The sequence below is a fragment of the Harpegnathos saltator genome, unplaced genomic scaffold, assembly GCF_003227715.2.
Source record: "Harpegnathos saltator strain DR-91 unplaced genomic scaffold, Hsal_v8.6 scaffold81, whole genome shotgun sequence".
Lineage (NCBI taxonomy): Eukaryota > Metazoa > Arthropoda > Insecta > Hymenoptera > Formicidae > Harpegnathos > Harpegnathos saltator.
The window spans coordinates 924-275,617 of NW_020230660.1; the positions used below are offsets into that span (position 1 = coordinate 924).

The window sequence follows — 274,694 nt, forward strand, 5'->3', positions numbered from 1 at the left end:
ACGGAGGAAGGCTGGATATCGACGGAGAAAGGCTGGAAATCTTTAAACTTCGATATCTCCTGAACGGTTAGAGATACAGGCCTGGTTCTGGCACCAAATTAAAGTCCTCTCAAAACCCTACATTTTCGACTACATGGACGACTCTCTACTACCAGTAGAAGCCTAGATATCGACGGAGAAAAGCTGGATATCGACGGAGAAAGACTGGAAAAATTTAACCTTCGATATCTCCTAAACGGTTAGAGATACAGGCCTGGTTCTGGCACCAATTAATGTCCTCTCAAAACCCTACATTTTCGACTACATTGACGACTCTCTACTCCCAGTAGAAGCGGAGATATCAACGGAGAAAGGTTGGAAAACTTTAACCTTCGATATCTCCTAAACGGTTAATATTGTACAATATTAAAACATTCGCGCAATAATTATCTATAATTTGCATATATGGGCGTTTATGTAATTATAAGTAATATAATAGTCACGACAAATTAATGTGGTCGCGCGTTATCTCTGTCGTGTTATTACTAGAAATCATCCGAACTCTCGAAATTATTTTCTTCCCGAATTATGAATATAAAACAATATGGAAAGGTAAACAAGGGGGCGAAAGAGGGGATGGCGACGTCTGCCTTACGATAACATCGCTGCTGGCTCGCTTCGTCGCGATTGTCTATTCGCTGATGGTGAGACAAAGACCTATTCTTTGTTTTTATCTAACTAATCTAGCTCGCTCGTGAACATAGCACAGAACAGAACCAAATAATTATGGACATAGCACGGAATAGTACCAGCAAATCGTGGACATTGGCTTAGTAGTTCATGTCCATGAAAAATTGACCCAGTTGACGCTTCGATTCAGCCAACTTTTCCATAACGCTGTAAATGCAGCCATGCCTGTTCTCAGGCTTCTCTCTGCTGTTACCCACCATATTCACCACCCACTTTGCACCAACTGACTATCACTTCTTCCAGGCACTGGACCACTTCTTGCAAGGAAATATATTCAATTCTGAACAAGCTGTGAAAAACGCCTTTCGCGGTTTCATCGTCACTCGCTTTTCAGGCTTCTTCACTGCTGGCATGAATAAGCTACCGTTAAGATGGCAGAATTGTGTCGATACTTTTTTAGGCGCATACTTTGGTTAATTTTATTATTTCTGGTTTGAGATATAATAAACCAAACTTTCGATTCGAAATCGGACATTTCACACTTATGACCTAATATCTTCAAGTAATATAATTCGAAAGTAGATTAGAAAAGCATTAGTATTTTTTTTTGTAGCGTGACCTAATAATGGATGGAATCAAACTTTTATCTTCATCCATCGTTATTATTTTCTTAAATAATGATTTGAGAACATTAATTAATACACTTTCTTTTTTTTCGAGAGCTTTATTGTCACGTGAATAACAATAAAACGGCTGAGTTTTGGCAGCCGTTGGACAGCACTGCCTATTATAAATGTTTATACAAATTCAATTTCTATTCGATTACTACTTAATCACCATGGACACATGATGCATGAGAAAAATGTTATAAATTGAAAGAAAAGTAAATACAAAAGCGCCATTGTGTCTCATGCCTTAATTTACAAAAGAATTCGTGTTCAAAATGATGTTCAATATATATCGCATAAGGGGTATTTTCGGCTTTGCACTGTCGGATGCAGTCGAGAAGCAGTTGAACAAAGTATTATTTGTTACGTATTGCAAATTTGCTACTTTATACAATCAAATCCTTAATCATATATATCAAATTACGTTCGCACACAAACAATCTAAGAAAAACAAACAAATAATTTTTATACATTTGTCTCCATTGTCCTTATTTTAACATAAACGTTATGATCCGTGTTGCGTACAAGTTACACGATTATAATTATATTCGATATGCAATAATTATAATATGTATGATATACATATTATATACGATTATGCATGAGTATAATTATATTCAGATACTTTGCAACTAATTTAAAAGATTTCACTTTCTTCTGTTTACGTTCTATGACATTTGATCAGCATTTTTAATCAGAAACCGATACAGTCTGAACTAGCAACAAATTTCTCCGAAATAACAAATGATATGAAATAATGACTAATCAGTTTGTTGGGAATGAGAAGATAATGGCGAACGAAATCGTCATTCAGAATAAAATTATGCAACAGTCGCGCGACTATCGAGTTCCCGGAACGCATCTCGCTTACGTCGACCATGTCTCATTAATGATGCACACTTTTCCACAATCCGGCTCCCTTAATCTTTTTGGCCTCTGTGCTTTCTCACAATCACTGCGTAGCTCCGCGTCTCGTGATATCTGTTGCACTTCTCCTCTCAATCATCTCGGAATGGTAAAGGAAAATCGATCTTCGCTATTTTTACTTTAGTAGAAAAAGTACACATAGTATGGTACAAGCGATTCTCTTGCGGTGATATAATTCCAAAGCGTTCTTTCTTTTTCCTTCCCTTTAAGAATACATTCGTCTTTTTGTACATTCGATTTGGGACTCGATCTTTGATTCGTTGGAATTTTTAGAACCGTTAGGAGCCTTTTGTGACGATTCAGATTGCACAAGCGATGTTTCCATGTTTAAGCGCACTGGCACGGTTTACCGATTATTTACGATAAATACTTCCGATTAGCGTAGCTGCAATAAAAATGACAAGAATAGTCGAATCTTATCTTATCTGTGTGTTCTTCGAATACAATTCGAAAGACTGAGGAAGAGAGAGGAGCGACGATGGCATGTTCATAACATGCCGAAACCCTTTGAATAATTAATTGCTTTCAATAAGCGATCTTGCAGTTTCTCTATCGTGCTGTAGTCTGGTAACAATAAAACATTAAAGCACGTGTGCGCTATTGGCAATCTGAAAATAGAACGTTAACATATGACAACAGAACGAATATAAAATTTATTGGCGCAACACGAACGCGTTACCTATCGGAATCCGGACCGTGTCTAGCGATGACCATTTTCAGTCTCGAAAGGCCGCCGACTGGTACACGATCGCTGCCTGTGGTGAACTGCAGTAGCCTCCGTTGACTTTCAGGTGGTAACGAGTGAGCCACGCGCCAAAAGTTACGTACTGCCTCGCTGTCGACAGTATAACCGCCCTCGTACTCTGTAGCCGCTTCCAGTTCGGCAAAATCGAATATTTTACTACCGCAAACAAGCTGCCCGAACGTTCAAAAGCATCATATTAATATAGTCGCATAACGTAACTCTTTTGCCACGATAATGATGTCGACTATCGTGTACCTGTTCGATCTCTTCAGGTCTGAATAGCAAGGCAAGTGGACTTTCGTCCGTAACCATTTGAAAACCACGCCTAAATGCGTTGAATTGTCTCTCAACCGATTTGTTGAGCAAGAAATCCGCGTAAAGATCGGCAAACTCCTTCTTATTCTCCTGCGTGACGTACAACTCGTCACCATTTTCCTTCAGCTCGTGGAACGATATCGAGCCAAAAACGTCCCTACAAGATGAAGATATTGATGATAAGATTGGAGGCAATGAATAATTACTAGACTATGGTTAAGAATGTTATTAGAGACATACCTATAAGCTACCCGGAAGGTTTGCATGAACGTTTCTGGCATATCGTCTCCGGTATACTCCATTAATTCTCGCATTGTCCGGTACAACGTCGGACTCCAATCTTCTAGATCCGCGAAAGCACCTTTTCTGCCGAGCAGTTTTCTGTAAACGACCATTGGGAAGCGCACGTCCAAAATTACATTATTATAGATCGCTAAGCCGAGGACAATGCCTATTAATGTGAACTGTGCGTCACTCTCAAACGATGTTGGATTGAACCATGTCATCTGCGTGTCTTCCTAAAATGAATAAAGAAAAATAATTATGTTTCACGGATTCAAGTAAGAGACGACGCTACATTGGACGGAAAGTAAAAGAACAAAAATACGAGTTAGTGCAATTATTACCTGAGAAGTGAACATGCCATAGTCAGGATTAAAAATTTCTTCTACAACAAGTTGGAAGAATTCCTTCGACACCCCACCTTCGTCGACACCTTGTTCTCCTTCAAATTCGACAACTAGTTGTTTTTTCAAATCAGACGGGTTCTCCATAGCTACCATTTCCAATTCTACTAGAGCGTCATCTATCAAATGGTCTCTTCGGACCTGTTCAGATGAGATACACATAAGTTCACACACTCTTTTTCTTTCTCTCTCTTTTAAATACAACAACCTGATTTTCATATGATTCGACGAACCTTTAATCTGAGATATGGATTAGTAGGTTGCCCGACAACGGTCTGCAAGAAACTCATACGCCGCTCACTATACATTCTTATGCGATTATCGTAATAGAGACCCAGAGTCTTCGTGGCGGGCGTGAGAATGAAAGCATAATTCATAAAACTAAATTTCATTGGCTCTTCGCTTTTATAATAAGCAAAATCTTTGTCCATTTCTATGGCATCGCTAAGTGGTTCATTGTAAAAGTCAGTAAATGGTATGAAAGGTTTGCGTGCGTCTAACGCAGTAATTCCTAATTCCGTCGCTAGTGGATCCTGAAAGATGTTTAGATCGTATTTACCTACCATGAAGAATTAATGCGACAATAAAGTACACCCGAATGTTGTCATGAAAATCAAACTTACTTGAGGGACTTGTGACGTTGCCGAACGTGAAGCAGTCTTGTCATTACCTGTCGACTCGGCCTCGTCGCCCAGCATTAGTTCGGGACCATCCAATTCACCAGCCAGCATACTCGCATAATATAGAATCTTCATAACTTTCGTGGGTGCAGTAATGGTGTCCGCATCTTGGACACAGTAATCGCGTGTGAAGGATCCTCCTATCACCTGTAACATGAGATACGATAAGTAAATTCTTTGTTCTACAATCAAGGAATGACAAACATGAGTCGTCACTCATTATTTCATAATGAAATCAGAGAATGGTACCTTGACAGTTATGAGCTCTTGCAGTGCTTGTAAGAGATTCGGAAGTCGCGACTTGCAATGCTTAGCCCATATACGCGCTAACTTGGCCTGCGCCACGACAGGTAAGCAACTTAACGCCTTACATAGCATATGGAGAGCCAGTTCCAAGTATTCACTATTCCCGAGCATTGGGATTTCAAAGACAATGAGAAATACATTTAATAGACTATCCATACTTTCCCAGCGTACTATACGGAATACCCTCAAGTCTAATTCTATGTCATCTGCCAAAGTGACTAGTGCATTGACCAGAGCTGATTCGAATACTTCACCTAATCGAGAATTAAGATGTTTATCAAACAGTCTGATAAATATTGGCTCAATTTACATAATGCAGTCCTTAATATGTTTGCTGACGTTTGCTGTGTTATCTCGTATATTATTTCTCAACGAACTAAGCTCTCTTTTAAGCAACACCCTATGTTAGAAAAATAATTTATAGAAAATAAAAATATCAACATTTCCTTTTCTAATTAGATATTTTTTCCTCTAATTATGCACGATATTAAAAGCATTTTGCGCTTACCAGCGAACATATTAATATCCAAATATAATTTAGAAATTATGCTTTACATACCTGGCAAAGACCAAAGTGCTTCGAAAGCTCTGCGAACCGATGGTAAATCGACATTGGTATCGTCATTGTTAGGAACTGTAGGTGTTGGATCGCTGCTATCCTCGTCCTTATCTTCCCCTTGAAGAGATCGTACCGCCTCTTTATTCAAATCAGCAGGTGGCCTTAACAAAGTGTCTGGTGCTCGATCGAGAAGCGCCGCCAAAGGCGAGCTGCTTTTCTGAGTTTTTTGAAAACTAAGACTTAATGCCTTTGCGGAAGAAAAAACTTCCCCCAGAGTACGAATTAATAAAGAATACGAAGATTCTGCTTTACATCTTTCTATAATATCCAGAAGTTTATCTTCTGTGAGATATGGCTCTTGCTTTCCTAGAGGAAAAAATAGTTATCGCGTTAATTATGTTCGTGTTTGTAAATATATTCATCAATATACATTTCTAGCGATAAAATATATCAGAAGGTAAATATATATCCCAACTTTATAAAATACCTTCATCCGAGCTTGGAGGATTAACACTTTTTACAGGTAGACTCTTAGCTAAGGATGTTTGTCCTGGCTCTATAGTAGTTCGAGCAACTTTACTAGGTTGAGTGCCATCACAAAGTCTAGCTTCTTGTGAGAATAACTGAATTGCCTGAGCAGCTGCCTGATTTGGAGTAAGATTACTAACCTGATGGAAAACAGAAGAAAGCATATGAGTTAAACTGTAGAAGTTAATTTATTTTTGTGACTACAATAGTGAAACAAATAAATTCAATAGTCATACCTTCCCACTGGAGGCACAATTTTGATTGTCACAGTGAGGATTTCCACATCCGTCTGTAAGTTGGTAAAAATACCGTTCGATAAGTTTTTTTGCAGCTGCGCGCTTCATGTCGCTGCAAGGGCTCTCTGCTCCTACCCTGTAAAGATCAAGATATAACATGTACATATATATACATATGTCTACTGATTAATATTTTTTATTTGTAAAATTATTTCGAATACATGAATATGAGAATGTTTGTCATTAGATTTTTAATTTATTGCAGAAAATACATATTAGACTTCTAACATATTTTTCGTGCAATGTTTGTTGTTTTTATTTCCATCCACACAGAAATTAAGTCATCGAATTCTAGACCACATAGATAAAACTGTATACTTCACTATGTTAAGTAACTAAACGTCTATAAAGAATGAATGTCTTTTGAATTTTCGAGTGTCATTTCCCATGTCACGGGAAACTGCTAAGTGACAAAAAGACTTGTAGTCACTCGTCAAAAGATCGCATATCGTCACGTTTAGTTCGCCAAGTTGGATACAGTGTCGTTGCACCAAAACAAAGTGCTAATAATAGATATCCTTGCGATTTCGCGATCTCACGACGAAGGTAGAGTACTCTACTACGTTGCTGTAAACAAATCTCTTATATGACGAGGAGAACGAGGAAGAACGAGAGAGAAAAAGAGAGAGGGAGGGAAGGAGAGAAAGAGAAAGAGAAAGAGAAAGAGAGAGAGAGAGAGAAGCACAAAGAAAAAGACACACATCGAGCTGAGAGAGTAGAGAGCGAGAAAAATCCCGGCTTGTAATTTCGATTACACAATTTTTCTCACTCGCCCAACGTGATTTCCAACGCGCGACACAATGTTGACTTCCGCATACTTATCGACGATATAATTTTTGTTTTATGCGACTCACGTACGACTCAATCCTGGATTGCTCTAACCATTAATCATCTACGTATATCTCATAAGCAATTTGATCCAGAGAACCATCATTAGTCTCATGTTCCCAGAAGAACCTTAGTCTAATAAACAATGGTTAATAATGCCGATGATTAGTAATCCATGATCAATAAGGAAAACGAAGAGTTCGTTCTCGCTTGAACATTCGGAGTTTACTGTCCACACAGACAGGAGAGGATGTGTAATCCTATAATCGCGAATTTACACAGCGTGCGATGTCAAATGCACAGCATTCGTAGTACCTGGAAGCGTGGTCTTCTCCAGGGTCCCCCTGGCCCTCGGCGCTCATAGACTGTGAATCGTCGGAATTTTGTCCGCTTGCTCGGTGATCGTGATCGAGAGAAGTCGCGTCGTACACCACTCTCTGTTTGCCACTAACACTCTCCACTACACACGGCCGGCCACCACGTTTATCGTCCACGCGCAGAATTCTCGTAACTCCAAGTCACCGTTGCTTCGTATTTATACAAATTTTCCCGTGACGTCGAACCGTCCTTTAAACGTCGCGTGTCCGAATGTGTGATCTCACTTCCCCGCACCGCTGTACTTTTCCTGCACGTCTAGTGAGACGAGAGGAGAGAGAGAAAGAGAGAGAAAGAGGGAGAGAGAGGGAAGAGACCCCGACGGAGGAAAAAGGAGAGAAGACGGAGAAAGACCCTCAACTGGGAGAAAGAGAGAAAGAGCTATCAAAGGCAACAGGGAAACATAGGAAATAGAATGTAGGAACCAGCCAAAGACGAAAGGGAACGGAGAGACAGATAGATGGAACTACGAGCGAACGCGAGATAGGAGAGGCAGAGATGTGTGATATTCTCGGATCGCGTCACCGCGATGGGAGAATATCTCCGCTTCGTCTTGGAGGTTATGGAGATCGATGATTAGCAAATCGCGCGGCTCACGCGGAGCTATACAAGTCAGCCCGTGAAGCGAGAATATCGAAAACGAGGGGAAAAACCAGAGCCGTCGTCTTTTTTGCTCTCTCTTTCTATCTACTGACGTCGTTTTCACGTCGTCTATCGTTTGCGATCAGCACCAACGACGGACCACGAGTTATCGCACACGACTTTCGATTAATCACAATCGTGCGCGAGATAGATGGGTCGATCGGCCGTACGATGTATCGACGCGCGGCGCGCGTATCTCGCGGTAATGGCGGATGAGTTCCTTCAAGTCTCGCGCATCGTAGCGATCGACAAAAATGAAAATTCGGGCTGTTTTCTTCAGCCGTATCTCGATATGCTCGACGGGAAATGAAAGAATAAACATCTGTATATTCAAATGTTGAAGGAGGCAACGTGAGCCTGACAAGTTGCAGAAAACGCAATGAAAAACAACAGACCGAACGATGAATCTCTTTGCTCCATTCTGGAGAAGTTTGATTTTTAGAAAAATTCCGATGATTTCATCGTCCTCGTGTAAGAATAATTATTACGAATACATTCGATAGTGAAAACGAAATGGAAAATTCGAAGTATACACAATTAAATATTCTCGAATTGTTGGTGAAGGTAGAGGAAATTACATTGCGACAAATTAAAATAATTTAATTATTTTTCTCGCATTGCAAAATTTATGCTTATTCAAAATTCACGACATGATGACGACTACGATGACGGAAAAATTTTCGATATAATTATATAAATTTTATGGAATTTGTATTCAGGTAGTTATTGTGGAGAAGAATATTTCATAATAATAATTAATACTTACAATAAACGAGGCTGAGACGCAAATGAGATTTGAATGAATAGTTTCGTTATTTTTTTCGCTTTTTAACAATCTAAGGAATGATATGGCATACATGACGCCGGTTGTGTCCAACAGATCGCCGAATGCGATGGCGTTCCAGAAGACAAAACGTGCTTAATGGAAATCGGAGAAGCGTAAACGTGAGAGGTGAAATGCGCGAGAGAATCAATTTGCAAATGAGAAAGATGTGATCATGCATTGCATGGGCGAATAGTAGTCTCTATTGACGGTGGTAACAATTACTCGGCGGAAATCAATGTCGGTATGCATATCGACGACGTCAAAGTAAACTGCTACAAAGTTGCACAGTTGTATTTGACGTAATGACATGCCAGGATGATTAAATGTGAAGTGAAATGGCGCGTTTATATTGGGTATTCCGAGTTTGCGCATGATTTATGCAAATGAAAGACCAACAATTGCGAGATTAATTCATGTCTAAAATTACGTGATAAATCAAGCGGCAAACGGCAGACGTCAATGAAAATTGAATTTCCATCATATACATAAAGAAAAAATCCGAATTTGTGATGTGTATATAATGGAAATTTTTATTTTTCATTATGCACATAATAGAAATTCTATTTCTTTTTATTCGTACTTCCTATATCGTCTGTATTTCTTGAGACCAATTATGTGCTATTGCTCTGGATGTAATAAATAAAACCTCACGATGCAGAATGACTCGCGACGGGAAGCCTCATCGATAAAGATAAATTTTCATTTCCTCACGGACATGTCCGAAAATCGTCTATATATTTAGCTTTACGAGTAGTGAGGGGGTAACACGCTGATTAACACACGTGTTAAAATGACATCAAATGAGCTAATATTGATATCCTTTGAGCCCCTGTGTCGAATCTCCTCTCGGGAGGTCTTCACGCACACACACGTGCACACCTCTTTCTAACCGAGGGTAAGCCTGGCCAATGGAACAGCCAGTGTAAATGGTTGATATGGGGTGGCACCAAGAGAGTGGCCAAAGTGAGAGAGAGAGAGAGGGTGCAAGGTTTAGGACAGAACACAACTCGCAGGAGCAGTAATATCGATCGAAATGGAGTGGAGTTCGAGGCTCGATAGGTCGGTGTGAGCGCGGGGGCGAGAAGGCGAGAAAACAGGAGAGACAGAGAGGAAGAGAGAGGTAGAGATAGAAAGTGAGTGAGTGAGTGAGTGAGTGAGAGAGAGAGAGAGAGAGAGAGAGAGAGAGAGAGAGAGAGAGAGAGAGAGAAACGGGAGAGGAGAGTATGACAGGGTCGAGCTTGCACGGAGAGGCAAGAGAGGGCCACAAGTAGGAAAAGCTCTCTCGTAAAGCAGGCAGTCGGATAGGTCGACCAGTTGCCCGGGCACGGATCGCTCTGCCTGATCGGTCTTCCACACCTGTCTGCTTCTCTTCATTGGCTCCCTTTTTTCTTCCTCTCTTTGATCTTTCCTTACTTCTTCTCTTGTGTTACCCCTTTCTCTTCCATCGTCCTTTGGATCGCCGTCCATTCATTGACCACTCGCGATCGCAGCGATCCTGCCGAACGCGACCTTGAAATTTAGTGATAGTGCGAGCCTGACCTTGGCAAATTTCTTTGTCAAGGTTGATTAGATAGGTCTACAGTGTCCATTATCAGCTGATTTACTGGATCGCTACCGTTCCGGCAGGTCGAGGTGGATGCATGAGAACGCGAGTGATTTCAGACGGTAAAAACAACGTAAAGAGGCGGTAAGTCACGTCTCGGATCGGATACCACATACTCATGGCCCGACGATCTATTAACGATTTGTTAAGAATATTTCGGAGTATGGAAAGTATGTGTTATCATGAAACTAAGAGATGAGATTGTAAAAATGCCGCAGTCTTTAAATTCATTCCCCGCACCTAGAGATTCTTGAGAGAATTCCTTCATTCCTTTAGAAACGAAGAAAGAAAGTAAATTGAAAATTGGACTCGAAAATTGAGTGGAAAAATTAGGTAGGAAGAACAAGTCACGCTATCTAATTGCGTAATAACGCAAGTATTGCATGTAACGCTCACACGACGATGATAATTAGGGCTCGAGTAATTGTTGTTTAGCGATGAGTTTCGGCCGCAGAAAGAGAGAGAGAGAGAGAGACGGCGAAAGATTAAGAACGCAAGTGTTATATATTCGTAAAGAAAGCGCGGAAGGCGAGATACACGAAGTTGCGGTCCATTCGACAGCTTTTCTGTTTCTCTTGCGAGTTTTTTCGATCGGGAAAGTAATTACATTCCTCCAATCTCGCGAACACTACCGCGTATTTCTTCCTTGCGAGCTTAACTCCGAGACTTAACATCGAGAGTTTGTATGCAGGAAATTCGAAGAAATGAGCGCGTAGAGTGCTTTCGCCAAGCGGGAACTAGTAATTGATTTTGGACTTCGATGGACCCGATTCGGTAGCCATGAGAAGACGAAGAAACGACTGATATTACGACGGGGAACTATATTGGTGTAGAGAATGGAAGAGGCATCCTCGAGAATTCGTCCTTATCTGGACTGGGATGTAAGCGAAACCTCATTGGTTTCTAACCGAATGTGATACAATTATTTATCAAATATTTGACGAACTCGAACAATCACGAAAAATTCATCGAAAACTCGATGGGAATCGCATGCCATTCTGGAAGGATAAGTTGTAACTCAGTCATTACGTTTGATACAATGCCAGTGTGCCTATTCTGTAACTTTTGACGACAATGTCGTTATCGTTACGCGTCGTTACGCAGTTATTACATGATACGTTATATGTACGTATCGACGCGTAACGGCGAGGCGTTATTACCGTTAGAAAGTTACACAATAGGCATGTAGAGCAGATTCCCATCTGCGTGATGTATTCTGAAATGTCCATTTGCCGAAAAGCCAATTTTTACATTCGGTGCTCTGTTGCGTATATACAGTCCAAACATGTCGATACACGATATGTTTCCAAAAGAAATGTTATCTCACATGTTGTAAAACATAACGTAGAATATTTTCGTTCAGTTCGACGAATATTTTTCAAAATCTTTGTAAGCCGCGTTCTAGAATTACTCAAGCAAGAGTCGGAGAAACAATAAAAAGAGACCGTTGTTAATTTTGTGGATAGAATGCGGACAAATACTCCGTGGCGAATAGTCAAGCGCCGTTGCAGGGCGGCGAGGACGACCAGCCTGAGCGTGGGACGTGGACGGGAAAATTCGATTTTTTGTTGTCTCTTCTGGGATACAGCGTAGGCCTCGGCAATGTCTGGAGATTTCCGTATCTTTGCTATTCCAACGGCGGCGGGGCTTTTCTAATACCGTTCACCATGATGCTCATCATCGCCGGATTGCCGCTCATGTTCATGGAGCTTTCCTTAGGTAATTAGCGGCATTAGCGAAACGACGCCGATATCGAGCACTCGGGTGTTCGCAATCAGGATGTATCTGTGTTTCGCAGGGCAATACGCCAGCCTCGGACCGGTGGCGGCTTACAAACGTTTCTGCCCGTTGCTCCGCGGCTTAGGATACGGGATGGTCCTCGTTAGCTCCGTTGTCATGCTCTACTATAATTTAATCATCGCATGGACCTTGTATTACATATACGCATCGATCTTTGGTAAATAATTTCAGTAATAATAACGATGGTATAAACGCGATAACAACGAACGATGAAAATTGTTCAAAACTCCTTAACTCCTCGACTGTAAAATCACAATGTTGTTAATAACGTACATACAAGACACATACTCGCGCAGCGTTATACGCCTTCATTCATCATTTTTCAATCTCAATGGAAAGCGTCTCGGAGTGTAGCGGAAGTCGTAGCATAAAGCTCGTATAAAGCGGAACAATTTGCGGAACTTTTTAATTTATCGCATACAAAACTATAAATACGAAGCTATAAATACGAAAGTGCACGCAAGTGTACAGCGCGGCCCGACAGCGAAGACTCGCTGAAGACGACAGCATTTGCCTTTTGCGGGAGGGCTTATTAAAATTCTAGTTGGCACAGGTGGCTGGGAGCTACCCTGGAGCAAGTGCGAGAAGGAGTGGAGCACCGAGGATTGCTTTACGCCAGAAGCTGCCGAGGTTTGTGCCTCTCGAAACGTTTCTTACTTCAAAGGAGAATGCCTCAATTCGACGCAAATGACCGCAATGGGTCTGAGCATTGAAAACATAGCCAGCGCTATCAGGAGGCCGCCAGCCGAGGAATACTTCAAGTAATGCCATATACGTCGTATATAGATTGTCGCGTCATTCCCTCGACGTATTTCGAGCAGTTCCGTCATTCAACTCGTCGTTGTCACGAGAATCTTTCGTTCATTGATTTAACTCCGCTCTTACGATCTCGCTTTGTTTCGCGACGATTATATCTTGAAATCCCGAGAGGAACTCTATTTTGAGCGAGAGTATTAATTTTGTCTCGGATTACGCCACAGTAATTCCTAGTGATGCTAACTTGAAGAAACAGAAAATGTATGGAGATCTTTATCTTTGCGCCTTCAGCAATTATGTCTTGAGGATCAGTAGCGGAATCGAGGAAACTGGATCTATTCGACCGTCTATGGCAACATTTCTCTTTCTGGCATGGATAATCGTTTTCCTCTGTCTGAGCAAGGGTGTCAAGAGCTCGGGCAAAGTCGTATACTTCACCGCTCTCTTCCCGTACGTCGTCCTGGTGCGTTAACGACAGTCATTAATATCAGATTGAATTTAACAATATAGCTGGCAATAACTGGCATCCCATCAGCTGCGTTTTAAATATCAAAGAATAATACGGGCAAAGAATCGCACTTTCGTCCAACGTCACGTAGTGTTCAAAGCACAACTTTCACTTGCTTGTACAAGAAGATTCAGCACGTTTTCATAAAATGCAAGCGTCTCTCCCGCAGGTAGCACTTTTCATTCGAGGTATTTTACTTCCTGGCGCCAGCGAGGGAATACTCTTCTACCTGACTCCCGACTGGAAGAGACTGATGTCTGCGAAAGTGTGGGGAGACGCCGCCGTGCAGATCTTCTTTGCCCTTAGTCCAGCCTGGGGTGGCTTGATTACACTGAGCTCGTACAACAAGTTCACCAACAACTGCTACAAGGATTCTCTGATCGTTGCAATCAGCAACATCGGGACGTCTTTCTTCGCAGGCTTGGTCATCTTCTCGGTGATCGGCTTCCTCGCTCATGAGCTTGACGTACCAGTGGCATCGGTGGTGGATCAAGGCGCTGGTTTGGCTTTCATCGTTTATCCGGAGGTGATCTTTAACTATCATTTGAAGCTTGTGAGAGCTTCTCGATCCTTTTTGCGTTTCAGTATTTTTCGAAAATTAGATTTAACTTGCTGATATGAGAAAAAAATAAATTACGGAGAAATAAATAAAATAATGAGAAATAAATAAAATAAAAGATTTAAATAAGAGAGAATTAATAATAAATATATATATTTTAATAAATAATATATATTTTATTAAACATAGTAAACAGCATCCAAATTTGTGTGCTAGAGTTTACGTGGAAATTCAAGACAGTGATGTGAAAGTCTTTTAGGATTACCGAGGAGTAATCTTGGCGTGACTATTGGTAGGTCGTGGCTCGTTTGCCGGTCGCACCCGTCTGGTCGCTGCTCTTCTTCATCATGCTACTCACATTGGGTCTCGATTCTCAATTCGCTCTCATGGAAACGGTGACCACGGCGATACTCGACGGCATCCCCGCGCTGAGAAGTTACAAAATCTGGGTTGTTCTGGGAGTTGCGGTGGTCGGCTACGCCGGTGGCATCATTTTCACCACTAACGTAAGTTTCAAATCAAATCATCTCTTTTCGAAAGAAATCGAAGAAATTTGGACAGCTCAATTTTTAGAATTCGCATTCGAGAATAGCGGAAAAGAACCTAAACTATATTTCAGGATATATGAAGCGCTTATTTCGAAAGTTGTACAAGTCCACTTTCGTTACTCGCTTGTTCTCTATTTTTTTTTCTTTTCTATATTTCTTCTTTATTCTTTGGACACCATTTTCGAGATAAATGTTTCATATATCGGTTGTAACATAATCCTTCAAAAATTTGATCTTTCAATTGGTATTTTCTCCTCGGTGTATTGTTGTAACGATTATCCTGCTTTTCCACAGGCCGGCATGTACTGGCTACAGCTGATGGATAAGTACGCGGCCAACTGGTCGGTTTTGTTGATTGCCATAAGCGAGTGCATTTTAGTGGCGTGGGTGTACGGAGCGAATCGATTTCTGGACGATGTTCAACAGATGATCGGACCTCGCGGCCGTTTCTGGCGATTCTTCTGGACATGGATGTGGAAGGTTATCACACCCGCTGCACTGTTCTTTATTCTCTGTTTCAACTGGGTGGAATACGAGCCGCTCAAATACGGGACTTACATCTATCCGAAATGGGCAGACGTGTTAGGCTGGGTTATTAGTATGGTTCCTGTTTTAGTCATCGTCGGATTAGCTATAGTAAGTTTCAGCATTTTCTTAAACGTTATAGTTTTGTGTATTTTAATTTATAACATTTATTGTTTTCGAAATAAAACTTCGAAAGAAAAGTTCTGTTGAAACCTTTTTTTTTTTGAAATTCAGAATCAACTGAAAAAACATCGTCGACGATCATCCTACGACGACGATGACGAGGATGATGAGGACGACGACGATGCCGATGATTTAGATAACGGTAGTCCTTGTCAAAGAAGAAACAAAGGAAAAGGTAAAGGGAAAGATAAAAACGTGTGGGATCGTGTGAAGATTCTGCTGCAACCAACATCTAATTGGGGTCCAGCGTCAAGAAATTCTTTGACACCTTCTAGAACTCTGGCTACACCTTCACCAGGTGACGAATCTTCCGTTACTTTGAAAGAGACAAAGTATTAAACAATAGATGATTGAATAAATTGCAATGTTGTTCATTGTTTTGCAGGGTGTACTGCATATGACTCAGTACAAAACACGATCGTCTTGGTGAACGGACAACCGATGATGGTGCAACAATCGTCCAACGCCATCGCCATTTCACAGAAACTTCCTGGGCCGTCGATTCTCAAGAATTCCAGCAAAACTGACCTGATTACCTCGCAGCAAGTGTGACACGATGTTCGATTTATGTCGAACGACGAATCCTCAGAGGAATCGAACCAAAGATAGATGTAAAATGAATCTATCCTTGGTACGAACATATTTTCAAAGGCGCAAGTCACGAAATAAAGAAAATACTTTATCGTCACTTGATTAGATTTTCCGCGTGAAATTTTGGGTCTCTGACTTTCATAAATTATTCTATCGACAGTTACATAAATTTGGTTTGATTTTGTTCCCATTACCGATTGCTCAAGAAAAAGTAAAAAATGAGTCTGCCATCAACTAGTGCAGTGTACTTAGAAGTCCATTGTTTTCTTTTACAATATACTATTTAAGATTGCAAGATTTTTATAAAAGACGGGCTGGAAATATTCAGAGATTTTAATGAGCTTTGGATATATCGTAAAAGAAAAACCAAAAATAAGATACATGTATCTTTTTATAAGTAAAGATATGAGAAAAGACACATGTATAAGAAATACGTTTTCTTTAATTTTTGGTTTTCTACAATATATCACAAGACTTGTTGCATGCAAGATCGGTGAAGTACGCTTTCAGAATTTCCTTGTGTAAGTGTACCACTGCGTTCTTCCATATTGATCAAACCGCCCGACATTAATGGTAATGTAATAATAGTGTGTGTACTTTAATTAAATGTTAATATTAGGATCCTAATGGCCACAGAATGTTACAGATTGGTCTATTTAAAATTGTTGGTAATTGAAAGGAATTGAAAGAGAATTACGGGAAACAGTACGAGCAGTATTATGTTTACTCAAGCGCGATGATATCTCATCCGTATCCTCGAAATATTATATGGAATATTAATAATTGTTTCGCAATAGGCAAATATTTATTTTTGAAAATTGTTAATTATTTTTATTACTATGAAAAAAGGTAGAAAGTTATATAGATCATTATTCGTGAAAAAAAAAGATATAGATATATAACAGATAAGTTTAGTAAAAAAAGAAAGGGAGTTTATAGCGATAGAAAAACGGATAAACTGAAGGCGAAGAAGCCAAGTTAAATGCAAAGTATATTAATCTCTTGCAGTAAATTTCATTGGAAGTCTTCAATGTTACTAATATCGTAGTGATGGAACTAGTCTGATGATTTAATCAGTATTAAATATTATCCGCAAGTATTAAGTTATACAGTTATCATAAAATAAACAGTCAATGGTATCGGTTATTCATTGATATCTTACAATTGATACAACTATCAAATATTGCACTAATCAAAATAATATATATTAGAGTAAGATTAATTTAATATATTTTCATTTTTTTCTCTCTATCTTTTTCTCTCTTGTAGAAGTTTCTCTGCAAAGGTACTTGATAGCAAAGCAAACATACATGATTTTATGTTTTAGATAATTGATACTTATCGATATCAATTCTTAAAACAATCGAGCAAAATAAGAAATATCAATAAATCTTAAATGAAAGTAAACATACTCTAGAAAGTATTGATATAAATCAATAGTAAACACAAAGATATCGATATTATTGACTTATACTATATAATCTTAGTTCCATCACTACGATACGAGCTTTTTTGACGTGTGTAAAGACTTTCATTGAATAGATTACGTATATTGAGTATGTGTAACAAATTAAATTAAATCGAAAGAGGTTAGACGCAGCAAATTAAGAAACACACTTATAATGAATGGGTTTGTGGAATTGAATAGTTTAGAATATTTCTACGAACGTGTATACGTAGTAGTCAATAACTGGAGAAATCGCGATTTCTTTTTTTTTGTATTACGAAGTACTTCTCAAATAACATTACGTGTGATAATCCAACAGAATATTTTATCTCAATCTAACGCAATTACGATTCAAAAACTACCAATGCCTTGACAATTCTTTCAAAAAAGAAAAAGAAATTTCCGATCCCACGTAAGTCGGAGAATACGCAAACAAAGAGAGTGGCCTTAGTTTTGAAAGAGTTTGCAGTGTATACACATACGACTATTATTCAAAGCGTGTCTTGTTCGTGGAATAGCCTTCACTGTTTAAACCTGTATCACACGTATGACACGCCGTATATGGCTCAAATTAGTTTTCTAATCTTCGTTGGTATTTTCTCTGTGATTGAGACATCTTCTCGCACAGAGAAAAATTGGGCACGTCAAGATTCCTACCTCACTTGAGTCTGACAAACCGAGCGAACTACAAGACGCTTAACGTCATCTGTGAATTAACAGTAGACGAATCAGATATCAAAAGCCTTCGTCGGCGACTGATAAGATTAAAAATAATTCAAAAAAGTTCCAAATATCTCTTATAAAAAGTTTTCGTAGCGAAGAGCGAAAGTAAAGACTTAAGTAACTGTTCAAACTGGAAATCAAAATCCGAGATAATCTCATCGAACTGCATTGAAAGTGAACGCGTCATGATCACATCATGATCACAGAGAACGAGAAGAAAAGTGGAAGAGCGAGGAAATATGTATTTGACAAGTCGAATCCGCGAGTTCTCGGCCGAATACGTTACATCATGAAAGTGCCGTTAGATCTGCGATTGCTTTTCTCTCGGGCGATTTCCCACCAAGCCAGTTAAATGTTCAATAATTTTAATGTTCATAGACTACACAAGTGTTACCTAATGTGTGGCGCGGTCTCATCAAAGATTGTATAAAAATATATAGCTCGCCGTGCAGAATAATGATAATTGATATAATGTTAGTCACTGGCTCACATGCCGGCCAAGTCAAATGGTTGACTGTCCTAACAATAAGTAGAATTAAGGGCAGTGACGTATCGCAAACTAGTAACAGCACGATGGTAATGCGGCAGTTAACAATAGCGATTTTATTGTATATCTGCTCGAGAGTCTCAAATTGTTTCTCTAAATGAATCCTCGTGTGGAAGAGATTTGTTGCTTCGCATCTTAAATTTCGATTGGCATCCTACGATTCCTTGCAAAAATGAATTCTGAAAAACGAGCTGCGGTAAAATTTTTTTTTTCAAATCGTTAATTTACAGATCGACGATCAACTTGGATTATTAACGATGATAGTTGCTAATTAAAGGAGTTCATAACTTTGCAAATGGATAGCTTGTTAATTCGTCTTACACAGAAGAATAAACGCGTGTGTAAATTTAAACGTAAAAATTGAACATACTTTCCGTATTGTGTCCAATTGATGTCGCAATTAAAAGTAATAAACTTACAAACGATTGTGTTAGCTATAATTGTTCCAAGCTTTTATATAATGCTAACTGCAGTTACCGTGTGATGTTACAGTCCCGACGTCACTACGAGCAACCAGTAGAGCGAACAGTACAAAGTAACGTGTCCTAGTGTGTAATAATATAATAAGAAACAGGAGTTTCCTCTTTAGGGAAGCTTCTTTTCTTAATAGTAGGAAAAAGAGTAGGAAGAAGGAGCTTCTACTTAAAGTATTACGAGGGGTTGGATTCACAAAGGGAGAAACGCATTTTCCCGAACATACGTACAGCAAATTCGGTTAGATTATATACATCGTCAGAATAAGAAGCAGTTTTATTGTATAGAACCGACGTACTGATGTTTTAACGTAGAACAAATGAACATGCTGAACGCTATACAGTCAAGACACAATAATGCCTTGAGTGAACAAACACGTATACATACACACAAACACGCACGCACAAGCATACACTCATTACAGAATTAGGAAAGTCTCAGCAGAGAGAGAGAAAGACAGAAATAAAAATAACTATATCATATATACGTCCTAAATAGATAAACGAGGATGTATGCGTGTGTGTTTACATATTGTTGCATAATCTTAAGTAGTCCTCGTGCAAATAAAAAAGAAGAAAGGGCTGGACCCAAAAATTATTAGTTCAACGATAATTGAAGAACATTGATTGCGTGTGTGAATAAGAGTCTATAAATAAAATACAGATGATATGTACGAGGTATAAAAATACCAAATAAATACGTTGTGTTATGTTATATATGTACATTGCATTATGAAAAAAAAAATATATATATATATATATCGGAGGCATCAACAAAAACGTATGTACGCGTGTGTGTACGCGCATATGTAACTTTATAATGTGTAATAAATGTATATGAGATGCGTGTGTAATCAATAAAGTGTTGGTATACATGATTAACAATATGCTGCCTATATATTTTGGTTTTCGCCAGTGACTAATTTCTGAGAGACAAAATGAAATTTTACAAATTAATGAAAATTTAGGATTTTCGAGATATGAAACAAGTCCGTACAAATTGATCTACTAATTAAAGAAAGACGTTGCTTTAGTATTAGCAAACATTATTTAACATATAAAGAACACATTATAGATATATTAAAGCTTCTGAAGTATTCAATTTTGTGCATGGTTTATTCTCAATTGGACTGGATAATCGCACGGGTTTCTTTACAATCACTACCAAAATTATTGTAAAGAATACAAGTGTACCTTGTTTCTGAAGCAACTCTCGTGTCACCTCGACGAGCTTGAATGGAAACTCCAGCGTAATATCTTAATCATTATCCGAGGGTGGTCCGAAAATAACTCTACACTTTGAGACTGCTCCGAGGACTGGTTTCACGAGTATCAGGAAGCCCGCGATGAACAACGAGGCGAAAGTCAGACTTCTTCCTGTGACGGTCCCAGGCCACCAGTGAGTGTAGGTTCCATTGATGAGGGTAGCCAGTAGAAGAATGAGCACTGCGGTACCTCCTAAAGCGTGCGTGCTCTTGAAGAGTATCGGTCTTTCGCGCGGATACAACCATGTGATGTTTTTAGTCGCGATCCCGAAAACCGCGGTCAAAACGGATAATATAATCGTTACTAGACCCAACTGCGAATGAGTCGTTGCGAAATGGGACCCATTGAACCTGATCTTGTTGACGATAATGATAATCAGACCGATCCCTACTAGGGACAAGCCTATCGTGTGTAGGATCCAGTGTATCGTCACCCTGTTACGCTTGGGTAACTTCGATGCGATGTACGCCTCGCCGGAGACGCTGAAGACAGCTTCCGTGATTAGAAGACCGACCTTCGTCACGAGATAAAGAAATATAACATATTATCAAATTGCATTGGAAATTGGATCTGAAACGACTTTTGTTTTATCGATAAATGAAGTAACGTAATGTTGTAATAGTAACCGTAAATATTATCAAATTTTATCAATACAATATTATCTACGAGGATTCTATTAGCTTTGATCTTTGTGATTTGATCTTGTGAATTGAGAATTTTCATAAAAGAGAGAGCTATACGTTTGTGAGTTATTTTGTCCGTTCGATTCTTTGCTTACCCCGAGAGACATGCAAATCGGATGCCAAGAGAAGAAACTGTACTTGCTGAAAGCGAGTACCAAGATATATATCACAGGAGCCACAAGAAGGAAATGCGTTAATACCGAGAAAGCGAGCGTTATGACGCTAGGGGGTCCTTTGTTGCTTGACGCCTCGGTTTTCATGTCGAGGAGGAAACGAAAAAGTCTCTTTGGCACCTAAGAAAAGAAAGAATTATGTTTATTAACAATATCGAGTCGAGACATGAGCCAAGAAGTCGTATAGAGATATTTGTCAGGGAGGAAAAGGAAAACGACGGTAATTTCTGATAGAATTAAAATTAAGTAAACACAGAGAATTGCGTATGAAGATTGAAACTCAAACGAACACAATGAGACATTTAACATTCGACGAAATAATGATTCATCAAAGCTGTTAGTTTGAGAGAAATGTGTCGATCCGATACCGCTCGTCAGCGTGAAGATCTACGGAGGCCGTATGTATCTTTTTATGTAATTCCTCGTAATTACTGCGTGGCTTCAGATGCGTGATGCGTGATTCATCCTTAATTGTGGGGCACGTTTTCTCACGTCTTCGAGCATACACTTATCGTCTACTTCTGCTCTCTTAATTTGTTATGATTGATCTTTATATACATACACGAATATATGTACGTGACATTTCACACATGAAATGGAACATGGTGCTTAGCTGTACGTATTCACAGGTGATAACGAATCTCTTTATCGATTGTACGTGCGAAGATAACGCAACTAATTCCGGAGCATGACAATGAGCTGAGGATTTGTAGACTTAATGAGAGTGTCGAGCAACTCTCGACTGTATCTCAAATTCATATATTGCAACATGATTTTAAAATAATACTATTATACTATAATAATATTAGCATATTTATTGTGCCGGTTTATATGATTTTTTTATACGTTTGCAGATTAACAAATCAAGAAATTTGTATCATACGCTTACAGGGAATATTATTGTTAGCTAAAAATAAGTGGTGAACTAAATAATCGGTATTGAGCTAAGCAAAATCATGGTTTTAGTTAAGTAACTGAAACCAAGTCTTCAGTACAGCGCATTTCGTTAACAGCTTAGTAATCGCCGATAAGAAGTGCACGTTGAGTAACAACACGACGCAAAAATACTACACTGTCGTAATCGCGGAATATGGGACTTGCAATGTTTTTACATTCTGGATACTGCGCAAATATTTAAATTAAGATGATAATCGGAAGGAGAGTTCCACAGGCCCGTAAATTTTTTTCCCTGAATGTCGGAGAATGGTTTATTAAATTGTTTGGACAATTTAACCAATCAACCATTCATCTGAAGTTGATAAAAGATATTTCATTAATTAAAGCAATATTACGAAAGGAAAAGAAATTATTACTTGTTTATAGAATTGGTTTTTGACATTTTTATTATATTTTCTTGTTAGAAATGAATAAAATTTAACAGCGTGAAATATAAAGGATTGTTCATTAAGAATTCTTCATAAGAGTTCTTAACTTGTCTTTAAAAGTCATTTTGATGGAATAAAAAAATAAAAAAATACAAAGACAGAGAGTAGCCATATTAAATTACTGATACTGACTATGACGGCGTATATTACTTCTGATTTATAGCGTGTTACCTTGCTCGGCACTATAAACCGCAAAGTGACATACTTTTCAAACATTTACACTTTCTCGGGATGGTGCAGAATTCTATCTTATACAATACTCAGCGAAGTTGTAATATAAATGAAATTACTAAATGAAATTACGAATGAAAATATACTTTATACATTAAACAATGTATTACAATTATATTTTTTAACAATAAACAATTTTGTGACAAATAAAAAGTGAACGAATCAACTCAAATAACTTCTATAATATCACACAATCACAGCATACACATATCTAAATACACTTTGTGTCTTAGCTCGAAGAACCGAGAAGCTATAACGTGTAAAAAAACAAAATTCAAAAGCACGATGCATCTCTCTCTTGTCTTCGTTGAAGTTTAATTAAACAATTTAAAGCTTATTTTATTTGAATATAATTTTATTCCAATGGCTATTCTCTCGACAGTTACCTTATCTTTAATATTAAAGATTTTTAAAATTAAATCTTGAATAAAAATTCTATCAATTTGAGATTCACACGAAACTAAAAGAAGAATGATATTATATTATCTATCTGCACTTGTCATTGTTATTCGTAGAAAACTCTTAATTTTCAATTATTTAAAACTCAGGAATCATTAAAACTACGAAATTGATTTGGAAATATGCAGAAAGACTGTGCTGGCTACTAAAACATTTTAACTTAATTATATTATTATTCACCATAATTTTCGAAATGAGATAGAAGATGATTTTGCGTCACACCGAATATTTTTACGAAGAGACTGTCACATGAATATATCTCTTCGACTCACCGCGAGCACTGCTCGACTGCTACACCATAAAATCTTCGCTGGCCTTAAAGAGGAAAACGACGTCGAAGGAAAAAAAAGACTGACAAAAAGGAAGATTCAACTGGCACCCACTCTCTCAAGAGATCTATCAACGAAAATAAATCAAGCACACAAGCGCGCAACGGCGTTCGTGACACGACTGAGCAGCATGAACATGGCGATCTAGGTTGTGGATCCGTCGATCATTATCGTAGCGTCGGTGGCCGATGAGGAAACATCGTTATGTTTGCGGTCGGCCTTGTAATGTTGGACTCAGTGTTGCCAAATCATTGCAATCAAATTTCTTTATGAAGATCAGAATTTCTCTTATCCACTAGGATAAAAACTAAAAGAAAAAAATTTTCGCAAAAGTTTTATTCCTAAACCTCTCGATCAGAATTTCATGCTGAAAAAATAAATAAATTATGAATGAAATGTGTTGTCTTCTTGCAACTGTTACTTATTATTATAACAGTAGAATGCAATTGTGTAGAAGTTGCCGAGTAATACAATAAATTATTTAATAAATTAAAGTTAGACGAGCGATATTTCAGAGGTGAAGAAAAAAATTTTTTGAGTAGCGGAAAGTACATAGAAATCAGAAATACGCAATGAAGAGAAATAATGATGATAATGAAGATAATGAAATCATGCTGTGTAGGAAAGTGTATAAGAGAAGAAAAATCATGGAAAATTTTGCGAGTCAAGGGCCTGCAAGAAAGTCAATCCAACACTGCGGCCTTGGTGCAAGCGAACGCAACGTACGTTCCGAACATACAAGCGCTCGTAAGACGCAAGTATGCATGCTCCATAAATTCAAGAGGCATTCGCATAATGCAGTCAAAGAAACTAAAGGAAAACCTACACTGGAAATATCTTACATAACTTATCGATATCTCTAACGTATCTCTAGCTACTTCTTTCGGAGTACAAAAGTTCGTTCCTCTCGTGAGTCTTTTGCGCGTGATTGAGAAAAAAAAGAAAATCAATTCCACTTGTCGCGTCAGTATTTAATAACGCATTAACGATTGAAATGATCTTATATATATATATATACGTAATTTATCCATATGAACGTTCTAGTGATGTGCTCGCACGTGCTCTTACTAAAGTCGTTCAAATCGTGGGCGAGAGCTGATTAAAAGAACACATGGTTTTCTTGATAACATATTGCTTCACTTACAAACACGGATATATTTTCATGCCAGTATATCAACTGAAACAAATTTCGCCTTTAATCTACAGCTATAAATAACTGTGATAAAAAGAAATCGTAATGACCGTCACGATAATACACTTTAATACAAATATGTATTGTATCGAAGAATGTTGTCACGATTACATGCTAAGAATTACAACGTTTGTTATTCATCATTTAATTAATAAACGATATAAATATTTTCTTGCCAACTTAGAAAAAAATACATATGTATAGTTCCCGTCAAAGTTAGCCGATGCATATCGATATTTCTTAAATTCGTCTCGTTCTCTCTGCACTGCAAGCACGAAGCATCCTTGCTGCTGTGAATATTGCCACCTTCGAGTGAGAGAAATTTAGACAAATGTTACGCTTTTTCTAATTTGTCACACTACGATTAGAAAGCAATCTGACAGATACGTGCAACGTCACGTGCACGTGCAGCGATGCATGATGTAGCGGTAGCGACAGCTGTTGTGTGTTGATCGCCGGTCGTCGTGACGACCCGATCGAGCAACACCTCGCGGCGTACCTCTTTGCAAGGCACTTGATGAAACTATCGAGTACACCGGTGCTCTTGATTTTGCACGTCGGAAAAAGTTACTCCGTTCGGAGTATGCGAACGGCGAAATGGTGGTCGCTGATAAACGTAGGTATTTGATAGTCTCCACGGCGGGACATTTTTTCAACGCGTCCGTGCGTCATGACGACGAGGACGTCGAGGATCGTGAGATCCTCGATCATTTCTTGGAGCAATCGTCGTGCAGGACCCTGTGTGCCAGACCGATCGAAGAGAATCAGGAACAAGTCCGATTGAAACTGAGCACGGAGCTGTCTGCTGGTAAAAACACGCTGGTCTTCTTCAAGGTATATAATAGGATATTCCTCGGCCAAAGAAAATATACGTCGACAACGAAGATAGACGAGAACAGAAAAGACGAATGTTTGTCTGCAACGTCGATGTGCATAGGGATGCTTCTCTATATGTCTCTCTTCGTTAAAGCTGATCTCAAATCATCCTCATGATCCGTAATCGTCGTCACGGAAACGTGAGACTTGTCCGCGCGCGACGACAGAAAATATTCTCTAGAAAGCCGCCGTGAAAATTGTCAAATTGCCGTTTACATTTACTGATGTTGCAAAAAACGTGCATGCAGGTGACAGCGGCTGCGGTCACTGAAGAGAACTTTCACGACGTAGTCCAGGTAGCTTCAATCGGCTGCGGGGACGGATCGGTGCTGATCGAAGGTCTCCGTCAAGTATGGGCGCCAACTCTCCGCTCGTCCGGATTAAGCGTATCGTACTTGAAGAAGCTGGAAGAGAAATTACTCAATTCCGGATTCTCGACCAGCGTCGCGGAGGAAGAAGAATTCTGGCGGAGAAGACGGGACGAGGTGAAGCGTTCACACGAGAAGACAGTTTGCGAGGAAGCAGCTAAGTCACTGAAGAATATTAGGGTCGAGCTCGAGAGTGCAGCTGTGTCAAGGTGATGAACCTCTTCAATTCTCATTACAACTTGACGTCGTGAAATTTTGGTTATCTTCATTTCTTCTGTTATTATCTTTTGCACAGAGATGGGCTGTTGGCTGTGGAAGAGGCTTGCGAGACCATTTCGGTGTTCGCGGATGATCTGTGGAAACTAGGAGGACCGGCTTATACAGAGGAACGGATGAAGTCGCTCCTCGATGTAATCGGTAACGAGATGGTCGAGTTGGTGCAGAATTATCTCGATGCGGTACGTCAACTCACGCCTTCGTTTCTGACGAAGCAAGCTAACGAGCAAAGGATTAAGCTACGATACATTGCATTTCTTCGTCGTGTTATCGCTCTTTCATTTCGAAACGCTCCCGACTTTCATCGCTTATATCATACTATTTCTCTATATATCATACTATTTCTCTATAACATCTGTTTAAAATACAAAGAGATTGATGCAAGATTTATCTATATATAGAGCAATCTACGAAATATTATTCTCTCCAGGTCGACGCAATCGATTCTCGTGCGAAGGACGAGACGATCGCGTTCGGGGCGACGGTATGCGAGAAATGGATAAATGCTACTCAGAAACTGACGGAGCTGTTCTGGCCGCATCACTCGCTTCATCCTTGGCGTGGGCCGGTCTTCGTGCCAGGGAGATGCTCGAAGCTTGGCAAAAGACTCAGGTAGGTCGCTATCCTTGCGAGAATCCGCTTGGGAATAATTAATGAACGTATTTGCGATCCTCAGGCAAACTTCCGAGTTGCGTGCACAGTATCGGCAATTGAGCAGACTTTTGACGTCGAGTGAAAGATCCGGACTCGGTATCGAGAAGTTGCTGCAAGTTTTGGACGACAGGAAAGGTATATATCGTTCTGTTCCAGATTTCGTACAGATTTCCTAACAAACAACTGACAAAATATTGCTCTTCGAGAATTAAAAGTGGTACGAGGAAAACCAAGACTCAATAAAGTAGCATTAGTGAGATTAGAAATGACAAGAATTTATGGGTTGCGATTTAGTCGCGCTGAGCGACGATGAACGTGACGACGAGTGGAATCGATTGAAACTGAAGATCGAAGAAGGCTTGGTGCCGGCTGAGGAACGCGTCGCTCAAAAGCTGAAGGATCACATCGCCGACGCTGACACTCCGAGTTCCTTGGTGACTGAATTCGAGAGATATAGCGAGCTGATGAAGAGGGAAGGCCTCAAAAGGGCTTTACGTGGAGAACGAGAGTCACTGCTCTCAGCATACCGCGATCTAATCGGTATTGCACACTTATACACGTAGACGGCGACATTTACTTTTGTTATCTCAAGTATAATTATCATGATAACTTGAATAATCATGATAACGTATCATATCATCATGACAATCTGAAAATATACGATTTTGGTAGTTTATGTTTGATTATTCGTGTTTTAATTTTTGGCGCTATTATGTTATATATTTTCTATAAATGTTGGGAATGTGAATCCGTACAATTCGATTTATTTTTTGCCGAAATTGCAGAGAGTCGCTCGGCTGGTCCCGACACGGAAAACCTCCTGGATACTCCCAAAGTGTTACAAGAAATTCAAGCTGCTCGATCCGCGGAAGTACGATTAGAAAGTTTGGCTAAATTAGGAAAAGAGTTGCTAGCTGATCTCCCGGGCTACGAAGATGTGGCAGCGCAATTATCGAACGCACTGGAAAATGTCGAAGAGAAGAAACGAGACTTGGTTGAGTCATGGGTAATATTTAATCACCCACTTTTATTTCCAATTCGATATTATATTTGATCCTTCTAAAATTCTGTATTAAATTTAAACGAAGAATCCTCAGCATATACAGTAGTAAGCAGATCACTCTACAGGTGAACAATACCAAGAACGAGATAGCCAAGAAAGAGTTAAGTCTGGGCACCGATTCGCCGGTGGTTGAACTTACCGGTACCAGCATGATGCGGGTGACCTATGACCCTCGACTGATGACCATGATCAGAGAAGCTAGAGCCTTGTCCGGCGAAGGAGTCGAGCTACCGAGGGAGATCAGAGAACTGGTGGACAGAGCTGGGTCCTTGGCCGGGCGAGCTAGAGCTCTTCAGCAGGTCGCTACCTTCCACAACACGATCGGTGATCGAATGGTGCCTTCTCAGAGACCACTCATGTTGACAGTAGCTCTCGAATTAGCGCGAGCCGTTCAGGAACAATCAGGTGTCGTATGGTCTGATCCTCACCTCGTCGACGTATACACCACTCGATTGAAGGAGTTGGTAAGAGATCGGAGTTTTTTTATTTTTTATTAAATCAAGATAGCTACGCGAGAATTAATGAATGTACGGTATATTTAATCTAATGACTTCCTCAGGTTACAAAGTTCGCTCGACAGAACTCGGAATTGATCTCGAAGCACTCCATGTTACGGGACTACGTGTCGAACCTGTTGAAAGGCGATGCTGTGCATCTCGTCGGGAATCAGAACATCTGGAAGGAGACGCTGACGAGCATGAGAGCGATCGTCGACGCGGTGGACGCGGAATACGGTAACGCAAAGGCTTGGAAGCTACACTGGGATCGACAGCTTCTGAAGGCGCTGGGTGTAGCATATAGGTGCGATAACAAGTGATCTCCAACAATCAGTTTGATATAATAATCTTATCACCCGAGGTTTTTTTAACAAAGATATTTTTATATTTGTATGTTTTACTCAGAAACTCTTTACCGTCCTTGTCGAGAAAGCTGCCTGAGCTTCGAGTAGAGCTCACTTTTCGCGATGGGTCCTTACAATGGAGACCACCTTTTGAGGACATTCGCGCCAAGTTATATTCCGGTATTCGCCGATCGCTTTCCATTCCGATCTACTTTAGGGGCGTAGGAGACGTCAGTGATGCGCACTTCGGCGATCTAGTGCCGAAGAACGCGTATCTCTTCAGCGGTGTGTACAAGCAGATTGAAATCGCCCTGTCCACCCTCGAATTGTTCAGGATCAAGTGGCTAAATTTAGCGACGCCCGCCAATATCGACGTGGGAGAACGGTAAATTAAATATCATATATCGTACTCGATCCTTGAAGGATCAATCACAAATTAGTCGCAAATTTATTTAAATGTCCAGATTGAAAGGCAAACCTCCTCAAGAGTGGGCGAGAGCTTTCAAGGAAGCCAAGCAATGGGCTCAAGAGGTAAATGTTGCATTTGTGAATTAGAAAAGAAGTTGCACAATGAAAAAGGACAAAGAGAAATTTACCGTTCTGATACTTGCTGACAGAATGGGAATTATACCTCGGGATGTGTCCTACGATTGTAGAAAATGTTTTTGCCTCTTTGCGGCACATCGCTCTGATTGAATGATTAGTTAAATTTTCGTTGAATTTTCGTAACATAGGTGGGAAAACTGCGAGGTAATGACGTGAAGATCCTGTGCATCTGCGTAGACACCGCGACGACGAGGAACGACTTAGAGACGGCGTCTCGTCGTTACTGGGAACGCCTGTGCTCCGACTTAAGGGCGGAAGCGTCTTCGCGGCTGGTGGCTATAGTGGATTTCCTGTCCTTCGCGTCCAAAGAGCTGGAACGCAGACCACGAGACGTGGAAGAGGTTGGGTTAGCTCATGAAGCACATGCTCGTATCGAGCAACAATCGGCAGGCATAGCTGAAGAGATGGAAGCCGTTGCTGTGCTCGCCAAAGTTATGGCTGCGTGGACCAGCGAGAAGCTCGACGGTAACGTTTAAATAAAAATTGCTCTCGTGCAATCTTATTTCTTCTTCTTCTTCCAGCTTCTCGCAGGTTGAAGACTAAAGATGCAGAGATTAATATCCTCGTTCATTCGTTAAGTTAACATGAAATCATTTTACTTTACCAGGCGTTAACGCAGCTCACGCCGCCTGGCAGGATTTGGGTGATCGCTTGGAAAAGCATAAAACCGTTATGGCACGTCTAGTGGAAGATGCCAAAGTGAACCTTCGTCACAAGGCGGTAGCGTTGAGGGACGAGAGAGAAAGGTGGCAGGCCAAGTGGTCTGCGAGGTCGGAAAACATGTCGCTCGACTGGCTTCTATCGATGAAGGAGCGTTGGATCAATCTAAATGAACAACTGGATTCTTTAAAAGCGGATTGCAAGAGAATAACTCTGGAGCTTGAAACTGTCTTGGGAGAAGACGACATTAATTTATCGCAGTTAGAACGAGAATTAGAAGCCGAGGAGTCGAATTATAGGTTTCTACATTTTCAATGAACGATTGTTCTCACCAAATTAAGCATTTATACAAAATTAGAAATATTCGACAAATACAGAATTTTTTTTAAATTGCACTTGAACACTTTCAGCATTAAATATAATTGTGTGCAGGTTCCAAGCCGAGTTTCTGGAAGAGCTGAAGAATCAGGAAATTGAGGAGTGGGCCGTAGCCAGGAGAAGACTACCGAGACTCCACGATTGGCTTGATTCATGGGAAAGCAAGATTCACTTACACGATAACACAGAAACCGACCTAACCTTCACCGGTAGAAAGATAAACGAGGTTCGATCTGCAATCGAATCTATTCAGTTGCTTCGGGGAGACGAGATCGCAGACGAGCATTGGACCGAGTTAATACCTATACTCGGTTTGAAAGTTGAGAATCCACGTGACATCACTTTGGGTCATTTGCTTAGAGCTAAGAAGGCATTAATAGAAAATGGGGATCGAATAAAAGTAAGAATACACAATTTTAAGATAGTAGAAATCGCTGAAAATATACTTTTGAAAATTGGTACGATTGATTCGAAATGCTGCGCCGTGTTTGATCATTCAGGAAATAACAAAACGAGCAGTCGCGGAATTAGGAATTCGACAAGCGTTAATGGACCTGGAGATCTGGGAAGGTACCGCAGCACTTCCGTTGCAAGAATCAACTGACAGCAAGAACATGACCATCCAACTTGTCGGAGATTATGGCAGTCTATTAGCAAAGACAGGTGCGATCAGATTCGTGTCACGTTATTTTTTAGAAATTATTATTTAACGAATAAGACTTGTCATTTCATGCACGACGTAATTTTTTTAATTAAAAAGAAAAACAATCGAATCGTTTGCAGAGGAACTGATACTTCTATTGGAAGGAGCAAAAGGTACGTCAGGACACGATAGGTTCGCGTCTCGAGTCGCACGTTGGGAGGCAGCTTTGACAGAACTCGAAGAGAGAATTAAGGTACTCAGTACTGTGCAGAGGAAGTGGATTTATCTGGATCCGGTCTACGGGAGTGGAGCAGCTCCCAACGATTCTGGACGATGGTCGAGAGCTGACAAGGAATTTAGGTTCGTGAGAACAACGGTATCGCGTAATTTATAAGATGATAAACTTATTAAATCTGTCCAGTTGGTTCTTTCTAATTATCTTATATTTAATTTCATAAATCTTATATTATTTATCTTCATAAATTTTTAGACATCTCATGGGAGATGTGTCACAAGATCCTAGAGTGCCATCCTTGAGACGTCTTCCGCTACCTGCCTTGATAAATTTGAAGGACCTGCTGGACAGATGTCAGAAAAGTCTGGATGAATTTTTAGAGGTGAGATCTGGTGACCGGAAAATTTTGGTGATATTTTATTCGAAGCATCGCAACGGTAAAAAAAGTGCAGTGAAAAATTCTTTTGACATTATACATTTTTAACATAATTTCGAAATTGTAGGAGAAACGAGCAACTTATCCGAGGTTGTACTTTCTCAGCGACGAAGATCTTCTCGAATTGGTATCAGCTAGGGGGAAAGGCTTGGAGGCTCATCTGCCGAAGTTGTATCACGGTATCGGTTCAGTAATAAAGGAGAATAATACATTAACAGCGATTGTGTCGCCAGAGGGAGAAACGTTGAAATTACCGGAAGCTGTCGATCTCACGGAATCTTTGCCGCGATGGCTAGATAATCTCGAGAAAGAAATGCAGAAGGCTCTCCGTCTTAGTTTAGAGAAATGTTTGAGCACTTCTACACCTGACCCGTCCATTTATCCCACTCAAGTAAGATTTATTATTACATTCTATCAAACATTGAACAATTTTAACTGATTTTCCGGGGACGATTGAAAAGCCAAATACCAAGATTGATGAGTTTTATTCCTTATGTAATACGCTTTATATTTTTATTTTCATCCCCGTATATAATACTAATAATAATAATTTGCAGGTATTGCTGCTTTCGGAACGAATACGATTCACCGAACGCTGCGAGCAAGCTTTAAAAGAGGGTCGTGCAGCCTTGCAAAAGCTTGTTGAATTTTTGGAGTCACAACGGGCGAGATATAGAGGTTTGGAAGACGCTGGTGACAAGCTAACTGCATTGAAAGCACGGGGTCTTCTTTTGGACACTGTTCACCATTTGCAAGTGGCCAGAACATTACTGAAGACCGTGATAACCGGCGAAAATACCGGCTGGATGTGGTACAAACAATTGAGGAGTTACAAGACCGTAAGCTCTGATTGTAACATGGACTGTTGAAATTATTATTATTCGACTATTAATTAATCAACAATTAATTTTCACGTTATCTCATACGTGACTTTGTTTTCAAGAATCAAGGTACGTACGTGATACGATGCGCTGGTGCGGAGTTACCTTACCGCTTCGAATACCAAGGAGCGTCCATCGGTTTGGTGAGGACTCCTTTGACGGAAAGGTGTTTCTTAGCTCTTACGCAAGCTATGAAGCTTGGATTAGGTGGGAGTCCAACGGGTCCCGCTGGAACTGGCAAAACCGAAAGCGTCAAAGCGTTAGCATCCGTTTTAGGTAGACTGGTTCTCGTTTTTAATTGCGATGAGGGTAAGAAAATTATCTTCCAATCACTTTGCAAGCATTTGATTAATTTAAATTCACTCTACGAACAGATTTATTAGATCTAAATACATGTTTTAAAATTAGATGATTCATTGGAATTTATTGGAATATTGTCGTAGGAATGGACACTGGCAGTATGAAGCGTATCTTAGGTGGATTGGCGCAGGCTGGTGCCTGGGGTTGCTTTGATGAGTTCAATCGTCTCGAAGAGGACACCCTGAGTGCGGTAGCGATGTTGGTGAGGCCTCTTCAGGAAGCAATACAGAACGGCTCGCCCGACATTCTGCTGGGCGATCAGAGAATCAAGCTGGATCCTCACTGTTGCATCTTCATCACGATGAATCCAGCCGGAAGCGAGTACGGAGGCCGGCGCAAACTACCGGACTCCTTGGCAAGACTTTTCCGACCAATTAACATGGCTCATCCGGACAAATCGGACATCGTTAGGACTCTGTTGGAGTGCGCCGGATTTTTAGAAGCTGCTACTCTTGGCAAACGGCTCGTCGAAGCTCTTGAAATCGCCGAAACTATACTTTCCGAGCAGCCGCATTACGACTGGGGTCTCAGATCGCTCAAATCCGTATTGGACGCGTTAGGTCCAGCTGCCGGTATCGACGAGACTACCAGGTACGTTTGTTCTCTTCTCTCAGGAGAGGCTATGTTTAAAAAAATGTTACACACAATCGTAGAATGTTCTGTTTTGGCTCGACAAAGTGGATTTTTCATTTTTTGTCAGGCTTCTCATTTCGATCAAAGCGTCCACCCTTCCGAAGTTGACAGAAACAGACACGATGAAATTCATGTCGTTGCTGAATGATCTCTTTCCGAACGTTAACCCTTCATTATCGGTCTCTACCGAGAGTGAAGACTTGGTCGCCGCGTTGTCGAAGATCTGCGAGACTCGAGGGTTGACGAAAGAGATCGTCAATCGATGCGTTCAACTAAACGATCTGTTAAGAAGCAGGACCGGTGTTGCTATAGTCGGTCCGCCCGGCAGCGGGAAAACGTCCATCAGGTCGTGCTTGGCCGAAGCGATGGCGAAAGTCGGCGAACCCGTACAGCAGATCATCGTTTATCCAGGTGCGGTACCGAAAAGCAGATTGTTGGGACACGTGAATCCACGGACAAGGTAAGTGTTGAGACATCGATCGCTCTTATGGTCTGATATTATTGAAATTAATTATTAAAATTACGTTTACGTGTATATTTAAATAGAGAATGGAAAGAGGGCGTTCTATCGAGCGCGATATCGTCTGCTGGAGACACTGTGACCTGGATAATCTTCAACGGAGACGTGGAGCCTGAATGGGCGGAAGCTCTAAACTCGGCTCTGGACGATAATCGACTACTGACATTACCGAATGGAATAGGAGTTCGTCTTGGTAGCGGCACAAGGTAGCACTTCGAATATTACTCAATTAATTGGTTAATCGAATGTTTCTACAACGACATGCGTAATGCACAATGGCGATATAATATACAATCGATTTTATTTATCTGGAATATATGTGTTATATACATGTTTGTAAAACAGGTTTATTTTCGAGACTCACAAGCTCGCTGGTGCCAGCCCGGCTACGGTTTCGCGGCTGGGCGTTCTGCATCTTGGATCAACGAGAGCGACGTTCTTGTTGGCGCCATGGCGAATAGAGCAACTTTCACCAACAGCTGCGGAAATTGCGAACGCTCATTTATGCTCATGCATGGACGAAACGCTGAAGATTAACGTCGACGAGTCGTCTGCATCTGGACTGATGGACGCCGCCTTGTGTCATCTTCGTAAGGCTCAAACGTTCGTACAAAGCACTCAAGTTCTTTTGCTCTCACTATGCAGTCAAGTCAAAGATCAAGAATCCAGAAATAATCTGGCGAAATTCATCTACGAATCGACCGATAGCTGGTAAGTGTTCGAAAATGCTGTCGATCTGTAATAATTTAAAACGTGTGACGAGAATTTTTATTTGTTGCGATTTAATTTTGTTGAAAATCACGGAATATTATAAATCTCATATCAATTACAATTCATTCCAAGATTTATAAATTATATAACTTTATCTTCGATTGGATTTTAATTGGAAAATAAAATATTTTTCTAAAAGCTTTCTAGAAATTTAAAGATTTAATTTAATTTTAAAGGTATTTAAAGGTATTTAATTTGTTACAATTTCTTTAGTAGTATATTAGGTTGACATTGCGTCAAAACTCTTAATTAATTAATCTTAATTAATTAACTCTTAATTAATTTGATAATTTAATTATCTGAGGTGTCCTGACCCACAAAAACCAAGCGCCGTTCTGTACGACAGTGAAACTGATCGGCTGGAACCCTTCAAAGATACATATGAGTCTATCGACAGCGATTACGGGCCTGTTTCGATTTCAGGTATAACGGAAATTTTCAGCATTATACAAATAAAGACAAAGCAAGAAGTCTTATTTATAATATCTCGCGTAGATCTTATTAGAAAAGCTGTAGCAGCCATTTTGCCGTGGATAGAAGACGGTCATCCGATTATGATTCGCGGACCTGAAGGCTGCGGAAAGAACACTCTAATCAATGCTGCATTGTGGACGATTAAAAATCATGACAATATGACTGTAGTGAGAGCATCTTCGCTTTACGGGTCCGATAATCTCGTGACTCGTCTGAAAAAGGCTTGTCTGCGCCTAGAGTCCTCTTCGCAGGGTAGAACGTACAAACCGAGAAGCGGAACTCGATTGCTTATCATCTTGGAAGACATGCATCTTGCCGCTAAAGATTTACAGGTATTAATTTCTTTTCTAATTTCTCAAGTTATGTAAAAGTCTCGTGATATGTTCGTGATAGTAACATCTTCAGTATTAATTGAACGAATGGAAAATCATCTTAAGCAATCTTTCTCAAACAAGATTTGTAAATTTGAAAACAAATCACACACAGACTGCTTTCAGGAGTTAGTAAGAGAGTTGCTTCAAGAGAAAGGATTCCTCGAGGAAGATCTTGAATTCTCTAAAGTGTCTTTAACGATCCTCTGTACCGCCGATGTGACTACTCGGTTGCATCCTAGGCTCGAAGCTTTATTTGCAACTTATTATCTAGAGCAAGTTACTTTTTCACATAAAAATATAATATTTTAAAACTTTCAGTAAGACTTTACGAGAACTTTTAAAATTTACTTACAACAGATATCCGAGTCAAAAGGATATTGCAGCGATCCTTGAGCTTCGCTTGAGAAACTCCTTGAAACAAGTTGACTTCATTATGGCGGAATCTTGGATCGCTCGAATGATGCCCAGCATTTTGGATGCTTTCCGATTTGCCTGTTCCTCTCAGGAATCGTCTATCACTTGGACTCTCAAGGACATTGTCTCTTGGGCAACACGCTTGAATTATTATCCTATTCCTGAAAGCGAGGCGGACATTACTCGTTACTTATTAGACATCGGGCATCGGCTTTTCCGTGCAAGGTGTTATTTTAATTTCTATGAAAAATCGCAAACAGTATAGTTTAATAAATTCAAGTTGAAGTTTCGATGAATTTTTTATTGCTCCGTTTTGCAAAAATAACTTTCATTTCTTTAGATTAACGCCCAAGGCACAGACACGGTGGGAGTCTCTGTTACTTTCAAAGGAGTCCGAGGTGAAGGATTTCACTAACGACTTATACGTGTGGAAGAATGCAAACGTCGGTCTGTATCCTTTGAGCGAAGAACAATGGCGCGAAGAGGTGATCAATGTAGCAGCTAGATGCGCTAGAGAAGGTCAAGAAGTGCAGGCACCAGTCTCGTCTTATCTCTTGGAAACCGTAGCTGGTAAATAACCTGATTAAATTATTTATTTTTTTAAATTGATTAAATTTTATATTTTTAAGCCAAAATGTTGATAAAAAAGTTCCGTACGATCGCTCGCTTTTTAAATCCACTTAGATTATCTCGGCACTTGCAATTGTTAATTATTTTTTACAGGACTCAGTTGGGCTGTAGGTTGCAATTTCCGAGGTATGATCCTCATCGGGCGACCAGGAGCGGGTAGAAGATCAGCAGTTAAACTGGCCGCAACCTTCTCTTCCCTTCGGCTGATTGACTCGGGACCTGGTATCGTATAATGAACTTTAAGCTAGGATCAGAAAAACGAGTTGAACATATTATTGTACCGTTACATTCTGTCAGAATTTTTATATCATATTTGTCAATGATTTCTGCAGACCGTGGTAGAGCAGCGATAAAAAGCTCCGTGCAAGCTGCAGGTATCGAGGGCCAGTCGACACTGCTCTTGCTAGAGGAATGCCACGCCAGGGAAGAGAGCTTGGCCGTGTTGATGAGCGCTATCGTATCCAAAGGGGAAGTTCCAGGTCTCTTCACGGCGGATGAACTCGACGCGCTGGTCGCACCATTGACCGATCTCGCCCGAAGAGAAGATTTCCAAGGAACACTGGAACACTACTTATATTATCGTACATATATTTCCTCAGTTCTTTTCTTTCTCTGCATCCAGATAACCACACAATGTAACGATCATATCAATAACGTTTTGCAGGTCTGCGTAAGTATCTTCGGATAGCAGTAATCTTGGACTCGGAAGAGATCGAATCGTCGCAATTGATGCATTTGGATCTTCTTCGACACTGCACGCTGCTTGGTTCCGGGCCTGGCCCTGGTGAATGGTGGTCTTGGGAGAACTCGTTGATCAAACTGGCGATTCAAGAAGGGACTCTGCAGCTGGATGAGCTCGAGGAGCTATCAGACGGCGCGAAAGTGATGATCGAGGCTCACCTGCAAGCACCTCGCCGTCAAAGGGCCCCGGCGAGGTTCTTAGCTCTGGTGCACACTTGGAAACACCTCCGCGATATATGGAGCAAGGAAGTTGAAGGGAAACTGCAGACTCTCGAAGCGGGTATCGGAAAGCTGAGAGAAGCCGGTGAACAGGTAGCCAAACTGGAAGATGAAGTATCGAGGCAGCGTCAGGAGCTTGAGGTTTGCATAATTTTCTTTTCTTCATTTCTATCTTCGAATTTGATTGATATGTCGGTCTTTTGTTTTATTTAAAAGTAAAAAACATTGAATAATTTACGGTATCATAATCATTCCGTCGTATTCCAGGTGGAGAAAGGAAGAGCCAATGCTGCTCTTGAGCAAATCACTGCAACAATGAGAGGAGCAACCAATCAAAGAGGTGAGATGACGAACTTGAAGACCAACACGGAACGAGAGAGCGTCGAACTCGCTCGACGTAAGGTATTCATTCATTCTTCTCGATTATTGTCTGTCATCTGGTGATATCGGCTGCAAAATATTCGTTAGATATTTAATTATCTCAAAATAATTATTTAAAAACATCAAAGTTACCATTTATATCGAATAGATTATTATGGTATTTATTGGAATAACGTCGGTACACGATGCATGTACAAAACGATGAAAATTGATTATGTTTAGGCGGATATAGAGAGCGAATTAGGAAAGGTTGAACCCCTGGTGGAACAAGCTGCTCAAGCAGTAGCTGGCATAAGTGCCGACGCTTTGGCTGAGGTTCGCTCACTGAGAGCACCTCCAGCACCAGTGAGAGACGTGCTCGAGGGCGTTCTTCGGCTAATGGGCATAAAGGACACGTCTTGGAACAGCATGAAGACTTTCCTCGCGAAGCGAGGCATTAAAGACGAGATCAGGCAATGATCGATCTGATTCATTTGCGCGATTAAAATGTTGTCCTTTCCAAATTACACAGTCAATCGTTCACACACTAACATTCCTCTGTTTTTTTTGTAATTCACAGAAATTGGGATGCGAGGCGTAGCACGTCCACCAGCTTGGAAGCGGTCGCCAAGCTGGTGAAGGAACGTCCGGATAGTTTCGAGGAGAAAACGGCCAAGAGAGCGTCGGTAGCGGCTGCTCCTCTGGCAGCTTGGGTGTTGGCAAATCTTCAATATGGTCAAATAGTACAGCAAGTCGCTCCTCTGGAACGGGAACAGCGACAGTTAGCTGAGTACGTGACTCCAGTCGTGACGAAACTTTTACTAAATTCTTAAGTGAAAGAAAGACTATATTTTATTTATTTAACAATCTCTTTTTCAAGATTAAAATTTTCTTGAATACATTTTGTATTTTATCATCTTTATCAATCACATGCCTTTTATATGATATTTATAGTACAAGTTTTGTATAATTTTCAAGGCGATTAGCGGCGGCCGAGGCGCAATTAGGGAAATTGGCCGCCGGACTAAACACAGTAGAGAGCCGCGTGGCGCAGCTGCAGAAAGAACTTGCGGAACACACGAGGGGTGCAGCTGAACTACAATTGCGAACCGAATCCACCGAGGCCAGTCTATCGACAGCTCGAGCTCTCTTGCAGAAGCTTGATACTGAGCATCGCGATTGGGAAACTCAATTCCAGGAATTAACAGACAGGAAGGAAAGATTAGATGTCGAAGCGGCTAATGCGGCGGCTCTACTCGTGTATCAAGTAAATATATTTCTTTTTAGACATTTTAAAAACTAATAAATTCTTTCGTAAAACATGCATAATAAATAAGTTTCTTAGAAAATTACATTAATAATTTATCATAATATAAATAAGAGATTGTTTCTTGAGCTTTAATACTTATAACTTGCGTAGGATCCTGAAAAGGATGATAATTGGAAGAGATCGGCTATGAAATTGTTGGCAACCGAACGAGAGAGATTATTATGGAGGGCACAGGGATTACCGGCGGATACGAGCAGCTTGGTTGCAGCCTCTCGCGTTTTGAAAGGTCCCTTGGTGCCCATTTTCCTCGATCCTTCGGGCGTAACGGTATCCTGGATTAAGCGCAGCTTTGGCTCCAGACTCGAGGTCACGCAACCTGAAAGCCCCAAGTTCCTCACGGCTTTGGAACTAGCGGTGCGCTTCGGGAAACCTCTTCTGGTCGAAGAACTGGTCGATTTTCCGTCGACATTACTGCCCCTTCTTCGCCGAAGGCCTCTCAGGCTGGGTGATCGTGTCCTGCCGGCTCAACAAGGCTTCGAACTTTTTTTAGCTACCAGGAAGGATAGATTGGAAGATATTCCAAAGGAAGCTGATGCTGTATTATGCGAGATCACGCTTGGCACTGGTACAAAAAGCTTGGCGGAGAGATTCGTGGAAAAGGTAGCGTGACGAAATAATTTCTACTATATATATAAAATATTTTCTTTTGTCGCGTCTCTCATACAACTTAACCACGTTCGATTTGTACTTCATTCACGTTCAAATAATTAACGATTCTGTTCTTTAAGCTCCTATTGAACGAGACTCCAGAGCTCGAAGTGCAAAGGAGAGAAGCTTTGGAGAGGGAGGAAAAATTGTCCGGAGAACGAGACGCTGCCAGGTTGGATCTACTAAGTCAGCTGGCTACAGCCAGAGGCCAGGATCTTTTGCAAGAATCTCAGGGACAAAGGCAAGGAGGACTTCTGTCTTCGCTGGAAGCGACGCAATCCAAGGCGAAGGAGATAGCCCTTGCTCTCGAGGAAAGCAGACAAAGTTTGAAAGAAGTCACGAGGTACATTGACGACATCTGAAGTTGTAACTTTGGAATGTTAGGCTCTGATTAGAAACGTTGACCTGAAAAATTTATCGTCGTTTCTTTCTTCTTAGACGAGCCGAAGATCACGAGAAGTTTGCGCAGTTTGCCGCTAAGGTTTACGAGATTGTCAGCGAACTGACGCTTCTCAGCTCTTTATACGTTATTTCTACAGAAGCTTATACGAACATCTGTTTAAAGGCCGTGCAGGGTGATTATAATGCAGCAAGTGAAGATAGGGAGAAAAGAAAGTCACAGAGCGTAATGGAGAAGCGGTATGTATATTTAATTATAACTGTGTGATAATTGATACGATATTATTGTGCAATCAATCATATCGCGTTCCAGCTTGATAACTTTAACATTCCATCATTGCGCCAAGGCGATCTACAGAAAGCACAGGCTTCCTTTGGCTTTGCATATGGCATTATCCTTAAATCCAGTTTCGGACGCTGAAAGGAATCTTTTGTTCGACAACGGTGCTATCAACAATAGCGACAATTCGGGTCTGGAGTTGCTCGACTGGGTGCCGGATGAACGACGTGGAGCTGTGCAAGCCTTGAGTTCTTCTTTACCTGAGGTACGTAGCGAAATGCTTGGGATCGGGGTGTGTTGGATCGTTCGGTAAGACTGCACCACCTTCGGGAAATCCAAACATTGAAATTTCGTTGACGTCCGAATTGTTTCTTTTTGTGAAAAAGGTTGCCGTTAGAATGAGATCTTCCTGGCTAAAAGATATCTCCAACATTTACGCAGACAATGGACTCAGCGCCTTCCAAAAAGTCTTAGTCGTGAAGGCTCTGCGACCCGACTACTTGCACACTGCTCTTTCGAAACTGGCTGCAAGTCAATTAGGTATCACGACATATTTAGTATAATATTAATGCATCAAGGAATCTTAACTTTGGGATCTTACGGAAGGTGTGAAGAATCTGGCACCACCCTTGTGGACATTGGGTTCTGTAGCTCAGGAGAAGGAAGCTTCGTACCCTGTGTTGTTGCTCTTATCGCCCGGCGCCGATCCTGGACCCGAATTGAGTGCACTCGCTGCGAAACACGCTTCATCATCTGGATTTACCGAAATTTCTCTGGGTCAAGGACACATTACTCAGGCCGAATCGGCACTGGAGGCAGCATGCAGGTGAAATGCCGCTACTCGAGTGAAATTAGAAACGATGACCTCTTCATTATCACAGCCGTATGCAATCATATGTTTGCCATTGCTTCGCAGGAATGGCAGCTGGATATTATTGAGCAACTTGCAGCTCGCTCTAAACTGGTTACCGCGATTGGAAAGCCTGCTTCGTTCACCGATGTGCACTGCGAGCAAAAGTCCTTCCACGAGGATTTGGCTGTCCACCGAAGAGTGTTCGGGATTTTATCCGGGCTTAGCGGCACTCTGTCTAAAACTGGCGTATGAACCTCCCGAGGGTGTGAAGAGGAACATGAAGAAGTCGCTCCAGCAGCTTCGACAAGCGCAACCCAACGACGACGGTACGGTCGCTGTGATGGTTCTCTCTTGGCTGCATGCGACATTGCAAGAACGACGAAATTTCGTTCCTCAAGCTTGGATCAGACCGTACGAGTGGAACGACTCGGATCTCGAAGCAGCATACGAATTGGTGATTAAGGAAATGGTGAACGAAAAACGATCGCAGCAAGGTATGAATTTTTATATTCTTTCAATTCTTCTTGATTTTAATTCTTTTCTAATTCTCTAATTTCTCTTCAATTCGTGACACTTGTTAATAATGGTTCATTGAGAGTAGCAAAACTTTACAAAGGAAAGGAGAATCATCCTTTTCAATAGTTATATATATATATACAATATAAATTTTTTCAATATATATATGAATTTAATTCACGATTTAATTTACATATTATTTTATAATTTACGTGTAAAATTTTCGATACCAACAGGTGACTGGCAAGTAGGCCGAGGTTTACTCGACGTCGCAGTTTACGGCGGTCGTCTTCAGGATGACTACGACGCGAGAGCGTTACGTTCGATGATACGTGACGCATGGTCTAAAGACATCTTCGAAGGTCGCAGGAAACTGGGAGGAGTGTTGAAAATAACCGACGTGACTCTTATCGATCCGATCAAATCGTTGGATAACCTGGATGATTCTGATTCACCAAAGGAATACTTCGGCCTTCCGGCTAATGCCCACAGGGCATGGGAAAGAGCTGCTGCGGAGGAAGCCTTGACTTATCTCAAAGGTACTTAAACTTTAGATGAGAGTCCAAGTAATTAATATTTTACTTCCCATTTCTTCTATACTATCTATACACTTAGCTTCTCAAGTTTTCTTAATTAATGCATCTTTCGAATTATTTCCCAGGCATTTTAATGAAACACCTCAGCGGCAACGAGGGAAGCAGTAAAGTAGAAAAACCAAGAGTTCAACAGGACCTAAAGGAAATCATCGACCGACAATGTTCGTCGACGTTTACGTATGAAACAGGTACTGTACGTGAAAACAAGAGAGATCCATTGCAGGACTTCTTCGTGGACGAGATTGATCATATGAAAAAATTATTGAACGTTATACGGGCGGATATGAACGCATTATCTTTCGAAGATAGCGAGGTGAGACATACTGTTCTTTATTTAATTTGAAATTATACCTTCATCTATGTATTCTAATAAATATCTCATTCTAATAAATATTATAATTTTTTAATCATCAATTAGAATTATATCTGCTTGTGGCAGTATTACTAAATTAACATTGTGATATCATTTTATTATAAAATTGGTTTTAACGACAATTTTTTTAATTGTCACTTGCAATTTTACAGACTCCCAAGCACTGGCTTACGGAATGGCGAGCGGGGCCGAAGAATGCTGTTCAATTTGTCAAGGCACTTTTGTCCAAGTACGAAGCGCTGAAAACCTCACCGATGAGTATACCACGACGAGTCGATCTGTCTCAATTGTCTCGACCACGTGCTCTTCTAACTGCACTGAAGCAATACACTGCGCGAGAAGTTGGTCATCCGCTGGAAATACTTCAGCTGCGTGCAAATTGGATCGAGAATCGCGCGAACAGAGACTGGAAGGTATCGCTTTCACTCGAAGGTCTACTTATATCAGGTAATTTTAACTGGAGAATTTTAATACGCGTCGGAAATTTGAGAAATATTTCGTTCCTTTTGGAGATTAATACGTAACAATTTTTTAAATTTTTTCAGGAGCTTCGATCGAAGAAGGTGTGTTGAGGGACTTGGACGCAAACTCGCCGGCAGTCGCGGTCGCTCCGACGTGTCAAGTGGCGTTCGTGCCCGACGAATATTCGGAAGATAAATCCGGCGATGATAATCCCCACGCCCTCGAAGACACGCATCGAAAAGATGATCTGAGCATACCGGTTTACACAAGTGTTCAACGAGAGACCCTAATCTGCTCGTTACCAATAGCATGCCCGAGAGAGGAGCGCGACGCGTGGTTACGTCGTGGCGTCATTCTGTATCTAAGATCTTAGCGCAATCATCTTCAATCTCGGGGCCAATGTTGAAGATTCAGGATGAGTCGCGATCAGCGTATGAAACGTTAAAGTAGATCTCTTATTAAGATCTCAGATGAAAATTATTATGGAGGAGAGAGTCGAGATATGAATAGCTTTAGAGCTATAAGTGATAGAGAACAAAGATACATATTTTTCAAGTTTCAGAGAGATACGATAGATACTCTTTTATAAGTGCTTCTTTTCTTTTAATTATAGGTGGGAATTATTTTTTAACAGAATTTTTATGGAATCTAATTGCTAAAATATGTAATGTTGGAAGTTCAAAAAATGTAGCGTCTCTCGACTCTCGCATCTACAGGAATTTTCTTTTTAAATTAAGTTCCTAATCTGTATAAAATCTTTAATCCTTTATCGTAGCAAACTATTTATTTATTTATTTATTTATTTATTTATTTACTTATTTATTTATTAATCTTTGTCGAACATAATGTGTCAATAAATCAATAGATAGAATTTCTTTAATCGGACAAAAGATGAGGGAGAGAAGTATATACCACATGTGAATGCATCAGAAGCGTGAATCGGACAATTTTAATACGCTTATTATTATTAAAAATACATAGAGAGAGATATGTTAGGAATCTGTTGAAAGATAATCTTGTACAAGGTATTTCGTCGCTATCGCGCCAAATCTTGTATCCGCGAATTCTTCGGTTAATCTGGTGTAGATTTTTCTGTAGCATCTTCCTGCTGGTGCATTACACGGGATGTTACAAGAATAGTTCAGTAATTTTGGTGGTTTGTGTTTTAATAGATCTAGAATTACAGATAATACAGCACAATATCAGTTGTTTCAATAAATTAAAATGGTCATTGGTTGGTCCGCCTAAGCCTATTTCACGACTTAGAGATTCGCAATGTTCACACGATGTTTTGCGCACTGCACGAGTCGCATACTCTGAGATAGTATATATCGATGTTCACATAAAGTTGTACCAGTTTTTATTCCGTACAAAATAAAGTGATCGGTGGATTATGTTTTTGTCTAGCAACTTAATGGCGACTGGATTTCTCAGCCTATCTTCTTTTATATATATATATATATATATATATATATGTATATATATATATATATATATATATATGTATATAAAAACATTCGGAGAATTTTTTCTGACGGAGTTACGAGCAGGCGAATGGGTAGATTTTCATAGAATTATCGTAATTTGAATCTATATTATTTAACATTTCATAGCTTTTCTTTATAACACTGGACGACATACATTGAACATCCTGATGCTTCGAAGTATCACGACTTATGCTGAACAAACGAAATAAATGAAATTAAAAGCAAACATGATCATGAATATTACTTACAAGTAAGAACAGACTTAAACTTATCGAAAGGTCTTGTCTGATTATAAGTAAAGTTAACTTTAATACTAAAGTTGAGGGATGTCTTATGAATTAAAAATAAATGTACATTCCATTAAAATTTAAGTCACGGAAACACGCTATATGGACGATGAAGAGATCTGAAATCGTCTTTCAAAAATTATTTAAAAAAATCGCCATTTTCGTACGTGAACAGTAAATCACGTGTTTTGTCGTCCAGTATAGACAAATACAACGAACTTTAAAATCACAAACACGGAATAACAAGATCCTATTATAATATCGATTATAAATTATCTATACGATTTATAATTTTAATGAGAAATATAGAGAAAGAATTGAACGTTAAGGACTTATCATTCGTACGAGAATAAATGAGATGCAATCTCATAAGATCGTGAGAGAGAGAGAGAAAAAGAGAGACAGAGAAAGAGAGAGAGAGAGAGAGAGAGAGAGAGAGAGAGAGAGAGAAAACGGAATGGAAAGGAACGGACGGGAAGGAAATAATAGTCGCGGTGCGAGCGCCGGCTCATTCCGAAATTTCGTGATTGTCGTCAATTTATTGCTCTAAAACTTAAATTGAGATTTGCGAACCGAGCCGGCAAGCTCATCGCCACGAGAAGCATCGCTATATATTCAGGAAATTCTATTAATTTCCTTCTGTCTCCTTACATCAGACCTAATGTTATCTCCAAGGATTGAAACTGGTACAATTTCGGTGAGCGAAAGGATTCCGATGCTGCGAACAAGCGAAAATGATCCCTGTACTTATTCACAATGAAGATACGAACGGTTTAGCGTATGGTTACGTGTTTCCTCGTTTCATCTACAGCATCGAAAATTGAGAACTCTATGAAATTATACCGGCTTCGACATCCGATGGTAATCCGGACGTAAAACTAACATTATTCTTTTTCTCTATTCAACCTTCTTTTCGACATATCGGATATACGCGTATATCCGAGGTAACGCGTGTGCGAAATATAATTTCTCACACACCCTACAACAATCCTTAATTATACATATCTTTCGTTTTAACTTCAATATCTCTTTTTTATCCAATAATCGACGATGGTGCAACAGGTACGGACCGCGAAAGGCATTTCCCTTTTAATACTTCTGAAGAGCGATAAATATATACGCAGTGTGTCCTGTCACGTCGCGCTCTTTCTCGTCAACGTGCGCGTAGTCAATTTCTCTGAACGAAAATCGAGTCGGAGGCCATTCGTTCGTAATTTCTAATGTTCGATATCTCGGTAATTACGCCCGAGGTGTAAAGCCGCTATTAAAATAAATTCTTCTTAAGGTCACTCAAACACGAGGGTTTTGTTATCTCTATTTACATAATTATATAAAAGTTCTTGACTCGTGTGTGATTTTGAGAGAGCGCGCGACGAATAGAACACTAACACTCGATAGTTTCAGTACACTATGCACTTCACCTCGAAATATCAAACATTTACCAATTTTGATAGGGAAATCACAGAGATCATTTCATCTCAGAGAAAAATTCATTTACTGGGGAGTACATATACTTTAGAGCTTCGAGGAACTCTGCTTGAGACTGAATTATATACGGATACTCTTAACAATCACTTTTCGCGTATTATTTCGCGTTCAACATTAAGCTCATAACATACAAGTCAACTTCTTACACATTCGATATAATTAATTTCTTATTTTGTTTTTTTTTTCTTTTTTAATCAGTAGTACCTTTACAATGACAGGACATTTATAGAATTTAAACTCTGATCCAGAAAATAGAGTGTATTCAAACTATTGAGCGCCAGTATACATGTAATAATCTTTAATTTAATTTAACGGAGAGAAAAAATTTGGAGATGAAGGATATACGATGGCAACATACTCGCCGTTTTCAAATTTTAGCATTTAGCATTTGAAGTACGATATAATGTGAACCGAGATTCCAGACGAATCAGACATATCATTAATAAGTAAAAGAGCTTGATTAAGACGCATAAAGGAGACTTACTCGTTGCGTAACACAGATCGTATCAACCTGTGTGAGTGGCGTCTTCTCTTGGAACAATACGCAAATCCAAGCGATGAGCGTTTTCAAAAATTGTACACATATGTATACAGATTTGACGTATGTACAGAAGGTCCCGACGTCTCTCGCTGTATCGTTTCTCGGCTTCTACAAATTCTTCAAACTCTACAAATTCAGTGAACCTTGCAGAGTCGATTTTTTCCTTGGCGAGGATCGCTTACTAGAAAAGCACCGTATATAATTCGTAATAAGTAATTCGCCAAGATCCTTCGATCTTTCGCTAATACGACGAAGCTGCCGCTCCGTTTCTCTAATTTTATCATCTTAAACGGTTGAGACGTGATGCCATGTGAGACAGATCTGGGACATTCCGTGCATGTAACGCGACTCGACAGAAAAATAATTTTAATTAGTATAGTAATAGTACAATAGAGTATAGCGATAGACCGCAACTAACTACTAATTGGTGTTCGTACGTTGTTCCCTTTTTACATTTTGGTATCGTTTATAAAGAATGTTTACCTTCGTTTTTTTTTTTTCATCGTTCTTCCTCTATGTAAGATTATCCTGTGCTCTTTCTTTCACAATTTTTAAACTAACAGATTATCGATCGACGAGCTCGTAGCACCCATCTCAAATGGAGATATATCATAAACGTCTGTGTGTACAGTTTCCGCACATGCTCCAACGTGAGACAGTTAATCTTTGATTTGGCATCATTATTATCGTCCTTTCATGATTTCAGCCAGTTGGCACAAATTATGTCAATATGTCGCAATCACGGACTGACCCGTTGTGTATGTGAACAGATACCTTCGCTTCCTTAACTGTACATTTGTAACTACTCGCTCGACGTTTTTTTATTATCCTCGTTTTCTTCGTCTCACGGAAGGTCTTTTAAAAATTTGCGGTATGTATATATATATATATATATATATATACGTGTATACATATAAAAAAATTACTGTCTCATTTTGGACCATGGCGACATTAAATGTCGCACGAGAAAAATAAATTCGCTCGCTTCAGGAGCACTCTACGAGCTCCATGGCCTGATTGTAGCCCACATTGCCGAATACAGGGGCACAAGTGGAGCCAGACAAGTTCTAGACAAGTTCACGATTGAGAAAAATAAGGGCTTGTTATCGATTAAAAATCGCTACGTGAGTCATTACGTATATGTATATGTAACTCTAGCATGTATCGTAATTATATACTATGCGATAATTGGATGTGTATATACGCTCCTAAAGAGAGACTTTTCGTAGTAATCGACGAGACGAAAAGAAGACAATGGAAAAAAGTAAGATAGCGTTTGGCAAACACGTAATTGCGTCGACGTGTACACACACATACACACATCGAACGAGAATATTAGATTATCACGAGAGGGCGAGAGACTTACGTAACATCGCCGAGAAAAAATGCTGCGTAGACATCGCATTGACTGACGACCGACAATCGTTGTACTTCTTTCGTCGAGGTGCTTTAGGTGATTCAGGCTGTAACGATCAACGCTGTCGGTCAGAGAATGCTCTCCATATGCTCATCCGTCACTAATTGAAATTGTTCTTGACCTGAAACAAGTGATTACACACGTTATATGTCAATGGCATTCCGGCAATCGATGAAGAGGTCTGGTCCTTGCGGAAAAACGATCAAGTACTTACTGTAGAGATACGCTGCTAGGTCGCAGTCTTCCGCGATCAACGCAAGATCTCGCGGCGTGCGACCGAGCCGGTCTTTCACCATCAACGCTGCTCCACCCGCCACGAGCATACAACAGATGGAACGGCGTTTGTTCTGGGCCGCTTTATGCAAAGCGGTTTGCCCTCTGCAACGTGAAGAACACAATGGTTTCTTATCAGCTTGCTATAGCCCAAAATACTTCTGTTGGAGATAATTACCACTCCGGTTCGAGACATTTGCCGATATCTGAGAGAGATACTCACTTGTCATTATCGACCATGTTCAAGATTGTCGGTGGGGCGCAAGCAATGAGATACCTAACGACCTCCTTGTGACCGTGCTTGGACGCCAGATGAAGCGCCGTTTGACCGTTAGCATCGATCGACAAGAGCGAGTAGCCCTGCTCGTGAAGCTGCTTCAACGCAAGAAGATCGCCAAGCTTCGCCGCCGTCAGTATTCCGTCGCAGGTTTTCTCAAGCAACCCGGTACTGAACCGATGAACTCCCGAGCTCAGCCCGAAAAGTCTGTCGCGAGGACTGAGAATGGAAATCGAGATCCAAAACTTATACACAATGTTTCAGAACCGTACATACCAAGCCGACGGAATTCACAGGAGGGAATCATCGAACTGACAGACATGATTTTATAAATTATTCTCCAGAAAAGAGACCAAGTCAGGGGATCCTTGAAATTCGATCGATTACGAGGATAACGCTGAAACGAACTGTCAATTTTACCTGATGAAAGTAATTGGTCGGTCAGCCTGATGCTCCGAGGAGTCCCGCTTCCGGGGCTCGCCGTTTACAGGAGAATCCGACTCGATATCCTTATCCTTATTGGGTGCTCCGCTCATCAGCAAGAACGAGTTCCTCCGACTCGCCGTGGTTGACGGCTTGACCGCCGTGCTAACGACCGAACTATCCACCTCAACTAGCGGACTGCTCCTTTCGGTCTTGTCCAAGATCGGCCGCGCGTCCTCCTCTGTCACGGCTGGCATCTCCTTCGGACCTTCGTCGCTGTATCACACGTTCCATCTATTAATCTAACGATTACACTTGCTTACCATGGAATTTTCGTTTGGACGTGTTATTTGTTTCAACATTATTATCTCATATTCTTACTGTTCGTACTACAGGATATTCGTGATGAGGATTATTCGTGAGAATAATTCTCATAACTTGATCATGAATTTATTCACCATGAAAGTGGCACGAGCAATCTTCGCGCGAGTTTGACGACTTACCTTGGACAAGCCTGCGCTGCTTCTTTCTCATTAGTGACGATAATTTGACCTTCGGGTTGGCCAGCATCTTCCTCGAGAACGTACACAGCATCCATGGCGACGTCCGTCACATAATGCAATTGTTCTTGAGCGCGATCGATCCTGAAGAATCTTTCAGCTGTACACGCTAGAAAACGATTAGTCAAATATCTTATTTTAAATGTCTGTTATACTTTAGTCATGCAATTTGCGAATGTAGTCGTAGATGTAACAGCGGCACTCACAGTCGACAAAACAACAAGAATCCATATTGTAATTTTTTGCCAAGAGCTTCCTTAGCGTCTCCAAATCCGTCGTAGCATCGAGATCGAGCGGTTCCGTCAGCAACTGCTCTGCTATGTTCTTCAACTTGACCTTATCGTGATGATAAGTCTTGTAATCCGACATCTTTATTTTCATCACAGGAAGCTTTAGCCTCTCCAATCGTGCCGTATCCTGACGTGGCTTCCCCGTGTTTCTCCTCTTGATCAACATCGTGGCCTTGTTCAGCAGACTTAAAGTTATGGTAGCTGGTAACAGGCGACAAGCCTCGCCGTCCACCTATAACGTGATAATAATTATTTGATAATTATGTGACAAAAAGAAAGCTTATTACAGAACATCAAATATAACTTTGAAAAGGAGTTTTTACAAATCTATATTGTTCGTTATTTGACTAACTTGGCAGAATTTCTTTCAAAGGAAGACCGATTTCAAGATAAAAGAAAAATCCCTATGGAAGGGACAGAGAGAAAGGAATAATTCTACTGTATACCAATGGTATGTCATCGCAATGATACTAACACAGTTTCATATATTACGTAATCCTAAAAGTTATACTTGCTTGCATCGGTATAGTCCTCGTCGTCACCAACTTGGCTTTGCTACATTGCGCTATGGAGGTGCCATGTCCACCAGCTTGTAAAAGAGGCAACTGGTACGTGGTCAGACCAACCACCTCGATCAGGCCGTCGTCCATGGCAGGTTCTCTGGTACCGTTGCCCGCACCCCATGGACGCGTTCCACCACCATAAGAGGCGATGTTCAAGAATACAATGGCGTGGACTCGGTGCTCCTTCAATTTCGGCGTCATGTCCTGGCCGTCGCAGTCCAACGTGACGAACTCCGAGAGGTCCTTCCATTTCCTACGCACTAAGTCCTTGCCGCCCATTTGGCCGTAGAACATCTTGTTTCTTAGTCTGGAGTTAAATTTCTCTGGATGAGCTTCTACAAACGATCATGATGAATTTGTCAGTCAAAGGCTTCGTGCCTTTGAAAATATAAGATACTTTGTATACTTTAGATAAAACTAAAATTATGACTATTATTTATACGATACTGATTACCATATCTTTTAATTGCAGGAGAAAACTTCGATTGCGACACGACCATTCGAACCAGGGTATCAACGTTATCGGCTTGCCGTTTGTTGGTTTCAATGGAGTCACGCGGTGAAAATTAAGGTGAAGCCTTACCTCGGGCTTCGTGAAACTCCAGGGCGATGTGAGCGTCCACGCCGAGGGAGAAGTAATTGTTAACAACATTAAGCGGCAAATTCTCCTTGCCCTTGTTGCCATCGTCATCATTCTGAGCGTCGTTGTTTCTCTCGACTTCCAGTTGCCATCTGTCCAGTAAGGCAGTCTCACTGTCACCTATACTCGTTAGAATCTTCCCGATCGGCTCGTCCGTGTAACCGCCACCCCATCCCAGCGCTCTCGCTAAGTCATTCCCGGTGCCCAGAGGAAGAACGCCGACTGCTGGCGGTGGATATGCACCGATCTGATCCAGGATCGACAGGACCCAACCGACAGTACCGTCACCGCCGCAAGCCAAAACACGCAAATTCGGAACCTTCTTGAAAAGGTCCAGTCTGTAAGTGCAACGTTTTCTCAATCGTCTTTCTTCTTCTCCCCTTTGTTTCCACGTAGCTAAATACTGAGCCTCTTCAATTGCATTTTAATTTAACAATCAGAATTAATTACAAACTAAAATGAAGTTAATTGACTGATAAATTTTATTAATTTTAAAGTTAATTGAATGTATCTCAATGGAGGATCGGTATTCTGACTGTCGGGATCAGGTGGCTTATCGATGCAAAGACCAACCTCATCCTCCTGGCAGCCATCGATGTTAATACGACGCTTAACGTTATTTCGTATGCACCCTGCGTTGAAGTAAACGACGAATCCCATGATTCACTCACCCCATTTTCGGACCACCCTGCGTCAGATCGAAGACCTGTCTCGGATTAAGCAGCCATTGAAACTTCTGCAGCAACTTCGCGCCCTGATTGCCACCGGATTTCGGATTTATGAAGACGAGGACCGGCTTTGCCGTGGCCGTAGGTATAGGCTTGATAATCCACAGCATCCCCTGATTTTTCTCCTTCTCTTTATCTTCCTCCTTCTCGCCGTCTTTTCTTTTCCGTCGCTCGGAGGCGCCATCGGCGGACTTCTTTTTCCTCGGGGATTTCTTTAAACTGCTCTTGAAAGTGCCCTTCCGAGGAAGTTTCACGATCCACGAAGGTGGCACTATGATCGACGCGTGGCTACCCAATTCGCAACTTTCACCGATCTTCTCGACATTGAAACATGCCTCCTTGTTGTGATAGGCGGCCTTGCACCAACTGCAGTTCACCGCCACAATCTCTTTGGAACCGAAACTGAGCTTTGATTGAAAAGACTTGCCGCAGTTGGCGCATTTACCCTTCTGGGATCGCCGGTGAACCCAGTGGTGATGGGTGGTTGTTTGTTCGCGATACTGGCGCACGCTTACATCGTGGAAACTCGGTTTGCACGGAAACTCTAAACTCGTGACGCAGCAGGCGTGGGCCACTATGTGACAAACCGGACACTTCAACCGGGGTCCGTGTTTCTAAGGAAGAAACAACGTCGGCCAAATATTAGCCAGACATTCTCAGAGATACCTGATTTCTTAATTACTCATCAAGATTGTCTCTTCACTACTTTTATCTATCATTTGACTTTTTCCCCTCACTCATTATTTTCCCTCTGTTCCTTTTATTATTCTCTCAAGTACTTATCTCAGATAACTGGTATATTGAAAGTAACATTGTGATCTTTTCTGCTTGTGATTTTGCAGATTTTTCATTTCCAATACTTACGGCACAATCATTGACGTAACAGAAATCCCCGGATGTAGCGGTTGGTACCCAAAGATGTTCTTCATTACACGCATGGGGACCCCAGTCTGGTGTTGACCGCGGCTGGCGTTGATCACTGCTCGCGTCACCTTCTTCTCTCCCTCTAGAATCATCAAAGGCTCATAGAAACTCATGTTGATGAATTAATTTTCTCATGTTAGAGCGCATATATTCTACAGTTTCTAATTGAGGAGTTATCGCGGAGGTATATAGGCAATCTAATTTTCTACCTTGCACGCGCCATATGCCGACTTTGATGAAGTATAACATAATATTCTGCTATAAAGGAGGAAGAATAGAGAGCATGATTTAATTATCATATAAAATATTCCAGTGACTTTGTATTTAATAACGATATTAACTCTCGTCGTAGCGGTTGGATATAATGTAGAATAGAGAACACTATATGTGTACTGTTACAAACGTGATTAAAATTTCTCATATCTGTGCCGGTTTTGCAAAGACCCGACGCGAGCACGAGGCGGAAATATTAATCGTTTTGTACCTTTAAGGCACGTAAAAGCATCATGAAACATGTACGTTGTTTTGAATGATTAAGTCTGGCTTTCCGCCGCGAGATGTATATTCGGGACTCGAGCATAAAAATTCGACGAACACAGTCGCTTTTAGGAACAAACCTTCCCAGGATAAAATATGCTAGCACGTGTAGTAAAAAACGAAGAACGGTAACCACTAAAATAGACTGCTTTAAAAAAGGCATGATATTACTGTCCCACTTCGTATAAATATTCCGAGTAATGATTTATGTAACGTAGCATTTTCGGCGAAGTCATAAATAGAGAAAAGACGGTTTCCTGCCCGAATTTAAAATTATAATATAGTGAATAACGTAAAAGGAAGATGATAAAAAATGATGAATGTAGTAGAAAAATCAAGAGATTTATTTTTATCGATATAACTCTTATAAAAGTACATGCCTTACAAATTAAAACATAATTATCTATTAACGAGTGATTAGAGTAGGAGTATATATGGTTGACACAAGTGAGAAATTACAGGCTTAGGAAAACAAGACATGTATTCTAGACCATCGATTTTAAAATTAACATAAATAGACAATGAATGAAGAATTAATAGAGAAGAAGGTAGAAGCATGTATCCAGTATTCTTCGAGAAAGTTGGCGATTATTTTAAAAATCGACGTCATTACAGATAACATTTATACTTGCCACAAAAACAAACTATACAGACCGTTCAGAATATCTGTGCTGATTTTCTGATGATCTGATCGCACTCTTCTACCTTCTTTAACAACAAGTACATCATTAAAACTAAAACACACGATGTGACATATGACATTCGGGAGAATCGCAGAAATTCACACAGAAACGAACATAAATCTCGAGAAAATCAATTCAAACATTGCGAGAGAGCAGTTCAAGCTTGATCCGAAGATTATTCAAAAAGAAAAGAAACAACGAGGAAGAACAGACGACGACATAGAGAACAGCGCAGCTCCACACAAGGAAGCAGATGCATAATCAAGAAGATATTTAACATGATGCTAGGACCGTATCGCGTGGCATTCTGAACGCAATCCGCTAGCCGCGGCTCCATCAATCAGACGTACCCACCCTATCGAAGGTCGCCGTTCTTTCGCCGGTAACAGCGCCGTGTACCTCGTCCGTACGTCCGTCGGCAGAACAATGTCGACGCTTTTCGATCTGATGTTCTGCTGCGGCACCGCCAGCAAGTCCGAATTGCTGACGCCGCTGCCGTTCTTATTGTTATTGAAGCACGAGTCCACGGAGGCGGCGCGATCCCTCTTCAGCTCCGGCACGGTCAAGAAAATGTCACGCACAATGAACTTGGACTGGCATGCCTCGTCCACGTAGTTCTCCTCGTCGTCGTCGTCGTCTTCCGTCTCGGTGGAAGTCATCTTCGCCGTCTCCTCCTCGCTCCTCGAGGACAACGCGCCAGGTAACTCCAAGGGGAAACAAGTCAAGGCCTCTTGCCTGGACAACCTGCGTTGTCTCTCCGGAAACTCCATCCTGATCTCGGGACTCGCCTCGGCCGCGACCTCGACCGCGGACGGAATGCATTGCGGCATGCTCTGCACGTCGTCGGGCATGAAAGTGACTAAGATCTCAGGGCTACCCTCTCGTTTGGATTCCTCCTCGTGATCGGACTCGTTCTCGGAGATATCCGTGCTGTTGTCAATTTCACTGCGCGATCCACCGGCCTCGATATCATCTTTAGATCCTTGGTCTTCGTTCAGCCTCTTGTACTCTTCGACGCAAGCACAGTGATAGCAGCCGGAGACCTGAATGGTCGGCGTTTCAGGTCGCTCGAATCCGACGGGAAGCAGTTGGCTACCGGAGGACGAGCCGGAACTCGCCGAGTACGCGTCGAAGCTCTTGGAGCGTTGGCCGGTCTGCAGCTGCGGTACCTTCAGGGTGGACGATCTTCGTCCGCGTGTCGAGTCCTTCCTCGACGGTAGAGAGTACACGGAGGATGAGGAAGCTGGTCGATTGTCATCCTGTAGCTTCGACTGCAGCTGTATCTCGTCAAAAGAGGCCGATCGGATTTGCTTGGGCACCTCGAGGCTAGATTGCGACTTCATCTCTGCTCCCGTGGGAGTGCGCGACCTCTTGAAGGTCGTACGCAGCCTCTGCATCCTCGCCTGCTGGCTACCTGGTAACGCCGTTGCCTGCGCTCTTGGACGTGCCGCTTCCTGACGGAAACGACTCTTCGGATAAAATTAATTGCCCAGTCGCGTTACCTTCTTCTTCTTCTCCCTCGTCGTCGAGATCGGACACGCCGTTGGTATCGCCGCGCTGCTCGTGGATCGTCTTCCGCTCGACCGACGGCTCGACTGCGTGTTTATACCTCGGCAACGACGTCGACGACGACACGGCCGTCTCTTTCTCCAGCTTGGACTTAGCTGCCGATTTGCAGCCCATCCTAAGTACCTTCGCCGCTGATGTTAAGTACGAGATCTATGGTATATACTTGAAAGATGTTTCCCGGATTTCCGTTCGAGTAGACTTGAATCAGGTCAGGTGTTGAAGAAGAGTATCGAAATGCTGATAGGAAAGCTCGTTGATGTCGAGAAAGAAGAGAACGCGGAACGAAGCTCGTTGAAATCCAACGTGATCTTCCGCTTGACTGGCGAATGCGGAGACCTATTTGTTGTTTCCGAGTGGCTTCATAGTGAGTCCATTCGCGCTACATTGGACTTTATAAAAATCTACCTGGTCACTGTGCCTCGTTTCTCGCCGCATGTTCGATTTCGATTCGTTGCCGATCGACGTTGCTCCAAATTACCATCCATTTGCATCCGCATTTTCTGCTGGCATATCAGGACTCGAGCCGTCTCTGGTTGCAGCTGGTGATGAGCTTTAAGGGTCATTCAGCTCACATCGTGCTATCGAGTGCATCGACCAACGACGCGCGAACCGTGATGGAAAGGTCACACGTCCGGCAGAAACAACCTCGACAAACCTGATGGCGTTACAAGGTTGCGGCGAACTTTATCTCGCCATTATCTCCGGCATTGTTTCTCCGATATCACACTCGTTTCTTTTCTGTGTTTCCCCCTTTCTCATATCTACCTACCCTCAATGGCTATCGCCCCTAACCACTCTCGCGCTAACTCACTCACTCACCCTCTCTCTCTCTCTCTCTCTCTCTCTCTCTCTCTCTCTTCCCCCTCTCTTCTCTGCCGCCCTCACGGTGCGGCTCTCTCCTCTTGAGTGACTAGCAGCATCGATCGAACTTTCCAGCACCGGAATTTATTTTCATGGTGACGCGTGATAACATCGTCGATGCTCGTCGATAGGAAGCGGTGAGCATCGTTGCGGCGCGGCACAAGACGACGTCAAGCAACTCGGCAACTTTGAGACCGGAGATCGATTGATCTCCGTGTCACCGTCGCAAGATGTTTCGGTCACCGGACAGCGTCTTCAAGGTTCAACGCTTACGACGTCACCGAGCATTTCTCTCGTTGAGAATATCGGCGGCGGCAACGAAGTGTCACGGTTTCCAATACGATGGGAATGGAAGTTTCTTTGACTGACTTCGGGACGGTAGTTTCGCTGACGAGAACTCGAAGTTCCGTGGATTAAATCGTGTAGCATCGATTGGTACGTTTGCCCTGATATTGCGTGACACGAGCCGGCGTTTTCGTCGGACAAATATTCAGCGACGAGGCACGTCGAGACCGGCCGACCTTCGCCACGTCGATCGATTCACACTCTCGATCAATGATAAAACACATCTCACCGAGGAAGCTTCCGCACCGAGCTCCGCTCTCTTGAAGAAGCTCCTCAAGATCCCAGCTTTTTCTCGTTCTCTCCTCCTCTACTTCTCCCGCGAACAATGCTATCCTTGGCTAACAATGATATCCTTTCGATAAGGACATTGCCGAACTTGGAAACAAATGGTAGCGCGTCGGTAGCAGTCGAAATATCTACGCACCATACATGAGTGAAACGCGATGAGCGGATCACTCAAGGTTGTCTCTCTTCCTCCTCGAGTCTGTCATTTTCCCCGTCCGTGTGGTCTCCTCTGGAATCTTGCACGCGGAATTCATCGGAGGTCTCTTCAGATTCACAAAGCGCACGTCGCGCGTCCTTCGAGAATCGCGAAGAGACGCAAATACACGGCACCGACAGCAACGCGATGCGACGAGACGCGAGGCGAGACGACGCGGCGAAACGAGGCGAGGCACGGCGCGACGCGGCGTGATGAGAATAGCCGGTCGGACTAACGGCGAGGGCTCGTCGATGAGGGATGTCGAAGAGGGTGAGTGCGCGCAAGGGTTGTATATGTACATCCGTCCTTCTTTATCTTCCTTCTACCTGCTCGCGCCCCGTGTACCACCTTCGCTCGCACATGCGCCCTCAGCGCGGTGCGGATTTCTCTCTCGCGGAGTACGCGCAATAAAGCAAGCGTACGGCAAGCCAGAAATTCTGGCTGATACTGAGATGAAAAACGGGCATCTCGAGAACGGCACGATCATATCTCGAGAAGTACCATCGTCTTCTTTAATAAGTTTTCGATCGCTCCGAGATTCGTGCTCTTTGATTCACCCCGGTCGCTCCCGACGAGAAACTTTACAGATGAATTTTCGCCACTGCGGCGAATTATTCCACTCCGTGTCGCTCATTATCGCGAAGGTTGCTCTTTGAGCGATTTGAAACTGGAAAGATCTGGGGAAACTTCTCGCTAGACTTTTTCCTTTCAGCCGGACGCGTCGAGGATAGGTTACCAAACAATGGGAAACTCATCTTCAGTGTGTGTCCAAGTTCATTTATAATTCTTTAAGTTTAAAGTGAAGGGGCTGAAACTTAACACGTTCCAGAGGAATCAAAAATTCATCGAAGGGGATGTCGGTATCCTGAAAGGAGAAACGACTTTGGCGGTCAAGGGCGGGTAAAGTTAGGCCGGTCTAACGAGTCACGATAGACCCAAACGTGAAAATTACAAATGCCTTCGGTATGAGATCTTCCTATGGAGTGTTTAACAAGACGCACGTGCGATGTAGGTTGCAAAGACCGTCAACAATACTTATCATAATAAATAATAATTTAATGTCATGCAAGGTATCGGTTAATGTTCGCATGTACTGTGTCAGTGTCAGTGTCGATCAAATTAGATTGATACGTTTCTGTAATTAGTAATCGATCTCTAAGCGCGTCTTCCGTTAAACTAATTTGCTATTCGAGCCCGTAACTAGAAGGTTAACTGCTAACCTTTCTTCCGAATCGGACGGTATAGGATCTTCGCGGCATCTTAAGTTCGTGCCCTCCGCGAAATGCACCCGTTGTCCCAGCGTCGGGGCCAACTCGAGCAACCTACAATGCACACGAGAAACACCCAGATGGTGTTATATGGTCAGCGTGAAGAACGGCGATTCGTTTTACAATTTCTAGCAGCCTTTTTTCACCGCGACACGCTCTCGCTCTCGCGCGTGACTCTGGAGAATCCAGCTGGCCTGGCAGAAGTCGACGGAGTCAGATAGAAATTCTTAATTAGCGGATTCTCCAGGATCACGTAACTCGTCTTAATTAAAGCGTAAAACTTCGGGCGTTGTGTGTAAAACTCGCGTACTCTTATTCGTGCCGTTGTGTAATTGTGTACTCGCTACGAAGCAAATTTAACGGGAGACGGGAATAACGCGCAAGTGAGCACAGCTTCTCTCCCCGGCAACACGGCAGTTCGGACTTGATAAGATCTATTCACAGGTCGTGCGCGAGTTTTCCCGATTTGAAATTCCGTCCGTCAAGCGCGGTCAATTACAGGCTTTTCCGCCTGAAGCGCTGCGATTGGCGACTGGCAGCCAATTTTCGATGCTATCGACAATCAGCGCGCAACACCGCGTTTGTTTGATGAAAAAAAAACAAGAAAGCACAAAACTAAATGCAATATATGGAAAAGAGAGGTGGTTGTGATATTTTTAGAGAATAAAAATGAACACCGTGACTCTCCTGATGAAATTGCAACGACGATGAACCTCACGTAATCTCACCCCGCAATGATTGTGCTCACGCATACTCTTAACTTGCAAAAAGGAATTCTACACTCGTCACAATGTCGCTCGTGTCGTCGTCATCGTGTTCCTTCGAGAACTGCCGGGTGCTCGCGCCTTTGCGTCGATATTAACCGCGAGAAAATCTATACGGATCTATATTGGTCTGAAACTCACGTGACTCTTATCGTAATCACATTCTCCGAGTCCGATTCCGAGCGTGATCCTGCGCACGACAGCCACGATGCACAGTCGATGATCATCTCCGGGCGGTTTCCCCGCGATACCTCGACGCGCAACTGACATTAAGGAAAAATACCGCGCGAATAACGCTGGTGCGTTTATTACCCGCTGCACTCTTGTTGCCGCTAATCTTTCGCAACTGCGCGTTATGTCATCTTTGCGTGCAATAACGTAATAACACCTGTTTGTCACTTTTCCAGTAACGCGAACATATCACCGGACTGTTCACCTATGCGTGAGTTCACACAGCTCACCTATAACTGCTGCCGCTTTAGTTACTCATTTTTAATCATGAATCGCACGCGCACATCGCTTGACTAGCCGCCGCGCAATAATTAACTTTCAATTCTACGCGCTCCAACGATAGCCGGTTCAAGGATCCCACCGAGGGCAACGCGACACAAAGCCGATAACGCTAATCCGAAACAATAGTTTAACGTACTTCTCAAAGACACGTTCGCGATTTTACTGTGCGAGATACAAGCGAACGAGAATACGGCGGAAACGTTTCCAATCGTTATCGTTTGTTCGTTTGCTTGCATAATTAGCATCTGAGCAGATCTCAAACGTCATTTCAAAATGTCGGTCCGACTAAATTTCTTCTAATCCAGATGATAAAATGCTAGATATCGATCGGCTGTACTGAGCATAACGGCCTCCTTGGGAATTACTCCGCGCGAAAGATTATCGATTATGTCATTTCTCAGCATTGCTCTTCATTTAAACGGTCTGAATAACTGCCAACTCTCTCTCTCTCTCTCTCTCTCTCTCTCTCTCTCTCTATCCCGCACTACCCGGTCCTCTAATTCTTATTCAAGTTTAATCGCCGGCGTACCATCCATTAATATCACTCGTTATTCGACACAAATACAGTTCCATCGTTCAACACTATACATTATACACTCAAATTCTCTACACACCGTCAAAAAGTGTCCGCGACCAAGACAACCAAGACGGATCGTGAGACGGACCCGGTCTCTTTCGTACTTTTACCATGTTTCTCCTTCCACGATGATGACTGTAAGAGCGAGAACTACAGTCTCGTTCACAGATATTAGGCGTCTGTCTCATGCTCCATGAATGAAACTTATTCGCAAATTCATGTCGATCATATCGACGGTATCGGTATCGCGACACTGTGTGTCTATTTATTAAAATTCATTTTCGCAATTTTATCAGCAATTACTGCTGCGAAGGTTGCGAATGAAGAAACGACTACATCGCCTGATTCAGCATTAATGAACGACTCTGTATCAACACGATGAGCAACGAACCGGTTTTTCGTCTCGTCGTTTGTCGCGTGGGTTCTCCTCAAGGATATATCGCGAGAAGGTGGAAATCAGACCTTTCAGTCGTTCAAAGGTCCACTACTCTCCGCTACACTTTCTACTCTCGTCCTTGTTCCCTTTTCTTAAAGGGCGGGCGCATACTTGCTGTATGCTAAGAGACTGGCAGCAGCGGTCGTCGCGGTGTTACTAAAGAGAGCGGTTTCACATTTGTGAGAGAGACCGACGCGAGATCGATAATGCAAAACGCTCGACGAATGTTTATAACTACAGAAACTACTCGAAGCAATTACGAAGAGCAAGTATTACGGACGGTCGTGTGAAATGTGCAAGGAGTGCTAAACTCTTAACCAACTATGAGTTCCTTCTTGCCGGTCTCCTTTCTCATATCGTATGCCGGCGTCGTACAACTCGGGAATGTCTACGTCAAAACGGTCTATGCTTCTCGTACAAATAGGAACAGAAAAAAGGAAAATAAGAAGCTACGCGTCAAAAGACGTTCGTTATCCTTACCCTTCCTCGCTCGTATCGTCCTCTATGTATTGCTCCACATCCTCCTTCTTCTGCTCGTTATTCTCCGCCATAGCCGCGGCAGATTGCGGAAGTTAACGAAGAGACTGAATAGAATCCAATTGCGAGATGACGGAAACGAGACGAAAAACTGACATAACTCTGTCGACTCTTTGACATACTTCCCGTCAGCAAAGTGACGAAACGCAGCGGGACATTTCTTGCGACTAACTCGCGCAGAGCAGCCCCGAGTATTATCGCGCGTTATGGCTTCCGAAGACTCGCAGAGACACAATTCTATTTTCCATAATGGCGTAATGGCATTATCGGTTATTCGTATGCGTATCGTCGGTTCGCGAGAAATAACGAAAACATCGAAATGTTCACATAATTTACATGAAACCAAATCTACATAGAATCAAATCATTTTCATCAAGTCTAATTATGCACGAATTATAAATATGAGGTAAATTAGTATTTTATCGCTCGTTTTATAATGTGTGACTTCGATCTTCTTTTTTCTCTTTGCTTTTGTAATCCTCTTTTTTTCTCACATTATCATTAATTACACTACCAGAGGTCGAGTTAATCGTTAAAAAGATTAGGACTGATTTAGCGAAGGAAGTTGTAGTTAATAGGCAGTTGGATGGGACTTGCAGGCAAACTATTAAGTTAATAGAGATGTGATGTCACAAGTACGTAATACGATCATACAACTGGAAATGTGTTTACCAAGGAAACGACTCACCGTTTCTTCCGGTCTTTCGCAAGCGCGAAGCAGTTGAAGTATACGATCAACTGCATGAACGAGAAAGCGCACTTAAATATTATGGAGAAACTTAGTGAAGAAACGCGAGGTTTTGACATGCTCGAGTGTCTATTGAACACAACAATGAGACAACTAAATGTCGTAGCTCAATGCGTGACGGTCTTGTTTTTAAATTATACAGTTGTAAGTGTGATCGCAGGATGGAAACCGACAGTAACCAACTTCTCTTTTACATTTGAATAACAATAATTGAATACGAAATGCTGGAACGATGTGCCAGCAGAAATTCGTCAGTTTCGTACCGCAATTTGTCTTTCCTCCATTTGTTACCTTGCTGGAGAGTCTCTCGCAGATGTTTCTTAATACTTAAACTCGCAACTCGGGCCATTTTTACGAATTGAGACAGTCGTGCTGAGAGACTCGACTCTTGCCAAGAAAAAAATATTCATTAATTTTTGTTGTTGTAGTTATATGTCTTTCCGACACATCTATCATTGCTCCTTATTATAGAAGAAAAATCATCAACTTCTTTAGACTATGAGATATTAATCTCCACTCTTATTAAAAAACTACATCATGACGTACAAGACGAAATGGAAATAAATTCTACAAGGACCTACAAAGAGAGGAAGAAAAAAGGAGAGACAAGCAGAATCATCTTCAAATTTAAAATTGATTCCAAACGCGCAACGGTGCCGGATTCTCGGCCCAGCTTTACGCGTCATTCCCACTTCGTCTTGTCTGGAGTGCGAGGGGCGATCGAGAGATACATCGATCTCTCCTCCATTGTCAGAAGGAAGCGGGTCGATTGTCGCTTACCTCATTGAAAGCGGCTCTTTCGTTGGGCGAGCCGTGTCGCAGTCAGCACGTCGGCGTACCTGCGTTTCCTGCTTTCGTAATCGACATAGCCGCGACCGGAGGAAGAGACCGTTACGCGATCGCGACAGCTCCCACACGATCAACGCCGCGACAAGCGGTACGTTCTCGCGAAAACGCGACCGCCAGTTACAAACATTTGCATATTGCGAAAAGCGCACGGATATGGCCGGCGCGTGATCGTCGGCGCAGCCAGCACTCGTTCGACCGTTTAAGCAGCCGCTCGCGAATGCCGCGAAACCGCACTTCTTGTCTTTTAACCAGGACGAACAGTACCGAGCGGTATTATCATTAACGATTCACGTCGCGAGTAGGCACAAGCGCAAGCACGAATACACGTCGACAGCACTCGTAGTCTACAGCCGCTCGTTGATGCGCGACGGTGAACGGCGAGTGGCACAGTGCTAAGTCGATGTTCATCCACTCGATCACTCGAGCCACCTGGGGAGATCAAAACTAAGGTATCCGAACGTGGTCGACAGGTATCGAACAGTCACTCGTTCACCGGCACGCTCGATCTGTTTACCGAAACACTGTTGGATCCGTGGCCACCTATTCAGCAACCACGAGCGTCTCAGGTGAACTGAATGGAATTACAGTACGACGCTCTAACCGGAACTCCGCAGACTCGTGACGGCACGACGAACAGATACCTGTCTACGTCTGGGTGCTCAACAGCGACTCGCTCGTTCGTACAGCAAACGTTTGGTCGCCCGCGCTACTTCGCGTTGGTGAACAATGAAGACCGCTCTGGATAAAGTTAACAGTTAAGTGCGGAAGCGCAACGCGAGCACCTTGACCAGCAAGACCGAGTAACGTTCCTTGACAAATCACGCGATAATCTCGCGGCAACAAGGTGCTCGAGTTGCGCCTCTGCACTCGGTTAACTTCGCGTATCGCAGCCTGCAACGTGCAGTGCCAGCGTGGAGTGCAGCATGGGCGAGCGAATTCGCGATTAGTTAATGCGCTTCATCAGAACGCGTTACGCGACGCGACACTCAGTCTATGAGTCTCTTTATTTCGAGCTGCTCGAAAGACCGTTCCGGCTCTCTCTCTCTCTCTCTCTCTCTCTCTCTCTCTCTCTCTCTCTCTCTCTCTCTCTCTCTCTCTCTCTCTCTCTCTCTCTCTCTCTCTCTCTCTCTCTCTCTCTCTCTCTCTCTCGAACGGAAGTTCTCGACGACACTGTTAACCAGCACTTACGTCAATGGCGTGTTCGACGAGGTGACTCACTGGTCATTAGCTGCTGCATTTATTGAAAACGCAAAGCGGGGTGATGACGCGACACCATGTTCACCGGCTGTACTCACTTTTTCCATTTTGATCAGTTCAGGTAAGCGAAGCGTGCGGGGAATACTGCGATATAGACGAAAATTCTTACCGGCACTATTAACGATACACTTAAGCACTGGACCTGTTCTCCAGACGTAGAGACGAAAACGCGACGCGAAGAGAAAGAGAGAAAGACAGAGAGAGAAAGAGAGAGGGAGAGAGAGAGAGCGAGAGAGAGAGAGAGAGAGAGAGAGAGAGAGAGAGAGAGAAAAAGAGAGAGCGCAAAAACGCGAGGCACGAGGACACGGCGGCTTACCATTATAAATAGTTGCGACCGAGACGACTAGAAGCTCGCGACCAATGTAACAGACGAAGAGAAAGAGGAACAACAAGCGAAGGAAGAGGACGGTGACCAAGCCGGAGGGAAATAGCGATAGGTTTGTGCTAGCGATTGACTCGAACGATCCTCGAGTCACCGCTTGAACAGTTTCACCTGAAGAACCGTCGCGCACTGATACTCAGCGAATGGGCGACCTGATCTAAATCGGGATTGAACTTTAGGCCGGTTGGTCAAAAATGAGGAGCTTACACGAACGACGCAACGTGTACCGGTTACTCGAATATAAATTAATTATTCAAGTTCACACTCCTGCTCAGCGAAGGACTAGTCTTTTCCGACGATTCTTCATGATCCTACCTGGAAAGAGAACGTCAGTTCGTGTAGGTTACGGAGAGTCTCACTCACTTTCGAGAACTCTGTGACGAGAAACGATATTTATGTTATCGCAACCTAAAACATTAAATATTTGGTAAAACTTGATCGAGATAATTGAGAGCGATTTTTTAGTTTCTACAACTGAGTTTTCATCTGCTTGCTGGACAATGGAAAGTCAGTTGTACGAGTTGAATTTTTTTCCATGTTATCACGCTTGACGTGCTGCTTAAAAAGGTACATACACTGCTTTCTCCGTTTCTCCTCGAGAATACACGTGATTTTCACGTCGCTTTTTTCGCTGCTGTTGTTTTCGCAATGAATTAATAAGTTGTTAGACTTCAGCACGTCGTCTGTTTAATCTTCCCGGCTACTTTGCTTAGTTCCTCCGCTAACACTGCTTAAGTAAACTACTTAACGGTGCTGGACGGAAAGAGCAATTAATTACTCACAAAACGGGCGGATCGAGTCTATCGCTAATCGTGCCGCTTGCCTCGTTCCATCCTCGTGCCTCCGCGTCATTGTTCCCGTCCGCGATCCTGCTCGCAATTCTAATTGTCCGATTCTGTTGTTCGTGTACTTCAAACCAGTCGTGTGTGTGTACTTCATACTCTTGTCGCTTTATCGATCCAAAAGTCCGACCGACGAAAATCTATTTCCGATGCCGATTTTTTTCTGGCACCGCATTCTGGCTCTTTCGTGCACCGCTGCTATTTCTGTGGAATTATTCCTACATTTATGCGAATATCGCGTGAGCGACTTGGCCACCTCAGCTTGCGAGCGCTTTAACACGGTGACGTTATTTTCAAACGTAACGTCACAGCCAAGTTCGACAAATCTCTCCCTTCAAACACACCGGTCGCATAGAGATCTGAAACTTGAAATACACCTCAAGTCTAGAATGCTGAAATTATCACACTGTGCGATGATTCGACTCACAGGTTCCTACGCAGGCAGGCGTCGCGGAAGTTCGCAATCCGTCGAGACTCCGTGAGCGAAATGCTTTCAGAATAAATGCTTCGTATCGATGGTACGAACTCACGGATGCGGTTTATCGGATGTGTCGCATTTCACCACGGCAAATGGCTGTCGATTTCGATGTATTTCGCGCGACTGCCAATGTCAATATCAACCTATCGCTTGCCACGACTGCGCATGACGAAGCGCTAAGCAAGCACTTTAATTAAGCTGTTTAATTCGCTTCTCATGGGAAGTTTACTTGATGTGTGCGTATACGTATACGTTGTTATTCAACACGTTGTCAGTAAAATATTGTTGTATCTTGTCTTGATAAGAAATGTATCGCAGGCAAGTCTGCACTTGCCTCTATGTATTATCAAGGGCGACACATCAATTTTACGATAAGACACACCGGAAGGTGTGTGACATAATATATGTGCGTGGTATGACACAAACTGCTTCGTCGCAAGTTCTGAGGTCAAACCTTTTCAAATTCGCCAGAGTCAAACGAGAATGATGACAGAAGAAGGAATTATCTTTATTTCAAGAACTTTACAAAATGTCCAATCAATTTCATTTTCTCTTTATTTTTTATAACAGAAGCTCTTTTACTCCACTACACATTTTCAAGATATGTGACTGCAGGACTCGTAGATGTACACACTGTGAGTGCGAACGAAATTCTGAATGGGTTTTATACGATAAATTGTTTTATTTTAATAATCTGTGTGCTTGCGTTTGTACAATAATAATATTAATAATAATAATAATAATAATAATAATAATAACAGAAGTAGAGAAAGAGAGAGAGAGAGAGAGAGAGAGAGAGAGAGAGAGGGAGGGAGAGATAAAGAGAGAGGAAGAAGGGAGAAAGAGAAAGAGAGGAAAAGTGAGAGTGGTAGTAATAATAGTAACAATTAAAATAGAATCATAGTAGTAATAATAATAACAATAGCAGTAGTAGCCACGGCGTTAGAAGTGACAGTGGTAGTAACAGTGGTAATAGAATGATCTGTTGCAGAAGTAGCGTCTGTCATCCATTCAATCCGAGCTTCAGCGTTTGAGTGTCGAAGAGAAGACGATGGTAAAGTGAAAATGGCGATGGAGGCTTCCGGTGCTCCCGGGGGTGACGGTGGATGAAGAGGTACCGTCGTGACGGTATTTCGCTATCGTCGCTATCACTGGCACATTCGACGATTCGACGGACGATCGCGCAATGATCGTTTCGAGCTTGAAGTATGCTTTCTGACATATTCGTGTACGCACGCCGAAAGCAATCAGATGATTTATTCCTCCTCTTCCTCCTCTTCTTCCTCTTCTTCCTCTTCCTCTTCCTCTTCTTCCTCCTCCTCCTCCTCCTCTTCCTCCTCTTCCTCCTCCTCTTCGACCTCCTCCTCCCTTTCTTCAAATTGCGGCTCTTCGAGGTCCTCGTCAACCGTAGCCTTCACGTCTTCCTCGCCTTCCGGTGATTCGGGGTCGCCAGACTTCTTGCCCGGGCGCTCGCCGAACCACTTCGGTAGCTTTGCTGTTTTCCACAGGAAGCAACGGGTTAATTTCGTAAGCAACGATCGTGGAAAAGACAAGTGAAATGTGTGCTACTTCATGATCAAGATGAGGGGTGAATGATGACAAAATAGTTGCTATACTTAAAAACACTTAATTAATATGATCTAAATATAATCCAAGCGTTTTGTTGATTAACTGCGATGATAGTTCAATTAATTATCGTTTTGGTTAAGTTAATTATTGGAGGAAGATGAAAGCTTTTCTGAATCCCTACGAATGTGCCTATTTCGGCGCTTCGAGAAATCCCGCGAGCTCTCCTCCGAAGCTCTCGCTTCGATGCCGTTCCGAAGCTCCGAATCTCGAGATTATTATACATACTCTTTTGGCGACCCAAGAACTGTTCCTTCTGTTCGGTCCATTGTTTCTCTACGAAGTCCTTTTGCTGTTTGGTCAGACCCTGAAACGGACAGAACGGCATGCTAGGAGTTATTTTCACACATCGGGGGTTTTTCGCCTGGAAACTTCCGTGAAACACCGTCCCTTCTCCTGGGTCTCTCCGTGGTGAAGTTGGGGCTGAGAAAATTCATGTCACGGAGGCTATTCTTGTCATCACCCTTAACTCGGTTACAATCTTCGACGCTTGTTCTTAACGCTCGAAAATGGATTTTCGGATCCACGTCTAAACGGGATTGAATCAAAAGCCCACTTCGCTCAACTCTGCTGCTGAAGGGAAATCGAGAAGGGGAATCGAGAGATCTCGTTTCGAGGCCACGTGGGATAAAATCCAAATTATTAGATTATCGTCGTGGTGACTGGCTGGTGTCTCTGCCGTGTTGGGCAGTGTAAAATAGCTATGGGTGCGAGCGCAAAAACGATATCGCCGTGCTTGTGTATGCAGCGTCATCGAAACAACACGGACACAGCAGTAGCTCGGGGGTTATCTCGACCGTTTAGTGAACGAGGGGCGAGCGAAGAAATTAGAAACACGATCGTTGATGAAACTTATAGGTGGGCGGGGGCAATACAACCAACAAAGGCAAAGCAAAGGGGGACGGTAAAGTGACCGAGAAATCACGGTTGGACTCACTTTTGTTGCGCTTCATAAACCGATCTGATTTTTCTTTCCAGTTTTTCTCGTTGGTCTCCGCTAAGATCGTGTCGTAGCCCTGTGTGATTCAATCGACATTGGCTCACTAATCACGATATCTCCGTACGGAGTCATTTCTATATATATCGCCGAATTTATCACATAGCACAGTGAGAACAGATTTACTTTCGTACTCGACAATGGCTTTAAACGTGGTACTGACGGTGTTTTCGACGGTGTTCAGTTGCGCTTGTAAAAGTGTTCACGTGGGTGTCGTGAAAGCGAGAATTCGGGACTTTGGTTTCGTATTCTGAGTGAAGATCGTGTGAGCGAGTTCTGGTTGAATTAAAAAATAACAAGAGAGATATATGTGTACTCACTCCCTCGAAAAGTTTCTTCTTGTCGTCGTAGGACCTGGTATCGACGCGACGCTCGTACTTGGAGGCAACTTGGATCTTCGGCTGTGACAGAGCGACTCGATTAATCTCTCTCGTTTCTTTTTCATCTTCTCTCTTTCTTTTTTATTTCTTTCTGCTTGTTGTACACATGACAAGATAGAAATTACATACGGGATATTTGCCAGTCAGAGCCTCGGGATCGAGACCCTTCTTCAGGGCTTTGTGCCTCAGTTGTTGCTTTTGACGTTCCTTCAGCTCTTTAAGCTACGATAAAAATGCAATATTGATTTGTCAATACAGCCCGAAAATGACACGAACTATAATTAAATTCTTGTTTGAACAACTTGTCCCTCGGGTGGAAACGACCAACGCACGTTTCCTTTCTTTGGAAAGTCGCGTTTTATAAAAAAATTATATTATGCATACGTAACTAAAATGTAGTTTCCTCATGCAATTGGAAACAGCGAAGTGAAATCCCACGAAACTGGAAATGAATGTCGTTAAGAGAGTAATCTCAGTTTTTAAGAAGATTTCAAAGTAATCAAGAGAATAATCTCAGTTTAAGCTTTACTAAGAACGACTTCGATTATTAGATTTAGATTGTTCAAGCAAGGATAAGTAGCTCGCAGTGTCCTCGCGATCGATCGATCATACAAACTCACATCGTACTCCTGACGCTTCTGTCGCTCCTCCAAGTCGTACTTTTCAGTCTCGAGTTTGACTATGGCCTCCCACAGCTCGGTTGCCTTAACGCGAAGCTTCTCGACCGCAAGACCGTCGATTTCCAGGGGTTTAATGCGAATGCTCAGAGAGATTTTCTTCTCTTCCTCGAGCTGCTCCTTTGTCTTGTTACGCTCGAGTTGCGCCGATGAGAGAGTACCACCCTGCATTTAGACGGGCCAAATCCGGCTCAAATTGCTTCGGTCAATAAGAAAGAGGAAAAGATACCAGATATTTTAAGCTATTCCAACACCCACCGAAAGATCTTTCTTGGTGATGGTGAAGTTCGGGCCCTTTTTGCTCGCCTGGTCTTTCAGCGATTGCATCATGGCCTGTCGTTTCTTCTCTGACTCTTCCAGGCGCCTAAACGACAAAATAATATGAGATACGCTGTACGCGATCGAAATCATCTACCTTCGACATTTACCTTCTCTTTTCCTCGATGTCGCGTTGTCTCTTCTCCTCTGGAAAAGGAAATTCAAACGTCTCAATTGAATTATCTTGAGATTCATCGGAAAGAAAGAGAAGAGAAATATCGAAGAAAGTTTTTACCCATTTCACGTTGGCGACGTTCCTCCTCCTCCTTCTTCTTTTGCGCCAATCTCTTCTCCTCGTCCGCGCGGGTGACTTTGCGCTTGGCTTGTTTCTCCTGGAAGGCAATATACTCTTCAAACAAAGTACTAAGTAGCTATGAAATTGGAAAAGTCGTACAAATAATGAAAGAGCGTGCCTTTAATCTCTTCAATTCTTCCTCCTCCTTGGCTCTCTGCTTCCGCCATTCCGCTATATACTCTTTGATCTGTTCGTCGAGATCACTTCTCTTCTGTTCTTGTCTCTGAATGTTCAGCGGTGGATTAGTCACGTGTGCTCAATTGCACGAATATCTAACTGAGAAAGACGTTACATGCATATATTTATACATATACGTGCAGCTGACACTCACCTTCATAAACTCGATATTCTCGCCAGATTCCCTGAAGACGGTCGGAGCGAAAACAAAAATATCTTTCTGTAAATCTGCCGTTGGTTAAGCCCATTCTCTGGAAGATCTCGCGAGATCCCCAAGAACGCGAGATTCTCACGTCCGTCTCCACAACTTTATTACAACTCCATCCATTCTCTCCCGTAGCGCATATTATTCAATGTCGCTCGTCGCACGTATATTCACACACAGACAACACATGGGCGGAACAGTCAGACATATATAGATACACGGACGGACAAACAGAGTCAGAGAAAAATACGGGGACAAAAAGGAGGAGACAGAGGCTGGGCCAAAGAAAACGTGAGAAGAAGAAGGAAGAAAACGAAAGAGGCAGTCTAACGGCAAATAATGTGCAAGCGTCTAAAAAAGAAATAACCCAAAGTGCGAGGTTCATGAGAAGGAGCATTAAAGGGAAGTAGCAAGAGTCGTCCAGTGAGTCTCTCGGACGAGTTAGTCGGTCTCGTGATGAGGATCGTAGGGATTCACAAAACCGAGGCCACAAAATAGAGGATAAACGCGCTCTCGAGCATTATAAAAAGAGAGCAGATTGTGAGAATTTCGAATGTATCTCGCGGATAGGAACGTGGAGCGTTCAACTCGCTTGAACGGAACTTGCTTGGTCGATCCCGGAAGTTTGAAAAATCGGACCTTCGAGCCGAGCTCTCCCGGAACAAATGGGAAATCGACTCGACGCAAAATTCACGGGAACGCGAAATTGAGCGTCGAGAAATCGGTGTTCGGAGGGGCGGGAGAGGGAAATGATAGTCGCAATTGGATTTCGATCCGTTTCTTCGGGACTGGGACGTTCCTCATGAGTTTTCCGATATTTTGCAACAATCTACTTTTTCTTTGACGACATAAAGGGTGTCGTCACAAGTGTAAGAAGTGCTGACTAACTAGATCTGCGTAGGTATTATACGCTCGCCATCAATTACGGTGCGAAGTCGACATAATTAATGAGGAGGATCGGACATTAACGAGCCTTGAACACAGGGACGTAACATCGCTTTGACGTAAACTCGAACAAGACGTGGTTATGTACGTACAATGCCGTTGCTCATTAATTCATTATTAATCAGAGAGACAAAACGTGTAAAATACGCGAGGGTGTGAGAGCGAGCGAAAGAAAGAGAGAAAGAGAGGGAGAGAGAAAGAGAGAGAAAAAGAGAGAGAGAGAGAGAGAGAGAGAGAGAGAGAGAGAGAGAGAGAAAGACGTAGAGCAACACGAGGGGTTGAGGGTGTGGCTTTCAACACTGACAATTAGATATCATCGACAGGACTGAGATTCGACGTTTCAGAACCGACGAAATTTGGAATCCGTGCTGACTGACTTGCAAACAAACGTTAATTATATTGGCGACATTGGCCGTGTTAATGACCGATCATTAATTACATCATATTGTGGCGCCGGGACGCAGCAGACGTCCGTCTTGGAACAAACATTGCGATATCGCGAAGAAATTCGTGAAATTTCTGGCGAGCTCCCAAACTATTCGACTGACATCGTACATTAACGCTTACGCAATCGCGCTATGGAATATTTATGCGACATGTGTGATTGGCGTTGCGTTTCGAGTAGATCTATTATATTGACGCGCTACGGGCCAACGATCGCGCGATTTTATGTCTTGTATCGATAAACAAAATACAGAACAGAGATTAACCGAATCGCGACACGCAACTAATTGACCGTGACGCGAATCACCGAATCACCCGTGATCTCATTCCTGTCGTAATGCAAATCGGAGGGTCTGCTGGCCGATTTTACCAACGTCAATTAATTTTAACCGTAATCAGCCGAGATGCTCAGCCTTTCTCCGATAATCCTTATCGTTTTCTGATAGCCGAGAAAGAAAGAATGACCCGAACTTTATCGTCGCGCGAATTTCCTGTTGGAGATTCGCATCTCCACTTCTTTTCACGTGAGATAAAAGAACTCGAACTTTGATATTTAATACGAAATGAAAAATAGAGAATTGGTTTCATTAGAGCGAGCTAGTTTACAATGCCGGCAATACTCTTTTCTATAATTTAAAGAGAAGAAAAAGAAGAGAGAGGGAGAGAGAGAGAGAGAGAGGCAGAGTCGTCCTCGGAGAAATTAAACAAGTATTAAATTTAATAGACGTCGGGGAAACCAACTCCGGTAGTGTGAGAGTGGCCGAGAGTATAACGAAAAGGGTGTATTATTAACGTATAAACGCCTCGGCATAATCAACTTACTTTTGGGACGCTCTACCCCTATAAAAAAGAGAAAGCACAGATTCATTAATAAAGTCGCGCGGTCGGTCGCTTACGTAGGACTGTACAAAGTAGCGCTTAAATTATAATCGGTATCGCCTGTCTCCACGTTCTCGCGCCTCTTCCTCTTAGCGCAAATATGATAATCCGAAGTCTAAGCTGTGCTCGGTAGCTATGATCGCTCCGAACGACGATTGTCCGCTTCGGCGATTAATACGAGCGTGATCGCTGTGCATTGCTTGTTGACATTATCAAGCGGATCGTCGTTATTTTTCTTCAACAGGGATCGCGTTGTAGACACTTGCACGCGCAGCGCTTTGCAAAACTCCTCGTCGCTCAGGTGACGATACGAGTGACAGAGAGGCTGATTAGTCGACAGACATAACGAACAAACACGATAGGGACAAAAGATGGGCGTGGAGTGACGAAGTGTGGAATGTATACTCGTGTGTCTACGGCTGACGACGATTCGTGTCAAAAAGTGTCTGTGGAAGAGTCAGGTTGTTCCTGTGAAAGACTTCGAAGTCAAGTTCGTATATTGTGCGGCTTTTCTACAGGGCTTTTTTTAAAAGGGTGGGCATTTTGTGTTATACAAGTGTGTGTGTGTGTGTATGCGTGTATGTATCATCTGTACATGGAGAAGTGCGATAGCGTTGTTGTTCCTTCGTTTGGCCACCGACGCAAAACAGCGTCAAAGAGACGTCAAAGGCAGCAAAGTGTGTTACACCTCTTGAAAAGTTAAAAGGCAGCGACGGGCACATCGATGTTGAGTGAAACTCGATTAGCTCGGTACGACAGACTCGGTCTGGCCCTCTTCGTTAAGAATTTGCGAAAATTAATTACAAAGTCGAGAGTAACGAATTTAAATTAATTTTCGCGGGTCACTGGAGAAAAAATTTGGTTTGGAGCACTGTTGCAGAGAACGCTGCCAATTGACGCTCCACGCTACTCTTTTCCCCTCTCTCTCGCGTTACGTTTTCGCGAGAGGAGTGAAAACGAGCAGCTTCGTAGCAACCGTGATACATTAATTTCTCTGGGAAAATATTTCGTCGGTATTATTCGTGGAAACAGGTAGGAGCAATGGGAGGAAAAAGAAAAAAGAAAGAAAAAGTAAAATGCAAAAAGAGAGAGAGAGAGAGAGAGAGAGAGAGAACATGTACATGAAGAAAGAGCCAGTTAGCAAGTATATCGCTGCAAAAAGTACGTCTATGCAAAAACGACTGCGGCAACGCAACGCGTATGAGACGAAAAAAAAGTAGAAGAATGGAAAAGAGCGAGAGACTACATGAGAATAGAAAGAACGAATGAATAATTAGAAAACTACCACCAGACAATACAAGACAGCGGTTAGATAATGACGAAAAAAGAGAAGAAAGAGAAAGAGAAAGAGAAAGACAAAGAGACAGAAATAGTAAATGAGGCACTGACGACAATACGTGAACGTATGCTAATTACTGGCCGCAAAAAAAGACTTTTATACTTGTCGTATGCAAAACTTACTCAGTCTTCTTCTCCTGCTGCCTTTGATTTTGCGATTTTTTGTATCGTACCGCGCGGGTCGAATAGAGCCGATCGGCCGATGGCGAGTGGTGGTGATGGTGATTGGTTTAATTGATTGATTGATTGATTGTTTGATTGGTTGGTTGGTTGGTTGGTTGGTTGGTTGGTTGGTTGGTTGGTTGATTGGTTGGTTGGTTTTGTGTGTTGTATGTGGAGATACACACAGACAGAGAGAGAGAGAGAGAGAGAGAAAGAGACAGGGAGTGAATAAACAGAAAAACAAAAAGACGGAGTTCATAAATTATAGTCAGAAAATATATATAATGCGTGCGGACGCGAATTATTTCGCGATTGTTCGAAAAACATCTTGATTCGAAAAGCATCTTGATTCGAAACTGATTCTGATTCTATTGTAAGTTTCTCGTCCGATGGCACAAAATACAGAAAAGTACAGAATATAATACGGACGATGGTAAAATGCAGAATCGACAAACGCAAGAAACGACGCATTCCTCCCCCGAAAAATATGAGATCTGTAGCGAGTTTCTATTTTCGCGAGATAGAAAAACAAACACGGTGCCGTCAGCGCTAAATTTAGCCTTTCGACTGAATTTAATCCGTCGGCCGAGAGAATAAGACGATCTATCCTTCGGACTCGCTATTTCGATCATAATCGAAACAAATCGGTCTCGACGCGTCTTGGTAGCAATGCCCATAATGAGCCTCGGGGAAACTTACTTCCTGAAATGAAAAAAACGAAACGAGCCGTACGTTAGAGAGACATCGAGCACGACATTAACGGAATTGAACGCGATTGAAGGTGAACACTTACACTTCCTCGACTTCCTCCTCGCTGCTGCAAAAGAGAAAATGGAAAAGAATTTAGTTAGTCGGGGCGGGCACGGTAAGGGTGGTGATCGCGTTTAAACGAGGTTGACAAAACTGACAAGGGTAGGTTGGTCTCAGAAGCCGCTCTTGGGGAGACTTAAGATTCTCAATGCTCTTCGGGAAGCTTCTTCCCGCGCGATTTAATTCCCGCGAGCATCATCACGCTTACTTTACTCTGTTACTCTTAAAGTATTACCGGTTCGACTCGAGCACTGATGCAATTAGGTCATTATGCATGAGGAGGGCCCGGAAGGGGACACAATTGAGAGACGATATAGTTGGACAAGAGTATAGAGTGGTACATTAAAACACAAAGCTGCGGATCAGGGGCGTTATTAAAAACCTTACGTGGACGATATTCGCTCGGACACGGTTTACATAGAGTGACAAATCAACGAGCTGTCGCGGTCTTCTCTACCGCCAACTTTCGTGGAGATCTGGCAGCCGTCGCTGACACACCTTGACCTTTCCTTCTCTCGCGTATCCGCGTTCGCTATTAAAGATCTATCTCGGAGAGCAGCGATATCATATCGAAGATATTATGCTACCAGCCGTCTATCTTAAAGATTACGCAAGCCATTCTCTTCCCGAATTCTCCTACGATCTAACCAAAGTCTCAAAGATGCGCTCACGTGGATTGGCGAGCTCATCTCATTGAAATTCACGCCGTTCCAAAGTTGCACTTGCGTCGGTTTCAAGGTAGACGGCTTGCATTTCAAAAGAAACCACCGCCAGGGTACTTACGAGTATTGCTCCTCGTCGTCAGACATGTTGGCGGCTGTTTAAAGGGCTGCAACAGAAAGGAGAACCAAAGCTTAATCGTCGAGTTTGCAATGTCGACGGGAACGAGTCGCAGAGCGCGGACGACCTCTTTCTATATCGAATTCTACAAATGAGATTTGACAAAAATTACAACACATCGCGAGATGAAGGAACATATTGTCGTGTCAGAATTTATATTATCGTGTAGCGCCTTTTTTGTAGAATTTACGCTTTGCGAAATCATTGAGAAGGGAGAAACCTCTTACACCGAGTATCCTATTCGGTACTTAACACACTACCGCAACTTTTACGACTTAACCGCAGGTGCTTACAAAAACCACCCTGATCGATTTGAAACGCGTCATGCTCCGTTTCTTATCGTCCACGATAAATCTAGAAAAAAAGACGAACGGTATCATATTTGTATCATATTTGCCGAAAGAGAGAGAAGCCGAAAATCTTTTCAATTATGATTTACGGTGTAAGACAAAGATCGGGAGAATCGATTAAGGTACGGCGGAAAAAGAGAGAAAGAGAGAGAGAGAGAGAGAGAGAAAGAGAGAGAGAGAGAGAGAGAGAGAGAGAGAGAGAGAGAGAGAGAGAGAGAGAGAGAGAGAGAGAGAGAGGACAGATACCCGAATATACAAAAAAGCCAGCAACGTTGAATATCTTTGATGAAGATTGGGCAAAGTGGCGTGAAGAAGAAAATTGAAATTGAATAGACCGGATCTGGCGCTCGCGGATGATCTCACAGTAATCCGATATCCCGGAGGCGAGGGAGGAAGAGAGAGAGAGAGAGAGAGAGAGAGAGAGAGAGAGAGAGAAAACACCAGTTTGCTAACCCTGGCCGCAAGTTCGGTATCGCAAGCTCTATAAGGAGCCCGTCCCCTTCTCTTCCTCGTCGCTCTAATTTTAGAGGGACGGCGCGCTCGCGCACGCACCGCCTCCATCTTTCCGCTTTCCTCTTTCTCCAGGCGTTTCTCGCGAGCTTTACGGGAACCTCGAGGCGGTCACAGCCACCCTTCGGCAAGCTACGATATTCGTAACATTAGACGACGACCGAGAAATACGTCGGATACGCTATCAATTCTCTGGATCGTTCGGAGGCTTCGAAAGAGGTCGTAAAGGCGTCGTAAAGGACATTTTAATCCTGCGAATGTCAATTAGACGTTTTACGAAGACTCTCTCGTGCCGCTTAAGTATACTTTGACGGCGACGATCGAGACTTTTACCGTCATTAGCTTATCTAGAAATTACAAATGAGAATTACAAATTGAGATCAAAGTAGACCGTTGTCGTTCAGCGCTGCAAAGTTTGTGAATTTATAAAACGAGACTCTGCCTTTTTCTGCAAGATCACCCCCTTTACTTTTGCCTCAATGATTTTTCGTTACCGTCATGCTTATCACATGACAGGCGCACTACGCGGCTTTTTTACGTAAATAAATTTGTACGAAAAGGACACTCGCACGTTTCTCCCTTTGCACAATTTAATTTACAGCAGCGATCAGCACACTACACCATCATCGGTGGTCGACGCCGGCGTTTTCTAATGACAAGTGGATACAGCCGCGCTGCGGTCAGACACTGTCAGACGCGCTTTTTCGAAATTGTTCACTGATCGAGCTTCCGCGACCCTTGGGAGTAATGCCGCGCACTTTTCATCTCTGAAGCGACACACTGGCAGCTCTTTATACATGTATATATATATATATATTATATATATTATTTTTTTATATAAAACTCAGTGATCTCTAATATACCGCTCTGAACTGAATATCTCTCTTAGAAACCGGCTGTCGGGGGTAAATTAAGCGACAGTCGATAAACCCTCTTCCACTGTTCATCGTCTTCTCTCTCGCTTTTTTCCGCTCTTAAAAGTAGATTATATGATTAACCCTCGAGGCCTCGATAAAGTGCGCCAGCGCGCCTGCGAGGTTGTAGCCGACTCCTTCCAGAGTCTACTCTCTGGAGTAAAGGCAGCAGAAATTTCCGCCGAGATCTCTTTTAAGTTAGCCATTATATTTAACCGACCACGGTTCACCGACAGCGTCATCATTACAGCGTGGGGATACGCAAACACAAGGCGATTCATCGCGGACGTTTTCAGGGTCGAGGGTAATTAGCTACCTCCGACGTTGGCAGAGCGATAGAAGATAGAGAGAGAGAGAGAGAGAGAGAGAGAGAGAGAGAGAGAGAAAGAGAGACAGAGAGAGAGAGAGAGAGAGAGAGAGACAGAGAGAAAAAAGGCATACAAAATCAACGAGCACATGTAGTATGAGGAATATTGAACTTACACTCGGGTGGTGTCAATACAAGGTGGACGAGTGCGTACGTGCGTGTAGGCCTGTGTGTATAATCGTGTGGGTGTGTGTGGACGGGCGCGCGCGTGCGGACACGGGGGTGCCAGCCGGTGGGAGCGAGCGAGGGTTTACTTCGCAGAGAGACACGCACAGGAGGAGCTCTCGTCCCCGTGGAATGTGGAGTCCGCGACAACCTGAGCCGCTCTGAGAGGTCCGACGAAAAGCCGCGACTGGACATCGGCTGAGGCTCCGGGCGAGCGGCACGCCTGCCGCTACCGCGCGTTACTTCGCGGCCTCCCGTCTCTCTTCCGCTCTCTTCCTCCCTCTTTCTTTCATCCCTCGACTATTAATAGAGCGGAGATCCGCGTCCGTGGGCCACGGAGAACGATACGATCCTGAGTTACTGTTACTATTTTCGTGTCTTTTAACAGGCGGACGCGCCGCTTTTCTACGGAAACTCTCCGTTCTCCGGCCGACTCGCGCCTTGCCGCCGCGCGGCGAGCGGCTTTGCTCCAAAAGGAGGCCCGTTGCCGCTGCGCGACCACTCCCGAGAGGGACCTGGCTTTATCGTGATACGACACGTTCGTGATACGCAATCCTCTCTTGACACATGGTGAAATTCATTCGTGACTGTATGCGTGACTCCGTGCGTCTCGCGTGTGTAACGTTTAACGTTCTCCCTTGGCGCTTCACGCCGATTTGGAATCTTACACACCTCGTAACATGAACGTTTGCGATTACTTCGCTTCACTTTGCTTTCCTCGGAGAACACGCAATCGTGACTTTATGCCGTAGATGTCGTATACGTTTGAGATGCGACGCAGCTGTCTTCATGTTCGCACGATGAGAAATTATGATTTCACAAGTTTCGTCAGTGCGATTTACGACTGCGTTATTCTCACGTAACTGCATACGCAGCATTGTACGAATAAAAATAGCATTGTATATGCAAGAAATAATGGATTGCGGGTAGAGGAGCGTCGAGCAAACGGGGACAGGGTCTCGGCTTTCTGAGCGACGAAATAAGAGCCGCAATGAGCGTACATGGAGCCGACGGTCTCCGAGACCTTGGCGAAGGGTGTGGGGATGGGGAAGTCACCCACGTCGTTGAAACGAAGGAGGCGTCTTATCAGTGCCCTAAAACTGGAAGCCTAATCTCGAGCTGTGCGCAGACTGCGTCGAATCGCGAGGTGCCTCCTTATATGGTGGGAGACGTACGTGGGAGGCCAGGAGACCGCGTCGTTGCGGTATAAAGTTGCTCTCGCGAACGCGAATGCGATCTCGTAGTCGGGTTCGAGCGGAATCGTCTTCAGCCACCTTGAAGATATAAACGCGGGAGGACTCGCGCGCGCGTCCCGCGATTTGCGACGGGAGATGCGGCACGACGTTTGTTGTTCGATCCAACAATGATTTTTGTGAACAATATTTCTGTGGGAGAAGTTACGTCACAAGTTTCTCGCAGATTCTGCATGTAGTGCCACGTAATGCTGATGCAACAAGAGAAGAGATAGTGTAACAGGAGTATATAAGAATATAAACGTTATACATACGTATGAAAATAGTTACATAGAACGTTATAAACATTTTGTGCGCACTATGTCCTATTAATATGCTACTTAAAATAAAATTGGGAAAGCTTTTCTCTGACTGAAGATTATCAAATATATATATTTCCAAAGACTATAACTACAACTTTATGAAAAGATAACGCAGAGTAATTTTTTCTCTATCTTAAGATGCCTTTTCTAAAACTTTCAGAAATTTTATTTTATTTTATCTGTGCTTTGTCAAATAAAGGAATTCTATTCTTCAAAACTTGTTGGCTTTGATGTATTTTGACAAGTTGAAAAGATTATTTCTGTCAAATTTATTGTAAAAGAAAATGTGGAGTTTTCTATTAAAAACTATTATTTTATGTTTCTCTACAACTTTTTTTCAAATTACACAACTTCAAAGTCCGTATTTTGACAAAAATAACAAGTATCGCCTTTCATGTTGAAAGGCATAACTTTGCCTGAAAATTAATTTTTTAAAATTGCAAAATTTTTCAAATTGTGCGAAGCTTAAAATAGAGACTTTGCTAGACAAAATACTTTTTTAAAAGCTAATTTATGTTATTTTTTAAGAAAATTATAGTATTTAGAAAGTTTATATTTTTGACCGGAAAAAGTATTCATTCTATCTTAGTCTATGTAATATGTTATCGATAGTAAATTAACAAATAAAAATATCAAAATAATTAATGATTGCTTCAGCTAAAAAAAATAAATGTTATTGTAGAAAAGATTTTTACATTTTAATAATAAATAAGAACAGAATTCCATCCTCTGATAGATCATACTACTAAAGAATAAGTCTACTTTATTCGTAGTTTAATCGTATTATTTCAAAATAAAGTTCATCTTATCTGCCACTAAGTCGTCCTATTTAAAAATAAAGTCTTTAAATCTATCTCCTACAGTCGTATACAAGTCGTATTATTTAAAAACAAAGCTTATACAACCTAACTAACCTTTTGTTAAATTGTATAATACAGAGTTAAATCTATCAACTTATCGAATTGTGCTACGTCCTTTTTTCGGGATGAAAGATGGTGGCGGCTCGTAGCGGGGCTTTCAGAACTACATTTTGTAATAGATGACGCATGTATCATTAATCGCAGCTAACGGACTACCTGGCGCCATCTAATAATGTCTTTAAGAAACTGATAGACAAATGTGGTTTGAGTCTTAGCTAAATATGATTCAAATTTTGACTAAGTATGATTTGAGTATTGGCTAAAGACGTAAGAAGACAGTGAATGAATCTTTTATTTAAAAAGTTTGACTAAATGACAAGTCAGAAGAATAGTTTATTTTCTGACAATACTGCTCAAATATGAATCATATAAGTTTTTTATTTTAAATAGGTATGACTTCTTGGTTTTAAAATATTAGGTACAATGGGTCGTTTGAACGGTCTATCTTTTCCTCCAAATCTCAATTGCCCTGACTCTTTTTTGCCACCAAAGCCACCTCCTGAATAATTTAAATAATGAAATATTATAGAACATTTGCATAAACAGATTAAACATGTTTAATCATTAATTGCATACCAAGTCTCCTTGGTTTCCAACCCTTCATGGTACGACCACATTCACGATCAATAAATATTTGATATCCTTTTAATGTGACATCTATGGCTCGTCTAAATACCCTTTTGACATCCTCCTCACTTCGCATTTCCACAAAACCATAGCCTTGAGAGAGACCAGTTACCACATCTACTATGACTTTTGCTGAAATGACGTCTCCATATCTGTTAAAAAACTGAAGAGTTGCAAATGTATAAATACCTCAATATCTCAATGATACTATAAGTAATTGTTATTTTATAATGTACTCAAGACGTAATATTATAAATACCAAATATGTTAACCTAGTAGTACCTCTATCAAATCATTCTTATTGATTTTAGGACCAAACCTAGCTACAAACAAAGTTCTTTCTGATTTAGATTCTAAATTATGAGGTGGTTCATAGTGCCTCATCATTGCTCTACTAACTGCTCTGTCATGAGGCTCTATATCTGTTCCATCGATACTACCTGCTTTTAAAGGATCATATTCTTTGGCATAAGGACTCCATTTCTGTAATATATCTTCATTCTAAAATAAAACAAAGAAATTGATCATGTAAGCACTGTTATCTCTTTCTTATTTATATTTAACAGTTTAATTTTAATCTATGTCAGCTGCAATAATTTATTTATTTTATTGTCTTTATTAAAAGAAAATAACCCTTGACGTGTTTACACTCACCATATTAAATATAAATTATTATTAAATACAAATTACTTATAAAATAAAAACAATTCAACAGAGAAATATTTTGTTGAATGGTCAACAGCTGAGGCAAACTAAGAAATTGCCAGAAATATGTATAGTAGTTCCATCTAACGTTGTTTGGTTCAACTATTATGTACACAATAATACAAAATTCTAAGATGCATTCTTTTTAGAAAAAAAATATAAAAGATAAAATATACTCTTTTTAAAGAATTCAAATAATAAATTAATATATTTACAGACACACATATATATAGAATATTATTTATTATTATTATTTAATTAATTCCCTTATGAAATATTGAATACATATATGCATAACATTTTGTAAATTACATTCATCATGAACGCAAACCTATTTCACATAAACAATATGAGGCAAATGACGTAATTTGTGAAAATATTTAGAAACGTAAACCAAAAGAAACATAACTAAATTATAATATAATTCAAATTTACACGTTCGTCTCATCCTCTTATATGTTATTATATTTAATTTAAAAATACTATATGGATATTTTTTATTAGCGCGCATTTTTACTGATAAAAGTTTTGATAGATTTCTCAAAAATGTGGTTATTTTAGTCCAGTTTTCTATTATAAGATTTATAAACATTTTTGGGCTCACACAATATTATTTATCGAAATCTCTATACATGATACATAACACATTATATATAATATTATATTCATCTTTCGAATAAATCCAAATGATATTCAGAAAAAAATTGTATGAAAAAGTTTCAAGATACTCGTGTGACTGCAACGTATTACCGACCAACTATATTCGATTAACATGGAATAATTCGGACACTTTTATTCAATTAATCATCGAGCCTTATTCTATGCATTGCGGAGGATATAATATTCTCGCTTCTGAACAGCCAAGGAATTATGCCAACATAATGCGCACTCGACATTGTTTCACTTTATGACAATTTCTCTTTTATCCGTTGTATCTCTTGCCAATTCTTCACCTAAAATACGACGCACGCGTTGAACGTGAGGAATTTTACCCGTATATAATACGAAACACAAGTAATTATCGGATTAATAATGTCGTTACCGATACTAGATCAAGTCTAAATCTAAACGCGCGCCCATTCGTTTCAATGCCAAGATAGTATTAACGGCTTTAACCCAGCGTTTCTTAATAACGTAGCGCTTCAATCGGTGCTTCTGAATTGGATTCTCCACAGCGGCTTCCAGCCAACGGTGCTCTATAAGTTTGCCAGGAGATGGTCTATTCCTAGAGCAAGAAAACTAATCAATTTCTCGATATATTTATCACATGTAGACTAACTAGTAACAACAAGAATGTTCTCTTTCGCGTCTCGCATTATCGCATGAACGATACAACTGTGATAAAATACGAGAGTTGAAAACAATACAGACGATTCGCGAAAAATGAAGACAAGAACAATCGACTTCAGATTGATCGAAGCGTCTGTTATTACAATTTGATTCATTTCTTACATTCTCTGTAGATCTTACTTTTTTAAGAAGTTACTTGCAACGAGTTAATTACATGGACACCGATATGAGAAATAACGAACAAAATAATCAGATGTCACGATTCTTCTTATATGCTACGGTGTTTTGTATTAAATATAAAATATAAACAAACCATTTTTGATCAGAAATGTATAAATATACGTATGTTATTGCAATCAACTCTCTCTATCCTTCTCGCAAATTTAGTGCAGCATTCTTAGTAAAAAATCTAAGTTTAGCCTGCTATCCATTACGAGTCTCGGAACGGAATTAAAATTACTATGATACACTACACTATAATACACTACAATATGACAGAATAATACTACTATTTCGCTTAAACGTGTTTTGAAAGCTGCAGTTTACAGACGAAGAGAATTCTCAAAACCGAGAGAAATGAGAAGCTGTCTCGCATTGTCTTTTTTGTTAAAAGCATCACGATGGAATATTAACTTGCAGAGAATCAAGGCTGAGTTCATTCTGTGCTTCAATGAGAAGTAGAAATTTACGCACGATCGTATCATATCAAGCTTTCAGCTCCATTTGAGGGTGTGTTTATGGTAGCGTAGCAAAAGCTCTCGCGTTTAATTTAGAGACAGTAGCTCTTCGGTTACTAGCAAATCTAATTCGTTCCTTAATTCCCGACTAATCGTCTTCGCGCGGATCAAAATGAATAGGCAGGAATGGCAAGAAGGAATACGACCGAGAGGAATATGACAATCAGTGAAATCAGTCTCCGGTTTCGAGGATTAGAAATTCGCAACTTCGCGAACTGAAAATTCCCATCTCAATTTTTCTTTCTCAACCTCTCTAAAACATGAAAGATATCAATGACTCTTATATTTATTATCGAGGATTATAAATATCGTCTCAGACCTCTGCGATGCGTATATCTCATCTGAAAGGCGCCGAGGCGCGTGAGGGTCGCTCTAAAAAGACAGATTCACGACTGAATAAGACTACATAATATGATAAAACGTCGTGCGTTGTCCTGAGAAATCCGCGCGCGACCGAAGCACGAACCGTGAACGTGTACTCGTACGCGATTCGCGGACACGCGCGTTCTACGTTCAGCGATATATCGATGGTGACGTCGAGGACCCGACGTGGTCGGGAGGTTGCTCTTCCTGCTGCTTCGACTGGAAGTACTCCGCCAACGAGTTCATCGTCCTCCGGGCGATTGAGTCTCCGGCACACCAGTCTATACTGACGGACTTCCTGCCGGCACCGGCACAGGGTGTCGCGGTGGCCTCGTCCCATTCGCCCAACAGATGTAACAGCAGATCTTTGGCGCTACTCGGCTCGTCGAGGTTCAGATTCTTGTGCAGATCCCGCAAGTTTGATATTCGCGGCACATCCCTGCTAGTCTCGCCGAAGCATCGTTTGACTCGCGACCGTCGCCAGGGTGGCGTCATATCCACATCCTCTTCTGGCCTGCTGACGGAGGCCGCTTGGGGGAAAGACCTTTTGCCCGTCATCTCTTCATTGAACTTCTCCTCGATCGTCTCGGAGATCACCGTCGACTGTTCCATAGAGTATTTCTTGCCCTTACGCCTGTCAGACGTCTCGCCGTCGCCGATGCTCGTTCTCCGGAGAGCTACGAACACGTTTCCAGGATTGGTATCCTGTGTGTATTTGTCGAAGCTACGGCTACTGTGAAAGGTCGTCCCGTTGAGCTTTCGCTGCCTCGTAATATTGGACAGTTTCTCTGTGATCTCATTAGTCTCTTCCTTTTCGTTGCAAGACACGGACAACGTGACGCTGCTCTTCGCGTACGTACCACGAGCGTTACCGACGTTGTTGCCGAGCTTCTTTTTTACGGTACACTGCGCTGCATTCATCGTACTTTCGTCCACATCCTCCTCGCTCGCGCGCGACCCTCCCATAGCGATCGCACGCAGATGCTCCGACAGCTTGATGATCTCCTCAGCGAGAGCAATCTGACTGGCAGGGTCGCGACGGTTTCGCATGGCCGTACCCTCGGACGCTCTTCTCTCCAGGGACAAACTGAGACTTGGCACAGATAACAGATTACTGGAATTATCTCGTACAGGCTCCAGCACCTTCTCCGACAACGTGCTGCTGCTGGGAAGACTGTCGCAGGGCGAGGGACTGTGAGCTCGCAAGGACACCGACTCATCACGTTCACGAGTCGGGTTCCTTGGCAATGCGTAATACGTGTCGATTGTGTACGGGCTGTCCGGGTGTTCTCGCCAGCGCTCGACGAACAGCCTGAGATTATCCTTCGTCACATCCAGCTCGTCTTTGTAATCGTCGGCGAATCCTACGACCGGCGGATGATTCTCGATCAAGGCCTTTCGTTTGGCCTCCGCCAGTCCCACGACCTCCTTCTCCGTCCTAGTCCTAGCGCTCGTCTTGCGGGCCAGCCAGAGGTGTTCCCGACATTGCGCCGCCGTGAATCGCTTTCTGAAAGATTCGAAAGGCTCGTCGTGAGGACGGTCGTGCTCTAATGCCGTGGGCACTCTCGATAGGTTCCCCTTCGCGCGTGGAGAGACACTCGTGTGTTCCGAGGGCACACGGTAAAAGACGAAAACGCGTGACGAAGAGTGGCGGTGCACGTGCAAAAGGTGCCCGACAGTGATGCTCAGATGCCATACAAGTGTGTGTGTGTGTGTGTGTGTGTGGTGTAATACGTGTCTTTACGTCTGCGCTTGTGTTCGAGAGTGCAAGGTTCCCGATGAAAAGTTGTTTAGTCGACGAGCAGGCCGTCTGTGCCGATGCCGTCCGCACTTCTTGCCGCCTGATGTTTAATCACGAGATAGAATGGTCGTTTCTCTTTATGTAGCCTGTACAGTATCGACCAATGTTAATGCATATGATCACCGGAAGTAGAATTTTCTTTTAAGGAAAACAACAATGGGAGCCAGTGCATGTAGCCGTGACAAGCATAGACTCGTGGACCATACACACACCCTCGTGCACAGCGAGCGAAGAGGGGCGATTAGCTGCATGAAAGAGGGAGAGAGGACTCTCTTCTCCTCTGAGAGTAGCGACAGTCACTCGAGAGGGTAGATCGTGAACGCGCGCGGTCGCAAGCAGCGGGTAACAGACTTCGCATGCGACGTGAAGAAAAGAAGAAGAAGAGAAAGAAGAAACATGAATGAGAGAGAAAAAAAGAGAGAGAGAGAGAGAGAGGGGGGGGAGAGAGAGGGGGGGGGAGAGAGAGAGAGAGAGAGAGAGAGAGAGAGAGAGAGAGAGAGAGAGAGAGAGAGAAAGAGAGAAACGAGAGTAATGTGTCTTGGCGAAAGAGCATACTTACTCCTTGTCTTTTACCAGGAGGCACCTGATGAAATCCTTCGCGTCATCGGAGATTTCGGCGAAAGCCTCGTGATCGAAGTCATACTTGGCGATAGTGACGTTGGCCATTGTCTCTATATCTGTATCGCCCATGAACGGTGATAAACCGGACAATCTGCAACGACAGTACATGCACGCGATCGTTGCCGTGACGAGACGTTCTCTCTTCTCTCCCCAAAGACCTACTTACAAAACATAACAAATAACACCTATGCTCCACACATCGGTGCCGAATCCGATTTGGTCGAAATTCACGACTTCCGGGGCGACAAACTCGGGCGTACCAAACAACACTTGCAGCTTCTTGTTCGGATCGTATACCCTCGCCAGACCAAAGTCTATGATTTTGATTCTGTTGCCTTCTTTTGTAAGACACAGGATATTTTCGGGCTATAAAATAGAGAGCTTGCTCATAACAATTCATAGAGATATTTTCTTCGTAACACACATTGAGAAATTAAAAGAGATATTAAAAGCGTACACTCTGTCGGAGCCTTACGAGGCAACCAGCACGAATCGCAACGCAACTGAACTGACTCACCTTCAAATCGAGATGCAGGATCTTCTGACCGTGCATGAACTCTATTCCCTCGCATATTTGCCGCATGAAAACGGCGCAGCTGCGTTCCGTCAGCACGAAATCGTCGTCTATCACTCTCTCGAAGAGCTCGCCACCGTCGATCCTTAAATGATGGAAATTTTAGCAATGCAGTAGCGCGTCTTTCTCTGATCTTACGTTCCTTATGCGCGCCTCGCGCACAACACGTGCAAAACATACAATTCTAAAATGACATGGATCTTTTTCCCCGAATCGATGGCATCGTACAGTTGAATCAATCGTGGATGCTGCAAGCGTCGCATGATGTCGACCTCCCTCTGCACCGCTCGTCTATCCTCCTTCTTCATGATGTTCACCACCTTCGCGGCGAGCATCAAGCCGTTCGCTTTTTCCTTGCATCGATAAACAATCCCGAACTTACCCCTACGACGAAAAAAAGAATAAAAATCAATCGAAAGCTAAATCCTCTGATTCTTTTTTCATCTGTAATATGGCAAGAGGAAGATATATGTAACTGTCTAAAAATTCAACAATGTCGTCACTGGTTGGCCTAACAAGCCCGTCATTTACGAAATCTCTCTATGAAATGTATTGCTCGGCATGTGACATTCTCGAGCGACAAAAAATTACGTATGAAAGCGACGAATAAGAAGATTTGCCAAAACTGTACATACACCCGCGTCTTGGCGTAGCTCGCCCGACGGTGTCGTGGAACACAACACGCCTGTCACAAGGCCAAATCAATGAATCATCGGAAGTTAGCGCGAACGCGATGACCGTACTTGCATTATTAATTAAAATTCTTACTGTTTCTCTCTTATATCTGCTCTTCAATCGTGCCTGGGAAGACATACATTCTTTATTCGAATTAAAAAGATTTCAAGGTGGTTTTCTTTGTATTCCAGATTTGACATTTAATTCCGTCGCCAAGATCGCCGATAATTTGAAAATAGATAGGACCAGAGAGAAAAAGAGAGAGAGAATGATTTGTCCACAATTTTACGGGAGTCGATTTTGCTTTAACTCGTTTTCGCGTTTCTAATTTTTACTGAGTGTTTCGCGAACGAGACACATCGACAGACGCTTCATTGTCAAACCGCATTCCGACACCGGCAGGTCAGCTGAGTTCAAGCCGGTGTCAAGAGCGTCGGGACGCTCGCCGAGCACGACGTTCGCCGATTTGACGCTTGTACGTCACTCACGGTCGGGAGAAACAGATTATTTATAGATATATCGCAGGTCCTTGATTACTCATGAGAGCAGACCGTGTTTTGCCGGCGCATGCATCTCGACCTTATCAGCACGCGCTGCATTCCGCACTTGTGTACACCTGTGTACACGGATGTGCGAAGGTAAAAAGATATTCATATGCGATATTCGTAAGTACATTTGTGGAAATTATCCGGCAACCTCGATATCCGGACGATGTCGAGCGTAATGAACACTCGAAAGCCGTTTGAATGGCGAGTCACAACCATTCGATCCAGATAACAGCCATTATCTTTTTAATCGCTGATTGACCTAAAATTAATAATCAGTCTTTTGATTTTACAGAATTTATCACTCCCCTATAAAGGATCATTCAGATTCGCCTCAATGATCAAGTACAATCGTGATCTATTAAGATTATACATGTATATATACATTATACAATAGAATATTATTAAATAAAACACTCAGAGTAAACATTGAGTAACAGTAACATTATATCAGTATTACAGTTTCCCACTCATCAACGTAATGCAAAACACATGTTGCGCATAACAGTTACATTGTTGACTAGGAAATTATAACATTGATGCTATTGTCAGCTAATGTTCACCGGGCCAAAATAAACGAAAAACAGAGGAAGAGAATGCTGGGATTTCCTCTAGAATATCGCGATGGGCCTTTCGAGATTTGTCTTACTGTCGTCCAGAAAATCTTATTGCGCATAGCATCCACGGCCAGTGACACAACGGTATATATAAAAATACCGTTGCGCAAAGCTCTCTCTCCCTCTCTCTCTCTCTCTCTCTCTCTCTTTTTCTTTCTCTCTCATGCGTATCGCACGAAGCTGAAACGCAATTGCGATTTACTATGGAACCTGCAGGAATGATGATACACGACCGGGCGAAGCGTAAACCTCGCCGACACATAACATATACAAACTTCAGTCGGCGTTCCTGAAGAAGTACGTCGTCGTGTCGACATACCGTCGTCGAACTTCCGGAGCGAACCTCGGCTCGGGATCGACATGTTAATGTTTTTCGCGAGCGAGATTAATTCGAGACATGCGATCACGCGTGATCGACACGTCGTTGGCACTCGTCGCGCCGGCGTCTATATGCATCCGCCGATCGACGGATTTAATCACTCACCGTCCGAGCTCCGCCTGAATGTCATAATCGTCCTTGAACTCGACACCTCGACGTATAGTTACGTCTCTGTAGGGGAAGCTGGGCTCAATCTCTGAAAACGAACGAGTACAATCGTTAGAATTGGAGGCATCGAATGAAACGTCGCGTAGGTGTTGCGCGAGCCTAAGTCGAAGTGATCTGCTCTCGAGCCTCTGACGCTTGCCTTTGAAGGCCGTAAATTATTACGTAATGATTTGATTTTAATTTTCATACGAGCACAATCTAATTTTCACAGAGCATTAATTAGCCATAAAAGTTGGCTCAATTTTTATATTTCTTTTCTTCTATTGTATACTTTCGTATCTTAATCCTCTACGTTTCTCTATATCCTCCTTTGAATTAAAGATGATATAATTTTGAAGATTTCGAACTTTGATGCTGTGAAACACGTGAAAATAGTATCTCGCGTTTATTCCAGGCAACGGGAGCGCGACAAATCGTGTGAGAGACGCGCATCTTCAACTCTCGAACACCCCGAGAGTATATCGGTCTCGCCTCTGAGACGAGTGTCTGGTGTCTGGTTATAACTCTGTAACGACGGGATCATCAGCGAGATGCAACAAATGAAACATCGTGTAATGATTGTAGCTTGACAAATGATCCTCGCGTGAGTCGCGCTTCTGCCGAGCGCACTGACAGATTTTTGGCGCGCGGGCGCGCGTTGTCGATCACGAAGCGTTTCCCGCGGTTTCTCTCGCTCAACACCCCGCCGGTTTTCCCGACGATTATCCGCCACCCCGATCCACCTCTCTCTCTTACCTCCCACCGGGTCCGACTCGTCCACGCGGATCATATTCCTCGTGCGACCTTACGACGAATCGCCGCCGCCGCCGTCGCTGTTGCAGCTACCGCTGTGTTATCGTCTTTTCGCAAGAGGGAAAAAGAGGTGAAATAAGGCGAGGACTCCACCGTGATCGCGCGAGTATAGCGAACGCGGCGAATATCTCGATCGATCCGTCGTGAGCCACGAGCGATTATGTACTATCTCTGTGCTGCTGTGCTTTAGTGTCGCCCGCGGAGACCGAGAGGAGTGCCTCCTCTTCTTCTTCCTCGGCTCGGACGGATTTAGATTTTCGGCGGACGCCGCGGATTCTGCTAGCTGGTCACGTGGTCTGTAGCCCCCAACAATCTCGAAGTGGGGATTCAGTAGCTGGCGTCTGTCTCTCGTGCTCTCTTCCTCTCCCCCTCTCTATCTCTCTTCGTCTCGAGCGCGCGCGCGACTCTCGCCCTTCTCTTCGTCCATGAAATTCCCCCTTTATAGATTCGTAATGAATCTTGAATCGAGATGCGAACACCATGGCTGGTCATCATCGACAGTCTGATGCCTGAAAGATACCGATACCTTGATTAAATTACATCGCTGATTAATGAATTAAAGCCTGTCGGCCTTATCATTTATGAGATTAATGTAACACACCCCAGGCTTCATTCACTAAGTGCCGCGCCATTCTACAAATTCCATTCGCTAGGTATATAGAGTACCTAGTCTTTTAATAGTTCGACTTCTCTCCCCCTTTCTCATTCGGCGGAGCATGCTCTATGAGCTAAAATAACAGAAACAAGTCTTGCGATAAAGCTCGCAGGAACTCCGAATATGTGCTACTTTGAAGCTTCTCACCGTGCGAAAATGAGAAATCCAACGCATTCTAGCTGGTTGATGCCTTACTGCAACAGTGAAAAACATAAAATAAGTAAAATTCCAGCAATCCGCGCAATAAATCACAAGCAGTTAAGTCAGCTAAATCGGAAAAGATGTTTGCGCTTTTGTGAAACGTTTCATGGGGCATAGGGTACATGCTTGGCCCAATTACTATCGTGGTCTTTGGCGACCCGAATTCCAGTGAGCGCACGTAGCATTCCAATTTGCTTTAACGCGAACCTATGCATTGCACTGATTTATATCATGGCGCGTATGGGAAAAGAAGCCTATAATATTTGTTATTGTTTCACATCATAATTGTTGCACTTTGCTCACGTAGTTCAACTTTTTTTACAGTTAGATAATCAAAAAGGCAAAGTTAAATTAATGGAAAACCTCAAGTTATACGGACAAATTCAAATTTTGTGAAAAGATTCTATTTTGTACAATATAAAAGTTTGAGGAAAAATCTATTAAATATATTAATATTCCTCTTATACGTATATATATACAATTTAATATTTTTACTTTATTTTGATATCTGTTTTCGGTGGTATACGAAGCATATTCATTAATTAAAATTACTTAGTTAAATTTATCGGTACATGAACTTGACAGCTCATGCGCACACGTGCGCAATGTAGCGGTTCACGCATTCTTACATCTTCCTCGTGTGCGAAGAGATATCACGTGCAGAAAATTGAAAATTATAGTTCATTTCTTATATGTGATAAATCGTTAGTAATTTAGCTATTAAAATGCTTTGCGTATAATTCAACGTAAAAAAAACTTACGTGTATTGTAGATGATATTAACAATTTGAATATTGGATACTGTTAGTGAGGTTATATTCCTGATATTTGTCCACCTTTGTAACTCAGGCCACAATTTCTTACTTTGTACTGTACAAATAAGCCACTCGTAATTAAAATCTCTAAAAGTTATAAAGGATTGATAAATTAAAATATTTTCACATGTTAAATCTTGCAAATAACAGGTTTTTCAATTTTTCTCTGATAAATTTTTAGCTTTGAGCATTGTAATAGTTTACAGATATATATAGGATTATAACTATATTACAATTGTCAAATCTTACAGCTTGTAAGACACAAATAAAAAAGCTTATTTTAATGGCTAAATACAATCAAATACAATAATAAATTTTCTTATACTTTCAGAAAATACTTTCCAACATAAAGATTATCATCATCTAAATCATTGAACTAATATTAAAATGGGTTATTCAACTGATCAGGACAGTGATATTCTATCTAGTTTAGAAAGTGGAAGTGATAAACCAATTACTACCACAGAAGAGAAAAAATTTAAATGTACTTATCCAGATTGCCATGCTGCGTATCCAAGGATTGGTAAATTAGAAAGGCATATAAGGCTGCATACTGGAGAGGTATCTCAGAAGAAAAGAATCAGTATTAACATATTAGCTATCGATATTCCAAATAATAACTTCATGCCTGAAATAAACAAACAATATTTCTAATAAGTTTTTAATAAATATATTTTATTTTATTGTATTATACCAATTAATGTAGTATATATACAGCTGATATGTTAAAATATTCATAACTATATGATGTCAACATTTAATGATTAAGAAATGTTCTATAACAGAGACCATATGCATGTACACATCCAGGATGTACAAAGTCATACAGATCTTCCTGCCATCTAAAGAGACACATAAAATCACACGATCCTATTAAATCATGTTATAAGTATGTATTACATAATATACATAAATATATATAAATTAATTATATATAAATATATATATATATATAAATTAATACACAAATTGTCCCATTTTATTTTTAACATTTAAATATATAAAAAAAATTTAGTTTTTTGAGAAAAAGCTTTTATACAAAAGTTGTAAGATTTTGAAAGAGTATAAAATGATAATATTCTTTGAAATATTTTTAAATATCATTTTAATGTGTCAGTCTCCAGTTTAGTAAGTAAAATTATATAATCTTCTTTAACTTGAATTTTTCTGATTATTTTATCTGTAAAAATATCAAAATTTTACAATTTTTGTCTGAAATATTTATTCAAGAAACTTTATGTTTTTAAGATGTTTAAATGTCAAAAATAAAATAGGATACTTTATACTGTAAAATAGGATACAGTACCTTTATTTTATATATTATAATTATATTTGTTCTATGACTTTTTTAGATGTAATCATTGTTCAAAAATATTTAGTAATATTGATTCTTTAAGAAGTCATTACAAACAACAACATGATCAAAGAAAAATTTCTTGTAAAGAATGTGGTGAGAATTTTAAAAAAAAATATCGCTTAGTTAAACATCAAACTATACATTCAGTGCCTACAGTTCCTATAGGCATTGATTGTATAGAACAAGTTACAATGTATAAGACACGTTACAAATGTGATAAGTGTCCTAAACGTTTCATAAATAATACTAGACTTAATCGTCATAAAAAAACACATGAAAAAAGTTATTCCTGTCCAGTTTCTGGATGCTCAGAAGTATTTGATAAATGGTCACTTTTACGTCAACATAAGGCAAAACATAAAACAGGTATGAATACAATGTGTTATATAATGTAAATTTATCATTTTAACAAAATATAAACTTTAATATAAAGATCTCCAACTTCTGTTTCAGAGCATAAATGCGACAAATGTAACATAGTTCTCCGCACAAAACGCCAATTAAAAATTCATTCTAAAACACATTCTGAAAATAGACCGATTATATCATGTCCATATGAGACATGTTCTAGAACTTATTTTTACAAATCTAATTTAGACCACCATATAAGAATGAAGCATCTTGACCACAAATTTTGCTGTGATATATGTTCCGCAGAACTTTCATCTAAACAGAAGCTAATAGAACACACAAAACGTCTTCATGAATCTAGTGAAAAAGACGACAAAAAACTGAAAAAGAGAAAGAAAAGGAAAGATAGCGGCATGCCAAGAAAAAGTATAATACGTAAACTAATAGGACATAATTTGCCTCCTGATATAAATGCCGCATTATTAGAACGAGAAGCAACGATGAATCTTCCAGTATCATTTGATAAATCAGTAAAAACAAATGAACAAGTTGAATCTGTAGAAAACGTGTCATAATAACATATTTCACATATCTCGATACGTTTCGTTACTTCAATGACGAGAATGACGAGAATGAGAAGCAACTATAATTAGAAAACATTTATATCCTAATATTGAACAAGACTTTATAAATCTTTTTTGAAATTTTTAACACATTTGTTAAATTTTTATATATACTCAAATAACTGTCCTTCATAAGATCATCTTGCAAAAGAAGCTTATTAAATATAATGCATGCATTTTATTATATGTCTTACGTTTTAAATAAACAAATTTTTTTCGTTACGTATTTTCACACATAAAAAGTGGAATCCGACCAAACTTGAAGTTACGCGTAAAATTTAAAAGTTATCCTATCGAAAAAGGTTTGCAACTTTTGAAATTCCAATAATAAATAGTAAGTTTTTAGTTATTTACTAATTAGCGCGACGCAGACGAGAACCATGTGATTCGTCGTGACAATAAGATATATTTTAGCCAATCAAATTCTATAACTACCATTCTATGGCTGCGATATTCACTGCCAGCACTGAAAATCTATGGCTGTGTTCCGATATTCACTGTCAGTACTGAAAATACATAGTATTCGTCACGTATATTATAGATTCTCAGTGCTGACAGTGAATATCGGAACGCAGCCTATAAAGCCAGCGGCACACGGTGCTTGTTTTCGTGCTGGATTGCTTGCTGGATGAAAATATTGCGTTGTGATTGGTACATTTCCGAAGATGGATGGAAATGCACCAATCAGAACGCAGTATTTTCATCCAGTAAGCAATCCAACACGAAAACAAGCACCGTGTACCGCTGGCTTAACATAGGCAATCAACGACAATCGATACTAACCCTTTTCGTTTTCCTCGAGCTCTCGGAATTTATCGAGAGTCTCGTAGAGTTTCTCTTGAATCGCAATGCCGTTTTTCGATAGTATATAAAGTGCAATAGCCGTTGACACAGCTGAAGACAACTGAATTGGTTGAAATGAGCTATAGCTGTGTATTAAGCAATTGTGTTTTCCAGCGGAACGAGGGCACAGCGAAGGATGTTAAATATAATTATGTAAATCTCGGAACCTCCCTTGTTGAGAAATCATAGACTAATTCACAATGAACTTCCCGATCATCCGACCATGAGTACGTTTAGACGATGCATTTTGACACGGTGACCTTAACGGCGTCAATACGTGGGAAGCAAATGAGGTGTGTTGTGATCGTTGAGACAGGTGTTGATTCACGGGGTCATTGGCGATGCTGATATATGCGTACACGGTTAATTTCACAGCGGAGTCTCGCTCTCGTACTGCATCGCAGTAGTCAGTGCAGCGACGATGCTAATGACCGTATCGTGCGTTGTCTAACGATATATTCTCGTCATATTCGGGTTATACCATGATGGGAATACTGTACGAGAAGAGGCCGCTGAAGAGGCCGCGGTTGGGTCCTCCGGATGTTTATCCGCAGGAACCGAAACAGAAGGAAGATGAGCTCACCTCTACGAACGTCAAGCATGGTTTCCCGACTATGCCCCAGCTCTCGCATGAGTTCGGCACAGCCAGAGATTCTATTGTCACTGCTGCCAAGGTTGGTGCATACTTTAACGCTATTCTTGCCAAAAAAGAAGAACTGGCGACAATGCCTGATACTGGTAGAAAGAGACAACAGATTAATCCTAAGGACAACTTCTGGCCAGTAACAGCCAGGACAAAGAATGGTATTGAAGCTTGGTTTAAAGATCTTTCTGGCTGTAAACCATTAGTTGCTCTTGCAAAGAAAGCACCAAATTTTAATAAAAAGGAAGAAATATTTATGATGCTTTGTGAATATCAAGTGCCGATGCTCAGAGCAGCTTGGTTTATCAAGCTCAGTTCTGCTTATACTGTTGCAGTATCAGAAGCTAAAATAAAGAAGCGACAGCTACCTGATCCAACCACAGGTGAGTTGAGACTCTATTGCAACAATAGATTTGAAAGAATATAAAATAAGATTAGGTATCCCAATTTAATTAGTAAAGTGTAACGTATGATTCTTGTAGCACTTTTATCAAATTTCTTATTAAACCTTGTTACTTTTTATATTCTGTGCAAACTATAATGATTTCAAAGATTTCAAAGAATATTAAACATGATTGTCTTTGTTTCTGTATCTAGAATGGACAGGCACACTCATAAAATTTTTGAAGGATCAGTTGTCAAAAGTGCAAGAGTACTATCATATGGGCAATCATGTAGCTAGTACTAACAACAATAACACTACACCAAACAATTCCTGCAATAGCAATGGAAGTACCGGAACAAATAATAGCAACAACAACACCAGCAACAATAGCAATGTCAATAATAATAATGCAAGCAATAGTAACGGATCCACCAACAATCAACCACCAACACCTACTTCAAGCAGTCAGCCTGCAACAGGTAACACAATGAACGAGGAACACAAATTGGCACTTAAACAATGGCATTATTGTGTACAATTGGCCAAGTACATGTTTGAGGAAGGCTTACTTGATAGACAAGAGTTGCTACAGTGGATCTTAGAATTGCTAGATAAGATTAGGTCCTCTCCCTCGGAAGATGGCATACTGAAACTCCTGTTACCATTGGCTCTGCAATATCTCGAGGAATTTATACAGTCTGAACTATTAGCCAGACGATTGGCATATCTGTGCTGTCGTAAGCTGGCACATATGTGTAGCAATGTTGAGACAAACAGCAACCCACAGAGTCCGTCCATTACGAAGAATGAAGTTAATGGCAGTAAGGAGATAGCTGTTGTAATCCAAGGACCGCCGAATCCCTTGACAGTTGCTTTCAATGATTATTTAACTTGCGCGCACCACAGAGATGTCATTTATAGTTTGTCGACCATAATACAGGTGAATGACTTACAATAGAGAAGGAAATAAATGCAAGGATGTTATATTTATAAGTGGAACAGGTATCATAGATTTATATGAAATTTACTTATGTACTTTTAGGTCATCACATTAGAATGTCCCACGGCATTGGTTTGGAATAGCGTCGGCGAAGGGAAAGCACCGTCGGTTTTGAATGGATCGCCCTTGGATTATTTACCGTGCCCGCCCGCGGCTTTACCATGTCCGCCAGCGAGTTCCGGCAATCCTACGATGAAACAACTCAGGATCGCTCAGGAAAACATAAGAGCCCGGTCGCAAGCGGCAGAAGGCAGATGGTCGTGCGACAAATGGCAACAGAGCAGTGCGGGAATGACGACCACCAAAGTGTTAGCTGCATTGGACGCTCTCGATCGACACAGTTTCGACAAAATGGACGCTGCTAATTCACTGGACACGTTGTATGCAAAAATCTTTACACCACCACCGAAAGATAGCTCTAATGAACGTGACACAAAGACAGAATATAATCCACAACAGGATTCGGCAGTAGTTGAGATTTTATGCGAGTGGGCTGTGAGTGCCGAACGTTGGGGCGAGCATAGAGCGATGGCGGTCGCTAAGCTTCTTGAAAAGAGGCAGAGCGAGGCCACCGGCGAGACTAACGATAACGATGACAAAGATAGCGTGTGCAGCAACGGGAGTCCGCCAGTACTACCGATTTTCCAACCGTTGCTCATGAAGTTCTTGGATGTAGACGCGCCAGTATTGGACAACACCTCAGCTCAATCCAAGGCTCAGTTCACGAATTTAGTTCATCTGTTTTCCGAGTTAATAAGGCACGATGTATTCTCTCATGACGCGTATATGTGCACTCTCATCTCAAGAGGTGATCTCATACAAGGTAGAGAATTATTTGAAAGTCCAGTCGTTCTTCAATAATTTCGAATTTGTAAAACTTCAAGCTTGTGAATACAAGAGTCGTGTCAATTGTGCAGATTTGCACTTTGTACGTCATATAAAATATTTTAGAAATCGACCATCTCTAATCGTGTAATTATTATATTTCCACCAGGTCCAGTAGCTAGCAAACCTGGTACACCGAGTAACAGGGAGCCGATCGACGAAGATAGTTTGTTCCCGGGTATAGATCTGAAACCGACTAAATTGGAAGTGCCGGATCACGGGCGTGCCATGGACTACGATGACAGTAAAATCGATGACGATTTAGACAAGTTGCTGCAACACATTAAAGAAGATCAACAGAACAGTATGGACGCACCAGATAGTCCAAAGGAGGACGCATTAACTGGTCATGGTGGTCACGAGAGCCTCGACTCGAAAATGCCGTCTAGCCATAGCAGACATTTATTGTATACCACTCACTTCCCATTACCACAAGTAATTTTCTCTTTTTTTCTCTTTTTTTTATTTGTCCAAGCAATCTCAGCAAACATGTTAGGATGAACTTGTTGGAATAGTTTGGATATTATTTTAAATTATACATTCGTACAATGTTTAAAATTGATGCCTTTAATTGATCTCGTCATATATTATTCTATAAATCTTGTTTAATCTGACGGCATTTGTATGCTTATATATTTATAGGACGAGACGTACAGTCAGCACGAGTGCAATCAGCGGCATGTGTTACTGTACGGCGTTGGACGCGTCAGGGACGAGGCTAGACACGTCGTCAAGAAGATGACGAAGGAAGTGTGTAAACTGTTCGGCAAGAAATTTAGCATCGACGTCGCGGAAGGCGGCAAGGTGAAGAAACATTCTCGTAGTGAATTCAATTTCGAGGCTATCACCATGAAATTCCAAAACTTGAGTTACTTCGACCAACACGTCGTGACGTGGCAATGCGCGACGCAAGTGATCGAGATGCTGAATACATTCGCATTAGCCGGTTCATCGTATTTACCGGTACAAGAACATGTGGCCTTCCTGTTTGACCTGATGGAACTGGCGTTGAATATATACGGCCTAATCGACGTTTGTATACAAATCCTGAAGGAGCTACCAGAAGTAGAAGCACAATTAACAGCTAGAAATAGTCAATTAGTACGCAGTTATACCACAAGTCTGAGTTTGTACGTCGTCGGCGTGTTAAGGAGATACCATTGCTGTTTGTTGTGTAAGTACTGTATAATGACATTTGTAGACTACATGTAATTGGCTATGTTGTATAAATCGAGACTATGTGAAATTTGCGTAAAATTGTTGCAGTGTCGCCTGAGCAAACGACAGCGGTATTCGATTTATTGTGCAAGGTGGTGAAGCATGTCTCAAATCCGAGTGATTGCAGCTCGGCCGAACGATGTGTGTTGGCTCACTTGTACGATTTATATTCGTCATGTTCCCTCCTGAAGACGAAGCCACACGGCGTGGAGGCGTTCAGCAACGCTTATCCGAAAATTCGAACCGCTCTCTATAGCGCGTTGCAGCCGACGCCTTCGAGTCATGTTTACAACTCGCAGTTTATGGTGGATGTCTTCACCAGTCCACGAAGAGGTGGCAAAATCGAGCCGCAATGGGCAAGACAGCTCAACGAGACTCCGGCTAATCGTTACAGTTTTGTTTGTAACGCGATCGTCGCGGTCTGCAGTGAAACGGACAACGACAAATTGAACGATATTGCCATAACTTGCGCGGAACTCACTGCTTGTTGTAACGCGCTCAATGCTGAGTGGCTGGGAGTACTCATGGCGCTTTGTTGTTCCTCCAACAGTCCTGCTTTCTACATCGACGTATTGAATCAAGTTGACGTACAAGATTTAAGTATACATAATTCTTTGGCTGTATTCACATCAATTCTAATCGGTAAGTTCTGACAAGATATATCTTGCAGCTGTAACGTGTCATGATACAATAATTTATTAACTCGTTGTGTTTACAGCAAGGCACTGCTTCTCACTGGAAGATTTCGTCGTGCACATAGCGCTACCGTCCTTGGTGAAGACTTGCAACGACGGTCGCGGGGACGTCGATATGGAGGCGGAAGCTGGTGCACGTTTAACCTGTCATCTACTGTTGAGACTCTTCAAGACCGTCGAATGCCCGCAACCGGCTTTGTATTCCGTTAGTACGAGTCCTCATCCACTGCCAAGCGGAAATTCACGGGGTTACAGTATCAAATTGAGTTGCGACAGACACCTGTTGGCAGCGGCGCATAATAATATCAGAGTAGGGCCAGTTCTGGCGGTGTTGAAGGCTATATTGGTTGTCGGTGATGCCACAGCTGGCAAACAGCCCCCGAAGAAAGCCGATGTACCCCTCAGTCATTCTAGTAAAGGAGGTGGCCCTGCTAGCGTTGGGGTCGGGGTCGGCGTAAGTAGTAGCGGACCCGGCGAACTATCGATTAGCCACATCTTGGGGACCAGCGATATCTTAGGTGGCAGCGACGACCTCGGTCTTGACCTGGCTATGTCTTCGTCCAGCAGTAGCGCCGGAATGACGACTGAGAACGTGAAAGGATTCTCTGACTTTGCTCATCATGTTTTACGACAGATCTGCAGTCAAGAATGGGTGTTGGAGCGATGCTTACAGAATCCGGAGGAGCTTTGCCATCAGGACATGCTGCTAGATACTATGCTGACACCCCGGCAGGCTCAGAGATTATTACATATGATCTGTTATCCTGAGACCGCGACCGAGGCTTTTATCGATCAGAAGACTCATATTACCAACATCTTAGAGAATTTGGAGCAATGGAGCTTGAGGATGTCCTGGCTGGACCTGCAACTCATGTACAAGCAATTCACCCCAAGTTCCAACGAACTCTCTCAGTGGTTGGATACAGTCGCGAAAGCCGCGATCGACGTCTTTCAATTGAATAATACCTTGAGCAACAAACCCGACAAAAAGTCGGGTTCCATATGGTTAGTGGCTCCGTTGGTTTCCAAATTGCCGAGTGCGGTGCAAGGCAGAGTTCTTAAAGTAGCAGGACAGGTGTTAGAGTCTGGCAATTGGTCCAAAGCAGCGGGACGCGAGAGAGGTCGGTCGAAATCGCCTTCGTTGTTCAATCATCAGCCGTTCTTGTCGTTGGTACTGACGTGCTTAAAAGGTCAGGACGATCAAAGAGAAGGTTTGCTGACGTCGTTACACTCGCAGCTCTCGCAGTTTCTGAATACGAGTAAGGAAGAGAAACAGTGCTCTGAGGACCCCAAAACGCGGGAAGTTCTGCAGGATGCACTGCAGTTGAGATTTAGTCTGGTCGGCGGTGTGTTCGACACTATACAGAGGAACACCACCGCTACGACGGACTGGGCAATTTTATTGGTTCAGCTGGTTAGTTACGGCGTCATAGACTTGAATAACAATGCGGAACTGTTCACAACTGTCATCGACATGCTGGCGACCTTGATTCATTCGACACTAGTGTCGGACTCGCAGTCTGAAAAGGATGAGAATAAGAAGCATTATCAAAATTTGATGAAGAAGTTGAAAAAGGAATTAGGCGACAGGAATTCTCCGAGCATTCGCTTCGTCAGGCAGCTCTTGCCCCTACCGAAATTGACCATGGAGGTTATTGCTTGTGAGCCGGTTGGATGTTTGACTGATACCAAAGGCAACAAGATCGCCGGATTCGACAGTATCGATAAGAAGCAGGTACATAAGAGTGACTTGAGATATTTGTGGCAGGAATATGTTAATCTAAGACTAATAATCTTAGCGCGATGACTATGATATGTGTAATTATGTTAGGGTCTGCAAGTGTGCGATTCGCAAAGAGTATCAGCATGGGAGCTTCTGGAAGGCCATAAAAATCCCGCGCCGCTTTCCTGGGCCTGGTTCAGAGCGATCAGAGTGGAACGCAAACCGCTCACATATCAGAACGCGCATAAACTTTTGCGTTACCATACTCACAGTCAAATACGTCCAGCTAGCCATTATCTGGATCCACCGCCGTTACCGCCGGAGGACCTGGAGCCAGATAAGAAGGAATCAGAACCCGGGAAGGCGGACACGCCGATGAGTATCGACTCACCTGGTCGAGTTGGCGGTAGCGCCGGCAACGTCGGGGTTGGTAATGCCGGCACCAACGGCAAGGGAAAGGCCATGAAGACTAAACGGCACAACAGACGTACGAAAGCTGCTACTCCTACAACGCCTATATCACAGCAAATGCAGGTATGTAAGAATTGGATTAAAATCCTGATAAGAAGCGAAAAAGGAAATTGTTAAATTGTAGACGCGGAAAGCCAATAAGAACCGACGCAACATGTGAATTGCTAAACTTACTTATAGATTAAATTTAAGCCTTGATAATTGATCTGTTATACAATTATTACCTTGGAAATCATTTTCTTTGTGCAATGTACAGCAACCACCATCTCAGTTGCAACAAATGGCATTCAGCAATCAACAAGCACCTGTCGCGCAACAACCTGGTATGTTCACCGGACAGCCGCCGCAGCCTCAGCAACAATGGTACGCCAATCAGCAGGCACATACACCGCAACAATATGGCTATGGACAGCAGCTGCAACCTGCGCAAGTCAGCGGGCCTCGTTACGAGAGATCGGGGATGAATCAGTCGAAGCAGGCTTTATCGAATATGCTGCGAATGCGGTTACCGTCGACGCAGTTTATGGGCTCGCAACAACAGCCGAACGCTGCGCCGGGCCCAGTAGCCGGGCCGGGCGCGTTCCAAGGTATGCAGAGGCAACAATTCATCAGGCAACAGCTGAGGGCGCAACACGGGGCACCCGGGATGAATCCGCAGCAGGGAATGTTCGCGGCGCAACAACAGCAGCAACAACAGCAGCAGCAGCAGCAGCAGCAGCAGCAGCAGCAAGGAATGTATGCTGGAATTCAACAAGGTAATCAAAAAATAGAATGAACGACTTGACGGCGGTATTGCCTTCTGTTAAATGTGCGTTAACGATCGAGTACAAATTTAGTCAAATGTTTTCAAGGTATATACTTTCTGCATACGCAGGTATGAATCAAAACTACGCTGGATACGGCGGGCAGCAAATGATACAGCAGCAGCAACAGCCGCAACAGCAACAACAGACGCCGCAGCAAACGCAGCAGCAACAGCAACAGCAGTTGTTGCAGCAGCAACAGCAACAACAGCAAGGAATGTTGAATCCACAACAAAACATGATGTTCCCCAATCCACAACAAATGATGGGCCCACAACGGGGCCAGGAATATATGCCGCAACAAAGAATGCAACCAGGTGCTGCAAGACCGCCTTATTTACAGGTGAGACAACTGCTCTTCAGACGCAGCAATGTCTGATTGACTAAATTAAGAGTCAATAATTTCACATGATCTAATGAATACTTATCCTAGAGGGGAAAATGTCAAAACATAATTGCTTAGTGAGCTATTGGTCAGATATACTTTATCGGGATGAATAAAAGTATTAAGGAAGATGTTTCTCGATGATTTCAGGCGCCAAACGTAACGATGAATACGATGGGACCAATGGGCGGAGGCGTTCAAAATCAACCGGCTCCTCCTTACCGGCAATCCGCTGGGAAACCAGGTACGGTAGGGGTGACCGGAGTAGGGACGACCAACGTTAGTTTGCAGCAAAATCAGCAGTTCCAACAGGTATGTTTTTCAAAAATATCTTTCGTGATTTCTGAATCATCTTTGTGAAATGTTGTTGAGAAATAATCTTTGTATTCCTTTAAGCAACAACAAGCGATCAATCAACAGCGCATTAGGCAACAGATGCTGGCCATACAGCAGCAGCAGCAGCAACAGGCACAGCAGCAGCAACAGCAACAGGCGGCTCAGCAGCAACAACAGCAACAGCAAGGTGGTGCCGGCGGGCAACAACCGACTCCTCAACTCGTGACGCATTTGCAGAGACACCTGAGCCAACCACCACAACATTCCTACCAGCATCAACCGCCACCCTACTAGAAAAGGATAGAAGTAACGACAGAGATACAAAAGAAAAAAATTTATTCGTTCGACGTGACGAACTTAAAGCAACATACAGAAAACGAAGATAGTGAGGTGAATTTCAACTTTATGGGTTCCCGACCCGCGTGAGTGAGTGAGACAGTGCCTGTGCAACATGGAGCAAGAGACACGTCTCAGGTTCTACAGTCTTTAAGGCCCATTGAACTTGCTGCAATTTTTTACCAGTCAATATTTTACGTACTTTGCGCATGTCGAGACGCTATCGCGCGCGTCTCTCTTGATATAACGGACATAAAAAAAAGTCACGGTATTCTTCGACGCTCACGAAGAGACTCAAGCCGAACTTCATACTTCAGGACTCCTTTTAGTAAACGAACATTTTGATAATTGCGATTATATCGCGGTATTTCGACCACACGAACGGCCTTTGGTCGAGGCGTTCGAAGCCAGAGTGGAGTAAACCTATAATTGATAAGGTCCACATTAGATGTGACGTCATATTTAATCCTAGATAAGTAATGTTATTTTTAGTCTGTTATTAATAGCGATGAGCGAAATGTGCTTGCATACCATAAAATTGTTTTTAACGATTTCATAGGTTCCGAAACGGACTGTTGGGTAACTCGCAAAACTCCATTTTATAGAAGATTTTTAAAACCAGCTGATTGAATAATGAATAATTGAAGAAGATGAGAAACGAATTAATGATTAAAAAAAGTCGAAATGGATAAATTTATCAGCCATTACTTATACGAGGACAAAACAAACCTTATAAATTATTGATTTACACCACTTTTGCTTTTAAAGACTCGGTTAATTATATAGAGAATAATTTGTACGATCGAGATCTTTTATTAGATGCCAAAAGTCGTGTTTTAATATTTTATCGAGTCGATATGCTTTCTCGTAGTGAAGCGCTATAAAGGAATCGTAGACTGTAACATATTTTCCTTCTTTTTACGTAGATTCTCGTAAAGTATTATTATTATTATTATATGAACATTATTTTATATTAACAATATTTCGGACTATATATATATATATATATATAGTCTGAAACATTGACGAATGTAGCGTAATGAACAGCATATAGTACAAGATCATGTGTACTGCAATTTGTATCACAAAATAAATTTATTGTTACTGTTATCCGACTATTTAAATGCTATCTGTATATAATATTTTTTACATAGAATTGTACATTGATATATCGATAATGTATAGTAGAGATATACAAGTAAATGTATTGAACGAATGCACTCTCTCAATAAATATTTCAGTAGCAAGCGAATATCGCGATGCATTGAATCTTTTACTACGCTTACATGTTAATTCATTGCCATTGAATCGCGTCTGTTGCATATATTCCTCATCAGCATCAGAATATAATCAAAGAAGGAAAAAAGCGTGTGTCACTTTGCGCTGTATCGTACTGCGTGTGACAAAGTCTACATTCACCGTCTTATAAAACGCATCCGAATGAAATGTTATCAAATCGAATTCGCTTCCTCCACAAGGCACTCATTCTAATTTTTTGCTTGCTCGCTTGCTCGTCCACATGCTCGCTGCCCACGTATATATCGCGCTGCCACAGTCAGCTCTCCCAGTTCAAGCGGAGCGCGAGCTCGGTGCGAGCAGTCGCGTCGCGTTCCCCGTTACCTCGCGTATCAGTCCGCGCGAGTTGCTCGGCGCGTGAAGGTTGACGAGACCAACCTGTCTGCCTGTCCGCCTGCCTCTGCCTGTGCCTCTGCCTACCTACCTACCTACCTACCTATCTACCTATCTACCTACCCGCCGAACGACCAAAGAGCTGCGATATATCAGTCGCCGTGATGAGTGTACGCGGCAAGCAAGTGCAAAACGGTACCTATGAGTTCGATTATATGCGAGTACCCGATACCAGGACGCGCTGGGAGGTACTCCGCGATGGTATCTACAATCCTCAGGAGGGAACGTACTGCGGTCATCCGCCGAAAAAATGGGGTGAGTCGTTTCGGACGTATTTCGCACTCGAAGAACATCATAAAACATCTTGGAAACAGCTTCGAACGCATGGAAACTGGTCGTGACCGGATGCTGAAGAAGCATTCCGTCCCGGAGTTTCGTTGTTCCTTTTCAAATATGATTGTCAAAGAAAGAGATAATAGCTTTGGGATATTATATATATCAACGTTGATGCATCAACGTTGCGTTGGGAGTTATTCACTTTGGGACTGACATAAATTACATTTCGACGATCTTGTTAAAATAGACACATTAAAATAGGCACGAAGTAAACAGAGCATCGTTCGAAGCACGGGAGAAATGGTACCATCGCACGTATATATTACGTTCCTCTGAAACATGAAATAATGTTACTTGGAATTTATTTTACGCAGGTGTAAAGGATAATATATCTCGATAACGATCCTACGTATAAAATTGTAACCGCATTTAATCATTTTGCATTTAACTATTGCTAATGACGACATTTGCTTCTTGCGTAACTATATCCGATTACCGAGGAAATAATAATGTCAGACTTATCGACATTTAGTATGAGAAGACGAAAGGATTATACACTAATATACTGTCAAGTACACTAATATACTTAGATTATATACAACCAAATTAAACTCCAATATCAATATGGTGAAACTTTCAGAATTGACTTTGAATTTATTAATCGTTGAGTAGGCTAATGCATTATTCAACACTGAAACTGAGAAGTTCACAGGCTTTATTCCAGAGAAAAAAATGTCTTACCACACAATTAGCTAAATGCATGAAAGAAGAAAAAATATTTTATCCATTTTTTCTAATGCTCTCTCGATGATGACGTTTTCTCTTTATCGCTCTCTTTGAAATGAAATTTCGAAACGTCAGATGACCTGCATAAAAGTTTGTTGAGAGCGTTGGATATTTCTAAATTTATAATATCGCAAGTATATATTATATTGTTCTCTGTAGTTTCCTCTGATAAGACTAAGAATATTTCTTTTTAATAACCCAAAAGCAATTTAGGGAAGAATAAAACACAAACATTGCGAGTAGTAAACGTATTATCGTATCGCGGATAACGTTATCGTTATCGTAAAAAGAAGCTATACGTTAGACCAATTCGTGAAACCACAATTGCAACAGCATTGTTATTTCATATGTTGACACGACGCTCATCAGCCAATCCTCAATGAAACCGTCTATCAGTAAACACAGCAGAAAGAGTTTTGTTTATTAACAATTGTGAGCAATTCAAATTGCTGAAGATCACCGATCTAATCATGTAAGACGACTGAAGTTACTTCGTAAATCTTATAATGTGCAAATTGAATCGCGAACGTAGATCGCGCGAGTACCATCTGACTGACAAATAATTCAGAAATATGCTTAAAGCGCAAACACAGAGATAATCGCTAACAAGAATATAATTTTTCGTATAATCGTGATAAGTATAATTCATATCTTTAAGTAGTATCCTTGGAATTAAGTAAACAACTGTGAGATATACACATAGGTTTTTCCAGTTTCTTTTCATGTAACGAGAATAATCATTGTTGTTTTTAAACGCGATGATCTGTATGATAAACACAAGTCTATTGTAATCGAAGTATTAACTTGCCGCGCATGCGATAAACATTATATAAATTTGCATTTATGCATGAGCTCGATTATGCAATTTTACATCAGCTCCAATACACACACTCACTTTTTATTCCTATTAAAAATTAGCAATCGATGATGAATCATTTTACAAATGATCGGTGATCAATTAGGTTCTGGGAACAATGTAAATATTTTTTCGGCAAATTTTAGAATCAACTTCAAGCGAAAAATTGTCACACGAACACACAACTGGTTTCTCAATGATTGTCGAGATATGAGCATCTTAATGCTCGAGTTAGCATGTAATGAGCGGTAGATTTCACGTAACTATTTATTAATCATTGGACCGAACACGCGCGAAATATAAGCGCTGCCAGACAGTTCTGGAAGCATTGCTACTGCAAATATCCCACGAACGAATATTATGTTTGTATTTGTTTCTGCAGGACAAAATGCTGAAAATGCTGTAACGCTATCAAAGGAATACAAATACATATTGAGAAATTATTCATGCAAATATAGAGAGAGGAAAAGGATCACGCATTCGACCAGATAATTTCTTCGCAGATTATAATGCTGTTAAGATAAAAACCTTAATTTTGTTACAAAACTCATTACGAGAGGATTATAACCGAGTTGCGATTATAACCGAGAAGCTCTGATAGTGTTTTTATTTCAATAAAATAAATTCCATGATTCTTGTCGGAATATTTTCTCACACAGGAAATTGTCTCATCCCGCACAATAACCAATCTTTCTCTCCTCTTTTCTCGCACGTCTGATTACTTTCAAGAAATCTTAAAAAATTGCTAATCGTGTGCTGCAATAACGACGTGATCGTTTGTGCGTCCACATGTACGTGTCGAGAATATGTAGACATGTCTTATGTAGACTTCTTGGCGGTCGCTTAGAAGCGGCCGACCCTGAGCCTCGTGTTTTGGCAGCGGCTGGTGTGAGAGAGCACCGGAAATAAGTATCGGTAATGGTAATACATAGCGAGCAACGAAGGCAAGCACTTTGGCGTACTTCGACGCGCCACTTTTCTTCCAGGTCGTAAGACATGAATCTCGTCAATCGAGCCATAGGCACGAGGTCCAAGAAGAAGGCACTTGAATCGCTTCGAAAGTTATTCCAACAAAAACGCAATTTTTTTTCCTCAAGCCTCTTCGTCTCTTAAAACACTTGAGGCGTCTTCTTCAATTTTCGTTACTAATTTTGCCGATTTTCCTGATATTATTCATTTTAATGACATTCGTTCAGCGATTATTGGCTTTTGGAACTCCCGTCCTTAGTTATCATCATCGAGGAAAAGACATTATTCGCGCGTCAATGGGTTTCGTAGAAGATCATGAAATGCAAATTACGAAATACGCTTAGGAATTTTTTGCACGTTTTACGATTTTATTACAATCTGGCAATACCAATACCGATATTACTGATAATATTAATCTTTCCATCGGCGCTCTGAAATTTTATTCGCTGTTCGACGTCAGAATTTTCATCCGATTATGAATACTGAAGACTTACGATAGGTAATAGAAGTTACGATACTCGAAGAGAATCTGTACTCACATACGATTTGTTAACTTTCAGTGTTCGCATAAAGTAATTGCTTAAAATAATAACAAATAACCAACGAATCAACCAATCTTTTTATTAGAAGCGATTTCAGATTTTCATTATATCTGCATTGTTTCCTCGAGGATTTATAAACGACATGAGGATCTCGCAGACACAATTCACGCTGCGAGAGAAATATTTCGCAAGTTGCGCATAATGCCGTACGGGCATTATTGTCAACTACAGGGAAAATCTCGTTCCCCAAGGTCCCCAATAAGATTTCCCTGACGAAACGATTCGAACGTATTATTGAGTATATTCTTTTTGTTTCTTTTTCACTGACCTGACGTCACCGTGTCGTCGCGCGCACGACATTCTTTTCCTCCTGTACAGGAACCAGTCGTGAGTGGCGGCGTTCACGAGAAATACACGTGCTTTCTTACGTTCGACTGAATACGTAATAACCACGACCGCATTATCAGTAACTATAATATCGACATGCTTTATCGTGCGCCTTTTTTCAACGCGCGAATATCAAGAAGCAGGTGTATACGGCGTAGCGTGATTTTGACGACTAGTATTGACCAGTAGTAATTAGCTTCGCACGTTTTTGCCGGCGAGCGATGCACATAGGTCTGTCGTGATGTTGCGAAATGAGCTTTTGTACGAGAAGAATGTTGAAATTTCAACGAGTCCGCAGTCATTATTCGTCTGGACAGCTATATTCAAATTATTCGAGTTATTTCATCGAGAAAATGTCATCTAAATCGCCTTTCTGAAATTTACAGATTATCTATCTTTCTGTACCGGCGACTAGGATAGTTTAAACACAGAAAGAATCTTATCGCCGGGAGGATTCGTCAGATGAACAAGTTTTAACACTTGTGCATGCATGTCATGAGGAATTGCTTTCCGTGTTTCTGGCTATCCGATCCTTTTGCCTCGCGGGTATATATAAAATGTGGATCAGCACGAGGTCGACGGCAATGTCCAACAGGTGTCTCGCAACAAATAAATCTCCTCTCGGCGAAACACTTACTTAAACACTTACTTTGCGACATTGTAACAATCGTGAAGTCATTGCGCGTCTACAGACGTAACGTGTTAGCTGCCGGAGGACTGCTACGGATCAAATGATGTGATTCATTCCTCTTTTCTCTCCCGATTATTTATCTCTATTTATCGCCGCCGTAACAGTCAATCTTGCCGGAGTTGTCGAATTGAAATTCAGCTTATTCAGAGCGTCAGAGTGTACACGGAGATAAATTTGCAAGCATATCGCAATGTCTGCCGGTAACCGCTCCGTATTATCATGTTAATGTGTACTGTTCCGCGTGTAAATTTTTACGCTAATCAAACCGATTCGCACGCGGCTTCGGTTTCGCTAAATTCCCGCGGCGACCAATGAGAATAAAGTGGAGCTTGCGGGAAAATAAAAAAGAATGACGTTTCTCGTTGAAACCGTTTAGCGCTTGAATTCGATGCAGTGGCGACTGCATTGCAGCGTGGCATTTAAATTGTGTTGGGGCAAATCGGCACGACAAGACTCGGGCTAAAAATAAATTTCATCTCCCACTTTCATACTCACCCCCTTTCGATTCGAATCGCGTTCTCTCCATTTTTTCCTACAATTTGAAAACCATCCGTTTGGTCAAAGAATCTCCAAGATAAATGTAGGTTTCCACTGTTGTTTTCTGGAGGAAATCGTTGAGATAAACCGAATCATCCGAGTACACCAATTGCATCAGCTATTGTGGAAATCCGATAAAACTCGACAATTCCCGACCGGGGTTTCTCCCGATCGATCCCTTCAATGTGACAGCAAGCCCTCGTTTCTTTGACTTGTTCATTAAAGACACGAGGCGGACGTTGAATGACGTGGAGCGTTATTTACTCAGCTCGCTCACGGATTCCGATATCAGGGAAACTCTTCAAGGCGCACCGATGTCTGCCGCGCGATTTCCTGGTTCTCGCGCGAATCACCGCGCGGCCGAAGTGCAGAGCCGCGTGCTCGCAGGCGATAGATCAACAACCGGGCTGATGATAACTCGGCGATCATGTGCACGCAATATGCATTACGCAAATTTATTTGGAGCTTCCCGGAGCGTTATCTCGCGGCCTCGGGTGTATCGCTCCGAAATGTGCGCGTATTTCGTCGAGCTAGACCGTCGCGCGATTTTCAGTCTGCCCGACGGAGAGGCTCCCCGAAGCCGCAGCCGGCGCGAATACACAGTCGACGGTGTCTGAGCGATTTTGATCGTAGAACGTGCCAGTATACACACCATCGCGATGAAACGAAAGGAGGATTCACGTTCACTTCTCGCGCGTGCAAGATCTATTCGCTTCGTAGAAAGACCCGTTCGGAAAAAGATCAAGGCCACGGCTTGAGCCTTTTGCCGTAATAAGCTGCTCGCGTTCAGACAGGGTCTCATTCGGAATTCGAAGTATCCTCAGTAGTGAAACATTTTCGGAAAGAAGAAGCATTTTATTGCGTTACATAACACCTCGATAAATATTTATACAAATATTATCCGTATACCGAGGTAATACAATACGCTGGTGTACGTCAGCAATTTTCTCCCAGATACGTCGGGAAGAATTCGATTGAGGAATGTAAGAATTCAGACAATATAAATACCAAATGTCTTCGTGCACATTTAGACGAGTACCATGTGTGTCATCTTAGGGAGGACGAATGTTGCGTTCGAGAGAAAAGCGAGATATGTATGTCAAGCTAATAAAATTGTTGTTTAATTAATATAGTTTGCTGACCAATTTTGATAAGGCGTATCGTTATCTCCGTAAATGCCACGCCGACATCATTCTATAATGCGGACGCGTCGAACATGATTATTTGCGATTGTAAAAGTTCTCAGGGACAATCCGAGAAATCCGAGCCGCGACGCTTAACGCCACTTCGATGGAGATATGATAAGAGAATAGCTTGTATGATAAGCTAATGCTTAAGATCCATGCCTTGATTTCGTCGATGCAACGACACACGCCATGCACTCGTGTACATCTCACGTCGATATTCCTTTCTGTCCCAGCTGCGAGGTCATTTAACATTGTAAATCGAAGGAATAGAATAGATAAAGATACGAACGAGACGAAGAAATAAAGAAAGAAAATCTGACACAATTTCCATGTATTTTTTTCTAAATTAGCTGCAGTCTTCGTCAAGTAATCGCTGACGATCCGCGACGATGAAGTAATGAAAATTCGCGAGTAAATATCGCCGTTGATGGACAATCGATTAAACGTCTGAATGTACGCTGAGTATTCATGCCGGGGAATGCCCGAGTATCACGGCCACGTTCCTTTCGAGGCTCTTGAATTTTTTCAAAGTTAATAACAGCATGGTCCGTGGCAGACGGCCGCCCATCGCGACTCGCGTTGCTTCTGAAAAAGGATCTATATTTAGAGCATGCGTTGGCACCGTGCCCTATGCTTTAAATATTTTCCGTTCGATCGACGAAACGATGAAAATTGTCGCGTCCACGTGGTTGCATAAGCGGCCGAAGTAGGTTGCTGGTCGTGACGTCGTGACAGCGGGTATAAGGGACCGTTGAGGGAAAAAAAAAAACAGAGCAGAAAAGGATGAGGATGACGGGGCTTGCGCGCCAGTCTGGTCGTGCGTGACTTTTCGACACGTGTGTATTCGCGTACGATGAATATTTGGATCACGCAACGGCGCTGAGATGCGTCAATGGCGGAAATATAAATAGCACGGAGAACCCTCTCTTTTGGCCCTCCTCCCCTCCCGCCCTCTTCCTCGCGAAATCCTCTGCGAAATCGCGAAGAAGCATCATTGAGGCTTTCGATTTTATCGCTGGGAAAATATCGTACGCTCTGTATGGCGTGACGGTCTCTCCGTATTTCTGTCTCTCCCCCTCTCTCCGTCTCTGCCTCTCTCAGATTTGCTAAAGTATTTTTGCACAAACGAGCCGTACTAATTATTGCGACGTAGCGGAGAATCATCCACTGACGATGTGTCCCTTCGTGTTCTTTCTTTTAGGCTACACTCTGATCTTCTATACTTGTTTCTTCGCCGGACTGGCGGTACTCTTCAGTATTTGCATGAAAGGCATGCTCGCTACGTTGAGCTACCAGAAACCCAAGTGGACCCTTAAGGATAGCCTCATCGGTACCAATCCAGGTAAGCACACGTTTGCGCACCTCTCCGCGAGCGGGGGTTCATTACTACCTCTGAGATGCGTGCGTGCGTGCGTGCGTGTCCGCAGCATCCTAAAAGCGCAGTGCGCTTCGTTTCACAAGCGATCTTATCGACAAAGTTTAAATCTTTTTGAGACATATATCGTTGAATTGAAGCTTTCTTCGTGTATTTCATATCATGTATTAAGAAGAAAAAACTTATTTTTTTCTTGCTGCTGGACGTGAGATTTCTCTCAAAGATTTTCAGATTAACACAAGGTACACAAATATGTATAATACGTACTTAGATGAGAAGACATTTGTCGAGATATCTATATATGTATAAGATGTACATTTTTCTCATTTCCTGGTACGATACTCTTGTCACCTGAATTTTTCGCTTTCGTCGCCCCACCAGGTTTGGGATTTCGACCAATCTCAGACAACGCTGACGAGAGATCACTCATTTGGTACAGCGCATCAAACGCTACCGAAGTGAAGAAATGGACGCAACTGCTAGATATGTTTTTGGAAAGTGAGTGTGATAAGCTATCGATTTATCACCGATACGAGGAGCGTTGCTACCTTCTCGATGCTCACCCTCGTAAAAACGAGACTATCGCGCGCTATCAGTTGATTCATTGATTATACTAGGCATTCGTATATTCGTATATTTATACATGACAACGTATGAAAAAAGCGGCAAATTGATAATTAAATCCGGACAAGTTATTTAATTAATTTAATTGTTCAAAATTCGCTAATCTTCTTGATCTCTTTCTAGCATAAGTTATATTTGCAATCTAATCGTGTTTCTGCAAAAAATATCCGACAGAATACATCGACCCGTCGCATTTACCGGACGGCGGCAGAAATCAACAGATCTGCAACTACACTATGCCAGCGAAGAACGGTAACGTGTGCGCGGTCGACGTGAACAATTGGGGCCCGTGTTCGCCGAGCCAACAATACGGCTTCAACAATTCGGCGCCTTGCATCTTCATCAAGCTCAACAGGGTAAGGTGCGGCGGCGGTGCACGCATGTGATTCTTCGACATCAAAGTGTAGGATTATCATCCTACAGCCACGATTTCTTCCAAATTGTTTTCATTACTTTTCAGATATATGGATGGATTCCCGAGTACTACAACGACACCGAGACCTTACCGTCCGAAATGCCGGGCAGTCTTGTCGAGTACATAAAGTCAGTCAACACTTCATGGGTTAGTTAGTCGGTCAGTCAATTGTGTCAGTCAGTAGTGAATTAAATCGAGGCTCGGGAGAAAGAAATTCCGCGTTCAGATACGAAACGCGTGATATTTTCTCGGATCGGTTCGCAACGCGGTCGCTTTGTGCCCTGAAGATGTGTGCTCGACTGTGATTTCGCGAGATCGCGTAATATATAGATCGTGTTTACTTTACATTACAGCTAAACACCGTATGGGTGTCCTGCAAGGGGGAAAGTCCTCACGACAATGAGAACATCGGCGAATTGAACTATTATCCGAAGGGACATGGTTTTCCGGGATTTTATTACCCGTACGAGAATCTTCCTGGATACTTGAGTCCGGTAGTCGCCGTTCATTTCCTTCGGCCGACAAGTAAGCTGATATTAAGATCACTTTACATACCGCGCTTTGATATCGGTAAGAGTCGAGAAATAGGTATATTTATTCTGACAAGATCGATCTTTTCTCGTGGATATTTAAACGGAGATCTTGTTGCGGGGTCGTCTGATATTTAAAATAATACGCAGTTCTACAAATGATACTTTTAAAATGACTTTAAAAATGATACTTTTAAAAATTACAAAAATATCCGACGGAATATTAATTTTTAGCGTTAAAAACTGGCTTCATGTCGATCACAATTTTGACGCTGACGTTACAAATTTTCATGTTCGGAGATTTAAACATATATAGAAGAGCGACGGTTTTATTCAAACCTTGACAAACAATTTAGCGTTTCTGTGCGTACTTTTGAAAAAACGCACTGAAGCCGATTTTTCGCTAATGTCCATTCGACAGGCTGCACATGCAGAGCGCTTAAAATGCGCCATGTGTCGATACATAATTTTTTATTGAATCCGCCAACATTGACCGGTTCATGTGACTCGCAAGCAAATGACGCACTCCAGATGAAACCGGTAAAAGCCAGTGTGTTGCAGCACGGTATCGGTCGTCGAAAGGTGTCATCGGCCAGCACACTCGCTTAAAGCTACATATACGGATTAATTCTATTTTCCTAAAATGTTACTTCACACTTTGGTTACGAGAACACTGCGTTGAGACAATAGATTTCATTCTGATCTGCAACTGATTGCATATCTTACCGTTAAACATTAGCTCATGTTGCGACTGAACTGTCGCCGTGAATTGTCTACGTTATTCCTCCTTTTTCCTCCTTTGTCCGAGTAACATATACAGATATTGAAAAAAAAATTATTAAAACGGTATTTATGGAGGAATTGTAATTAATAAAAGAGAGAATTTGTGTTCAAGTGATCGTTCATCTAGAACGAGTCCATCGAAACTACGCGAATGAAACATTCTGATTGAACTGTTTCTGCAGGAAACCAGATCATCAACGTAGAGTGCCGAGCATGGGCGAAGAACATCCAGTACAGCTCGTATAGATCCGAAAAGAAGGGTGCGGTGCACTTCGAGCTGATGGTTGACGAGTGATCACACAGTGACGATCGTCGAGATCGTCACCACCCTTGGCGCGCTGTCATCTACGACTCTACAGTTCCATCGATGTATATCAATTAGGAAGCCTTGAGACGTTTGAACGGAGGATCCAAAGCGCTGTGTGACTGGATCTTTACATACACATACACACGTACACACATACACACAGTCACGATGACGGACAATTGCTCGCGCCTAGAAGAAATTAGTAGGTTGATAAATTCGTTAAGTTTTAGGGATACCGTACACGTAATTAATCGGTTAATTAATGAATCGGAATGATTTCGAGCTCTTTCAGCCGCTAGATCAAATATTAACGTCATTCTGACAAAATCGGAGATTGTTTCGATGAAGAGGTTGCCTCTTCATCGACTTATTCGAACATACTGTAAAAATTAATTAAATTAAAATAAAAATCAAGTTGAAGAACTCGAAATGTTATCGATTCGGGTAGTTTATTCGGTGATTAAATTTTGTAAAAGAAGTTACAGATTGAATCCTTTCTAAAAGTATGAACGAACGATTCTTATGTTAAGATTTTATTTCGATAATATGAGTTTAAATCACTTCAAATAGCAGTAAATAAAAAAATTTATATTTCTAATATTTATATTTTAAATATTAGCAAATTAAATTTGCGTTAAATTTTTAATATTTCTGACGTATTCTGTATATCTATATTATCTCCTTGGATCATCTATGCATATCCAATTTGATTCGACAAAATATACATATGCTCGAATCGTCAATATGAATCGTCTGCCTGTTGAAGTGTTTTGGTACTTATTGTAACGTGTAGGTAAAATAATTGTATAAAATGAAGAACATGTGTCGCGACCCGTATAGTAATTATTACTTTTTAAATAAATGACGATGATGGAAAGCTAATCCGACAGATAAGTATAAACCCTTTTTTCTTAGGCAATGGTGAGCGCCTCGTGTGTAATCCTTAATTTATTTATTATGGTTACGTGATTGTGTTAATTTATTTTCTTGTCCCTCAACTCCTGAATTAATCTTATCTCGTATTAATTGTCATATCTCTAATTCCTTCTCCGTCTCCCAATTTTGCGAGATAGTCCACACGCTCTAAGAGAAAACTCTTCATTTAACACGTAAAGAATGTTACATAGAGAATTACGGGTGGTACACCAATAAAACGTATAAAATTATACTTTTTTAGTATGAAGAACATTCCTGACATTCCTAAGTGTACGCTATTGAGCAGCTATGCAAAAATTGAGAATGTAAAAAGAAAAACTGCTTCTTAGTTTTGTTTTACGTGAAAACAACATTTATTTTATAACACACACGACATTTATGGCTGAAAGAACGAATAAAAACGGGGAGTAAAATTGAAAATAAATAAATTGTACCGTAAGATAAAAGGTATTTGTACCTACGATGTCTCTTGAGGTATAATTTCAGTTACGAAATCTGTCATATTGCAAAAATTACTCTTGTATATGCTGCGGTGGTAATAGCAGTCAATATTCTTCAAGATTCTACAATCTATCTATTAAATTATACGTAGAACTATGAAAAAGATCGTGTTTACGCCTAGTCGATCAAAAAGAAGCACACAATGAATCAACTACTGCTACCGATATCTGAGGACTAAACTATCGATAACTAGAGACTAAAAACATCTACAGAATCCATCGTTTCTTGTAAACTGAGCTTTTGAGACAATTAGAATATATAACTAAGAAATAATGTTCTGCTAATACTACCACAACAATTTAATATTGTTGCCTAATATTCTATAAAGAAATATTGCAGAGGGAAATGTCCGTTCGCGATCGAACGAAGAAAAAATGTACGCAAACTTACGCATGTTAACAATTACAAAAAAAGTTTGATAGAAAAGTAAAATCATCTACAATGTATTATTTCGCTCATACATTTCGAAAGAGAAAAATTCTTATATTGCTTTCCGGATAAGAAAGTTACTATTAGTTATTAGCTAACGATTACGCTCAAATAATTACAACTTAATTACGACTTAATTACAATACGCTACACAGATCGTACACTGTACATTAACTGCGCTGAGATAAAACTGAAATTTATTCGCTGTCTTTTTTTTTTTCACAAACACTTTCACGTGCGTGTTAAATCATAATTTTACGTGAATAAGCAAAATGGTGTCGATACCTTTACATGGAATAAAACAACATACAAAATAATATTGTTTTCTTGTCATTAATCTTTGTCATTAGGCTTAATACATTTTCTTTGGACTAAGCCATTATTGTTATTTCATATTGTTATTTCTATATACTGCAAACCTATGAACACTATCTCTTTTTTTTGTTTTAAGAAAGAAGAGAGAAAAAAATTGTCTTATTACTAATATAATCTTTACAAAATACAATTTAATCGATATTCCGAATCTGAAACTTCATTTGTGGAAATAATATATATATATATATATATATATATATATATGTATATGCATATTTATATGCATATGTATATAAATGAAGTACGTCAATATATATCTTTTTTATTATACTTTAACTTTTTTGCATTACATTAAAACTGTCTTTCATTATGCTGAAATATTGGCGTGTGTGACATATGCCATTTATCAAAATTTTCAAAATTTGTAAAGAATTTAGCAAATTTTTTCTATACATTGATAATTTATATAGAATTTAAATATCTTAAATCTTAGCATAAACTGACATACATCATTCTTGTTTCATACTCTTTGCTTATAAAAGATACACGCTTATCATCTATTTCACGATTAATTATATTCTAGGTGAAAAAAAATTATCGACGTTTCAATAAGAAGTATGACATTATTTGACATATGATATTATATAAGAATACATTAATTTCTATAGTCATATAAACATCGAGAAAGTCTTCAGATAGTTTTCATCTACATGACCGATTATAAAAATTTTACGCAGCTAATGAGTATTATAATGATCTTTAAATGAGATTCTTTTATATTCTATTACATTGGTCGGATTTTTTTACAGATAACTTGCGCTTACGAGCAAAGGAAGGCACGAATAAACGAAGGCTACGGTCCTTTGAGATTCCACTATTTTATCCTCTCGTTCGTTCCCAGAGCTCTCGATTGCACTCACATTGAACTTGTAAGAGAACATTTCTAAACTGCAAATCTTTGCAGCGAGTATCGACAAGAATATCGTAGGTGAAAAATGGCGGCACATATTGTCGACGATTATCCTTGATAAATTAGCAAAGTAGATATTTTAGAGACCGACTTGCTTTTCTTTAGAAAGCAGTGTTTTATGTATCTTGTGCATGTTCTAATAAATATTTTAACAACCTGATTGTTACAGATTTTTTTTCTTTTGCAGTAAAAAATATATTCTAATGAATATATTTAGTTAATCACATTGATAATTAATATTATCCAAATTGAATTGAACAAGTTTAAAATGCGACATTAAAAATCGCGATATCTCCGAAAATGATTCATTCAATGGAAATATGATAGTGATAATCATCTCGATAATCATCCTCATCAATATTCTCGCTCTCGTACATATACGCGAACTCTCAGAAATTCGTGTTTTCAAGCAGTGCATATACAGTTCACTTGGAATTTTCAGGAACGCCTGTTGTAAGAACTCTCTTTCTTTTTTGTACTCGATTAATGTCATTCAGAGTCGGAGAGAGACACGTTCGTCTCACGACTTTAATATTTGGAAGGTAGACTCGCCCAGCTGCTGTCCCGACAGCCTGGAGGACGCTAGTCGAATTTGGTTCAGAAGGCTGCGCGGGAAGTGTAGGGCTGCTTGTAGGTTTCGTTAATCTATCATCAGCTCGAAATGAACCGCACCGATTTTGTCGTTACGACTATGCTTGATATTCTTCGCCCATGCTTTGCACTCCACATTTATCAGGATTCCAGCTGAAAGCGCAAAGCAAATTAGGAGATTAGGATTTTTGCGTTTCTACTTGTGGTACCAGTACAATATGAGATTCAATTTTAAAAGTTCCTGTGTCATACTTCGTGGTCTGACAAAGTGCACCGCAACAAGTGGGCTAAGGTAACCCTCTGAATTTTCATAAGGATAAAAGTAGCCGGGGAAACCACGCCGCGGCAAGTAGTTAATCGGCCCAATGTTCTCCTGGTCAGCAGGATTCTCGCCTTCACAGGACACCCAAATCGTATTCAGCTGCAACGAATTGTTGCCTTTCAAAGTCGCAATGTGTTCTTTGAGATCGTGCGGCATTTTGCCCGGCAGGTTCTCGGTGTCATTGTAAAAATCTGGCCTCCAACCATAAATCTGTCAAACACAAATCTTATGAGAAACAAATCTTATGAGAAATGTGGAACTTTCGACGTTGTAAAATATTCCATGTATTGTCAAATCCATAATCCAAAGCCATAATATTTTTACGAAATCATATCATTCTTTATCCACGAAATTTCCACTATAAATACTCGTAATTTAAACTTTACATTTCGATACATCACCTACCTTATTCAGCTTGAGAAAAATGCAGGGAGCAGATTTGTGATAGTTGTATCTGTTCTCCTTGGTGCAGGGATGCCAATTTTTCACATCAACGTCGCAAACCTTCCCGGGGGGCGGTGGCTGATTGTAATCGCATTTGTTAATATTAGCACCAAGTCCAAGAACAGATCCGGGCGTAATGTAATCTAATGAAATATCACAAAAGGCACAGTGACGATTGGACTTCCCTTTTTTATCGCAGATATTTATTACCTTTTAAAAAAATTTGTAGTGAATCAACCCAGTGCTTGAAGTTCTCGCTGTCGGTGCCTCTGTACCAAATTAGGGTGCTTTCCACGTTCTCCGTCGGTGGCATCGGCCTGAATCCTAATCCTGCGAAGCGCATCGTTTTTAATTTTAATCTTTATTATTGCTATTAATCCTTTCGCTGCTATTAATGTACAATCAAAGTTAGTTCACCTGGATTTGTTCCGATAATGGATCGTTCCAGCTGCCACCTTGGTATTCTCGGATCGAGCGTTTGAAAGAATCCCCAGAAACAAATGGCGACGAGTGCCGCCAGGACTCCGTAAAATATCAGATAAAACAGTCCGATCTTGCCTGTGAACAGAGCGAAGCATTATTGATTAAATGGCAGTGATTAAAGGAGAAATGTAAAGTTTCAGCTTGCACAAGCTAAGTTCCGCTAAATCCTGTCGACGGTGCGTTTTTTCGTATCCTTCTATATTCTCTCTCCGAGAACAAAGAAAACGGAACAGCACGACTGTTGAAAATTTCTCGAGCAACAGTCGCTTTGCACCGTTGACTTTGTATCTTCGTTTGTCGAACCATGTTCTCGTTCACGATTGCTCAGGTGCTCCGAATCGGCACGACATGTGTTAGAATTCCTTCAGGCGATAGCTTATCGTTTCTACAGCTATCACCGCAAGGCTGCAGCCGCATATTGTATTTCTCGAAGTCGCGTGCAGAAGAAAGTGATTCTCGTACGCAGGCTCCCCTTGTATAATGTAGGTTAATTGTATTAACTGCGGATTCAATTTGCAGGAAGATCAAAGTGCCTGGTCAAGTGGAGCAATTCAATTACACGCCGATTCAACGACGTCGTTTCGCGGATAGTCCTCATCACTGTACAACAAGCAGCGCCATCGGGAACAAAGCGAACGGAGACGCATCAACGGAGACGATTATATTTGACGCGAAGTGTCTTATGTAGATCATAGTTCCCGCTTTATTCGTTTTAGCTTTAGCCTTTGTCGCCTTCGTGTGCCTCCCTAGCTTCAACCTCGGCCTCAGCCTCAGCTTTTACGAGTTTCGAGTTTATTGCTTTCAATTTGTGTTCTAACGTCAGTTTAGTCCACCACGGAATCTTTAATTTCTCAGTTCAGTTTCTCTGTTCTGTTTGAGGGATTTTATTAGCTTTGATAATGTCTACTTGAGATTTGTCGTTAGGTGTATGTTTGTATAATCAAAAATCATGGTCTCGAACATCGAGGAATGATCGGATCGAATCGAGCAAAAATTCACGGAATTCTCGAAGGACTCTCGTGAGACGTAAGGCATGTCCTGGAATTTTGGACGGCCAAAGTTCGAGACGAATTTTCAACGAAAACCGGCAACTCGGCCGAATCCCGCGGATGGCCTGGTGGCCTTCCTATTATGCCAGTCGACTGGTACCTGTGTCCTCCGCAATTCGGACAGTCTCAGGTAATCTGCAGCTGAACGAAAGGCCGCGGCATGGTCGCGTGGGTGTACCCTTCGGAATGGCCCTAAGTTATGTAATGCCGTAATGCCGCCGTTTAACGCCAATTGACCTCGTTGTACACGTTTGCGCTAAAGGAAGTTTAACAATTGCCATTCAACCGGGCAAAGCGTTGTGTGCGCCGCGAATCAGACGCGCTTCGCGCTTCCGTCTTTTTCTCCCCATACCCTCCGCCAGGAGCTAACGTGGAACTGTTTGGAAAACGGGTTTCCGAACGGGACGATTCCGTTTTTCCGCCGATCCTCCCGTCGTGCGTAGCTTCTGTCGGATGATCCATGTAAAATAATCGCAAAGCTCACTTTGCAAACTTGAGACCGATCTTGGGAATTGGAGCTACGGTGCGAGCCGCTCAGACGGGGAATCTCTGGTGAAACTAATGATTGAATTCAACGACGAACCTGAGAGATTGAGATGTGAGTTATTTTATTCGTTAGTCGTTTATTTAAAATCCATTATAGACGGCAATCGGCTGATTACTACCAGCTATAAATAAGACGGTACATCGATTCTAAGAAGATCTGTAATTACTTAACGATGCGGATAGTGTCACGATCGGAAAAACGTTGGTTGAAAACTCGTGTTTTCGATCAGAACCGTCAATGATTCTGTAACAGCTGCCTTTGATTGCTTTTTGTGATGTAACGACGTAACGAGATTGCGTAATAATCTGTAGAAATTGAAAGTGAATACCTTGAACTACGAATCAAGTGCTTCACTGTAAGAGTATAAGAAAATAAATTTTCACACTGTATATTTTCACTTAGGTAAAGCTTTTTAAGCAAAAACGTGAGGAGAGATTGTACGGAGAATTTCTTCGAGATTTTTTCACATTGGCCACGTGTCAAGGTTGATTGCTGCATCAAGGATAAACCAACGCCTTTAAAGCCAAATGCAATTCGTGGGAAATACAAAGCTGCATGGCTTCTGAGCCAATTAAACAGAAACAAACAACATGTCGCGAATTAATACGTCTAGTTGAAGTTACAAGTCTTCTTCCTATACCGCACCAAGAACAATAAAAGATCAGTTAAAGTTTTCATTCATCATTTTTCAATCCTTCATTCATTTCGTCCATTTTTTAATCTTCTTCCTTCGAACATAAAATTTATATTTATATTTATAGATCAGATCAGGGAGGTTCTATCATTTTAGAAAACTCTTTGTACCTCTTCTCTGTCGTTTGTTTCGAATCCTAGTAAGGAAATCGTTAGCTTCGTTTCCTCTTAATTTTCCTCTTCTTCCTTTAAATATTTCCTCTTAATTTTCCTCTTCCCCTTTTAAATATTTCTATCTCAATCTAGAACTAGAAACACCGAAGTATACGTGGCGTTAATGCGATTTATGAACTTCATTGTCTTCAAGTTCAACTACATAACTAATTTGTTTTATCATCGCACAATTTCGCTCCGTACGTTTCTGTTATTTTATTAATATTATAAAAAAAAGAAAAAAAGATATATATATATAAACATATATATATCTCGCTGAATTTACTTATATTTTTCTCTCGATTATGATTAAAGAGCCATCGGTAATGATTCGTGATAGAATCCTCTTAGATAACAAATACCTTAGATAATAAACACTTAATTGCATTATAAAAAGCGACTGAACACCGAGACAAATAAATGGCAATGAATCATGAAAGAATAAACACGAATGTCTCGAATTTCTACAGTGCAGGCGTTTCTAGAATTCCATTTCCGCCGCCCATACTTGTCTCTGCGGAAGCGTTTGTAACAATGAAGTTTACAGCAAGTAATGCAGCTAACAGCGATGTTAGCGATGTCTCGCACAATGTGTTACTGATAAATAATAGTTCGTATTGTAAAGGCGAACGCATATTCGCGAATACAACAGCATTTTAAGGACATTATTTTGATGGCAAATTAAATTCTGAATATTTTGCTATTTCTAACTCTGTGAACAATAATTATCGAAGATACTACCGAGAGAGCGCAAAAGATTCGCTATTTTGACGAAACTATTCCAGTTTATAGACAACAAATTTGCTCCAACTTGAGAAGAGAGGATGATCGATATGAAGGAGTAATTCAGTGATGAATGAAGCGGACTATAATAACGGAAAATTCACAGTTTGTTAAGTGCCCGAGCGATCTTCGCGATCGAACGGAGGAAACCTGACACGGTGACTGATAACGGAAGACATAAAAAGACCGTGATAGCACTTCATACCGTCGCGGGGCGAAATTAGTGTCGAAACGACCAATCACACCGGACCTTCACGCTGAATCACGGCTAACGCGTGGGAGAATTGTCTCGTTACATTCATTAGGTCGTTATTAAAACTACAATAGTAATCTGAAATTACGCGCCACGGTAAATCGCCTGGATTATCTCGTTGAACCAGTTAAAATATTGCATGACCAACGGCGCGTTCAAAAGGAGCACACGTCCCTCCCTGTGCCGGTTTAGTCATTTTTTTCGTCACAGACTTTGAGAAACACCTATCGAGTTTAAAATGACCAATAATGCGAAATTTCAAAAGAACAGTATTTCTTCTATAAAATTATTTGCGTTTCTTCTGCCATCTTTTATTTCAGCATTACTATCACCTAAGTAAAAATTATAGCTGTCAGGAATGTCAGCTTCTTGAATTGAATTATTTAATATAGCAAGAACTAACGCTTGTGCGTGTATATTTTGTTGTTTTAAATAATTCAATCCAAGAACAATTGACGTTATATTCTATCCTGTATTCTCTCATTCTCCAATCGATTAGCGATGGAGATATTTAAAAGTTTGTCTTTTCGACTTGCTGCAAGCTAAATTCGGTTCGGACGTCAGAACTATGGAAGACGGTGAGGATTCTACGAGTAAACCCTAAAAAAGGGCCCACGCAAAGTGTTCAATCATAGGGTGTGGGTGTGTAATAAGGTAAGGTCGCTATAGCGACAGTCGTAAACACGCCCCAAGGCATCAGGATAAGGCATTAAGCGCGTTCACGCTATTCGCGATAATCGACTACGATGATGCGTCTCACGTGGGCTAATTAATTGAAACTTGCGAATTATTTGTTTCGTACACGCGACACGCCGCACGAGTACTCTCATCTTTATTAAGCAGTCATTTTCAAGGAAGACACACCGCGTCTAGACACTCGCATTACGCTGATATGATGATGATAATTTCGTGAAAACTTTCGCGATAAGGGAGGTCGAGTCTCCGTGTACCGCAATTGCAAAACAATCGTCATTCATTCAAAATACCGCAAAGACATTCTCCGCTTCTTTAAACGTTTGTATGTGTTCAGCGAAACTTTAAGAAACGCATATGAGGGAATCGAATCGTCGTTGCAGCGGCCTCACCCATTCTCCCGCTTTCGGAAGATCCTTGACAGATCCTTGCGTATCAACTCAAGCAACTAAAAGCCCGAATGTGTCCGATGAAGATATGAAGAAATTTCAAGATCTGAGAGTATGATATTTTATCGTGCAAAGAATCAGCTGAATGTTAATAACGATACGCGACAGTGCCGACGACTTGGTCACTGACACCATCACGTGCTAAGGGTAAACATGCGGTAATGACCAGTAAAACTCTGCTGATGAATCGTTAACGTGCCACGGCGATGCATGCAACGGTGTCGACATAGACGCGTAGAGACTCCAGTGTAGGCACACTTTTCAATTTTCTTAATACTTGGATAATATCGAAATATTAATCCTTCATTTTTAACAACGTTGATATCGATATCTGAAGAGCGAGAAATAAGGGCGATTAATAGCGCCCCGATATAGTCCCAGACGTTATGGTGTAATTCAAATGATGTTATCTTCGTGAAAATGGATTCTCTTTTTCTGAAGCGTCGCCCGATCAGCCTGATGGCTGATGATGGCCACTCTCTCTCTCTCTCTCTCTCTCTCTCTCTCTCTCGTGACGTGAATGAAAATATACATCGTGGATTTTAAAACGGAAACATAAGTTGCTGAGCGTGTCTAAAGGGTACACCCTTCGGCTTGTTCGAGCCACGCGACATCGACGAGTACGATGTTCACTATCGATACCGACCAGAGGATCGATATATCCCACTGTACCACACCATAAGCCCATGGTAAGAGCCACATAACTTTCCATGATACCAAGTAACTCTAAAACTGGCAACACTGCGCCTTCCTTTGCTTACCCCAGCTACTTGCGGTCCTGCCCATGAACGCGCCGGTCTCACGATTGTACAGAAAGGTCTTCATAGACTGGCTGACCGACATGCTCGGTGGTTTCTCGTACGGGTTCATCAACTCCGTGGCGACCATCCTCGGATCCTTGGCTACCATTGTGTTTCCACCTGTTTCGCCGTAGGCTTCTCTCTCCTAGCTCTCTTGGCGAGACTCACAGAACGCGCGCGCGCCCGCACACACCGGGCGCGGTACCACGTAGAAGAACACGCGAGTAACTCCGATTCAAATTCGATCGCCACTGTATTTCACTTCGGATACTTCACGCAGGTACGTCGCACCTCGCTTCTCGACTCGTGCTTCTTTCTCTTACTATCCTCCTGCGACTTTACTACGACTCCGACTCCGGCAGGTTGCTGCTCCGCCGCCGACAGTTGGTTCTTCGGCGCCACCAGGTTGACTAAACGCTCCGGAGCGCGTCGCGACCTTCCTCCACCTCTCTCGCTCCCTCCTCCACATAGCCATCCTCACTGTGCACTCTCTTGCCTCTCTCTCTCCCTCCCTCTCTCTTTCCCTCTCCCCCCCCCCTCTCTCTCTCTCTCTCTCTTTCTCTCTCTCTCTCTCTGCCCCTCCTTGACCGCAGGTTCGGACCCAACTCTTCATGGGCCCAGGTGTGTACAACCGTAGGTACAGGTTGTTTCACAAAATACAGACAATTTTGACAATGTCATCAGGACAGGTTTTTGCGAAGCCATCATGGTGAACGCTTCCGGTGCGGTTTATCTTGAGTATTTTATTCAAACTGAACTGTTGGATGATGGACGACTCATGCCACACCATTCGAATCTGGAAGAACCGTCGTTCGCGCCGACGCCCGCGAAGAGCGCCAGGTGATAGGTATGCTTTAAAACGGCAACTATCTCTGGCAAAGTATATGCTCAATTGTACAGATAAAAATATGAGTAATTTTTAAACAGAGGCTATTGATCTTACACGAAATACTCTCTGGTTGCGACAACGAGGAGGAACTCGGGGAAACATTACTCATGAGCTGAATAATGCGCGTTCGTAGAACCGCGAGAAACATTCTCAAAGTGTAGCCTAAGACGGGAACAACATAAAACACGTATTTATTTTTGTATTTTTCAATTGACGCTTGATATTATGTCTGATCGCAACTGGTCTCAATGCAATGGATTTGTCAATTGACGCTTTTTGCACTATTACATCTTTCAAATTAGATACGAACTAAATCCCTGCGGAGTAAATTTGGATTCCGCCATGTGAAAATGAGTAGCGCAAATAGACAGATCTGCGATATCTGAAATATCTGTGAGATAATTTCTACTCCTGATACTCATTAAACTTATTAGTTCCTGTCGTTTGACGATGATCTTATCAATCGCAAACGCCTTCTTCTTTCGCCCGCGACATGCCGGAAGCTATTCGTTGGTTGAACTATGATGGGTCAACGGCTGGAAAAAGGAGAGTTCCGACAGCGCACGCGGAAAATTTTCCATTTACGTAATAATTCTTCCAAGTCGCCAACGCCCACCTGAACTGGCAGGGGTGCAGCTCAAAATAGCTCTGAAATTGTCTGCTTCTTCCGCCACTTTGTCGCAAAGTTTTGTGACAAAGTGACAGAATATCGAAAATCGTATAGTATGTACGATGAATCTAACAGTAAAGTACTGTTACGTACGAGTCTCGTTGTCATCAGCGACTCTTTCCGCGATCCTCAGTCAGCGGCGATTTTGTCCAGCGTGTATATGTGTCGCTAGACAACTCCAGGCGACGTGTACGTCGCGTTCAATGAATAACTCACTCCTGCTCGAGTCCTCTTCTACCTCCACCCTGCCCCTGGTCCTCGGCGAGCAGTCGCTCCATTGCCATGACGTGTCACATTTGCACGTGTATACGAGCGTTGCTACGGTGGTCGTTGCGTTGGTGATAATGGTGCCGACGTTCACGCGTGTATAAAAGTTTTCCTCCAACGAGCATTCCGCTCATTAGAGCTCGGGCTTTTTTTCTTTTGCATCATGTCTTCATGCGCTTGTCTTCAAAATGGGATAAGTTTAAGGGGTAGGTTTATGTGCAGCAAAAAAGGGAGGAAAAAAATGGGAAGAATATCGGAAGGACCGAAGAAACAACGGATTTATTGATGCAGTAATGACCTGAGATAAACGAATATCGAAGACATAAGTGACTTCCAAAGTTTAGTTTTACGAAAAGCAGTCTGACACGCCACCATGGTGGTCCTGATTTGGACTTCGTGTCAATGAACATTTGTTGATGACTCGGGGGCGCCGTTAATTGCTCATGGGACCACGCCTGTGAGTCAGCGAATAGCATGCAGCACGTTCGTCATGCACAATGATGCCACAAGTGCTTATGATAAGTGCTATTGGCTTATCAATAATGAGGACTGTATATTTTCCATCGAGGATAGTTACTCTTCGATCTTAGGTATTTATTAAATATTGCAAATGAGAAAAATATTAATGTGAGAGGAAAAGTAGGAAGAAGTTTGCTCTCGGGGCGATCAAACTTCTAGAGCCGGTATTGGTCGTGTGAATATATAACATTGAGCAATCGCTTTCACTCATACTTGTCGATGTACGAGAAGTACAAACGTAAATATTAACAAATGTATTTACGATCGAAATTAGAAATTCGTATTTTCCCGGCTCGTTGAGCCGTTAAGTATCATTATATGATTCTAAATTTCTGATTCTCTGAATTTCAGCATGCAACCTCACCTTTGCAACACTGATGTAAATTCGACAGGTGCGAAAGGTGAGAAATTGAATAAATTTTCTCTTTCGCAATTTCTCTCGCGAAATACGAGAATGCTTTTAGTTAGCTTGGGGATTTGAGTATCATCCAATCGAAGGAACTTGAAATTTTCGGATAATCCGAAACGTCGATTATTATTCGATATTTTATTTTAATCTGCCCTCGCTCATAATCGTGCTGTATGTGGCGAGATAAACAAGAAATCGTTGAGCCGCGTTGCGGCGTGCTGCGCACCGCGCGCGCCAAGCAAACGCACCTGTCCACCTAATCTGCCACAATTCACGTGTATCCGTCGCGATTCAGGAGACTGTGAATACGATTTCCTCGACCGATTCGTTCGGCAAATTGGGGGCTAAGGTCAGCCTGTGTGTGTGTGACCTTAGTAGCCGCGACGGCACGCGTGTGCGCGACCCGCAGCGACTGTCCGATTGGCGGTCCACTCCACTCCCTTTATCACACCGGGATGAGCTAGAAGGCGCGTGTAATGTGAGTCACACACGGAGACCGATCTGAATTGACCACATCCTGCCCATCTTGTCATGTGACATTAATGTCATTGCCGTGTGCCGTCCGACGGACGAACTCTTCGGGCAAAAGAGACGGAAGAATCAGCGTCGCTTCTCATTTCTTAAGTATCCCGACCTCGTGCAAGCGCGACTTCCTCTCGTCGCGCGAACATCGCGAGGATCCATCGCCGGTGCATATTTATCAGCCACGATACACCACGGCTAATTTCTCATGGCGCGGGTGGCGACGGGGTCTTCTAGACCTTCCTCACTACGGCTGTCACACAGCCGTCGGTCTTTAATAGGAAATTATATATAAATCGACACACGCGCGCGCACCGGGATCGCGTAAGTGACGAGTCAGTTCCACTCGGAGGATACGAACATAGAGAGCTCGAAAAATTTGTGAAATTCTGCCAGTTGCGGCCGAGACGCGACGCTTTCGCGCAAATTCAATGTTCTTACGTGAGAGAAAAAGGTCAGAATGGTAGGAAGAAGCCACGTATGTAGCATTGTGTATGCAAGCAATGGCGTCAGGTACACGCAAGTACACTGGAAATACGAAATTTATCCTTGCGCGTACAACTGGGTCGCGCGTGCGACTTGCATTCGTATTTTTAAATAGACGCTTCACTCGCAGACTGTCGATCTTGCCGGGAACTTAGTAACTCAAGAACTGATTTTATCAGCAATCGGTACATGCAGGCGCACGTAAGGCAACATGTGTGCTGACGAATTTGTCAGCAGTGGTTCTGTCAGCGAGCAGTGAGTTCTCTCGCACACGAAAGCGTTTTAGCGACTCATGATAAAATACAATTGATATTTAGAGACTTCAAGAGAGATTCAATAAGTATTAATAAATACAACCAAGCAACTAAAAATGCAACTAAAAATTTAAAAAAATCACAGGAAGCTCTTGTATTTGACCATCTAAAGGGGAAAATTACTACGTACTATTCAGACGTTTGGCTGAGAAATCTTAAGATAAATGTAAATTCTGCAATTTGTATGATGAAACATGAAAGGGTTGTTCCTTTGTAATGCGAAGAAAACACATGCGCTTTGCAATGAAATACACATCCCCAGACAATTTTGTCCGATTTATTCTCCGATTTATTCTCCGTAACACATTTCAAGTATAATGATGTCATCAACAATCATGCCTATCGTATGCCTTATTAGCCAATCATGCTTAAATCTTCCGCCGTCTACAATAACGTCTGCATTTCGAAGCCAAGGTTACACAGAGCGGAAAATGGAATAAGAGCGATCGTGATTCGGAAAATCCGAACCGAAAAAGAGTCAAGCTCGAGATGGACGCAACTCTAAGAAGCATCGTAAATCCGCGACTGTCTACGCAAACAACGAACATCGGTTGAGGTCGCCGAACGAATTCGAAACGGATTCGCGCCAAATGAATCGTGTTCGTGTCTTCGCGATCACTGGCCTCCAGACGAGAGAGTGTCTATCCGTGGTCTCTCACTCTTCTAGTTCTTCTCTTATCTTTCACAGATCACCAATATGCACGTCAAATACACACACGCACACACATGGATCGCGTTCGTCCGACCTAACGACGAATAGCGTACACGTAAACTCCGTGTCGCCCTTCTTTCAGCGCACGATTACGATCACTACTTCTTCCTCGGATTTGTAATTACAATAATTATTACTCCGTGGCTTGCGGGGCCTGTGCTCATAAACCAAACACAGCACCTTCTTTATTCTCGAATAACATTGTGGCTGGTTGCGTTGAATCGAATCGAACGTCACTAGTAAAGAAAACGCGCTGGATGCAACGCCGATGACGCATGACGCTCGACAACGATTCCTTAAGGATTTGTCAATCGTCAAGACAATGGTGGTCGTCGATAATAATAATAATAATAATAATAATAATAATAATAATAATAACAACAACAATAGTAGTAATAATAATAATAATAATAATAATAATAATAATAATAATTGTCGAGGCGGGTCTGTACCGTTATTTTAATTAACGACAACAAGCTTAAATCTTAAAATGCCTAAATTAATACTAGATCCTGCTTCAAGCATTAGTCGTCTGAAGCGCTCTATCTACATGACGAAGAAAAATAATCCTCCAAATGTCTAGCGCAATCGCGGTTTCTAATGTAATTTTTCACATATCGCACGCACGTCCCTACGAGGAGGAACTTGCACGGGAGAGGCTTGCTTTATCCTTCCTACCTAAGCGCGTATCGGTATCTTCTTCTCTAAGGTCTCTTGAGATACTCCCGGATTTGTCTCGAGTGTGTACACGCCCACACAATGATGAACCTCCTCTCTCTCTCTCTCTCTCTCTCTCTCTCTCTCTCTCTCTCTCTCTCTCTCTCTCTGTATACACGAAAGTATGCGAAAAGTGCCAAAGAAAGTGTAATATGCGAAAGGGAGAGTGCAAAACCGATCACAGACGATCGTGGTAGTCTCGTAGGACTCGCTAGTAGTCTCTAGAAGATTATTCCTTCGCGTGAATCTTAACTAATTTCCTGTGCGGAGATGCCGCCTCACTAGGACACATATGTGCAATCGCGTGTTGAATGTGGTTGAGTCTTTCAATTCATTGCCAATTACAATGCGGTTGATCGCGGAAACATGAGCCGGGCCTCGTCACGGTGTCGCCGATACCGGACACGTTATATCAAATTAAGTGAGTCGCCACATTTCTGACGAGCAACACGGCAGGTGAGGACGGAGTGAGCCGTTACGATAATCTGCGATTATCGGCGTACCGAGTGGTCGTCGGGATTTTGCGATATTAATTCACACGCATACACATATTTCTTGTGATGTGATGTTAACGATAAGATCTCCCTCGGGAAGATTTATTTTCGACATTCGATGACGAAGTTTTCAACCGGTATTTCGTCAAGATACAGTCAACGTTTAACATTTTGGTGAAACATGGACAATACACGAAACGATAGTTATTCGAAGTATCAATTAATAAATTCCAGCAACAACACATGATGTCGAAGCCCTCCTCATTTCGCCATCCACCGCATTATTGGTATATATAGTTACCCTATATATACATATATGCGAGACGCTCGAGTCAAGAGTGAAGCGAGTCTCGACGAGGTGTAAGATTAATTTCAGATGTTAAGTACGCAAAACAAACCTTACGAAGCACAGGCTTGATTCACCCTAGATCCAAGCGTCTCGCGTGTACGCGCTAAAGGATTCGCGTCACCTGTGGAACTATAGTAACGTTGTACATCCTTACATACACGTCGATTACGTCCGTAACAAGCGTCACTCAACATGTATGTATTACAACATAAGACACTGCTTAGATACCTTACACTACACATGGCTTATCAATAATTCAACGACAAACAGGATTTAACAAGAATGCATGCATATGTATATATACTATAATATATCGGTCTCTTAAACATATTCGCTAAAAGGTACCTTATCTAATCAAATATTTCGTTAATTAAGTAATATAATCTCCCGTTATATAAAGCACTGCCGTTCGGACATTAAAGTTTTGGCTTATCCTCAATAACAACATGGATATATATGTATATGTATGCGTAAATATACGTAAGTACGGATATACACCTAATGTGTCGGTATGTGTAATGGACCTTACTACAAGTTCCTTCTTGATCTTCTTCTTTCTTTTTTTCACTTCTTTTTAATCCGTTTCGCTTTTGTGATTTTCGTTTTTTTGAGGGACTTTTCCTCTAACATATACTTTCCCGAGTGATAAATTAAATCCAATTTGTCAGCTACACGTCCCAAATTGTGATCTCTCAGGGGGGGGGGAACATAAGTTATTTGCAAACAAACAATATCCTGACCTAACCAAGATCGCGATGCAAATATTCTTGGCTCTTGGCTCGATAAAGATTCGATGGCCTTGAAAAGCAGACGTCGATCCGGGTAGTTGACGAAGTTTAAACACAATCAGCTTTTAACCCGGTGTACGCGTTATTTGAGGTTGCTTCTTTTCTTCTTTTTTCCTTTGTTGTTTTTTACCTTTTTCATCGTGTATATCAAATTTTTCTTATTCACTTGCTCTCGCTCGCTCTCTCGCTCGCTCGCTCTTTTTCTCTTTCTTCCTTTCATGCGCGTGATTAGTACAATTTTCATACTTCAACAACAGTTAGAGATGTTCATTATTAGAAACAGATCATTCACAATGATGAATAATATGTAGCCGCCCTGATGTGTAGGTTGTAAGTGTAATAATATCTTTTTTTTATAATATATTATATTCTCTTCATCCACGCTCTCTTTATCTTTGTCGTCTCTCCCTTCTTTCTCTTTTTTTATGATTTTTCTTCTCTTCCTCTTTACCTTTCATCGTTATTAGGATTTTAACAATGCCATCGACGATTATCCAAGAATCTGTGAATCTACGAATCTTTCAATGCAAGGATCTGTCGATTTAAGAATCTATCGATTTATAAATTTATGAGTCGCAGGATTTATAAATCGGAGGATTTGTAGATCACAGAATTTATAAATTAGAGAAAACCATTTATCGCATTAGGAATTTCATAAGATTTTTATAAAATTAAGAACAAGAATTAACATCAAGAATTAACATAAGAAATCCGATAATTCGAAAACCTGAAGAAAATTGTGAATTCGAATGCTATAAATTAAATTCACAAACTTAAAAATTTACAAGTCCAGCATATATCTTTGAATTATTAAGAATGTGTTTAAAAATTTATATTATCTCTTCAAGTAGACTATTAAATCTACCTACAAATAAGTTAAAGACGAGAAACACAAGAGGAAATATTTTAAAAATACTTTGACTTGATATCTATTTAGTCCAGGGCGACTGCCAATCTATTTAAATTAAGCAGACTTGTATTAGGCGTTGCATAAATCCACGGTCTCTTGTGTGAATAAAAGTGTGTGAGTAAAAGTAATAAAAGTAAATGTCAATATAAAAGAGGGTTGGTCATAAATAAAATATGTCTTTCGCGAATTGAATTGGTAAAGTTCAGATATAAATCTATATTCAACCAATATGTATATACTTTGCTATATATTTATCTTAATAAGATATATTTATTGAAAATTTCTAAGTTTCAAGAATCTTTATCACTCTGTGAACGCATTTATATATATTACCTAACACGCCGTCTTAAAGACCTTAAGACGTTTTTAAAGACTCTTAAACATTGACAAGACGTTCTAAAAAGGTAAGTACTAATATTACATGGTAATATCGTCGCTCAATAATTAATAGTAACGTAATTGCATAAAGTAAGTTGTACACGAGAGTTCACGATATATATATATATATATATATATATATATACACATATACGATATATATATATATATATATATATCATTTCTTCAGTTGCAAGTTCCAGCTTCATCAGAAAGTGCCCGTATCGATCGATTACGCAAAACGTTCGTTTCCCGACGTCTTGTCGATGCGGAAAGAGCAGCTCTTCTGACTTTTCCTCTCTCGATCAAATCAACTCAACTCAACGACTCGCAGGATTGGTGTGAATTAGCACTAAGCACTATTATATGCATTCTTCCCCGCGCTATGTGGCGTATAGTATGTGGCGCATAGTCATAACGAAACCGATATAAATTCTCGTATGCCGCCAGTCGATCGGGGCTGAACGCTTGACTGTGATATAATTAATACGATATATCGACAGTTGTTTCTTTTTTTTTTTTTCTTGAGATCAGTGAAACCTCTTTGATTTAAGTACATCCAAAAAACAATAGTTTAAATAATCTCGTTTTAAGTACTTGTAAAGGGCTACCACAAGCGGTATTACTATTAATTTAACAGGTTCAATATTTTGATAAGTATCGATATATCGTTGCTATAACATTTTGGTATTATCAGTATACAATCGACGTGTTCGTATTAAAGATGCGGTAATTACTGATCGCGCCAGTGCTCCTCGAAATTGCTTCCGGACCTTTAGACACTTTTAAACTCTTTTGTAGAAATTATGTACAAGCAGCTTTTCTCTCAGAGCCTTAAATACTGAACGTGTGTGTGTGTGTGAAAGCTTCTTTATACTATCGTAACATATCTTGTCAATGTGAGACTGGTGAAGCGTTTGCAATGCTCTCTTTTCATCTGTTTAATCACAAAAATATTTTTAAAATATCAATTAATAAAATTAATAGATCCTTGGACCTACAGACTGTTGCATTCGCGAATCTTCGTGTCCGTAATTGTTCTCTTTTTTAATATTAGATTCTTAGGTCCGCGTAGATCTTCGGATCTGTTGATCTTGTTGTTAATTTATAGATTCCTGAGTGTGCAGATTCTTGCCCTCATACATCCCCAGATAAGAGATTCTTGGAATAATAAGTAAGTGGGAACACATTGTTTCTTTCCTTCCTGTAGCTCGAGTTACCACGACGAGTTTCGCACGTGTTGCAGTGCTGCAGTCTGATGCGTATAAATTTGCAAGCTAGAGTTTAGCTATCCGATTCTACAATGCGGCTTCTTTTTCTCTGCATACGACTTCGAACAATTCATTCGTTTTTTTTTTAAGCAGTTACCATTTATCAGTTTGTTTAAGAAGCCTTAACCCGCAACTGATATGGCAGTGTCACGTCTGACCACATTGTACCTTGAATCCCGCTCACATATATAGTATTTTATCGTGACATTTGAAGACCGAAACACGTTCCTTTGATAATACTACTTGTTTCTGGAAAAACTTGCCAGTCCAAGAATACGCAAATCCAAGCAGTTATGAGCTCAAAAATCAGTAGATTCAACAATTCGCGAATCCGAGTGCCTCCGCATAAAATAAGCCCTACGGATTCCGTCACATCGAGAATCCTAGGTCGTCAGTCGCATTCAACGTACCACTATGTGTGAGTGGCAACAACCATCGATCGCCTCATCAAGCTCTTAATCCCCAAATCTTTGGTAACAGCCCTTCACGATATTCGCTACATAGCAGATTTCGATTTCTTAGAATCTCTTATAATCTCAATGTTCTCAATTGATTGAAAATATCCGGAACAAAGGAATACAAGTAACATGTGCGACACAAGTATCATACGTGAAAGCTTTTATGGCGAAGCGATACAAATAGAAAATCCCGATCGGTGTCGCTATGAGAACAACAATGTATAAATCAGAAAGATCTCCTCACTCTGTAATCGTTCCGATTGCAAATCAACGAGTATATATACTACACTATACCTCGGTATGATGTAAAGCTCGATCGTATTTTGATAAACGGAAATTCCTCAACGACTCCCTACGTTTCTTCAACTGTCAACTATAATAATCGACTATGTATCTTACAAATACAGATGACGCTCGGAGAGATGGTGAGAGAGGGGCTGTGAGACTCTGCGCGTAACTCTCGCGCGACTTCGTTCGACGCTTCGCTTCGGATACTGACGGATGGCAGCTTTATGTCACTTTTGGCTAATGTACCCGGGAGACTCGATTACAGTATCGCTCGCAATCGTCGCTGAAGTCACGTGAGCTACGTTCAGCCGTTGCCCCTCGACAGCGACCACTCCAACCAAGCCTAACGCGTACTTGTACCCCTTTGCTCTTCTCTTCTTAAGAATTCGCTGAGTTTCACTTTGTGAGAACTCTCTCCCTCTCCTCTTCCTCCCTTTCTTTTGCTCCCTCGCTCTCTCTCTCTCTCTCTCTCTCTCTCTCTCTCTCTTTCTCTCTCTCTTGAGATGTGTCGTAGCGGCGGGCAGAAATACGCTATAATCTAAAACATCTACATGGCCAAACCTAAGATCATCATCGATCATCCGCGGTGCCGCGTCGACGCGACTCGTCGGCCGAACTCGCGTCGTCGTGGAAAGGAACATGTGTGACGAAAAAGCTTAATAAGAGTACTAACTGGAACGGGCGGTGGGCTCTGAAACTGAGGGAGAATCTCTTTTTTCCCCTTTTTCTCACTCTTTCTTTTTCCCTTTCTCTCTTTATTTTTAACCCCTGTTTCTCTTTCTCGCGCGCACGCGCGAATGAAGTAGTATTGCGAACGATCGACGTAGCCGTCGATGGTCGAGATCACTCCCCGTGACACGACCCTGGCAGAAATAAGGGAGGATACCGCCCGGCTTTTTGTGCGGGACTGTTTATTTCGACCCCTCCCACCCTCCCTTCCCCGTTTCGTTTTGTGCACGTCGAATTGTAGTCGATCGCTAATGTTGAGTTCTCTTCTTCGTACACTTCTTCGAAGCTGCTGTTTCTTCCCCCTTTTTTTAGCCCCCTCGATATATATCCCATTTCCCTTTGCTCCCATGTCTCCCTTTTTATCTTGGCGAACGACTTGGAGAGACGGACTGAGGTGTCGCGGTCGTTGTAGAGTGCCCGATGACGAAGACGATGAATCGACGATGAAATGACGACGGTGAGAAGAAGTAAGGCTGATCCGGGGCGGTATCGTCGGCAGAGAGAAAACCGGATGGCACAGGGTGTGATCGCGGTCGGCCAACGAGGCAGATTAAAAAAGAAACGTCTTCTCTCTGTCCTCTACTATTTTTTTTTTTTTTTTGCGGCTTCCTACGTGGACGCGGTTGGTAGCGGTGGTGGTCTAACGATTGGCCGAAGCAGCCGGGCTTAGTCCACCATCAGTTCGAAATGCACCGAGCCGCGCCTTTCGAATCTGTCGTGGATGATGTTGTGCGCCCATGCCTTGCACTCGATGTTGATGAGCACGCCGTCTGCAATGAGAACGAACGAGTCATGCCGGTCATACTCGAGCGGTTCGTCTCCGTGCACGAAGAAGAAGATGATCTCGTGCGTCTTAGATCGGCGTCTTCTCGTGCAGAATCGATCGAATCGGATACGGCGGAAATAACGTACATTTGGGTTTCTCGAAGAACACAGCGACGAGAGGACTCAGATATCCCGGGGTGTTCGTGAAGGGGAAGTAGTAGCCGGGAAATCCCCGGCGCGGTATGTACTGAATCGCGCCCATGTTCTCCACGTCGGCCGGGTTTTCACCGGCGCAGGACACCCAGACGGTATCCAGTCTGCCAGCGGATTCCTCCTGCTTGATATGATCCTGAAGATCCACCGGCATCGAAGACGGCAGATTTTTCGTATCGTTATAAAAGTGCGGCTTCCATCCGAAGATCTGAAGGCACAATTCGGGACAGTATTTTATCGTGTCAATCGCAATACCGTAATGAAATACCGTATTTGTGTGTAAATAGATAATTTTTGTGCAAATAATAAAGCGCTCCTCGGAGCGCTAGGGGAGTAACGACAGTTCGGTAAGGCACATTACACGTGGAGAAGACGGAGTGCTACAAACCTTGTTGAGCTTTAAGAAAATGCAAGGCGCAGATTTGCTGAAACCGTACTTATTCTCCTTCGTGCATTTACCCCAGGTAGCCATGTTTACGTCGCAGACCTTACCCGCCGGCGGTGCCTTGCCGTAATCGCAATTCATTCGGTGCTCGTAACCGTTCGTGCCGCTAGCCGGCCTCTGATATTCTGTGCATTGGGCAAACATTTCAATTTGGAATATTTTTTCGAAGAGGTAAGCGCAATGGAAAGTCACTTTGAGTCACGTTGAGTCACGTTACTCGTGCTGGGAATAATGATTTGGAAGAGACGGTCTCACCTTCCAGGAACTTGTCCAATTCCCTGGTCCAGTGAAGATAATTGCCCTCGTCGCTGGCTTTGTACCAGATCAAAGTACTCTCGACGTTGCTTTCGGGTGGCATAGGCCTGAAACCGAGACCGGGGTTGCTGCCGATCAGCGAGTTGTCCAATTGCCATTTCGGCGCGTTCGGGTCCAACGTCTGGTAGAAGACAGCGAGCATCGCGCCAAAGAAGCCCGACAGGACGGCATAGAAGATCACGTAAAACAGCAAGATCTTAGCTGAAAGACATAATTGTCGGCATAAGAAGACGCACGGAGACGTCGGATTTGTCGTCGCGATACGCGAAAACAAAGAGAAGTCGTTTGTTACTCGTCGTAATTCGCTCGCTAAACTTTTAGACAACGCGTTCTTTTTCTAATTCGCATTCGATTAGCGCATTATAACACGCGCCGAGGGACACATTTCCCTTGCCTCCTTGCGATGCTTTCTTTCGAAGACGACTGTGTGTTACGTAAATTCTATTGAGAAATCTGCGGAATAACAATACCGTAGGGACACTCTACGCACAGAGAGTGCGAGTGATGATTTCTATTCGTATACATGTACATTAAATCCCGCCCTTGATACTTGTGCGATACGCGTGCAAGCTCTTTGAGAATCCAGTAGATCTCAAATTGCTGCTTAAATATAGCATATACACTCTCATCGGACTTCGTTCCTTCGTGAACGTTCAATTTGAACCGGCCTCGTGTAATTTACCACGGCTAAAATTAAGTGTTAAGGCTCCTTTAGCTGCGCGGCTATTTTGTTCACAGCTGACGTTTTATTTAGAAAAATAAAAAAAGAATGGCAACGCATATCGCGGAATATATAGTCGAGGCTTAAATTAATATACCGAGATCGATTGCAATTATTTTACGAGCGTAATTTCTATCGTCACTGTGCCTTGCTTGCCGGCCGAAGGCTGTGGAGCACCGAGACAATTATGATGCGGCGCCTAATTGGCCTGAATTAGTATCGGGTAAGCGATACCACGCGTTTGTTACACACAAATCGTTGACGAATATACGTTCGCGTGCGCATGAGTCGTCATATGTCCTCGAGGAATTATCGACTGCGGCGTCTTCACGACGGTCATGACACGATTGAGAGAGAAAATCATTTTGAGAGCAATTGAACGAATAAAGCACCCGAGAGTCATATGTGTGTGTGTGTGTGTGTGCTCTATGCGTTCCATAACGGGAAATAAATATGATCGTTTTTACTTTGAATACTCGAGTGCGTCGCGTCAAGAAGAATCGTAAAATGTTTAAGGTAGCAATCGGCGCGAAACCATCCCACCGATCGAATGCAACAGCTTTCCGAACTCGCGATTAAATTAATTGCAGAAATGATTGGGATCGCGCGCGAGAACAATGCAACTGTCGCGGAGGACAAGCAACTCGTGCGGTGTCTCACTTTCCGTATTAATAGTTGTACGTCATTATGAAGTCACTACGGCAACGTAACATTCCCATGGCTTTTTTCGAGATATCGATCGACTCAATGCCGAATGCGGCGACGCGAGCTGACTGCCGTTTCTGTCGTCAAGTAGGTCGTTGGAACTCTGCTTTTTGATGATGAATAAAGAACGACAGTTTTACTGAAACTTCATGTTTTCATTGATTTCATTCGCATTCGCATCTTGTATGGGAGACATCATCTGTTGTATTACGTAACCATTGGTACGCTGTAAGAAAATTAAAAAGAAAGTTGCAATTTCAATTTACTCCGGCTATAATTTAGCATTCTTGTGTCGTCTTTAATTCATACATGTATAAATAATCTTATTTCTTCATCATGAGACAAGTGAAATGTAACGCTACGTTTTGTAATGCTTTTGCTAAAATCTAATGGTAGAAAACGCTTGCACATAATCCTTTGCAGATCCTTCTCGATAATTTGTATTCTCTTGTAAAATTTCATCGTGATCGGCAACGTGTAAACTTACTCACGCGGTTATGTGGAGCCTTTCGCCTTCTCTTATCTGCAACGAATGGGCAGAGTGACGTCAACTTCGATAATCTACGGTGACGTTGTCGAGGATAATGTAATCGAAGTTTGCTCTGAACGAGTAAACTGCCATACAATTTATGTTAACACGTCGGACACCGACGTCGACCCTGTTTCTCATTACTCGCCCGTCGCACTAATGTTATTACTCTCGGTCATTAACTCGATTTTTACCGTTAACGAAACCGCGTTGTAGTGCGAGCAGTTTCGCGAAAGCCTATTTCCGTCTTTTCCGGAAAAGGTCCGCAGGATTGAACTCGAATGTAGGACATTCGGCCGCAAAAATCGACTGCGTTGGCTGCGCGCAGACGCTAACACTATCCAGTATAGAAATCAGACCATACCATTTCTGCGAGATGGTAACGGAGACGGCTCTTATTGATTTCGACGGAAGTCGATCGACCGCAATAGAAGAGCGAAGGGGAATAGACAAACAGCAATAGAACAAGAACAAGAGAGAGAGAGAGAGAGAGAGAGAAAGGAAGAGGGTGAGTGAGTGCGTTAGAGGGTAAGGCAGATAGAGAGAGAAAGGGGGGAGAGGGGAGAGAGAGAGAGAGAGAGAGAAAGAAAGTCGAGGAGAAAGAGAAAGGGCGAGGGTTAAATGGAGAGAAAAAATAGAGTAAGACCGGTGGCTAGGAAGGGATGCGACTTATAAGCTTGAATATATCCGAGCGATTTCAACTGCCCGTTGTTAAAGTTACTTGATCCTTTTCAGACTTGACGTACATTGTAACGTATGTACAATCAATGGTAGAACAGCTGAAGGATTTCTTACTCCGCGAATTTTTCTATATACTTGGATATATCAATTAAAGATAACGATAGTTGTTGAAACGTTAAAACGAAACACACCCGTTTGGATGAACATTCTGTCGCGTGTAATACGTATTCAATGTATTATTTCAATAATTATTATCGATTTATATATAGTAATTGATCCGTGGGAATTTTTTTCCATATATATATCAAACAAATTAAACGATGTTATATATTTATTTATTTATTTATTTATTTATGCGCATGTATTCATTGTTAGGTAAATTCATCTGGACTGATAATCGAAAAGATTTAATGTCCTAACATTCGAATCTGCAGATGTCCTTTCCTTGCGACAGCTTCCTGACGATAGTCTTCGCTAAAGTGTTACGTAACATTAGCCGCATATTAACCTCCCGTTCATCAGCGATCCAGTAATGATTTCATGACGCACGATGTGCAATAGCATTGCGTGTTTTGATACAATTTATTTATTTTTTTTTATATTGTATATAATGCCGTCGTTGCATCGTAATATTTTACGAACGTAATAGACAAAAAAAAGTACGCTTAATAGTTCCCGGTGAGCTAAAGTCTCTGCAAGAGACTCAATCGTCGTTAAATGTTGAAGAATCAATATGGGAAACGGTACGTTCTTGAAGTAAAATAACCAAAGATATGTATAATTGATGATCTGTAAATCTTCTGTGATCTTCCACAAAATATTGAATGACAATGTAGTAATCGTTACGATGTATTCTATTCGTTACGAAAGTTATTCTTTTGCAATAATGATCATCTTCATGATCGTCATGAATTACCAGATATAGCAACGACAAGTATCGTCCAATTCAAATAACAAAAATAAATCAATAGTGGTAATCTCTTTCTTCATTTAGCATGTTTTAATTTCATTTATAGGTTTTTATTTAAATTAATATTAATTTATAAATCAAATTAAGATTATTATCTACTCTCTGTCGTTAATTATTAATTACTAAATAATTTTGCAACGGATGTATAAAGCAACAGTGGATATATTTGGGTCAAGGATGAATCATTAATTTAATTGAGTGCATTGACATGAATAAAAATAAAAAATAAATTCGAGATAGTAAAATCGAGATATAGATAACAATGTTACATTGTGATTTATAATATTTCGTTATCATGTTGTGTAAATTTCATATATATTGTAGTTACTTTTAATAAATATGTTAGAATTATCAAACATGATAAAATAAAGCCAGTATTAATATTATTAAAAATACAAGAGGTATTATTTGAAAATGTTTTTATTGATCCTATTAAACAAACACGCGCTTCAGAAATATAATCCTTATATTAATTTCTTTCTTTCTTAATCCGTCTGCACATATGAAGTATTTCGCCCCAACACACAGTAAGGTGTAAAAAGAACTCGGCATTATCAAAACAGGATGTGCGTAACATAAAACGCAGACTGAGAGATATTTGTGATAAATCAGCAGTTTGTTACTGAAAAGTTATTGTACAAAACATTTCTCGTTTACTCTGCCAAGGAGAACATTGTTCTTTTTAAGTAAAGGGCAAAAAAGTTCTTTAAAACATGAATCAATTTAACATTCCTTCGAGGGAGATCAACTCGCGAAAGGCTACATTTGCATAAAATAAAAAAAAATATAGTCTTCGATAAACAACAATTAGCTATAAAAGTATTACATCTTACACTTCCGTTCGACGAGGTTATATCTTACGTAATCGGTTCGCCAACGGTGGACAATTTTTTACCTTCACGCTTCCTGTAATAACACGACATTACGACTAGTGTCATCCTAGATTGTAAATTAACTCGTGTGCACTAACTAAAAGGCAGCCAACGCAAATTATGTACAAAAATATAAACTTCGAATCTAAATGCGCAAACCGATGGTGGCTTTTAAAGACAGAGACCAAAGGAAAGAGAGATAGACTAAAGTAATTTTCTTCAGAGAGACATTGTTACTAAACAAGCAATGGAATAAAAATACTAATACCAGGAAACAAAGGATCTTAAAATATAATTATTAAGAGGAAACTTTACTGTGTTACACGAGTCATTTTCCATTGAAGTAAGATTATCCATTTATCCTTCTATTACCATGTCAAAATTCATTCATTTTTTTCACGTTTCCAAGAATTACTTTAATCTCATTATAAATCATGCTGATTAATAAGCTAATCATACTCAACTTCACCAATCTCTGCTACATATTTAACTACTTTGCGCGCACATTTCACTACTTGGTTTCCACGTATAGAACCATGTCACTGCAATAGCACTGTAAAATGCTGAAAATGTCATGGCAAAAATTGTCAATACAAAAAATATAACAGTGACACTCAACTATTACTCCCAACACTTTTATGTATTATTACGTAACGACACTTCGCGGTATATAACCTTCGACATATATCTTTCGAGAAACTGATACTGCTTAGAAAAATATCACATCAATAACTCCCCTGATAAAGATGAAACGCGTGGAAGTAAAAGATCAAATAAATCATGATAGAAGCAAATCAATTTGACAGAAGTTCTTTTAATACACGTTTATTTAGTCCGTAACATATTTCTGAATGGCCAATTTTCTGCACTTACGAAAACTGCACACAATATTATCCGTATTTTTCCAAATTCACATGTGTGTTATGAAATAAGCGAAATATATATCCATCTATATATATATGTGTGTGTGTGTGTGTGTGTGTGTATGTGTATGTGTGTGTGTATATATAACGGAGTCGAAGAGAACGAAAAATGAAAACGCATGACATAAAAATATCGGTAACATCATCTATTTTACGATACTTCGCGTCCTCGAATGCTAATAGATTCGTGATGCCTCTCTCAAAATTAAACCGCCAAAGTACCGCAATGGCGCTATTGAATGCAAATGACGAGCCCCTTGCAGCCTAACACGATCTCCAAATAACGTCTCCTGTACATCTGTGCTCTATTACATTTTATAATATAACGTTCCTCTATATTATATACCACCGTGACCTATTTAAATATACTATCAGGAAACGATATTAACGTTAAGACTAGCGAAACAAGTCGCGAGAAATGTGGTCTCTACGATGAGCGAGCCCGCTGATCGAAGGGGTCTCTTCCGCTCCTCACGAGCGCGGTCATAAGACAAAAGGGCGGGTCGAAAAGACACAAAGATTCGACGAAACGACATCGACGATGATTAAACATCGTGGAAACACCGTAAAAGAAACAGAACACGCACGCACAGCACGCACAGACACGCACACACAGAGACAAGTACTCACCCCAACTAGCGCCGGTGCGTCCCAGAAATTGCCCCGTCTCAGAATTCCACAGGAAGACCCGGAAACCCTCCCATTTACCGAGTCTCGGCGGCGGGGTGTAAAACTGTTCGACTTTCTTGCCCTCCATTGCGCTGTACTATCGACGACGGCGAGAAAGACGAAGCGCGAGGTGCGGAACGAGGAGCCGAACGCGTTCCGGGGACGACAGGCAGAGAGTGGTGAGGAAAATGCGCTGCCACCCGCGCGAGCGCTTGATCCCTCTCGAAGGCTGTACAGCCGTCGGCGGCCTTCTTCCACTCGGAGGCAACGGTTCCTCTGACGGCGCGGCGGAACGTCGGCCGCGATCGAACAGCTCCGCGGGCGAGGGCGCAAAGGAAGGAACGGTCGATTCGTGCTCCCGTCTGGAGGAGCCGCTGCTCTCCTCGGGCGCTCCCGTACGGCGAGGGGTTGAATATTGAGCGATTCAAGCTGGCCCGACCCCCGAGAGAGAGAGCTTTTCAGCGTACCCTCTCCCCCAAGCGACTATCACACCCCTTCGCCCCTCAGCACTTCGCCCTGCTCTTTACAGCGAGGTAACGCGCCGGCGTGACCACGCAGACGCGTCAATACGCGATTTCCCTGTCGCCCCTCCCGCGGACGTACAATTGCCCTTTCCTATCCTGACCAACCCCTCGCGAGAATCACGGCCTGGTGGTGGCTCCACCGGCAAGCCGCGGTGATCCCTCTCGCACCACCTCGCGACTTTCCTCGGACCTCCCGCTTCTTCGTCGTGGGTGCTTTCGATCGACCCCGTTCCGCGGTATCGCGACTGCCCGCGCGACGAAGCTTACGCGGTGGTGCGCGACGGACTCGCGCGGAACATCGCGTATGCGTGTTAAGTCTCATGCGAGGAGGCGCGGATGAGAGCGAGGAGGGGAGTTCCGGACAATGTTAGAGAAGAGGAGCAGGGCGAGAGGGAGGGAAAGAGAGAGAGAGAGAGAGAGAGAGAAATTGCGGAAGTGCGAGAGAGAAGAGAAGATGCTGATAGTGGGTCACGTGGACCGCCGCGGTAGACCAAAAGAGAATGACGGTATGAGCGGAACTTTTCCGCGTTCCTCAGACTGCAGAAGTATGAATATCAACATGGTTTGCCGGTTATCGTCTGGTGATATGCGTTACTGCCGTTGGCCACTCGGCATCCTTCGACGACGCGCGATAACGTAGCGCTCAGTAAGCGAATTTTCTGCTCGACTCTAACGATATTTCTCGCTACGTTATTATTATCAGCCTACGTCTACGTTGGGCGTCCAATGTTGTCAATCGTAACGAACGAACAAGCACTCACTTTAGTTATGATGTATTTGTTATAATGTGAGGATCAAGGATCACAAAGACGCAAGTCTGACAAAGCAGGTGGACTACCTGTCAAAAGATGACCTTGCGTTGTACGTTATATTTCAGGTACTACTTGTCGTGCGAATTAATCCGGGGTAACTCGTAATTGAAGAGAAAATCGTTACATCGTAGCCGACAAAGAATTCCTGAAGTATCACAAAGTCGTTCATTGTATGTCACGGCGAATATAAAATTTTGTACGACAGTGTGTGATAATAAAGTTACACCGTTCTTTAATCTGAAGGGGTTGTACATTACCATGTATCATTGTATTAAAGAAACTTGATTTATATTTAGTGGTACCGATTTGATTTGTCTATATATGTCTAATAGCAAAAGACAGCAATCTGGAAACTTCACTAAAAAATAAAATATGTAATTCAAGAAACATATAAAAAAGTACGATCACATAGGCAAGTGGTAAAATAATATGAAGTATTGTTTTTTTTTTCCGGTGATTTATTTATTTTGTACATGGAAACTGAATATCAACAACTTCTTTTCAGAATGTTTGCTCAAGTGTTTTATATGACATCGCAATTTCTCTTATAAACATTTAGTTTTCGAAACTCACATTTGTGTTTTCTACATAATCGTGTTCTGAAATTAACGTAACCGAGTGTTTTTATGATGTACCAATCACTAGATAAGATGTTGTGATGTTAAATTACTAGATTCATTAAACATGGTTAACTGCTTTCTTTTCTCTAAAATATAGAGATTGCTGACTTTGTCTTTAGATCTCTATCTAGACCGAGGAATCCTTAAATAGCGCAAGTTTCCTTCACTGCCTGTGTGTGATCCGTATATCTTGCTTGAAATCTCAAAATAAATCTGACAGTGTGAGAAAAATTATGAAAAAGGATGTCCCAATGGTTGACATATAAAATACATTTAGACATTCTCGACAATATAATTACGTTTACAGGAATATAATTACATTTAGGTATTCGAAAGATTAAATATACACTAACAATAAGCTACGCACTTAAAAGTTAAGGCTCTCTCTCTTATCCCTTTAGATGAGTACGCTCTTAAAATTCTAAATTTCTCTTCTCATTTATTTCCTTTTCATTCTTTTTATTATACACATCTTGTACTCCCTTTTACACTCTTGTGACAAATGCGCATTCTAATCTAGAGTATCTCGTGGATTCTTTTTTTGATTGATCTTTCCTATAAATCTTTTTCTTTTTTTTTTCTTTTTAATTTATTCGATATTCACAGCTTATGAACAGTAATATATATTATTCACAGTCACTATACAAATTTTGTTCGACACATTTTGTTGATGCATATTTAACAACGGACGTAATCAACTTGTCTTAACACTCGAGAGGTCAAAGTAATTATTTTGACCTCTATCAAATTTTTCTCTTCTTTTTAACTAGTAACCTTGATATTACTTGACAGAGTCTTGTACTTTTTTTTATTTTCCAGCCATTGTGCTCTTGTGTTTCGTAGTTCTAGAAAATATTTAACACTGGACGAACAGGAAACTTAATCAATATATACGATCTTAAAACGATACATTATCAAAAACACATTCACAACAATATAAACTATTTGAATCAGAGTCGAAATATGCTCATCTCTTAATTTTTTATTTCGGAATTATTTAATTATTCAAAAAGAATGTGGAACCGCGAAGATCAAGCCTTATCTACCAACCTTTCTAGATAGATATATATATATACACGACAGCTATCCTTTTTCTAACATTCTCGTAGTGTTTAACAGTAACAGGAACTGCAATATCTAATGCCCAATCGTCAACCCTTTTAACATTTGGGGCCGGTTCTACAATAACAAGTGAGCACGAGCCAGCAATTTTCCCGGGAATGGCATTTCGGTCATTGATCATCTCTCGCAAAAATATATCCAACGCGAAATAATGCCGTGTACAAGAACTACAGAGAAATGATTACACGATATACGATATAAATATGGATGCCCTTTCAGCCACATGATTTATAAGAATGAATTGTTTTACTGATAAATATTTTTTCCACAAGACAATTGTTTGTTCTGAATCTCTTAATTTAAAGATCTACAATGTTAATTCCCCAAATCTTTATCCGTAGTTCGATCTACGTAACTAAAAAAAAATGTTATTATCTTATTAAAACTTCTGTGTTAAATTTGTTTAAAATTCTTCAATTTTTATTATTTTTACACTATATTTTAAATCTGTCATTTCTTGTGACACTTTTTTCTAACTTGATTTTTCGATTTAAAGAGCATCCACTGGTTTTGAGAAATTTTATGTACCTGATAAAATAAAAACTAAAGGAATTTTATAATCAGTACGGTAAAAAAATTTATGCGCGAGTCTATTGATGTTCAATAATTCATTTTTATATGTATGTAAAACGTGAATTTAGTGTTTTAAATAAAATTACAAATGAATTAAGATATACAGCAAAATATCATCGTCTACTTATAATAATATTATCAGATATACAAAATGTCTTATAACTCGTAATTTTATTTTTAACGACAGATATTTAATTGCTGATCAAGTTGATTTTTCTTTAATAAAAATGTCAAAAGAAGAAAATTTCTAATTGTTAACATTATACTTTTGTAATTAATATTTATTTAGTATTCTTATTATGAAAAGTAGATCTTTTTATAGAATTAAATTAGAAAAGTATAATTTTATTAACCTGACTGCTTCGAGTGTTATTCGTGAAAAGTCTTTTCTTTTCAGTCGTTCGCAACTCGAGAATCATTGATGCTCAGACATTGTCGTTAAAGAAAAATCAATTTTTCCAGGAAATCTACCAGTAAAATCAATGCTGCGAGCTGTAAGACATCACGTACATCAATGTCATTTTTTTTAAACGCTTGATTAGCATATCCAAATTTTACTTCAATTTTTCGTCGAAATATCGAATCCTTAAATAGCCAAGTCTTTTTATACATTTTTTTAACGTATCTCTAATAAACAATTTCAATTTTGGCAATGTCCCACATAAAATTCAACGGGCAAAATGCATGATTATGAGAAAAAAATGCGCCGCGAATCAATGGCGAAGTTTTATAATCTGTTTTAAAGTCACCGGATATTTGCGAAGACCTCAGCAATCTAAATATGGAGACTCAAGAGAGACTTTAATTGCACGACTCTGACGATTGAACAAATGCATTATTTTCATCATGCGCGAAATTGATTCGGCTCGATCCTCTCTATTACTTGTGACAGTTGAATAGTACAATCTTCGATTTTATCCTCTCTAATATTTTACGGTAATAATACAAACATGTTGGTAAAATTAAATAAAATCCAAAGTATTTCAAACGGTTCTACTCAACCAATGTCCGATTTGACTTATCAACATTGTGTTGTTGCATTTTAATTTTCACTTCCGCGCAACTGCCTTACACGTAGCACAATTTCTTTCTACTTTATTCTTCTTTTCCTTTTTTGGTTGATCTCTTCATCTACTAAATATCTTTCAACCACCTTACAGGTAGCTTATCAATATATCTCCTTTTCTTTAATCGAAAATCACTTTCGCGTAATCCCGTACCAGAAAATATATAATATGATTCTGTCAGGCGGAAAGTTCTCAAAAAGGTCTTTAAGACCCAACTACAGAGATTCGTCCGAGTACAAAAGATTGGATTCGCACTCGCTGATGAGAATCCGAGTAACCATTTTTAGTTTTTTAAATGCACCAGCAATATCATTGCCAGCGGATTGCCGCTTCATTCATATCCCAGCTTTATTCTCCGCTCCCTAAGGGTCCATTGCACCAACAGTGTTGCAGCTTTGGTTAACTAATACCTGTTTCTTTTCGACATTCCGAATTTTGGTATACCGGCCAAAATTCATGTTCGTGTAACAAAATATAACAGTATAATACGTATTGCAAAATACGCATATTCAATTTGTGTCGGCGTAAAGTGCGCAGATGTATTCTACACTTTTGTATGAATTTAAAACTAAATAAAAGATCTTACAGCTAATTTTAACATTCCTTCGCGTGACTAATAATGTCAACTAGAACTCTGAACTAAACTTTCTGTTCTTGGAAACAAATCCAATAATTCGATAAAGAAAAGAAATGAAATTCTATAACCAATGAAAAAATTGTTTTTCACTCTAAGTTGTTCTTCGATTTTTGACAATCCCTAACAGCACATATGTCCAGAAGACGTCCAGAATACGTCTTAAGGACGTCCTGGGGACGTTTTTTCATTCTCAGAACGTCCACAGGACGTCCCCAGGAAATTATGTGCTGTCTGGGTTAAATAATTTTAACATTCACAAATTTTACGAAGTCTTTGAATTATTGTTGGATTATGATTCCATCTTAAATGTTGTGCGGCTAGCTCAACATTTAGTAGTTGATAGAAATGGACTGCGGTTTATTCTAGAGAGTTAGACACAAAAATAGCTCAATTCGCGACGAATTTTTACACTGACTATATAACAGCAAAACAATTACGTGCAAATTGAAACAATTATGCTTACGATATTGAGATGAGAAATTTTAGAACTAAAAAAAATCAATTTAGCTCCAAAATAAATAATGACATAATATCCAAAGGGACGTCAAAGACGAGCGTTCGGTTTTCTAAGAAGGACTTAATAAACTGACAGAACTTTTGTCTAGTTTTCAAGTGTAGAATACATTGTATTTGTACATCATTAACGGAGCCGATTTGAAAATACCTTGAGATCTGTGTGTCGGACAATGTGCTTCTCAAGAATTTGCATTATAGTAGTTAGAGACATTAAACAGCTCGAAAGACTTATTAAATGATTCCTTCTTATGTGTTTTAAATAATAGAACTATAATACAGACAGATATATATATATATATATATATATATAAATATATATATATATATAAATATATAAATATATATATATATAGAGAGAGAGAGAGAGATACAATATACAGTGAGGGGAAAAAATAATCCTTTTTCTTTTTTTTTTTAGTTAACCACGCTTAACACTAACGTTGCTGCAACCGAACGCGTAAAAAAGCTTAACGTTGGTTACGTTCAGACACGGGCGATCGATAAAAGTCGTATAAAATCGTTTCAAATGCACGTGCAATCGCGTGACTACTTGTGGTATAAACAATGTGAGAATCGCCGTCTAATTACAGCTATCTATAAGATAAGAAACGAGTTGTGAGCAGCAAAGACATATGTATATATGTATATATATATACGAGATATATATATGTATATAATATAATATATATTTTATGTAATTTTACACACACGCACACACGCACGCGGACAAACGCACACAGGAGCGCAACGGCAGCTAGATGATCGAACACTTTTGGTTTGTTGCTCTTTCACTCCTTTCTTCTCTTCCTTTTTTCCTCCCTTTCTCTATCTCTCCTTTTAAAATTTTCTTCCTCGTTTTTTGCCTTTCTGCCTCTTGTATTCTATCTTATTTGCGTACATGCATACAAATACACACATACAAACACACACCCCACACACGCGCACACATCAGACATATATGCACACACGCGCGCGCGTACACGCGCACGTATGTGCGATCAACATCTCTATCTCACATATATTACACGCTTTTTCTCTTCATTCGCGCACACGTCATTATCGGATCATCGCGCACGTAAGAATTGAGAAAATATATGTACATAAAAATGTCGTGGCGCAGCGGCGATAGTAGAAGTAGTAGTAATAGTTTAATAGTAGTGGTAATATAGTAATAGCAGTAGAGTAGACATGATAGATTAGAAGTAAAAGTGTCGATCGCTAAATATAGTCAAACCTCATATGATCTTCGCTTCGTTTCTCTTCTGCCCTTTGAGCACAATGATCTCTGCCCTCACATATTTCGCTTATACTGTTAAATCACTAAGAGAAGGGGGTTTGGGATTCAGGAGGGAGGTTAAGAATACTGCAGAGGAAGAGACAGAGAGGTGGTTGTCAATTGCAGCGATTAAGTGACCGACATAAGTTTCGCTGGAAGGACGCGAGTTACTATCAAAAATCTAAAAAAATCTCTCGAAACGTGTCCTATGAAAAAAAAAAAAGAAAAAAAAAGAAAAAAAAGAAAAAACCAGAAACACGAATAAGACAATATGCATTCCATCACACCGCATGACGGTCTTTACCGTCCTTTCTATTCTCGTTGATTATTTCTCGCTTCGTTTCCACGGGTTCTTCTTTTGTACAGTACTACTACACCATATTTTACATTTAGTTCTATGCGATCATATCGCTCTCTTCGCCATTTCTATCATACATAAGAATTTGCAAAAGATATAATACCTGGTACCATGAACCGCGCATAAACATCCTCGTTTAGAAAAACGTCGTCGCTGTCGTTGTCGTGCTTGGCATCGGCGTCGTCGTCAGCGTCAGCGTTAGCATCGTCATCGTGGTAGCTCTGAACGCAGGGTAGAACGTTTAGAAAAATTACCGAAAACTTGAACGAGGAACGGTAGCATTCGTCGTCTCGCGACATGTCGTCCTTAAATCGGTTCACATTAGCATAGTCGTGATATTGGTGACGGTAGCGGTGTTGCTGTTGCTGTTGTTGTTGCTGCTGTTGGTGATAGTGGTCATGGTGGTGGTAGTGGCGGTGGTAATGGTGGTAGTAGCGGTAGTGATGGTAGTGGTGGTAGTGATGGCGTTGGTGCTCTCGGTGATAACGATGAGGACAACAGTTGTGGTTATAATGGCGGTGATAATTGTGGCGGGTGATGGCAGAGTGATGGTCCGTGGCAGGGGATCACTTGTCGGAACTCGGGCACTCCCCAGGCTGCTTCATTATCGTGTAGTCTAGTCGATACTGGGCTGAAATTAAAAGTACTCCGTGTCTATCGTGACGACAACACGTGAACAGAACGTGCGCGATTGCGGGTGAATCTTTCTTCGAAAATTTGCACAGTGTCTTACGATAGTTTTGTCTCTTCTGTTTCTTTATCTATCCGCATCTATACGCAGTGACCGCATACGGGAGAGAAAAATCCTGTTTGTATATTATTATCATGCCTAATCAAATTGCTTCATGACGAAAACATTACAATAACTTAAGAAGTAACATTCTTCCTTAAGTATGTCGCGACGCTTAAAGAGACTTGCTCCGATAAAAATACGAGATACAGCGGACCAAGAGAACCGAGACTTTCTTCCTCTCCAGGTAATGAAGACGACGACTTTTATTATATTAGGAGGACATACCTTTCTTCGTGATGTCCTCCATCGTCTGATCCTTACAGTCCACCGCGAGATGATTACTGCTGCCGCAGTTATAACAGGAGATCTTCGTCGGCGGTATCACTGCCGCCGCGTACGTCACCACCGGCGTGGGCGGCATGTACGACGCTTGTACTTGCGTCGCGGCGACCGCGGCGTTCGGTGGAGGTGGCGGTGTGCTGCCGGACGCCCCGGGATGTCCCGTATACGGGTACATCATTTCGCCGCCGTTCGGCTGATACGCGCCTGGGTAGGCTGGTCGCGCCGCGGACGGCCCGTGCAAGAAGTTGGTATAGATGCCGGTGGTGCTGGATCGTATCGCTGCCGGGAAGTGTCCGTGCGGCAGATACGTAAGCTGCGAATGTGATGGCGGTGTCGGGAAAGGGACGGTGGGGCAATGTGGTAAACTCGGCGGTCCACCGCCGCCGTTCCCATTGCCGACTCCGCCGTTCAGCATTCCCTGGCTCTTTTGACGCATCGTGGCGCGCACTGGCGGATTCTTCCTGGTGAGCTGCCTCTCCGGCGGCACTGACGTTTGCTGCATCGTTTGTTGAGTGGCCGGGACGACGTGCGGCGGCGGCGGTGGCGGCGCCGTCGTCGTGGAGTGTACCGGCGCGCTGTTTACGTGATCGGTGACCGGTGGCACGACGTTGTTGTTGTCGGCGCCAGCGCCACTGACCCATGGCGCGGCCGGAGGCGTTTCAGGCGGTGACCTGCTGCCGGTGCTGTCGGAGCTACTGCTCTGGGAACAGTGTCGACTGTTCTCGGAATCGAGTCGTAGCGCTTGTAGTTGCGCCAGGCAGTATACGTGTTGAGCGTTGCACCTGGAAACATTACTCGACGTTAGACTTCACAGGTACCGCCCTCAGTTTTCACTCAGAACAAGCACACGTGTGTGCTTTCGATCTGAATTTCGGTATTTTCGATTCGATGTGATCTTTACGCACCTTGAGTATCGGTTTTGCATGCCAGCTACCGGTACGGTGAGACAGGCATAACATGGTGCGTTCTGGGCCGTATACATCTGCGGTGGCGCGGGGTACATTTGCATTTGCGAGGGGTCTACTAATGACGGCATGGCGGCAGGATAACGCCGTATGTTGGGAGTAGCCATGTGATTGTGATAATGATGCATCGCCGGATGCTGTTCCTGTAATGGCATCGATTTCGCGCTCGTGTTATTGCTATCACATAAAACTTCCATTCCTGGTACGACCTGCGTGATAAAACAGACACTTGTAGATAACTGTGAATACATATATATATTTGGAAGATGTTATCAAGCTTCTATTTGTATTCGTAGCCAGTAAGACTGATCTTTCGTACTGTGCGGTAAGAAATGAGTGTGAACCTTACCTCGTTCTCGATCGGTTCACCGATCGGATGCGTGGTATTGCTTGCATTGTCCAGCTTCTTGTCGGCCGGAATTTGGTTTAAACCGTTAGTAGTTTGACTCTTAACTATACTCCTCAACTGTCCCACTGCGTTCGGTGTAAAGCCAATGTCCCTCAAGTCTTCGTCGCTCAGCCTTCTAATCTATATTCCGTATACATAGGAAGTTCAATTCCAACTCACACTTGCGTACACAAGGATGTTTAGCTAGTATCAGACAGATCGAAGCACTTTTTCACAACAATTAGACATAAAGATCTCGCTTACCTCTTCACGAGAAAGGTTCTGCAGATTGCCCTTGAAGTTCGGCATCTCCTTGCCCAAAGTATCTCGCAGAGAGTCGCCAGAGTTGGACGGCCTGAGTCGCGGTGGTGGCGGAACCTGTTTCTGTTGGCTCACCGGGATCAAAGCGGACGACGGATTGTTGTTGTCGACGCTGTTGTGCCGGGAGAAGGAGCTTGAAGAATTTGTAATAGACAAGGGAATTGATCGAGATGATGGGAGCAACGGCGGCTGTTGACTAGGAAGACTTCTGCTCACGCCGAGCGTCGGTAGCGGTGGCAGGGAGTTGTTGTTATTGCTGTTATTGTTGCTGTTAGTGATAGTCGAGCCGGAAATGCTCGTCTGACTGTTAGAGCCGGTCGTTGACGACGTCGTCATGGTGTTGGAGGTGGACTGGGTAACTTGCGTGGACGAGGTACGTGAGTTGGCGTTAGTCCTACCGCGACCCATAGGCGAGTTGCTGCGACTAGGGGATCTTGACTGGGACGGCGAGGACTGGCGGCTGACTAAGGGGGAAGGTGGATAAGCCAACATGTCGCCGGTGTGATACATCAATTGGTTTCCCATCATAACCTGACCTGTCCACGGGGGCAGATGGTTCACGGACGGAAAACCGAGGTGAACATATTGCGTGGTACCGCCAGCTCCCATGGGTATTTGCTCCGGAGTCGCCGGCAGGCATAATCCTGGGGGAGGTATTGTGAGGCCGGGCGGCATTCCGGTTACCATAGCATTGTTCCTCATCGCCATTTCACCTAAATATAACATGTAATACGATGATATCAACACGTCGAAGCGTTCTTTTCTTTCATGTTCGAGATCGTGCATGCAGAACTTCCAATATGACATGAACAAGTTTATAGCAGAGCAAATAGAGTTCCTTGGCTTGGAAGAATTAAATTCTGCTAATCTAATTCTAGTTTATTTTATCGCAATTTATTCAACTTGTGGCTTTGTCGTCTGTTCATACTCTTTATCAAAATGTTTCCCTCGCATGTTAACGGATATTTAGAAAGTGTGCGACATGACGTACCGTGATAAGATTGCATCGGCGGTGGTGGCATTAAACAGCTACCCGGAATCTCAGGCTCCATTAACCTCTCGTTCGTGCTCATACATGGCCCGCAACCCTGTATAAATTAAAATCACGTATAGCTTCATACGTTCAACAGTTTTCAGCTTTCGAAACAGCTAATCGTGTTATCACGATGTACACTTTGTATGTAAGTCGACATGCACAAATTTACATTTACGAGATTATTATTGAGATTATCAGAAATGTGAAGACATTGAGTACAATTATTTCTTTCTTTTTTTTTTTTACACTCATCGAAAGTATATTCATTACCAAATAGCTCTCCTAGAGAATGCAGATGTGTAATACGATGAAACAATGAGTTATACATCGAGATACACATTGTGTTGTAATACATGAAGTATCAATAATTTTATCTCTTAAAACAATAGTCGATAATAGAGCAGGTAACAATGATCCATAATTCTAATGCGGTACGCGTGAATTCATATTTACTTACTTCCAATTTGGACCTTAATGCCTGGATTGATAACCCGAACATCGAACTCGAGAAAAATATACGTAATGGTCCAGATCTAACACGCATTCTTCGTGTACGAATTATATAAAGATGTAAAATCATATGCGCCAATCAAATGATTGAATCGATTAAAAATCGATTAAAAAATGTTACATAGAAGTAATCAGGTCTAATTTTGTTATAAAAAATATTCAAAATGTGCATATAAGGCATTAAACAATTTTTAGAAATTTTTTCACTCGAATTTAAAAAGCAATGGTTTTGTTCAAAACTACCGTAAAATTTAGAATAAATCGATACAAAATTTCCTAAAAATATGTTTAGTTAATACGGAATACAGTTAAAATAAAATTATACATTCAATCTCCACTTTCTCACTTCAGGTATAAAACAAAACTAAAAAGCGAAACTATTTTATTTAATTTCGAGTTTGATGTTGCTAATACTAATTCGAGGATTAATTTGCAAGATATTTGATGGATAGAATTGAATTGAACAAACTGCAAGTTAAAAACGATGAATTCCCGTAATATTCAGTAATGGGAAATCGACTAAATCGGTTTTAAATTCATCGATAAATTCATACTTAAAAGAACATATGATAGGTCTGAGACTCTTTACAGACATAAAGACGGGTTTCAACTGCAGATGTTACCTGAAGTTACTACAAAAGAAAAACACTCATATTCTAAATTATACACATAATTTTGGATATTATAATTATTAAATTTTGTCATAAAATGTTTTTCTCTTACACGCACTGATGATAATTTTTATATTATTTTTATATTAATGGAATGATTTTGAGGACCATATTTAATGCTAAATACACTATAAAAGCAAGGAATCAAAATTTTTCTGTCAATTATCAACTATATACAAGTACAAACGTGCAACACAATTATGTATTAATAAAAAAGATAAAAGATAAAAGATAAAAAAAGATAAAAGAAAGGACGAAACAAAGATTGAAGTCGGCTACTTTACAACAAATGATAATTAACATAACTGTCTAAAAACATTAACCAACTTTCTATAAAAAGTAAGATTTTTCATGTGAAACAGTACAAGAGAATTGCCTCTCTAATTTTCGGATATCTACAAAGATCATCTGCTTCTTTATATTCACAGATCAGAAGGAACGGCAATTCTAAGCTAGTCGATTATATTATTCTGCAGAATTACAATTACTAATTGACGTTTTACTCAGTGAGAATGAAGAACAACAATTTAGAAGACACAGAATGATACAATCGATAAAGCAAAATAACTCTGAATTTCTATAAAGCTGACTATTGCTATATGTATCTACATTAAAAAGTGAGGAAATATTGTGCATTACTTGTGCCTGCTTGAAAGAGTTTATCTTTGAGAGATTCAAACGAGCATCTTCCTCCTGGAGCTTGATGAATATGTTGCCAAACACACTCTTCTGCTCGTATGTAAAGGCCGGATGGTTCAGTGCCATCGTATACAACAACAACAATTCTTCCAGGGGCTGGTCATCCATGTTGTTGAAGGTGGTCCCGTTCAGCAGATTGGTAATCTCCTGGTGATCAAGATTGGACAGGTTCTTGTATAGGATCACTGCACAAGCGTAATTGCACGAGTGCAACAGCGCCATGTAGAGAGCTAGTTTTCTCCGTGTACGCTTGTCTGTCACGGAGTTTGTTGTCAACTCGGCCAACTCGGATGCGCTATTTGCATGGTGCTCCGCGTCGCGCAGGTCATTGTAATCCCGCTTGCCGATATCCTCGACGCATGTGCCAAGGTACCGTACTTCAAACGGCAAGCACATGTTCAGCAACGTGCACATTACATCGATACGTTTATAACTAAACAGATAAAAGAATGGATTAGTGTCAGGTAACACAAAGAAACTGATACATCAACAATTTATATTTATGCCATCTTAAGTCATCAATTCTTTAAATATCATGATACTATTTCAACTTGTTCTCTTTTGCATTTTTATATCAACTTTTTGTCATATAATATCTGAAGCTTAACTTAATTTGCACTTCATCTTATTACTTCAGATAGAATTTTAACATGAAGTTAAATTATCAAGATGCAAATTTTAAGAGTCTGAATGTTACAAAATAATTTCAGAGTATATGACTGAACATTATATGTTATTTCAAATTATATACATACACACGTAAAAACTTTATTTGATACTTATATATTGCAATATAGTTGCCCTATATAATGATATTGATCGCTATCAGTAATATCATATATATTAATATACTCAAAATGAAATTTAGATTAATTATTCATTCAAATGTTAAATGAACGTACTATTTGAAAAATTACCATGCATCGTAACTTTTACAAGCAATGAGCAATAAAATATAATCCAGGTGTTAATTTATCAAATCAAGCATTGCTGAAGAAATTTTACTATATACAATAATTCAACTTCCTTTAGTTAACGAGAACTAGTATGTTTAGTCAGTCAGAAATTAACATTCTTAAAAATTCACAAGAAGTAACTTTCCATAACCGACAGTCGCTTCCCGTCGCTTCGTACAAGGAATACAGAGCTACGAGACGACAAGAACATCTGAAGTATTTAAAATCCAGTAAGCGCTAATAGACAAATAGCTGCAAGAAGCAATTCAACAGCAGAACAGACTCAAATTTTTATATGCTACTCTATGTATCAGTTGAAAAATTTAAATGGAACCTATATACAACAAGCGAAAATGTACATAGGCGAAAATGTGATAAAAATGTGAGATTCTAATGGGGCGTCAAGACGATAGTAATCTTCTAATGTAAAATAAAGGCACGCCAAGGCGATGAAACCTAGGTCGTTTCTGTGCATGCTGCAGTCGCATCGCGAGCGAGTCGAATGATAAAAACGACGACGACGACGACGACGATGCATCGACGACGGTTACGCAAAATTACTCCTGAAATATCTCGAAGGGTGAAGATGCGCGCGTCGGGATCGTGCGGATCGCCGCGTATAGATAATAGTCGCGTCGCGCCACGACGCTTCAACATTACCTGGACAGATTCCCAAACCATGATACCACGTTCTCCTTACACACCATTGCCAGACAACATTGATACCACTTTGGGTGGGAGGAAAGCGCGGAGCGACGGAGCGGACAGCCACCAACAGGCGTCTCTCTCTCTCTCTTCTTCACTGTCTTTCTCTCTCTTTTCCTCTCCCTCACCCTCTAACCACCACTCTCTTTCTCTTCTCTCTCTCTCTCTCTCTCTCTCTCTGTCTCTCTCTCTCTCTCTGTCTCTCTCTGTCTCTCTCTCTCTTTCTCTATCTCTCGCCCTCGAGGGCGCCGCGCAATCAGGTTGACAATCCAGATCCCCGTAGGCTGGAGAGTCGTTTCACGCTAAACGCTCGATGACACTCGTCAGAATCCGTTGACGAACGGCAATGACGAGTTTTGCAGCAGCAGCAAGCGCATGAAATGCACAGTGGCGGTGGTAGCGGTAGCGGTAGCGACAGCGACAGCGACAACACGGCGCACCGTTAAGTGTCCACATTCGCGACACAGCGGGCGTAGGTAGCGGGCACAGGGCACAGGACACCGAGAGAAAAGAACACGATTATATCCAATCGGAGCTGGCGACGACAGAGGAGCGAGCGTCAACGAGCGATCGGGCGCGATCGGGCCGCGCGCTTGTCCGTCCGTACAACCGTGGCGCGGTTCGTCGTCGTCGGCAGAAACGGCAAATCTGTATCTCTTTCTCTCTCTCTCTCTCTCTCTCTCTCTCTGTGTGTCACTCACTCACTCTTTCCTCTCACACTCTCCTTCTCGCGAGCAAATGAGCGAGCAAGCGTATGAACGGTCGCACAATCCGCATACGTTTCTCCCTTGTCGTTCACTGTGTTCCTTCTGAAGAAAATGCGAATACGTCTTACGATATATATACGCTGTCGTTCGTTCGTTGTACGTTCCACCATGCACTCTCGCTGCTAGATAACTCTCACGATTTCTTTCTCTCTCTTTCCCTTTCCGCTCAACCCTCTCTTTCTCTCTTCTCCTTCTCACTCTTTCTCTCTCTTCTTCTCTCTCTCTCTCTCTCTCTTCTCTCCCGCGCGCGCGAGATGCTACTACGAGAGTGTATCACAGACATTCAAATCGAGAGATCCCCGTTCACATGCTCGCGTTAAAAGAGGCTTCGGGCATTCTCTCGTTTGCCTTGGTTCGGTATGTGCTCGTAAGGCGGCATTTTCATGTCGCCGATAACTAACGCGGGAATTTGCACACTATTGACGTATGAAATTCGTTTAATGCATTTGAATTTTCTCACACAAAATGGAGGAAAAATAGCAAGATACTCGGTGCAGTAGGTGCAGCTGCAACGTGCAGGTGTTACATCACCGTTGGTGACAATTTGCAAAACAGTCACGTGATGGTTGTGCAGGTAGAACGGGTTTAGGAAGACGCTGTGTGATCGACTTGTTCCCTTCAGCAAGAAACGATTTTTATTGACTTCGAAGTGTACTTCCTTCGTAAAGGTTTTCAAGATTTCTCATTATACTGCTGCATATTCCAATCTAGATTAAGTCAATATAATATATTTATACCGACTACTTACATTTCTACTTTATTATATTCGTATGCATTAAAATGCATGGACAGTTCTGTGTAAGATCTCTTTTGACAATTCTGATATTGTTTATAGGATGGCACCGAGATACGAATTGGCTGTTGGTCTCAATAAGGGTCACAAAACAACAAAAATTCGAGTAGCCAAAACTAAGGCCGAGAAAGAGAAGACTGTCTGTCATCGACCGTCCAGACTAAAAGGGGTTAGTATATTACGGATATCACATAACCTTTTTTCATTGTTATTATATCCCGATACCATCTAGAGAACATTTCAGTATCTTGGTTCGATAATTATACATAAATATTTTCCTGTTGTGCATTAATCTATCTTGAATTTTTCATGGCAGAAACAAACCAAACATGGCAAGTTTGTAAGGGACTTGATTCGAGAAGTTACAGGACATGCTCCATATGAGAAGCGCGCGATGGAATTACTGAAGGTCTCCAAAGACAAGCGTGCATTGAAATTTTTGAAGAGAAGGGTATGTAGGAAGCTGGCACTTTCTCCCTTACTTAACTTAATTAACTTATTGCATATACATAGACTTTATACAAGATAGTAATGGGTAATAAAGAATATTTCTTACAAATAAATTCTCTTATATTTTCTAGCTGGGCACACATATTCGTGCTAAAAGGAAGCGAGAAGAGCTTGGAAACATCCTGGTACAGATGAGGAAAGCTGCTCATCATTAATAGCTTTCTTGTTCCCAAATTTCTAAATTCCATTATTTAAAAAAGTCAATATCTCAATTTAAAATCTATTAACTTGGGAACCGTTATAGCTGGCTATTGCTTTCACTGTTATCTTGATTGAAATGTATCTTAAATTAAAATAAATTTGAATATTTTGCAGTAACCACTATCCGCCATATATTTTCATTATTGACCTTCTACTTTATCTCATGCTGAAATGCTTATTTTGAGATTGTGGAAATAATTATTTAGAAATGTATCAGAATTTAGTGAGCATAGGTTTATATAATTGCAAGGCCAGAGCCAAATAATAAATATAGTACACATCCTAATGCATCAATGGCAGCAATAAATAGGAAAACAACAGACCAACTGTGTGTGAGATATAAAATGTGTCCGGCGACATATACACCGAGGAAACCTGGAAATAAAATGAAGAAACATTGTTTGTTGATATGACTGTTTCTTTCTTTTTAATTTAATAAGAATTTTTAAATAAATTTCAATATGATTAATATGATTCATGTTTTAATTATATACATACCAGGAATCGCGCCGATGGTATTCATTATACCAAAAACACTACCAGAATGCTTTGGTGCAAGATCTGAAGGATTTACAGCAATCGCGTTATTGTGGAAGCCCGAAGCACCGATAATCAGAGCAAGACACAGTATTGCGCCTTGAAGAGTTTCCACTGTCGCTAATATGTATAAAAGCCGACTAATATGTGATGTTCCATTTCTAATTCATTTAATTAGTTAGTATTATTAGTTAAAAAGTTGCTTACACAGGAACAAAAGACTTCCAATTTCTGTAATGAAACAAATCGTTTGAATTATCTTGCGTGTAACAGTCACAGAGTAGCCAGCCTTGATTATTCTTTCAGTCAGAGATCTTCCCAAAAATGTACAAGGTAGCATTGACAACCATGGCACCATATTTACGAGCCAGCCCTATTAATTCAAATTATTAAATTAATAATCAATATAAAGAAACTCATTTTTTATGTTCCTCAAAAAAATTTAAAATCATTTAAATAAAATGCATAAATAAGTTTCATTTAAAAAATCACAAAATTACCTTAACTTCAGGAAATGTATCATGGAAATATGTAGGCATCCATGACAATAATACAAAGAAACAATTATTTTGACAAGCATGCCCAATTACACAGGACCTGAAAATTTTTATTTGATAATCATAGAGATAAGCAAAATAACATATTTGCTGCCATGTTATTGTACCAATAAGAAAGTAGAGTCATAATGTTTTATCATTTTTATTATTCAGAGATTCAAAAACTAGATAAGAAACTGTTGTCAACTGTTGTCAAAGAAACAATTTTTAACAATGTACTATTTGAGTAAATAAAAGCATATATAACTTGTAATAATATATATATAATAATATATATAACATTAATTATTTGCAAGCATAATTATAAGAACATAGCATCTACAGCAAATAATTTTCAATGCTCTTTCTGAAATAGAAATAAATAAAAAAAAAATATATATATATAAGTATTTCTATAATGGAAACATTAGTTTTTATGCACACCAGTGATTACCAGAATGGAAGTTTTGATAGAAGCGTGGACCAAGGCAAAGTGTAGCTAGTGGCTGGCTTAGAAGCAGTTCTTTCCTTAAATGGCAGGATTTGATAGCTTAATAAGGCTGTCCATGCCAAACTCATGCCCCCTATATCAGTAAATTGATTAACATCACAAACATCCTTATATCTTTTCTTAAAAAAAGGAAAAAGCTTAAAAATTTTTAAAGCTAGTTGTCTTTTAATATCATGCTTTAAGTCTTTAGTTTCTAACTGTAGTTTCATTCCATGTCTCAATTTTACATATTTATAACGTCTCAGTGTTATATTTATATCATTATATCATTATCATTATATGTTCTCCTTATTAAAATATTTTATCTCTATTACGCACAAATTACACAATACCTAAAGTTTGAAAGACAATCATCCAATTATAATTCTCCAAAAGATAGGAGCCTAAGAATCCTGTGAGCAATGTACCTAGAGCAGATCCTGATGTCAACAAGCTAAAAAAAGAGGCACGTTCTGCCTCATGCAAGTGTTGACTAATCAGACTAATCATGCTAGGAAAATGCATTCCTGCAAGTTACAGGCCTTGTTATTTTAAATTCTTTTAGAGCATAAGGATATAATAAAAAAGTTACCTTGGAATGCACCGTTCACTATCCTCACAAATACAACTGGCAAGAAGGATAATTTACCCTTGTAAAAATTTATGATTTCTGGCATAAAGAAAGTTGTTACCGACCAACCAAAGGCAGATATCCATAATACTTTCTGCCCACCAATTCTATCACTGATATAACCACTAGCTACTTGTGTCATCATATATCCCCAGAAGAAAGTAGATAATATTGCACCAGAGTTTGGCTTTGACCAGTGTTTCTCATGGCTAATAACAGGTATCAGCAAAGGAACAGATGTACGTGTAGCATATATCAAACATGTTCCCCAAAGCAATGAGAAGAACCATTTCCGTCTCTCTTTTCTGAAACAAATAAAGTTCCTTTATATTAATTTCAACGTTATTACTTGTAACAATATTTATAAATATCTTGTTATTCGATGCAACATTTGTTGCACGATCGACATGTATAGCTTAAATATAAATGCATACTATGAAATACTGATTACAAAAAATAATACAGTTATAGTTGTGGAAAACTGTAAATGTTCATAATCGTCCTTAAATCCAAAAAAATAATATAGGATATTTCTTTGATTATATACCTCGACCAAGCTGAACTGGTCTTGTCATCCGGCGGTATGTCCAATGCCACTTGCAGTTGCATTATCACGTAAATAATGTCGTTTAACTAGTTGACAATCGTTTTAATTTCCGCCTTTGAACGTCAGACTTCATTGATGTTCTGTTTGAACGGGTTGCAATTCTCACACACATATTTGAAGTGCATTCGGAAAGACGTTATCAAAGTATTATCAACGTAAACACTACCAACGCTATTGCGATAGAGCGATTTCATGAACAGCGTATAATGGCTGCGTCCCGATATTCACTATCAGCACTGAAATTCTATAGTATACATGACATAACCTATGTATTTTCAGTACTGGCAGTGAATTTCGGAACGCAGTCAATATTAAGGCCAGAGCACAGCCTTCTGCATAACGCATAATACATAACACATAAAGGCTCGTCTACATTAGCTGTAAAGGCCTATCCAGACAAACTTGCATAAGCGCGTAACGCATATGCATAAGGAAATTGACTAATTATGATTCGTGTAGTAAAAAAATATTTTTTGTATTAAACATACGATTGGTCAATTTCCTTCTGCGTTACGCGCTTATGCAAATTTGTCTGGATAGATCCTAAGGGCAAGAGCACAGGCTTTTGCATAACACATAATATATAACACATAAGAGAATAAACCAATTAGTTTCCTTCATTTCCCTCCTCAGGACAGAAATGAAGAACTCTGATTGGTTGATTCTCTTATGCGTTGTGTATTATACGTTATACAAAAGTCTGTGCTCTGGCCTTTAGTATTACTACATGAAACGTAAAGACCGACGAAGTAATATTAAAGATTGTCAATTCTATATAAAAGTTGAGGTTTGATTTCACACAGATTCATGATGGGACCAATATAACGGTCAGCTAATCAACAAACAAGATATCGCTGTGCTTCTTTTTTAATCTAGGGCTTTATTTTGATTGAAAATCTTTAATTTATGTAAAGGAAATGTATGTGTAGATAAAATGAACAGACCGATTTATATTGTTGATCCTTACAAAAATTAGCAAATTTAGTGCGTCCAATCAACAGTTACAATTTTGGATTTATGTAGCTAAGAGAAGAGAGAACATAGAGAGAAAGACAAAACATTAATTTCATCTGACACATATGCAACATGTATACGATGTAAAGCCCGGTCCAGAATAGTTGCAAGCACACCCAGTTGCAAGTTGCGAAAAATGGCAACTACTAGTTACAAAGTGTTATTTTTGGGGTCGTAAGGTAGTTGCGGTTGCTAAAAGAGAGTTACCCAATTTTTAACTTCTTGGCGATGACAACCGGCGATCGTAACTATCTCTTACAACCAAAAATAACACCGAAAATAACTAGTAGTTGCCATCCTTCGCAACTCGCAACTGGATGTTTGCAACCTATTCTAGACCGGGTTTAATGGTCAACAGCGTTTACAAAACAAAACTTGAGACTTCAAACATATATCGATTTGTTTTCTAAATTAGGAAATGTCATATATGAAAGCTTAATATATTGTTATTTTTGCTAAGTACCATTTTTAAATTATGCTGTGCAAGTCATGGTATATAGGAAATTATATAAATAGCATCTAAAAGTTGACATTATAAACGTTCAAGGACAAATGGCAGAGGTAAATTAAAAAATATATTGATTATAGTAATCATTATTCCTTTACCAATATATGTTTGTATTAAAAACAAATAGGATATTGCTTCTTTTGCCCATTATCTTTTTTGTACTTAAGATTTGATAAGCAAGAATTATTTTGTTTTAGATGAATAGTGAAGGCAGTATATATAACTCAATAATTATCTATTGTGAGTACATATCTATATTTTATTTATTTATTTCAATTATGAAAGAATAAAATAATTAAAATCTAATGTTTAATTTCATAGGTGAAGAATATGCAGGAAGATGGCAAACATTGTTACAACATCCTAATGTTCTTCGACTTAAGGAGCAGTTTGCTCGCAATCCATTTTTGCAAGTAGCTGTCACTATTATGATAGCATCACTATTGACCCCTGTTCTTCTCTTTATTATACTTTCTATTGCCAGTGCTATATTTGCATTTATTGGTTTTATGATGATTCAAGGTAAGACATTTTCATTTTTTATTGTAAAATTTTAGTTAGATTTTTGCACTAATATATATTTGTTATATTTTCAGTAACGGTATTGGCAATTGGTGCAAGTATCTTAAGCTGCATTCTTTTCTGCATTGCAAGTACTTTTGCAATGATAGGATTATGTACCCTTTCTATCTATTATTCATTATATTATGCAAGTCATGCATTTAATCTTTTAAGTTCGCAATGAAGCCAGTAATAGTCATGTACAGAATATTACATTCTGAAGCCTATTTTATATGATCTTTAAATACTTTCTACATGAAACCATATACATAAAATAAAAAACATATATACATATAAAGATATACGTAATGTCAGAAATAAGTGTCACAAATAATATTCATATCATATAAAGCAGGCTTTATGAGAATAAAGAATTATATATAATACTTGACTAGTGATTTAGCACAAATTATTTTATTATAGATAAATCATGTTTAATAAACTTTGTTTAATTACAATATATTTATTTCAAAATTTTAAAATAAAATAAACTTACAAGTATAAATAGATACAATATTATGTAGAAACATCTGGAATATTAGGTTGAAGACTTTCATTTGTATCTTTGGGACCTTCACTAGTGGACAAATATATTTCATGCCATAAGGAATCAATTAATTTTTCATTAATTTTTTGATTTTCATAACAAAAGTGATGAATATAATCACGTCTGTTTGTTACATCTGTATCAAGGGTTAAAGATTCATCATTTATAAATATATGTTCATTTGGTTATTCATTTGATTTTACAATTATTAAATATTTTCAAATTATCCAAATCTAAAAATTAAATGACTCAAAATAATATTGAACATTGAAAAATATTGAATATTGAAAAAGGATACAGCCTCTAATACTGTGTTGTGAGGCTTCATAATCCCATTGTATTCCTGTTAGCTTTTTATATAGTTTAAACTTTTTCCTGAAATATACAATAAGCAACAATAACAAAAAAGCAAGAAACATATATATATATATATATATATAAATATCTTCATGATACATACTTTCCCTGCTCTAGAACTTGTTGATCTTGTAAATTAGGGTTAGCTAATCTACCTTTTAAACTCTGCTGTTGTATTTCCAATTGTTTGATTTCTTGAAACAACTTTTTTCTCTCTACTTCTAATTCTTCCTATTAAAAAAATACAACTTAGCAATGGTAGAATATCAAAGACTGAAGAAAAAATGGATAGAGTATTTGTGATACTTACTAGATAAACATTGTGTTTCTCCAACTCATTACTTTTGTCCTCCAAATTGTTAGTCACTGTGTTCAAAGTTTCTTTCATAATAGCTAACTTTGATGTTAATTCCTTAATTTTAGAGTCATCTACCAAAATATATATTAACTGAATGGAAGTTTAATCTTCCTTAATTTGCTTTAGAAAAGTATCACAATATAACAAATGACATATCTTTTTCTATTTTCATAAATATTAAATATATGAATTGATAGTTAACTAAATTTACCGTTACAACGTTGCTCTTGGTTTTTTCTAATTTTATCTGCAATTTCTGCCTGTGATAGAAACAAATTTTTAAGTACTGATGTGTCCACTTTGACATATTTTTCTTTCAGCTGTTTTATTTCCTCCATCATAATTGCTTCTTTCATACGTGACACATAACAAACGTCTAACGTGAACACGTAATTATACGTTAAAATTTGAATCCTTGCAATGCCTCCTATCAACCCATTTATAAAATAACGTCATCAACAAGGTAATACTACAGATTGTCAGTCCTAAGTAAATTTTCGTACTGAGTTACAAGCCTAGAGATAATTGAAGAGCGATGATAATACCGACCATGTATTCCATCAGAATACTATTTCATATATATCAGAATATAGAACAAGCAAAATGCTGAATGGCCACTACAGTATTCACTAGCCAACTTCTGCCACGCGGCAAGCGGCAGCCTTGGTGGAAAAATGAGAAAAACAAAAACTGCAGAAAGATGGTTCAGAAGATGCAGCTGTGAAGATCATACTTCTGCCTAGGGCCAGTATTCATAGTCAGGTCTTATATTTAAGACCGTCTTAAGATCACTTTCAGATACTCCACAGCCAATGAAATGATTTGTACAGCATCTGCAGATAAACTTAAGACGATCTTAAATATAAGATCCGACTGTGAATACTGGCCATAGATCTCTGCAAAGTTGCTGTGCAGCAAACCACGTGGTTGTACTGGTGTTGAAGAAACGAGCTTTGTTAATTATCAAACGATGTCAGCGTCGAATTTAGAAATGTTTCACAAACGAGCGGCCGCAGCGGTAAATGTCTTTAACGATTGATTTCCAGTGTTTCATTATTATAATATGATAAGTTCCAATGATCAGCTGTTGGATTCAACGATTTATAAACATCTTCTCTTATAGGAAGAAGAAATAGTTTTCTTAAAAGAACAAATTGAACTCTTGCGCCAGAATATTGCGGACAAAGTTTCACAGGAGTCTACTATGGACAAGGACGAAGTTATAAAATTACAACAGGAGAATATTAAATTGAAACACAGAATAGCGATACTGAAGAGGGTATGTTTTTACCAGAGAGTAAATTTCATGTATTGTAACACAATTTTGCTGTAAAGCTTTATTTGTTAGTATATTTGTTTTTTGTTATTCACAGACCATTGAAGCTCAGAGAGCTAAAGTATCATCAGATTCTACATCTCTATCTGTTGTATCTCAAGACAGTGATGTGATCAGTATAAATAATACTCTGTGCGATATTTTTCGAGAGGCAATCCATTTAGCGTATCCTGATATATCAGATCCACCAGTAATAGTAACTACCAGCAATAATCTCAAATTTGGAGATTACCAGTGTAACAGCGCTATGCCTTTAGCCCAACATTTAAGTAGCTCTGGTAAGTTTCTTTACTGTTCCTTCTGGTATTTCTGATACTTTGTTACAAAATTTGGTACACTTAAAGTATATATTATTGCAGGTACTAAAGTAATTCCACGCAATGTTGCTAACAACATAATATCTAAGCTAGAAGAATCCTTTCTTGTAGATAAATATGAGATAGCTGGCCCAGGATTTATAAATATATATTTAAAACGTGACTTTGGACAATATACTTTGAACAGTTGGTTAAAGAAGGGTGATGTTCCTCCTCCATGTGTTCAAAGGAAAAGAGTTATAGTAGATTTTTCTAGTCCCAACATTGCCAAAGAGATGCATGTGGGACACTTAAGATCTACTATAATTGGAGACAGTATTTCTAGACTGTTAGAATACTTAGGACATGATGTGCTGAGGATCAATCATATAGGTGATTGGGGTACACAGTTTGGTATGTTAATAGCACATCTGCAAGACAAGTTTCCCAATTATTCAACTGTAGCTCCTCCTATCCAGGATCTTCAGGTGATTATATAATTGAAACATTTATCATATAATCATGTTTTACAAACAAATGTACAGAATATTTATGTTATTGTACTTATGTGTACAGGCTTTCTATAAGGAATCCAAAACCAGGTTCGATACTGACGAAAATTTCAAGAAACGTGCGTATGAGTGCGTTGTTAAATTACAGGCTCTTGAGCCTGAAATAACAAAAGCATGGCAAATGATATGTGATGTGTCAAGGCAAGGTAGATATTCTATTAATTGTCTGCGATTATTAAATGGAAGATTATTTACTTTGATTATTGTTATTGTATTCAATACAGAATTTCAGAAACTATATACCCGACTGGATATTAAGATAATAGAAAGAGGTGAATCATTTTATCAAAAGCACATGGAATTAGTAGTCAAAAAATTGGAATCAAAAAATATGTTAGAAGAGGATAATGGGCGGAAGATAATGTGGGGTGAGAAACGAGACAGTGGGATACCTTTGACGATAGTAAAATCTGATGGCGGTTTCACGTACGATACATCAGACATGGCTGCTCTTAAGCAACGTATTGAAGACGAGAGGGCCGATTGGGCAAGTATTGTTTCTCGCTATAGACATTATATCTCTCGAACGAATTATAACAAAGTTTAACATGAAGTTCGTAATTTTACAGTTGATATATGTGACGGATGCTGGCCAATCTCTACATTTTCAAATGCTGGAAAGTTGTGGCAGAAGGGCAGGTATCTTAAAGAGCAATCACAGAATGGACCATGTTGGCTTTGGTGTCGTTTTAGGCGAAGACAAGAAGAAATTTAAAACTAGGTCTGGTGATACTGTAAAACTCATTGAGTTACTGGATGAAGGTAATAAAATAGCAGCTCAATTTAACTATAATATTGTTATCGTTTGTTCTATTTCTGAAATGAATTAATAAACTCATATGTGGTGTCTCTAGGCTTGAAAAGGGCACTGCAGAAACTCAAAGAAAAGGAACGCGACAAAGTGCTATCCGAAGAAGAGCTGAAGATGGCACAGGAATCCGTGGCGTATGGTTGCATAAAATATGCCGATTTAGTACACAATAGAAACCACGAATATATATTCTCGTTTGACAAGATGTTGGAGGATAAAGGCAACACCGCCGTGTACTTATTGTACGCTTTAACTCGCATCCGTTCCATCGCCAGAATGGCGAACGTCACGCAGGATGAATTGCGGAAACACGCGCACGACACTTTAGTCTCGTTGGAACATGAGAAGGAATGGAAGCTAGCTAAAGTGCTGCTCAAGTTCCCTGACGTGCTTCTCAATATTAGCCAGGATATGTACCTGCACCAATTGTGTGAATTTTGTTACGAGATCTCATGCGCGTTTACAGAATTTTATGATAAATGCTATTGTGTGGAGAAGAATCAGGCCGGTGAAATCGTGAAAGTAAACATGGGACGTCTTTTATTAACGGAAGCTACCGCGATAGTTATGGGAAAGTGCTTTGCTTTGTTAGGCCTGAAACCCGTTACGCGGATGTAGAATTTTCATTTTTTAAATAGGAATTGTATAATTCCGATTTACGTCGAGATCTTAATTGCAAATGTAATGAAAGATTAATGAAAACTATGTGGATGTTTTATATGATTTTTCCTTATATATGTTGCATTTATATTTCTGCTTTACAATACAATTTAATGCAAATTAATATTATCTTATGATATATCTAATGTGACATTTTTAGTTTGAATTTGTATACAAAAGAACTAAATAATAAATATCTCTATTTCAATTGTGCGCCTGTTCCAATTATATGATTCGTTTATTATAAAATATCTATACTGTTATTAGTATCGAATTATTATATTGAATTTTCAATCAAATTTTGAAAATTATGAAAACCCATTTCTTTCCCCTTCTGTATGTATAAGTTAAGTTTTACATCAAATTCCAAATATCATTCTTTTTTTATATTTTTGTATCAATTTTGAATTAAAGCAATAACAAATGTGTGTGCAAATATTCGTTAAAAGTGTCTTATAGACATAATAATATATGCACCGTTTATGATGCAATAGTAATAATGCATTCTGAAATCATCATTGTAATCAATTACTATAAACTTTTTTTGTTAAACTAGTATTATTCTGAAATTTCATCCCTTTTTCTCTCAATGTGATTTTATATGCTTATTAATGGCAAAAAGTGTAACTTAATATATTACAAAAAAAAAACAGGTTTGAGAATGAGTAGCGTAGTGCTATCCACGTGTTTCGCATCGTGTGATTTGTGCCGTATGCCGATAGCCGCCGTATAATAGCTAATTATTATATACGTTAAATATAATTAAAATGGTAAGCACATTAACGGATATTGAAATTTGCCATTTCTATTATTTATATAAATTACTTATAAAAATATTTGCATTGCACTATGTGAAAGCTGATTCATGTTCAACTCTCTTAACCTGTTCGTTGATATCCGTAGTTCGTTACAATCTTTAGTTATTGTAAATATAAAAAACAATGGTAATTGTTCTATTATTTAATTTCCCTAATGTAGTATATATCATATGCTTTTCTATCTATATATTTTATTCTTAAAAAGCTAACTGCTAAAAATTGCTAAAAATTAGTCTTTTGTATGATAGACCACAAAAAGGAAAGGAACTTTTAAAGTTGAGTATCTTCAACAAATTGAGAGAAAGATACAAGCAAAATGGGAGGCAGCAAAGATATATGAAGAGGATGCACCTTTGGAGGATAAGAAGTCATCAGATGAAAAGTTCTTTGGAACTTTTCCATATCCGTACATGAATGGACGTCTCCATCTGGGTCATACTTTCTCATTATCAAAATGTGAAGTATATATCCATTTACTGCTATTTACAGCTATTTATAGAGCCTTATATTATCTCGAACAATATATATAATATATAATGATTATACACATAATAATAAATATTGTTAGTTTGCAATTAGATACAATCGTTTACTTGGAAAAAGAGTACTTTTTCCTTTTGGCTTTCATTGTACTGGTATGCCTATTAAGGCATGTGCTGATAAATTGAAAAGAGAAATAGAATTATATGGCTATCCACCACAATTTCCTGAGGAATTAGAGACAGTAGAAGAACAAGTGGATGATGTAATACCAAAAGATAAAAGCAAAGGAAAAAAAGTAAAGAGAAAATGTTAAAGCACAATAGAGTAATGTTATATATGTTTATGAAAGAATTAAGAATAATTGATATGAATTTCAGAGCAAAGCAGTTGCCAAAGTAGACTCAGTCAAATATCAATGGCAAATTATGCAAGCCCTTGGTCTAAAAGATGAGGAAATTAAGAATTTCACAGATGCTGCATACTGGTTGGACTACTTTCCACCACTTGCTGTGCAAGACTTAAAATCTGTTGGGCTACATGTAAGATATATAATTCAATGATGGTTCTTAGATTATTGCCTTCTAAAACTTGTACATCCAAACTGATATTTAATATTGTTTCAGGTGGATTGGCGAAGGACTTTCATTACAACAGATGCAAATCCATTTTATGACTCTTTTGTACGCTGGCAATATAAGCATTTGAAATCCAGGAACAAGATTAAGTATGGAAAAAGATATACCATTTATTCACCGAAAGACGGACAACCTTGCATGGATCACGATAGATCTTCCGGCGAAGGTGTTGAACCACAAGAGTACACATTGATCAAGATGAAAGTACAGGAACCTTATCCTCAGCAACTTGAGTAATATTTCTTATATTAAATTGTCTATCTGCCTTAATTTTTGAGAATTAGCTTTGTAAAATGGATATTATTTTAGGAAACTTTGTGGTAAACCAGTCTATCTCGTAGCTGCAACTTTGAGACCTGAGACAATGTATGGTCAAACGAATTGTTGGGTGCATCCAAGTATGAATTACATAGCATATGCTTTAACATCTGGAGATGTATACATTTCTACGGAACGTGCGGCAAGGAATATGTCTTATCAAAATTTCTTCAAAGAGGAGGGGAAGATAAATGTGCTTCTGAAGCTCACTGGCAAAGTATGATCTATTTATTCGTTTGATAAAAATTAATTTCATCTGTAAAATCTAAGTAAAAAACTGATATTTTCAGGATATATTGGGACTACCATTGAAAGCCCCTCTCACTTTTAACAATGTGATCTATGCATTGCCGATGTTGACGATACAAGAAGATAAAGGTACCGGTATCGTAACTTCTGTTCCCAGCGATTCGCCCGATGATTATGCCGCATTAACAGAACTGAAAAATAAACAGCCACTTAGAAAGACGCACGGAATCACCGATGAGATGGTGTTGCCGTACGATCCAGTAAGAATAGTAATCGATCACTTATAGCAATGGTAGATAGACAATACAATTTGTATCTTTGTGCGTTAGATACCAATCATCGATGTCCCGGAACTTGGCAATTTAGTGGCGGTGCAATTGTGCGACCAGTTAAAGATTCAGTCTCCAAATGACAAGATCAAACTTATGGAGGCTAAGAAGATAGCATACATGAAAGGATTTTATGACGGTGTGTTGTTAGTAGGTCCGCATAAGGGCAAGAAGATACAAGATATCAAGAAGTTAGTTCAAAAGGAGATGATTGACAACGGCGAAGCAGTGATCTATTATGAACCAGAGAAAACGATCATTTCGAGGTCGAATGATGAATGTGTCGTAGCTCTGTGCAATCAGTGGTATTTGGATTATGGCGAAGAGAATTGGAAGAAGCAGACATTGGAAGCTTTGAAGAATCTCAACACCTTTCACGATGAAGTTCGAAAGAATTTCACTGTTTGTCTCGATTGGCTTCACGAACATGCATGTTCCAGAACGTATGGGCTCGGTAAATATCCGTTATCTGTAAAACTACATTTTGATTATAATCATTCCTCTATTTCGAATATTTAGGCACCAAGTTACCGTGGGATGAAAATTGGCTGATAGAATCTTTATCTGATTCCACTATATACATGGCTTACTATACGATAGCGCATTTCTTGCAAGGTGGATCATTCAAGGGAGATAAGCCTAATGTATACGGAATAAAGTAAGCGAAATTGAAGTCAGCTTTTTAACAATTAATAGTTTCATCTATATTCAATGACATTTGATTGTTAGAGCTAGCGATATGACTTCGGAAGTGTGGGATTATATCTTCTTCAAAGATGCTAAATTACCCGAGAGCAACATAAAGAGAACGGTTTTGGATCATATGAGGCACGAGTTTCAGTACTGGTATCCGGTAGATCTGAGAGTATCGGGGAAAGATCTCGTACCAAACCACTTCACTTACTTCCTTTACAATCATACAGCTATGTGGCCGAATGAACCTGAAATGTGGCCGCAAGGAATTCGAGCGAATGGTCATTTGCTCTTGAATTCGACAAAGGTAACGCACAATTATAAACTTGAAACATTTCTTTGTACGTGATATTTTAATTGCCATTTCGATAGATGTCCAAATCAGAGGGCAACTTTTTAACGCTTGCTGAAGCTGTAGAGAAGTTCTCGGCCGACGGGATGCGCCTTTGTTTGGCTGATTCCGGCGATTCCGTGGAGGATGCTAATTTCGTCGAAATTACAGCCGATGCGGGAATTTTTAAATTGTACAATTTCATAGAATGGGTCAAAGAGGTGTTAGCTACGAAAGATTCATTTAGACAAGGAGAACCGTGCACTTTCAATGACAAAGTCTTCGAGAGGTATCTTTAATAGTCTTTAAGAGGTGTATTTTTAATGTGCTGAATCTGTCTGAAATACATTTTTTTTTTATACCATTTAGCGAGATGAATTGGAAAATTCGAGAGACTGGCGAGAATTATTCGCGGATGCTTTACAAGGAAGCCCTTAAGACAGGATTTTTCGAGTTTCAAACGGCCAGGGATAGATATTTGCAATTGAGCGTATTGGACGGTATCAACTGGATACTTATTATGAAGTATATAGAGTTCCAAGTCATTATCTTATCTCCCATTTGTCCGCATGTTTGCGAGTACATATGGGGACTAATTGGAAAAGTAATTGTGTTTTTAATGCTATAAAGATATCGATAAATTAGTGTCTTATGCGAAGACGTAATCGGTAAATACTTTCTAGGACGGGAGCATACTGAATGCAAGATGGCCCGCGCTGGGGAAAATAAACGAGATTCTTATCAAATCGTCGCAATATCTGGTAAATGCAACTCATGCGTTTAGAATTCTTCTGCAAGATTATATGACGCCAAAGAAGTCTTCAAAGGGAAAGGGCGATATATCCGTCGCGAAGAAACCCACGCAAGGAATTATCTGGGTGGCTAAGACTTACCCACTTTGGCAAAGAGTCATCCTCACGAGCATGAGAGAGATGTATTTTGTAAGTAACGGCTTCGATGCAATGTAACGTTTGATCTTTTTTTCTTTTTCTATGTTTTCTACCAATGTTCTCATTCATTCAGAAAAATGGGAATAAATTACCTGACAATAGAGAACTCGCCAAGGAGTTGGCAGGCAAAACCGAATTGAAAAAGTACATGAAAAGGGTAATGCCGTTCGCGCAAATGATGAAGGAAAAAGTGGAAGTCGCTGGTCTTAGCGTGCTAAACTTGACGCTCGACTTTAACGAGTTCGATGTGCTCGAGAGCAATAAGGATTATCTCAAGAATACACTAGGTGTAAGCAGTCTCTGTGTAATTTTCGATGACTCATATATATGTGCAAACATGTATTACTATATTTCTGTTTCATTCATCATTAGCTCGATGAAATTACCATAAAGTACACAGACGAAGCCCCAGAGAGAACGAAGAGAGAATGTTGCCCGGGCGCTCCGTACATGGATTTCTTTGACAAGGCTGCAATTCCAGTACGCATTATTAATCCACAAAGCTATTGCGGTTTATTCGAATTATCTATAAATGTCTCGCAAGCTGATACAGCCTCAGATATCGTATCTCGTATCGTGAAGCAATATAAATGTATAAAAGGTATTTGACTACTTCTATGTGACCTTAACTACTTCTACACGTGCATCAATTGACGATATCAATTGATGGGTCTATTATCTGTAATGCGAGTTTTATAGTTCTATTTTTGTATGTAGATCCCGCTTTGATCGCGTTGTATCGATACGAGGATCCAGTGATGGGACCTAGGATAAAACCAGTGTCAGGGGAGACTTCCAAGGGGATGATTGAAATTTCAGCGGACTCTGTATTTAATGTAAATACGGAAACGGGTAATGTCGAAGTTAACGTTGCGGGTAACGTGTACTCAATAGGCGAGCAATTAGTATACATCGATAGATCTCTGGAAAATTAGACGATGTGCGCTTGATCATGTCGAAAACATTTAGATCATTACATTGTATATGAGTATATAATAAATTATTCCTGAAATGATGAAGGCGGGGAAGAAAAATACGTCAAGACAGATTTCTCGAACAGTATTGAATGCAAGTTAAATATGCATTTATAAAAAATAAGAAGATACGTTTTATTATATTCAAGTAAGAATAGGAAAAGCATGCTGCAAAACTCCTCGTAATATTTATTCGTATATATTATTGACATCTTTTTGTACACACTCGACAGGATAACGTTCTTATATCTGGGAACTATGTTATCTGAACATCAATAAAAAAAATGTATTAAAATTTTTGCAACATGACACATATTTCTAACGAAGTACCAGAGTATCTTGCCTCGCAAGGCAAGTAGCGTATAATATCGTGAATAAGCGCGACGTATCGTCATCAAGCGACGCTGAAAATGTATTCGGAGCACTTTTTGATAATCACCAAGTCGACGTCGATCTCTACGTCGCTCGGCGATGATCCACCTTGGATTTAATCCGCTTGACGTCCACGGCGCATGTTCTGCAGCAGCCGCCGATGTAGCGGACGCCAAGGTCCAGCCATTCGTCGATGAACTCGTGCAGAGAGGGAGCTTCCCCGCACTTCTTCCATCCCTCCGTCACCAGGTACTTTTCTCCACTGTTAGGGTACACCACCAATGGTATGAGATTGTCATCGGTGTTGCCTTTATTCACGCCTTTCAACAGAGAGGTGACGTGCTGCGGAGCGATGCAATTAACACCGACCGCTATTATCTGTCCAGGTAGAGCGTTCTTGTAGCATCTCACAGCGGTCTCCCGGAAGCTGGTGCCGTCCGCCAGGTTCTTGCCATCGTCGCGGCACGAAAAGGACAGCCATGCGCGTGCATCCGGGAACTCCTTCAACAGCTCGACCACGGCGTCCGCTTCGCGCTCGCAAGGTATCGTCTCTATCGCCAACAGACTGACACCTTCCTCCAGCAACGCGCGCACACGGGGCCGGTGCCAATTGATCAAGAATTCTTTCGACACACGAGTCCCGTACGAGCCGGTGTACTCCGAGCCGTCGTGCTGGCAGGCGCCATAGGGCCCGCAGGATCCAGCGATCAACGGCTTGTTGCGGCTCATTATGCTCTCATCGTCCGCTATCTCTTTGGTGTAGGCGTTCACTGCGTTTTTAGCGTAATCAACGGCTCTGCGGATTATCTCGAGGCTCTCTTCTTCGCTGATGCCCACGTACTTGACGAAACCGTCGATCGTCGCCTGATACGTGTTCGTTTGTATGATATCGGCGCCGGCTCTCAGGAAGTCCAAGTGAGTGGCGAACACAGCATTTGGGTCCGTTATGAGGAACCGCGCCGTCCATAGCGGATCGCCGTCGATCCTGTCGCCCACATGGGTGGACAGCTGTGTGGAGAATCCACCGTCCAGCACTTTTATCTTCGACATGCTTCGGTTCCGTTGTATATCTCAAGTAGTTCTACAATTTTCGCGAAGTTCTCCCCGAGGGCGCTTGGTGGTACCGGTGTTGAGAGTACCAGTGAGAAGATACGTTTCGTCTCAGCCTGACCGTCGTTGGCTCACGATAAAAAAGAAGTTCTTACTGCGTCTCAATCACGTCGCATGCTTCAGCGACAATATGAATATCAGTTGTACGCCCGGCACTTATACGCTCGGCCAGAGATTACAAGAGTCGTGTCTTCCGCGTCGCGCATGTCCGCTAGATCGTTGCATCACGCGCGTTATCTGGCGCGTTTGTACAACATGGCTGGTTTATTGGCAGGTATTTGGCGAAGGGAAAGGAGGGGCGGGACGACGTCGTCGTCTCGCGATATCCGCGAGTGGACCGTTCGCCGTTGGATGACCTCACGGGATAGACTTAATGCCAAAGGTCGGCGTTTAATCTAAGTGGATAACGCAACAGGATATGAATTTTGTACAGAGCAGAATTCACGGGAATGAAACGACAAGAAATGCTTAATGTGGGCTTCCACTTGAATTCGATCAACTTGACAAATAATTCGCGACAGCCTATGAGAATGCATCGCGCCATTGTTATCGATGTGTTTGCGCGTCGAAATCCGTCAGCAACATTGTGTTTGTTCTCCCAAAATACATTTTCGTATCATTTATCCCCGAGTCGCAGAGAGTCTCTTTTTCCCCAGAAGATACGACTTCATTATTTCGTGATATGTCGTTTGAAGTCAGTGTCGCTGTTCTGCGGGATGACAGCGATTCACCAACGAGCGGATCGCGCCAATGTCCTCCGCGAAAACCTTACAGCAGCCGCCGATGTATCGTACCCCCAAGTCAAGCCAGTCCAACACAGGTAGATTAATACGCTGATCATCCGGGACCGGTATCCACTCGTCGGTCTCGGAATAACAGCCGCCTCTGTTAGGATACACTATCAAAGGGATGAAGTCCTGCGAACGCTCTTCTTTATTGATTCCCTGCAATAAGGTCTTCACGTAATTCGGCGGCACGCAGTTGACGCCGACCGCTACAACCTGCTCGGGCAGGGCTCGGTAGCAACGCACAGCCACCTCCCGGAAGTCACTGCCGTCCGCTATATGCCGGTCGTCGCGGCAAGAAAACGAAAGCCAGGCGCGAGCTCGTGGAAACTCCCGCAACAGCTCCACCAACGCGTCCGCTTCTTCTGCGTAAGGTATAGTCTCCAGAGCCAAGAGATCAACACCGGCGTCCAGTAATGCTTGTATACGCGGTCTATGCCAGTCCATCAGTTCTTGGCGCGACATGCTCTTCCCGTAAGCGCCGGTGTACTCCGACTTGTCGTGCAGACAAGCGCCATAGGGCCCGCATGAGCCAGCCACCAACGGCTTCTCGCCACCTTGCTTGTCGTTTGCTGTATTTTCCTTCATATAAGTAACTACTGCTTGTTTAGCCAGCTCTACGGCCTTGGCAAGCAAGGCTAGACTCTCGTCCATGCTGATGTTTAGGTACTTCATGAGACCTGGCACCGATGCCTGATATGTGTTGGTCTCGATTATCTCAGCACCGGCACGCAGATAGTCCAGGTGCGTGTTGTACACAGCTGATGGGTTGGTCTGGAGGAACCGCGCCGTCCACAACGGGTCGTCGTCGAATTTAGCGCCCACATGGCGGGACAATTGGCTGGAAAAGCCGCCGTCTAGCACCTTGGCGCATTGCGTCATCGCTGATTAACGTTTCAGGATAACTGGATTCAATGATTATTGCTTCCGTTACGCGATTATGATCTGTCTCGTTTTCAGATTTCTCTCTGACTTCATACAGTTTTTCATTTGATGATCTTCAACCTGAAGTATAGCTCAAGCTTGTATGTATTAATGGTCTACTTGTTGGAAATACGATGTTCAGATGCAGTAACATCAAGAAGAAAGCGTTGTTTCTATTCCTCTCTATGCTTAGGACTGTTTTCTAACGTTCTCTTGGGTGAATGGTTGAGATGAAGCGGTTTAAGGTCATATGCATCGATAAACTTCTTATCACTAAGTTTTGGTTAGAATAAGCTTTCAATGTCTTATGGATATTTTTCTTCTGTCTGAAAAGAAAAAGAAGACTACGAATCGCTAAGGAGAATCTATCTATCGTATTGTTACCGAGCAAAACATAAACAATCGATAAATACCTGGGTTATTATTGGTGATATGGTATATTATTAACGTGTCTGATTCTTCGCCGCGGCCATCTTGTTCTTGCATTACGACGTTGAGAATGATAATATATTACTGACACGAGCAATACGTGTGTCGAGATAAACGAGACATAACAAAGTCCGTAAAGATTTGTTAAATATGCAGATTGCTCTCTGCAATCTTCATCGTTTTATTAAACAAATGTTTGTACGATTAAGTCTAAATCTGGCATAATGAAAATTGAAACTCATATTCTTTTCTCATAAAGCAAATCATTTCGTATTGATCTTTTTACACAAATACGAACGAAAGAATGGCAGAAAATTCTACAGTTAAAATTGTTAATTATCTATTGCCTTATAAGTCAACTACAAAGTTTGGTATGACAGTTAAATATTAATAAATAACTAAGCTGTCTACTTATGGAATACAAGATCCGGAGAAAACTGGTTGTAAGCTACTTTTTGTTACTAACATATGAGCCTGATTGTAAAGTCCAATGGTAATAAAATTTCATTATCTGCTTATCGTCATGTGAACATCCTGTTTGCAACATTGAATGTCATTCCATAAGTATGGGTGCATTATATTAAATTCTCACTTAAGAGTCACTTTGTTTATTTGTCGCGTTAATTAATAGCATACTTTATGCTCGTTCGTTTATACCGAGCGAAACATCATTTGCGAAATTTTATTAGATGTTGCATAAATATCCGATTAACTTTGATCAATCGTAACACTCATTTTTGCAAAGCATTTTTTGTCGAAATCGACTATCTTCTGAACTTTGTTCGTCCGTTACTTGTGTGATTTTTTGAAAACGTCGATATCAAAAAACAGATGCAAAAAGAAGCAATACTTGCGTTAGATTCTACTAGTTTGGTTTAATATGATTTTCACGAAGATTCAATATTATACAAATTAATACGACATTAATATTTAGTCCCATTAAACATTGGGGTAATAAATAAAGGATGGAGAGATTCCCCAGAATAGAGATACATCTCCAAAATAAAGAAGTGAAGAGTGTATGTGTTGAACTCAAAAGTTACTATATTTATTTTTCTTAATTAGCAAACAAGTTATATCATAAATTTGTGTTTCTCTTGAAAAGAAATTCTTGTGAGCTTACTTTTTATAATATTCCAAAGTGACTTTCTACAACAGCATGTGGTTCTCCCATTTGTTCTCTGAATTCAGGAATATTGAAGATATCTTGAAATCTGAAAAAAAGTATTAAGAAAAAAATAATTGAGTATTACTCTCTCACATTGATTTATCCACAAAAATTATTATGTTATAAAAATTGTACCCTATATCTTGGTCTCTTCCAAGCAGAATATCTCGCATCACGTTAGATGACGGTAAGAATGGAAGCCTTCCAATTTTCTCAGCTGCTTTTAATTCCATTGCAAAACGTAATGGTGCATGTAATCCTTGACTGTTCCTAAGTAATACCATGTCCATACGATCTTGGTTCTTTTGATACTGAAATACAAATGCAATCATTACCAATCAAAATTCTATTATATGATGATGATTTTGTTAATAAAATATAAGATAACTTACATTCTTTTCTGAAGCTTGCAGTGGATGTGTATAACCAATATTCTGTTTGATTGCTGATAAACTAAAGAGAAAAACAAGTATAATATCAGTTTCAGAGACTAATTTAATGGACACAATTCTCAAACTTTAACTTTAATATATTTCTATACCCTGATATCATAGGATTAGATATTCCATAGCTACTTCCTTCTTGAATGTCAAATTTTTCTGGTACAGTAGGTTTAGGAATAACTGATGGTAAGCCAAAACTCTAAAAAATTATATTAAATGAATCTCTAATTCCACAGTTCCTATCGAGATATTTATAACTTGTTTTAAGATAAACTTTAACATTTTTCATATATTACACAAAACAGTGAGAGGTTAGGTAATAGTTTAAACACGAAAAATAAATTATTTTCGTAAAGTAAAATACGAGTATAAATCACGATTATTTATTACTCTATGAAAATTTTAAGAAAACTTTACAATATAATGAAATCTATAATTAAATGATTAATCAAAACTGATTGTCATTGTCAATATAACCTGTCATACGTTTATAGTATATAATATAAAATAATTAAAGACATATAGTTATTTACAGTGTTAGTACACTCTCGAAAAATATTTCTAATTATTACCATTTTAATGTTATTAAATTTACGTATATTAATAATCACTTTACACAAATGACAAACACGAAATTGATGACGCGCTGCAAACACTGCGAATGTCATAAACAGTACAGAACAATGACTGTGCATCCAGAACTACAAATGCTCACTGAGCACCAGAGATATATTTAGCTAAGACTCGAACCCTAATTTATTGGCTTCTATAAATTTAGCCAAGACTCAAACTAGAGTTTTAACTATCTGCATATTTTTCCGAGACTCGAACCAAAGTTTTATCTATCTGCATAACATTTAGTCGAGACTCAAACTCCTATTTATCGGCTTCCATAAATTTAGCTGAGACTCGGACCACAATTATCAAATTAAAATTTCGCTCATTTTCTCGATTTTGTGTGTGTGTGTTATAACAAGCAAAGAATTATACCGAATAAATTTAGCCGAGATAAATAAATAAATAAATATATATATATTATATTATTTGTGTGATTCTTTTTATTTCTATTATAATTCTATTATTTTTTATCAACATTATTTATTTTTATTATTTTTAATAATAATTCATTTTATTTAGTAATGTTCAGAAAATTAGTACATAAATTTCACAAAAAACACTCTAAGGTCAGCTATAATTATAAACTTTATAGCATAGTAAATCACATTTCGTCCCACCACACAATGAGACGAATTGAAGTAGTTTAGATGTTGAAATCGGTTCAACTTGATTGAATTTAAAGTGATGTTTAAATAATTCTACAGAAACTTTGGGATTTTATGTGCTTTTTCAGTTGCAGCTATAATTTTGATGACGTTCACGCGTTAGAAAATAATTGCACAAATTCGCACGAGCAACAACGTGAAATCACAACCAGAAGACATTAATACGCATGACGATAATCGATCAAACGCGTCGCTCAGCTTATGGCTCTTCCTGACTTTTGGGAATCCGCTCGTTTGTGTGAGTGTAACAAATTTTGCGGCTAGAACTTTTGCTCATAGGCGATCGTCAGAGTTCCTCAAATTTTCAAGCGCAATGTCTGTATACGTGAAGAGAAGGAGTTCCTTGAGACAATCGTTCAGTAGATTACTGTCGATGAAGCTTTTGCTACCTGTTAGGGTAAGCAGACATTTTTTCAACAACAGATTCTTCTAGCAACAATATTATTTTGAATGATTACTTCCCTAAATTCGTGCATATTTTGTCTTCATTTTGCTTAACATCAGCATCTTCGGCTTAGGTTCGTAGGTTAAAAGGCCGTTACTTGTTTCGATCGGCGGTAAGGCGTGTTTTGGAATATATAGAGTGGATAATGGAGGAGCCAGTAGTTGAGGAGACGACCGACGACGTGGCTACCAATATCAAAATGACTGAGGAGAAGCAAAAGAGAGAAAAGAAGTTGCTGACATTGAAGGTACGCGTATTTGGGTATATTTTATACATTCTGACAACACGTAGACGCATGTATGGCTATGAAGGATCCGCGTTTGATTCAAGGACCGATCGATATTGCTGGTGACTCCGTCCGACAGGTCCTCCGAGGACAAAGCGTACATATACGAACTCATCAAGAAGCTGCGCGCATTCACCAAGTATCCGGAAGACGTGAGAGAGAATCTGGCAGCGGTGTGTTTTTATCAGTATCTACCCGCTGATCGAATGATCGTTCGTCGAGGTCGCAAGGCGAATAATCTCTACTATATCGCGAGTGGCGTAGTGAGCTTGATGAATGTCACAATCGACGAATTGACAGGTGAGGAAAAGTATGATTATTTTTGAGCATTTAGGGATACAGAGAATCAGGTCCCATAAGATCTCAAATAATCAGCGACCTACATTTCATGCCCCTTTTAATTTCAAAAATAATTCTTCTTTTATATGAGCGTCACGTATAACGTATTTCAGTTGGCAAATTAGAAAGGTATTTAGCTTTCACTATATGATCACTGGTAGATATTGACCGCTAATTGACTTCTGGATCGCTATCGGAAATCTAGCGGTTAGCAATGATGTGATCGATGATAAAAAGTTACGTGGGCCGCAAAGTTGAAATGTAAAAAATTCTAAAACGTGATTCGCTCTTCATCAGGCGATGAGAAGGACGTGGACGTTGGTACCTTGCAAGCGGGCGACATGTTCGGCGAGATTGCGCTGTTACACTCGATACCAAGAACGTCTACGGTGATTAGCAAAAGTCAGTAGAAACGTAGACTATGTGAATTCACCTGACAGCCTGACAGCGGATTTTCCGTCGAGACTCATAGCGCTTCTGTTCGTTTTGCGTCGATGCGCCGTTTAGCGTCAGTCGACTTGATTCTCATACCTCAGGACGACTTCGACAGCACCTTGCGCTACGTTCTGCTGAAGAAGTGGCACGCTCTTCGCGACGCATTGGTCCACTTCAATTACTTCAAATGGTGGAGCGACGAGACGGCACGAGAATGTTGCATTCTGAGCAAGCTGAAGGACTTTAAAGCCGACGAGGTAAACGATCGCGAGGTGACGTAAAACGAGCAACATTTCGCCGACTTTTACTGTCCCCCGTGATTATGACGAATCGTTGATGTTTTCTCGTCGACAACAAAGCGCGGGAGAATGAGAAACATGAAGAGAAAAATGTCTGATGTTCGAGGTCCTGTTGGGCGACGGCACGGGCATGGTGAATTACGTGCATTTCATCCTGAATGGCGAATGTCGCCTCATCGAGCACATGCTCGTCCGCGAGTACTCCACCTACGGAGGAACACGATACGAGCTGTACGATCCAGACACCTCCAACTCGCTTCAACCGCATCATCCGAGAAAGGTAAGTCGGAAGTGAATGTAGGAATTTCAGTCGTAACTTCAGTCGACCATGATTTTTGCAAAGGAACAAGCAGAGACTTCTCTCTTCTCATTTTCGTTGTAATTGTAGACACGTTTCCTTATTGCAGCGGCACGCTCAGTCGCAAGCCGATAACGACCGGTCGAGTATTGTTACCACCACACTCGTCGACGTTGTGAGTATTTAGCATAAAATACTTCTCTTCTGAAGAAATTTATATCGAATTGAGTACTTTGCGCAAGAAGCAACTTCCTCCGCAACTGAAAATATAAATTTCATTAAAATAAGAGAAGATTAATTTTACACTGAAACAGCTGGCACGAATTAATCGGTTAGATCGAGTCGCTGAACTCCTTGAACGAACAATGACTTAGCAGAATAGAAACATTAATTGTTAAGGCAAGTTAATTATTTTACGCGTCTTATAACGAACATCATGTATAAGCAAGATCAAAGCGTGGCACGAGATCACCGATGTCGCGGCGATGTTGATGCAACAGCCGTCTGTCACGTCGCAATTGCGTTACCCAGCTGACGTCCGGACCGTGTTCATGCAGGTGTGCGTGTTCTCCCGGGGTGCGTGCTTCGGCCTAGGTGAGAGAAACAGAGAAGCCAGAGTGCGTTTGGCGTTTGGACGTCTTGGCGTAATGCACACAATGCGTATCGTTCGATGTATCGAGGGTTATTGAATTAGGCGAGAACATGCTCCATCGGAGGATCGTGGCGATCACATCGGTGCGATGCCTGCTTATACCGCGATATTGGTTGCTCGAGCAGAATCGCGCTAACATCTGGGGCCGCGTGAGACTGTTCATCGACTCCAAGTACCCGTCGAAGAAGCAGCTTTTCGATCAGTTCGTTCAGAATCGAAGGTACGGCTGACTCTGCCGAGATGCGTTTCGCAACAACGTTTCGAGAGATACCTTCTAATCATCAATGTGGCGATTCACGAGGTTCTTTGGTCGCTCGGGCTTCTGTTTCAGATGGATCGCGTACAAGCAGAATTTGGTCAAGGATGTTGTCAAACGACGCGATCTTTATCGCAGCAACACCACGATACACGACGTGCCGTATTCCATCCGAATTACTGAAGATATTAAAATGTAGATCCGAGGATTCAATTCTTTCCCAGCGACTTGTTGAACGGCGAAAGTGATCGCGACGAAGAGAAATAAATCAATAAAATCTTGCAGGTGTAACTACTTATGTACTGCTGAACCGCTCGCGTCTCACAACAGCATCAATTATTTACGCTGATGTAATAATATATTAATAATAATAATAAATATTATCTTACACATGTGTGTTTATTATCATAAAAATAATCTGCCGAAAATATAATATAAATTGTTATCTATTTCTGTTATATCTCATATATAAATCAACATCAATGATAGGAATGGAAAAGAGTATAAATACTGTATCAAAGATAGGAGAAAAATTGTACAATGTTAATTTCTGACATTAAGAGAGAGAGAGAGAGAGATCTTGATAAAATGCTCCTATTATTTTACCTTCTCCCTTCTCTGGAAATGGCACAATAATCGCGTGATAAGTGAACAACATAACAACATGTGAACTTCGAGCGAAATTATCAGAAGAGCATTAACAAAATATTACGCTTATCTTCGAAGATCATCGTCTGCAGCTACATGACCTTGTAATTATATGTTGCAAATGTTGTAATGTATGTTGCATCAACATCCTCGTTGAACGTTCAGCTAGCTACAAGAACGGGCGCGCTTATCTGCGATCGTATAAATCATCATTGACTTAATTAATCAACATTAATAACGAAGAGATGCGGAGGTAGGTATCACAAAATATCGAGCTCATAATTTCGCTTTGTCCACGCTAGGATTGAAGGAGCAATTCTTGTTGACAGGACACTGCTTTATTGTCACGTTGTCCTGGTACTTGTCCACTTCCGAGCGAATGTACTTGATGTCGTCAGTGAGTGTGCCGCAGCAGCCGCCGATGATGCCCGCTCCGTCGTTCAGCCAATCCGATATGGGCAGTTCGAAGAAGCTTCTCGTCGTGCCCGTCGTCTCCATGGTGAAGTCCTCTTTGAATCTGTAAGTAGTTTTGTCGGGACACACCAGCAGAGGAATTTTGCGCGGAAATATCTCGCGGTTGATAATGTTGAACAAGGGCTTCACCAAGCTGGACTCGACGCAGCTGACGCCGATCGCGATCATCTGGTCACCCAGCCTGTTATAGCAGTGTTTGACTATCTTCCGGAAATTACTGCCGTCCGCCAGGATACGGTCGTTATAACAGTAGAACGAGATCCAGACTCGGGTAGACGGAAAGTTCCGCATCAGCTCGACGAACGCCGCGGCCTCCTTCGCACACGGCACCGAGCCCAGAGACAGCATGTCGACGCCGGCGTCCAACAGCGCCCTCACCCGCGGCTCATGCCAGTCTATCAAGTCTTCTAACGACAAGTGTTTCGCGTAGGCACCGGTGTACTCTGTGCCGTCGCCCAATGAAGCGCCATAGGGTCCGCAGGAGCCCACTATCCAGGGTCGAGTTTTGTGGAAGACCTCTTGGTTCGTAGGATCATTGCTAGTTTCGGAATGATGAGTAAGCACAGCCTTCCGGGCCGCCATCGCGGCCTTGGTGATGACGGACGCACTGTTGTTTACATTGATGCCGAGGAAGTGATTCAGGTTGTACACGGACGTCCGATATGTGTTCGTCCTGATCATGTTGGCACCGGCACGCAAGAATGCCAAGTGCGTGTCGAACATTGTGGATTCGTTGGTGACGGTCGCCAGAATGCTGGGTAGATCATCGATGGAGGTTTTGCCCATGTTAGCGGCTGTCTGGCTGATGAAGTCGCCGTCCAGCACCGTTGGTAGTCGCAACATTATGACGTCGAGCGCAGAATATTTGCTCCTTAATGTCCGGACGGAATGTTTAGGCTCTGACTGTTCTCTGACGGACTTCGAATACGAAAGAGATGCCTCGCACAAGAGAGCGTCTGAAAACGCGGCGTGAACTCTGAGGAGAATTCTCCTGACTTCACCACATCATCACATCACGTCGGCAATCTCAGCCGCGAATTGGCCACTGGGAAAGTTTCGCTCGCTATAGTTTATTATTAAACGGATACGGACATCTGACGGAGATTCAACCTGTATCGTTTGATGCGAGAGATCTGCTTCTGATCGAGGATATTACTGAGTTGTTACGTAATACTTCGTTATTGACGTTTACTTGGCGAGATTGTAAACATCGCGTTTCAAATTATGAGATATAATAATCATGCTCAACATATTAACTACTTAACGGTCTTCTTCGAAGAAGACGAAGGCTCTGAAAATAAGAGAATACCAAATACGCAAAGTGCTTTGAGGTTTTCGTCCATTTTTGAGCGAATCCTCCTCATGTTTTGAACGTTGGTAAACGCTATCGAAATATTAAAATGATTTTTACCACACATCAGCAGAGAATGAAATTGTATAAACAATACATTTGGTTTGCAGAAATTATATGGCGCACACACACACACACACACATTTATTCTTTACTAAGAAAATTTTAGATAAAATAGATAATAATTAGATAATAATTAAATTGAATAATAAAAAAGATATTTAGTGATAAAATAATATGTAACGCTATGTCAAAATGATATAATATATAAATACAATAATATGTAGTAAATAATAATAATGATATAAGAATAAAAGTTGACATTAAAATAAATGATCTAATTATTATCCATCGTATCGCTTATTATTAATCTAATAGTACAATTCTTATATGCTTAGCAAATATATTTGTCATACTAATGATCAGTCATATATATTTCAGTCATAGTCATATAATTATTAACTATATTATATAAAAATTCGGGAGATTTGTGTTCGAGTTTTCACATATCTTTTGATGAAATTAACCCGTAGCTGCTGTTCTCCGATCAATTTGACCATTGCACTATTTGAAATTTAAATAACGCGGTTAATTTTCTAATTGCGTATTCATCCGTCAGTGTATTTTCTTACATTCTGAATGTCAGTCGACTGATATACGCGCAGTTGTGTGGTCGTGTTATTTGTCAAGATATTCATCAATTCAGTTTCCTACCGGTCAATTTGACCGGTGAACAGTGTGCACGTACTTAAAATGGCTTCACAGCAGTTATGGGTTAAGAACACATAAAATGGTCACAAATGCTGGCTAATTATAAGAGTTGAAACGACAATATACAAAACTGTCGACATCACAACTGCCACAGAGAATTTAGAAAGTATTTTTATTATAGTATCAAATTTATCAAATAATTATTTAATTATCAATCATTCATCAAATAGATAATAATTGATATATTAAATATAAATATCAAATAAGAGTATAATAAAGAATTAATGTTTACATCATATAGTATCATTTCAGCTCTTATCATAATCGACTACCAGGAAATCTCATAAGTAAAATACTCATAAGTAAATCTCATAAGTAGCTCGTAATTGTAATTATTTGATGCGCTTTTAACTTTAACAAAAGAGATGTGTGCAAAAATTGTTGTACAAACAAGTCTTCCTGTTCAGTCGTATTAATCTTTAACGTTTCCAAGTAACACGTCTGTCAGTATTCATTCAAGCACGAATATCACACAGCACGGAGAAATTATAATTTCGATTTGCTCTCCATATTTCAGAGGAATCAGGAGGAATCGGAAGAAGAAGAAGAAGAAGAAGAAGAAGAAGAAGAAGTGGACAAATCTGGAAAGTAGGTGAAATGGATAATGTTATATGTATGTGCCAAACTACTAATCATTTTTATCTCATTTAAGTTTCCACCATTGTCACCACTGAAATATTTCGCTCCGTATTTTACGGCTTCTTTCACGTAGTACATGATATCTGGCTGATAAAATTTCAAGACTTCTTCATTAATATATGCTATCAGGGGAATACGGTCCTTACGTGTAGCATTGTAAATATCTTTTAGCAGCGACAATTCTTTGCCATCCATCCAACATTTCGCGCCAATCGCAATGATCTGGCCAGAGTGCAAGGAGCGGCGACAGTGTTTAATTGCATCCAGAAGTAGACTTCCGTCAAATAACTCAACGTCGTTCAGGCACGTGAACGATATCCAAACCTTAGCAGACTTATACCGTCGCAGCACCTCTACGATTATTTTAAGTTCCACCATATTGTGTATATCTTCTATAGCCAGCATGTCGACGCCGGCCTTCAATAACTCTCGTATGCGCAACCGATGCAACTTTAACATCTCCTCTCGCGAGACCTCATTCCAGTAATCAAAAGGTAAACCCTTGCGAAAACACGACTTTAAAAAGTTAGTGCAATAGCCGGCAATTTGAGGCCGATTTCGATCGTAAATTTCGGGAGATTGCATGTCACCTCTCGTTTCCTTGTAATACTTGCACACGGCCTTCCGGGCCAGCAGTACGGCATTTTTAATAAAATACCTCACAGATTTGTTGCTATTTATTTTGGATAGTGCGGCTTCGCTTATTCGAGCCGTATTAGTCCTGATTATCGTGGCGCCGGCATGCAGAAAATCCAAATGAACTCTGTATATGGCGTACCGATTAGTCTGGATGATTCGTATGTCTACTAGTGGATCCACAGCCTCGAAATTTGCTTGTTTCTTTAAATTACAGCATAGTTGAGCAACAAAGTCTCCGTCTATCGTTTTTATTTCTTTCCTCGCGTCCATCATATTGAATACAGGTGGTTAATAAGACTATTCTTTTTGACTCGTAGAAACACAATGTCCCGAATGTTTCCAATACAAGAGTGCTACTTACGTTAATGCTCAGCAATTGCGTATAATTGAGATTTGATGCGAAACAGCAAACTGTGCTTATCTCTAACACTGATCTCGATTCAAATGAATTTTCCTGCTTTTATCTCACGCTTTGCTGATGATGCTGTGAATCGTGCGGCATCCACGGGTAGAGAGAAGAAAGAGAGATGACATGGCAATGATGCGAGATCGGGAGAATTTCCGGCCATGCGCATTGAGCCAACGCCGTGGGAGTCTCAGTACCGTATTAATTTAAAGGTATTTTAACGATATGGTGATGATACTGTGTATTGAAAATTGCAATCGGATAAATCAGGTAATCTAAATCTTGATTATTTAAGTTCCAAGTATCCACTTGTAATTTTCAATCTATCTTTTCAGTTTAATACGAGCGTAAGATCCCTCGTCTGAAAGAAAATATGAAGGAATTGTAAGGAGAATAAAAAGTATCCTCCGTGGATCCTCTGTCATGCGCTTTAAACCGTCAGTGGGTTTTGACATATATGGGTGCGTTCCGTTTCACGCATTGCGTGCATTTTTTATAGTATACGTGACATAAACTATAGATAAATGAGCGCATATGTGTGAAACGGAATGCACCCTATGTAGCTACGTCACTTCAGGCATGCGCTGTAGCATGGGAAATTTCTCCCGATCTCGCAGCGCTGTGACATGGGCCGCTTTTAGCCGAGCCTAGAGTCCCTATAGTAATAGTCTGGCCAATGTGGTCCAATTTTTGATTGGCTGAATACGAAATGGCGCCACCAATTAGTGATAGCAAAGTATGCGGGATATTTGAATAGCAGTAACATGGAAAAGGAAAATTAAAATACATTTTTGCAATTTTTTTATTATTAAATTTTGATATTACATAAAGTTAAAAAAATATTACATATGTAATAACATGATTATTAAATTTTATCTAATAACCATGGTTTTACCATTAAAAACAGGTTTTTCTAATTTTCCAGTGTGACTTTTTCTTATTTTAAAATTAATGAAACGAATTTTAATTTTGTGCGATAAATTGTGACATGTTTTTAATGCAGTACATTCAATATCTTTCATTTTTTTCAATAAGGAAATTAACAATGTTATAATTGCTTTGCTTAATATAAGGCAAATAATGTACAATTACATAATTCATTTCTAAAAAATAATTAAACGTCGTATCGTTAACAAAAAATAATGTTTTTACGCGATAACATTTTAATAATAATATTTATTAATAATAATTTAATTATTTTCATCGTTGTTTTTATTATATTTTAACTTCTTTATTTTTGTATGAGGAAAACTTGTTGGCACTGCTTGTGCTTTTAATTTCCTAGAACCATCCTGTCGCGGTTTTTCCCACATTTCTTTAGTAAAATGAACCTACAAATACAATTAGATGAGAAACATGTTTTGTTTATTATTTGATATAATTACATGCTTACCTCACAAATTGTTGAATATTGTTTCGGTTTCCAGTTTTCTTTTCCAATTTGTTTCAACCATATAATTTTTTGTTTTTTACTTATTGGAAAACATTTCATATAGAAGCCATTTCCGCTTCTATTTCTGCATCCCGATATGCAACAACCAGTCATTTTTAAAATATTTTTATAAATATTTTTATATATAGTCCTCTTATTGTGTTGGAAATTTTTTCCAAGATGAAATGATGTTATGTTATCACTTGCATGTGCACGCGTAAAAACCGAGATTACAGTAGGTGCAGTACAGGTGTAGTAGCCATTTTGTATCCAACTAGAACATTGGCCAGACTCTTAAGCCCTAAACACAATGCCAGGCAACAGACAATAAGAATAAAAATAGATCAATCACAATAGATTATTCTTGTAGTAGTCGATTGTGATTGGTCTATTTTTATTCTTATTGCCTGTTGCCTGGCATTGTGTTTAGGGCTTTAAGCCAGCGGCACATGGTGCTTGTTTTTGTGCTGGATTGCTTGCTGAATTAAAATACTGCGTTGTGATTGGTATATTTTCGAAGATGGATGAAAATGCACCAATCAGAACGCAGTATTTTCATCCAGCAAGCAATCCAGCATGAAAACAAGCATCGTGTGCCGCTGGCTTTACTATAGGGACTCTAGCCGAGCCCAGTGTGAGGCGCCCTCTGTACAACCGTGTACATGAACTACGATGCCAATGTCCATTGTCCACGACTCTTTTCTGATTTCCCCCATCACGCACGCACACATAGCCGGCTCAGTTTATTCGTATAGACCACGCGTTCGATAGCCGAATGCGGGTCATTAGAGATTTTCTCTGCAAGATGTTATTATATTAAACAGACACAGCAGACAACATGTTTGACAAACGTTTCGGTTATTCGTTACGTAAAGTTTGTAAACATTAGCAGAGATTCCGTTTAATCAAAAATGTAATTTGCCGTTAGCGCGCGTCACATTATTATTAAGTGTTGACAAATTCGAGTAATGACATATCTATTAAAATTTCATGTTTGACGGAATATATGGAAGTTTACACACTAATACTAATACTATTATTATTTTAATAATAAATAGGAAATGCGAATTATAAACCGCGTTAAGTTTACAAAAAAATATTATGCGGTGTTTAATGTTAAGATAAAAGTTAGCAGTTTGAATAAAGTAACATGAATAAATGAAATATTATAACAACATAATTATACGTAATTAGTATAATATGTTGCCATAATAAAATTATTATAATGCAATGAATATATAATGTACGTGTAAAAAGATGTTATATTCAAGCATATTGTTAAACTTTCTGTTATAAATGACTTTTTCTACGGTTTTGAAAATTTGCGAAAACATACGAAACTTAAGATAATGATAATTTATAAATATCATTGCTTGATAAGTATATTATTCTATCTGATGCATGGACATTTTAGTTCGAATTTATCTGTCACATTATTGTCGAATTACTGCCTGTTAATAAATTAAAGATATGATTCAATTAGAATTTTTTATTTAATAGCAATACAATACATTGCGGATAAATATTTTATTGAACTTTCATTTTCATGATTACCTGCATGAAAACGTGTAATAATATATATAAAGTTGTTTTTCAGTTAATTATATTTATATTACATATTTATATATTTGAATTTATATATTTGAATTATTACGATCAGAAAATGAAAATAATGTAATGTATAATTCTCTAACTAGTTGATAAAAAGAATACTATTTTGCATAAAACGATAGGTAAATAATTACAATTAAAATATAGATAAATATAGATATAAATATAGATATAGATATTATTATATATAATAAAAAAATATACATAGAATACATACAAAATATAAATATAGATATTAAAAATATAGATATTATTATATATAATTACAATTGAAATATAGACGTGAGACATCGTGAGAATAATATTCGCATTATAAACTACATGGAAAACTTACGCACAATTAGCCAATTGTTGCAAATAAAAGAAATTGTAAAACAATATAGAAATAAAATAAATTTAAATCACATTATAAACCGAATAACCAATTGAAGCGCGATTAGCGAGCAGTTGTTTTCTGTAACAGTTCTGCGTGATCAGGCGTATGCGTCTTAATTGTTGCTGCAAATTCATAAATTGCCCATCGTAGAGGATTATATTATACCAATTACTAAATATATTTGTACAATATTCTCTATGCAATTAAATATAAGGACACAGTTGTGCTTGATCATGCTAATCCGTAGTTTTTTAAACAACGCGCCTGTTCTATATATTTATACGACGAGTATATCATATGCACGTCTCATACACTTTTATTATTATTATTACTATCACATTTTCGATAAATTCTTATTTTGAGCGGAACATGTCATGAGCGTAGCGAACATTTCGCCTCTGGAGATGCGATAATAGTCCACTTCTCTGCAAATCTCTTTGATGTCCTCCGCGTTAGTGCCAAAACCACCGCCAACGTAACGCACTCCAATGTCCAACCATTGAGCCACAGGTTGCACTGGCCGCGACGGGCCAGCTGCATCGACCGGTACTGTCATGGTCGATAAATGATTCTTGTCAATATAGAATAGAAACGGAAATACCCAATCTTTGAAGTTGTTGATGTTTCTCATTAGTGTTCTAATCGGCTCTAGGGAAGATGCAATATATTGACATTCAACTCCGACCGCCATAAGTTGCCCGGGCAATGTTTCTTTGCATAGCATAATTGCTGTTATCAAAAGATTATCATCCAATAGATCCCCATTCATCTTGCATAAGAACGTGATCCAGACACGAATGGTCGGATATTTACGGAGCGCTTGACTTATCGCAATCACCTCTATCAAACAAGATATAGACTCGAATGCCAATATATCAACGCCAGATCTCACTAATATGTCTATACGCTCTTCATGAAACGACAATAGCTGGGATATTGGCAGCTCCTTCGTGATCTTTCCAACATCGTAGAAAGGCAAAAAGTTGTAACCATCGCAGCAACCAGCTATTAAAGGACGGCGTTGATTATAGTCCTCGATATTGTTGCTATCGCCGCCGATCTCCTCGAAATATTTACGCACGGCCTTTTTAGCCAAAGCCACAGCTGTGATTACACGCGTTTGATCACAAATACATATAGGCAAACCAAATGCTGATGGAAATAAAGATATGGTGGTTCGGTATGTGTTAGTCCTTATTATTTGAGCACCGGCGCGTAAAAAATCCAGGTGCGCTTTATACACAGCGTCCTGATCGTACATGAGTGCACGCATAGCAAGAACTTCGTCCGTTTCACTGATATGCGGCATATTGCGACTGAGTTGTTTGTCCAAAGCGCCATCCAACACTATTACCTTGTCCATCGCGGGGACAACATCGGCGGAAAACTTTTGTATTACATCATTACGGGTACACATGATGTACGAATGCGGTACGCGGCTCCAGTGTCGCTTCTGCTTCGTTCAGCAGGTATAAGGTGTTTCTGTCGAGCGTTCTCGTTGAAGGATGAAACGTAACTGAAAATCGTGCCGGTGAAAATCGATGTGTCACGATTCTTCGCGTCACGGTATTCTGCTTGATACGAATTTGCTCGTTTCAATCGTGACGTGGACGTCACGTATGTGACGTATCTCTCCAATCGCGTGAGGATCTAAAGGACATTTGGACGATCTGCTATTGTGCGATCTGTTATTAAACAAACAGGTTCGGAAGATGTTTGGACTATTTTATATGTTTGGACAACCAATAGGTTGTGGAATCTATATGGCAACATATATCACATGTATGCTGGTACAATGAAGTTATTATAATCACAGCTTTGATTGTTTCTTCGTTGTTTTGTAAGAACTTGGCCGGAGGGTAGTAAAGGGCCTCTGCGAAAAAATTCGATAATCGTCCACTTGTTTGCGGATCAATGCTACGTCCTCTGGGCGTGTATTGATACCACCACCGATGTAACGTATTCCGTGATCCAACCATTCGTCCACATAATCGCTCATTAGCGAGTTCGATGCTTCTTTGTTTTCCGTGATAGGCAAATGAACCTTGTCGATATAAAGTACAAACGGAACCTGTACTTCGTGTGAAAGTTTGAGTATGCCAATATCCAGCACTATGGATTTCATTACATCTGGAACGGGACACTCGGCTCCGATCGCGATAATTTGATGACCCAACGCGTCATAACAGCGCATAGCTACTGTTTCTAAGGTATTTCCGTCCAATAGTTTCCCGTCCGCTCTGCATAAGAATGTGATCCAACCGCGTATGGGATGATGTCTTTTCATTATTGAGATAATTATATCTGTCTCGACCAAAGAAGGTATAGATTCGAATGTCAATATATCGACGCCGTACTTCACCAGCTCGATTACGCGATCATTATGGTGAAAATATATTAATTGCGCTGCGATCTGTGTGTCTTTTAAAGTCAGCTCATATTTGTCAACACATTCTGAAACAACGCTACTGCCGCAGCAGCCAGCTACTAAAATTTCACATCGATCAAAAAGTTCGGAATATTTGGGGTCCTTACGTTTCTCTTCAAGATACTTAGTCACGGCTGCACGTGCCAACTTCACAGATTTTTCCATCAGTTCCGTGTAAAACTGGGAACTTTCGGGTTTAAAGTATTTCTCAATTGTATAGTCTGATAGTCGGTACGTGTTAGTTCTTATTATCTGGGCACCAGCACGCAGGAAGTCCAGGTACGTTTCGATCACTTCTTCCTTGTGGTACTCTACAGCATACAGCGCGATTATTTTCTCAAGTTCTTTAGAAGGCTTTAAACGTTGATATAGTTGAGCTTCCGAGTCGCCATCCAATACCATTAGATTTTCCATCTCGCGGGCGCTACCGACGACAGGCGATTTGCTGCTAGGAGACTTGCTTCTTGATGCTTCTCCAATGAAATGGAACTGAAAATCGTGTCTGGATATGTTTATTATATATATTTCTTGACGATACCTCGACTGGGAATGGGCACGATCGTTTTAGACGTGTTTGTAAATTTTGCAACTGGTCGCGTGAGAACAACGGACACTTAGAGGACATTTTAATTCATGTGATTTGTTATTAAATAAACAGGAGCAGTATGTTTTTGATCGCCGTTGATGTTTCGGCCGTTGGTTTTGTAACAAAAACTTTGAAACAAATATATTGGTGCATATTTCTAATCTCTGGCGTCTAATTAGCTTTTCATGAAAATTTGTGTTTTGCATGTTGGATTGTTAATATGTAGCAAGAGTTTATTTAGCCGGAGTTTCTCTGTCACCGTATTATCGTTCGCAAGTACATAAATTATTGTTTTAAGTAATGCCAGTGTTAATCAAAGATTAGAGGTATTATCGTTTACATATATAAACAGGTATTATAAATTACAGCATATTAGTTTTGCAGAAGTTGTGCGGCTTTTATTCATAACTGAGAAAAAATAAACAGATCTAAATATAATAATAAATACAAAAATAATGTAATAATATAATATTTAACAATTTTAAGGAATTAAAAGGAATAAAAATAATTATCTATATGATTAGAAATAAAAACATGGAATGAATATTGCTTTTATCGGAATAAACAATTGCTTAATAGCGATTGTCGAACAGCTATTTATAATGGCAATATCACGATCACTCTTACGTTATTAGAGTAGATTTATTCGTTGCATACAATCTAGATTATACTAATTATATGTTATATTTATACGATATACTCTTTTTACATAACTAATCAGAGAAGTATACTTATATGTTTCATTAGATTAGCCTTCAGTTCTTCCAACGAACCCGTTAATAACTATGCGACATCATACAAATATACCGATCCTGTCATGTACATATAAATTAGGTAAATATAAAGGTCAGTATTTATTATTATTATAGCCTCGATAAATTCTTCTGAATTCGAGTGTAGACTGGGCAGGATCCTTTGTCTGATGCAAATGCTCTATTTGTGTAGATACAGTAATTGTTTACTTCCTTGCAAATCATCCTTATGTCCTGTGCGACCGTATTGCTTCCGCCACCAATGCAACATATCCCGGCGTCCAACCAATCCTGCACGTAATTGTGCTGCTGCGACAAGCTGAATTTATCTTCGCCCCACATGGTATGTAATTGACTTTGGCTAACATAAAGCACAAAAGGAATCTTATCTTCTCTGTTGTAGTTGATGTTTTTCATCACCTGCAGCGTCCAGTCTGCAATTGCATTGTTTGCCTCAGTGCCGATCGCGAAGATCTGATTGGTCAGGGAATTGTAACAGTGTACAGCTACATCCGCAAAGTTACTTCCGTCCAACAGTTTCCCATTCTCCGTGCATAAGAACGTGATCAAAGCGCGAGCTGTTGGGTGCAGCTTTAATACTGTAATTATCGCATCGACTTCCCTCAAAGTAGGTATAGATTCGAATGTCAACAGATCGACATTGGCGTTCAGTAATACCTGCATACGCTGTTGATGAAACCATGACAGGTAATTTAGCGACAGTGACTCCGTGAGCTTCCAAGTATCAAATACATTGTCGAAAAGCGTAGCATTGTAACTGCCGCAACAGCCAGCCAGAATAGGTCGGGAAGAGAAGTTGTACTGTTCGACACTGGTCTTTTGATCGTGCACCTCATGGAGATACTTCATTATGGCCTTTTTAGCCAAATTCACGGCCATGTCTACCATCGGCTTAACCTCAGTCGAATCAAGATTCATATGTGTCCCGATAGAGCCTGTGGATATTCGGTGCGTGTTGGTTCTTATTAACTGGGCGCCAGCACGCAAAAAGTCCATATGCGTTTGCAACACGGAGTACGGCTCAGACGTGATAACTTGTAACATGAAACTTTTGCCCACTTCATTAGCATGTTTAGAACGGCGAAGCAGTTGAGCTTCGAAGTCGCCATCCAATACAAGTAGCTGGTTCATCCTGGGATCTATGTCGATGGTCGTCACTTGTTAAAAGTCTGATCCTCGATGTCTATGTGCCACGATGTCCGAATCTTGTGCTTGGTTTCAATGCGATAACGTCGCTTTCGTTGTATTTAGCGTTTATACATGGGCAAAATGTAAACGCAAATCGTACCAATCGATCGTCCGATAGTCCTTCGCACTAGATTCTTACATTTAAAGGACAATTTTGTTTGTGTGATGTTGTTAAATAAATACATACAAGTATATATTCGACAGACGTTTCGGATTATCCGTTATAAAAGCTTTCAAAAAAAAAACGTTAATTATAAATGTTATTAGATTTGGTCGAATTAGCGTTTTAAATCTAAAATCTTTGTATTATTCTATTTTGGAGGCATATGTGGATGATTAATTCTATCAAACTACCTCCCTTTATTTGTCCTTTATTTAATCTTATTTGTAAGCAATTTCAGTAATTTATTATTGCATTGAATATTTATTATTATTATTATTATTATTATTATTATTATATTATGAATATTTATTATTATTATTATTCAAATATAATTAGAAAATATTAAACTATAAACTATGCATTGTGAATTTGAAAATAATACGGTACTCGTGTCGGATGACGAAAAAAGTTACATACACAAGAGATAAAGTTACTATTATTTTCTCAGCTTCGGTATACTCTCTTTATCTTTAGATGGATAGCCTAGGCAAAGTGAAGATCCTGTCCTCGGAGATTCTTTGCTTGCAAATTTCTTTGATGTTCTTCACGTTTATTATTGCCATCGATGCAGCACTTCAAAGTCCAACCATCGTTGTACATGTTCGTGCTGCAGCTATCTGCTAATTTCTTTTCGTTAATCTTGCATGTACACTTATCAATCAGCGTGCTGATCGGCAGAAATTGTACAAAAAATATAAGTGCACTAATAAAAATACGCAAATTGGTGCATTATATCCTTTGTTTATATTTAAGACCATACTTTCTTTTATATCCAAACAAACAAAGCAGACATATCCATGTAAAGTCTTATTTATTGCGCATTTGTATAAAAACTTAACTGTAAGCTTTAAATTAAGATGATTAAGATTCGTAATGGCTTCGAGAATACAAAAACTGGTAAACTTATAAAATACGCTTAATTTACAGTCCATAGTTTCGTTATTTTCCACCTCCAAGATTCCTGCGTGCTTTTTTAAGATAATAAATATATATGTATATATCATATATTTTTAATATACAATATATATAATATATAATATTGTGCAGTTATATATAAAATTACTATATTATGTTCAATTATTATAATATTATATATTATAATATATAGTGTACTATACAATATATATTATTTTTATTATACAGGTTTAAACAGTTCGATATTCTCCATCGATAGCGTTTTGTTACGAGTATTAAGTACAGATTGACGAGAATTTGTTCATCTGTATTTCAACGTTAGCACTGTATTATGCATTTTCAAATTGACAGTGTTTACAAACAAATAAGAACAAGTAAAATCGTAATATAAAAATATATCTCGTTATATATAACGAAGTAAAGAATGATAAAAAAAATAGCGTTTTAAATAGATAATAATAAGAGCAAAAAATGTCACCGATGGAAAAAGTTTGATAACGTATTTTCTCATTAAATGATATTTTATCTCGCTTAAATATAATATATCGTTGTACTTTGCGTGTGTGAGTGAACATCTCAATATATAACATACTATAATAATATTATAGATCGTGATATTCTGATCGTGATTACATTAAAAGCTAATTAAGTATTTAGATTCGGAATCCTCGATTCTAACAAATGATAAAGTGGCACGATATTCTATCGGTTACTTTAACCATATATTTCGCGATGATAAATGAGACGAATAAATCATCCGCACACAAGTACAGCGCGATTAATCATTTTTTCCAATCTAACGAAAGATTTCTAACAACGATAAACCTTTGGATTTCTCGTGATGCATTTTTCAAGTGTATCACACCAACACCTGGATACGTACCAGTCGATTCCTAAGACTCAATGGTTACAATCGTATCTATCAATCAAATGTGATTTATAAGATGGTCATAATTAATCGTTACCTTCGTGTGTGAACGACCTGTACTCACCGATTTCATTCCTGATCCGTTGTCAATCGCCATGGCACATTGTTCGAGGAGCGTATATATTAGATGAGGAGTTTAATGTACAATACCGGTTACGACTCGCACCATCGGAAGGGAAAGTCACTCCAGCTCGACATTACGAACAGGACTCTCGATCTCACGTCGAATCCTGCACTTGAGAAAGGACCAGACTGTATGTGCGCACAAACACACACATACACACACACACACACACCGAGTTTCGCGGACTAAGCACGCTGATCCATCTCGCGGTTACTCATTATCACGTAGCTGGGATTGCTGAAGCTCTCCGGCATGCCGTTGCGCAGGTCGCTCTTCTGCTTCGGCATATTCACATAATTGTCCTGCGTGCTAATGATGGACGGCGGATAGTCCATCTTCCGCGAGTCCGCCTTGTCGGCTTGCTCCGCCTCTTTGGGCGAGTCACTCTCGTCCACGTCGTTCAAGTCGATCAAATGTAGATTTCGTGGCGCATTGCAGTAACCAGAGTCTCGGTCGTCCATTCGGTTGGTCATTTGATCCTTCATCGTTTGCCTCTGCCGCGCGAACTCAGCTCTCCGTTCTTGAACATTGATGGGCTTCAGGTACGGATCGTCTTCCTGCTTGAGCATGGGCGACTGCTCGACGGCGTCCTCGGAGTCCGACGCCGGCGACGGGAACTGGAAGTGAGAATGATCCTGCTGCGGTCTGGGGCTAAATATGCCGGACTCGTCCGTCTGATAGCCAGGACTCATGCGTAAATACGCAGGATCAGTGCCGCTCTCCAAGAAAGGCGAGTTTACGTAGTGCGTTGGTGATGACAGGGCAGTGTGGTCCGGCGCGGACATCATCGTCAGGTAGTCGTTTTTGCCGCCCTCCAGGATCATCGTGTTCATGTCCATGTAAGGTGTGTTCAGACTGATATAATGCTGTAGTACAAATGAAAAGTGCTTCTGTTAGCCTTGTTTTTTTTTTTAAGACGTTTATCTTTCTTTATTGAGATTTCGTACGATTTTTCGTACGTTTAAGAAGTTGGGAACTACCCTCTTCGATTGATTCCGTATATCTAGTTAGATTCTTTGAAATAGTAAAATATACGAAATATATGAAAATAAATGAAATAGTAAAATATATGAAATAGTAAGATATCTTTGAAATAGTAAAATATACAAGGAAATGTCTTACAAAAAAGTTTAATAGTATTTGATATACCTTATATTATACGTATAGATTCTTGTGCAATTTCTTATACATATATTTTCTTTTTCAATCTACATATTCTTCCTATCCATTGTTATTTTTATGAATTTCAGTATTCTAGTAAAGTCAAAAGTAAGAAAATTTTATGGTAAATTCAACCGTTCATAACACAATTATTTTTTGAGATTGTTGAAGTAGGAATTGTTAAGCTCACGCCATTGTATCTGCTGCGAGTAGTCGCAGGTACGTCGCATTTGCATGAAACAATATATGGAGTGACTCACCGATTTCACGCTTTCGTCCAGTAAGTCGCCGATGCTCTGAACGAGATCTGTGAAACTTGGTCGCAGAGTGGGCTTCGCCTTCCAGCATTGCAGCATTATGTCATAGCTGTGAATCATGAGAAATCACGCGTGTAAGAGATCTTTCCGGTCTCCCATCGTGACCAAGTGATAAATTTCACTTACATTTCGCGCATGGCGTACTCCGGCTGCTCCATTCTGTAGCCCTCAATCAGCTTTTGATACTGTTTCTCGGCTTCCATGCCAGGATACGGCGTCTCGGCCAAAGTGAAGAACTCCCAAAGCACTATGCCGTAGGACCATATATCTGATTGCGTGGAAAAGATTCGATCTCTGATCGACTCAATCGCCATCCACTTTATTGGCAACGGACCGTCTCCCTTCTTTTTGTAATTGCCATCTTTGTACATGTTCTTCGCCAGACCGAAGTCACAAATTTTCACTATGTTGTCCTCGGAGAGCAAGATATTCCTCGCGGCCAGATCACCGTGCAACACCTGAGAAAGTGAACACGTATGGACGACTGTGTGTAATAATTGATTGTATGAAACAATACCTTGAGAGAAACTGTATCATAATCGTGTATTAGTTGTACAATAAATATATTCGCATTTGGCCCGTTCGCAAAATCTCCAACTTGAGAATAACACAGCTAGTTTATTGATCAGTTTAAAGTATACCGAAAGAGCTCGGGCTACTTTTATCGTCCACTTTGCTGGTACATATGTGAGAAGAATGTACCTTTCTTTGGCTGAGATATTCCATTCCGCGCGCAACTTGGAACGCCCACGACAATAGATCCTGAGTGCAAATCGGCTTGAGGTTGTGGTCCTTGTAGTCACCGCGATAATTCGACCTCCAGCCAGGTTGAATCGAATTATTGCTGAGAATGCAGCCGCCGCTTGGCGACAAGCAGATCTCCTGAGAGTCCGAGCTAGTTGCCGGACAATAATGCACCGTGTCGATGCCTGAATTCGCACTAAGACTGCGAGAAAAGGATAATGCCGCATATTTTATCCTGTCGGATGGACAGAAGAGAAAAGAAGAACCATGTTAAACCATAGAGCCCCTCGCATGCAGCGGTGTTGGTGTGCGTGAACTTCCATGGCAGGATAACACTCGTGGACACAGGATGTGTGCGGTTAAGCGAGTTAGAGTCAGTTCCTGAGACCTTAGGCGAAGTAAAATAGTCTTCCACCACATTAGCGAGAATTTGATATCGTTAGAACGATCTTTTTCAGTTATGAACGAAGGAACGCGTGCAAACGAATTATTCATTCTCGACTCGATCGACGTTTTATCGGCGTACGAAGGAGATACTTTCGTTGTCGATCGATTCGCGTTAGATCCTGCGTGAAAAAGCCAATACGATGATTCATTCGAAGTTGATTTGATGGAAACAGTTAAGAAAGGATCTTGCGCCTATTAATACGATATTAGTACGGTGATGAGTAGACGAGGATGATAATGCGATGCCTAAAACATAACGATCGGTAGACGAACCTGTTGTTACTGCTGACACTGGCAGTCCTCGTCAACACATCCAGACCGATGGAGTTGTCGAGTTTTCCAGTGTTGGGATCAATCTGATTGATAAAATCCGCCCTGTGCTTCAAGAGGTAGTTATGCAAGTTGCCGAAGCGACAATATTCGACGATCACCAGCAGCTCGCCTGTTGCGACACAGAAATTTTAACGATTATTAGCACTTTGTCTAAATTATTATCTAAATTCATCGACTTGGTTGTGGATCCCAACATTCTCGCTCCTCCCAATAGTGGAGTATCTGAAAATCAGCATAATTTTTTCATACAACGCGGCTGGTTTCAGCGACACGTACGTTTGGAGATGTTCTTCGTGCATGCACCGAGAAGATTGACGACGTTGAGATGCTTGCCAAGGTGTACCATGATCTTCAGTTCGCTGGCGAGCGCGCGAACGTAAGTCGGATCAGTGGTTCGCCGAACCATCTTCACCGCAACGGTGGTGACGGTCTCGCTCTGGCATATTCCTTGCGCTTCCGCCTTCATCACCACCCCGAACGCACCGCTACCCAATTGCTTGCCTGAAAGAGGGATTTACCGGAATATGTCGCGTATAACGGATACCTAAACATTTACTCCGTCCGTTAGACGGAATAAGTATTGCGTTGCGGTTGATAACTGAACAATGTTACGTCAAACGGCCGCTTCCTCACCGAGCTTTAATCGTTCTCTCGGAAATTCCCATTTCTTATCGTAAGGAAGTAATTCCGCTTGATCGTCGACCGTCAAGTCTGGATTCAAACACTCCAAGGCGCCTTCCTCGAAGTGCATAAGACCGGCTTCCATCAACTCCTTCTTCATTTTCTGCGCGACACATCGTTTTTCAGTTTAGCTTCCCTCGACCGGTCAGCGGCGATGTTGTTTTTAACGTCTTATTGCGCATGTTTTTACAGAAAATATGAAAGAATTAAGTACATGCGATTTACCTTCTCCCGACGGACTTTTATTATGAAGAAGATCGCTAAAATCACCAAGAAGAAAGCCAGCAATGCTATCGAAGTGGTCAATATTATGTCGTGTTTATTCCCTGAAAAGATTTTGCATTTTCCTCATGTTCTCGCCGGCAAGGACACGCGAGTGAACGGGTTATCGAATTTTCGCTTACACTTCCTGTTCTTCACGTTAATTTGTTGGAAAGTTTCCTTCATGCCTAATCGATTGCTGGCGCGGCACGAGTAAGTCCCACTGTCCGATTGCGACATGTATCTGATGTTGAGCTCCTGATAGTTGTCTGTGAAATTGTACTGTCCGTTTTCCTTCAGCAGTATGTTGTCCTGGAATGATGATCGGTAGAACGCAATCTCACCGAATGAAAACGATCTTAAGGACACGACATGTACTTTGTACCAGGTTACTTTTGGCGTCGGCAATCCGCCCACAATACACCTCAGAACTGTCATCTCGTGACCGTCCTTATCTTCGTCGATGTTCTTCACTTTAGTCTCGTTCATGTTGGTTTGTGTGAAGAATGGTTTTATCGCCTCTGTGACATTCAGAAAATAACACAGTATGTATTATTATAGTATGAAGAGGTTTCGGTACGCGGTAGACACATGACATTTTGTGTAAAGTAGATGTCTCATGGCGTGTTTCGCCATGCTTTTCACGCAACACGCTTCTCTTTAAATTTATCGGACGAGTCTTTCAATTCCTCAAATTCGTACACCTCGAAAGTCCTCGAGACACGCACGCCTGAAGAGATCATCCAATTTTGTCTCAGATATAGAGACAGATTTGTTGGAGTAATTACCATTAACGATTAACGTGTAAATTGTAGAGTCAGGAATATGATCATCCTCCGATTTGAATTGTCCGTTGCAGGTGTAATGCCGAGCGTCTTCTTCCTGGACGTTATTGATCCTCAAGATTGATTGATAAGTGAACTGAGTTTCACGATGAAAAATTTCGACCCTCCCTGAAGTTGATGAAGATTAAAGTTAGTGTCCGCATTATTGTATATTCGTGCAGACGAACACATTTTTCTATTTTATTTGTCATTTTTGTGAAGACCGTTAATGATTCAAGCGAAGATGCTTCCCCCACGTTTCGTCCCCCCCACCTAAACTAAAATCTAATCCAAACTCTCGACTTCCTCTTTTCTTCGACTCGCTATTCATGATAATTACCTATTTCTTCGATGAGTTCGTCGTTTTCGTTTGTCCATGTTAATTCACTTGTATAATTGTACACGGAAGCGGCACATGTCAACTCCACGCTATCGCCTTTCGCCACCTTCTGTTTTGGCTTGATGATACTGAAAGCTCCGTCTCCATCTACGAAATTCACGTAAGAGGAACAAAAGGGACACCAGTGGCTATCAGGGTTTCTCGGTATAATTACTTTCTCGAGTGAGAAACTTATTCCTCGCCTTTAGAAAGTATATCATAACTGGGTTATTTATCAATCGCAATAACTGAGGAAGCGAAAGAAGATCTTACCGGACACGAAGATGATCACAGTTGAGTTGTCGCAGCCGCGAATGTTACAGGCCTCGCACGTTAATACTCCCGACATCTCAATCAATATTTCGGCCGTCGAGACGACGTTGATCTTGGTCGGTGCACTTTCCACCACTTTCTATAAAACGCGCGAGAACTTTTCGTCACACGAAATACAGATAAGGACACACAACCGACGAGTTAGGACGAATGTATAAAGTTGCGCTCACCGTCGGTCGTACGATCGTTGAATTTGTATGCGACGGATAATTGGGACATTTAAGGAAAGTCCACGAGATGTCCGGTCGTGGATAGGACAGCATTGCGCAAACAAAATTCACGGTTTCATTGGGTTTATAGTAAGTATCTATATTCACCAACTCGGTAAGCGGTTTAGCTGAAAAAAAAAAAAAACAACGATTAGTTTTACACGTGTCGGTGCTATCACATGCTTCTCACTGAATATTGTAGAGATATAGTTTCGATACCCATGACTTCCAGCGTGAAGTTGATCTGTTTCATCGTGTAGTTGTTCTTAGCCACGACTGTGTAAATTCCTGTGTCCGCAACTTGCAATCTTTTGATTCTCAAAACGGTAGACGTCGAATCTATTATTACAGAGTATTTATTGTAATTTATAATTTCGTCGCCTCTCGGATTAAACCTGTAACGACGAGGTAATGATAAAAAACAATGTGTTTTTGAGTATGTTAGAATATGCGTTTTTATTAATATTGAGATTTGATACGTATGTTTTCGCGAATATTAAGAAACAGTATGTTGATTGTTCATTTCGGATTTTCCTGGAATATATATGGTAAGAATTCGTACCATTGTATCACTGGCTTGGGATAGCCGTAAACGTAAACAACCCATTGTATATCGCCGCCTTTCTCTGCCTGATAGGAGGTATTACCGTGTTGAGTTGTGATATTGACATATCTTACTTGAGGATCTGAAATTTTTAAAAATCCAATTGCAATCGTTCCGCGAGAAAGTACACATATAGACGAAGATAGTCACTCGATGAAGATGTTAACTCGAGTGAAACGTTCTCGACGTCTACATAGTCCTTTCGCAGCACGAAATGAAAATTGAGAATAATAATAATTGCATAACTGTGTGCTATGTTGGATGCATGTGGATACGTGTGAAAATATAACATTATATAATGGAGTTGACACGCGAAGGGCGTGGCAAAATCATATCAGGCTTTCGCTCGACTTAATCGACATGAGAAGGCAGGAAATTAATATTAATTAATAGTGATATTAATATTATTATTATTATTATTATTATTAATAGTATATTTTTATATTATTTCTATTATATTGTATTATATTATATTTAATAATAATATTAATTAATTAATATTAATTAATTGATGTCGACGAGTAGAGCATCCGTATTACTTTGATCATCGCAATTTGAGTCAAGTGGTAAGCTGACCATGTAATTCAATACGCTTCGACGTATTCTTAGACCCGCGCAGCGTCGTGATGAAGCACGAATACATCCCCGCGTCCTCGTCCGTTATGTTAAGAATCGTCATTTCAGATGTGACGCTGTTGAGGGAATCGCTGATCTTAGTGTTAAACAACCTAGTGCTCATTCTGCTGCTGTTCTGCAAGTAAAAGCCGTGCGCGAACGCGAGCGACATAAGTACATCGCGATTAAAAATGCAATTAACTAGGTAGAAAACTCCTTTCTTATCCGATATCTAAACACACGCTCGTTTAATTAACACCTCGTTCACGCATGGTGGCTCGTGCCGGTATTAGCCGGCTGCGAATAACTTTTGCGATCTTGAAAAATCTGGTCGAACGATTCCATGTACAATCGAATTCGATCAACGTACTTCGTTGTTGGAAGCTGATTGTACGGAGAGAGATTCGCACTTTCGCTACTACCGCTTCAATGAGATCTACTTATCAGCTTTTTTTTTATTGATCTGAATATTCAAAAAAATGGGCGAGAAAAGAGAGATGTATGGCGGATCCGGTTCGACTCGATTTGTCTCAGATTGCCGTCCAGCGTTCGCAAGTGTTAAGGCGCGTCTCTCCGATATAAACGTTTCTCGCGCAGTGCAAAGCAAAGAAGCAACACATACGTTTGGCGGAATTTTGGTCCAATTGAACAAGTACTTGACGGAGCTTTGTACCTCCACGGTACAATTGACACGGAGGTCCTCGCCGCGAATAATGTGACGCAAATTCTCCTCGTGGATGATCGGCTCGGGCACAGGGTGGTTCTCTGAACGGGTAATTGACAATTATTAAAAAACAACGAGGTTGGTCGCGTGTGATAATGGTGTCTCGCCGTGGACATTTTAACCGATCACGCATGACGCGCGATTTCTTAAAAATATGTGACTAAATTAATGTGGCATCGATGTCGAAGAAGCAGGAGCGGTACTCACGTTCCACGGTCAACGTGTAAGTTTTATCCTGCTCTTCGTCGTTCAGCTTCATCGTGCAGGTAAAGTAGCCGCTGTGATTCACAGTGACGTTCTTAACGGTGAGACCGATTTTCGGATCATACGACGACCTGTTCTTTATTTCGTCACCCTGTGCAATATTAATGCGAGGCGTTATCCTTGAATGGACGGCCCGTTAAGAATTCCGAACGCGAGTCCTACGAATATTCATTCCTTCGAGGGCGGATATATAATTAGGAGTTGACTCTACTTGTCTAAATAGCGAATCATTCGTTAATGTGTCGTTGTTGCTCACAATTTCGCTCTCGATGTTCACCGCTATGTCCGGCGATGTAGGCCTGCACGGTATCACGGCGTCATCGCCGCCGAACGCATCCACCATGGGGGAGATATCAGCGTCCTCGACGAAGAAGAATTTATCGGCTGTAAGCCAATGCTGAATTAACGCGAGAACAGCATGAAGAGCGCGATTGCAGGATTGACGAATTGAGAATTGAGAGAACGCTCGTTATTGATAATACGATAGTGCGAGAGGATAAGCGAGACATACGCGATCGATCTTACATCTCACGTAAACGTATAGCCAGTTCACCTCGGGATCGTCATAGTTATACGGAGTGATCTCGACATTCTCGTTGGCGCAACTGTACCAGCCTGTGTCTCCGTAAACGGTCTTCGGCCGTTGGAAGATGTACTTGTAAACGCCGTCCGCTTCAGTCTCGGCCGTTCTCGCATCCGAAGTGTTTACCTGACGGAGGACAGCAAAATGTGAGATTGAACGCCTTCTTCGCGACGTTAAGCAGGTGGGTAATTAGAGAAAGAAAAAAAAAACTATCATAGACTCTATAGTTTTCTTCACGAGTTATCTTTGCTGAGACACGTCTGCCATGTCTGGCAGGCACAGCGGGCACATTATTAACGTTATCGACCTGATGAGTAAACTGACTTAAGAAGCTTGAAGGTGTGCAAAAAATGTGTGCGTACCGTTTCTTTGGTGAATGGATAGGTAAACTGGATCGGGGTGTCGCTGGTGCATGTGATTTCTAAAAGTTCATCTTCGTTTATCACAAGCTCCTTCACACTCGGCCAGATGATCGGCTTCGCGCCGCTCGACACTGAAAAACAGGAGCGGAATGATTTACTCTCTCTCTCTCTCTCTCTCGTCTCGAGTACAAAATGATCTCTCTCATGCGTTTGCGATATCTTTGACTTGTGCACTTTTAATCCGCCGCTTTGTATATCGCTCATTTCTAGCACCAGTATGCAGAGTTATTTTTACGCAGCGCCTCATCATCCCGCGATAAAATCGAGGAATCTACGTTTCTATTGAGAACGACGTGACTATTGGTAAATCCGCGCGTATATCACAGCGGACGGGAACATATATGGTCAGCAGTTTCGTGAGAAACGTCGCTGAAAAGCCGCAATGTCCTGCGGATGATTAGTTTCATGCAGCCCTCCTCGTTACTCTTCTCCACAGAAAGGCGCACGTGCTGTTAGTTCGTTTCTGCGCAAATCGTGGCTAGGAAGGAAGTCCTTTCTTTCCTCTCTTGATAATACCCCGGCATTATCAGCCAGCTTGCTTGTTGTAGAGTCCGCGTCGACCACCACGAGAATGTGAACAGCCAGGATTCACAATGTGGATCGGTGAAGCTAACTATGTAATAATTCGCGGTAAATGTGTGGAATTGAATCTCCCCGCAGCGAGCGGCGGGAGACGGAAGGTTTATTGCAGATATGCTCGTGTAATCTTTGCAGCGTCACGTGTGTAAACACGATGCGGAAGATTATACGTATGGATCATGTTGAAGCGACTTCTGGCTTCTCACAGGGCTTCTGGCGCCGGGTTTGGTCCTCGTAAAATAAAATCAAACAGGAGACGGAGATCTCTTATTGCTTTATCTTGTACAAAGGTGATGTTTCCTTTTCTTAAGATTAACTGATAGATTAATTGTGAACGAGAAAGTTTAACCCTGAACTGCTTCTCTCGTAATTGGAAAGGTCAAGTGGTTGGGCCTCACATTTGCGAGTTTCGAGCACGTAGTAGCGCGTCATTAGTGAAGAGAAAAGGGCTGAAGAGGAGCACCCACTTAATTACCGCATATTCACGGTGCGACACTTTAATCGAGACGAATCTGCAGCAACTACGAACTACGGTCAGATCGCCAAGTCTTCGTAGACTTGTCAGAGGAAGAACGTGTATAAAGTGTAGAAAAGCTCTCGATATTCCTCCCAACGTACATTGCGACAGATCATAAGAATTCTCTTCTCTCATCTGCTCCTGTTGCTCGTCGCACGACACCTACTTCCACTTGATGCGTTCAAGTTATATAATTAGTTCGTATAGACAGTTCGGCGAAGAACCAACGCAACGAGGAGTTTGCGTCATCGGGATATTGTTTTTAATAAGACATACTTTTTTGTCCGTCGGAGTATTCTCCATTAAACGGCCATTGATCAGTGCGTGGAGCACTTGCTGTACGAACGAAATGCATGACTAATGCAACCAGGCGTGACTAGTGTCAAATGCAGCCGATATCATCGACGATTATTCTTTTTTCTCCGCTTGTAACGCGACGTGTCTCGGGGATGACTCCGCTCTTGCCTTTCATCATGATTTTTATGAACCGTTGTCACGTATCATGACCTTGCGCGTATTCGATCGTGTCGCCAGACGACCTCGTAAAATTATTAGCCACTTATTAGAACATCGTGCGGGAGAATAGGTTCAATGAAACGTCCCCTGATGGCCGCCCTGCTGAGAGACAATTGATTATCATTCCTGAACGTACGTCAGAAATACGCGAAATGAACTTTAGATGTACGACGATGTCGTAGAGTCGTTGCTCTTTTTAGCTATTCGATGATATCGTTAGCGCAATTTATGAAGTAACATCGACAGACCCTGGTTCTTCACGAATTGATTCGATTCGCGCGAACTGACGAAGATAATTTTATCTTCCACTTCGTATAGCCACTTCTCTGAAATATAAGATATTATCAAATGTTCGAGTCATTATTATATAATGACTACGTTGCTAGACATTAAATATAAATATTTCACTTGAGAATTCACTTGAAAATTTCTTTTCAAGAATTTGCAGCACATCAGAGAGATGAGGAGAAACTGAAAAAGCAGGTTCTACATTTTACTAATGATTTCTAAATTTCATCCATTCGCCTGTCAAATGGAGTTTCGATAACAACACTTGTCCCAACAGCTTAATGCAGATAAAAGAAGTTCACCATTTGTTGACCCAATGAAATATGATTCACGTAGCATTCTTTCCATTCATGTGTGTCTTACTATTTATAACTACCTCATTTACTGTCTCATCTACATACGGCATTGTTTACGTGCTCGCGTGGGATAAATTTCCGAAAGGTAAATCGAAGAATATTATGTATGCAATTAATGAAATGGTATATTAATACGATTTTTAACAGCTGGATTCATGTTATCTGGCTGCGTCAGTTTTCCTGCCTGCGATGTTCAAAGCTGGCGGCACACTGCGTGTTAAATGAATTTCAATTCCGTGCTTTCGCGCACGGCACACATTCGTCGAGCGAGGGACACTTTCCCGCCAAGTTGTGAAACAATTCAACCGCCATGTACGTGCGAAAGAATATCATCCTACAGAGACCAGAGCTGCCGTGTCGACATAAATGACTCGTAAAAATGTTGCTCTCGTAAGATTGCGTCCACGACGAGAAGAGATCGCAATTGCGCGAGACCTCTTATAGCCAAAAATCACCCCGAAAACTCGTCACGTCTTAAAACGAAGGGAACGCAAGTCGTCTCGCCTGCTCCAACACTCTCGAGAACGAACGGCGGACGATCGTCGATGGACGGCGCCAGTTAGTCCAAGTTCGATGTCCTACCGACAATTTGGAAATCGTCGGGACGCTGTTACAGCCAGAGAATCGGTATTCGCTGACGAATGCGCTCTCACGTTGCGATGCTGAGCAAACGAAGGTGAACTCTAACAACGCACCAATAAACGTGACTCAATGTCGGGACCACGTGACCGCGTGCGTTATGCTTCACCGGAGAATCTCCTCGCGAATGACAGGTACGCCGCGCGGACGCGCGGCCAGGTGTGTCTCGCATTAATTACCTCTGCACAGTGCGAGTAGCAGAACAATGACGAACGTCAGAGCACAGGACCGCGCGTGGTACAACATCGTGTCGGTATTTGTCGCGCACTTGTCAACTTTTCACCACATTTTCAAACACCGTGGTCATTCGACGAACATTGTGGGTGCGCGTGTCAGAGAGACAAAGAAAGAAAGAGAAAGAGAGAGAGAGAGAGAGAGAGAGACAGAGGTCAGACGGGTCCCCAGAGTCTCTCTTCAAGGCCTGCGATCAACGTGCGCACCGTTCTACAGCCACTTTCATACTGAATGTGCCAGTCGTATAAGCGACTCAACGAACAGGCCCCACCCGGCCGGTTCTCCGTTCGAGTACAACTTATCGAGTACGACGTCATCGTCTGGCGACATCATCATTCGCTTTCTCGTATACTCATGGATTCCTACGTCGCCGTCGACCTGATTCCTTAGTAGTTCCGTGTAAAACCGGCCGGCGATCGTTTTGGGTTTATCGATAATGAAACAGACACATCGATATGATGACGTCTCCCACATTCAAGGAAAACCCATTTGTATTTTATATCGGAGAATTAATCGCGCCAATGTGACGGTGAGAGGAGTCTTGAGGAGTCTAAGGATCTTGTCCACATTTGAGGGAGGTCAAGGGTCAAGATTTTGCGTTACTATGCGTGGAGCGTTTTCAACGACAGTAACGAGACTGCATTGTTACTTCAAGTCACTCGTCAAACGAATAAATACGGCGGGAAGATAAGAACAGGAAAGTATACGTGATCAGATGATTCTTCAAAATATCGAACATCATCTGCGGTGTTAACGCAACGGCAAACGCGTCGTCGTATCGCGCGGAGGTCTCATTTATAAAACGGTCGGTAATAGAATTATCAGCTGTTAGCCGTCACACGTAATCTGTTTCTGCTTTCTCTATTATTACAGAATCAGGATGAATGTGCAAACGCGGCTTCGCGGTGGAAGTAAATTGATGTGATTCAAGGAGAAAATCGTCAGGTTAATTTAACGGGCGCAGCAGCGTGCCAGACGTTGTAGCACTAACTCGAAGTGGTTTATTTTTATAATTCGTTTATCGTTATGTTATGTGCCGAGGCAAGAATCAGACAGAGATATAAATGCGAATGTAGCTGTTTATAATCGTGCCCCATGGAGCCAGAGCATCGTTTGATATTTTGAGCACGAGATGTTTGCCGCCAAGAATATATTTTTGATAGAAGAAACGTTACTTTTTTAGAACACCGGAACCGGCAGTTGTACGCACCAGGAGTTGCTTAAATTCGTTCCGTTCCGTTAGGTCATAGAATTGTGCGCACGGTAGTACTTCCTTTGCAACTTCGTGTGTATAGTCGGCTGGTCGGGTGTACAACTTTTAAATTAGCACGATCTAATTGTGAAAAATAGGCGCCGATTAACATTTCTCGGCAAAGGTTTCCTCACACTTTTTAATTTCCTTGCTTTCTTTTACACGAAGAGAAATTTCAGTTTGTGCAGCAAAATGGGGCTCAAACGAAAACCGAACGACGAAGAACGATATCTCTGATATCGAAGAGAGAAGGATGCGTTAAAATCTCGATCGAGATAACTGAGAAATTTAGCTTCGTAGAAATCTCTTACAGAAATCTGGTTTCTCCTACAATCGAGATTTTATCTGGCCTCTAGACGAAAGAAAATCGTCGTTAATCAAACTGGATCTCTTTTCGCGTAAAGGTCGCCGCGGCAAGAGGAGCAAGTTACGTTGCAATTTAATGAGTCATCTTTCAGTTGACGAAAAATTCGAAATTTTATGAAATCATATCACAACGCTATTCTCCTTGTAACTAAATGTAAAAAAATCAGGAAATATTAATAATACTTGTCCAAATTGTTCATGGAGTTTCAGCTGAAAACGAAAGCAGAAGTGATCATCGGAAGATCACTGGTAATCACGCGTTGAAGCTTGCGAGGTTTATATAGCGGTGGCGTTAGTATATCGATAAACAGTTATATCACTTGATATCATAATGATTCCAATTGGACAGGAGAAAAAAACTTGCCGTTGTATTTCAACAATGACTCTGTAACAATGACTGCAAGTAATTTGGTAACGATCAAAGGGAATAAATAAAATTGCTTTTGACCGAATATTAATAACAAAGCGATTGAAGATGCATCAATAAATAAATAAGTCACAATAGCGACACACGCTTCGATTAAAACAACACAGTTATACTAATTTCGCGTGCTAATTGCTTGGTTAATATTATGGTTTCCTTGTCGAGAAGCTGTTCTAATTTCTTCGTCTTGTAATCGTCACTTGTAATATTAATTAAGATATTAATGAGATAGAAGCGTGGATTATATGTCAAAATGCTTTCTGCTTCTCTGTTATATTCCTGAGCAACATTGTGCAGAACTTGGGGTTATTGGCCCTTGCTATCGATGGCTAAGCAATTATCTGCTTAAACATACTCAAACTTAAGATACAGCGCTATCGTCGTCGTCGACGCTGTTTTTTGATTCGACGCCCACTCTTATCATCGTTAGTAGGAACTGCTGTCGGTGTGTGATACGTGTTATCTCTAGAGCTTTGTTCAAATTTGTCGTGCAGATAAATACCCAACTCTAGAGATCATTCATTAAATTGTGCAATTTGAGAGAAAGTGTAATACCAATAATGATGGTTTTGTCTCTTGACGGAACTGCCAAAATAATCAAATAATCGAAAATAATAATATAAGATAACATTATAAGAGGAAAAGGAGTTCTGATACGCTATTTATTTGCTATGATTAATATAGTAATTTCCTGGGAATTAACGATAAAACGAAGAGTCGTGAAATCACTTGGCGATAAAATAAACGACTGTTAATCCCTATTAAGGAAGTCACTTCCATAATACACACACACACACACACATACACACTGAAAAAAAGTGACGGGCATTTACATTGACTACTCACGTTGACCAGAGAGTTTCGTTTTCCGAAGAACGTTTTATCGTGCTAGAGAGCTCACGAACTTGCGCACGAAGTCAATATAGCGCGCTCGTCTGATAAGCGGCGCACGTTACTGCTCGCGGTATGCGAAAAGCCGTCAGACGCTAATTAATATCTATCTGATTGGATTTGTATATGTATGTACAGATATAGTAATACCCAATTGCTTGCAGTCTTCACGTCGAACCGCTTAACCGTTAAAGCCGTTTCCGGCCTCGGTAATAATAAAAGAAAAGACCATTTTCTGTTCTAACAATTAGTGACGCTCAACAATTAAGATACGGTGGTTTAAGATATGACGTTGCGACCTAAATGTTGTTGTCGGCGGTTGCGGAGGTCCGATCGGTAATATTATCACCTCTCTCACAGGAACTACTGTCAGTACTGATATCTCGAGTACTTTGCTCCTTTTGTCGGTCACCCGTACGACACGTGTTCTCATACGTTGGGTCACGTGTAGGTCTCTCGAGTTTCGTCTTGCTCACAAGTCGTTCTGGGCTTTCTTCCTTGTAGACGGTGAACCTCTCCAGATTGATTGTGGACGAGGCCGGTATTATCTCCTTTTTCTCGTACTTGCTGCTGATTGTGTGCGCGTCTTTCTCTGACTTGCAGCTGCTCTCCTCGAGGAAGTTCTCGCGGGAGCAGCACTGCGAGGAACTGCAGTGCTCGCCGTGGCAACGAATCAAACAATCAGTCCTGTCCATATGCGGTTTCATCTGCGGAAGTGTTACAACGTGCAGAATGATGTTAACGTTCGACAAATTGTAATTGAACAGATACACGGAGAGAAAAGTCTCACTTTGTGCAACAGAATCGTTCACCGGACGGTCTCTCAATGATGAAAATTCCGTAACAACAGACGATAATCTCTGTTATCGCGAGCAAAAATAATTGTCTGAATATTCAGCCGACTTAAAAGTCGATTAAGATAACTGACAAAGTTTACATTGTTTGCATGAGGGCAGTGAATAATCGAGGAAGAGAGAGAGAGAGAGAAAGAGAGAGAGAGAGAGAGAGAGAGAGAGAGAGAGAGAGAGAGAGAGAATGATTAAAAATATCCTATAGAAATTTCTTGGTCTCCTTACAATCAAGTTCTTCTAATCTTCAGAGAAAATTAATTTTATGAACAGAGTTTCTATTTTTATTGTTAGCGTCTCGCGTACCTTGTGAAACTCCGGCTGTACGGTCACCTGAGTAATGCCCATCTCGAAGAAGAAGGCAGTGACTTGATCTTTGATACTGGCGTAAACCTATAAAAGAACGGAGACGCTTCAATTTTAATAGATATCGAGTGCAATTCATATATAATACTTGCAAATGTATATTTTTTCAAATGTAGGAGCAAAGAAGCCTCTCGTTTCTTTATTTACACACAGTGAATATTTTTCATTAAATACTCTAAGTAAATTCACATACACACACACACATAGCAAAATATCAATGTAACTAATAAATACCTTTGGATTTAAAAATATTATATGTGCTGTGGAGATTATTTTGTCACCTGCTAATTGCCAAACATGAAGATCATGAACGTTGACTATACCCGGAAAAGCTTTCAACAATTCTCTCTTAAGAGAATCGATATTGATATGATTAGGAATTGTCTGCAGCAGTATCAAGCCCGACTCTTTCACTGCGGGGAAAAATAATAAAATAGGTCGATTAATATATCGTCACAATAATTTGCAAGAATTAAAATATCTCTTTCTCTCGCTAGTAACAAATAAAAAATTAATGTTAGATTAGTATTTTAGTTTATATGCTATCGTATCATAAATTTGTGTTAAAGAAAATACTTGCTGTATGGGTAACACAGAACAAACAAAGAGATCGACGAAATAATGGCAAAGACTGGGTCAATATACTTGGCCACTCCGGAGTCGGTGAAGTAGACCAAGATTGACACCAGTACGACAAAGACGCAGCCGAAAATATCGCGACACGTTTCTCGAAAGCCTTGGCTTTTCGGTAACGCCAAGGGACTTCGCCTAGTCTGCGCTGACAGTTGCTGCTCGCCGTCCTTCACCTCTTGTGAACTCACATTTCTGCAACATCAAATGTACCACGTCTTCTATCAACTTCGATCTCGTGCGAAAGATATCGTAGAGAAAGGAACATATTTTTTCAGCATCGAGATTAGAGTACAACTATGAGACTCGCCTGCAGAGTATCACATCTCCGCTCTTCGTGACGTGCAGGAAGATGCCCTGGTTGAACGTGAACCCGCCGATCAGGATGTAACAGACGGCGTTGAGGAGAATCCCGGAAGCGCCGATGCACAGCACCGGCAACGGGTGGTGCATCTCGTCCAGGTGATCGATGTGCACCAACGTCTGCAAGGCCTCCATCAGTATGGAGAAGCAAAAAGAGGCGAGGAAAACGAAGCAGACGAGCATAGTGACGATGTCGATTCTGGCCCATCCGAAAGTATTCTTCATCCGCCTATCCGACCATGATTCCTGCGGAAAGGAGTTTCCGCAGATTCATCAATCGATTCGACTCTAAATCGAATAGATCCGAGAATATCTCACCCGAGCGAGCTCTCTCGATATCGATCGTACCTTCGTCTTCGTCGACAACGACGTGGCGGAACCTTGCTCCTCGCCATTGATGCAGATCGCCGAGTTCCTCAGCGAACTGCAGCCGCTGCTACTGCTGTACTTCTCCCGGTAGGTGTACTGCAAGTAACACGATAGTTCGCGTTACAATTGCGGATTATTAGTCGTGGGGAAAGCGCGTCGCGGAGAAAATGCACTCGAGGATTTTGCGCGTTGCAACGCGCGAGGGCACTCGTACCAAGTACCACGGGCCTGTCGTACGTCTTCATCAATTACTTGCGGTAATATCGCGTGCGCCTCGCGTTTCACCAAATTCGACACGGATACACGACACGGTGTGTCATTGCGAACTTGGCCGAGTTATCGAGGCGATACACTTCGTGTGTGCGCGCCGGTGCCTTAATGCGAGCCTTCTCGAGCCTGGATTTTCCCTGAGATTTTTATCAAATAACACAGAATGCGCGCATTGTTCTCAACAATGTTATCGAGTGATCGAGCGAGTTATCGAGCAAAAATCATTTCAACAAGGAATAAATAGACGAGTAATTTCACAAGCAGTCCTTTGAGTTCCCGCTCGATCATTCATCATTCTCCAAGCAAAATCAGACTTTACACTTCGCCTGTCGACGATGAAGAACTGTCGGCAATTCGCACAGAGAGTCAAGAATCCGAGTCCTTCGTGTCACACTCGCGGAGGAGGCGAATTAGCGCGAAAAGAACACTTGGAATCGTTCGCACGGCGCGCGCGCGCGCGCGCGATATGAATGAAGTGGGTTAAAAGATTAATGTCGCCGCGCCGTCATGGACGCGCTCGCGTGAGTGTCGATTTCGTAAGCGAGAGTGACGGCTTCACGTGCTCACCTTGATCGAAGCGATGCAGCCGACTAGCGCCACGATGTTGCAGAGCATGTGATACGCGTTGAGGAGCAGAGTCAGCGAGTGGGTCACGTGACTGGCGACAATCTCGACCAAGAAGAAAGTCGTGGTGAAGAACAGCACCAGGTACAGCTGGACCGGCTGCAGCCTCCTGAACCACTCTTTCACAGCCATGATCCTGCGGAGACACGTGGTGAACGTCTGTCTACCCGTTCTTTCGACGACACGTCGTCGACACGCGGAGGAGGATCAACCGCTACGTCTGGCTGTTATTCTAAGCGGCTGCATGTCTCTCGCATTTTTCGCACAAGCGCGGTCTCGATTCGAGACCGGAATTTACTCCCGTCTCCCCGAAGAAGTCGCGCGCGACACGCGGGGACTCGGGAGAGAACCCGGCACGCTTCGAAGTCTTCACGGGAGTTCGGGTTCACGCGAGATTCTCACATGACGACGGGACTTTCTTCGGAACTCCAGGAGTTCGCAGGCTGTGTTTACTCAAATATACGACTGTGCCGTGAATGGCGAGAGCGATCTCACCTTCCTCCTCCTCCTCCTCCGCGAAGGAAGCAGACGTAACTCGGATCAGACATTCGTTTCGACCGCGAGGGGAGCTAAAATAGTTGTGAAGCGCGCCTTCATTGTAATGACACACATATACGCGGCGGAAAAACGTGCTTGCAGCGAGGGGAGATTACGCGGCAGCTTGTTTATTGCGAGATCCTCTGCGCGCAGGCAGGATCATAACAAGACAATCGCGACGTGGGCTCTTTATACGCTCTTTCAGCGGGTAAAAAGGAACCAGAAAAAAAGGAAGACCCGGCCTATCGCATTCTGAGGAAGATAAAATGACTCGACTCGGCATTGTGAGTGAACGCGGTCAATGCGTTCCAATCAGTCAATTTGCGACACGTCGCGAGGAAAGGTTCAGTCGCGTTTTCGCGGAGAAGTGCGACAAGTGCATCTCATCGAGTCTGCGCTGTTCGTTCAGCAAAACGTGCGCACACACGTTTCTCTCTAAATCATTAAAAAGTATCTTGCATCTTGGAAATTGTTCAATACATATGTCGGCGCCTGTGATATTCACGGACGGAGAAATCGTGTGTGAGAGAGAGAGAGAGAGAGAGAGAGAACCCTTTCTTATCTTACTAAAAGAGAACCACATAAGTTTCATTCGACACGAAAGCGCGTCGTCGCCTCCGCTGCATCCGACGCTCTTTTCCGAGGCTTCATCAACAATACTTACGCGACGCGACCGTCAAACGATCGAAGACGCTCGACCATACGTACCCTGCGCTGGCTTTGGCAACCGGAAGCGATCCGCGGAGTCCTCGAGACGGAGACCGGTGACCGCGCGCGAGCGGCGATCGCACAACGGGATGCACCGCCTGAGGTAAGGAAGAGGAACGACGCGCCGTTTCTGAGCGAGTGATGTCGCGTTCTTTACCGTTCAAGCGACGTTCCCCGGGGATGGACGTGGAAAGACGCGGGGGATCGCTGAAGAAGCGGACACCCGACTGAACGAGACGGTCGAGCGTGCAAAACGATATTGGAGCGGCGACGGCGGCGACGGCGGCTGCAGAGATGCCCCGCGGTGTTTGAACTCCTGCGGAGCGCGATCGGCCTCTTCGTCCCGCTGGAAATCGCGGTATCCCACGCGACTCGTCAGCCCGGACTGACGAATCGCCCCGGGGGCGATTAATCTCCATAGTCGCGCTTATTATTTATTCACCGTCGCATCGCCAGACAATCTGCGTGTCTCGCGCGCGCGCTGCACCTCGGGATATAGTTTCTTCCTCGAAAGCCGGATCCGGATGCCGATGCGAGCGATCGGCACCGTTAAGCCGATGATGAATCATTTGTTGTTGTCTGCGAAAATCGTGAGCCTCGCCTCGCGGCGAGATTGGCGACGTCGCGCGGCTTTCCGACAATTTCGGCAACGATTTCGAGCAGGTCGGCCATGTATACGTTTACTCGCGACGAATCCGACGAGTCGAGAGAAATTCACGACGGAAAGCATCAGGGGGCGTCTTCCTCATTCACCGGGCAAGCCCGTGCTCGGTGCTGATCCGCGTCTCTCGCCGTCCAAATCGGCAATCGCGACCAATCGTTATAAATTCAGGTATCTGTTCTAAAGAAGTTGAAATTCGAAAGCTCTTACGATTTCGTCAACGGTTTCGGTTTCCGTAATGAGACTCGAGTGCTGCAAAATACAACTTTTTTCTTTTTCCTTCCTTCGATTTCCCGCCATTTGACAGTCTCGACGACGGATTCTTTCCGGTCTGCAACGTTCGCTCAGGTGCGACAAAATTGCGCTTCTCTTTCTTTCTCTTTCGTTTTACAGTCGCGCGACGTTCGTTCACGAGCGCAGCGAACGCCGTCATCGTCATCGTCACGACGACACGCGTATGCACACACACACACACACACACACACACACGCACACACACATGGACGTGAACGGCACAATTCACAGCGAGTTACACGAGCATATCCGACGTCTCTGTGTTGAATCGAGGGTGGAGGGGAGGGGGGGGAGTCCATCAAAGCGTTAGTTGCGAACATCCGGGCACGGTAAATGGGCTTTGAACAACGAAATACCCGCTTCTCCGATCATTAGCGTCGGCGTCATCTTGGACGGTCATACTGAACGCGCGACGCATTGCGCGACATAAAAATGCAATGAAACCGAGCAGCAGTTATTATTACGCGCGATTCGAGAGCGACCCGAGAGCAACCCATCGGCTCTCATCGCGGACGCGCGGAGACGGAAAAAAATATTCCGCCACTAGATTGCTCCTATCTTATCGGAAGCGCTCATAATCGGCCGAATAATAACGACAATAACGACAATAAAATGCAGAAAGGACGATGAAACGACGAGACGGTCAGGCAAAAAGGTCGCGCGCTCTCGAATTTCGCTGCGGAGGCGTCACCCCGCCTGAAAAGATCGATCGCGAGCTGTATCGCGAGTAAATACGCGGGGGAGATCCCCCGCGAAAGACCGCGCGCAAGTGTCTAAAACACACGGAGACGAAAGTTTGCACGAGCTAACGCGACAATGAACGAGCGCCAAACGCGTGTTTTGACCGAGGTGGGATTACTTGAGGAGCAATTTTGCTTGTGCGAGCGAGAGAAATTCTCCCTTCCTCGGCCAAAACGCATCTGGCTTCGTTTGCTTCGTCGCGTCGATTCTTCTGCGTGCGCTCCGTCTGAGAGACGTCTGAAACAAGCGGGCTTTCTTTCAGACGTCTGAGAGACATTTCTCGTAGACATTTTTAGGAGCCGTCTCGATCGAGAAAATAGCTAAACTGCCTACGTGTACTTTCGATACACAGTTCTCGCTCCTTCTCCTCTGTCTGTTCCTCTTACAAGAAGCGACGATTTGTCGCTGTGCGATGCCGACGAGAAACTGCTACTGACCTCCGAACTCCGCCGGATCGCCGGGCGATGTGTGCTCGCGTGCAAACGATCGGTGCTCGGGAACGCGAGTACGCGGTAAATTAATCTCGCCGGTTACATTGACTTTCAATGATCCAGTCGCTCCAGTTACGAGCGATCGAGGCGCGAATTCGCGACGGAGATTTTCTGCCGACGGCCGACGGGAATCGTGCAACTCGCGCATATCGCGCGGTCGAACTGACGTTTCCCTCTGTCCGCGCGTAGATTATATCGGCTGGCTGTTGTGATCGAAAGTAGTCGGAGAGTAGCCGATAACGCGGCGATTATCAGTCTCGAGGATTATCGGCTGGTCAAATGAAATGCTGAAGCGCAGTACATCACGAAAGAATGATGTCCTTAATATCCAAAATAAAGGAGAATTCGCTCCGGCCGGGCCGTATCTTCGCGCCTTCGCGCGTCTCTCCGCTCGGCGAGGCTCTCGGCTGGCTTTCGACGAAGCCTCAAAACTCATTAGGCCTCTCTGACGAAGGGCAAAGTGCGGCGGCGACTCGCGCCTCTGCGATCGTCCTTCGACGGTAGGCCGCCAGCCGAGGTGCGGGAGAGGCGCGTCGCGCTTTAATCTTGTTGATATCATCATTAACCGTCGAGCCGTTGGCTTCCTCTTTTTACGCGCTCTCTCTCTCTCTCTCTCTCTCTCTCTCTCTCTCTTTCCGGGAGCGCAATTATCGCACGACGCTGTGATATAACGCTGTAAGAGAAGCGACGAAAGTGTCGTTACGAGAGCATCTCGGCCGTCTTATGGGCGGCGGTTTATGGTTCTTCAGCAGCTTAGTGCTTTCGTCATTCATGCCGCTCCGATCGCCGCTCCGATCGCCGCTCGATCGCGATTTCCGGCTTGATTTGCTCGACGACCGTTGCTATCGTTGTGTTTGTCAACGTGTAAGTATGAAACGAGGACGTGAACAATGCGGAGATGAGTCTCAGGGAAGAGAGAAAATTCAAAGCTTCCGAATTCGTGGACCTTGCGCGAGTCGAAGCCCAATGTAGTCAGCATCGCGCTTTCGTCTCCTTTCTTATCGCAAGTGACAAATCAGCAGCGACTTCTTCAACATTTCAATAGCTATCGGACTGATGACGACGCGTCTTCGCGCGTAGTAACAGATTCAATTGAGCGCGTTCGCACCTTTCGAAATAGTTGCGCTTCGAGCCGAAGCATCGGGAGATAAGTGGTGGCCCTTTGAAACGCAGCTCCTCCGATATCTCAAGATCCTTCTGCGATATCTCTTCAGTTTGTCGCTCGAATTCTTTTCAATCGAGCGATACACGAGAGATAAGCAGCGATCGAAGCGCGCTAACCGCTTCTTCATCCCGGTGCATTCGATAATCCAATTTCGCCGGGCGGACGAACGACCAGCGCGAGACATATGCACGTCCATTTCCTCATGAATAATTCCCGCAACGCGGGACGCGAAAGCCCACTGAGAAATACGCATAAAGTTAACGTTTCACAGTCAAGGACGAAAGCGCGACAGGTAAAATTCTTTCGCGAAACGCACAACCTGCCGGAGCGCAGGTTGCACGTGCGACTCGAGAAAACTCAACTGCGTGAAACTCACGTTTAAGATACAACGACGGCACGGCAATCACTGCAGTCGCTATAATCTTCCTTATTAATCGATGTTTCAATCTATATTTAGCGTTCCGCTTCTGAAGGTTTTCAACGATCGGTCACTTTCTAGCAAACAGCGAGAACCAGGAGAAACGTTAGGAAAACGTAATTAGAAGATATCATCGTACGAGTAACGACATTTCCGCCTTTTCGCCGTCTCGCCAGCTGTACGCTTAAAAAATATTGAAAACGCGCGATGAAATCCGACCAGGACGATCCGTCTGATTCACGCGATTCACACTTCGTCCAGGGGCTCTCCTCCAGCTTCTCTTCTCCGGAAAGTGATTTCCGCACGTCACGCGCGAACTTATACGTATCGCGCGGTACTTCTGGGATAAATTCGAGTGCCGCGCGGAGTTTTCCTCCTTTATTGGCAATCTTGCCCAACGTTTGTCATTGGCGTCGATCGACTGACACGCCACGAGCGCTCGCACTTGATCCCTTCGCACGTTCTTTCGGAAACGCGTACTCCGGTTGCAGCGACTCCGATAACGCTAATTGTACTTCCTCGGATACGATGGCATTGAACAAACGCTAACAATGTCCCAGTGCTAACACAGTGACACGATCCTCGGTGGACGAGTATTTACAGCCCAGAGCACACAGACACCTTGAGGATAATCGGCTTATTTTTCGTTATCACAGGTTAATTGTGCGTTACGACGTCGATGAAGTCGACACGCGGTGCCCGCCCAATTATCGCAATTGTGCGCGCCGCGTTGGTCATCAAGTTCCAGCGGTATACAACATCTTCTTCGGTATACAACATTTACATAACATCGTCGTCAGTGCAATATTCGAAAACAACACTTACGCGGTGCAACAGTTACCTCTGTGCAATGTCATTGCGTTGAAATTTCACCTGTTCTCCGAGATACGTAATTATAAGCGGTCTTTCTCATCTCGACACTGCAATTGCAGATTTGCCGACTCGGTGTTGGAACATCTTTAGAACATTTCTTTTTCTTCTTTCAGATATACGCTTATTTCGGGAGGAGTGGATGTTCAGTGAGAAAACCCAATCGCTGGGAACGAGTTCTCTCTCGTTGGACCATCGCTCCTGCGTTTCAAAGTGCCCCAAGGGGATCAGTGTGTTCGGCCGCTTTGAAATTCGATGTACACTCGCATATCTGCGGTGCAACCGACGAAATCACCGACTCGAACTTGGACCATCAGACACACGTCCGCTGGGTTCTCGCACCTTCGCACCCACGCGACGGCCGTTCAATCACGACCGGTGATCGTAAAGCCCGTATCGCGGCTGCCAGCGCGACCATGAAAAGAGCCGATCACGCTTGGCCTCGATCGGCTCACCTATCGTGACACGACTGGTTCAGGTGCGAACGAACGCTTGCCAGCCAGGAAAATCGACGCCGATCCAAACGCGCTTGTCCACGAGGACGAAGACGAGTCGACACTTCCGCTCACTGTCATCCTCGCGTCTCGGCGATATTATATGTATGTAATTATCCACCCTCCTTTCCAGTCCGCGCGTTTGTCGTCGAAAGCGAGAAGAAACGAACAAGTTGGACCATATATATATATATATATATATATATATATACTCATTAAATATCATTGCTGATTAAATATCATAGCGTCGGGCTTGTCCTCGAGCGTGTGCCGCGACAAGTCGCGCCAATGACCGATCCGCGCGGATTCGAGCGGCACTTTCTACGTGTGAGTGCGAAAGTGCCGTTTCCGGCTGCTTTGTTCGAAAACATCTCGCGGCCGTCGAAAGAATCCACCCGGCCGAATGAAGCCGATAACGAGCTGCCGTTCGCGGACGCCGTTCGCGAGATACCTCCGCGACGCGAGACGCAACGCGGACGCGAGGAATATTATCCTGCACTTTCTCCGAACAGGCGAAATATGCAGTTCAGAGGAACAACTTCAGCTCTCTTCTTCTTGCCTCATTTTTCGCGCCTCTACGGGCACTTTTGTACGTGACGGGACCTGAATTACATAAAACGGGGGAGATTGCCGCGCGAGCCACGCGCGAGCCGGAGCGACGCGCGATTTAATCCCGTCTCGCCTTGGACACCGTGAAAGCTAATTATGACGACGGGATCTCGTGCAAGAAGCGCATTGAAATATTAGCATAACACGACTGACGGCCGAGTGTTTCTTCGGCTTATTGTGATTACAATTTACATCGCTCGGGGAGATATCGCGGTCTGTATCCGCGTCGCTCTAATGGCATGCAAAACAGCCGGATTATCGTGGTATTACCTGATTTAATCAAGACGCTGGTCGTCTGGTCGGCCGAACGCGTCGATTTAAAATCGACGCGTAATCCGCGCGTTCTTACGACGAACTCGACGATAGAAAGTCGACTGCTACGATATTGTGAGTTTCGTAATAAAATCGAGGAATGCTCGTTACGATCGTGACATGCCCGCCGGTTTGACATAACGCTGTTATTACGATCGTTGCCGGTTCGTTCGCTTCGGGGACAAGAATGGATTATAACGGCGAACGGAAGCAGGAAACAGGACTGTTCCCCATTAGTCATCCTTTCTTTCTTTCTTTTTTTTCATTAGACGACGAATGTTTCGTGCATGACAACCGAGCGACAAGCGTGCGTATATATGATTCGAAATACGCGCGCGCACGTCTTTGTTGTGTGTTTCATCGTGTAATCTCTTACTTTAAGTGAATAAATTTAAAAAGAATCCGCGCGAAAGCGTGCGTCAGATGAGTAATGTTTTGTTGAAAAATTTTATCCTTATCTTGCATAATTTATAGACTAGAGAGAATATGGATCAGACGTAAGAAGCCTGAGGCACATCGCGATCATTTGTAGAATCTAAATAAGGGTTGAATCCTAGCACTCGTCGTTCCGTTACGGTAACGGTAACGGTAACGCTTGTTACGGTGATCGCGATGTATCACAAGAAAACAGACATTGCACGGTAATAATTTGTTGTACGATACTTTAGATAATGTACATATAACATATATACCAAATTACCTTTACACCCTAAGCAAATTAACTCCTCACATGATTGAATAATTCTGATAATAAACGATAATTCTTTCTTGCATGCAAGAAAACTGCTCGCATATTTTTCCTTCGAATGTAGCGGTAAAACTCTTATGGTAACACAACATCTTCTTTTCCCCGCATATAGATAATGAAGTTTCCTGAAGTACTGTCACCTTGAGTTCACGAAAATTTCTTGGTTTGGTCCAAAGTAAATTTTATGAAGATCGATAAATTTACCCGAGACTTGAAATTGTAATTTGAGTTATGACTAAAAATCAAATTTTAGCCGAGACTCAAACCACAATTTACCGGCTGCCATAAAGCCAAGATAACGAGATATTTTTTGTGAAAGTTACATTTAGTTTTGTGATAGTTTCGCTAAATTATGTAAGATGGCGTCACTTTCGAATCTTTTCCTCCGGCAGAATTGTCGGGAAACGAAGATACTGCTGTAAAACGGAAAAGAAATTGAGAGTGCTGTTCGAAGAAAGCTTGTTCGAGAGAGAAAATAACATAGTAAATTGTTATATAAAAGAAAAAAGATATTGCTAAAAGTTACACAATTTGAATAGATCTTAATAAATCATATTTTTTCCACGAATTTTGTATCTGAGGTTATTGTTTCTCTTCATTGCACATAAAATCTTTAAACGTTTCTTCACATTTGTACGCGAGATCACAGAATATTTACTGTACGGTAAGTTGAGACTGTTATGTCTTTGTTTGCACGTTTGTATGTATAATGTACTTTGTATGTATAATGAAAAAGTGATTCAGCATACATAATTGCATCATATGATTATTGGTCAATATAGCTTGTTTCAAATTTTAATCTTTCAATCATTTAACTTTGGTATATATATTAATGGTTTAATGATTATTCCTATTACAGATTATGGAAGAACCAAGTAGTGTGACTATATCCACTAAAGCTGTTGAGGAGAATGGAAACGTAAGTATCACTCATTTCTGTGGTATGTAAATTAAGGGTAAGGTAAGAGATAAAGTAACTAAATTCTTCTGTTCTGTCATTCATCAATGTGACAAAACTAATTTCTACCATGAATACTTATACCCTTATGCATTTGCTTTAAGTTTTATACTAATCGTGCAACTATCAGACTTAATTAATAAATCCACTTGCAATTTCACTGCGTACAGTGTGGTGAGAATGTCAACCTAGAACCTAGATTTGAGTGTCCCATTTGTCTAACATGGCTACGCGATCCAGTTTTAACATCCTGTGGACATAAGTTCTGTTCACAATGTATACATACTTGGCTTCAGTAAGTTTCATTTTGTGCAATTAACAATCCATTATCGTATAAACATTGAATCATTTATTTTAATATTATCAGGAAGGAAGGTGCTTGTTGCCCTGTTGATAGTCGCCCTTTAAAATCTGAAAATGATCTCTTTAGAGATCTTTATACCAGTAGAGAAATATCTCAGCAGCGTACAAATTGTCCTTATCAACAATTTGGCTGTCAAGTAGAATTATCACCTGTGGATATGGAGACTCATATTAGTCAATGTACTTATAAGAGAAACCTTTCAGAGTCACAAGGTATATTATTTTTTTATGTGATTAAAGATATGAATTACTTGTATTTTCTCTATACAATTGAGTTAATTGCAATTGCTATATTTATTAGCGGTACAAGGTACTACTAATGCTATGTCAGCAGAGTCAAAGTTATGGGATCCACCTCCAAAAAGAGAAACAGAAGTTTCAGAAAGGGAAGGACCTCCTCCTAATTGGGAACTATTGCTAAAGTATGTCAATTATATTAAATTATGCTAAAGTAGCTTGTTGCAGAACACTTGCAAAAATGGACAAAATTTTATTTTCAGAAACTTGTACGAAAGACTAGTAATTTTGGAACAGGAAAATCGCGAGCTCACCATAACTGTGTCTAATCAGAAAAAACAATTGACCACACTGCAAACATCAGTTTGCTTTAATCAGGAAGAGATGTACCTGCGAAATTGCAATGGGGTTTATGTGTGGAGGTTGAAATCTTTCCAAGAGAAACTCACAGCCATGATTAACGATCCTCTAAAGATGTTTTACAGTCCCGGATTTTACACGGGATCCAATGGATATAAAATCTGCGCTAGGATCAATGTGTCTTCTAGGGACTCGAATTATCTCTCCCTGCTCTTGCATATTATGAAGTCGGAAAACGACGACGCTCTCGACTGGCCGTTCTACGGCACGATGTGCTTCGTGTTGGTACATCCGCGCAATTCGGAGAACAATATACGCGAGATAACATCGTCGAGACCGGATCTCGAGGCATTTCGTAGGCCAACGTGCGAACTGAATAAACGTAGCTTCGGTTATACAGAATTCGTACGCTTAAACGATGTGATCGATTTTGTACAACATGACAGTCTAGTTTTTAGAATAGAAGTTCGTGCGTATGATAAATATAATATGCCATCGACGTGAGTCCGGCTCGACATACTGCATTCAAGTGCACTTACATAGAGAGAACGTAATGTTTTTATAATTTTTTTTTATAGTTTATAATTATTTTTTTTATAATTTATAATTTTTATAATTTATAATTACATGATTGTTAGCGGACGTCACCGATGTCTTCTCTCCATTTTTCCAAGTTGTAAACATGTTCACTCAATATTCGTATGACACGAATGCGATTCAGAAGAATAAAGAGATTAATTCCAATTTATTTTTTTAGTTGTGAAATTAATGATATATATATATATATATATGTGTGTGTCTGTGTGTGTGTGTGTGTGTGTGTGTGTGTGTGTGTATAATTTGTTATTTTTTTAATATTACATCAAACTGTTTGCATACACTATAGATATTTTTGAACAATATATTGACTGCGTTCCGATATTTATTGTCAGTACTGAAAATCTATAGTATATGTGACACAAACTATATATTTTCAGCACTGGCAGTGAATATCGGAACTCAGCCATTATCTTTACTGTCTGTAACACCTGCATTTTATATGATTTGATTCAATATAAGCCGATTATGTCCTTTCCAGTACCATGAAACTTGTTATAAAATTTTAAAAATATAATATATAACTAATATGTAACTTACTTTGTTAGTGTTTTAGAATTTATCTTTGAAGACATGGACCGAATTAAGACAAACATAAAAATCCCATACCGTTTTGCAACATTCGCAATAGTTATTGAGTTATTAATTACAGAAATCTGTGGCGAAATATAAAGATGCAGCGAGAAGCAACGAAATAATACACGTATAGCGGCGTGTTATCTTTTCCTTCGCTATGCACCAGCAACAGTTGCTAGATCGACAGGACCGAGAGGCCACAATGCTTCTCCAATCATTCATTTCGGTGTGCGCCCACTCCTCAGATGTCTTATTAATAAATTATTGCGAATATCGCAAAACAGTATAGGATTTTTTCTTTATCTTATCTTGTTGTTTATCTTATCTTATGTTGTTTATCTCCATGAGATTTCTCCACTCTATAAACTTGTTTTGAAATACCCTGTATTTGACTGTTACATCATTACTGGACACTTAGATAAGCTTTAGTTTGCTTTGAAGACTCGATAAGTTGGTACGTACACTGAAATAAAATTATATTGTAATTCAGCATTCAGCGAAACAAAGCAATCAGTAAATCAGTAAATTGTCAATAATTATCCAGACAGCACCGGACATCCAATGGATGTACGTTTCACGTCCAATTTATGTCCGTACGACATAAATTGGACAAGAATGTCCTTATTGGACATCGAACCTGTAGGACGTCCGATGTCTAAGGTGATCATATGTACTCTTTTAAGAGTATATGTACTCTTTTTAAGGTGGTAAAAAGAGTACTCTCTCTACTTTTTACGTATCGTATTCTTATATATACTCTTTTTTCCGTAATGTGAATTATATTTGTCGATATAATTGACCAGTGAGCAGACTTCGGTGATGTTTTTTGTCACTCACGGCATTTGATCGCCGCGAGCGCCAATATTAATTATGCGTAGAGATTCTGCGCAACTACCGAGCCTTGTTACAATGCAAACGTAGAAAGAGTTTTCATGTATGATGAACGCTCAATGGACTGATGAAAGAAATAGGTTTACTGTCGACTCTGTGAAAAATTTATTAATGGTTAAATATAATTATAAAGAATTTAATTGTTCTGAATTTTACGATTATTGTCTAAACAATAAGAAATTGTTAAACGATGTACGGAGTAGTGCAAAATATAATTATAAAATATCTTAATAATATAATAAAATATGTCTGACTATTTCTCGGTTTATTTAGTACCCACTATGTTTTATTTTAAATATTGTACCTAGTAATCTATTGATCATTGTCTCAGATAAAACACAAAATCATTTTGACGTCAAAATGACATAATTTTTATATTATTTGACGTCACCTTGACTTTTATATGATTTTGTGTTCTACTTACTGTACTCTTTTGGAACCGTAATTACTACTCTTTTATACACTTTTTTTTACCCGTCTTTTACTCTTTTTTTATGACTGGGATATGGTCACCCTACCTATGCTCGAAGTTGTGACAAACGCGCGCCCTTTTGTAAAAAAAATGAACATATAACGGACGTCCAATGGACATCCGTGTGCTGTTTGGGTATTGGTCTTTACTGTTAAGTCTCAATTTAAACCAATTGCATTATTGCAATTCTCAACTGTATTATGTTTGTTGAACGCATCCTATGTTTCAATTTTTCAAACGCAATATGTATTGTGAATAATGCATTGTGCATACATGCGTGATTTGTAAAAAATGAAGATTGACTTGAAAAATCATCAGGATGAGCTTAGTCTTGAACAATTCGTTGATGACTCGTCGCTTATTCGTTAATCGTTACAAACGTTAAAAGCTTATCAATTTTCACTTAGAAAATCAAATTGTAATAATTATTAGAGCTGTAATATAATAAATATCAGTGTTACTTTTCTATTATTGTACTACTACATCATTAAGTTATCAGTAAAGAATTAAGTTATCAGTAACGAACTAAATTGTTTCAAAAGATATATATATATATATATATATATATTGTTGCTGAAAGCACATATTTTACACTGTGCAATGGAGTGAATAAAAATAATTATAATATAAAAAAATATATTTTCTTGTGGTATCTCACATAATAATACGTATGAATGTCCATTGCAAGGAAAGTATCTACTGTTTCAGTGACCTAGATCACGGAGAAAGTTACATAGTGAAATTCATTTTATTTTCTACTCAAACGATCAGTCTGTCAGCGCACGTTACAAGAAAGATCGAGAAATGGAAACAAACATCATACGCTTTGTTTTCATTATCAATACAATTGCTCTGACAGGATGGGGATTATTAACGAATTATATGGAATCTCATTTGCCTGTATCGATAACGTATATTTATCGCTATGGCAAATTCAACGCAAACGTACGTCATACTTTAGCGAAGAAGGGTGACATTCCCAAAAGGTAAGTTTAAATTTAAAATGTGCATTTCTTCAAAAATGATGATAGTTTAGTGCTATGTATAGTACTAAAGATACTACATAAAAATCTTATAAGCGTAAAGACAACAGTTCGTTTTTCAATAATTAAACTGTAAATATATCAATTCTTAGGTGGTTTAAACATTTTTACATTTTTGCTGCGTCAGTATCGACGGTTATACTTTGTTTAATATCTTATAAGCATCTTTATGATGGAAAAATACCCGAAATTATATTCACATTATTAGATACATTATTTGGAGCATCCAGAAAACCTTTAGGTATATTATTCTTTTTAATATTTGAGTGCTGTTATATTAATTCTTTATGGAATTGAATATATGAATAATCGATTTTCTCGTTACTTTTTTAGTACCAGTGGAAAATTTAATTCTAGCTAGTATTTTACTATGTGTACACTGTTGGAAAAGACTGTATGAAACAACCTGTGTTAACATATTTAGCGACCAACATATAAGTATAATCCATTATGTGCTTGGATTTATACATTACGCTGGAACATGCCTATGCTTAATAGGCGAATCCGAAGGCTTTGTTAGAGGTATATTTTCGAAAATTTATAAACCTTTAAATATGCACTATCTTATTTTCTTGTCATATAATACATAACTTTTTTTTTCGTGCAGGACCTCAGACGAATAGGTCCTGGAATAAATTGACAACCACGACGATCGCTTGTGCGTTCATATTTCTATTGTCTACCTATATGCAACTTCATAGTAACTTTATTCTCGCAAGGCTGCGTAAGAATAAAGATGGTGTTGTTGTATCTCATGATTACAAAATACCATTTTATGGATTATTCGAATATGTATCAGGACCATTGCAATTTACAGAGATACTGATATATGTCATGTTATCTCTGATTCTCTGGCAAGCTTCTACTTTCCATTACGTTACTGTTTGGGTTATAGCAAATCAGGTAAATAGTTTTATATTTGTTTCTTCTTTTCGATAGATAAAAATACAAGTTATCTTTTTTTCAGATTGAGTGTGCATATTTGACTCATTGGTGGTTTCGTAAGAATTTTAAAAATTATCCCAAAAAAAGAAAAATGTTAATACCCTATGTTTGGTAGGATAACAGACAAAAATATAGCATATAAATTAGATAATACGATTAAATTTGTAATATGTTATAATTACAAAGGTAGTGAAGGTAATCAATATTAATCAACATTTATGCATACTGATATACATAAAAATAATAAATCGTCAATAAATGCCTAGACAATTATTATATCTCATTGACTCTTGATTTGTAGTTTGTGATATATTATCTTTTTATTGAAGAATAATAATTGCAAATATCCATTATTTTACATTACGTATACTGTAATAAAGACGAAAATAATGATACATTTGTAACAATATTAACATTTTATCCTTTGTAAAAAAATCTTTCTAGTTCAATTCATTCCATATTAAGCTGCAGAAATTTCCTGTTGTTTAATGGAGATCATGTAGAAATACTTTCCTATATGAATTAGTTATTTGAATAGTAAGCTGAAACATACAAATTATTCTTCCCTGGGATACGATTGTGATGATAATTCTTATAAAAATACGAACATGAAGCATGACGATATTATTGAAATCTTATCAGATTTTCAAAACATATCATCATGCTTCGAATAATAATGCTTGTTTGTACATTAATCTATTTTTGGTAAGATTTCAAACATATACCTATATGGGTAGCCTTGAGCTTTGTTCCTGAAAATTGACAGGAGAAGACTAAAGAAAATTGCAACTAACGCCAAGCCTATCACAGCAAATATCCTGCGCTTTTTAACATCGCCTTTACGAGCTGCAGACTCGGTCATTAAAATCATTCCTAACACCACTGCTCCATCTTTTAACATTAAATTAAGGACATATTGATATATAAAACATTATTCTGTTCTCTGTATATCCTTTTTTCCTATGTGAAACAACCTTCAAGTATAGCAAAAGGATACTTAAAATCATAACAATATAAGTCTCCAGTACAAACTGCCCTTGTGAGGATCCATGAATATAAGCTACATTTCCACTTGGTGATTTGTGGATGAAAGGTGGTCCCCTAATATGATTCCACATTTGTCCAGAAGTCATAGTTAACGCAAAGAACTATAAACAAGTGATTTAATCTCATTTGTTCAAAAAAATTATGATAAAAATATTTAGACAAAATGTACCAAAGCGCCAAGCCCCCAGATGGTTCTGTTGTAAATAAAGTCCAAGTTGTTACGTCTGAGATAAAGGAAACCTGCTATGAGAACCAGCAGCATTACTACTGCTATTGTGCCAGAATAATTTGGTGGTCTAAATACCCTGATCTATAATCAATGTTCAGATGTATCATGAAAATTATATAAAACATATGGTATTACGAAACTAATATTCATATAATTGTAATATAACCAGAGTGCTCCAAAATTCTACGAGCTTTATACCTGAATATCTGTTCGCTCACTGATCCATTTAGCTATCGCTTCTGCAGCAAATCCTACTCTCTGGATATCCATAGTATCAGCAGGCTTTGGTTTGCCCTTTGGTGGGAAATGCATATACACTGGTGCAGTATTTAACCTCATCTGCAACAATGTTTTTACAAGTCTGTTGGATATTGTTATCTAAGATTTTGATTTTGGCCTTTCTTTTTCTTTGGTCAGATAAACACCATTACAAGTTAAAAAATTTGATACTAAGGGTTAATGGAAAAAATATATAACAATCAGAAAAAATTAAACGGTGTATATCTACCAAGGCCTAGAAAAGGATAAAAAGCATATTAAATTTTGTAACAAAATGTTTCTACATTAACCGTATATATCCCAAATTCCTATGAATAATATTGTTCTCTCACCAACTGAAATACATCAGATCCTTCATCAAAATCAATAGAGACAAAGAACAACTTGTTGGAATATACTTGGGAATACCGAAATGAATTTGCTACTATTGTGAACTCATCATTGGCATGTCTGAAACAAACCATTGCATAAGCATATGCTTTCTCTAGTGTTCTTTATCGAAACATCGATATTTCTGCAGATTTACCTGCAAATCTGACATTGCCTCTGAGGTGCCATAGCAGTAAACATAACTATGACAGAGTAGTTCCTCGGAGTAGCTTTAATATACTGTTTAAATTTCGGCCCATTGAATTTCAGCACCGATCTCTTCACAGCCATTTCCATCAATTGTTGCACGCGCTCCGCCAAGGAGGAGCCTTGATTCTGCAAAAACGGATGACATTTGTTGAGAGAGACAAACAGACCGTCTGGTTGCTAAACGAGGGAGATATTGTGGAATCCTTACGTTTTTTGTCCTATATTGACAGGCGACATAGCTTAAGCATAAGACGGAAAGAAGCAGGAATGTAATGTAAAGCTTAGACTTCATCGCTGACAACTCCGAGGAAGGCTGATATGCTATAGAAAATTGATGCTATAGAAAATTTGGCAGGAGGAGAATATCTCTCCTACCGGCGACACATCAGCGGTCACTGGTATGATCGCGCGGACGATATCACACTAATCCCTATTGGCTTGCACGATACAACGTGGCATTTGACGTGCGCATTTATCCCGAGTGCGTATCCACGGCCGGATATATTTCAAATTTATATTCAAATTACGAAAAAAGTTCGTCTTGCGCGCATCGTACAGATCGAAAATAAAAGTTTTTTCGATTTATCATCGAATCGTGCTATTTGTAAGTGAAAAAGAAGAACGTGCGCTCCGCCGTTGAGTCGAGTCACACTATTCGAAAGTGGCCGTCGAGCCTGTCATTGAGTCGTACTACGTTTACGCCAAGGATGGTGGCGGCTCGTAGCGGGGATCTCGTGAAACAAAGATTGCGTATGAGAGACAGAGAGAACAAAAGCATCTCAGGAATTCACAGAAAAGACAGAGAAGGACAGATCAGACGGGAGTCGTTGAATCTCAACGGCTTACGCGATTGGTCCTTCACGCAATTTGCACACACGAATCGCCGCGCTTGAGTGTCGGATAACCGTCGTTTTAAATCGAAAGTAACCGATGTAGCGAGTCGCTCGAGACGAATCGTCCGTGCAAGCGTGCAGTGTTCAACGTACTCGTGTGGCTTTCGGTCCGACGGATTCTTCCGGCACAAGCGGGGTGCAGGTTGCGGAGGGTGGACGGCGGAGGAACGTAGAGGTGTCAACGTCGTCGTCGTCGTAATTCTCTCATCCTCGCGTCTTGTTGACGTTTCTCGATAGGCTAACCCCGTCCGAGTATTATTCTTGCGAGTGCAGAGACGCGAGGTACTCTGCGACATGTCCTTCTCCAAGGCGAGGATACAACGCTTCAACGAGATGGGAAGTAAGTCACCTTGTGTTAACGGCGAGACCTGTTGCTTGCACCGACTTTCTACTTGGTACTCTGGCCCGTTCGTCTGTCTCTTCGCACGTCTACAACGGGATCTGAGACAATCGATCTGACTCGTAATTGTCAATAGGCCGGATGGGTAACACGACATACATGTATCACGTGTTGGCGGGAAAATTTTCGACATGTCATGCTTTGACGCAGATTCGCCTTGGTCGTAAATTCGTCCTGTTTCTTTGCGATGTTTGCTACGACGATTTCAACGGCTTAAAATAAATCTATTTGTCAGCAATTTCGATATTGTTACAATTTTGCACATGTGTGTATATATATATATATATATATAAAGTTTTTGTGTCATGTTACTCGATTATGATGTATTTTGTATTTTGGTGAATAATCAAGAGTCTCATTTGTATACCTCGATCACGCGTGTAAGATACAACGTCCACGATTGCATCAGATAACGTATGCATATTCAAACGTATCAGCGAATATCTCGATAAACAAGCGTCTCGATGCGCTACGCGCGAATATGAAAAACCGATACTTGTGTTGATATTTCTTGGGTCTCGTATTTTAATTGATTTGAACGACGTTGATGCTATCTGCTACGATAACGTCCAACGTTATTCCCCCCCGCTATGCGACGTCCGTCGATCCGTTTATTCTTCGGTCGCGTATCTTCTTCCGATTGCACTTACCACCCACTCTCCCTCTCTACTTCTCGCCGTATCTTCGCCGTGTCGCATACAAAAATGTTCAAGGAGCTGGAGAGACGCGATGTCATATTTTATTCCTTATTTCTCGTATCTTATCCTTATGTATCGCCATGTCGCGCGGTCCGGGGCCCTTTAAATTTTATATATCGATCCCTTTAGCGGGGAGAGGAGACGCGCGACAATAAAAAGGAAAGGATGTTTTACCCGTGCGGACGACGACGACGACGGGATGGCCGAGGACATTGGCGACGGAACTACACCTGGTTATTCTACGACCCCATAGAGACGTGTCCGTTGCATTCAGAACAGCTGTCTCCCCATTTGCGCTCCCCGCTCCCCATATACGCTACGACGCGCGCCAAAAGGAAGTCCATTTAGCCGCGCCGTTCTTCCCTCCCCCTTGTCTCTTTTGTCTTCGTCCTCCCGCCCCCCGCCCCCTCCCCCCCTCTCATATCTTCGTTCTCGCGGAATCGATCGATATCGCGCGATATTAAGAACAAATAAAGATTCATTTCGACGATGGTCATTTCTTTCATCTCATAAACACACGCACGATTTTCATTTTATTTCATTTTGTTTGCCGCAGGCGAGGCACCTCCACCAGGAGCTTACGATCCGAAATTCGACAGTAAAGTGAAAGGACTCGTGATCGAAAAGTCCGATAGATTCCTGGACACCAGGAGCTTGCACAGCGCGGAAGGTAACGCATCGTTGTCCGCTAAGAGCGTCGGAGTCGTCCCAATCCCCGCTTTTCGTACGGTAAGAATCGCAACGAGTCTCGTCGTTTCGAGAGGGCTCTCGTATATGTATATTGTTTGCGATATAAATTATTATTCGCTTCTACTACATCTGTTTACATAATGTTTCGCGGCGTGATCGCTCGCGCGTAAGGATTCGCATTATTTTTCTCGTTGGGAAGCAATGAATTGAGAACAATGTTAGATGGGAACGATGCGAGAGATTCTCGAGGATGTAATTAAATCGGAGAGGAGATGCATCGTTATGAGTGAAATCGAATGTTAAATCACGTGATTGTACTTTTACTGCAGCCCCAGATGCCTCGAAAACGGTTGGTTAAGAAATCGGCGGGAGTAGAAATCGCTCGCAAGGCGAAAGACAAGCTCCCGCCTTCAGATGACAATCAGGACATGAAGTACGAATCCGCGCAGCATCTCGCGGATCTTCAAGTGGAATGCGTAAACAAGGATAAGACTATACAGGAGCAGGAGAAGTACATCGAGGAAATGAAAGAGGATGTGCAGAAATTACAGGCTGAACTGAAGGAGTTGAGCAAGAAGCAGATTGAAATGGAGGAGCAGCATACGAAAGATATAGAGACAATGGTCGACATATTTCTCTCTAAACAAAAAACTACTCGCTCGATATCGACTGAGCGCCGTCGCTCATTCTTTTGTTATGTATTTTTCATTTTCTTTCTTCCAACTTACAGGCCAAGTTGCAGCAGGAGGTATTGACCAATCACGACAAAAAACACGAGGTGGAAATGCAGATACTTCGCTCGCAACTATCGGAGGTGTCCGAAGAGAAAGAGAAGGAATTCTCGACGCGAAAGACAATCGAGTCGGAGCTTCAAACTCGCGCGGCCGAAATATTAGACAGAATAATAACGTTAGAAGCTGAATTGTGTGCCAAAAAGAAGGAAAACAAAATGAAGGTGGGTCGGGGATTTTCTTCGCGTTCTGAAATGTGTGCGACGTACATACGCTGTACGTTAAAATCGCGTTTGTTTTTCTTTCCAACAGATCGTTGCCCTCGAAACGCACATCGCAGAACTTACGAGCACACTAGAAACGGTGAGGCAGGATCGCGATACAGATATTGGGTTGTTGCAAAAGGAAAAATGTCAGCTCGATACGTGTGTCGCCGATTTAACGCAGGAGCGATCGCATCTCATAGCCGAACTGGAGGAGCGACAGAACGTTATCCTAAGACTTCAGAGCCAGTTGTCCACCTTGCAGTGTGAGTTGGACGAGCTCAAGGCCGAATACGAGAAGCTGGCCGACGATTCTATCAAACGCACTTCCGACCTCACCGATAAATACGAGAAAGAAATTCGACATATGAAAGACGAGCACGCGAGAGAGAAAAAAGGATTGCTCACTTTCAAGGATACGATTAAATTGAAAACGGAGGCGATGCTACACAAAGCGGAAGAAACAAACACTTTCCTTACGCAAGAATTAGAGGAGGTTCAAAGCCTTTACAAAGATGTGCGTATGGCCTACACGTACAATACGCCTGCTGCAAACGACTTTTATAATCGTGCGGTTTTTTCATGAAATTTTCTTCGTTCACGTTTTTTTAGGTGTCTCGGCGTTTGTGCGAGGCTCAAAGAGAACTGGAGCTCTCAAATGAAAAATATGCTTTTGTGGTGAAACAATATGAAAAAGATTTTGATGACATGAGGAATCGGCAGGCTGAAGAGAAGTTAAAATTGGACCAATTGTTGGTGAACATCGAAGAAGAGTACTTGGAAAAACTGGAAAATGTACGGTGATGCATAATTATCTCATTAACAGGACATGTATGCAATTTGCAATAATCGTGATCGTTAAATATACTAAGTTGCTTTATGCAGGTTACAATGGCACAAGATAAGGAGTTGCACGATTTGAAGCAAGCTTCGGAAGAGAAGATCGAGGAGGAGAAGAAACGGATAATGGAACATGCCCAGAAAATGATCGAGAACGCAGAGGCCGTTACGAGGGAAACGTTAGCGGCGTGTCGCGCCAAAAGCGAGGAACGGGTGAAGAGAGCAATCGTTGAATGCGACGCGAAAGTAAGCGGGTCACACGTGCGTAAAATGCCAAACATCACTGACTGATTGCTCGTTTTCCTCTAACACTTGCGTGAATATCTGGGGGACTCTTACGGGGACAGAGTGCTGCACTCTTCTTCTCTGTAGTGGACGTTGCTTTCTTTCGCTTCTTTTTGAACTCGTTTCCTGTGATGTTTGATAACATTTATCGCTTTTCGCTGCAACGGGAAAGAGTGTTTGCGAGCTACTAAAAAATTCGGGATTCGTGTGCTTTTAGGTTAACGCCATGATCATAGAGGCACGAAACGTTGTGGAGGAGGAGATGCAACTTGCTGCCGAAAGATACAAAGCGTGTTTGGCTCGTATGGAAATGGAGCGTGCTGCATTAGACGACAAACTTTCGCAGAGGGACGCCGAAATCACCAAGCTCTCCGCGACGCTCGAGGAGCTAAGATCGTCTGTGGAAACTCAGGTGACTATCGTGACGTCAAAATTGATGGCACTGCTTGTAACGCGATGTTGTCACGATGAATTGTGTGACTTTTAGGAAAGTTTTAGTCAAAGTTTGCAAGTTGAGTTAGATAAGGCGGAAACCGAATTAGCGGAGAAGAAGGAAGAATTGAGAGCTTTGAAAGATCACATCAGGGCGGAGGCAGCCGAGATGGTCGCTAGAAGGAAGAGGTTGGTATCGGCGAATTCTCGAGAGCGTGATCGACTTCTTATCTCGCCCGTATATTTATATTTTATCGGGCGATCGCCCGACCACCGGCAGATTATTTCGAGTGTCTGAAATGTTTAGGTTCGAAGTGATAATGGCCGAAAATCAAGCATCCGTCGCCGCGCTTACTAATCGCCTGGCACAGAGCAATGCCGAAGTAGAGAGACTGCAGCATGAACTTAAACGCGGTGAGGACTGTATACATGAGCACAAGGATCTGCTCAGTGCGATGCGCAATAATTCGCAATTAGTGCACGAACAAGTACATGCGCTCATGGAAGAACTGGACGAGCAAAGAGAAAAGGTGGATCAGCTGGAAATCAACAGTTTATCCGAATTCGAGGCGATCAAACCTATCTTCGAGGCGAAAATTGAAAATTTGAAGCAAATAGCGGCGAAGGAAATGGCAAAACTGCAAAACGACTGTGAGAAGAAGACTCTTCAAAATGACGAGGTAATTACACGTTCGAGGCATCAATGAGTTCAATTCGAGAATTGTAATCCGCGAGGATGTTAAGAATTCGTATTTTCTAAAAGCCAACTTGTGATAGAGTTGTTATATCTTAACCGTAGATGAAAAAACAACTCGGCGAAATGGCTAATAATCTCAGTGATGCGCAGAATCTATTACTCAAATTGGAAGAACGAAATGACGTTCAAGCGATTGATATTTCACGAATGGAGCTAGAGAATAGCAAGCTTACGGAACAATTGGAGCAAATGGATGAATTAAAGAATCTAAAAGAAATGTACGAAGAAAATCAAGTTCAAGCAACGCAATATAAGAAAGTCGTAGATGAGGTATGTATTTTTTAAATATGTAACGATAACTAAAACGATAAATCACGAAATGATGTGTACTAAACGCATAGACGGAATATTTATAGATAAATTCTCGGATGGATGAGTATTCTCAACGAATAAATACGCTTGAAAAAGATATAATGCTTTCGGAGGTATATACAATTTTTAATAAAATTACAATTTATGTGTATATCAATGCATAATTTTTTAAGTATCTATAGATATTAGATCTCGACATTAATATCTATTAAAATTTGTACATGAGCATTGTTGAAAAATGAAATATTTCATTGCAGGAGGTCACTCTGGTATTAAAGGAAGGTCAAACAAAATGGGAAACTGCGGAGAATGTACTTAAGCAGCAACTCCAAGAAGAAAGGGCGCGACGAGAAGAGGCTGAAGAGTGCGTTCTGATTAGCATGAAAAAGTCATTTTTGATCGTGACTTTGAAAAAAAAGAAGGATAATGTCTATTATTTTCTGCACAGGGAGTCCAAGAGAATTGCAGATCTCAATGGCCGTCTTAAGAAGGACTTTGAAGAAATCAGCGCGAAGTATGCGGAAATGATCGGTCATCAGAACCCTAAGCAAAAGATCAAGCACGTATCACAGCTAAAAGATAAAATCTACCAATTGGAACAGGTGCGTTGGTTCGTCGTTCTGCTTTTTGCAGTTTTCTTAATTTACGTATGTGATATTAAAGACATTTTACAGACATTACGTCTATGTTACTATTAAGAACAAGTAAAAATGCTTGTGTACGATTTGTTTGCAAGCACGAGTACAAATTATTATTCGATACAAATTATTGTTCGATACGAACATTTAAATAACATGTCGATCATTATTCAGTTTCGACGGGAATTACCTGTTGATTTACTGTTTAATTATTCTATGTACTATATGTAAAGAAATAATATATGCACTAATAATCAAAGCTATATATTATTTCTTTAAGCATTTATTTTAGTTTTATTGAGAAATAAATGTTTTTGTTTCGAAGCATATCCCACATTGTTTTTATTTGTCCAAATACAGCGCATGTTACTAACATTATTTTTATTATAAATAATTGTGTCTGTATATAATTGCATATTACGTAGATATTGTTTGTGTGTCTATCTTCGTATATCTGAAAGGCTAATACTTTCTTTTTAGGAATTGTCTACCAAAACTCGAATAATCGAACAGCAACAAAAGACTATAGAAAAGTTCAAAGCCGAGGAGAAGCGATCTCATTGGAAAGGCAAGGAGAACATTGGAATACATTCAACTCCCATTTCTTCGCCGCATAAGACACTGGCAACGCCGTTAAGGAGTAGAAATGATTAATCCTAACTAGTATCTAAGATGTATCGTTTAACTAACGGTTAAGGTTAATCGCTTCAACTTCTTATTGTGTCGATGTAGGCTATAAATATAAATCGATTCGCGATGCGTGCACGAATAATATGCCGAGGAAAAACCGGGAAATAATCGTCCGAGAATTTAATATTTTATTCACATCGTTAAAAAAGGGGATTATATGATGTCGAAAGATATATATTTCTTTTATAAGAATTATAAATATATTGTTAATAATTACTGTTAATTTTGCGCCATTATGTGTTTCAAACCTAGGTTAAATTGGTCACAACTCGTTTCCGTCGCGGCACGTTTTTAGGATTATGCAAAAACTTGTATGTTTAAGGGATTTTTTTTTATTATGACATCTAGTATTTTCTAGGAAAACATATTGTATGAAATATAATTAATAATAAAATATGTGCTACGACGCACTTTTCATATCACAGTGCTGTCTTTCAAGAGAAAAATTCTACTCGATGTGGACCGTTGATGAAAAATTTTCCCATAAATAACGGTCGGTGCCGAGTATGCGTGGAACCGTGTCGGGAACACGCCAAAGTACGTAAGATTAAATTATTCAAGCGAGACGCCGAATTCCTTCTCAACAAACTCATCTGAGCCGTAATGTGAGTGTAACGTCGACAAAACCGGCCGTTGGACGTGCGTGTGTAATGGCGAGCGTATTATTAATTACACACGCGCGTCTCGCACAGCGATGTCGTTTCGAAAGAGATTACAACAGTACCTGCTAGAATTATCGGCGACTCATTCACGTGATTAGACTTTATTATGCCAGGCCATGCGCCGGGATTCGCGGCTCGTATGCTCATATTATACATTCCACCCGTGGCAGGCTCTTGACACCAGTAATCACTGCTCCGTGAAGCTACTGCCTCTTTGAACCTCCTCTCTAAGGTCAATAGGCACATGAATTTTAAACATCGCCGACAACCACCACGATCTAATTAGTTTCCATCTTATCAACGTCTCGTCTATTTACCGTTAATAACGACCGTCCTGTCGCAGTAAAGCAGCGTTTCCGCGCATCCTCGCGACGTGCCAAGATGAACTTAAATAGCTCAATTTCTATGACAAAACCGGGCGCGGATGTAATTTGCGGCCGGGTGGGAGGGAAACTTTCGCCGAACGAATTCGCCGGTGTTATCGCGTATAATTTTGGATTTTATGCTTCGTGTGATCCTGTCGCACCGGATTAGCAGCGGCCCCGACGTGGTCGACATGTTAAGACGAATTTAAATGAACATCATAATATCATAATCTTTATTTTCAAATGCAAAGCATATCTGATGACTCGCATTCATTAACCCCTTTAAGTCCGCCCAGCTGACTTTTTGAATTTGGATACCGCAGTAACCATCTTCGCCCCCCTCCCTCTCCCCCCGCCGTTCTCTCTTTCTCTACGAAAAAGTGAGATTAAGGAGTGAGAACTTGATTAATGCTAATGGCATGTCGATGGAACACGAGAGCCGCGTTAATAATCGCTTTCTACAGTCATCGCTGAAATTAATGGAACGAATCGGCTGTATTGAACCGTAAATTACTGAATTCGATTTTTAAATACGGTTTGTCCATCTCGACGATCTCATTTGTTCACGACGCATAAAGAGTAGTTACGCATGTTGTAATTTGCCTTTTCTCGAAAAATAACCGATGCTTTTTGTGTAAAAAAATTTTGAGTTTCAATCTTCCGCGATTCTAAAATCTACGAATTTCATATTATATTAAAATAAAAAGAGAGAAAAAGACATGTCTCAGAACGTATGGGATTCTAGGAAAAGGCACGAGCGAAAAAGCGAAAGGAAGAGACGAAAGAAAAGCGAGATAAAATATTAGTGGAACAAGACAATCGAATAAAAAATTAAAATGTATGAATATTTTAACTTTTATCGGACAATTTGAAGCAATGGTAAAGTAGACGACACGTATCACATGAGGAGTACGAGACGGCTTCGTAAGAAGCCCTCAAGGGGACGCTAGTATTCATATATCGAGAGCTCGCGTGTACGACGCGCGTTACGCACTAATGCATCTCAAAATTAACATAACGAGACTCGTGCATTATTGATCGCGTTAATTTCGCCAATTCACAATCGTCGAACACTATAAAGTCTAATACGAGTTGTAATAAAGTTTAATTACGGGTATCATCGAAAATATATCGATATCAGTGCTGGCAGCGTATTTACGCGCGCATAATTTTGCGTGAGATTTTGCGCGTAAACATTCGTCGTTTCAATGTAAATTATAATTTATACAGAACGTCCCGAGATTATAACGCACGACATTTTAATAGCTCTGCGGTGTATTTAATTAGGGAACTGAAAATCCTAATACAAGAATATTGAGGTCACAAAATAGTTTCCGAATGATGGGAGGGACCAAAGTTGGTTGGTAATACCGCACAGACTTCGTAATTAACGAATCTGTAATTAACAAGTCATCTTCGAGGCTCGGTTCATACGGATTTTTATAACTAATTTTGCTTTCCGGCTTCCTACGTTTAAATACCGCGCACGCTCTAATAATTAGCTGAGACCAATTATGGATATTAGCAGGATTATCACGCAGCTACAGATCACATCAGACTACTTTTCATAGCCATAAGCCCTTGAATTTCAAATGACAAAAAATGATGAGTTTTCCCGCGGCAATCGAATATCTCAAAGCGCAAACGGCAAAATATCTTCCTCTCTGCTTCATTTCTTGACGCATATTTCTATTTCCGCACTCGAAGATTAGTCATATAAGACAGCATCGACGCGCCATCGAAGCCGAAAAACCGATGACGAAGGCCGTTGATTCTTCTCTTGACATGGTCACCAAGCAAGAAACAAAATCGTAAAGTTGCTCGGGAAATCCGCTCGCGAACCCCTCTTTATCCAGGATCCTTGCGAAAGAAAGGATGAAAGAAAGAAAGAAAGAAAGAAAGAAAGAAAGAAAGAAAGAACGAAAGAAAGGCAGAAGAAGAAAGAGGAAAGAAAAAATCGATCGCGCCGTGGAGTGAGAGCCCGCTTTCACAATTGACTCTATTTTGCGTCTCGCGTCTCTCCGAGCGTGCGCGCGTTCGTTCGCGAGAGAAGGGCTCGGTTTATACGTCGTCCTCGTCGAGCGACACGCACCCCTGTAGCGCGAAAGGGGCGAGGAGGAGGAGGCGAAGGGCAAGGGAAAGGAGTAGCGAGAGAGAGCCCCGGAGCTTCTCGATTGGTCGTCGCTGCAAGGATCTCGGCTGCAGAAAAATTACCGGTTATTGCTGCATGTACGCGGTACACGCGCTTACGACGCGACGGTATGCAGGGCTGACCTTTAAGGGGAGGTCGGGGATTGACGTGAGCGCGCGCGAGCGAGCGAGCGAGCGAGCCGCCGCTAGCCGGAAGGGATTTGAGCGTGAGAGAGCTTTCCCCGTGCTACCGATAATTACCCCCAATGGTCAGCAGCGGCGGGAAAGCGAGTCTCTCTCTCTCTCTCTCTCTCTCAGCGCCGCCTTTGGACCTACCGGGCTCCTGTATTCCCGCTCCTCCGCATTAAGCCGAACGGATTAACGGATACGTCGAATCTCCTGCTGTCGTGTTACTTCCGCCCTCCGTCCGCCGACAACGCGCGACGTTGTGTGTAAACGGAGCGCGTTCATTTCCACGACAGCGTCATTCTAATTCGCGCGCAGAGAGGAGAACAGAGGAGAGCAGAGAGGAGAGCCGGCGAGAGAGGCGGCGTGTCTCTCCGAGCCGATTCCGATCGGGAGGCTTGTCCTCTCAGGAGCAACGATACCCGAGTCCGCGTGTGTATTTGTGTCTATTGTCGGATAAGAGGTTTCCGGAAGCTGACGCATGATCCAAGTGCTCGGTCTCGCACGCGGAAAAAAGATTCCAGATTTACGAGCGCGCGTGTAACGGAACAAGGAGCGGACGGAAAGTCGCTGACACGAGAAGTGAGATATCTCTGTTATCACCGACCGAGCGGGGTGACGCTTGCTGTCATCTGGACATTCAGTCGCATTCAAACTCGCTTGCGAGATCGGTCAGACAGACGTGTCCTCCGGCGAGGATCTCCCTGCTCCTTCAGCAATGGCTTTTCCTCTGGCCTCGAGAGATCGGAGAACGGAAAATTCAGCTACATGCACCGGATGGCCAGAATGGTTTTCCCCGTGTACTTAAAATTCAGCGCTGTGTCCGTTATCGGCGCCGCGTATCGCGGCAAAACAATGGTCCGCTGACGCGACGGCGGCGAGTCACGACGTTTGCTGTCACTGTGCAGTGTGCACGCGCGGAGGAACCGAGCGAGTACGAGAGAGCACGATCCCCTCCCCCCGCTCTATGTTAAGCGTAGAGATTCGCGTCTTGCGAATGCAAAGGAGATCCGAGTAATCCCGCACGTGTGACGCTGTAATTAAATATTTGTGCGGCGCCATGAGGGACGCGGGGGGAGGGGGGGAGAGAGACGAGGTGGGAGTGGAGGTAGAGACGGCGGCGGCGGCGGCGGCGGCGGCGGCGGCGGCGGAGGTGGTGGTGGAGGAGGAGGCTCCCGGCATAAGTTTGTGTGCCGTCTAATTAAAGAGGCAATTAACTTAATCGCATTGCGCTCGTTCGTTACGGACGCATCCGCCGAGATTCGAGCACTCTTCCCATGGCGTTCGGAAGTTGCGCGAATTTCGCATGGGATCACACCGCGAGAAGCGCGCTCTCCGCGGATACTCCGCTGGATATTAATAAATGAACGCGCGCGCGGCGGACGGTGTATCGACCTGGCTGCATCCAGACTCGAGAGGAAACGGGGCCTCCTCGATTGTACCGAACGCGCCTCTCCTTCGTTACTTCAGCGACCCGATCGGTGTGTCCCGAGCGGAGTATCGATTACGCGCGACGACATACGAGGTTTGATCAAAAAGTAACGAGAATTTGGCAATTGCGCGCGCGCGCGCGCTGTCCATCTTGTCTATTTGATCAGTTGATTCTTTTCTTTTCTTGTGTGTTGGTAGCATTAGCAGTGACGTACGTGTCGATTTTCAGGCAGCTGCGAGCCGCTCAGTTGCCGTGTGCTTGGCGATTTTGTGCGCGACGAAATCAGTCGGATCAGAGAGTTTGTCTGATATTTTGTGTGTAAAAACGGAATTAAGCGCAGCGAAGCGTGCAAGATGTGCAAAGAAGGCCTTTGGCCTGCTTGACGATACTATATGCCACGAGTTTATGAATGGTACCAAACGCTTTCAGGAAGGCCGATCGAAGACATCGAAGATGACGCGAGGTCTGGGCGTCTTAGCGCGTCCACCAGTGATGAAAAGCAGTGGGAAAAGTTAAAGAGACTGTGCTTGCTGATAGGAGAATCATCATTAGAGAGGTTGCTGAAGAAATAGGAATTCCACACGGCTCATGCGAAGCAATTTTTACTAATATTTCGAACATGAAACACGAGTGGCAGCAAAATTTCTTGCGAAACTGCTGTTTCATTTTCAAGAAAAACAGCGTCGCGTAACCACCTTATTTTCCAGACATGGTGACCTCCCTGTGACTTTTTCCCATTTCCCAAACTCGCAAGGACGCTCAAAGGACAACGTTTTTCAGCAATAAATGAGACAAAGGCGAAATCGCGGATCAAACTGGAAACTACGTTGGCATAAGTGTATAATATCACAGGGGGACTACTTTGAAGGAGATGGGACAAACATTGAAGATTAAATAAATACTTTCCGAGAAAATAAAAAATTCTCGTTACTCCTTGATGAAATACCTCGTACGCGCGATTTCTTCTCGCTCTTCTCAATCGCGCGAGCGTTAATCGCCTGTCTCGCTCTCACGTTGCTCGAGCCTGCGAGAGGACAGATATCATCGCTTCATTAACGGGCGCGAGTGACGGCGGGAAACTGAGCCAATAACTTTCCGCCGAAAGTGATCGCGCACTCGCGCGTCGCTTTTCCGCGTTGGAGTCGTCGAAACGACGCAGCGATGTGAAAATGACGACGCGACTGACGAATAAATTCCAAAAGCTATGTAAGAGTGATGAAACAGCTCGCCGCCGCTGTAACGTCGATTGTCACTGTTTGTCACCGTTACCGTCGATATTTGTCAGCGTTACGTATCGCTGGATTCGTTAAGTGTGTTTTTGGCCGTATTCCCAATGCGGATCTTTACATCCCGATGTCCGTTTCGCGAATTAGCGTGCATGCGATACCGAAGCGCGACGCGACGCGACGCGACGCGACGCGACGCGAAGGGGCGCCCAGCGGCGCACGCTCGTTTCATAACGGGCAATCAGAAAGCAGGATGTGTCCACATCGGAACACGGATTAACAGCGAAACACAGACAGTGCCCTGTAAATTTGTATTCTGCCGAACACGCGCGGGCTTTTCCCGCGCGCGGCGAGCCCCGAGAATCTTCTCGCTCGTCCACCACCTACAACACGTGAGATATCGGACGCGAATATCGCGCGCGTGAAATGTCGAATGCAGCACGGACGCATTCCCAGAGCGGATTAATTGCACGTACAAGCGAAATCATTCCGCAATCATTTCCGCTGCGCTCGAAAAATCAGTCATATTTAATATCGATAATCTTCCCGCCCGCGCGCCTCCCACCCGCGATGATTTCCCTCGCGTTAACGCGGCTGTTTCCGAAATTGTCGGGTTTATTAATATTAACCGTTTCCGCAACCGTTGCGCGCTACACCGAGATCGTGACGCATCGATAACCGATTTCCGAGATGGTTTACATCCCGCTGAATTCAACACGACTTGGAAAATAGACAGAATTAACGGATATTTTCGTAATGAAGCGTATGATTTTTAACACGACGCCTTTTGCGATCACACAACGATCGCACGCAAGAGAGAGAGAGAGAGAGAGGAGAGATAAAAGGAAAGAGACAGACAGGGAGAAAGGAAGAGCGAGACCCTCGGAATCGCGGGCGGCTTCGTGACCGCGCGACTCGAATCGTGACTCATTCGTGACCGGGATTGGGATCTGACCTCGTGTTCGTCGTACACGCTCTAACCATTACGTTAAACTCCGAACAGTAGCCGAAAAGAAATGATAAGGAGAGAGAAAAGATCCGTGGTCGCGCCACTTAGTCGCTCGAAATTACCGCGGGTGATTCCCGTCCCCCTCCCCCCTCCTCCTCTCACTCTCTCACTCTATTTCTTTGCCCCTGGTCCGTCTTCTCAAACCATTTCCATGCTGCAATACCGAAAATTATTCTGTCCCTCTCTCTCTCTCTCTCTCTCTCTCTCCTTCACCCTCCAGCCTTCTCCGCCGCCGTTTCTCTCTCTCTCTCTCTCTCTCCCCTTCTCTCTTTCTCTTTTCAGACAGACAGCCCAAGTGTATTTGTAGAGCAAAGTGGCCGTGCACGATCAGCACGCGCTCGCTTTCTCGCTCGATGCTCGATTACGCTACTTCGCCGAGTTCCTAAATCGGGCTCGCGAATTTTCTTAATAATTCTCGCCGCGCACGACACGCGACATCGCGGACAGGAAATGGGAGCGACCGCGGGCGCTAATTGGGGCAGCACGAAAGTCGGATAGCGCGTACCCGGCTTTTTCCTTTTTGCCCCATTATTATCGAGGAGTTACACGAAAATTATGCTGCACCGGGAAGATATCGGGTCGTTACAAATGAAGGATATACGCGAAGAAGGAGAGAGAGAGAGAGAGAGAGAGAGAGAGAGAGAGAGAGAGAGAGAGAGAGAGAGAGGGAGAGAGAGAAAGCAGTATCGGGTCGCTGTATCCTTATTTTTTCTTCTTTCTTTTTTGCCTTTTTCGGTAGACCCGCGACCCTCGGATTGTACAGGGTGTTCCAGAAATCTCAATGTTAAACGCGAAAAACGAGTTCGGATAGGTCGGATATTTCTGTTGGAATGAAGATCAGGATTTCGAGTGAGCGCATTATCCAACGCTAATTAATCTTCGAGCTTCAAACTTCGATACAAATGGAATAAGGGATCGCAGAACTGGGACGATGATTAAATTTTCTCCGGCGAATCGAAAAATCAGATATCGATCGGCTTCTTTCTCTTGTCGCTCTGCGCGCTATTATATCGCAAATAATAGAACGCAATTATGAGTCTCGAAATTTCCAGCCTCGGAGATATGTAACGTTTAACGGGGTCAGCATTCGGAAATTCGTGGATCTGCGGGGACGGCGAGAAAAAAGGAATCGCGTGCAGCAATGCGATTGGACGAGTGATACGTCACCTAGACCGTGGCTCCAGTCCAAAATAGACCGTACAACAGGCGTGTAACATTAATTTGCAAGTAGATTAAATGCATTTTCGTGCTGACGACGTACGAAGGCACTCTCCCGATGCTTTCTCATATTTCCAGCCGAGGCCGCTCGCCGGCCATTATTAATCGGACGATATTACGAGCGCGCGCGGGCAAGCTATATCGGCCGCTCCCGTATTCCAGATTTAATATTTCATCCCGCGGGTCTTTAAACCGCTCCGATTGGAAAGCGGTGTATCGTTCTCGGGATCTCCCTTCTCCCCCTTCTCTCTCATGCTCTCTCTCTCTCTCTTTCTCTTTCTCTTTCTCTCTCTCTCTCTCTCTCCCTCTCCCCCTCTCTTTTTCTCACTGCGTCGCCCTCGCTCTCCTTTCCATTGGATATATAATTTTCTCGAATCTATCTTTGTAATTCGGGTTAATCCGCGGTCGCGACCCGCGCACGTTCGCATGATTAAGTAGTTAATTCGCTGCCGCCCGCGGAATCAAATCGGCGCGAATGCAGTTTTCAAGCACTGGGGCGAGATAAATCTCGCGTATCCTGACGAGGATACGCTCTCGTGATGCAAACAAGCTTAGTTGGCGAGAAATCAGCGGGGTTCCTTGATGCGCGTCGTTGTGCAGCGACGATGCTTGGGGGGCGGGGGGACGGCGGAGGGGGGGGGGAAGTTTAAAATGATGTATCGCGATCTCAACCGCGGAGCGTTAAGTACTCGCGCTCTGCGCGCGTGATTTCAACGAACAAGAGGATATCGATTTCGGTTGTTTATTTCGACGCTACCGACGTCGTCGTCGTCGTCGTCGTCGTCGTCGTCTGATAATTGATCACCGAACGGTCGTAGAATTTTCCGCGAAAATAGAGCCAACAAATAACGAATCGTACGCAATTCTTATCGCATTTGGAAATGTACGCGCATGAAAGATTGTAAATATCGCCGTTGAACGTCCCCGCTCGCCCCCCGCCCCCCCCCCCCCGCCGAATATATTGTTAGACGTTAATTTTAGAAATCACGATCGTCCCGACCTCTAACACAATAAAGTTTTATTTGTACGGAAACGAACGCCCCTCTCGTGACATGAATTAACTGCACGTATTGATCGCAATTATTTGCACGTAATAGAATTACTCGCGGAGCATGGAGCGACCGAATAATTGCGAGTTATCGCGTCGCTAAATATGAAAAAAACATTCGACATTCGAGAGAGCACGACGACTCGTCGCGCGGAGTGTACACGCGTGTGTGGTGAAACTCGCATTAACGCGATTGTAGGCAAGGTCGGTTCAACACATTGTGGAGGAGTCGACCACAATCGCCCACCGCAGCACATTGAAGCGACAGATTTAGATTTGTATGTGTGCGTGTACGTGCGTGGTGTAACGATTTCCGCAGAACTTACGTCACGTAAGAGTTATTTTCAATTCTTACGGCCTAACTCCGCGAGTGAGATTTCGCGAGGAGCAAAAGAGGCAAAAAGCGAGGCGAGTTCAATCGGTCGAGGCTCCGCCAAAGTTCGAGGGGCATCTCTCTCCTCCAGTTGTATCTCGCGGGAGAAGTCTCAGCCGAAGAGAATCAATTATCGCTTCTCATCGGACATTGAATCTTAAACCGCGCGCTTAATCCAATCTCTATATTTACACTTCGGGAGAGGGAGACAGACGGAGAGATGAAGATGGGAGCCGTTATACCGCACGCCAGTTGACATCGGGCTTACGGATTGATAAACGAGATTTCATTGATTCGCCGGTAATTTAGTTTTTCGTGTGCTGCGGGAAAGGAAGTTGCGGGCGTTAAGGGGCTAAAGTCGTCTCAGAACTTTCGCATCGACTCCGCTGCCGCGCGCGCGGATCTCCTTTGCGAATTAACATTTAAGCCTGCGTAAAATGCAAATAGCTGTGTTCCAGGTCCTACTCTCTGTCTCTCCTTCTCTCTTTCCCCCCCCTCTCTCTCTCTCTCTCTCTCTCTCTCTCTCTTTCTCTCTCTCTCTCTCTCGCCGCATTGGCGGAGACTACCACTCGCGACTCCAGCATTTGTTATACCTATCACGTTTTCGGAATTTGGTCGTACGACGCAGACGACGGGCGCGATACCGACGCCCGAGTGTGTGAGAGAGAGAGAGAGAGAGAGAGAGAGAGAGAGAGAGAGACTTTAGTAAACATCTCGCGAGACGTGATTTTCAAGGTTCGTTAAGTCCGCCATAGATAAAGAGGAACTCGCCGGTGGATGGCAAGAAACGAGCGTGTTGTAGCCACGGTCCAGAAAGAAGGACGGCGGTATAAGAGGTACAAGGGAGAGAACGAGGCGCGTAGATGGTACATACTTTGCGAGAGGGAACTGTAGGAGACGAGGAAAGCGGAAAAAGAGAAAGAGAAAGAGAAGGAGGGGGAGAGAGAGAGAGAGAGAGAGAGAGAGAGAGAGAGAGAGAGAGGAGAGAGGCAGAGAGCAAGAGAAACAGAAACACAGCCGAGAGAAAGAGAAAGAGACGGGAGGATGGGAAAAAGACAGGGCCGGAGAGAAATAGGCGGAATGAGTTCATCTCCGCTAATGCAACCAGCTAAGTTAACTCGCACATCCTTCTTAACGCGCGTAACCTCGCGATTATGCGAGCCGCGGCGCGTGTACCAATGAGGGAACGCGCGAATACGAGCGATCGTGGTTCCGTTCGACCACGTAGACGCGAGCGTGTCGAAGCTGACCATTACGAATGCGGTAGCGTGCGACGTGTCTTACGATTCGTGATGCCAGATGGATCCCACGCTTATTCGCGCAGCGACCGTTTTGGGATCGATAAACGGGCATCGCTCGTCCGAGCGATCTCTGCCGATTCTGCCGTGTTGCTATGCCGACGATCCTCGGCGTCTCCTTGCCGTAAATGAATTGCGTATTTCCGGGAAACTGCTTGAAACGCGATTGTTAAGAGACGAGAGCCGTCTCACAAACGATTGTTCCTTTTTCTTTGCCAACGAATGTAGACGCAGAACGAGGCGAGACGAGACGAGACGGGCGAGGCGTTAATTGCACTATCCTCCAAGGGGAGAAAAAACCGAAAAAAACATCATGTGCGGATTGGTGATCGAGTGGAAATAACCATGACGCATAAGAGTCGCAGGGTCGAGAAAAATGAGAATGCAGATCGTAGCGCACAGATATGAGATGCAGAGGCGACGCGTTCTCCGGAAGGGAAATCCCGATTTATCGCAAGTCGCAGCCAAAGTATAATTAACGGGTCGACTGCTCTATCGATGGAGACGCGCGCGATTATCGTGCGAATATATAAAACGTCAGGAAGAGAGACTACGAGCGACTTGTGTTCCTCTCTTGGCGGATTGACTTTTTTGAAAAAAAAACTGCGCGTGCACGCGCGCTAATGTTTTTATCTCCCTCGACACGAGAACGGGCAAAGCCGACGGAGAGCCTTAATATTGTTCTCGTCGTCTGGCGACTGCGGACTCCTTTATCCATTGAGCTTGACCTGACCTCATTATGACAGTTATCACGGGCAATCTTTTTCGGTTTTGTCACACACACACACACACACACAGAGAGAGAGAGAGAGAGAGAGAGAGAGAGAGAGAGAAAGAGAGACGCGGCGTGCCTTTTAGCAGCGGCGTTCCGATTGCAGCGGCGGATAGTCGCGTCGTCGTTGCATTTATTTTTGTAATTCGACTCTATAGTTGCATGTTTGTACTTTGGTCCCGTGCCAAGCCGGCGCGCGCTCACGTATACGTAAAATGTACAGAATTAACGAGTAGAAGCGACATTGTACCTATACATCGGTGTAGCATCGACGTTAAAAGCACTCTATTTTCTGCCGGGCGAGAGCTCGCAGGCCGAGCGTGTTTCTCCACGTTTCTCGCGATCGCGATCGAACGTCTCTCGGTCTCTCGATCTCTCGGCGCCGAGTCCGAGTCCGAGTCCGATCGGCCGCGCGGGCGTGCGAGCGCTCGTTTTCGACGCGATAGCCTCCGAACAACGATTATGCGCGGCGCGATCCGCCGCGTGTACCGATCGACGAATACGTGAATACAAATGATCCGCCGACGCGGAACGCAGGCAGGCAGGTAAGGCTGCCGAAACGTGCTCAGCTCGCGCTGAGGAGAGCGCGCAATGTTGCGCAATCGCGAATTATCGCGAGCCGAGAACGGCTCGCGATGTAACGGCCGTGACTGCGAAATGTAAACACAGCGCGAAATGAATTAATATCGCGGCTTCGACGGGATTATTGCGCGGCGATTTTTCGTCGTTACATCACTCGCTCGTCAGTTCTGCATTAAATCGCGCGTGACGCAACCGCTTAGACAGCACCGGTGCTAAATTTGCAAATGCAATTAGCGAAGTAACAGCAAAGCGTGCAAAATCGATGCATCGCGCGTTCGCCTCCCCTCTCTCCCCCCCTCCGCCCCGCCTGCCCGCCCGCCCACCGTCATCGATTCAACATTAAATGCTTCTGACCCTAAAGCGCCCTGAAACTCGACAGCTCGATCGTGAAGATCCGCCGACCGATCATCGCGAATTAACACGTGGATGATTGATAATCGTCCACCGGTTTGACGAACGGCAGTTCGACAGTTCCAACTTATTGAGATTTTCGCTATTTCGTCCGTTTCACGTCGCTGTCAAGCTCCACCGCGTGTACGTTCCTCCGCCTCCTCTGTCCGCCGGACCTTAAGCAAGGCTGCTGCGATTCCCGCTTTGTGTGCCGCGGTCGTTCGTGAGAGACTTTCAGACTTTCTCCGGCATAATTCCCTCTCGATTATATCAGAGATGGGGCTGCTCGCTCGTGCGGCCCCACTCTAATTGACGCCACTGTGTCAGGGTGAATGACCTTTGGGAGATGTGGGCCGCCGATGCCACGTGCAAATGTGAACGGACCTTTATGCGTGGCCGTATAAAAGAGAGGTCACGCAGGATACACACCGATGCATCAACGGAGGCGAATATATAATACCGTATAACCCACGCGTTTCCCATTACGTCATCGAAATATTTTGGACGATACCGGAATATATTGAGACTTTCTCACTCTTTCCCCCCCCTCTCTCTCTCTCTCTCTCTCTCACTCACTCACTCACTCATTCACTCACTCACTCACTCACTCACTCACTCTCTCTCTCTCTCTCTCTCTCTTTCTCTCTCTCTCTCTCTCTCTCTTCTATCGGCAGGCCTATCCGCAATAAAGAAGAAAATCCACGGAGGAAACGCCGGCGATAAAATCCCGCGCGATCGTAAAAAAATCGTTCGGGCGCGCCTTGATTTTGAAGTCGCGATTGCGCGATTTCTTCGTCTCTCCCTTTGTCTCTCCCTACTCTCTTCAGCAGAGAGAGAGAGAGAGAGAGAGAGAGAGAGAGAGAGAGAGAGAGAGAGAGACACGTGTCTCCCCCGCGCGGATTTAATTAAATTTGATGATTAATAACGACACACTTTGGATGCAAATGCATGCTAATTCGTTTCCGTTCACAATGCCGGACTGTCTTTTTGGGCATAACACGCGCATTATACAGTTGCAGAACTGGTCGGCCGCACGACACGGCGCCGTGTTATCGGCAAGATAAGAGAAAGAAACGGTTGCTCGCTCGTAATCTAACACGCTGAAATGTTTATCAAATATTTATGTAACGTCGCAATCGCCGCGGCCGCGCGGATAGCGTTGCGTTGCGACGCGGCCGGGATTAAAAGTGTCTCGAGAGTGTATCGCGCTTTCCCGCTCGGACTCATCTCTGAATTTTGTTTCGTCGCGCTTGCGTGAGACGCATTCGAGCGCTTTTCTGTGCCTCGGAAATTCTCGCGATCTCTCTCACGCACGCGCACCGTGCCGTACCAAATTAAATATCCCAGGTAAAAAGACAGAGGGGCAGCGTCTTATTATTCAATTTCGATCGTCGCGCACCAAGCAGCGGCTTTTGCGCGCGGCACCCGTGTGTGTGTCAAAGTATACATCAAAGTATACATAGTGATAAGTTTATAGCCAAGTTCCTACGGTGCAAAATACCGTGGGCAGAAAATGTCATATTGTTAAAATGACTCATACTGCGGCGGCGGCGGCGGCGAAGACTCAATGCCGGGCGAGAGCGCGGGCCGTCGGCTAATACATTTCCGTTTGTTTTTGGGTTTAACGAGTTTCGCTACGAATGCGCCTTATATCCAGTTGGAGCTATTTTTAAACGTGTTTCGAGTCTCTTTCAACCCCGAAGAAGAAAGACGCGCGCGATACACTTCGCGCAGGGCGGGGTAATGCGTCCGAGGACGCTGAGATACGCTCTTGGATGCCGGCCATTTCCTAATTGTGTAATCTTTCTGGCGTCCAGTCTGGCAGAGCTTCTGCGGGCTCTAATAGCTCTAATAGACGGTCTGCTCCTGCGTCCGGGGACCAGGATCCTATCCTATTTGCGTGCATATCTACTCGCACGGTGCACCAAATCGCTTCGGTGATTACTAACGTGAGAACGGCGAGCGCGATGTTAAACGCGCGAGTGTTACAAAGAGCGAAAATGCCCCGAGTTGCAGCATTTTTGCAGCAGGATTGTCGCTACGGACGTTCGCAGAGCTCTCGGAGCGAGATTAAAATTCACTACTCTATTCCGAGAGCCCTCTCTCGTGATCTCTCTCTCTCTCTCTCTCTCTCTCTCTCTCTCTCTCTCTCTCTCTCGCTGACATTAAGTCGATGATTTGTATCTGTATTCATTTTACAGCGCGACGTGTGTGTTATATTAAGACGCATCGCGTTTTAGCGCTTAAGTAGGCGCGTGGGAAAAAATCCATTTGCCTGATTTGATGTGAGACGCGAGTTGGCTGCGCGAGAACCTGGATCGCAGACTCGAGAATGCATAATGTTGAAGGAATCGCGTGACGTTTGCGCGAAGTCCGTCGTTACGGCGAAAACTAGAATTTCAAATGTCACATTTTGGTTTTCGAATTTAGCGAGCGACTCCCTATTCGATCTCGTAGCATTTCTTCTCGCGAAGCGATGTGGCGACTTAAAATATGACGCGCAATACACACGAAGAGTCACGTTCGCCAACATCGACGTAAGACTCGACTGGAAAATTATAATGAACTTCTTTCTTCTTTCTTTCTCTCCCTCTCTCTCTCTCTCTCTCTCTCTCTCTCCCTCTCTCTCTCTCTCTCTCTCTCTCTCTCTCTCTCTCTCCCCTTTTCTTTCCTTTCCGTACGTGCGCGCGCGCGCACGCGGTTGGCATGCCATAATAAAAATGCAGATTCCACGTGGCCCTTCTTCGTTCCTTTTCTTCTCGAAATTCGTGAGAGGCCGCGCGCGTCGGGTCGCGCGCGGCATCCCCATATTTATTTCCCCTTATTATACGGAAGGTCGATTCCTCTCTTTCTCCCTCCCTCTTCTTTCTCACACACGACGCGGTGAAGGGCGCGTAAGGACGACTCTCGCACAGTCGTCCAATTTCCCGATAGAACAAACCGGTAACGGGTTCGATCTACGCGCGCGTGAGTAGAATCTGACCGACTTCTCGAGGCGAAACTTTGATGCTCGAACGTTCGTTCGCTCGTTCGTTCGCTCGTTCGCTCGCTCGTTCGCTCGCTCTCGCGCACGCACCGCCACGAAGCGGTAAACAACGGTCCGAATTAATTCCGACGCTTTTAAACGTCTCTCATATAAATCGGATAAAAGCAATTACGCCGGCGGAACTGCGAAATATCTCGTATCTCTACGAAGATTTGCTCGCGCAGGCAACGCGAGCTGTTTGGTACAGTGTCGCTCACGAGTGGCAGCCGAGGGACTCCAGTGAGCGGAAGAGTTCAGAATGCGAGAGTGAGAGAAGGAGGGAGAGACACCCTCGGAGAATTTCTAACGATTTCAACGCGATCGTTAACCGCTCCTCGCAAAGTCATATCGGGAGCGTGATACTTCGTAGGGAGGATTTATCTCGTTCATCGCCTCGCTGCCAAGAATTTCGCCTACACCGACGTGTACAACGACGGCTAACAATGCATTTCGCAACTGTTGTACGGTCGTGCTCGCTGGTAAAATATCGATTCTCTGACACGTGCGACGAGCGCGGAATCTGTGCTCCTGAGAAAAAGACACGCTCTCTTCACGACACGAGCGAGGCGTTAAAATAAAGACGGGCTACTGGCGCGGCGAGATTACCTCGGGACAAAAGACGAAGATGATCGCGTCGCGAGATTCAACTCGAGACGAATGTGCGCGAGAGACGAGAGAGAGAGAGAGAGAGGGGAGACGCGATCGTATCTTCGGGGCGCGTTAATAGCGCGCCTCCTCGCCGGGCATTGTTGAACGGCGCTGTACACGACTCAATTTCGCGAGGTATCTTACCCGCGCCGGAGTCCGATGCAATTTACAGCCTGAATTTGAATAATTCGATCGAAGTCGCCGGGCCAGCTCCGCGCGACTCTGAGCGGCGCGCCAACGCAAGTAAAATCCTATCGCTAATTTATCGTTTATCATCTCCGCGGCGCCGTTAAAGCCGCCGTACTGCGGCACTTAGCGAGCGAAAGTACTTAACGCCCCGCGACTCGCCCCAAGCTGCCCCGAGGGACGATTTTGCGCGCTCCTCCCCCCTCCCCCCTCCCCCCTCACCCCCCGGGAGGGTTTACGACAACTTCCGGCGCCGTCGGTGAGCATGCCCGGTCGACGGCGAGTCCGCCGATACACCCGCTATCAAGGACGCTAAGCTCGCGAAAGCGACCGTTTAATTAGCGGCGCGGTTTAGCCGGATACGCGGGGCGAGAACGTGTCGCGTCGTCCGCGTATTACGTATTACGACGCGTTACGACGTTTTTTAGCGGCGGCTTAGAGCGCTCGCGAGATCGAACCTCGTCAACGTCTCGTCCCGTCTCGTCTGGGCGGGAGAAGATAACGACGTGGATACGCCTGGAGCTACGCCAAAACCGGACTTATCGTGGCCTGCGAGCCAGGGGAGCCCTCCTTCGATTTCTATTAAATGCCGTGCAAACCTTGCTCGAGCAACCTGCGTGCAGGATGTTAGGTGTAAGGGTGCGGCCGTTCGCGGGGTTGCACCGTGCAGAGCTACGAGAGCCGTCTATTTCCCTGTCTCTGTCTCTCAACCGCTCTCTCCTTCTCTCTCTCTCTCTCTCTCTCTCTCTCTCTCTCTCTCAGGGGTGGCTCTAGCCGAACCGGATCGTAAGAATGAGCTTGAGCGTTGAGACTGGTCATGGTTGAGCCGGGTGAATGGTCGTTGAAAAAAAGAAAAAAGAAAAAACGAGCTGCAAGAAACGGGCGGCCGCGGGGATGTAAGATCCCGATGTGTAAACCCCCGCTGTGCCGGAGGGGGAGAGGGCGAGAAGGAAATGCGGACGAGTCGCGCGGGTCACGCGTGTCCAGAATCTCGTGGACGATCTTTACATTTATTTCCACGGCGGGTCATTACTCGTGGGACTCGTGGGCCGATGATCTCTCCCGAGGATCGTCGTACGTGCGACGTTAGCGACGCGGACGTTACGAGGGTGCGCGGTCTTTCGAAAGCGAGCGGGGCCAGCGTTTCGTCGCGATGCGACGACCGTTTGCTGGATGTAAGGGCGATCGCGAATTTGCCGAGGAGGAAGGTCGCGCGCGCGCGAGACGTGGCCGGGGAAATCGGGACCGAGCGACCGAGCGGACATGATTATGCGACGCGTGATAACACGTGCGCGACGGGCAATTCGGCGGTCTCGAATTTCGACAGCGTGGCGAGAGAGAGAGAGAGAGAGAGAGAGAGAGAGAGAAGCTTCGAAATTTCACGCTGAAATATGCGCGTGTGTTGATATATTCGTCGCATAAAATCTGGAAAATTCACGCGTCGCCTCGCGAACAAGCGCGGACGCTATCGCGTTAATGAGATCAGAGCTCAGTGATATACGAATTTTTGCACACTCGCAGGTGCCTGTTCGCAGCAGCGAGTAGCGGGATATTCGATGGCGCAATTACCGCAAAATCTCACGTGCAAAATTGCCGATGTTGCTTCGCTAATTGGCCCGGCGTAAAGTCAAATATGTGTCGCGGCGCGGCCGTGTCGTCTCGGTCGTATCGGCCTAACGAAATTAGAGCCCATAAAGTTCTCTCTCTTTCTCTCTCTCTCTCTCTCTCTCTCTCTCTCTCTCTCTCTCTCTCTCTCGCTCGACGACGTGATATACATAAGTGGACGTATCGCGCAATAGCTTTCCCATGTTTATCGTGCATTCAGCTGTTCCACCATGCGGAAAAATATATCCCATCGGTAAACGCATCTGGATACGCGCCAAGCGTGTGCACGTGTGTAATATCATTCTGGATCGATTTCCTGGCATCCAGTCGACGCTCGGGTCGAATCATTTTACGGACAGATTGCCGTTGTCTCTGTATATCCCGACGTATGATGCACGATTATAGGCGGCCGGCGACGGCGAGGGTAACGACGACGACGACGACGAGGACAAGCAGAGGATAGTGACGACAACAACGGACATTACAAGGAAACATACCGCTTTACGATCGACATATCAAATAATAAGGTGACACGCGCGGCGAATTCGCCGCGCGACTTTAGCGAGTAATGGCTAAGCAATACACGTCTATAGAGCGCGTGGCATCTCGCCGGAGAAGCCGGTGCTCTCGGGAGGCGCGAACAGGGTCGTCGGGGCTGGCCGTACGGAGAATTTTTAACAACCATCCGAGCACATCAGCCGATCCGGCCGCAGGTAGTAACCGACGTACGTTGAGGACGCGCGACGAAGCGCAGGAGGAGACAGACCGTCGTTACGTCGCCGTTACGTCCCGAGGACGACGCGTTCATGTCCCTTTAACCGTCTCGCCGCGACGTCTACGTTACGGTGCCTATTCGACGGCGGGATATATAAACGACGGATAAAACCCACGACGAAGCTCACCCCGAAACCGATTCTCGGAAGAGACGTAGACTCGTGGAGCTCGACGGCCGCCGCCGGGTAGTTCTGCTCGGCGATTAGTCAGCCCCTTGCGCGCTATCACCCTCCTCTTGGCTGCTCCGTTCCTTCGCGTATCATGCGTGAGCGTGCGTGTATACGTGGGTGACCAGCGGTTCCCTCTCTTCTCTTTCGTGAGTCACTGACGGAAATTACGATCGATTGAACACGAGCGAACGAACGAACGAACGAACGAACGAACGAACGAACGGACGGACGAACGAACGAAGGAGGTTACGTCGTATAGTCGTGCCGAGGAAAAGAGGGAAAACCTCCTCGTCAGTTCTATCGTAAACGCGTTTAGGACCCCGATGACAGTGGATGACGGAACGTCTCCGGTCGGAATTTATTCCCACCGCGTGTTCCGGCGCTGCTGATCTCGTTAGATCGCGCGTCGATGGTCGTCGTATACGTGAACGGGGACAAAAATTCTTCTGGAAAATCTCGCCGTTTGGTACGTCGTCGTCGTCGTTGTCGTCGTTGCGCGCGAGCTGTGACCCGATGCGGGCTCGAACGCTCGTTTGAAAGTTGCATCGACACGATGCGAGAAACGCGCGACAAGAGGGGAGCATTTGGGAAGCACTAATGAGAAAGTTTGAACTGTGCTTTACCCAACATCACGTCACCGGCGCGGGCGGGGAGGGAAGCTATTTGTGCACTTAGCGCGCATGAGTATGTGCCGGTATCGAAAATTTCATTATGCCGTGAGAAATGATCGCGCGGTCGCGAGCTCATTGTTATTTTTGTGTAATAAATTTGTTAACGACATCTCTCACACGTTAGAAACATCCCCGGCACTTTTTTGCAGAAATATCGGCACGACGAAGCGGCACAATCTCTCTCTCTCTCTCTCGCGCTCTCGGCATCCTGATCCTGATTCGATACGGCTCTGCTCGATTGCTCTGAATACGTAAGTGCGTCGGACGACACGCTCCGATGACAATCGATGACGAAACGACTCGGTCGTAATTTATTCTCGCCACGCGTGCCGCGGCCGCTGATCTCGTTAGGTGCCCGAGCCGGTCATCTCGGCGATCCGCCACGACGACGTGCACGGAGATAAAATACGTAAAGAAATCTCAGCGGTTCTCTAAGAATTCGCCGGGATCCAATGAAAGCCGAGCGCGACTAAGAGAGAACAGGCTCGAGAGAGAGAGAGAGAGAGAGAGAAAGGGTAGAGCGGACGGAATTGCGACCGATCGAAGGCGGGATGAATCCAATCGACGGGCGAGACTCTTGGCAAAGTTTTCCGGAGGAATCCTCATTTCGCTCTTATCGTAAACTCGCGTCGAAAGCTTCGTTGACAAGTGGGCGACGGAAGGTCCCGATCGGAATTTATTCTTATCACGTGTCCCGCGTTGCGCCGCCCCCCGATCTTCTTAAATCCTCGCGACGACCGTGTCAAAGGTCCTCTATACACTTCACCCTCTCTCATTCTTCTTTATACCCTTCTAACACCTCCGCCAATCTGATGAAAGTTACCTTCGCTATTCTAACGAAATGAGGGGAAGTGACTCGGCTGCTATTATAACTACGACCGGCGAGAGCGCGAGGTCATTCGCGTATCTCGATACGCGTATCGATATCGTCGACGGCGACGTCGTGGAGACGTCGCCGCTTTTCGTCGGGGCTGGCGAATTCTACGATCCAAGTCGATGATCTATCAATATTATCTCCCAACTAATTCGTGAATAAAGATTCCGTGCGTGAGGGGAGACACCCGCGACGTTCTACCGACAAAACGGAAAGCCGCTGCCGTCGTTGGCATTCCAAAGCAGTACGTTCCAATTCCGTTGGACGGCCAAAGACGTAGCACGGCGTATCGTAACGTCGCGAAAGGAGTTGTTTTACGTTTACCACGAATCGCCGGTGTAATTCGGCACCCAATTTTTCCGCGGTTTGTCCGACGAGAATAATCACCGAGAGAGAGAGAGAGAGAGAGAGAGAGAGAGAGAGAGAGAGAGAGAGAGAGAGAGAGAGAGAGACCTCTCGCGCTTCTCGTGCGCGGCGCGTCTTCCTCGTTTGAATCTTGTCTTCGCCGGAATGATGACAAAGCGCGGGGGCGGTTACTGAATATTTACGCGAGAGCCCGCGACCTACGATCGATAATTTCGCCGTGCGGTCTCGACGCGCGGCGGATTCGCCACCCTTAACTGCTCGCGCGGCGCCTGACAGACGCCTCGTTCCGCGCGTGCATTTTATTCCTTACCTCCCTCTCTCTCTCTCTCTCTCTCTCTCTCTCTCTCTCTCCCTTTTCTCTTTCCTCCCTCTTTGTTCCGTTCTCGGTGTCTCGTCGTAAAGCCGTATCATAATGTCCGATTCACGCGACATTCCCTCACTTCCGTTAATTCCCTAATAATTAACCAATATCGCGCCGTTGTCGTCCGATACGCGCGAATTAATGCCGAGAGTTGGTTAATAGTCTCGGGCAACTTGCCGCACAATAGGATGAGGTTTCATTACCACCGGCGGCGGCGGCGGCGGCAGCAACTTTGCGCCACAATGGATAAAGATCCTAGTATCCTAGTAATGCTCGAGAGAAAGCGATTAGTTAGCTCCGCCCCCCCCTCCCACGGTCTCGATACTCCCGCGAAATATTTCTCCCGCTCGGCGCGGATTAATTCCTCGCTAGTCGTCCGGGGCGTTTCGTAGCTGCGATTCTCATTTCTTTACGCCGGTAGTTACCGGCGATACCGGACGCTCCAGCTAACAAAGTTGATAACGACCGGTTATTAGTGATAAAGCTACCTCCCCTCCGCTCCGCTCATGTAACCTTGTTAATCTCACTTTGCAGCGCTAACCGACTCGAGTATTTTGAGTTACAACTCGCTTACGCGCCAAGCCGTCGCGCGTTTGCCAAGCAACTTTGAGGGTGTTCCAGCTCGCGCTCGTACCGATTATCGCTGCGCAACAGCATTGTTGCGCGGTTCTTGCGCCGCGCGTGTTCATCGTGAAACCGGGAAACGTCGACTCGCGCAGCGGCGACGGCAACGGCAACGGCAACGGCAACGGCAGCAGACGGGGGAGTGATTATCCGCTCACGATCGCGCCAGAGGGAGAGAGCGAGAGAAGTTTTCGTAATCTCTAAAATCAATATCGAGCCAAGTGTCATACATAACAACGACGTTCACTGACTAACGAGATTTATTTCGGCAAAGTTTTCCCGCCTCTCTCACTCCCTCTTTCCCTACTTCGCCCCCTTCGCGCGAATCTCTCTCTCTCTCTCTCTCTCTCTCTCTCTCTCTCTCTCTTTCTCTCTTTGCTCCGTGCTCGTCGACTCACATTGCCAAACTAAACATCACGTCCCTCCCTCAATTCACCCAACCTCCTCCTCGCCCTCTCGCCGCCACCTCTCGCGTCCGTTCCCGATGACAGGAGTAATTACATTTTTATGTTGTTCCGACACGAGGCGGTACGTGACTGCAGCGGGATCAATTTGTCCCGTGGCCCCGGCGTGTTCGCAATGGCAAATGTTATTTGCTCGGAATAACGCCAGCGAGACGAAGAACGAGAAACTCAACAACGAAATGCGATTCCGCGATTGCGAACGTGTGCAAGGATCCGCTAACGCGTTATCTCGTTCGTCCCGGTGTAATTATCGCTCGCAGACAACGCGACTTCCTTTCGGAACGTTTGAACCTTCACGGGGATGATCGAGAAACACTTTTTCTTTCAACCGTACGCAGATATTGAGTCAGTGCGCAATATGAAGAATATCACTTAAAAATACGCCTGAATCTCGCGAGGTCTTGGTCTCTGACAAGTGACGTGTCTCGCTTGAGGACATTTTAGTCCTTATACGTGTTAACTTTGCAAATTCAATTTTTTGAAGTACCAACGAAGAGGATCATATATAAAAAATAATACTATCAGTTTATATCGTCCTACCATAATAAAACCTACTATAAAACTGTTATTTGTTGTCATTTTTACCAATGTTAAAGTTTCGAAGAAGCGTTTATTCGACGAATATTTAATGTTTGATTATTCAACGCAATTTTTTTTAAAAGGCAGATATAATCTTTCTCGTTGCAAATCGATCGATCAGAGAAATCAATGCGAATTTTTGTGGCATGCACTACGTTATAAAATAGCTCTCTGTGAGCGTTGGATTGAACATTCACCATTGGGCGTTGATATCCACCAAAGTCCAACCAGGTCCATCAATTTCCAGCCGGATCCACTGATGAAACGCGTCGCTCGTATCCTGCAGCCTTCATCTGCGTCGTCCCACGTTGATTGCGCTCACTTTACACTTCACTCGCGACGCGGTCGATATTTGTATTTAGACGGCGATATTTATATTTATTTACGGATATTCCGAAACGCGAGGTCTGAAAGCTTGATTAACGAAAACTACGATCGGAATTGAAATTTGCGGATTAGTTTAACGGATATAACCGAGAATTGTATGTAAAAAATCGCAACTTGATCGCCGCCTTATTGCGGCGAGCTCGCGAGACGCTTTAACGTACTCGCGGCGCGAATTGCGTATAAAAAATCAATAACGGTAGATGTCAATCAAAATCTCGAAAGTACTTCGCGAAACGCAAATGTATATTCGAAAAACCGATCGCGAAATCCATCAACGAAGAGCCGCGTAATCAAGAATGGTGCGAAAATGTCACGCACGATAGCTTCGTAATACTTGTCGAAGCTTTGCTCCGCGATATTTTGGCGAAACTGAATTCAACGAGACTCGTCTTTATTTGCGGAACGTAATCGTGGCGCAAAAACGCATGTAAACCGATAACCGCAGCGATCGCGAAATCCAAATTCACGCGAGCGAGGCGTACCTCGAGCTCACAGCGTGCAGTGGCGCAATTTTCATGCGCATTATACGCTGCTCGAAATAATTAAGAGAGATCGTACTGCATGAATAATTGTGCAATATAATTCCACACAACTTGAATTAAAGATGAAAGTAAAATAGTTCAGAAATCATATATTTGTGTGCAAATATCTTTATTAAAATTTGACAGAATTATTCAGCATTTAAAGTCTGATAGATCTAACAGAGGCATAGAGCTGACGAAGCAATCCTCTAATTATTAATTTCGAGTCATGTATTTTGTACAACAGCACAATAATACATACATACAAAAACTCAACATGCGAAAATGTAGCACGAGCAATTCGCATTGATTTTTACGGTGTTATTTAAAACCACCCACCACCTGAAATATTTTCTTGTTTTGCACTCACCGAAACGACTTGCAGTCAGGGTCGGCCACGTTCCGCTTCAAATCTGGGACAGAAAGCAGCGTTTCGCTGATTAGATTTAACAACTTGATTCAAGCAACGAATGCAAATAGGTAAGAGTAGATTAACCCTCCACGATCGTTATTCAAATCATAGCGACAATTATGTCTCAGCTTTAGACCGTTTTAGGTTAAAGTACGAGAGGAATACAAGAAACTTATAAAAGTACCTTCGAACCAACCCTGCTTGGCCCGAACTGGATCCACCAAAGCTGCAACAGTCCTCGCGACGTGGCCACATGATGTGTCTCTGATCTGAAAGAAAAACACAATTTTTTGGGTTAATAATTAGCAATGGAAATGTTGTTTAGTTGTAATAAATTGAGAATACAAAAAAGTATTCGGTATGTGTAAGTATTAAAAATAAACACAAAGTAAGATTCTTTGTTTCTACCTTAAACGTGATAAAAATGTAATGTGGTTGTGGTTCTGTTTCAATAAATGGCTCTGAGCAGTTACACTCTAGCTCCTACGCCACAGTCAACGATTACGAAAAGTAAAAAGAAAAAACAGGGACAACGCGCGTACGCAATCCCCACGATCAAAAATATGCGTAGTTACGAGAACCACATCCGAGAACCGCCACGAAGGCGAACAAAAGACTTAAAAATGTAATGTGGGTGTTACCCTTTAAATTATATCCGGATGTTTCTAGAGCACACGATGTTCACAGCACTGTGATGGCACTCGCGAAATATCACAATTCGTTTAAAACACCCGACGTCAAGACTAAGATAATCGGGAATACCGCGCGACGTCGCCCGATGTATTTACCCGCGTGTCAAAGACTGTTTTCATTCCAAGGACGCAGCCTACCTATATATATTATTGTTGCCCCGAAACTCGGAACTTTCGAGACAATGTATGAGCATGCGCGGAAATACTTATACCGGCTTATTTTATTATATGATTTATTTAATTATTTAACTCGTATGGTTTCTTCAACGTACTTTTTATCCAAGTACTCTTATATCAATATTTTACATTTTATTATATTTAATTATTTAGTACGTGATAATGCGATAACGTGTTTATATCGCGTTTATATGCGACATTTGCGGTATACAGTCGGAGACTGATTTATTAAAATTTTTATTAGGTTTCAGAATATTTGTTTCTCTCACGTGATTTTTTATGTGTGATGTCGAGTGAGTTGTTGGAATTAAAAATAGAATATTGTGATAATCGAGTATTAAATTATTCAAGTTTTTATGTAAGACTTAATGTCGACAAAACGACAGTAATCATTTATATAGCGTTGAGATATAAGATATACGTAATAGATTGTATAATATTATTCTTTATATAATAATATTCTTTCAAGATGGACGAAATTTGCCGGGTTAATGTAGAATTAAAATTTCATCTCGGATAAATACGTTTGGTCGAAGAAAGGAACGTTATAATTTCTCGTCAATTACACAGCTTTTTGTCTCGAAAGTCGTAAAAATTCATCGACGAAATTCATGCTTTCTATGATGCATCTTTCTACAGGCGTCTTATACGGTGTGGAAGAAATTGCAAGTCCTGAGAAAAAAGGATAAAGAGAAAGGAAAGAGATCGAGGGGAGAAAGAAAAAGAGAGAGAGAGAGAGAGAGAGAGAGAGAGAGAGAGAGAGGGTGGCCTTAAGGCAGACGACATGCAGCGTATTTCGCAAAGTTCGCGAGCGTGCAAGACGCGCGGACTCGCGCGCCATAATTATTGGATCCAAGTTTTACGAGCGCGAGCATCGTTGCCGGGGTTTTCGCAACGCGAACACCCGGCGATTGCTTATTTCTGCGAGCGACTGCTCGCAGACGGCTCGATGCCGGTCGATCGGTCCTCTCTCGCGCAAAGTATACCCTGATTAATCGATCGCCGCCGTCGTAATCCCGACCGGCTTGTAAGTGGATCGTTTGTAATCCGAGGTGAGTCGAGAGAGCATCAGCGGAATGATTTAGTGTGCGAGAATCCCGGTGCGATCGGCAACTTAGAGAGAGGTCGATCGTCTCGGCCGAGACTAGCCGGAGTTATCGGCGATCTGACGATCCGTTAATTCGTTCGACGGCGATTTAAATTTTCTTGCACTCTCTCCCTCCCTCCCTCTGTCTGTGTTTCTCTCTCTCTCTCTCTCTCTCTCTCTCTCTCTCTCTCTCTCTCTCTCAATTAAGAGAACAGAGGTGCGATACGCGAGACGTTTATTAATAAGCGCGAGACGCTAAAAGAAAGCGCGATTGTTGATGAAGACAAACGACGCGCCGTCGTTAATTACACTCGACTACCGGGAACCGGTAATTAGAATTAATACTTCTCGCATGGAATTAATAAAACTACCACGTCGATGTGGTACATATTCGGACCTTGATGTAGCGAGCGTTATTAGGCGTGGCCGCCTAACATCGACCAGATGATCTCTGTGTTCGATTAGCCTCGGCGCAAAGACGAATTCGATTATAGATTCGCACGTGATTCTGCGATTTCTCACGTCAATGTTATTCGTTACACGTGATAACTCCGCCGTGGTCGACGACGAGCGTTCAGTTTTATAAGTGCGCAAACGCGATGTTTCATAGAACGATAAATTTACTCCCGTTTCGCAAAACGCCGCGATTTTCATAACTTTTTCATAGTAAGCGTGACTACGTAGCTCTACGTAGTCGTAGTCGTTGCTGTTGTTGTTGTTGTTGTTGTTGTTGTTGTTTTTGTCATGGTCAGTCGCGGTATAATGGGGATTCATTGTTTCTCCCCCTCCCCTGCCTTCCCCGCTGCGCTATTCGGAAGTTCACGCGTGTTATGAAGGCGCGTTTAGATATTGACTAGAACAATTGATCAACATCGGCGAGATCTAATTGCACATCGCGCAGGGCGGATATTGATCAAGCAAATTGCCACGGGGATTACTCGCCGCTATATTTTCGACGATATGAAGCAATATGACTGAATGATACATTCAGCAGGCAAATAAAGCCGAAATGAAAGGTCTGGGGAGCAAATCAGAGCTCGCGATGAGAGTCGTGCCGCGTTGTCGGAATTTACCAGCTAGATTCGGAGCACACTCGGCAATTAATGGCCGTGTTTGTCCCCCCGAAAAAAAAGTTGCCGGGAACCGTTGACCAACTCTGAGTAATTCATTTACTTACGGCCGACAACACAATGACCTGATATTAGTCTATTATTGTCCGAATGCTTGCGCGACGATATTAACGATCGCACGCGA

General features: G+C 41.7%; 36 protein-coding genes and 1 long non-coding RNA gene across 68 annotated transcripts; 14 read left to right on the top strand and 23 right to left on the bottom strand.

Moving 5' to 3' along the window:
* Nucleotides 1-1,675: 1,675 nt before the first annotated feature.
* Nucleotides 1,676-8,314, bottom strand: Ube3a (ubiquitin protein ligase E3A). 4 transcript variants are annotated; one of them, XM_019844883.2, is made up of 13 exons: nucleotides 7,523-8,314; nucleotides 7,238-7,342; nucleotides 6,320-6,455; nucleotides 6,043-6,223; nucleotides 5,556-5,921; nucleotides 4,940-5,250; nucleotides 4,634-4,837; nucleotides 4,244-4,543; nucleotides 3,951-4,151; nucleotides 3,565-3,842; nucleotides 3,265-3,481; nucleotides 2,944-3,179; nucleotides 1,676-2,872 (listed from the first exon to the last, which is right to left on the bottom strand). In XM_019844883.2, exons 3-13 carry the CDS (start codon nucleotides 6,425-6,427, stop codon nucleotides 2,752-2,754), a joined length of 2,523 nt encoding a protein of 840 aa, XP_019700442.1. In that variant the 5' UTR covers nucleotides 6,428-6,455; nucleotides 7,238-7,342; nucleotides 7,523-8,314; the 3' UTR covers nucleotides 1,676-2,751. The 4 variants fall into 4 exon arrangements, with proteins under 4 accessions (XP_019700442.1, XP_019700441.1, XP_011151970.1 ...); XM_019844882.2 differs by having other exon boundaries at nucleotides 7,234-7,342; XM_011153668.3 differs by lacking the exon at nucleotides 7,238-7,342.
* A 1,999-nt stretch (nucleotides 8,315-10,313) lies between these two features.
* LOC105190755 (sodium- and chloride-dependent glycine transporter 1) lies at nucleotides 10,314-16,459 on the top strand. Of its 2 annotated transcripts, none has more exons than XM_025306900.1 (11): nucleotides 10,314-10,737; nucleotides 11,345-11,534; nucleotides 12,120-12,372; nucleotides 12,452-12,610; nucleotides 12,998-13,214; nucleotides 13,501-13,672; nucleotides 13,887-14,243; nucleotides 14,573-14,782; nucleotides 15,119-15,460; nucleotides 15,584-15,830; nucleotides 15,918-16,459. In XM_025306900.1, the coding sequence occupies exons 2-11, from the start codon at nucleotides 11,490-11,492 to the stop codon at nucleotides 16,082-16,084; spliced, it is 2,169 nt and encodes a 722-aa protein (XP_025162685.1). In that variant the 5' UTR covers nucleotides 10,314-10,737; nucleotides 11,345-11,489; the 3' UTR covers nucleotides 16,085-16,459. The 2 variants fall into 2 exon arrangements, with proteins under 2 accessions (XP_025162685.1, XP_011151969.1); XM_011153667.3 differs by having other exon boundaries at nucleotides 13,007-13,214.
* A 2,182-nt stretch (nucleotides 16,460-18,641) lies between these two features.
* Nucleotides 18,642-23,954, bottom strand: LOC105190754 (cytochrome b561 domain-containing protein 2). Its single transcript, XM_011153663.3, has 3 exons — nucleotides 23,691-23,954; nucleotides 21,358-21,555; nucleotides 18,642-21,093 (listed from the first exon to the last, which is right to left on the bottom strand). The coding sequence occupies exons 1-3, from the start codon at nucleotides 23,691-23,693 to the stop codon at nucleotides 20,572-20,574; spliced, it is 723 nt and encodes a 240-aa protein (XP_011151965.1). The 5' UTR covers nucleotides 23,694-23,954; the 3' UTR covers nucleotides 18,642-20,571.
* A 1,596-nt stretch (nucleotides 23,955-25,550) lies between these two features.
* On the top strand, nucleotides 25,551-44,518 carry btv (dynein cytoplasmic heavy chain beethoven). The gene is made up of 47 exons (XM_019844879.2): nucleotides 25,551-25,865; nucleotides 26,156-26,484; nucleotides 26,571-26,733; nucleotides 26,982-27,163; nucleotides 27,228-27,340; nucleotides 27,500-27,745; nucleotides 27,991-28,211; nucleotides 28,334-28,732; nucleotides 28,828-29,069; nucleotides 29,171-29,494; nucleotides 29,574-29,640; nucleotides 29,844-30,180; nucleotides 30,323-30,674; nucleotides 30,808-31,153; nucleotides 31,254-31,416; nucleotides 31,537-31,756; nucleotides 31,887-32,013; nucleotides 32,135-32,458; nucleotides 32,625-32,906; nucleotides 33,011-33,257; nucleotides 33,392-33,899; nucleotides 34,009-34,401; nucleotides 34,488-34,667; nucleotides 34,807-35,172; nucleotides 35,537-35,655; nucleotides 35,728-36,038; nucleotides 36,204-36,352; nucleotides 36,438-36,719; nucleotides 36,835-37,064; nucleotides 37,218-37,346; nucleotides 37,457-37,705; nucleotides 37,789-38,225; nucleotides 38,352-38,486; nucleotides 38,688-38,917; nucleotides 39,025-39,234; nucleotides 39,423-39,711; nucleotides 39,865-40,374; nucleotides 40,503-40,765; nucleotides 40,861-41,061; nucleotides 41,135-41,366; nucleotides 41,488-41,641; nucleotides 41,708-41,927; nucleotides 42,018-42,448; nucleotides 42,707-43,009; nucleotides 43,132-43,379; nucleotides 43,592-43,886; nucleotides 43,985-44,518. Exons 1-47 carry the CDS (start codon nucleotides 25,629-25,631, stop codon nucleotides 44,272-44,274), a joined length of 12,285 nt encoding a protein of 4,094 aa, XP_019700438.2. The 5' UTR covers nucleotides 25,551-25,628; the 3' UTR covers nucleotides 44,275-44,518.
* A 3,674-nt stretch (nucleotides 44,519-48,192) lies between these two features.
* On the bottom strand, nucleotides 48,193-59,233 carry rdgA (retinal degeneration A). 3 transcript variants are annotated; one of them, XM_011153661.3, is made up of 11 exons: nucleotides 55,374-59,230; nucleotides 53,740-53,881; nucleotides 52,819-53,489; nucleotides 52,091-52,485; nucleotides 51,460-51,842; nucleotides 50,861-51,176; nucleotides 50,598-50,763; nucleotides 50,092-50,370; nucleotides 49,618-49,890; nucleotides 49,336-49,499; nucleotides 48,193-49,242 (listed from the first exon to the last, which is right to left on the bottom strand). In XM_011153661.3, the coding sequence occupies exons 1-11, from the start codon at nucleotides 56,414-56,416 to the stop codon at nucleotides 49,190-49,192; spliced, it is 3,885 nt and encodes a 1,294-aa protein (XP_011151963.2). In that variant the 5' UTR covers nucleotides 56,417-59,230; the 3' UTR covers nucleotides 48,193-49,189. The 3 variants fall into 3 exon arrangements, with proteins under 3 accessions (XP_011151963.2, XP_025162686.1, XP_025162687.1); XM_025306901.1 differs by having other exon boundaries at nucleotides 49,056-49,242; nucleotides 50,598-50,754; XM_025306902.1 differs by lacking the exons at nucleotides 48,193-49,242; nucleotides 49,336-49,499; nucleotides 49,618-49,890 and having other exon boundaries at nucleotides 50,148-50,396; nucleotides 55,374-59,233.
* An 8,681-nt stretch (nucleotides 59,234-67,914) lies between these two features.
* On the bottom strand, nucleotides 67,915-79,569 carry TpnT (troponin T, skeletal muscle). Of its 5 annotated transcripts, none has more exons than XM_011153656.2 (14): nucleotides 79,277-79,568; nucleotides 76,963-77,008; nucleotides 76,163-76,186; nucleotides 73,813-73,830; nucleotides 71,551-71,581; nucleotides 71,338-71,442; nucleotides 71,160-71,256; nucleotides 71,035-71,071; nucleotides 70,865-70,970; nucleotides 70,550-70,771; nucleotides 70,059-70,151; nucleotides 69,870-69,950; nucleotides 69,490-69,568; nucleotides 67,915-68,421 (listed from the first exon to the last, which is right to left on the bottom strand). In XM_011153656.2, exons 2-14 carry the CDS (start codon nucleotides 76,986-76,988, stop codon nucleotides 68,183-68,185), a joined length of 1,158 nt encoding a protein of 385 aa, XP_011151958.2. In that variant the 5' UTR covers nucleotides 76,989-77,008; nucleotides 79,277-79,568; the 3' UTR covers nucleotides 67,915-68,182. The 5 variants fall into 5 exon arrangements, with proteins under 5 accessions (XP_011151958.2, XP_011151960.2, XP_025162689.1 ...); XM_011153657.3 differs by lacking the exon at nucleotides 69,490-69,568 and adding an exon at nucleotides 68,781-68,859 and having other exon boundaries at nucleotides 68,183-68,421; nucleotides 79,277-79,569; XM_011153658.2 differs by lacking the exon at nucleotides 76,163-76,186 and having other exon boundaries at nucleotides 79,277-79,567.
* Nucleotides 79,570-82,113: 2,544 nt separating this feature from the next.
* Nucleotides 82,114-83,109, bottom strand: LOC105190749 (U11/U12 small nuclear ribonucleoprotein 35 kDa protein). Its single transcript, XM_011153655.3, has 4 exons — nucleotides 83,082-83,109; nucleotides 82,710-82,928; nucleotides 82,377-82,590; nucleotides 82,114-82,299 (listed from the first exon to the last, which is right to left on the bottom strand). The coding sequence occupies exons 1-4, from the start codon at nucleotides 83,082-83,084 to the stop codon at nucleotides 82,178-82,180; spliced, it is 558 nt and encodes a 185-aa protein (XP_011151957.2). The 5' UTR covers nucleotides 83,085-83,109; the 3' UTR covers nucleotides 82,114-82,177.
* A 1,175-nt stretch (nucleotides 83,110-84,284) lies between these two features.
* On the bottom strand, nucleotides 84,285-93,458 carry LOC105190746 (death-associated protein kinase related). 3 transcript variants are annotated; one of them, XM_011153652.3, is made up of 10 exons: nucleotides 93,312-93,458; nucleotides 92,497-92,543; nucleotides 92,296-92,422; nucleotides 91,638-92,203; nucleotides 90,840-90,930; nucleotides 88,699-88,902; nucleotides 88,462-88,603; nucleotides 88,111-88,310; nucleotides 87,883-88,035; nucleotides 85,673-87,029 (listed from the first exon to the last, which is right to left on the bottom strand). In XM_011153652.3, exons 4-10 carry the CDS (start codon nucleotides 91,669-91,671, stop codon nucleotides 85,673-85,675), a joined length of 2,181 nt encoding a protein of 726 aa, XP_011151954.1. In that variant the 5' UTR covers nucleotides 91,672-92,203; nucleotides 92,296-92,422; nucleotides 92,497-92,543; nucleotides 93,312-93,458. The 3 variants fall into 3 exon arrangements, with proteins under 3 accessions (XP_025162683.1, XP_025162684.1, XP_011151954.1); XM_025306898.1 differs by lacking the exons at nucleotides 92,296-92,422; nucleotides 92,497-92,543; nucleotides 93,312-93,458 and having other exon boundaries at nucleotides 84,285-87,029; nucleotides 91,638-91,671; XM_025306899.1 differs by lacking the exons at nucleotides 91,638-92,203; nucleotides 92,296-92,422; nucleotides 92,497-92,543; nucleotides 93,312-93,458 and adding an exon at nucleotides 91,174-91,569 and having other exon boundaries at nucleotides 84,285-87,029.
* LOC105190748 (zinc finger protein 501-like) lies at nucleotides 93,147-95,774 on the top strand. The gene is made up of 5 exons (XM_011153654.3): nucleotides 93,147-93,254; nucleotides 93,696-93,925; nucleotides 94,150-94,253; nucleotides 94,717-95,087; nucleotides 95,175-95,774. Exons 2-5 carry the CDS (start codon nucleotides 93,752-93,754, stop codon nucleotides 95,645-95,647), a joined length of 1,122 nt encoding a protein of 373 aa, XP_011151956.1. The 5' UTR covers nucleotides 93,147-93,254; nucleotides 93,696-93,751; the 3' UTR covers nucleotides 95,648-95,774.
* A 792-nt stretch (nucleotides 95,775-96,566) lies between these two features.
* Nucleotides 96,567-106,371, top strand: kto (mediator complex subunit kohtalo). Its single transcript, XM_011153650.3, has 13 exons — nucleotides 96,567-96,831; nucleotides 96,914-97,564; nucleotides 97,779-98,506; nucleotides 98,609-99,389; nucleotides 99,561-99,886; nucleotides 100,094-100,625; nucleotides 100,718-101,311; nucleotides 101,388-103,099; nucleotides 103,196-103,621; nucleotides 103,815-104,313; nucleotides 104,433-104,704; nucleotides 104,897-105,058; nucleotides 105,143-106,371. The coding sequence occupies exons 2-13, from the start codon at nucleotides 97,021-97,023 to the stop codon at nucleotides 105,374-105,376; spliced, it is 6,810 nt and encodes a 2,269-aa protein (XP_011151952.2). The 5' UTR covers nucleotides 96,567-96,831; nucleotides 96,914-97,020; the 3' UTR covers nucleotides 105,377-106,371.
* A 607-nt stretch (nucleotides 106,372-106,978) lies between these two features.
* On the top strand, nucleotides 106,979-119,555 carry LOC105190744 (sodium/potassium-transporting ATPase subunit beta-2). Its single transcript, XM_011153648.3, has 7 exons — nucleotides 106,979-107,362; nucleotides 114,540-114,680; nucleotides 115,095-115,211; nucleotides 115,512-115,693; nucleotides 115,798-115,899; nucleotides 116,106-116,277; nucleotides 117,248-119,555. The coding sequence occupies exons 1-7, from the start codon at nucleotides 107,212-107,214 to the stop codon at nucleotides 117,358-117,360; spliced, it is 978 nt and encodes a 325-aa protein (XP_011151950.1). The 5' UTR covers nucleotides 106,979-107,211; the 3' UTR covers nucleotides 117,361-119,555.
* Nucleotides 119,556-120,783: 1,228 nt separating this feature from the next.
* Nucleotides 120,784-128,208, bottom strand: LOC105190743 (sodium/potassium-transporting ATPase subunit beta-2). Its single transcript, XM_011153647.2, has 6 exons — nucleotides 127,745-128,208; nucleotides 122,298-122,438; nucleotides 122,091-122,210; nucleotides 121,842-122,023; nucleotides 121,367-121,646; nucleotides 120,784-121,267 (listed from the first exon to the last, which is right to left on the bottom strand). Exons 1-6 carry the CDS (start codon nucleotides 127,890-127,892, stop codon nucleotides 121,164-121,166), a joined length of 975 nt encoding a protein of 324 aa, XP_011151949.1. The 5' UTR covers nucleotides 127,893-128,208; the 3' UTR covers nucleotides 120,784-121,163.
* A 10,034-nt stretch (nucleotides 128,209-138,242) lies between these two features.
* LOC105190742 (sodium/potassium-transporting ATPase subunit beta-2) lies at nucleotides 138,243-147,565 on the bottom strand. Its single transcript, XM_011153646.3, has 5 exons — nucleotides 146,723-147,565; nucleotides 140,632-140,892; nucleotides 140,320-140,501; nucleotides 139,866-140,139; nucleotides 138,243-139,723 (listed from the first exon to the last, which is right to left on the bottom strand). Exons 1-5 carry the CDS (start codon nucleotides 146,847-146,849, stop codon nucleotides 139,620-139,622), a joined length of 948 nt encoding a protein of 315 aa, XP_011151948.1. The 5' UTR covers nucleotides 146,850-147,565; the 3' UTR covers nucleotides 138,243-139,619.
* Nucleotides 147,566-147,696: 131 nt separating this feature from the next.
* On the top strand, nucleotides 147,697-148,333 carry LOC112590449 (uncharacterized). Its single transcript, XR_003114218.1, has 2 exons — nucleotides 147,697-147,931; nucleotides 148,163-148,333. It is a non-coding gene; the product is annotated as an uncharacterized LOC112590449 (long non-coding RNA).
* Nucleotides 148,334-154,581: 6,248 nt separating this feature from the next.
* Nucleotides 154,582-161,749, bottom strand: LOC105190741 (formin-like protein 20). 3 transcript variants are annotated; one of them, XM_025306895.1, is made up of 9 exons: nucleotides 161,548-161,749; nucleotides 159,872-160,364; nucleotides 158,007-158,103; nucleotides 157,552-157,728; nucleotides 156,959-157,479; nucleotides 156,656-156,835; nucleotides 156,247-156,515; nucleotides 155,285-156,123; nucleotides 154,707-154,897 (listed from the first exon to the last, which is right to left on the bottom strand). In XM_025306895.1, exons 1-9 carry the CDS (start codon nucleotides 161,592-161,594, stop codon nucleotides 154,833-154,835), a joined length of 2,688 nt encoding a protein of 895 aa, XP_025162680.1. In that variant the 5' UTR covers nucleotides 161,595-161,749; the 3' UTR covers nucleotides 154,707-154,832. The 3 variants fall into 3 exon arrangements, with proteins under 3 accessions (XP_025162681.1, XP_025162680.1, XP_011151945.2); XM_011153643.3 differs by having other exon boundaries at nucleotides 156,959-157,728; XM_025306896.1 differs by lacking the exons at nucleotides 159,872-160,364; nucleotides 161,548-161,749 and adding an exon at nucleotides 158,509-158,648 and having other exon boundaries at nucleotides 154,582-154,897; nucleotides 156,959-157,728.
* Nucleotides 161,750-162,843: 1,094 nt separating this feature from the next.
* On the top strand, nucleotides 162,844-163,986 carry LOC105190739 (60S ribosomal protein L36). Its single transcript, XM_011153641.3, has 4 exons — nucleotides 162,844-163,027; nucleotides 163,195-163,321; nucleotides 163,469-163,603; nucleotides 163,734-163,986. The coding sequence occupies exons 2-4, from the start codon at nucleotides 163,196-163,198 to the stop codon at nucleotides 163,815-163,817; spliced, it is 345 nt and encodes a 114-aa protein (XP_011151943.1). The 5' UTR covers nucleotides 162,844-163,027; nucleotide 163,195; the 3' UTR covers nucleotides 163,818-163,986.
* A 96-nt stretch (nucleotides 163,987-164,082) lies between these two features.
* Nucleotides 164,083-166,946, bottom strand: MFS18 (major facilitator superfamily transporter 18). The gene is made up of 8 exons (XM_011153642.3): nucleotides 166,605-166,946; nucleotides 166,019-166,362; nucleotides 165,780-165,953; nucleotides 165,391-165,520; nucleotides 164,901-164,997; nucleotides 164,608-164,773; nucleotides 164,362-164,520; nucleotides 164,083-164,238 (listed from the first exon to the last, which is right to left on the bottom strand). Exons 1-8 carry the CDS (start codon nucleotides 166,664-166,666, stop codon nucleotides 164,099-164,101), a joined length of 1,272 nt encoding a protein of 423 aa, XP_011151944.1. The 5' UTR covers nucleotides 166,667-166,946; the 3' UTR covers nucleotides 164,083-164,098.
* Nucleotides 166,947-167,591: 645 nt separating this feature from the next.
* On the top strand, nucleotides 167,592-169,209 carry LOC105190737 (uncharacterized). Its single transcript, XM_011153640.3, has 4 exons — nucleotides 167,592-168,239; nucleotides 168,384-168,426; nucleotides 168,508-168,708; nucleotides 168,783-169,209. The coding sequence occupies exons 1-4, from the start codon at nucleotides 168,231-168,233 to the stop codon at nucleotides 168,929-168,931; spliced, it is 402 nt and encodes a 133-aa protein (XP_011151942.1). The 5' UTR covers nucleotides 167,592-168,230; the 3' UTR covers nucleotides 168,932-169,209.
* A 5-nt stretch (nucleotides 169,210-169,214) lies between these two features.
* On the bottom strand, nucleotides 169,215-170,711 carry LOC105190757 (uncharacterized). Of its 2 annotated transcripts, XM_011153669.3 has the most exons (6): nucleotides 170,559-170,711; nucleotides 170,221-170,436; nucleotides 169,962-170,080; nucleotides 169,755-169,882; nucleotides 169,593-169,669; nucleotides 169,215-169,430 (listed from the first exon to the last, which is right to left on the bottom strand). In XM_011153669.3, the coding sequence occupies exons 2-6, from the start codon at nucleotides 170,363-170,365 to the stop codon at nucleotides 169,264-169,266; spliced, it is 636 nt and encodes a 211-aa protein (XP_011151971.2). In that variant the 5' UTR covers nucleotides 170,366-170,436; nucleotides 170,559-170,711; the 3' UTR covers nucleotides 169,215-169,263. The 2 variants fall into 2 exon arrangements, with proteins under 2 accessions (XP_011151971.2, XP_025162690.1); XM_025306905.1 differs by lacking the exon at nucleotides 170,559-170,711 and having other exon boundaries at nucleotides 170,221-170,501.
* A 268-nt stretch (nucleotides 170,712-170,979) lies between these two features.
* Nucleotides 170,980-173,822, top strand: ArgRS (arginine--tRNA ligase-like protein). Its single transcript, XM_011153639.3, has 8 exons — nucleotides 170,980-171,027; nucleotides 171,133-171,288; nucleotides 171,383-171,623; nucleotides 171,705-172,129; nucleotides 172,218-172,359; nucleotides 172,438-172,700; nucleotides 172,783-172,975; nucleotides 173,068-173,822. The coding sequence occupies exons 1-8, from the start codon at nucleotides 170,980-170,982 to the stop codon at nucleotides 173,640-173,642; spliced, it is 2,043 nt and encodes a 680-aa protein (XP_011151941.2). The 3' UTR covers nucleotides 173,643-173,822.
* A 535-nt stretch (nucleotides 173,823-174,357) lies between these two features.
* LeuRS (Leucyl-tRNA synthetase) lies at nucleotides 174,358-179,489 on the top strand. Its single transcript, XM_011153638.3, has 16 exons — nucleotides 174,358-174,454; nucleotides 174,751-174,963; nucleotides 175,071-175,280; nucleotides 175,363-175,524; nucleotides 175,609-175,853; nucleotides 175,930-176,155; nucleotides 176,229-176,447; nucleotides 176,517-176,970; nucleotides 177,036-177,174; nucleotides 177,246-177,516; nucleotides 177,582-177,829; nucleotides 177,910-178,144; nucleotides 178,224-178,481; nucleotides 178,564-178,779; nucleotides 178,863-179,091; nucleotides 179,208-179,489. Exons 1-16 carry the CDS (start codon nucleotides 174,452-174,454, stop codon nucleotides 179,423-179,425), a joined length of 3,546 nt encoding a protein of 1,181 aa, XP_011151940.1. The 5' UTR covers nucleotides 174,358-174,451; the 3' UTR covers nucleotides 179,426-179,489.
* Nucleotides 179,490-179,647: 158 nt separating this feature from the next.
* LOC105190734 (homocysteine S-methyltransferase YbgG) lies at nucleotides 179,648-181,608 on the bottom strand. The gene has a single exon (XM_011153637.3). It carries the CDS (start codon nucleotides 180,884-180,886, stop codon nucleotides 179,921-179,923), a length of 966 nt encoding a protein of 321 aa, XP_011151939.1. The 5' UTR covers nucleotides 180,887-181,608; the 3' UTR covers nucleotides 179,648-179,920.
* LOC105190733 (homocysteine S-methyltransferase) lies at nucleotides 181,601-183,267 on the bottom strand. Of its 2 annotated transcripts, none has more exons than XM_011153635.3 (2): nucleotides 183,069-183,267; nucleotides 181,601-182,981 (listed from the first exon to the last, which is right to left on the bottom strand). In XM_011153635.3, exon 2 carries the CDS (start codon nucleotides 182,611-182,613, stop codon nucleotides 181,642-181,644), a length of 972 nt encoding a protein of 323 aa, XP_011151937.2. In that variant the 5' UTR covers nucleotides 182,614-182,981; nucleotides 183,069-183,267; the 3' UTR covers nucleotides 181,601-181,641. The 2 variants fall into 2 exon arrangements, with proteins under 2 accessions (XP_011151937.2, XP_011151938.2); XM_011153636.3 differs by having other exon boundaries at nucleotides 181,601-182,999.
* An 837-nt stretch (nucleotides 183,268-184,104) lies between these two features.
* Pomp (proteasome maturation protein) lies at nucleotides 184,105-185,409 on the bottom strand. Its single transcript, XM_011153634.3, has 5 exons — nucleotides 185,268-185,409; nucleotides 184,794-184,894; nucleotides 184,645-184,705; nucleotides 184,388-184,563; nucleotides 184,105-184,298 (listed from the first exon to the last, which is right to left on the bottom strand). Exons 1-5 carry the CDS (start codon nucleotides 185,388-185,390, stop codon nucleotides 184,211-184,213), a joined length of 549 nt encoding a protein of 182 aa, XP_011151936.2. The 5' UTR covers nucleotides 185,391-185,409; the 3' UTR covers nucleotides 184,105-184,210.
* A 575-nt stretch (nucleotides 185,410-185,984) lies between these two features.
* On the top strand, nucleotides 185,985-189,643 carry LOC105190731 (uncharacterized). 3 transcript variants are annotated; one of them, XM_019844887.2, is made up of 10 exons: nucleotides 185,987-186,375; nucleotides 186,497-186,670; nucleotides 186,754-187,009; nucleotides 187,346-187,450; nucleotides 187,556-187,740; nucleotides 187,889-188,062; nucleotides 188,190-188,255; nucleotides 188,638-188,674; nucleotides 188,775-188,952; nucleotides 189,064-189,643. In XM_019844887.2, the coding sequence occupies exons 1-10, from the start codon at nucleotides 186,292-186,294 to the stop codon at nucleotides 189,185-189,187; spliced, it is 1,383 nt and encodes a 460-aa protein (XP_019700446.1). In that variant the 5' UTR covers nucleotides 185,987-186,291; the 3' UTR covers nucleotides 189,188-189,643. The 3 variants fall into 3 exon arrangements, with proteins under 3 accessions (XP_019700447.1, XP_019700446.1, XP_011151934.1); XM_011153632.3 differs by having other exon boundaries at nucleotides 185,988-186,375; nucleotides 188,530-188,674; XM_019844888.2 differs by lacking the exon at nucleotides 189,064-189,643 and having other exon boundaries at nucleotides 185,985-186,375; nucleotides 188,530-188,674; nucleotides 188,761-188,834.
* A 125-nt stretch (nucleotides 189,644-189,768) lies between these two features.
* On the bottom strand, nucleotides 189,769-191,550 carry LOC105190730 (homocysteine S-methyltransferase). Of its 2 annotated transcripts, XM_025306890.1 has the most exons (2): nucleotides 190,240-191,550; nucleotides 189,769-190,153 (listed from the first exon to the last, which is right to left on the bottom strand). In XM_025306890.1, the coding sequence occupies exons 1-2, from the start codon at nucleotides 190,951-190,953 to the stop codon at nucleotides 190,031-190,033; spliced, it is 837 nt and encodes a 278-aa protein (XP_025162675.1). In that variant the 5' UTR covers nucleotides 190,954-191,550; the 3' UTR covers nucleotides 189,769-190,030. The 2 variants fall into 2 exon arrangements, with proteins under 2 accessions (XP_025162675.1, XP_025162674.1); XM_025306889.1 differs by having other exon boundaries at nucleotides 189,769-191,527.
* Nucleotides 191,551-192,482: 932 nt separating this feature from the next.
* LOC105190729 (homocysteine S-methyltransferase) lies at nucleotides 192,483-193,872 on the bottom strand. The gene has a single exon (XM_011153630.3). The coding sequence runs from the start codon at nucleotides 193,781-193,783 to the stop codon at nucleotides 192,755-192,757; it is 1,029 nt and encodes a 342-aa protein (XP_011151932.2). The 5' UTR covers nucleotides 193,784-193,872; the 3' UTR covers nucleotides 192,483-192,754.
* A 681-nt stretch (nucleotides 193,873-194,553) lies between these two features.
* Nucleotides 194,554-195,469, bottom strand: LOC112590448 (THAP domain-containing protein 4-like). The gene is made up of 3 exons (XM_025306891.1): nucleotides 195,310-195,469; nucleotides 195,144-195,247; nucleotides 194,554-194,614 (listed from the first exon to the last, which is right to left on the bottom strand). The coding sequence occupies exons 1-3, from the start codon at nucleotides 195,460-195,462 to the stop codon at nucleotides 194,554-194,556; spliced, it is 318 nt and encodes a 105-aa protein (XP_025162676.1). The 5' UTR covers nucleotides 195,463-195,469.
* Nucleotides 195,470-197,244: 1,775 nt separating this feature from the next.
* Nucleotides 197,245-199,057, bottom strand: LOC105190726 (homocysteine S-methyltransferase YbgG). Its single transcript, XM_011153628.3, has one exon. The coding sequence runs from the start codon at nucleotides 198,750-198,752 to the stop codon at nucleotides 197,670-197,672; it is 1,083 nt and encodes a 360-aa protein (XP_011151930.1). The 5' UTR covers nucleotides 198,753-199,057; the 3' UTR covers nucleotides 197,245-197,669.
* Nucleotides 198,665-200,401, bottom strand: LOC105190727 (selenocysteine methyltransferase). Its single transcript, XM_011153629.3, has one exon. It carries the CDS (start codon nucleotides 200,175-200,177, stop codon nucleotides 199,146-199,148), a length of 1,032 nt encoding a protein of 343 aa, XP_011151931.1. The 5' UTR covers nucleotides 200,178-200,401; the 3' UTR covers nucleotides 198,665-199,145.
* A 466-nt stretch (nucleotides 200,402-200,867) lies between these two features.
* On the bottom strand, nucleotides 200,868-202,526 carry LOC105190725 (homocysteine S-methyltransferase). The gene has a single exon (XM_011153627.3). The coding sequence runs from the start codon at nucleotides 202,251-202,253 to the stop codon at nucleotides 201,213-201,215; it is 1,041 nt and encodes a 346-aa protein (XP_011151929.1). The 5' UTR covers nucleotides 202,254-202,526; the 3' UTR covers nucleotides 200,868-201,212.
* A 1,286-nt stretch (nucleotides 202,527-203,812) lies between these two features.
* Pvr (PDGF- and VEGF-receptor related) lies at nucleotides 203,813-217,816 on the bottom strand. Of its 4 annotated transcripts, XR_002163092.2 has the most exons (24): nucleotides 216,416-217,816; nucleotides 213,282-213,412; nucleotides 212,862-213,045; nucleotides 212,593-212,720; nucleotides 212,280-212,427; nucleotides 211,971-212,113; nucleotides 211,310-211,484; nucleotides 210,692-210,815; nucleotides 210,349-210,524; nucleotides 210,091-210,257; nucleotides 209,861-209,999; nucleotides 209,549-209,695; nucleotides 209,173-209,337; nucleotides 208,763-208,905; nucleotides 208,528-208,696; nucleotides 208,349-208,449; nucleotides 208,076-208,226; nucleotides 207,719-207,943; nucleotides 207,383-207,551; nucleotides 206,621-206,897; nucleotides 206,045-206,376; nucleotides 205,862-205,967; nucleotides 204,381-205,306; nucleotides 203,813-204,307 (listed from the first exon to the last, which is right to left on the bottom strand). XR_002163092.2 is itself a non-coding variant. In XM_011153625.3 (23 exons), the coding sequence occupies exons 1-23, from the start codon at nucleotides 216,480-216,482 to the stop codon at nucleotides 204,626-204,628; spliced, it is 4,215 nt and encodes a 1,404-aa protein (XP_011151927.1). In that variant the 5' UTR covers nucleotides 216,483-217,816; the 3' UTR covers nucleotides 203,813-204,625. The 4 variants fall into 4 exon arrangements, 3 of the variants coding, with proteins under 3 accessions (XP_011151927.1, XP_011151926.1, XP_025162660.1); XM_011153625.3 differs by having other exon boundaries at nucleotides 203,813-205,306; nucleotides 206,621-206,864; XM_011153624.3 differs by having other exon boundaries at nucleotides 203,813-205,306.
* A 1,720-nt stretch (nucleotides 217,817-219,536) lies between these two features.
* Nucleotides 219,537-226,474, bottom strand: ZnT77C (Zinc transporter 77C). Of its 2 annotated transcripts, none has more exons than XM_011153623.3 (8): nucleotides 226,252-226,474; nucleotides 222,817-223,009; nucleotides 221,959-222,075; nucleotides 221,558-221,856; nucleotides 221,198-221,442; nucleotides 220,852-221,030; nucleotides 220,558-220,644; nucleotides 219,537-220,110 (listed from the first exon to the last, which is right to left on the bottom strand). In XM_011153623.3, the coding sequence occupies exons 2-8, from the start codon at nucleotides 223,003-223,005 to the stop codon at nucleotides 219,703-219,705; spliced, it is 1,524 nt and encodes a 507-aa protein (XP_011151925.2). In that variant the 5' UTR covers nucleotides 223,006-223,009; nucleotides 226,252-226,474; the 3' UTR covers nucleotides 219,537-219,702. The 2 variants fall into 2 exon arrangements, with proteins under 2 accessions (XP_011151925.2, XP_019700436.2); XM_019844877.2 differs by lacking the exon at nucleotides 226,252-226,474 and adding an exon at nucleotides 224,119-224,272.
* Nucleotides 223,223-231,210, top strand: LOC112590447 (uncharacterized). Of its 3 annotated transcripts, none has more exons than XM_025306876.1 (3): nucleotides 223,223-224,221; nucleotides 228,545-228,777; nucleotides 228,875-230,957. In XM_025306876.1, the coding sequence occupies exons 1-3, from the start codon at nucleotides 223,677-223,679 to the stop codon at nucleotides 229,138-229,140; spliced, it is 1,044 nt and encodes a 347-aa protein (XP_025162661.1). In that variant the 5' UTR covers nucleotides 223,223-223,676; the 3' UTR covers nucleotides 229,141-230,957. The 3 variants fall into 3 exon arrangements, 2 of the variants coding, with proteins under 2 accessions (XP_025162661.1, XP_025162662.1); XM_025306877.1 differs by having other exon boundaries at nucleotides 223,231-224,221; nucleotides 228,545-228,657; nucleotides 228,875-230,950; XR_003114217.1 differs by lacking the exon at nucleotides 228,545-228,777 and having other exon boundaries at nucleotides 224,164-224,221; nucleotides 228,875-231,210.
* An 81-nt stretch (nucleotides 231,211-231,291) lies between these two features.
* Nucleotides 231,292-237,641, top strand: LOC105190721 (TNF receptor-associated factor 6). 5 transcript variants are annotated; one of them, XM_011153620.3, is made up of 7 exons: nucleotides 231,781-231,840; nucleotides 234,089-234,466; nucleotides 236,084-236,361; nucleotides 236,511-236,659; nucleotides 236,752-236,940; nucleotides 237,026-237,321; nucleotides 237,386-237,641. In XM_011153620.3, the coding sequence occupies exons 3-7, from the start codon at nucleotides 236,180-236,182 to the stop codon at nucleotides 237,476-237,478; spliced, it is 909 nt and encodes a 302-aa protein (XP_011151922.2). In that variant the 5' UTR covers nucleotides 231,781-231,840; nucleotides 234,089-234,466; nucleotides 236,084-236,179; the 3' UTR covers nucleotides 237,479-237,641. The 5 variants fall into 5 exon arrangements, with proteins under 5 accessions (XP_025162677.1, XP_011151923.1, XP_019700444.1 ...); XM_011153621.3 differs by lacking the exons at nucleotides 234,089-234,466; nucleotides 236,084-236,361; nucleotides 236,511-236,659; ... (1 more) ...; nucleotides 237,026-237,321; nucleotides 237,386-237,641 and adding exons at nucleotides 231,293-231,585; nucleotides 232,050-232,174; nucleotides 232,247-232,455; nucleotides 232,544-232,664; nucleotides 232,743-233,587; XM_019844885.2 differs by lacking the exons at nucleotides 234,089-234,466; nucleotides 236,084-236,361; nucleotides 236,511-236,659; ... (1 more) ...; nucleotides 237,026-237,321; nucleotides 237,386-237,641 and adding exons at nucleotides 231,293-231,585; nucleotides 232,050-232,174; nucleotides 232,247-232,455; nucleotides 232,577-232,664; nucleotides 232,743-233,587.
* A 60-nt stretch (nucleotides 237,642-237,701) lies between these two features.
* On the bottom strand, nucleotides 237,702-240,161 carry Ostgamma (oligosaccharide transferase gamma subunit). Of its 2 annotated transcripts, none has more exons than XM_019844886.2 (8): nucleotides 239,706-239,789; nucleotides 239,445-239,623; nucleotides 239,251-239,368; nucleotides 238,838-238,978; nucleotides 238,580-238,720; nucleotides 238,361-238,511; nucleotides 238,089-238,254; nucleotides 237,702-237,929 (listed from the first exon to the last, which is right to left on the bottom strand). In XM_019844886.2, exons 1-8 carry the CDS (start codon nucleotides 239,787-239,789, stop codon nucleotides 237,920-237,922), a joined length of 990 nt encoding a protein of 329 aa, XP_019700445.1. In that variant the 3' UTR covers nucleotides 237,702-237,919. The 2 variants fall into 2 exon arrangements, with proteins under 2 accessions (XP_019700445.1, XP_011151921.1); XM_011153619.3 differs by having other exon boundaries at nucleotides 237,713-237,905; nucleotides 239,706-240,161.
* A 267-nt stretch (nucleotides 240,162-240,428) lies between these two features.
* LOC105190718 (hyaluronan mediated motility receptor) lies at nucleotides 240,429-247,205 on the top strand. Of its 2 annotated transcripts, XM_011153617.3 has the most exons (15): nucleotides 240,429-240,730; nucleotides 242,045-242,217; nucleotides 242,508-242,801; nucleotides 242,909-243,133; nucleotides 243,222-243,689; nucleotides 243,785-243,967; nucleotides 244,058-244,258; nucleotides 244,515-244,709; nucleotides 244,785-244,918; nucleotides 245,037-245,409; nucleotides 245,529-245,756; nucleotides 245,843-245,911; nucleotides 246,056-246,162; nucleotides 246,247-246,400; nucleotides 246,917-247,205. In XM_011153617.3, exons 1-15 carry the CDS (start codon nucleotides 240,685-240,687, stop codon nucleotides 247,088-247,090), a joined length of 3,024 nt encoding a protein of 1,007 aa, XP_011151919.1. In that variant the 5' UTR covers nucleotides 240,429-240,684; the 3' UTR covers nucleotides 247,091-247,205. The 2 variants fall into 2 exon arrangements, with proteins under 2 accessions (XP_011151919.1, XP_011151920.1); XM_011153618.3 differs by lacking the exon at nucleotides 245,843-245,911 and having other exon boundaries at nucleotides 240,685-240,730.
* The last annotated feature ends 27,489 nt before the right edge of the window (nucleotides 247,206-274,694 follow it).

Coding starts and splice junctions, on each gene's coding strand:
- Ube3a (XM_011153668.3), bottom strand. CDS start 7,569: ATGAGCGCCGAGGGCCAGGGGGACCCTGGAGAAGACCACGCTTCCAG. Junction 5,251..5,555: donor AGCACTTTGGTCTTTGCCAG/GTATGTAAAGCA, acceptor ATTCTCGATTAG/GTGAAGTATTCGAATCAGCT. Junction 3,482..3,564: donor ACCTTCCGGGTAGCTTATAG/GTATGTCTCTAA, acceptor TTCATCTTGTAG/GGACGTTTTTGGCTCGATAT.
- LOC105190755 (XM_025306900.1), top strand. CDS start 11,490: ATGGAAGAGGCATCCTCGAGAATTCGTCCTTATCTGGACTGGGAT. Junction 14,244..14,572: donor CTTTCATCGTTTATCCGGAG/GTGATCTTTAAC, acceptor GACTATTGGTAG/GTCGTGGCTCGTTTGCCGGT. Junction 15,831..15,917: donor TCTGGCTACACCTTCACCAG/GTGACGAATCTT, acceptor ATTGTTTTGCAG/GGTGTACTGCATATGACTCA.
- LOC105190754 (XM_011153663.3), bottom strand. Junction 21,094..21,357: donor CGATTTGCATGTCTCTCGGG/GTAAGCAAAGAA, acceptor CTCGTGACGAAG/GTCGGTCTTCTAATCACGGA.
- btv (XM_019844879.2), top strand. CDS start 25,629: ATGGTGGTCGCTGATAAACGTAGGTATTTGATAGTCTCCACGGCGGGA. Junction 27,746..27,990: donor AGCATACCGCGATCTAATCG/GTATTGCACACT, acceptor CCGAAATTGCAG/AGAGTCGCTCGGCTGGTCCC. Junction 37,706..37,788: donor GGAACACTACTTATATTATC/GTACATATATTT, acceptor AACGTTTTGCAG/GTCTGCGTAAGTATCTTCGG.
- rdgA (XM_011153661.3), bottom strand. CDS start 56,416: ATGCAGAGGCTGCGTACGACCTTCAAGAGGTCGCGCACTCCCACGGGA. Junction 53,882..55,373: donor GAACGGCGACCTTCGATAGG/GTGGGTACGTCT, acceptor TGATGATTCTAG/AGGGAGAGAAGAAGGTGACG. Junction 50,371..50,597: donor GCAGCGCAGGCTTGTCCAAG/GTAAGTCGTCAA, acceptor CGTGTGATACAG/CGACGAAGGTCCGAAGGAGA.
- TpnT (XM_011153656.2), bottom strand. CDS start 76,988: ATGTCTGACGACGAGGAGCAATACTC. Junction 70,772..70,864: donor TCACCAAGAAAGATCTTTCG/GTGGGTGTTGGA, acceptor GTCTAAATGCAG/GGTGGTACTCTCTCATCGGC. Junction 69,951..70,058: donor CTCTGACTGGCAAATATCCC/GTATGTAATTTC, acceptor GCTCTGTCACAG/CCGAAGATCCAAGTTGCCTC.
- LOC105190749 (XM_011153655.3), bottom strand. Junction 82,591..82,709: donor ATAAGAATGATTTGATAGAG/GTACTACTAGGT, acceptor GCAACTCTTCAG/TTTTTTAACAGATATGGAGA. Junction 82,300..82,376: donor TTGGAAACCAAGGAGACTTG/GTATGCAATTAA, acceptor TAAATTATTCAG/GAGGTGGCTTTGGTGGCAAA.
- LOC105190746 (XM_025306898.1), bottom strand. CDS start 91,671: ATGATCCGCGTGGACGAGTCGGACCCGGTGGGAG. Junction 88,903..90,839: donor ATTCAGGCGGAGCTCGGACG/GTGAGTGATTAA, acceptor TTTTCGTCGTAG/GGGTAAGTTCGGGATTGTTT. Junction 87,030..87,882: donor CTCCTGGTAAAAGACAAGGA/GTAAGTATGCTC, acceptor CGAATCTTTCAG/AAAGCGATTCACGGCGGCGC.
- LOC105190748 (XM_011153654.3), top strand. CDS start 93,752: ATGGGTTATTCAACTGATCAGGACAGTGATATTCTATCTAGTTTAGAA. Junction 94,254..94,716: donor CCTATTAAATCATGTTATAA/GTATGTATTACA, acceptor TGACTTTTTTAG/ATGTAATCATTGTTCAAAAA. Junction 95,088..95,174: donor TAAGGCAAAACATAAAACAG/GTATGAATACAA, acceptor CTTCTGTTTCAG/AGCATAAATGCGACAAATGT.
- kto (XM_011153650.3), top strand. CDS start 97,021: ATGATGGGAATACTGTACGAGAAGAGGCCGCTGAAGAGGCCGCGGTTG. Junction 103,100..103,195: donor ACAGTATCGATAAGAAGCAG/GTACATAAGAGT, acceptor TAATTATGTTAG/GGTCTGCAAGTGTGCGATTC. Junction 103,622..103,814: donor CTATATCACAGCAAATGCAG/GTATGTAAGAAT, acceptor TGCAATGTACAG/CAACCACCATCTCAGTTGCA.
- LOC105190744 (XM_011153648.3), top strand. CDS start 107,212: ATGAGTGTACGCGGCAAGCAAGTGCAAAACGGTACCTATGAGTTCGAT. Junction 115,694..115,797: donor TCTTCATCAAGCTCAACAGG/GTAAGGTGCGGC, acceptor ATTACTTTTCAG/ATATATGGATGGATTCCCGA. Junction 116,278..117,247: donor TCATTTCCTTCGGCCGACAA/GTAAGCTGATAT, acceptor CTGTTTCTGCAG/GAAACCAGATCATCAACGTA.
- LOC105190743 (XM_011153647.2), bottom strand. CDS start 127,892: ATGGTAGCCAAGGATCCGAGGATGGTCGCCACGGAGTTGATGAACCCG. Junction 122,439..127,744: donor CAGGACCGCAAGTAGCTGGG/GTAAGCAAAGGA, acceptor CTCTGTTCACAG/GCAAGATCGGACTGTTTTAT. Junction 122,024..122,090: donor ACTACAAATTTTTTTAAAAG/GTAATAAATATC, acceptor ATATTTCATTAG/ATTACATTACGCCCGGATCT.
- LOC105190742 (XM_011153646.3), bottom strand. CDS start 146,849: ATGGAGGGCAAGAAAGTCGAACAGTTTTACACCCCGCCGCCGAGACTC. Junction 140,893..146,722: donor ACGCACCGGCGCTAGTTGGG/GTGAGTACTTGT, acceptor TATGTCTTTCAG/CTAAGATCTTGCTGTTTTAC. Junction 140,502..140,631: donor ATTGGACAAGTTCCTGGAAG/GTGAGACCGTCT, acceptor CCCAATGCACAG/AATATCAGAGGCCGGCTAGC.
- LOC105190741 (XM_011153643.3), bottom strand. CDS start 161,594: ATGGTGTGTAAGGAGAACGTGGTATCATGGTTTGGGAATCTGTCCAG. Junction 160,365..161,547: donor TGGTTTGGGAATCTGTCCAG/GTAATGTTGAAG, acceptor TTATCTGTTTAG/TTATAAACGTATCGATGTAA. Junction 154,898..155,284: donor GGAGGACATCACGAAGAAAG/GTATGTCCTCCT, acceptor TTTTAATTTCAG/CCCAGTATCGACTAGACTAC.
- LOC105190739 (XM_011153641.3), top strand. CDS start 163,196: ATGGCACCGAGATACGAATTGGCTGTTGGTCTCAATAAGGGTCACAAA. Junction 163,322..163,468: donor GACCGTCCAGACTAAAAGGG/GTTAGTATATTA, acceptor TTTTCATGGCAG/AAACAAACCAAACATGGCAA. Junction 163,604..163,733: donor TGAAATTTTTGAAGAGAAGG/GTATGTAGGAAG, acceptor TATATTTTCTAG/CTGGGCACACATATTCGTGC.
- MFS18 (XM_011153642.3), bottom strand. CDS start 166,666: ATGCAACTGCAAGTGGCATTGGACATACCGCCGGATGACAAGACCAGT. Junction 166,363..166,604: donor ACCAGTTCAGCTTGGTCGAG/GTATATAATCAA, acceptor TATTTGTTTCAG/AAAAGAGAGACGGAAATGGT. Junction 164,774..164,900: donor ATACATTTCCTGAAGTTAAG/GTAATTTTGTGA, acceptor TTGAATTAATAG/GGCTGGCTCGTAAATATGGT.
- LOC105190737 (XM_011153640.3), top strand. Junction 168,427..168,507: donor TAACTCAATAATTATCTATT/GTGAGTACATAT, acceptor TTAATTTCATAG/GTGAAGAATATGCAGGAAGA. Junction 168,709..168,782: donor TGGTTTTATGATGATTCAAG/GTAAGACATTTT, acceptor TTATATTTTCAG/TAACGGTATTGGCAATTGGT.
- LOC105190757 (XM_011153669.3), bottom strand. CDS start 170,365: ATGAAAGAAGCAATTATGATGGAGGAAATAAAACAGCTGAAAGAAAAA. Junction 170,081..170,220: donor CCAAGAGCAACGTTGTAACG/GTAAATTTAGTT, acceptor ATATTTTGGTAG/ATGACTCTAAAATTAAGGAA. Junction 169,431..169,592: donor ACAACACAGTATTAGAGGCT/GTATCCTTTTTC, acceptor CCCTTGATACAG/ATGTAACAAACAGACGTGAT.
- ArgRS (XM_011153639.3), top strand. CDS start 170,980: ATGTCAGCGTCGAATTTAGAAATGTTTCACAAACGAGCGGCCGCAGCG. Junction 172,130..172,217: donor CTCCTATCCAGGATCTTCAG/GTGATTATATAA, acceptor TTATGTGTACAG/GCTTTCTATAAGGAATCCAA. Junction 172,360..172,437: donor ATGTGATGTGTCAAGGCAAG/GTAGATATTCTA, acceptor TATTCAATACAG/AATTTCAGAAACTATATACC.
- LeuRS (XM_011153638.3), top strand. Junction 176,448..176,516: donor TGGTGTTGCCGTACGATCCA/GTAAGAATAGTA, acceptor TTTGTGCGTTAG/ATACCAATCATCGATGTCCC. Junction 179,092..179,207: donor GCAATATAAATGTATAAAAG/GTATTTGACTAC, acceptor TTTTGTATGTAG/ATCCCGCTTTGATCGCGTTG.
- LOC105190734 (XM_011153637.3), bottom strand. CDS start 180,886: ATGTCGAAGATAAAAGTGCTGGACGGTGGATTCTCCACACAGCTGTCC.
- LOC105190733 (XM_011153635.3), bottom strand. CDS start 182,613: ATGACGCAATGCGCCAAGGTGCTAGACGGCGGCTTTTCCAGCCAATTG.
- Pomp (XM_011153634.3), bottom strand. CDS start 185,390: ATGCACAGTCATTGTTCTGTACTGTTTATGACATTCGCAGTGTTTGCA. Junction 184,895..185,267: donor AATTTAATAACATTAAAATG/GTAATAATTAGA, acceptor ATAATTTTTTAG/AGTTTTGGCTTACCATCAGT. Junction 184,299..184,387: donor GGAAGAGACCAAGATATAGG/GTACAATTTTTA, acceptor ACTTTTTTTCAG/ATTTCAAGATATCTTCAATA.
- LOC105190731 (XM_011153632.3), top strand. CDS start 186,292: ATGTCTGTATACGTGAAGAGAAGGAGTTCCTTGAGACAATCGTTCAGT. Junction 187,741..187,888: donor AGGACTTTAAAGCCGACGAG/GTAAACGATCGC, acceptor CTGATGTTCGAG/GTCCTGTTGGGCGACGGCAC. Junction 188,256..188,529: donor CCACCACACTCGTCGACGTT/GTGAGTATTTAG, acceptor TGTATAAGCAAG/ATCAAAGCGTGGCACGAGAT.
- LOC105190730 (XM_025306889.1), bottom strand. CDS start 190,953: ATGTTGCGACTACCAACGGTGCTGGACGGCGACTTCATCAGCCAGACA.
- LOC105190729 (XM_011153630.3), bottom strand. CDS start 193,783: ATGATGGACGCGAGGAAAGAAATAAAAACGATAGACGGAGACTTTGTT.
- LOC112590448 (XM_025306891.1), bottom strand. CDS start 195,462: ATGACTGGTTGTTGCATATCGGGATGCAGAAATAGAAGCGGAAATGGC. Junction 195,248..195,309: donor AATATTCAACAATTTGTGAG/GTAAGCATGTAA, acceptor TTGTATTTGTAG/GTTCATTTTACTAAAGAAAT. Junction 194,615..195,143: donor CCTCATACAAAAATAAAGAA/GTTAAAATATAA, acceptor TTTCGTATTCAG/CCAATCAAAAATTGGACCAC.
- LOC105190726 (XM_011153628.3), bottom strand. CDS start 198,752: ATGTGTACCCGTAATGATGTAATACAAAAGTTTTCCGCCGATGTTGTC.
- LOC105190727 (XM_011153629.3), bottom strand. CDS start 200,177: ATGGAAAATCTAATGGTATTGGATGGCGACTCGGAAGCTCAACTATAT.
- LOC105190725 (XM_011153627.3), bottom strand. CDS start 202,253: ATGAACCAGCTACTTGTATTGGATGGCGACTTCGAAGCTCAACTGCTT.
- Pvr (XM_011153624.3), bottom strand. CDS start 216,482: ATGTTGTACCACGCGCGGTCCTGTGCTCTGACGTTCGTCATTGTTCTG. Junction 210,816..211,309: donor GAAGCGTATTGAATTACATG/GTCAGCTTACCA, acceptor TAAAAATTTCAG/ATCCTCAAGTAAGATATGTC. Junction 208,906..209,172: donor TTACACGTTAATCGTTAATG/GTAATTACTCCA, acceptor TGAATGTCACAG/AGGCGATAAAACCATTCTTC.
- ZnT77C (XM_011153623.3), bottom strand. CDS start 223,005: ATGGCTGTGAAAGAGTGGTTCAGGAGGCTGCAGCCGGTCCAGCTGTAC. Junction 222,076..222,816: donor GCTGCATCGCTTCGATCAAG/GTGAGCACGTGA, acceptor TGTTACTTGCAG/TACACCTACCGGGAGAAGTA. Junction 221,443..221,557: donor GGAGATGTGATACTCTGCAG/GCGAGTCTCATA, acceptor TTGATGTTGCAG/AAATGTGAGTTCACAAGAGG.
- LOC112590447 (XM_025306876.1), top strand. CDS start 223,677: ATGACTCGACTCGGCATTGTGAGTGAACGCGGTCAATGCGTTCCAATC. Junction 224,222..228,544: donor AACGGGATGCACCGCCTGAG/GTAAGGAAGAGG, acceptor TCGTTATCACAG/GTTAATTGTGCGTTACGACG. Junction 228,778..228,874: donor TCACCTGTTCTCCGAGATAC/GTAATTATAAGC, acceptor TTCTTCTTTCAG/ATATACGCTTATTTCGGGAG.
- LOC105190721 (XM_011153621.3), top strand. CDS start 231,784: ATGGAAGAACCAAGTAGTGTGACTATATCCACTAAAGCTGTTGAGGAG. Junction 232,456..232,543: donor AAACCTTTCAGAGTCACAAG/GTATATTATTTT, acceptor TATATTTATTAG/CGGTACAAGGTACTACTAAT. Junction 232,665..232,742: donor AATTGGGAACTATTGCTAAA/GTATGTCAATTA, acceptor TTTTATTTTCAG/AAACTTGTACGAAAGACTAG.
- Ostgamma (XM_011153619.3), bottom strand. CDS start 239,789: ATGAAGTCTAAGCTTTACATTACATTCCTGCTTCTTTCCGTCTTATGC. Junction 238,979..239,250: donor GATCTGATGTATTTCAGTTG/GTGAGAGAACAA, acceptor ACATTGTTGCAG/ATGAGGTTAAATACTGCACC. Junction 238,255..238,360: donor TTATATTGTTATGATTTTAA/GTATCCTTTTGC, acceptor TAATGTTAAAAG/ATGGAGCAGTGGTGTTAGGA.
- LOC105190718 (XM_011153617.3), top strand. CDS start 240,685: ATGTCCTTCTCCAAGGCGAGGATACAACGCTTCAACGAGATGGGAA. Junction 242,218..242,507: donor CAATCCCCGCTTTTCGTACG/GTAAGAATCGCA, acceptor CTTTTACTGCAG/CCCCAGATGCCTCGAAAACG. Junction 245,410..245,528: donor AGACTCTTCAAAATGACGAG/GTAATTACACGT, acceptor TCTTAACCGTAG/ATGAAAAAACAACTCGGCGA.